General features: G+C 42.9%; 10 protein-coding genes, 2 long non-coding RNA genes and 1 pseudogene across 23 annotated transcripts; 8 read left to right on the forward strand and 5 right to left on the reverse strand.

Annotated features, from left to right (window-relative positions):
* Nucleotides 1-19,793: 19,793 nt before the first annotated feature.
* On the reverse strand, nt 19,794-86,715 carry LOC106580311 (slingshot protein phosphatase 1a). Of its 3 annotated transcripts, none has more exons than XM_082966325.1 (15): nt 86,098-86,715; nt 75,221-75,258; nt 34,461-34,561; nt 32,187-32,251; nt 31,558-31,679; nt 31,320-31,382; nt 30,970-31,035; nt 30,372-30,566; nt 28,970-29,063; nt 28,574-28,702; nt 28,172-28,218; nt 27,920-28,066; nt 27,287-27,487; nt 26,401-27,112; nt 19,794-26,160 (listed from the first exon to the last, which is right to left on the reverse strand). In XM_082966325.1, the coding sequence occupies exons 1-15, from the start codon at nt 86,176-86,178 to the stop codon at nt 25,024-25,026; spliced, it is 3,198 nt and encodes a 1,065-aa protein (XP_082822451.1). In that variant the 5' UTR covers nt 86,179-86,715; the 3' UTR covers nt 19,794-25,023. The 3 variants fall into 3 exon arrangements, with proteins under 3 accessions (XP_082822451.1, XP_014016658.3, XP_082822452.1); XM_014161183.3 differs by having other exon boundaries at nt 31,320-31,388; XM_082966326.1 differs by lacking the exons at nt 75,221-75,258; nt 86,098-86,715 and adding an exon at nt 42,524-43,047 and having other exon boundaries at nt 31,320-31,388.
* Nucleotides 86,716-98,160: 11,445 nt separating this feature from the next.
* dao (D-amino acid oxidase) lies at nt 98,161-103,727 on the forward strand. Of its 4 annotated transcripts, NM_001165281.1 has the most exon segments (13): nt 98,454-98,464; nt 98,735-98,781; nt 99,411-99,606; nt 99,916-100,030; nt 100,736-100,812; nt 101,014-101,079; nt 101,496-101,550; nt 102,011-102,115; nt 102,203-102,269; nt 102,272-102,285; nt 102,477-102,594; nt 102,809-102,907; nt 103,045-103,694. In NM_001165281.1, coding segments are annotated over 9 exon segments (744 nt in total). In that variant the 5' UTR covers nt 98,454-98,464; nt 98,735-98,781; nt 99,411-99,412; the 3' UTR covers nt 102,528-102,594; nt 102,809-102,907; nt 103,045-103,694.
* A 2-nt stretch (nt 103,728-103,729) lies between these two features.
* On the reverse strand, nt 103,730-122,347 carry svopa (SV2 related protein a). Its single transcript, XM_014161186.3, has 16 exons — nt 122,130-122,347; nt 118,162-118,322; nt 117,807-117,892; nt 117,521-117,619; nt 117,218-117,289; nt 116,840-116,964; nt 115,936-115,999; nt 115,474-115,599; nt 115,256-115,384; nt 108,043-108,116; nt 107,726-107,802; nt 106,759-106,863; nt 106,495-106,606; nt 106,210-106,291; nt 105,643-105,732; nt 103,730-105,512 (listed from the first exon to the last, which is right to left on the reverse strand). The coding sequence occupies exons 1-16, from the start codon at nt 122,162-122,164 to the stop codon at nt 105,297-105,299; spliced, it is 1,653 nt and encodes a 550-aa protein (XP_014016661.1). The 5' UTR covers nt 122,165-122,347; the 3' UTR covers nt 103,730-105,296.
* A 1,381-nt stretch (nt 122,348-123,728) lies between these two features.
* On the forward strand, nt 123,729-129,738 carry LOC145862397 (uncharacterized). Its single transcript, XR_014381827.1, has 2 exons — nt 123,729-124,105; nt 127,165-129,738. It is a non-coding gene; the product is annotated as an uncharacterized LOC145862397 (long non-coding RNA).
* A 10,141-nt stretch (nt 129,739-139,879) lies between these two features.
* usp30 (ubiquitin specific peptidase 30) lies at nt 139,880-148,059 on the forward strand. Of its 3 annotated transcripts, none has more exons than XM_014161167.3 (13): nt 139,880-139,995; nt 140,605-140,714; nt 140,825-141,007; nt 141,186-141,289; nt 144,258-144,356; nt 144,489-144,534; nt 144,620-144,714; nt 144,828-144,887; nt 145,116-145,202; nt 145,318-145,398; nt 146,805-147,027; nt 147,275-147,383; nt 147,522-148,059. In XM_014161167.3, the coding sequence occupies exons 1-13, from the start codon at nt 139,925-139,927 to the stop codon at nt 147,766-147,768; spliced, it is 1,515 nt and encodes a 504-aa protein (XP_014016642.1). In that variant the 5' UTR covers nt 139,880-139,924; the 3' UTR covers nt 147,769-148,059. The 3 variants fall into 3 exon arrangements, with proteins under 3 accessions (XP_014016642.1, XP_014016644.1, XP_014016643.1); XM_014161169.3 differs by having other exon boundaries at nt 139,906-139,982; XM_014161168.3 differs by lacking the exon at nt 139,880-139,995 and adding an exon at nt 140,203-140,489.
* Nucleotides 148,060-148,872: 813 nt separating this feature from the next.
* alkbh2 (alkB homolog 2, alpha-ketoglutarate dependent dioxygenase) lies at nt 148,873-151,569 on the reverse strand. Of its 3 annotated transcripts, none has more exons than XM_045703170.2 (4): nt 151,412-151,569; nt 149,836-150,166; nt 149,555-149,750; nt 148,873-149,293 (listed from the first exon to the last, which is right to left on the reverse strand). In XM_045703170.2, the coding sequence occupies exons 2-4, from the start codon at nt 150,107-150,109 to the stop codon at nt 148,984-148,986; spliced, it is 780 nt and encodes a 259-aa protein (XP_045559126.2). In that variant the 5' UTR covers nt 150,110-150,166; nt 151,412-151,569; the 3' UTR covers nt 148,873-148,983. The 3 variants fall into 3 exon arrangements, with proteins under 3 accessions (XP_045559126.2, XP_014016649.3, XP_014016648.3); XM_014161174.3 differs by having other exon boundaries at nt 149,555-149,753; XM_014161173.3 differs by having other exon boundaries at nt 149,555-149,753; nt 149,836-150,125; nt 151,412-151,557.
* unga (uracil DNA glycosylase a) lies at nt 151,024-162,120 on the forward strand. 2 transcript variants are annotated; one of them, XM_014161172.3, is made up of 7 exons: nt 151,024-151,235; nt 151,790-151,996; nt 152,085-152,180; nt 152,355-152,452; nt 155,219-155,307; nt 161,123-161,301; nt 161,412-162,120. In XM_014161172.3, the coding sequence occupies exons 1-7, from the start codon at nt 151,140-151,142 to the stop codon at nt 161,550-161,552; spliced, it is 906 nt and encodes a 301-aa protein (XP_014016647.3). In that variant the 5' UTR covers nt 151,024-151,139; the 3' UTR covers nt 161,553-162,120. The 2 variants fall into 2 exon arrangements, with proteins under 2 accessions (XP_014016647.3, XP_082822453.1); XM_082966327.1 differs by lacking the exon at nt 151,024-151,235 and having other exon boundaries at nt 151,600-151,996.
* Nucleotides 162,121-163,367: 1,247 nt separating this feature from the next.
* On the forward strand, nt 163,368-167,503 carry pxmp2 (peroxisomal membrane protein 2). Its single transcript, XM_014161177.3, has 5 exons — nt 163,368-163,591; nt 164,075-164,197; nt 164,308-164,470; nt 166,507-166,626; nt 166,711-167,503. Exons 1-5 carry the CDS (start codon nt 163,383-163,385, stop codon nt 166,777-166,779), a joined length of 684 nt encoding a protein of 227 aa, XP_014016652.1. The 5' UTR covers nt 163,368-163,382; the 3' UTR covers nt 166,780-167,503.
* Nucleotides 167,504-167,562: 59 nt separating this feature from the next.
* isg15 (ISG15 ubiquitin like modifier) lies at nt 167,563-168,800 on the reverse strand. Its single transcript, NM_001141230.2, is given in 2 exon segments — nt 167,563-168,248; nt 168,686-168,800. A coding segment is annotated over 1 exon segment (471 nt). The 5' UTR covers nt 168,240-168,248; nt 168,686-168,800; the 3' UTR covers nt 167,563-167,768.
* Nucleotides 168,801-175,485: 6,685 nt separating this feature from the next.
* Nucleotides 175,486-180,901, forward strand: LOC106580309 (serine/arginine-rich splicing factor 9-like; annotated as a pseudogene). The gene is made up of 5 exons (XR_014381972.1): nt 175,486-175,508; nt 175,875-175,996; nt 176,135-176,325; nt 179,959-180,131; nt 180,211-180,901. The product of XR_014381972.1 is annotated as a serine/arginine-rich splicing factor 9-like (transcript).
* Nucleotides 180,902-187,420: 6,519 nt separating this feature from the next.
* LOC106580310 (uncharacterized) lies at nt 187,421-199,550 on the reverse strand. The gene is made up of 4 exons (XR_001322861.3): nt 199,161-199,550; nt 192,805-192,935; nt 187,653-187,703; nt 187,421-187,568 (listed from the first exon to the last, which is right to left on the reverse strand). It is a non-coding gene; the product is annotated as an uncharacterized LOC106580310 (long non-coding RNA).
* Nucleotides 199,551-205,069: 5,519 nt separating this feature from the next.
* Nucleotides 205,070-216,218, forward strand: rbm19 (RNA binding motif protein 19). The gene is made up of 22 exons (NM_001140504.1): nt 205,070-205,190; nt 206,064-206,246; nt 206,394-206,489; nt 206,735-206,773; nt 206,928-207,135; nt 207,222-207,475; nt 207,732-207,791; nt 207,932-208,082; nt 208,164-208,370; nt 208,469-208,599; nt 208,697-208,821; nt 208,968-209,064; nt 209,167-209,277; nt 209,402-209,602; nt 209,771-209,983; nt 210,100-210,160; nt 210,578-210,657; nt 210,763-210,818; nt 215,105-215,218; nt 215,335-215,446; nt 215,561-215,681; nt 215,774-216,218. Exons 1-22 carry the CDS (start codon nt 205,155-205,157, stop codon nt 215,854-215,856), a joined length of 2,739 nt encoding a protein of 912 aa, NP_001133976.1. The 5' UTR covers nt 205,070-205,154; the 3' UTR covers nt 215,857-216,218.
* Nucleotides 216,219-216,315: 97 nt separating this feature from the next.
* On the forward strand, nt 216,316-229,483 carry LOC106580305 (putative aminopeptidase PLBD2). Its single transcript, XM_014161166.3, has 12 exons — nt 216,316-216,551; nt 217,608-217,701; nt 217,809-217,967; nt 218,135-218,235; nt 218,440-218,654; nt 218,852-218,946; nt 219,027-219,187; nt 220,067-220,162; nt 220,278-220,349; nt 220,518-220,670; nt 228,388-228,550; nt 228,694-229,483. The coding sequence occupies exons 1-12, from the start codon at nt 216,346-216,348 to the stop codon at nt 228,862-228,864; spliced, it is 1,686 nt and encodes a 561-aa protein (XP_014016641.2). The 5' UTR covers nt 216,316-216,345; the 3' UTR covers nt 228,865-229,483.
* The last annotated feature ends 3,414 nt before the right edge of the window (nt 229,484-232,897 follow it).

The raw sequence follows: 232,897 nt of genomic DNA on the forward strand, positions 1-232,897 counted from the left end.
CAGCCACCAAATGTTTCCCAGAGCCTTGTTGCTTAGGCCCACGAGAAGGTAGATTTGGAGGGGATTGGGATAAATCATATAACTAAATGAAAAACAATGTTTTGGACCTATGGATCAGAAAAGCCTGTGATTACCAAATACTTTCAGCATACAAATATTTCAAATATACACGTTTCTGATTCATGCACATGGTGCCCTGTTATCTTTCATTCATCCCCACTTACAGTAGGCTATGTCACATAATGCACAATTCAGATGAAAACTTGTAAAGCTCCTACCTTTTCTCACAGATGGTTTCCTCTCCGGTGTCTTCTCTGGGGATTTCTTGGGGGTGTCAAAAGCCGCCAACATTTGAGCCACATTCACAGACTGGGGTTGCTCTGAAACTCCATCAGGTTTTGCTTCCAATGGCTTTGTCATATCCGGATGCTTCAGCTTTTCTTGTAGTAGAATGTTCTCCTTTTTGAGTTCAGAGAGAGGCCTTGATTTAGGATTATCCTGGTGTTTGTCAGTCTCTGAGACAGTTTGGTCCTTGTCCTGGGTAGACTTTTCATCAGAGTGTACTACAGTGGTGCTCTCTGAGACTTGCTCTGACACAAGCTCTGTTTTTAAAGTCACATCTTGAGACTGAAGCTTCTCATCTTTGTTTTGATTATCCATACTCTCTTGGCTTTCTTCTGATAGAGCACTCCCAGTTCCTACCGAGGCAACCTCAACAACTGGGATGTGTGTTATTTGAGGAGGGTCCTTCATGGTCTTAGCCTCCTCCATAGACTCAGCATGCAAGGCCTCTGAGATGCACAGCCTGGGTGCTGGTGGAGGAATCTCAGTGACAGTGATAGCGCTTGGTGATTCATCTATGTTGTGCAAAGGCAGGGGTTCTGTGGTTTGATCATCCTCTTTATTGCAGAATGGAGACTCAGTAGACTCAATAATGACCTCATCAGACACTGAAGAAGAGGCAGGTTTTTCTGTGATGACCTCACTCCTAGTGGAGGGCCTGCCTTTAACAGGCAGACTTGTCTGTGAAGTCTCTGGTGATGGGGTCTCAGCTGGGGGAGTATTTTTCATCGGCTTCCCCTCATTTTGGGGCGAGGCAGCTGTTGTTGCAGAGTCCTGCTCTGAAGCCTTACAGTCAGCCTCATCCATCAGTGATGACATTCCCACGTCTCTATCAGTGACAGATCCAGTCTCCAGAGGTGGAGCTGGTGGGCAGATGATATCTGTAGAGTCCTGAGCAGTTTTCCCTGCCTGGTCACTTTTTGTCAGGCTTTGTGGATGAATCTCCTCATGGCAGGGCTTAGTGTAAGCTTCTGCTCCAGGGGGTCTCTCTGTTGTGCATACAGAGGATGATGACATTATGGTTTCCTCCTCAATATGGCATTGTAATCCAGGGTTATTTTGATCTGATGGAGCTGTCTTTGCAATATCAGCGGATGGTTTTGGTGTTGTTTCCTTGGCAGCAGGTTTTGGTGTTGTTTCCTTGGCAGCAGGTTTTGGTGTTGTTTCCTTGGCAGCAGGTTTTGGTGTTGTTTCCTTGGCAGCAGGTTTTGGTGTTGTTTCCTTGGCAGCAGGTTTTGGTGTTGTTTCCTTGGCAGCAGGTTTTGGTGTTGTTTTCTTGGCATCAGGTTTTGGTGTTGTTTCCTTGGCATCAGGTTTTGGTGTTGTTTCCTTCACTGCAGGTTTTGGTGTTGGCACAGCCCCTGTCTCCACAGCCACTGGATGAAACTTTGTCTCAGGTTGCAGCTGGTCATGGTCATCAGACTGGTCCCTTGACACAGAGACCACCTTTTTAACTTTGGAGAGATCTGGAGACGGCTCATTTTTGTTTATTTTCAGGAGCTTCTCCAAAATGGAGCTGGGCTCCTCTGTATGCCCCATGGGCAAGGCTTCTTTGTCCCTTTGAGTGGTAGGGTCAGTTGTAGGGGATCCTGCCCCTTCCAGCTCACTTTGTTTGTGATTATCATTCAGGTCAGGCTTAATGTCACACCTTGCTTCCTCTGACACTTTATTTTCTTTCTCAATGTCACCCTTGTTTTCATCTCCAAGTGGCTTTACGTGTCCCACTGTTGGAGGGTCATGATTCAAGGTACCACCCACAGCTAACAAAGACTTTCCCCCTTTTGTCTTTTTCAATGGTGATTGAAGTTCAGCCTTGTAGGGGTCTTTCAGCTCTCTCAAATCACCTACAGCTCCATCAATACACTTGGTGTCTCCATCCTCAACTGCCTTTGAGGGTTCATTTTTCATTTTCATTTCCTGGTCTTTCTGAACAGGCAACTTCTTTCTTCCTCCCTCTTGAATGACGTCATCAGTAGTTTCCGTATTAGTCCCACCCTTGCCGACTTTCACAGAACCTTCTTTTTTGTATTCCATGGTGCTCTCACCCATTGAAACAGTGCCATCAGTTTTCGCCACAGCTGGATTATACATCTCACCAGTAACTCCCTCTGAAGCAGAACAGGAATTTTCTTCCTGGTTTTTCTGGTGTGGAGCTGTTCTCTCATCTCGATGGTCCATCTTGGCAGTTTTACCCTCCTTCTTCTTCTTCTCTCTCACGTTTTGGGTGGATTGTCTGGGTGTTCTGGCCTTCTCCTCACACTGTGTGTTACTCTCTGGGCTATGGCTATTGTACTGATCCTGTTGAGTCAGTGGAGCAGTCCTGCCTCCCTCCTCTCTTCCCTCCTCTCCTCCAACCCCTCCCTCTCTCACCTCCCCCTCCTTGGAAGGACTCACCCCTTTCTGAGTGCTATGTTTTTTCTCTGCCGAAGGTGTTGTTGGCTCCATGCCTGGACCTTCATTCAGACTTTTAGCATCAGCTATCCCTGGGTCCTCCCCGGCGTTACCGGCCTCCTCACAGGGGCTTCCTCCCTCCATGGCACCACCTATATCCCTGCCTGCTTGCCCTAGGTCGGGGCAGGGCCCCCTCTCCTCCGCCCCTCCACTGCTGGCATGTTCATCCCCATCCACCTTGTCTTGATTCTGTCCAATGCTAGTCTGTGGACAGAGACAAGCTGTTACCCTCCTCACTCTGAAGTAGCAGTCTACAATAATGCCATAGCTTTGGCATGCCAGTCCAGCAGCATGTATTTAACTGTAGACCCTGTGCTCTGCTCTCCCACATCCACTCCTCTCCTTCTTTTCTTTCAAAGCAGGGTGTATGATTATACCTGTCCCACTGAGAACAGGCAGAGATAAAAAATATGAGCTGGAAACATGAGAAGTAGAGACAGGAAAAGGAGCAATGTAATCAGATATCAGGAACAGAGCAAGGTTCATTTACTGTGAAATAGCACAAATCTGATCATGTGTAGACACAGTGGATACATTATATACCACTAGTCCATTATGTAACACTAAACAGGAGCCATTTACATGGTCTGGTCTGGCTAAGCATCTTATGACCACAACCGCTCTAAACCCCATTGATTGTTCATGCTTTTGCAATGTCAACCCTTATAGGGTCAACTTAAGAAAAATACATTGGTGTCACAAGATTTCTCCTTCTGAGGATGATCATGTCAGCTTGTAGGACCTTAGCCAGGCATGACAAATTCTGATGTACGTAAAAGTAGAGGTATGACATTAGTGAAGGAAATTACGCTAATAAAAAGGGTTAGGATAGATCATCCCAAATTAACACATTTAATAGTAAGTGGGTGACAGGCATGCAGGACATGGTCCTTTGATTCTAGTATTTGAGATGGTCAGAGTGAAGCCTGACTCCACAGCAGATGAAGCAGAGGCATATACAGTTGAAGTCGGAAGTTTACATATACCTTAGCCAAATACATTTAAACTCAGTTTTCCACAATTACTGACATTTAATCCTAGTAAAAATTCCCTGTTTTAGGTCAGTTAGGATCACCACTTTATTCTAAGAATGTGAAATGTCAATATAATAGTAGAGAGAATGATTTATTTCAGCTTTTATTTCTTTCATCACATTCCCAGTGGGTCAGAAGTTTACATACACTCAATTAGTATTTGGTAGCATTGCCTTTAAAATGTTTCAAACGTTACGGGTAGCCTTCCACAAGCTTCCCACAATAAGTTGGGTGAATTCTGGCCCATTTCTCCTGACAGAGCTGGTGTAACTGAGTCAGGTTTGTAGGCCTCCTTGTTCGCACAACTTTTTCAGTTCTGCCGACACATTTTCTATAGGATTGAGGTCAGGGCTTTGTGGTGGCCACTCCAATTCCTTGACTTTGTTGTCCTTAAGCCACTTTGCCACAACTTTGGAAGTATGCTTGGGGTCATTGTCCATTTGGAAGACCCATTTGCGACAAGGGCTTTAACTTCCTGACTGGTGTCTTGAGATGTTGCTTCAATATATCCACATAATTTTCCTCCCTCATGATGCCATCTATTTTGTGAAGTGCACCAGTCCCTCCTGCAGCAAAGCACCCCCACAACATGATGCTGCCACCCCTGTGCTTCACAGTTGGGATGGTGTTCTTCGGCTTGCAAGCCTCCCCCTTTTTCCTCCAAACATAATGATGGTCATTATGGCCAAACAGTTCTATTTTTGCAGTGTCAAACCGTAGGCTTTTTATATGGCGGTTTTGGAGCAGTGGCTTCTTCCTTGCTGAGCAGCCTTTCAGGTCATGTCGATATAGTACTCGTTTTACTGTGGATATAGATACTTTTGTACCCGTTTCCTCCAGCATCTTCATAAGGTCCTTTGCTGTTGTTCTGGGATTGATGTGCACTTTTCACACCAAAGTACGTTCATCTCTAAGAGACAGAACATGTCTCCTTCCTGAGCGGTATGACTGTTGCGTGGTCCCATGGTGTTTATACTTGCGTACTATTGTTTGTACAGATGAACGGGTACCTTCAGGCATTTGGAAATTGCTCCCAAGGATGAACCGGACTTGTGGAGGTCTATCATTGTTTTTCTAAGGTCTTGGCTGATTTCTTTTGATTTTCCCATGATGCCAAGCAAAGAGGCACTGAGTTTTAAGGTAGGCTTTGAAATACATCCACAGGTACACCTCCAATTGACTCAAATTATGTCAATTAGCCTATCAGAAGCTTCTGAAGCCTAACCGACTTGCCAAAACTATAGTTTGTTAACAAGAAATTGTGGAGTGGTTGAAAAATGAGTTTTAATGACTTCAACCTAAGTGTATGTAAACTTCCGACTTCAACTGTAGACGATTTAAACTCTCTAGTCTTCAACTACACTGATAATAATCTCTTTCTCTTTTAAATTACATTTCTGGAGATTTCTTTGTCCATCTTTTCTTAACAAAATGTATTTCCCATCGTTTGGATTGAGAGGACATTGGATCGGCAAGTTATTTTTGTTTGGAGGAAACTCAATTTATCACCGGATATTTGTTCTCAATAATAGTAATGGACTGACCTACTCAAAATTAAAGCCTATGCAGGAAATCTTAAGAGATTACTCCCTGTGATTTTGACTCTGTCCAATACTATATATTTAATTTCTGAAAGCAGTTTCCATCCAGTAAATCTACTGGTTATATTGGACATTTAGCTTTTTCCTTAATTATTTTTGTATTCTATCCATTGTTATTTAGGAGGCTGTTGTAGGGGCACTAGCAATCCTGGATCTGGTGTTTGTCTGTCTATGGTTTTAATTGCTTCAGTTGCCTAGTCAGTTGTACAACTGAATGCATTCAGCTGAAACGTGTATTGTGCATTTAACCCAACCCCTCTGAATTGGAGAGGTGCGGGAGGCTGTCTTAATCGACATCCACGTCATCGACACCAGGGGAGCAGTTGTTGTTAAGGGTTAACCAGTGACCGTTTGGTGCTCTTAACCGCTAGACTACCTGTCGCCCCGATCATCGCATCGCTTCGTAAGCAATCTTAGCTTTCGCTCGTGTTGCTGGTGAGTGTATCAGTTGGTCCTCAATGTTACAGTGCTATTTTCTCACACTGAACTGCAGTGGTCATCAGAGAGAATGATGAAGCACAATGGAAAGAGGTCTGGAACAAGAGTCTGTTTCCTGTCAGTGCCCCTACTCTACTTTCCCTGTCTATTAAAGCAGTGGCTGCTGCTTCCTTATCATATGGCTCCACTGAACATTCACCAGACAGAGACAAGACTGGGTGAGAAAATGTTATCTAACAGCCGGTCACTGTGTAGAAATACAAAAAAGTTGAAAACATGTTGAAATCTGTGCGTGCGTGTGTGTTTGAATGCAATTTGGAATGAAAATGTGAGAATTGACAGAACAATATGTATCAAAGTGTTACAATACGTTTACATTACAGGTATATACATGATATATCACTCAACCCTGAGTCCATTGTTTGAGTAGTGTAGCTGAAATTAAGATAAAAAGTGTAGCCTACCATTATTTTTCCTCTAGAGAGAGAGAAACAGGTGAGGTTCCAAACGTAGTTTTCTACAGCATTGGTACATCAAGCTCACGGTGCAGTCACAGCTATGCTGAACTCTCTGGTAGACTGTATGAAATAACTCATGTAGGAGAAAACTTTCCTTCCATCACACACCAGTCATGTGAAAACTGACGACTACACAGGCTCACCCTAAAATCACCCTCAGCTCAGACTCCTGAGAGTCCTGCAGGCCCCATCAGCACCATGCTCACCGAGGAGGACCCCCTGCCTGAAGGCAGCTCATCCCTGGCTACAACTACACCATTGTCCTGTACCCTTCTGTCGTAACGCCCAAGGCAGATCACTTGATCGCCTTGTGCTCTGCTGCCCCAACTCAAACCAGCAACAACAAGCCAGGAAGCACAAGCAAAAAAGTTATTCCAGTCTTACAGTAGCATCCTGAATGAAGGCAGCATACAGTAGGCTACACATTCCCAGCACTCTGGTAAGCTGACTGGAAAGGCAGCCAGGGTTAGGCCTGGCTCCTTACAGTTACTACAGTGATGGATATAGTTTTGATCTGTCCTGTGTTTGTGTAAAAAACGCAAAGGACACTGACTGATCAGTTCTGTATCCCAGCCGAATGCTCACCCAGGACTGACAGAGCACTCTTTGTTAGTTGGTTGGTTATGTCGAGTCCTCCCTCAACTGCACTAGCAATGGGAGGCTTATATTCCAGCTTTGTGATGTCAGACCCCATTTGCCTAATACAATAAGTGTCTCGTCAAGGTTTATCAATTAAAGCCAAGCTCCCAGTTTCTAATTTCCATACTGTGGTGAGATACACACAGCACAGTGACCTGTAAACTCTATAAATCCACAAATCCACCATGAAAAGCCTTACTCCTCATCAACTCATTCAAGATGTGTTTATGTTGAGTTCTAGAGCACCTTTCCACTCAATTCTTTACATTTGGAGCTGTTCATTACTAGACAAGGTCTGATATCCCCTTATCATGGCCAGGTACAGTACATCCAGAATGAATAAGGGATAAGTTGGAACAAAACATAGGCATACACAGCAGACTCAGATTGTTAGAGCATTGGGCCAGTAACCGAAAGGTTTGCTGGATCGAATCCCCGAGCTGACAAGGTAAAAATCTGTCGTTCTGCCCCTGAGCAAGGCAGTTTACCCACTGTTCCCCAGGCGCTGAAGATGTGGATGTTGATTATGGCAGCCCCCCACACCTCTCTGGTTAAATGCGGAAGACACATTTCAGTTGAATGCATTCAGTTGTACATCTGACTAAGTATCCCCCTTTCCTTTCGACAGATCTTCTCAGAGTAGACAAGTAATTTTCACAGAGTAGGCTTTGATTGTGAACTCAAGCTGAGATTTTTTTTCAGAGGGGAATTTCTAATCTCCTAGGAAACAGCACGAGAGGTCTGGCTCAGTAGACAGTGAGGACCCACTGGGCTTTTGGAAATGTGGGTAATATTTGGTTGAGACATTGATCAATGAGATTTCAACCATTATTCACCCACTCAAAAAGACAGACTGAATTTTGTTGAATTCCCAATGTGTTATCATTGTGCTTCAACCATCTAAAAGCACAACCAAATTCCAATGGAAAAACAAATGTCCGATTTTTGGTTTAGTTCTCATCTAAATGTGTTATCTTGGTTAAGATGGAGACGTGAATCCAACATCTCAATTATTAATTTGTAGACAAACTGGAATTTTTGGTTAACATTTACATTTTAGTCATTTAGCAGACGCTCTTATCCAGAGCAACTTACAGTAGTGAGTGCATACATTTCATACATTTTTTGTCCCGTACTGGTCCCCCGTGGGAATCGAACCCACAACCCTGGCGTTGCAAACACCATGCTCTACCAACTGAGCCACACGGGACCACATTAAGTTAAGATGGAATTAAAACCGGACTAAGTCAGTGTAACAGATGGAACTCTCCAACCAAAGATTTCCTTCAAATGTTGATATTTGGTTGTGTTGACGACCAAACACAATTCAATATCCAGTTTGTCTAGAAATGTATAATTGATATGTTGGATTCACGTCTCCATTTCAAGCTAAATGAAAGAATAGTCCTAAATCTAATATAAATCAAACATTAAATGAACTTTAAATAAAATTTGATTTGATTTAGTCCTATTGTTTAACTTAGATTTTTGTTTGAGATGGAGATGTGAATCTGATATACACTGCTCAAAAAAATAAAGGGAACACTTAAACAACACAATGTAACTCCAAGTCAATCACACTTCTGTGAAATCAAACTGTCCACTTAGGAAGCAACACTGATTGACAATAAATTTCACATGCCGTTGTGCAAATGGAATAGACAACAGGTGGAAATTATAGGCAATTAGCAAGACACCCCCAATAAACGAGTGGTTCTGCAGGTGGGGACCACAGACCACTTCTCAGTTCCTATGCTTCCTGGCTGATGTTTTGGTCACTTTTGAATGCTGGCGGTGCTTTCACTCTAGTGGTATCATGAGACGGAGTCTACAACCCACACAAGTGTCTCGGGTAGTGCAGCTCATCCAGGATGGCGCATCAATGCGAGCTGTGGCAAGAAGGTTTGCTGTGTCTGTCAGCGTAGTGTCCAGAGCATGGAGGCGCTACCAGGAGACAGGCCAGTACATCAGGAGACGTGGAGGAGGCCGTAGGAGGGCAACAACCCAGCAGCAGGACCGCTACCTCCGCCTTTGTGCAAGGAGGAGCAGGAGGGGCACTGCCAGAGCCCTGCAAAATGACCTCCAGCAGGCCACAAATGTGCATGTGTCTGCTCAAACGGTCAGAAACAGACTCCATGAGGGTGGTATGAGGGCCCGACGTCCACAGGTGGGGGTTGTGCTTACAGCCCAACACCGTTCAGGACGTTTGGCATTTGCCAGAGAACACCAGGATTGGCAAATTCGCCACTGGCGCCCTGTGCTCTTCACAGATGAAAGCAGGTTCACACTGAGCACATGTGACAGACGTGACAGAGTCTGGAGACGCCGTGGACAACATTCTGCTGCCTGCAACATCCTCCAGCATGACCAGTTTGGCGGTGGGTCAGTCATGGTGTGGGGTGGCATTTCTTTGGGGGGCTGAGCCTCATTTTGTCTTGTTTTAAGGACATTACATCAAAGTTGGATCAGCCTGTAGTGTGGTTTTCCACTTTAATTTTGAGTGTGACTCCAAATCCAGACCTCCATGGATTGATAAATTGGATTTCCATTGATTATTTTCTTCTCTTTCATTCATTCAGATCTGAATGAATGAAATAATCTTATTAAATACTTTTTTCTTTACATAGTTGAATGTGCTGACAACAAAATCACACAAAAATAATCAATGGAAATCCAATTTATCAATCCATGGAGGTCTGGATTTGGAGTCACACTCAAAATTAAAGTGGAAAACCACACTACAGGCTGATCCAACTTTGATGTAATGTCCTTAAAACAAGACAAAATGAGGCTCAGTAGTGTGTGTGGCCTCCACGTGCCTGTATGACGTCCCTACAACGCCTGGGCATGCTCCTGATGAGGTGGCGGATGGTCTCCTGAGGGATCTCCTCCCAGACCTGGACTAAAGCATCCGCCATTTCCTGGACAGTCTGTGGTGCAACGTGGAGCGAGACATGATGTCCCAGATGTGCTCAATTGGATTCAGGTCTGGGGAACGGGCGGGCCAGTCCATAGCATCAATGCCTTCCTCTTGCAGGAACTGCTGACACACTCCAGCCACATGAGGTCTAGCATTGTCTTGCATTAGGAGGAACCCAGGGCCAACCGCACCAGCATATGGTCTCACAAGGGGTCTAAGGATCTCATCTCGGTACCTAATGGCAGTCAGGCTACCTCTGGCGAGCACATGGAGGGCTGTGCGGCCCCCCAAAGAAATTCCACCCCACACCATGACTGACCCACCGCCAAACCGGTCATGCTGGAGATTGTTGCAGGCAGCAGAACGTTCTCCACGGCGTCTCCAGACTCTGTCACATGTGCTCAGTGTGAACCTGCTTCATCTGTGAAGAGCACAGGGCGCCAGTGGCGAATTTGCCAATCTTGGTGTTCTCTGGCAAATGCCAAACGTCCTGCACGGTGTTGGGCTGTAAGCACAACCCCCACCTGTGGATGTCGGGCCCTCATACCACCCTCATGGAGTCTGTTTCTGACAGTTTGAGCAGACATATGCACATTTGTGGCCTGCTGGATGTCATTTTGCAGGGCTCTGGCAGTGCTCCTCCTGCTCCTCCTTGCACAAAGGCGGAGGTAGCGGTCCTGCTGCTGGATTGTTGCCCTCCTACGGCCTCCTCCACGTCTCCTGATGTACTGGCCTGTCTCCTGGTAGCGCCTCCATGCTCTGGACACTACGCTGACAGACACAGCAAACCTTCTTGCCACAGCTTGCATTGATGTGCCATCCTGGATGAGCTGCACTACCTGAGCCACTTGTGTGGGTTGTAGACTCCGTCTCATGCTACCACTAGAGTGAAAGCACCGCCAGCATTCAAAAGTGACCAAAACATCAGCCAGGAAGCATAGGAACTGAGAAGTGGTCTGTGGTCACCACCTGCAGAACCACTCGTTTATTGGGGGTGTCTTGCTAATTGCCTATAATTTCCACCTGTTGTCTATTCCATTTGCACAACAGCATGTGAAATGTATTGTCAATCAGTGTTGCTTCCTAAGTGGACAGTTTGATTTCACAGAAGTGTGATTGACTTGGAGTTATATTGTGTTGTTTAAGTGTTCCCTTTATTTTTTTGAGCAGTGTATATATAGTTGAGTTACATTTTAATCATATATCAATGCCATAATTGTCCAGTGATTTACATTTTAGTCATTTAGCAGACGCTCTTATCCAGAGCGATTTACAGTAGTGAATGCATACATTTCATGTATTATTTTTTTTATTTTTTTGTTGTTGACTGGCCCCCCGTGAGAATCGAACCCACAACCCTGGCGTTGCACATACCATGCTGGCGTTGCAAACACCATGCTCTACCAACTGAGCCACAGGGAAGACCACAAGGTGATGTGCTGCTATAGACATACAGTATAAATATCATAGACTCCTGATGCAATATCTTCTGTAGGGCCATCATCATTGTCCAAACTGCGCTCCTTTGTAATAACTATGAACAATAACTGATGGCCCACTCTCCCAAGCACAACAAATAGTTCAGATGAAAGATAACAGATTCGGTGGATTTACGATTTGTGGATGCATACAATGTCTGTATTAGACAGAGTTGGGGGAGGGGGGGGCAGCGAGGTCGGGGGGAGGCGATATCCTCCTTTTAATTAGTTGAGACCTGTCGGACATTTCCACCCGACCTAATTAAAGCGCTCTGGCCCAGTTGCGCAAGCAGCCATGAATTTATGGCCGATTCCATCAACTCCATGGGCCTTTTCAACACCCTCGGTTTTCAAATAATGTAGCGGGCTTGGGCTGATACACGATAGCAACCAAAGCCCATGTAAATCAGTTTATAGCATTCCATCATTGGTTAATCAGAGTTCCTCATACTGACATTGGCTGTGGCCTCAGGGCCTATGGTACCAACTTTAGAAAAGTAATTCCAATTTCTACTCTTTCCTCTATTACTAATAGGGATATAGACCAAATGGGGCAGTTCTATGCAATCTTATAGCCATACCAACTTTATCAATATCAACCATCAGACAGAGCCTTCAACTACCAATTGAAGGTAGCTTGTTTGTGTTGGAGACGCCATGTGACTTTAAAAATCCTAAAGGACTTGGGTTGATGCATCTGAACATAATGGGCTTACTTCCTAAACTGGATTACATCAATATCTGGACTAAATAGACAAATCCAAACATTCTGGTATTGACTCTAACGTGGATCTCTGGGGACATTCTGGACTTAATATTGAGGGTTATAATGTGTTCAGAGATGATAGACAGGGTAGAGGTGGTAGAGTGGCCATTCTTATTAAAAATAATTTCTCTGTCTCTTTACTGAAATCCATTTTCCTTACCAAAAAATGTGAGCTACTATCTTTAAGCCTTTATTTGGGGTAAAACGTATCCATAACTGCCATAGGGGTCTACCGTCCTCCCTCGGCTAACCTTTGTCCACCCGAGGAGTTAACTAGTTTGTTGCCTTTTACTTAATCAGAGTTATTATCCTGGGTGACCTATATTATGATTGGGAAATGCAGGCATCAGACAATATCAAAGACATGTAATGATCTCAACCTAACCCAGCTGGTGACTAAGCTTAAAGATCCTTCAAAGTCAGCTCTAATCAATCTTATTTTAACGAATACACCAGAGAAATATGTTCCTACTGGTGTCTTCGCCCCAAGATATTAGTATCCATTGCCCAGTTGTTTGTGATAGAGATGTGAAAATGCATACAGTACCAGTCAAGGTTTGGACACACCTACTCATTTGGGCTACAATTTCTGAGGTTGGTAACTCTAATGAACTTATCCTCTGCAGCAGAGGTCATTTAAAGTAATGACAGACTGTCATTTCTCTTTGCTTATTTGAGCTGTACTTGCCATAATACGGACTTGGTCTTTTACCAAATAGGGCTATCTTCTGTATACCACCCCTACCTTGTCACAACACGCTCAAATGCATTAAGAAGGAAAGAAATTCCACAAATTAACTTTTAACAAGGCACACCTGTTAATTGAAATGCATTCCAGGTCCAGGCATTCCAGGTCAACCACCTCATGAAGCTGGTTGAGAGAATGCCAAGAGTGTGCAAAGCTGTCATCAAGGGAAAGGGTGGCTACTTTGAAGAATCTCAAATCTTAAATATATGTTGATTTGTTTAACACTTTTTTTGGTTACTACATGATTCCATATGTGTTATTTCATAGGTTTGATGTCTTCACTATTATTCTACAATGTAGAAAATAGTAAAAATAAAGAAAAACCCATGAATGAGTAGGTGTGTCCAAACTAAGCCTTGCGTCATCACAAAGAGGAACTTGAAAAACTTCAGTGAACAGGCTTTCTAACACAATATTTATTATAGTGACATTGATTGTATTTCAGCTATCCCTGAACCTGATATAGCTTCAGCCTTTTTGCAGATGTCTTCCAGACTATTGTGGATAATCATGCTCCGAATGCCTGTTACACTCTGGAATTATCAGAAGTCATTCATAAAAGAGATGATGCTTGGCCAGGAAGACCAGGAACACAGGCATTGGCCCAGACTAACAAGCTTTTAAGCAACTGAGGAATCATAGTGTAAGACAAATCAGAAAGGCTAACTCTGATTATTACAGTGCCTTCAGAAAGTATTCACACCCCTTGACCTTTTCCAAAAAATGTTGTGTTACATCCAGAATTTAAAATAGATTAAACCTAGATTTTGTGTCACTAGCCTACACACAATACCCCATAATGTCAAAGTGGAATTACGTTTAGATTATTTTTTAAATTATTAATAAAAAATTAAAGCTGAAATGAGTCAATACAGTAATTATTCAACCTCTTTATGGCAAGCCTAAATAAATTCAGGAGTAAAAATGTGCTTAACAAGTCACATAATAAGTTGCATGGACTCAATCTGTGTGCAATAATAGTGTTTAACATGATTTTTGAATGACTACCTCATCTCTGTACCCCACACATTCAATTATCGGTAAGGTCCCTCAGTCGATGGGTGAATTTCAAACATACTGTAGATTGAACCACAGAGACCAGGGAGGTTTTCCAATGCCTCACAAAGAAGGGCACCTATTGGTAGATGTGTAAATAATACAAAAAAAGCAGACATTGAAAATCCCTTTGAGCATGGTGAAATTATTAATTACACTTTGGATGGTGTATGAATATACCCAGTCACTACAAAGATACAGCCGTCCTTCCTAACTCACTTGCAGGAGAGGAGGGAAACCACTCAGGGATTTCACCATGAGGCCAATGGGGACTGTAAAACAGTTAGAGTTTAATGGCTGTGATAGGAGAAAACTGAGGATGGATCAACAACATTGTGGTTACTCCACAATACTAACCTAAATGACAGAATAAAAATATTCCAAAACATGCATCCTGTTTGCAATAAGGCACTAAAGTAAAAAGGCAAAAAATATGGCAAAGAAATTTACTTTATGTGAGGAATACAAAGCATTATGTTTGGCGCAAATCCAATTTAACACATCACTGAGTACCATTATTCATATTTTCATGCATGGTGGTGGCTGCATCATATTATGGGTTTGCTTGTCATCGGCAAGGACAAGGGAGTTTTTGGGAATAAAATAAATGGAATAGAGCTTAGCACAGGCAAAATTCTAGAAGGAAACCTTGCTTAGTCTGCTTTCCAACAGAAACTGGGAGACAAATGTACCTTTCAGCAGGATAATAACATAAAACACAAGACCAAATATACACTGGAGTTGCTTACCATGACGACATTGAATGTTACTGAGTGGTCTAGTTACAGTTTGACTTAACTTGGCTTAAACATCTATGGCAAGACTTGAAAATGGCTGTCAAGCGATCAACAGGACATAGACATATCTGATGTTGGCAGAAAGCTTAAATTCTTGTTTATCTAACTGCACTGTCCAATTTACAGTAGCTATTACAGTGAAAGAATACCATGCTATTGTTTGAGGAGAGTGCACAGTTTTGAACATGAAAATGTATTAATAAACCAATTTGGCACATTTGGGCAGTCTTGATACAACATTTTGAACAGAAATGCAATAGTTCATTCATCTAAAACTTTGCACATACACTGCTGCCATCTAGTGGCCAAAATCTAAATTGTGCCTGGGTTGGAATAATACAGTATGGCCTTTCTCTTGCATTTCAAAGATAATGGTACAATTTAAAAAATGTTATGTTTTTTGTTGTTGTTGTTGTTGGTTTTATTATCTTTTACCAGATCTAATGTGTTATATTCTCCGACATTCATTTCACATTTCCACAAATGTCAAAGTGTTTCCTTTCAAATGGTATCAAGAATATGCATATCCTTGCTTCAGGTCCTGAGCTACAGGCAGTTAAATTTGGGTATGACATTTTAGGCGAAAATTGAAAAAAAGGGGCGCATCCTTAAGAGGTAAAGAAAATGTACATTTAATCTATATGTGGATGATACTATTATGTATGCAATTGCCCTGACTGCTGACCTGGCTGTGACAAGGCTACAGTCCAATTTTGCAGTTGTGCAGGAAGCCCTGACTGATTTAAAACGCGTACTTAACATGGGCAAAACTAAATGCATGTTGTTTTCAAGTTCTCATAAGATTGTCTCAAGTGGATTACATCTTTACTCATCGGATGGTTCTGTAATCGAACGAGTCCCAGCATACAAATACCTTGGTATTTGGATTGACAATGATTTATCATTTAAAAAACACGACTGAGTTTCTAAAAGAAACTAATATTTAAAGTGGGCTTTTTTTTAAAGAAACAGATCTCGTCTCTCTCTAGTCAGCAGGAAGCAGATTGTGCAGTTAACCTTTCTACCTGTTCTTGATTATGGTGAAACTATTTATCAAAATGCAGCTGCCTCTACTCTTATACTCTTGGATGTTGTTTTTCATTGCGCACTTCGTTTTATCACAGGAGACAATTTTGTTAAACATCACTGTATTCTTTACCAAAAGGATGGTTGGACCTCTTTGAAGTCACATACAGTTGAAGTCGGAAGTTTACATATATTTAAACTCAGTTTTCCACAATTACTGACATTTAATCCTAGTAAAAATTCCCTGTCTTAGGTCAGTTAGGATCACCACCTATTTTAAGAATGTGAAATGTCAGAATAATAGTAGAGATAATTATTTATTTCAGCTTTTATTTCTTTCATCACATTCCCAGTGGGTCAGAAGTTTACATACACTCAATTAGTATTTGGTAGCATTGCCTTTAAAATGTTTAATTTGGGTCAAACATTTTGGGTAGCCTTCCACAAGCTTCCCACAATACGTTGGGTGAATGTTGGCCCATTCCTCCTGACAGAGCTGGTGTAACTGAGTCAGGTTTGTAGGCCTCTTTGCTCGCACACACTTTTTCAGTTCTGCCCACACATTTTCTATAGGATTGAGGGTCAGGGCTTTGTGGTGGCCACTCCAATACCTTGACTTTGTTGTCCTTAAGCCATTTTGCCACAACTTTGGAAGTATGCTTGGGGTCAATGTCCATTTGGAAGACCCATTTGCATCCAAGCTTTAACTTCCTGATGTCTTAGATGTTGCTTCAATATATCCACATAATGTTCCTGCCTCATGATGCCATCTATTTTGTGAAGTGCACCAGTCCCTCCTGCAGCAAAGCACCCCCACAACATGATGCTGCCACCCCCGTGCTTCACGGTTGGGATGGTGTTCTTTGGCTTGCAAGCCTCCCCCTTTTTCCTCCAAACATAACAATGGTCATTATGGCCAAACAGTTCTATTTTTGTTTCATCAGACCAGAGGACATTTCTCCAAAAAGTGCGATATTTGTCCCCATGTGCAGTTGCAAACCATAGTCTGGCTTTTTTATGGCGGTTTTGGAGCAGTGGCTTCTTCCTTGCTGAGTGGCCTTTCAGGTTATGTCGATATAGGACTCGTTTTACTGTGGATATAGATACTTTTGTACCTGTTTCCTCCAGCATCTTCACAAGGTCCTTTGCTGTTGTTCTGGGATTGATTTGCACTATTCGCACCAAAGTTCGTTCATCTCTAGGAGACAGAACGCGTCTCCTTCCTGAGCGGTATGACGGCTGGGTGGTCCCATGGTGTTTATACTTGCGTACTATTGTTTGTACAGATGAACGTGGTACCTTCAGGCGTTTGGAAATTGCTCCCAAGGATGAACCAGACTTGTGGTCTACAATTTTTTTCTGAAGTCTTGGCTGATTTCTTTTGATTTTCCCATGTCAAGCAAAGAGGCACTGAGTTTGAAGGTAGGCCTTGAAATACATCCACAGGTACACCTCCAATTGACTCAAATTATGTCAATTAGACCATCAGAAGCTTCTGAAGCCATGACATAATTTTCTGGAATTTTCCAAGCTGTCTAAAGGCACAGTCAACTTAGTGTATGTAGACTTCTGACCCACTGGAATTGTGATACAGTGAATTATAAGTGAAATAATCTGTCTGTAAACAATTGTTGGAAAAATTACTTGTGTCATGCACAAAGTAGATGTCCTAACCGACTTGCCAAAACTATAGTTTGTTAACAAACAATTTGTGGAGTGGTTGAAAAACAAAATTGAATGACTCCAACCTAAGTGTATGTAAACTTCTGACTTCAACTGTAGATCACATCAGTACGCTCTTTTTGTTTACAAAGCCCCGCTCTACAAACTTCCGACTTACCTAACGATTTGATGCCTCTAGGGCATTTCAGATGGATGTTAGGGGACCTTTTTACTGAAGAATGTGTCTATTTGAATGTGCATATGAATGTGTAGTTTAATTTGTTTATTGTATTTTGATGTGTATTGTGTTGCTATACAGGGCTCATCTGGAAGAGACCTTGGTCTCAGCATTGACTCCCTGTCAAAATAAAGGATAAATACAAATATTGAGAACGATTACTGAAAGATCTCTTAAAACCTAAATATATTTGAGGATTTTTTTCAAATCCAATGTCAAACTTTATTTAAAGATTACTTCTAATGTTGCATTTTTTCAAATGCAACATATTTTCCAAATCACAATATGTTGACAAATTACATTGAAACCACTGATTCAACCAGTTTATGCCCAGTGGGGAGGGATGCGGATCCTGACACCATGAGCTCTAGAACTCAACCTCTACCGACTGTTAAGATTAAGACTGTCCTCTTCCTTACCCAACTATGTTTACATACTCCTGCCATGGCCTGCCGCATATGAACACATGCCAGAAAACTGTTTCAAAGAAGAAGGAGAGCGTGAAAGAATGTGAGAGAGTGTGTTTGTGTGTGTGAGAGTGTCAGAGGGCGAGTTCTGTGTAGACTATGGCTGCAGTAATGGCAAACCAAGGCCTCTGACTAACCAGGAGGGAGGAAAGAGAGCTGAACAATAGTTGAGAAAAATTTATTTTCTCCCTGGTCTCCATAGTAACTTCCAAAACAGGATACTTACTCAGATAATAAAACAAAGGGAAGGTATGGCAGCCAAGAATTCACCAGCAACATAATCTACAGCAAGTAAAGAGGGGCCAGCCGACAGCCAGCTAGCGCTGAGTCTAAGGGCCGCCGCTGTGCAGACAGTCAGCAGTTCCCCAAAACACCCCACTGGCAATCGGTGCCTGTCTGCATTTGAAGAGTGTGATATGACACTTTAGGGAGGTTGCGTCATCGCAATATAACGCCAACGCCTCTGTGAGCTATGCAGTCGGCCCAACTACATCCCCGATTCTATTTAAAGCCAAAAATTAAAAAGGGATACTGCTAACCTGTTTGCTGACCAAGGATAACATTTGAAACCGTCTATCAGTTACTACTGCCTCCCATCAAAATCCCCACAGAACAGTGTCATTCAGAATGTCATACAGGGAGTTCCTGACAATGTTATAGCCATTACACACTCAAACCACAGTTCAGTTATGGAGGTCAAATGAAATGAAACTGTTACAGATATCTGAAAATCTGATCTCATTTATGTTTTACGGTAGTGTTAATAACCAGAGTGATTAAAAAACATCGCCAAATATAACAGTTTTCAGAACCTAAAAAGCTTTGATAGTCGTTTACCTCACCCTGTTATGACATTGTCAGTCCTACTGTAGTGTTAATTGTGCCACTTTAAAATTTTTATTTAGTCTAGTCTTAGTCACATTTTGGTCATTTGAATAAGGATTTAGTCCAGTTATTGTCAAAATGACAAAAACAGTGGGCCATTTTAGTTATCTAAATGCCCTTTCATTTTAGTCATCATATTTGTATTGCCACATTAACCTACAGTAAACATAAGTCACTGACTTCTACAGTATGTTCAGACATACATAGCCCTGTCCTAACATATTGTTTCTGCATTCCCAATAGCAGAAATATAACAAACATATATAAGAATTATCTGGTGGTGTAAATTCGTAATTCCCCCTGCATAGACATCGCACAGTACATACAGAAAAACTAGACACACACAAGTACAGAGAGAGAGAGCGCGAGCTTGAGTAGCACAATCACCAGATGGTGCGGCAAAGTAATATGTGACTGGTTAGCTATGGGGAAGCAAGAGTCGCCTGCACAATGTGTATAATCAAGGCAGACTAGGGCCTGTCTGCCCACACACATCGCTTGCTCCCCAGCAGCTCACCAACTGATGTAGGCTGTGGCTTATCGTTCCCACTGCCTTTCAGAACTGCGATGTGCATGCTAATATTAATTGTGCTTATCATGGAAAAGCTCTCCATCTCTCCAGAAACTCTTATCCATTCCACTTAGTAGTCAGATTTTTGTCAACAGATTTCCATCCAATTGGAGACAGATTTATGTGACTATTCAGAAATCCGCATAAAGAATGGTATTTTCAAACTGATTAAAAAAAAATAATAATATTACATTTCAAATTACAATACAATAACAAAAAAAACATAGGACATCACTACACATATATTTTCTCTAAAGAAACAAAATAATATTAAAATAAAAAATTACTACACAATGATATCATTTTACTGATACAAAAAGATTCCACCATGTCAAAAGAAGGAATTGTCGGGATTTATAAAATCGAAACTAACCTTCTGTTTCCATCACAGCTGTCATGATTTTTTTTGTTTTATATATAGTATGACTTATCTTTCATAAAAACGTGGTTAAAAGAGATACCTTTTGTCGTCTCGTTTTAGTCAACTGAAATGAAAAATCATTTTCGTTAAGTTGGTTTTTTCTTGGTCTATTTAGTCAGTTATAGTCTAGTGAATTGCCACTGAAAAATAGGTGTTTGACGAGTGTTTTTGGTACTATTTTTGTTGACGAAATTAACACTACTGACATAGCCTCGGGAGAAGCATGTTTTAATTAACTTAAAGGCTTTCACATAACAGTGCAGCAATGGCTCCATCCCCCTCTTCGACACATGTCATTTTATGAAGAACAGTCCATCATTATTCACACACACTACCATACAGACCAGGAGGAACCAGAGCCTGCACCAGAAAGTGCTTCATTGATGTCATGCAAACTGGGGCCGCCAGCCAAACGTTACATAACCTGGCTGTTATAACGCAACTCTCCTGCCAAGGTATACAGATGGGAGCATTAAGATGCAAGTCAATCGTGCAGAGTCTTGACCCATGCGCTTAACGATATTTAGCAACGTCAATCCCTCCCCTCTATGAAATTTTTCATCACTCACAGTGGGCCTGTAGCAATCAGAGGACCATCTTATGTGTCACCGCGAGGATTTATTACCACATCTCCCTTTGTGAATTCATGTTCAATGTCAGGAGAATGTAAATATATTGTAAGACAGTGATTATGAAACCACATGCCACCTCTCCCCGCTGAGTAACTGTGTCTGTTAATTAGCAGATAAAAAGCTATGGTGTGGTTATTATTTTTCTCAAAATACCAACAGTAATAGTTTTGAGTTATGACATTGTATTCCAAAGCCACATGTTTTCATTTTGAGAATAAAAAAATTTAAAAAATACTTCTGTGATATGAAAAAACGTTTATTTTCATAAACAGTACATTTTAACAAATGTAAAAAAGTGCATAATGCATTCAAACTACAGCAAATGTACAGTACCAAAAATCACTGCATACTTAATGGTAACAAAAAACTGTGGAGAAACCCATCGCTGTGATCTTTCTCAAATTGGTTTGACTTTATGCCTATAAGAAGCTTCATAAATCATTAGTGATATGAACACTCATCTATCGGTATGACACTATGCGAGTATGCGGATGATCCTACAGTCTCTCTTCTGTTTCTCCCAAAGGTGCAATACATAACATGTAACAGATCACAGACGCAAATAAATGATTGACATAATCATGATTCTCATTTTGTATATTAAACAGATTCAATAGTGTCCATTTAGTGACAACACCCATAGATATAACCTTTGTGCTATCCCACATTTCAAAGAGCACTAACAATTTGGAATCAAAATCCCATCTTGGAAACCCTGATGGACATGTGAATGGGACAAGGAAGAGAATATTGATTTATTCTCTTCAAACCAAAAAATGTTCCGGAAGGTTCAAAAAAGGAACACCAAGCTTCAGATTCCTGTTTCACACCTTGGTCTATCGTTAGAAAGAAAAAAATATATATAATAAAAATGAACAGAAATGCAGGGCCACTGTTCTACTAAAGAGGAAGGGAAGCCTCGTCAGTGTCCCACTCCCATCATGTATCAACCCTACCATCCAAATCCTCTGCAATACTGGCAGCACCACACACACACACACACACACCTCTATGCCTCTGTTCTCACGGCTAAGGCACTAGTGTGTGTCCATAAATCAAACCTAAATGGAAGTGAACTAACAGCTCACACACTCATATAGCACTAATGACCTCCAGTCGCACTGTGTGCAGCATCAGATGCCAAGTGGCAACCTAGATGGGGTTAAGGGGCACCACACTGGACAACACACCCCACAACACAGGTTGGCATCCATTGTGAAAAGAGTCTAGATTGCCACACACATTTTAAAACTAAGCGCATATTACATGATGCACACACACCATAGGACAGCCCTGCTGTCCAGAGATGTTGGCCTTGCACCTGGGAAGCACGTCCATCGCGCTGTTCTCTACATCTAGTGTGCAGCAAGAAAGAAAAACAACAACTAAACCCTCATCCCGAAATGGAAGCAGCAAGGGTATAAACTGGGGAGAAACAGAGACATCTCTACAGAGGTCCTGTATACAGTATGTGCACAATCACATCAGTGTTTGTGTGGCACACCAAATACACACTTTTACACAGTATCATGGTAGACATGTCTTTTGACATACAATGACAGAGGCAATGTTCAGCTAATTTAACACTTTCTTTGAGGTCAAGATTTTAGTGGTAAGTGGCTGTTTGGGTTATGCCCAATAGAACCAAAACCTTTTTAAAAACCAAAATAAAAAAACACAGGCAACTGACACATTTCAATAAAATAGCATATGTACATACATACACAAACACACAGCATAAGTGATTAAAACTGGAAGGACACTGCTTGCAGTAAAACAGTGTGTCCGCACAGGAACTGGAGTCATTGGGAAGAACTAAGTCTGTGCTCTCCATATTAAGACACGTACATACAGTACTATACAGCAGTATATTCTGTAACGTCATCGACTACTGTACATACATATTTACATGCAGTAAATGCGTCATGTGCTCTCATACGTGGGAGAAATGCATGTGCAATATGAACCTATTCAAAATTAATTTTTTCATAAATAGTTCACAGTAACTATTCTCATGCACAAACATACAGAAATACTGAACTTATAAAATAATTTCAAAAGCAAATATTTGACTGCAACATTGTAAAAAAAATATTTTTTTTAAATTCAAAAAATCTATGGCAAAGTAGCTAGATGTTAAATTAACAATTGATATTATTTTCAATTATACACGAAGACAAGCTGAGTGGAATGAATTACATGGAACGTGAAATAGTGGTAGACTTTTCAGGGGAGCAGTACTGAGACAGGGAGAGAAAGAACAAGGATGGAAGTGGATCGACATCATGGATCTCATGGATAAGGAATGGTGTGACCCTCCAGAGTCCCACAGGGGAAAGATCAGAGAGAAGCCGTCTCTGGAACCTAAAGAAGACTTTGTACGACTCCCATATGCAACTGCTCACAATTTTGATTCTGCAGCGCAACTCAGTTCAAAGACCAAGTCTCAGATGCAATAAAGGACATGATTACAGACAAGCGTGAATCAACAAGCAGTTACAGAGGGAGAGAAGTTCTATTTTATTTATTTTATCTTTATTTAACTAGGCAAGTCCGTTAAGAACAAATTCTTATTTTCAATGACGGCCTAGGAACTGCCTTGTTCAGGGGTGGAACAACAGATTTTAACCTTGTCAGCTCTGGGATTCGATGGTGCAACCTTCCGGTTACTAGTCCAACGCTCTAACCACTAGGCTACCTGCCGCCCCTATGCTCAATTTATAAAACTGACCCAGAGCAGTTTGAATAAGATTAGCATTCAACGTAGCCAGCAGTTATCCAGAAGCAAAGCAAAATCACAAGAGGGTTCTGATAGGGGACTCCGATCTCAGAAAGGACCTCTACAAAACACTGGTAATCCCAGGCCTAGACACAGGCTAATGGGAAGGGAGGGCAGTAAAGGAGTCATATGTTTCCCACTGTACTGTTGCTGAATCTCAGGTGAGGTTTGGCTGTTGAGTGTCCAGACATTGGAGGCTCAGCAGATTTAAGATTAGAAACCAGACAACTATGGACTACCCTGCATACAACATACAGCCCGCAGAGATACGATACGACATGTGAGCCTCTCACCTGACAGGAGCAGGTCTGTAGAACCGCTTGAACAAAATGAAAAGCACCACATCACCGTGGCGTCAGAGGTAGAATGGTCCCAGAAGACTCCTGGAATTATATGTAGACGTTCTGCCACAGGTAAAGGTTGGAAGCTTGGAGAATATTATAGTATGAAGGAAGGAGGAATGACTTTTGTTACAGAAGTGGAATCATACTGCAGTACTTGCAGGGAGGGCTATGGTCTTTTTGTTTTTGTATTTTATTATTTTGTGATCTGAATTGTTTGAAAATGATGTGACATCTATTTGGCTCATCCCAAAATTATTCAAATCCCCAAATACAAAGCAGGCTCAGAAGCAGAGGAAATGGATTCTATGCTTGTATAATTTACAATCACATTTCTAATATCACATCGTTAGTAAACAACCGACAACCTGGAACTGATCATCTGTAACACAGAGGTGAAAAGAGGAAGAAAATGTTTCAGCATACCAACTCTCCAGGACCGTTGTGATGTTTCACATTTGACCCATCACATGACAGCCATTGTCCTCCAAACAACATACTGCACATCAAATGAATGGTGCTTTGTGTTATGACATGTTTATGGTCTCTGTAAGTGTCATATTGCTTACTGAAGCTAAGATAGATGAGCAGTGCTAAATACAGCATGGACAACCACGCCCTTTTCTCCCCCTTTGTTTTCAGCAAAATCAATATCATCTGATTATCAACTCTTAGACAGCAACTATGCCAATCAACAATGTGTACCATTAACCAATGGTAAAGCAAACAGAACATTTCATGATAAAGTCTATGTCATCTCCACTGCTTGTGGAAGGCAGGGTATATATAGGATGGTGATGATAATGAGGAATACGGTGGTGATGATAATGATGAAGCTGTAATTCTGATCTCTGGACAGCTAGAAAGGCAGAGGACCAGGAATGAAAATAGCTTTTTTAAGTCCTGATGGAGACCAGGTCTTCTGTACGAGGTTCATCTTCACACACACATTCATTGAGCTCCATGCAAAAACAGTCTAACCAAAATACCATCTGGATTATGGTATAATATTTGGATTGTATCTTTTTTCTTCAATATGATGTGGATTTATATTAATATATATTATTCAAATGTTTATTTATATATGTATAATTCTATATATACACACACACATTTGACTATCCTTCTCCCCTCTCCAAAATCTGTGTTACCCTCTCCAGCTCAGAGTGGGGGATGGAGGGATGAGTGGAGGAGTGTCCCTCCATCCTTCCTGTCAGCTCCTGGCCCCCCCAGGCAGTGCTCTCTCTGGGCTGGTCTGGTCCCTCTGTGCTCTGGGTTGGGTGGAGGTGGAGGTAGAGGAAGAGGTGGAGGTGGTGGGGCACTCCCATTCTCGGCCTGGCTCTGGGGAAAGAGAACGGAGCAGGAGGGTGCCAGCGTCTGAGGAGCAGACAGAGCACAGGTCTTCAGAGGAGAAGTTGAGGCTGCCCAGCTTGGCCAGTGAGTTAGAGCGTTTGAGGCTTGAGTGCACTGTGAGGCCGGCCAGTCGCATGCGGGTCTCGATCTCCTGTGCCCTCTGGCGCACCAGGCCAGGTTTGCCCCTCACACTGCGGATGCTGTCACTGCTGGAGCTACGTGTCAGTGTGGAGCCGTGGGGGGAGGAAGTGGGCGTCAGCCCCCCAGATCCCACTGCCCCCAGCAGGGTCTCGTTAGGCAGAGGAACCATCAGCGGCTCTAGGCGTACTGGGCATGGTGTGGAGGACTTGGGGAAGTCTCCTGGGAAAGCTGAGAACTTCCCCTCCACAGGACTGGTGCCCTCTCTGGCCCCTGAGCTGGGGGTTTCTGGAAGCTCCAGGGGATGAAGCCCCTCTAGGGACAGACCTGACAGCCTCTCCAGCCTCTCTGCCCTCCGGCGGACCAGCCCTGACCTCTGTAGCTGCACTAGAGTCTCCTGCTGCTGGGCCACGCAGCAGGCCACTGCCGGCCTCTCCTTCTCCAGGCTCAGCAGATCTGGGACAGGGAGAGCCTCAGAGACCCCTAAAAGCTTCCCTTCCACACCCTCAGACTCACCCTCCAGAATGTCAGCCCTGTCCTCAGATGTCAGCGAGCAAGGGGAGTCCTGGGCATCAGGTAGAATTGTAGAGGGCGGGGCAACACAGTTGGCACAGTCACACAGCGGGCTACAGGGGTGCAGCAGGCTGGGGGAACAGGGTGTGTCGGGGGAGGTGAGTGGGAGAGGGAGCGTGGGACTGGGGACCTCCACAGAGACACTTAACCCCACACCACTCCCCAGTGTGCTAAGGCAGAGACCGGCGCCCTGAGTCAGTATCTCCACTCCATGGCTGGGCTTGTCGTCTGATCGAGAGAGGCCTGAAGGCTTGACTGGGTGAGCAGGTTTGGAAGGAGCAGTGCCCTAAACAGAGGGAAAACAAGAAGTCAGAAACAAAGAATAACCATTACTCTTTATGAGTTCAGTTCTCTATTTACCATGAGCTACTACATATACATGTGAATTGGCTGTATATTAGAGACAGAAGACACCATAATGAAAACCGCTCCACACAGCCAGGTCGCAGTTGCAAATGAGAACTTGTTCTCAACTAGCCTACCTGGTTAAATAAAGGTGAAATAAAATAAATAAATAAACACTTACATTGAGGCTGGAAAGGATATTAAAGTGGTTGTTATTGTTGGAGTTCTGATTCAGAGCTACCAGGTCCAGGCCATTGCCTTCCTTCTCTCCCTCCTCTTCCTGAATCATCTCCACCTCTCCTTCACCATCCCCTCGTCCTGCACTCTCCCCTCTTCCTCCTGGCTGTGCTAGTGCCTCCATCTCTGCCTCCTCTTTCTGTGCCTCCTCCTCGTCCTCCTCCTCCACGGTGCTGAACTCCAGACGCAGGCGCAGCTCCTCCAGGGGCTCTGGTCCTCGGCAGCAAGTCTGGGCCGCTGTCCCCTCCCCAGTCTGACCAAAGTGGGTCAGGCCTTCTCGACCCCCAAAGGCCTCGTCATCCAGCAGTGCATCCCGCTCCACGTCCTCTATCTCTATGAAGACCCGCTCCATGTCCAGGAGGGGCGGAGCACGCACCGGCGTGGAGGGGTCACTGTCCAGGGCCGAGTCAGACAGCCTGCGAAAGTAGTAGTTGTTGTAGGCGGGGTCCACTTCCAGACTGATCATCCTGCAGGGGGAGAGGGGACGTGCCGCCCCCTTCTCCCCCAGAGCCTCCTCACAGCAGGGGGACATCACCGGTTCAGGAGTCTGATTACCTGGGTCCTCCCTCCCACAGCACTGGGCCTGCTGGCCCTCAGGGAGGTCGCAGTCTGGGTCGGGACGGTCGGGACGCCACAGCTTGTTGTGACGTTGCTTACTGGAAGTGGACAAAAGGGGGGTAAGGAGGAGCATGGGAGATATACTCAGATAATACACATAACATACAGAAAAATCTATAACCTAGGGCAGTATTTCAGTGCTTTGATCCCTTGCTGGGCTTCCCTAGTCGATCTGGGCTATGGTAATTACAGAGGGCGTAGCGTGACTGTACCTGGCGTCCAGGATGCCTTCGTACTCAGCCAGCTGTCTCATGAAGCCTGCGTTGGGCCGTGTGATGCTTCTCTTCTGCTTGACCAAGTTGTAGGCCTTCTCCAGTGACCAACCATACTCCTTCATGGCGTAGGCAATAACGGTGGAGGCCGAGCGGCTGACGCCCATCTTACAGTGGACCAGACACTTGGAGTGGTTCTTCCTGGTAGGGTTAACGCAACATGAATGCAGAGTAGTTAGGAGAATCAGAGTAGAATCCTCTGCTAGTTCTGTCACTCAGACAAAGATAATGACAGCCTTTGGGTTGCTAGTGGTAACCATCTTCAGCTCCCTTCTCTAGGACAACTTGGTCACAGACAGTGGCACACTGCCTCGTGTCACTTTAATTACATTCCAGTCAAGTCACTCACAGTTCTCTGGAAGCTACTATTATTGTACCTCAATTGAAAGCAGCAGAAAGATACATTTACTATCATCGTGGTTCTGACCAAGAGCCACCTATCTATATGTATGAATAAAAAGAGGATTACACAGGAGTGTGTAATGGTAAACAATTGCTTGCTTTATCCGCTCTGTCTCTCGCCATCTCTGTCCTTCGGTCACTCTCACCTGTTTCAAGGCTAACAGGACTTACTTTGCTTTAACAATGAAGTTGTAAGTCTCGTTCCAGTGGGCCAGCAGGTCAGTAGTCTCCTCGTCATAGACCCGTATGTTGTGGTAGGAGAATGTTCCTGGGAAGAAGTTATCTATCTCCCTGGTGACGTTGAGGATATAGCCCACCCTGGTAAGGAGACGGTTATTGGATGAAGACAGACAGACACTATCCCCATAATAAATAATTTTATGGAATAGAAATGTTTGGAAGCTAGCAAAAGGCTCCATTTACCCAGTGTCCTGAAGCTCCTCCAGATTGGAGGCATTCCATTCAGATCCCTGCAAACAAATGTGGAAAAATGTTATAGACTGAACATATTACACAGTTATGACATTTATAGCAATGGGCTGTCCAAATGTTGCTCTTCCAGGGTACTTCTCTACTAGCAGTATCAGCCAAATACCATGGCTTCAGTAGGCCAAATCTCATTGAGACAAATAGATCCCATCTCAACCAATGAGAAACTCTAAAATGTACTCGATCAATCAGATTAAGCAGCGTTTGAGTGGCTCGAATGCCAGTCTGCTTGTGCCAATGACAACAACAGTGTTTGCAAGAACACAAACAGATATGGGAACAGGCCAGAGTATTGCCAAGCAGTTCTGGATGGGAAAATGTTGCCAGGTGACTAACCAAGTAGAGGTGGTCAAAGATGAGTGTTGCCTTGTCCATCTGGCCCAGGATCAGCAGCATCTCATTGTCAATGAACTCTTTGTACTGCATCAGGTTACAGCTCATATGCTGCTCCAGCTCTGTTCGGATCTGACGGGACAGCACAGTCATTAACTCCCAACCACTTTATATTCTACCGTTTCTCCTTGTAATATTACTGATTCATGGTTTCAAATATATAAATAACGTCAGACCGAAATTGCCTGAAGACTACACTACAAGTCATTAAGGCTGTAATAAAAATGTTTGTTTTTAATATTTCCTCCCAAATGACACCCTATTCAGTGGTCCCTGGTCAAAGTAGTGCACTATAAAGAGATGGCACGCAGTTCATGTTCATGCCTCCTCTCTGTTCACCTGTTTAGAGGTGACATTCTCCAGATCCTGGAACATCATGATGCTTCGGAGTTTGGCTTTGATAAGGCACTCGGTCCGCTCCCTCTCTGTGGGCCTGCATCAGCGGACACAAACACACAGAGGTTTCATCAGCACACTACTCTCAGTCAAAGGGTCAGTCAGAACCAGCAGCACTCCAGGACCGTCACACGTTTCATATACACTACATATACAAAAGTATGTGGACTCCACTTCAAATTAGTGGATTCGGCTATTTCAGCCACATCTGTTACTGACAGGTGAATAAAATCGAGCACACAGCCATGCAATCTCAATAGACAAACATTGGCAGCAGAATGGCCTTACTGAAGAGCTCAGTGACTTTCAACGTGGCACCGTCATAGGATGCCACCTTTCCAACAAGTCAGTTCGTCAAATTCCTGCACTGTAGAGCTGCCCCGGTCAACTGTAAGTGCTGTTATTGTGAAGTGGAAACGTTTAGGAGCAACAACGGCTCAGCCGCGAAGTGGTAGGCCACACAAGCTCACAGAACAGGACCACAGAGTGCTGAGGTGCGTAAAAATCGTTTGTCCTCAGTGGCAAACACTCACTACCGAGTTCCAAACAGCATCTGGAAGCAACATCAGCACAAGAACTGTTCGTCTGGAGCTTCATGAAATGGGTTTCCATGGCTGAGTAGCCATGCACAAGATCACCATTTGCAATGCCAAGCATCGGCTGGAGTGGTGTAAAGCTCGCCGCCATTGGACTCTGGAGCAGTGGAATTAGTGGATTCGGCTATTCTCTCATGCTTCATCATCTGCAGTCCGACGGACGAATCTGGGTTTGGCAGATGCCAGGAGAACACTACCTGCCTCAATGCATAGTGCCAATTGTAAAGTTTGGTGAAGGAATAATGCTCTGGGCTGTTTTCATGGTTTGGGCTAGACCCCTTAGTTCCAGTGAAGGGAAATCATAACGCTACAGCATACAATGACATTGTAGTGTGTCTGTGCTTCCAACTTTGGGGCAACAGTTAGCGGAAGGCCCTTTCCTGTTTCAGCATGACAATGCCCCTGTGCACAAAGCAAGGTCCATACAGAAATGGTTTGTCGAGATTGGTGTGGAAGAACTTGACTGGCCTGCACCCCATCGAACACCTTTGGGATGAATTGGAACGCCGACTGCAAGCCAAGCCTAATTGCTCAACATCAGTGCCCGACCTCAATAATGCCCGTGGCTGAATGGAAGCAAGTCCAGGCAGCAATGTTCCAACATCTAGTGGAAAGCCTTCCCAGAAGAGTGGAGGCAGTTATAACAGCAAAGGGGATCAACTCCATATTAATGCCAATGATTTTGGAATGAGATGTTCGACGAGCAGGTATAGTTATTTCATATTCATTGGCAATTTCTGTTGACTCACTTGTCAACAAACATGGTGGGGGAGTCAGGCCTCAAGGTCTCCAGGTCTCTCATGGCGTTCCACTCATTGATGCAGCTCTGCTCCGAGGCGATGCAGCTCTCATAAAAGCCCATCCAGGTAAGGGCCATGCCCCCAGGGAAGTAGTTGTACCTGCGGGACACCTCACACACCTTGTGGAGGATCTGCAGAGCCGACCTGGGACAAGGGTTAGGAAGAGACTCTGGTCAATAGTGGGTCAATGAATCTTTAAATCAACCATCTTTGTTAATCTGGGAGAAATGTGATGCAGTATTTTCGACCTATAAGCTTTTAATGTGTATTGAGCTGATTCACAAGAGTGAATGGCATGCATTTTAAACGGAGTATCTGTAAAGCACTTTGTGACAACTGCTGATGTAAAAAGCGCTTTATAAAATACATTTGATTGATTTATTGTTGCATGCACATGCATCTCTACCCCACTAGACGGCAAAGTGAGTCAGTATGGAAATGCCTCAACAGTGTGTTCTGTTATGAAGTCAGCAGCCAATTAATTGATGTGGTATTGCTTCAATAACAACAATGTATTAAGCAGTCATTCCTACAGTTGTGTACTCACCACATGGCCTGTACAGACACAGGTTTGAAGACATGATTCCGGCTCACTGTGTTCACACTGAAACCCCTGAGGGAGACAAGACAGGCGATGACTCTCCCTGATCCCACACTGAATAACCACTACTTCAACATCACTATCTCTATCAAAACACAAGTCATTTTAGTACATTAGGTTGTGTGAAAGGAGAAGGTGATATCTGTAATAAGCTCAGTATCCTTTTCTGTACAGGTATTCAAGTTATTACAGTTTTAACCAAAAAGAGCCGTTTCTCCCCTGAATGGACAGGAAGGGGCTGCCTGACTGACGAGACAGATATAGAATAGTTGTATCTCTATGGGGGACTCACTCACCCGTCTCCATCCAGATGGATCTTGGTGTCACTCCACAGAGGCAGCACCATGCCAACGGAGCAGCTTTTGCTGGGAACAACACCCACAGACACGTTCCCAGCAGATCAACACAACATCTGGTTTTACGTTCCAAAACTACTTCAAATGGAGATGCTGCTACAACAAGGGTCTAACATCTGCATCAAAGACGACCATAGCAAGTGGGCAGACCCGTGAGCGGGTCCAGACCCATACACACCTGTCCTTGTTGCTGAAGTCTATGCCCAGCAGGATGTTCTCCTCTGTGTCCTGTCGTCCGCTGGTGTACACCACCACCATGTAACGCACTCTGTCTGACCAGGCACTCTCCAACCGCACCGCCTGCAGCAGAGAACACGGCAGCTTCATCAACTCTTTCACACAAACAACTAGGCTGCTACATGCCGCTGCATGTCCATCCACCTCTACCAGCATGTCAACCTGCTTAAGTAATAGAAACGGACTGTGAACATTGATGGTACACACAGCCTGACCCTGGGAAAATGAGCCTAACACCCATACAGTCAAACCATTCCAGTCCTCACACACATTCCAGTCCTCTAAAGTCATTTCTCTCAGTCAAAAACAGTTTCTAAATACATGGGAGGCATAATTCCAATGGAGTGTGAGAACATAGTGGTAGGTAACAAACTAACAAACTCTTCATTTCACAGAAACCATGGAAACACTTGGTAATGCTCTCCTGCGCGCGTTCAAACATGTTCTCATGAGCTAATAATTACAGTGAGTAAATGAGAGTCTTAAGTACACAATAAAAAGCATTCAGGCAGTTTGCCTATGTCATAGTGCCAGGTGGTTAGTCACTGCAAGTGCGCGTGTCTCTCTTACCAGTTTGATTCGGTCCTCCAAGCGAAGAATGTTGATCATCACCTGCAGGTGCTGAGGTAAGTCTCCTGTTGAGAGAGAATAAAATAAAACTAAGACTAAAAGACAACCTTGACAACACCTGGTCGGTCAGTGCCATTATCAGAGAGCATGGTTTTATGTGATTAGTCCTATAAAACAAATCTTGACATTTGAAACTGAACACTCATCATACCACATGACATCTTAATGTACTCCATTGTTGAGTGAGTGAGTAAGTGCAGGCACAATGGGCTAGTGTCATGCAACAGGCCAAAGACACTTTCCTGCTTGTCATCTACAAATTGATCACCCACAACTCAGTCTCAGCTAACCATAAAACCACACCTAAACACCGCTTCTTCTCTGTCACGTTGGAATGTTTTGAGCCTATCATGCCAGGCTTGACGTAAGTTCCCCTGAGGAAGTGGGGTGAGAGAAAGGTTACGTACCAAATAGCACCGCATTCCATATGTAGTGCACTACATTTAACCAGAGCCTCATGGTCCCTCGTCAAAAGAAGTAGTGCACTACATAGGGCTTAGGGAGACATTTGGGACGCAAACAGGCAAAGAGGGAGCTACTGGATAACGAGGGGTTAAATGACAAGCCTAACCACTGCAGTGATGAGTAAAGAGGGGCAGCCAAGTATGTGTCAGTCAAGGTGTTCTGACGACTGGCAAACAAACTGTGTCCTCTCCTCCTGGGCAGCTTTTATTACAGCTGTCAGCGGCACACTGGCTCTGGGCATGTTCCCCTGCTCCTCTGCTTCATGGTACGTTCAAACATATATTACAGACACGTTCAGACATATATTAATTTACATGTATTAGTAGGTGAGTAATTTACTCTGCAACTGTTCTGGATCATAACAGCCAGGGGCTATTGGAGTTTCTCAGCTCAGCCCAATTCAGACACTCAGTCTCACTGTCAGATCGAGAGAAATCTACTGAGACAAATGCTAATCTCTGCATTTGGTTTGGTTAAGGCCAAGTTCAATTGACATGCAGGCATCTTTCTTTTTGTGCTGGCAGTTCTGCAAGTTTTTCACTAGGCAGTGTTTTCATGAGATATCTCCCGCCACTGTTACAGCTTTGAGAAAATACAAAGGTTGTTTCTCAGACCGAAGGAACTGCACAGTGTGGATCAGAAATCAGTCAGCTCACAACCTGAGGGCACCGCTAAGTATTCTAACTACAATACGGCACAATGTTCACTAGCAGTGGGCTACAGGCCAATATGTTGCCCAAAGTCCAAGCTTGGGAGATTATCCTACTTGAAAACATTCTGTCCCATAGCAAAGAACCCAGAAAAAACCTGGCCTATTAATTTTCCACAGGCAGTACGTCCTCTATAAGAAACACATGACTGCATCCTCCAGTAACTCCCTACCAACACAAACACTTAATGCGGGCTAGCAGCCAATCCTGAATGTCCTGAAGTTCAGTCAATTCACTTGGTGACGCAAACCATTCTAAATTCCTATTGAATTCACTTAAACAAGGAAAACAACAATGAGAAACAAGTCAAACTTGAACAACAGTGAGTAAAGGGGAGAAAAACATATCCATGGTTCTCGGTGATATTGAGAGTGCATGCTAAGCTCTCCCTAGCAGCTGCAAGATCTTGTCTTTAACCAATTAAAACCTCTGTCTCAGAATCACACCTGAAATATCCTCCTTTACATAATACTGGTGGCTAAACACAAGGCCCTATATATGGTATACCATATGGATTTCATGACGTTGAAGCTTTGAATAGACTCTCGGATACATGACTACAACATTGATAACTGCCAGATGACAAACCCTCAGTGTCCTGTTTCGATTGATATGGAACACATGTAGGCCTACTACTGAACACTACCAGCAGCCACATAGCCTATTGTAGGCCTACTACTGAACACGATCAGCAGCCACATAGCCTATTGTAGGCCTACTACTGAACACTACCAGCAGCCACATAGCCTATTGTAGGCCTACTTCACCACTAATCTGCCTAAGCTACACATGTCTGGAACATACTAATAAATCAGCCAGACACCTCAACTCAAGTGCACTCAAGTTTTCCAGGAGAACAGGTAGAAAGTGGAGACCAGACTACACAACAAAGTACACGACAAAACCACCACAACAACCCTGTTTGTAAGATGGATAGAGTAATGTCAAAAATTCAAACTCTATCACTCTTGGGACCATTTAGCCACTTTGCATGGCAGCCCATGTGGTCTTGTCCTTTGGTTGTGTGGTAGGTACTCACCTGCATGTTTGTGGTGGGGATGTGCTTTCTGGCCCTGAGGACTGCTGCCCTGCTGCAGGAAGAGGGCAGCACCCTTCACCATGAAGAAGCTCTCGCTCAGGCTAGAAAAACAACAGATGGAGAGAGCCGTTAGAAACTGGATCATGCAACAATGTGGGCAGACTGAGCCACATGGTCACTCAACAGTTCAACACTGTGATATGTGTGTCAAACTGTTCCGGTTCTATAACAGAATCCTTACACCTTCTAGAGCGCCATGTTACAGAGAAAGTGAAGATGGGGAGAGAAGATAACTCATACCTGGGACAAGACAGACAAGAAAAGTGGCCCAGGTCAGGAGGCCCAGACAGGCACCCAGTATTTCAGCCACTAAACCCAATTGTAAAAGGTCAGCAGTAAGCCAAGTTTAACCTCTTCACTTTTTAAAGCTAGGGGGCAGTATCCTGAATTCCAGATGACTGACGTGCCCAAAGTAAACTGCCTGTTACTCAGGCCCATAAGCTAGGTTATGCATATAATTGGTAGCATTGGATAGAAAACACTCTGAAGTTTCTAAAACTGTTAAAATAATGTCTGAGTATAACAGAACTGATATGGCAGGCGAAAACCCGAGGAAAGTACATCCGGAAAATGTTTTGTTTGAGGTCACAGGCCATTTCAATGATAGCCTATGGGAAAAACAAATACATAGGACCCAGATGACAGTTCCTATGGCTTCCACTAGATGTCAACAGTCTTTAGGAAGGGTTTCAAGCTTGTTTTTGAAAAATGAACAAGTAGTTGTAGTTTTTCCAAGGTGTCCCTCATTAGAAAAGTAGTCTTTTGTGCGCATGAATGAGGTACGTGCACTTCGTTATTCATCTTCCCTATTTAACATACTATTCTCCACCTTAAATTGTATATTTTATTTAGATAGAGTACCTGAGGATTAATTAGAAACATCGTTTGACTTGTTTGGATGAACTTTACCGGTAACTTTTTGGATTCGTTTGTATGCATGTTGAACGAGTTGATTCATGAAATCAATGGCGCCAACTAAAAGGACTTTTTTGGATATTAAGAGGGGCTTTATCGAACAAAATGACCATTCATTGTGTAGCTGGGACCCTTGGGATTGTAAACAGAGGAAGATCTTCAAAAAGGTAAGTGATTTATTTTATCGCTATTTGGGATTTTGTGACGCCTGTGCTGGTTTGTAAAAGTATTTTGATGTGGGGCGCTGTCCTCAGATAATCGCATGGTATGCTTTCGCCGTAAAGCCTTATTGAAATCTGACAACACAGTTGGATTAACAAGACGTTAAGCTTTTAAACGATGTAAGACACTTGTATTTTCATGAAAGTTTAATATTACGATTTTTGTATTTTGAATTTCGCGCTCTGCAATTTCACTGGATGTTGTCGTAGTGGAACGCTAGCGGGACACCGATCCCAAAGAGGTTATAAGAGGAAGCCGGAGCCTCAACCTACAGCAGCTATGAATCAAGCTTTGATCCTGAATGCTTATCTGGCCTTTTCCCCTGGCCTGCATAAGCTGCTGCATCCTGATGGGATCTGTCAGGTCTCTGCCAGCCCGGCCAAATGCAAAACAGACTGAATAATTAGCTGCAGTAGTTTGTAATGCATTCCTCTGAGCTACACACGCCATTTACAAGTCTCACCTGTCTAGGATATTATGTCCACCCTCTCATTGAGTTCCTGTGCATTCTGCAGGTGACATAACTAATATGGCATGGTGGTGGTGAAAGACAAAGTGAGGGCTGAAGCTGTTTTCTATGCTAGCGCCAATTATTCTCTTTCACTGTGCTTACAGAATAAGTCTCTCTCCAGGCTCGTAAATCCACCTGACAGCAGGGTGGAACATATACCCAATGTACCCTGTATGTGCAGTCTAGCAAACAGGCACGTACAAGTGCGATGAGAACGACAGGAACAAAACAAAAAACAGGAAAACTAGACAACACCAGAGCCTATGGAATAGGCGCATGTTAAATGTCTACCGATATATCAGTATTTCAAGTAAGACAATAACGTCCTCTGAGCAACCGATGGCAAAAGTCTGACTTAAAACTAAACATTCAGAGATCACATATTTCAGCCCAGTAAGGGTCAAGAACCATCCCAGAGTCATTCCACCACCCCCCTCCCCGATTGTCTGTCCCTGACTGGACTTCCTGTTTCCAGGCGAGGAGGAGGAGGCCTGGCCCAAGCATATGATAACGCCGAAACAGGCTCTGCTTTGTGCCACCCACCCCCACCACAGAGACAGCGTTCCACAGTGACGGGCCCATAGGAGTGGCCGGCCGCTAATCACAAGCACTTTTGTTTCACTTTGGCTTCTCTCCTTCACATTGGGTCGTTCCACCTCAAAATACACAAGAAAGAGGGTTTTGACACCCACCATCGCAGATTGTTCTGAAATCGTTTCGGTTGTTAGAAACAGATAGCATTCCTGCAACATTTTGTTGAAATATATTAGATCTCTGAGGATTAAATCTAATTGATTGCACCCATATAGGCCATTTTAATTAATATTAAATAAATATAGTACCTAACATCCGATTTGGACCAAACTTTTATCGAATAATGAGTTAGACATGACGAATCCAAAACATGGTCAAAAACCACCCACGAATCACCCACACCCCATTCCAATTCCACCCTAACAACGACTATATAGTATCAGTTCTCTATGTCTGACAAGTAGTATGGAGCAGCTGTGGCTCAAAGTATAATTTCTTTATCCTATGTAATGTATTCCCAGTGAATTTGGGGGTGGTTTTTTCCCCGTTCAGAGAAATTAGTCATTGACGTTGATAGGTTTATGTCCCATCCTAACAGGGGGGAGATTTTTTTGCTGTTGAAAAAATACAAAAATAAATCACTGAGAATACATTACATAGGATGAAGAAACAAAACTCAGAGCTGCAGCTCCATACTACTTATCAGACATGGAAAACTGAAACTATATACTTGTTCTTGTGGTAGGATTAGCGTGGGGTGTGGGGTATTGGGGGGGGGGGGGGGGTCCATGTGTGGCTTTTGGCCATTTCTTTGGATTCCTCATGTCTTACTCATTGTTCTAAAGAAAAAGTTTGGTCCAAATAGGATGTTAGGAACTACATTTATTGAATATTATATTAATTTGATCAATTAAAATGGACAATTTGGATGCAATAAATTAGCTTAGTTTCTCAGAGATTAAATTATATTTCAACAAAATGTTGCAGAAATTCTAATCGTATCCGTTTCTAACTACAGAAAATATATCTGAGATGGTGGGTGTCATGGCTTGCTGAAATGACCCTGTTTTGAGATTTATTAGGCTGTGTGGAGGCGCTCCTGTCAGGGAATGATGAATATGAGGTAGAGCTGCATCTAGCTAAATCTATAGGAGATGGAGCACCTCCTTCAAACTTTAGGACTCTCTGTATGTGCTAGAGAATCCTCAAACACTTTTATACCTCAACCATCTGGCCTATCACTTGGAGCCTTCTTCAGCATAACCTGTGATATCTCGGCAGGATATCATTATATTAACCCTATAGCATTGTAAAACTACAGTATTTCGCTCTTACTAAAAAACTAAATTAAAGTAATTCTCCTATTCTCTTTTAGATAGTGCACATACATTGCATTTGGAAAGTATCGAGACCCCTTGACTTTTTCCACATTTTGTTACGTTACATACAGCCTTATTCTAAAATGAAGGAAAAATAATTACTCAATCTACACACAATACCCCATAATGACAAAGTAAAATAAGCTTTTTAAAAACGGAAATATTCATATTCTATCTTAATCTATAAGGCAGGTGGAGTTGATAGTTTATGGTTGTGATCAGGGTGATTCCAAAGTAAATAACTTGAGTGGTCTGGTTGCACCACATGTAATGAGGACATGAATAAGGGGTCCTTATGGTATAACTGACCCTCCTTTAAAGAAAATGGTCTAGTTTTGAAATTACTATATGGCTGGTTTTAGTGTGACTAAGAACTTCTATTTAATCACTTTGATTCATTTTATTTTGGCAGAGGTCAGCCATCAGAGGACATAAGTAATAGTACAGTGCAGTCGGAAAATATTCAGACCCCTTGACTTTTTCCACATTTTGTTACGTTATAGCCTTATTCTACAATGGATTCAATAGTTTTTTTCCCTCAATCTGCACACAATACCCCATAATGACAAAGCAAAAACAGGTTAAGAATTATTTGCAAATGTATTCAATATAAAAACTGAAATATACATTTACATAAGTATTCAGACCCTTTACTCAGTACTTTGTTGACGTACCTTTGGCAGCGAGTACAGCCTCGAGTCTTCTTGGGTATGACGCTACAAGCTTGGCACACCTGTATTTGGGGAATTTCTCCCATTGTTCTCTGCAGATCCTATCAAGCTCTGTCAGGTCGGATGAGGAGCGTCACTGCACAGGTTTTCTCATGTCTCTTCAGAGATGTTCAATCTGGTTCAAGTCAGGGCTCTGGCTGGGCAACTCAATGACATTCAGAGACTTGTCTTGAAGCCACTCCTGCATTGTCTTGGCTGTGTGCTTAGGGTTGTTGTCCTGTTGGAAGGTGAATCCAGTCTGAGGTCCTGAGAGCTCTGAGGCAGTTTTTCCATCAAGGATCTCTCTGTACTCTCTCTGGGACCTTCAACGCTGCAGAAATGTTTTGGTACCATTCCCCAGATCTGTGCCTCGACACAATCCTGTCTCGGAGCCCTACGGACAATTCCTTCAACCTCATAGCTTTGTTTGTGCTCTGACATGCACTGTCAACTGTGGGACCTTATATAGACAGGTGTGTTCCTTTCCAAATCATGTCCAATCAATTGAATTTACCACAGGTGGACTCAAAGTTGTAGAAACTTCCAAGGATGATCAATGGAAACAGGATGCACCGGAGCTCAATTTCGATTCTCATAGCAAAGTGTATGTACTGTCCTTGAGCTGTTCTTGTCTATTGATGTTCTGTATTATGATTCATGTTCGGTGTGGACCCCTGGAAGAGTAGCTGCTGCTTTTGCAACAGCTAATGGGGATCCTAATAAAATACCAAATACCAAAAAGTCTGAATACTTATGTAAATAATGTTTCTGTTTTTATTTTTAATACATTTTCAAAAAAAAAGTCTAAAAACCTGTTTTCGCTTTGTCATTATGGGGTATTGTGTGTAGATTGATTAGGAAAACATGTTCATTTGATCCATTTTAGAACAAGGCTGTAACGTAACAAAATGTGGAAAAAGGGGTCTGAATACTTTCCAAATGAACTGTACACTGCTGTATGATCAATTGAAATAGGCTGCATGCATAAACCACGGTGAGAAACCACGGTGAGAGACCACGGTGAGAGACCACGGTGAGAGACCACGGTGAGAGACCACGGTGAGAGACCACGGTGAGAGACCACGGTGAGAAACCACGGTGAGAGACCACGGTGAGAAACCGGAGGCTGTGCTGAACGTGAATCTTTCTCTCCTGTCATGTAAATTACCAGCCCTACGTCCACCACCATGAACCACACTCAAGACAGTCTAATTAACTAGCCTCTGCCCTGGTGTCTCCGAGCCTCCGGCACTCTGCTATCAGCTTCTCCACTAAAACCAGGGCTAAAAATATATCTGCTATCACAGCAAACAAAGACAGTGACACAGAGACTTGCCAAATAGCCTCAATGATCCCATGGAGTACCTATTCTTCTAGGACAGGAAAGACAGGCTCTTGATTCTGAATGAGCAGAATTCATACAATCACAAATGAATGACTACTATTAGTATCAGGCTTGTCATGTGCATGAACTTGATCGGACCTGTTTTAATTTAGGCTACTCTTTTTTTGTTGTTGAGTGCACTCACATTTAGTCATTTTTTAATAATGATTGTCTAGTTATTGTCAAACTTACTAAAACAGTGGGACGATTTAGTCAACTAAATGCCCTTTCATTTTAGTCACATCACATTTGTATTGCCTCATAATCGTATAGTAAACATAAAATCTTCCATGTGCACAAAACATACATAGCCTTGTCCTAACAACATTTTTCTGCATAACATCCTATTCTCTTCCCAACAGCAGAAATATGACAAAGATAAAATAATAATATTACATTATATACGAATTCTGCCTAGTTAAATAAAACATGTAAATGTAAATTCCAAATTCAGCATACATAGATAGATACTGCACATGACATACAAAACAGACAGACAAGTTCAGAGAGAGCGAGAGAGAGAACAATCACAAGATGGTGCCACAAAGTAGGCTATTGGCAAAGTAGTATGGGTTGCACACCTCCATCACACAGTCAAGTCATTGCCACTGTTATGAACGTTCCACAGACGCCAGAGCCACATTGATGTCCAAAAGTAGAATGGGGGCTTATGACTGTTTCGCACAATGATGTAGTCGAGTCACTAAACCTCGAGTCCCAAGTCTCCTGTGCTCAGGTTCGAGTCACCAATGGTCAAGTCACAAGTCCCTATGGCTGAAGTCTGAGTCCCAGTGCTCGACTCCTGGTCCATGTGTTCAAGTCTAAGTCACTGGGTCACAGCAACTTAAAAAAAATGAAAGTTATTTACCCAGTCAAATAAAGCGTAGTGGCAAGAGGAATTTAGTCAATGAATTGTCTTCTATCCCTTTTCTCCTCTTTCTGTGCCACCAAATGTTTGCATATTAGCTACTGGTAATGTTACCATGGCCACGTTGAGATGAAAAATTCTCAAACATTGCAGATAGAAAATCCATGAATAGGGCAGACTTTATTCCTTATTCAACATGTAAGAGGCAAGTTTGTTCTACATTGCATACTACTATCTGAACATTCCAAAACATTGCGTTGTGTTGAATGTGCCTCAAGTTGTAAAGCTATAGCTAGCAAATGATGCAACATGACTGAACAAGGTGTAGCCTAAACAAATGATTAACGGTCCAGTGCACAAGTAGCCTGGTTTTAGAACGGCCTGCGATATGCTTTATGAATGTAAAATGCACCGCGCCATTATACAATAGAAATAAATAATGTAGCACCGGTACGGGTCATGTCTTTTTAACGGTAGCCTACTGGCTAGAATCAAACCGTTTTTTCTGAGGAAAAGATGGAAATGTATCTACAGGACCTGTATATGAAATGCAGTGGAAAAAGTAGGAGGGTTGATCGAGACTAGAAATTCAAAGAGACTACTTTTCTATAGCCTACTCAGGGGAGAGAAAAAAACAGCAAGACTTTTACTATTAAACTTAATGCCGTTTTTTTACTTCGTAAAGCAGCTTGTGTAGGTACTAGAAGGTTGGTGGTGTCTGGTTAGCTAAAGTGACGCAAGAGTGTCGTCTGCACGGTGTGTATAATTGGAGCCGGAGCAGAGCCTGTCTACCTACACTCATCGCTTGCTCCCTGCAGCTCACCAGTAGGCTGTGTTTTCCGGGTGTGACGCATCCTTTCCACTGCTTAACAGAACTGTGCATCTGTGCTGCTAATATTAATTGTGCTCATCACTGAAAAGCTCTCAATCTCTCCAAAAATTATTGTCCAGTCCACTTAGTCAGATTTTAGTCGCAGAGATCATTTTGGCTCGTCTTAGTCAATTAAAATGAAAAATCACTTTGGTTTAGTTCCTTTTTTTCTAGGTCTATTTAGTCCGTTACAGTCTCGTCAATTGCCACTGAAAAATATGTGTTTGATGAATATTTCACTCAATTTCTGTTAACGAAATTAACACTGGATTTCTCTTCTGTTGAGCTATGGAAATTTCAAGCCAGTAGCTAGGCTATTTGACATTTTACACAGAAAAAGTTAACAGGTATTGTTCCAAAAAGGACATAGTACACAATAACATCCCAGAACCCCCTTATTGCATTTGTACACCACTGAGTATTATCTGTCATACACATCCTCCCATTCTACACAACTAAGAAGCACTGGGCGCACTACTGTCTAAGAACCACACATACTAAGTCAGGCTAAATTAGGAAATGTAACAGCATTTCTATTCTTGTAGATCACACACTCCATTTATCTATGGGGTACCATTTCAGAACTTCGCAGCACTCTACTAAACTCACATGCGGCATATCTCGGTCTGGGTCAACACGGCGTTCTCCACAAAATAGGGCAGCATCTCCAGCACAGCCTCCTGAGAGGACTCCAACACCAGATGCATTCTGTTGACCGGCCGGAGAGCGATCTAGCCTGACCCGTCTACAGCCCTCTTCTTTGGATCCAAGAGTCGGAGTAAAGGAATGTAAAGAGAGGGATGTTCAGGTCCTGACCCAATCCCTGGGTGACAGACTGACAGTTACTTAGCCCAGTCTTATCTGTGTGATGTAGGTAGGCGGCTGCCTTCTGCTGCGCTGTAGTGGCACACCTCCTTCCCTCTCCATTTATCTATAGGCTACATTTCCCCCAGTCCCTCTGTTTGAGTAAAGCAGTGAAGAAAAGCAAAGTCTGAGTGCTCCAGCCTCCTGAGAGGACTTGCAGCGCAGTGTCCAACCGCAGCTTGAGGCAGAGGGCTGTGTCCTACCTCCCCTCCCCCTCTCTCAGGGACTCACACACAATTCAACCTCCTCTCTCACACACACACATAAACACTGTATAGCCGGAAGTGTTACAAATCCAGAGGATTTCAGATGCTGGACTTTATTTTCTCAGCATGAGTTCTTCCCCAGCATGAAATCATTTCCCATCCTTAATCAATTGTAAGAAGTCAAACAAACAATGTGTCTGTTCTAGTTCTCAGCTGCAGAGCAACAACAGGTTTCCACTTCAGCAGGAGAAAATAAGGTCCTAATCCAGGATCTTATACTGCTGTCCAACAGAAACCTGCTCTCCAAGACATCACAGAATGGCTTTCTTTCTTCCCTTCTCTGGGACCAGCAAAGCTACTTGTTCAAAAGACAAAAGGAAACAGAGGGACTTCGGCCAACAATTCAGAATGGATGTCTTGATCTCCTTAGCTAGCAGGGGCCAGAGGCTGCATGCCACCCAACAAGTCAACTGACTCCCAGGCAGCGCTGCCAGGGAGCTCCTCACATGGGCCAAGCATGGGCAGGGAGGGCAGTGAGCCTGGCACATAGCTCTGCCCAAATCTCATTAACCTCAGGGGAGGGACCAGCCCATCTCTCTCCTTTAAGACTGGCCACTGCTGCCTGTCACTCACTTCCATTTCCATCTGTCCCACACAGACCAGTGTTACTGTCAGTCACGCCACACTCGTGTCACATATGGTAATGTGTGTGTCTGGGGCGAGTTAGGAAGGGAGAACATTAGAAAGAGTTGAGTAGATATTAGGTCTATGTTATTGTGTGAGGTAGACTCAAGTCATGACTGTCCATGAGAATCCAAATAGATCAGGTTTGCAATGAATAACTTCACTCAGACCCCCGCTCACCAACAGAGGGGAGGAGGAAGTGACTAGTGGGGATTAACAGCTCACGTCCTGTTGTAAATCAAGTGGAGAAGATTCAGGTCTCCCTCTCCAACATTCACCAAAGGAATGTCCTTTGCTTCAAGATACTTTTTCCCGGTGAAACTCGAACACGTTCAAAAGCAAATACTGGCACAATATTCCTGACATAGATCACCTCTGACCATTCCCCACGTTCTATAGAACACTAATGATATATTGTTTGTTATTTGTGAATTAAAAATGCAATAAAGGAAATACTGTAACTTGGAAAGTATACCCACTACATGTACAAAGTTAAATCCCATGTGATGTGCAGGTAATATGAAAAATTGAGTGTTTTTGTTAAGAGAGGGATGTGATTTGAAGAACTAAGAAATGTTTTACATAACTTTGTACAAGTGACAAGTCACGCCCCTGAGTGCAGTCAGAGAGCGTGTCAGCCTGACGGAACCACCCCTTTCGAATAAACTGTATAAAATGTTTGGTTAAAAAATTAACATACTAGACCAGCAAAGCGTTGAGCTGCAACTGCACGATTAGTGGTCTGAACGTTGAATCTCAACACGAGGTAGAGACGATAAATTCACCTCTAAGACAATCACTGGTACGGCTGATTACCTGTAAAGTATCTTGAAAAGCGAATTTAGTCTTCAGATTGATGTTAACCTGTTAGGGCTAGGGGGCAGTATTGACACGGCTGGATAAAAAACATACCCGATTTAATCTGGTTACCACTCCTACCCAGTAACTAGAATATGCATATACTTATTACATATGGATAGAAAACACCCTAAAGTTTCTAAAACTGTTTGAATGGTGTCTGTGAGTATAACAGAACTCAAATGGCAGGTCAAAACCTGAGAGATTCCTTTACAGGAAGTGGCCTGTCTGACCATTTCTTGAACTTCTTTTCCATCTCTATCTTTTACTAAGGATCTCTGCTCTAACGTGACACTTCCTACGTCGTCCATAGGCGCTCAGAGCCCGGGAAAAAACAGAATGTCGTCATCCCAGCCCCAGGCTGAAACACATTATCGCCTTTCTCAAGTGGCCGATCAAGGGACTCTGGGCTTAGGCGCGTGACCTGACCGCCCCCGCCTTTGTGATTTTTTCCTCTGTTTGCCGAAAAGGAGATTCCCTGTCGGAATATTATCGCTTTTCTACGAGAAAAATGGCGTAAAAATTGATTTTAAACAGCGGTTGACATGCTTCGAAGTACGGTAATGGAATATTTAGAATTTTTTTGTCACGAATTGCGCCATGCGCACGACCCTTCTTTACCATTTCGGATAGTGTCTGGAACGCACAAACAAAACGCCGCTATTCGGATATAACGATGGATTATTTTGGACCAAACCAACATTTGTTATTGAAGTAGCAGTCCTGGGAGTGCATTCTGACGAAGACAACAAAAGGTAATCAAACTTTTATAATAGTAAATATGATTATGGTGAGTGCTAAACTTGCCGGGTGTCTAAATAGCTAGCCCGTGATGCCTGGGCTATGTACTAAGAATATTGCAAAATGTGCTTTCACCAAAAAGCTATTTTAAAATCGGACATATCGAGTGCATAGAGGAGGTCTGTATCTATAATTCTTAAAATAATTGTTATGCTTTTTGTGAACGTTTATCGTGAGTAATTTAGTAAAATGTTAGCGAATTCCCCGGAAGTTTGCGGGGGGTATGCTAGTTCTGAACGTCACATGCTAATGTAAAAAGCTGGTTTTTGATATAAATATGAACTTGATTGAACAAAACATGCATGTATTGTATAACATAATGTCCTAGGGTTGTCATCTGATGAAGATCATCAAAGGTGAGTGCTGCATTTAGCTGTCTTCTGGGTTTTGGTGACATTATATGCTAGCTTGAAAAATGGGTGTCTGATTATTTCTGGCTTGGTACTCTGCTGACATAATCTAATGTTTTGCTTTCGTTGTAAAGCCTTTTTGAAATCGGACAGTGTGGTCAGATTAACGAGAGTCTTGTCTTTAAATAGCTGTAAAATAGTCATATGTTTGAGAAATTGAAGTAATAGGATTTTTAAGGTTTTGAAAATCGCGCCACAGGCTTCAAGTGGCTGTTACGTAGGTGGGACGAATTCGTCCCGCCTAGCCCATAGAGGTTAAAGTCAAGTCAAGACACTCCTCTTTTCTCTAACACACACACACACACGTCATTCAACTAATTTGAGAGGATTTGCCGACATAGAACTCCTGCCTTTCTCTCTAACACAGATAACACCATCTCCTTGTCAACAGGAAGAGCTCTGTGATACCTCACCAACAGGCTACTCGCAAGTCAACTGATCTCTAGGTGGAAAACTCCTTCAAAACCCATGAAAAACTATATGTGATCAATATTGCCAGGAACAGTGGATTAGCCGAAGGCGGTGCTGCCACAAACCTAGTGAGGTCAGCTTTGGTAGCAGAGGGAGAACCCAGGCCTAGTCCATGTGACTGGGCATTAACAGAATTACTCTTGCAGCCAGATAGATAACTTGGACCGGTCTGAACCAAGCACAGCCTGCCAGTAATCTTATCCTCTGAATCACCAGGTGTTTGCACGGTGTAATGGATTACTCTGAAGAGGACTCTCCACACAGAGAATCTCCAGAGGGGGAGTCGCTACGCGGGTTATTCATGGGCCCAGGGCTTTCTGCACACACCAGCACAATGGAAGAAAAGCCTCTTCTCAGGGCTGGCTAGCTATTGCATAAGGTTGGTGTTTGAGGAAGTTCACAGACGCTTTGGATGGGCTCAAAAGAGACCTACAGTGCCTTGCAAAAGTATTCATCCCCCTTGGCATTTTTCCTATTTTGTTGCATTACAACCTGCAATTTATATGGATTTTTATTTGGATTTCATGTAATGGACATACACAAAATAGTCCAAATTGGTGAAGTGAAAAAAATAACTTGTTAAAAAAAATTATAAAAAATTACAAACGGAAACATGGTGTGTACATATGTATTCAACCACTTTGCTATGAAGCCCCTAAATAAGATCTGGTGCAACCAATTACCTTCAGAAGTCACATAATTAGTTAAATAAAGTCCACCTGTGTGCAATCTAAGTGTCACATGATCTCAGTATATATACACACACACACCTGTTCTGAAAGGCCCCAGAGTCTGCAACACCACTAAGCAATGGGCACCAAGATCAAGGAGCTCTCCAAACAAGTCGGGGACAAAGTTGTGGAGAAGTACAGATCAGGGTTGGGTTATAAAAAAATATCTGAAACTTTGAACATCCCACGGAGCACCATTAAATCCATTTTTTTTTTTAAATGGAAAGAATATGGCACCACCACCAAACTGCCAAGAGAGGGCCTCCCACCAAAACTCAGGGACCAGGCAAGGAGGGCATTAGTCAGAGAGGCTACAAAGAGATGAAAGATAACCCTGAAGGAGCTGCAAAGCTCCACAGCAGAGATAGGAGTATCTGTCCATTGGACCATTTTAAGCCGTACACTCCACAGAGCTAGGCTTTACGTTAGAGTGGCCAGAAAAAAGCCATTGCTTAAAGAAAAAAAATAAGCAAACATGTTTGGTGTTCGCCAAAAGGCACGTGGGAGACAACCCAAACATATGGAAGAAGGTACTCTGTTCAGATGAGAGTAAAATGTATATTTTTGGCCATGAAGGAAGATGCTATGTCTGGCGCAAACCCAACACCTCTCATCACCCCGAGAATACCATCCCCACAGTGAAGCATGGTGATGGCAGCATCATGCTGTGGGGATGTTTTTCCTCGGCAGGGACTGGGAAACTGGTCAGAATTGAAGGAATGATGGATGGCGCTAAATACAGGGACATTCTTGAGCGAAACCTGTTTCAGTCTTCCAGAGATTTGAAACTGGGACAGAGGTACACCTTCCAGCAAGACAATGACCCTAAGCATACTTCTAAAGCAGCACTCGAGTGGTTTAAGGGGAACATTTAAATGTCTTGGAATGGCCTAGTCAACGCCCAGACCTCAATCCAATTGAGAATCTGTGGTATGACTTGAAGATTGCTGTACACCAGCGGAACCCATCCAACCTGAAGGAGCTGGAGCAGTTTTGCCTTGAAGAATGAGCAAAGATCCCAGTGGCTAGATGTGCCAAGCTTATAGAGACATACCCCAAGAGACGTGCAGCTGTAATTGCTGCAAAAGGTGGCTCTACAAAGTACTGACTTTGGGGGGAGTAAATAGTTATGCACGTTCAAGTAATTTTTTTGTCTTATCTCTTGTTTGTTTCACACCCAAAAAATATTTTGCATCTTCAAAGTGGTAGGCATGTTGTGTAAATCAAATGATACAAACCCCCCCCAAAAAACATTTTAAATTCCAGGTTGTAAGGCAACAAAATAGGAAAAATGCCACGGGGGGTGAATACTTTTGCAAGCCACTGTACAGTGGGACAAAAAAGTATTTAGTCAGCCACCAATTGTGCAAGTTCTCCCACTTAAAAAGATGAGAGAGGCCTGTAATTTTCATCATAGGTACACGTCAACTATGACAGACAAAATGTGAAGAAAAAAATATCCAGAAAATCACATTGTAGGATTTTTAATGAATTTATTTGCAAATTATGGTGGAAAATAAGTATTTGGTCACCTACAAACAAGCAAGATTTCTGGCTCTCACAGACCTGTAACTTCTTCTTTAAGAGGCTCCTCTGTCCTCCACTCGTTACCTGTATTAATGGCACCTGTTTGAACTTGTTATCAGTATAAAAGACACCTGTCCACAACCTCAAACAGTCACACTCCAAACTCCACTATGGCCAAGACCAAAGAGCTGTCAAAGGACACCAGAAACAAAATTGTAGACCTGCACCAGGCTGGGAAGACTGAATCTGCAATAGGTAAGCAGCTTGGTTTGAAGAAATCAACTGTGGGAGCAGATAATCTCCCTCGATCTGGGGCTCCACGCAAGATCTCACCCCGTGGGGTCAAAATGATCACAAGAACGGTGAGCAAAAATCCCAGAAGCACACGGGGGGACCTAGTGAATGACCTGCAGAGAGCTGGGACCAAAGTAACAAAGCCTACCATCAGTAACACACTACGCCACCAGGGACTCAAATCCTGCAGTGCCAGACGTGTCCCCCTGCTTAAGCCAGTACATGTCCAGGCCCGTCTGAAGTTTGCTAGAGAGCATTTAGATGATCCAGAAGAGGATTGGGAGAATGTCATATGGTCAGATGAAACCAAAATATGGTCAGATGAAACCAAAATATAACTTTTTGGTAAAAACTCAACTCGTCATGTTTGGAGGACAAAGAATGCTGAGTTGCATCCAAAGAACACCATACCTACTGTGAAGCATGGGGGTGGAAACATCATGCTTTGGGGCTGTTTTTCTGCAAAGGGACCAGGACGACTGATCCGTGTAAAGGAAAGAATGAATGGGGCCATGTATCGTGAGATTTTGAGTGAAAACCTCCTTCCATCTGCAAGGGCATTGAAGATGAAACGTGGCTGGGTCTTTCAGCATGATAATGATCCCAAACACACCGCCCGGGCAACGAAGGAGTGGCTTCGTAAGAAGCATTTCAAGGTCCTGGAGTGGCCTAGCCAGTCTCCAGATCTCAACCCCATAGAAAATCTTTGGAGGGAGTTGAACGTCCGTGTTGCCCAGCGACAGCCCCAAAACATCACTGCTCTAGAGGAGATCTGCATGGAGGAATGGGCCAAAATACCAGCAACAGTGTGTGAAAACCTTGTGAAGACTTAGAGAAAACGTTTGACCTGTGTCATTGCCAACAAAGGGTATATAACAAAGTATTGAGATAAACTTTTGTTATTGACCAAATACTTATTTTCCACCATAATTTGCAAATAAATTCATTAAGAATCCTACAATGTGATTTTCTGGATTTTTTTTTCTAATTTTGTCTGTCATAGTTGAAGTGTACCTATGATGAAAATTACAGGCCTCATCTTTTTAAGTGGGAGAACTTGCACAATTGGTGGCTGACCAAATACTTTTTTGCCCCACTGTATATGACAAACTTGACAACCTCTCCAGAACTCTCCGATCAGAAATGTCCTTAATTAACCTGTTAGGGCTAGGGGGCAGTATTTACACGGCCGGATAAAAAACGTACCCGATTTAATCTGGTTATTACTACTGCCCAGAAACTAGAATATGCATATAATTATTGGCTTTGGATAGAAAACACCCTAAAGTTTCTAAAACTGTTTGAATGGTGTCTGTGAGTATAACAGAACTCATATGGCAGGCAAAAACCTGAGAGGATTCTGTACAGGAAGTGCCCTCTCTGACCATTCCTTGGGCTTCTTGACTCTTTTTATTGAAAACTTAGGATCTTTGCTGTAACGTGACACTTCCTACGGCTCCCATAGGCTCTCAGAACCCGGGAAAAAGCTGAATGATGTCGAGGCAGCCCCTGGCTGAAAAACATTAGCGCCTTTGGTAAGTGGTCTATCAGAGGACAATGAGACTGAGGCGCGTGCACGAGGCCACCCCATGTTTTTATTTTCTCTCTCTTTGTACTAAAACAGATTCCCGGTCGGAATATTATCGCTTTTTTACGAGAAAAATGGCATAAAAATTGATTTTAAACAGCGGTTGACATGCTTCGAAGTACGGTAATGGAATATTTAGATTTTTTTTGTCACGAAACGCGTCGGGCGCGTCACCCTTCTTTACACTTCGGATAGTGTCTTGAACGCACGAACAAAACAGAGGATATTTCAACATAACTATGGATTATTTTGAACCAAACCAACATTTGTTATTGAAGTAGAAGTCCTGGGAGTGCATTCTGACGAAGAACAGCAAAGGTAATAAAAAATTTCTTATAGTAAATCTGACTTTGGTGAGTGCCAAACTTGGTGGGTGTCTAAATAGCTAGCCCTGTGATGCCGGGCTATCTACTTAGAATATTGCAAAATGTGCTTTCACCGAAAAGCTATTTTAAAATCGGACATAGCGAGTGCATAGAGGAGTTCTGTATCTATAATTCTTAAAATAATTGTCTAATCCAGTGGCGCGATTTTCAAATACCTTAAAAATCCTATTACTTCAATTTCTCAAACATATGACTATTTTACAGCTATTTAAAGACAAGACTCTCGTTAATCTAACCACACTGTCCGATTTCAAAAAGGCTTTACAACGAAAGCAAAACATTAGATTATGTCAGCAGAGTACCAAGCCAGAAATAATCAGACACCCATTTTTCAAGCTAGCATATAATGTCACAAAAACCCAGAAGACAGCTAAATGCAGCACTAACCTTTGATGATCTTCATCAGATGACAACCCTAGGACATTATGTTATACAATACATGCATGTTTTGTTCAATCAAGTTCATATTTATATCAAAAACCAGCTTTTTACATTAGCATGTGACGTTCAGAACTAGCATACCCCCCGCAAACTTCCGGCGAATTCACTAAATTACTCACGATAAACGTTCACAAAAAGCATAACAATTATAGATACAGAACTCCTCTATGCACTCGATGTGTCCGATTTTAAAATAGCTTTTTGGTGAAAGCACATTTTGCAATATTCTAAGTACATAGCCCAGCCATCACGGGCTAGCTATTTAGACACCCGGCAAGTTTAGCACTCACCAATATCAGATTTACTATTACAAAAGTTTGATTACCTTTTGTTGTCTTCGTCAGAATGCACTCCCAGGACTGCTACTTCAATAACAAATGTTGGTTTGGTCCAAAATAATCCATCGTTATATCCGAATAGCGGCGTTTTGTTCGTGCGTCCCAGACACTATCCGAAATGGTAAATCAGGGTCGCGCGCAATTCGTGACAAAAAAAATCTAAATATTCCATTACCGTACTTCGAAGCATGTCAACCGCTGTTTAAAATCCATTTTATGCCATTTTTCTCGTAAAAAAGCGATAATATTCCGACCGGGAATGTCCATTTAGCTAAACAGAGGAAAGAAAACAAAGCTTTTGGTAAACAGAGGAAAGAAAACAAAGCTTTTGGTCGACGCGGGCACGAGCCTGAGTCTCACAGTACTGTAACCAGCCACTACCCAAACGCGCTACTTTGTTTCAGCCAGAGCCTGCAAAGCCACGATTCAGCATTTTGCCGCCTTCTGAGAGCCTATGGCAGCCGTAGGAAGTGTCACGGGACAGCTAAGATCCTCACTCTTCAATAAACAGAGACAAGAAGAACGACACCTTGTCAGACAGGCCACTTCCTGCATGAAATCTTCTCAGGTTTTTGCCTGCCATATGAGTTCTGTTATACTCACAGACACCATTCAAACAGTTTTAGAAACTTTAGGGTGTTTTCTATCCAAAGCCAATAATTATATGCATATTCTAGTTACTGGGCAGGAGTAGTAACCAGATTAAATCGGGTACGTTTTTTATCCGGCCGTGTCAATACGGCCCCCTAGCCCTAACAGGTTAAAGTTAATGTTTTCGTAATAACGTCATCTATTAACCTTTAATAACTAAACAAAAGTGTCAAATTTTCATATTCCATCTATCGTCATGACCACCATTGTGGCTGATGGAAACCATTGTTCCAAAGTCCCTTTATTGCATGTTTAATGTTCTGAGGCTGGTTCTCCATAGTGAGAGGACAAAGGAATTTTGTCTGTGGCCTAAGATTTACCATGGGTGTGAGGGGTCATAAAAACCCCACATCTTCATACCCCTAGATCTCTCCTCCTCTGTTGGAGGTGAGAGATAATCTGTAGGGTTGTGGTCCCCTGTAACCTGACCTGATCAGGACAGTCATGACACCTTTATATAATATAAATTGTCACAGCGCTCCACTTGGTAAGAGTTTAGCCTAGCTGCTGGAACACTGTTTCCTGGAGAGTATTTAGGAGCTTGTATACTAGCAGGGGTTGTGTGCGTCCTGTTTGGGAAGACGCCTCAGCGGGTAGGAGGAAGTTCAACCTTTTTTTTGTAAAACGTTTTCTTGTATGTCAGGTTCAGTCTTCCACTTAAAGTTAAAAGGCTACACATTTCCTCTTTTTCCAAATGATGAATCAACAACATAATTTAATAGGGCAGTCAACTGGGAGTATACTTATGTTGTATAGCTGGGACTGGAAAGGTTTGAACCAGCCAGTCAAATGTAGTAGAGTACATTTTCAACATCTAGGAACACAGAGAGCTTTTTTTAACAAGAGACCCATCTGAGAGTTTCAGATCACTTCAGATTGCGAAAAGGCTGAGTAGGCCAACTTTATCACTCCACTTTTCAAAATAAATCAAGGGAAGCTGCAATTCTGATACACAAATCTGTGCCCTTTGTTACTTCCAATGTTATTTCAGATGCCAACGGCAGATATATTATTGTCACTGGCAGAATCTATAATACTCCACTGATCCTTGCCAATGTCTATGCGCCAAACTGGGATAACAAAACATTTTTTCGTGCCTTTTTATCTTCACTTCCAGATATGACCTCACATTTATTCATCTTGGGAGGCGATTTTAATTGCTGGCTTAATCCTACTTTGGATCGTTCCTACAACAAATTAGCACACCTAAGTCTGCAAAGGTTATCTAACCTTTTCTTGGAGTTTGCCGTTACAGACCCCTGGCGTTTTTTCAATCCAACTTGTAGGGAATATTCATTTCTCTCCCATGTCCATCACTTATACCGGCATTGACTACTTCTTCTTGGACAACAGACTTCTTTACTCTGTACGCTCATACAATTCCATTGTCATATCTGATCACGCCCCTCTAACTTTAGCGCTTTCAGTTGGTGGTGGGACTGAGCCTCGCGTACCTTGGAGTTTTAATACGCGCTTGCTGTCTGATGAAAGTTTTAACTTTGACTGCTCAGATTGATGTTTTTATAGTTACTAACGGCACCCCCGACGTTTCAGCATCTGTTCTGTGGGAGACTTTTAAGGCCTACATTAGAGGTCAAATAATTTCATACACTAGTTTTGAAAGAAAAAATAGGAAAAAGAGACTCTGAACTGACAATGCATTTTACAGTTAGACAATACCTACGCTACCTCACCTTCCCCAAATGTGTACAGGGATCGACTCTCTTTACAAACTGAATTCAATACCTTGTCAACAAGCGAAATTGAGGAACTGCTGCTTAAGCCACGACATACTCACTATGAGTATTGGGACAAGGTAAGTAAATTACTTTCTCATCAACTTCGCCAGTCTTCCTCTGCTCAACAAATGTCAAATTCAAAACACCTAATAAATAACCAGTTTAACACAGGGCTCCATTTCATTGATATTGAAAAATAATAAAAAGACCCTCTCCTGCGGGTCCCATCACCCAATCTCACTGCTCAATGTGGATGTTAAGCTCTTGGCTAAACTATTAGCTATGAGTCGAGTCAGTCTTACCATCTGTTACTTCCTCTGACCAGACAGGTTTAATTTTAAAAAAGACATTCATTTTCAAATATCAGACGACTCTTTAATGTTTTGAATAATCCCCTCTATCTCAAAGCTCCCTGAGATTCTAATCTCACTAGATGCTGAGAAGGCTTTTGATAGAGTGGTGTGGGGCTACCTTTTTCATACCTTAGAAAAATTAATTGCTTGGATCAAGTTACGATACACTTCTCCACTTGCATCTGTCAGAACGAATAACATCCACTAAGCCTATTTCCCTCTCTTCAGAGGCACTAGACAGGGGTGTCCAATGTCTCCCTTGCTTTTTGTCATTGAGCCCTTGCAATTGCATTTAGATCCAACTCGCATAAAACGGGAGTGTTTATGTTGAGGCTCGGGGGCAGTATTGAGAAATTTTGAAAAAAATATGTGCCCATTTTTAACTGCCTCCTACACCAACTCAGAAGCTAGGATATGCATATTATTAACACATTCGGATAGAAAACACTCTGAATTTTCTAAAACAGTTTGAATGGTGTCTGTAAGTATAACAAAACTCATATTGCAGGCAAAAACCTGTGAAAAATAGATTAAAAAAAATTTGAATTTTGTGACTGTACTATTTAGTGTCATTGTTTTATAGATACCATAGTGAGAAAGGATTCATTTCGCAACTCCTACGGCTTCCACTAGATGTCAACGATCTTTATAAAGTTGTTTGAAGCGTCTATGATGAACAGAGACCGGATGGCAATGAAGAGAAGTTGACCTCCCTGGGATGTCGTCACTTCATTATTGGCTGCACCTGCGCAATCATGTGATGCGATACATTTTTCAAAGACGTTTTTCAAGACACAGGAGAGGTCGGGTTGAAACATTACTGATGTTTCACGTTAAAAATGGCTCTAAAGATTGATGCTAAACAACGTTTGACATGTTTGAACAATGTAAATAGATTATTTTTTTTTACTTTTCGCCGTGACTCCCCCCCCCCCCCCCCGCGCTACTTTTTAGTAGCCTACCGAAGCGCTAACAACATGGAACAACTTGGAGTTATTTGGACATCAATTATGAACTTTGTCAAAAGAAACCACATTTGTAGTGGACCTGGGATTTCTAGAAGTGCCAATGGATGAAGATAATCAAAGGTAAGGGAATATTGACAATAGTAATTTTGATATTACATGGTTACAGATGGTGCTAACCTGTATAGCCTAGCCTATTGTTCTTAGCACAGCACCCGGTTTATTGCAAATTGTGATTTCCCAGTAAAGTTATTTTGAAATCTGGCATTGCAGTAGCATTTACGAAATGTTAAACTATGAATATTTGAATGACAATAATATAATTTACCAATGTTATCGAATAGTAATTTTGTGATTTGTAACGTTGTTCACCGGAAGCATTTGAGAGAAAAAAAAATCTGATTTTCACCGCTTCGGTAAAATGCTGTTTTTGGATATAAATATCAACTTGATGGAACAAAAAATGCATGTATTGTGTAACATAATGTCTTAGGAGTGTCATCTGAGGAAGATTGTCAAAGGTTGGTGCATAATTCTAGCTGGTTATCCGCTTATGGTGACGCCTGTCTTTGAATTGACAAAACATTACACACAGCTATTTTCAATGTACTCTCCTAACATAACCTAACTTTATGCTTTCGCCGTAAAGCCTCTTTGAAATCGGACAATGTGGTTGGATTTAGGAGATGTTTATCTTTCAAATTGTGAGAAATAGTTGATTGTTTGAGAAATTGAAATTATTAGATTCTTGCAGTTTTTGAATTTCCCGCCGTGGTCTCTTGACAATGAATCCCGATATCGGGATAAGATCCCCAACAGGTTTTAAGAGGTGACATCGAACAGAGGGTCTCACTTTATACTGAACCGGCTTCTCCATATTTCAAACACCGATATATCCTTACTCATTGTGCTAACCTCTTACATCTAGACGTTCCGCTAGCGGAACACCACTCCAATATCCAATGATTGGGCGTGGCGCGAAATACAAACTCCTCGAAAATCCGAAAACTTCAATTTTTCAAACATATGACTATTTTACACCATTTTAAAAACAAGACTCTCCTTTATCTAACCACACTGTGCGATTTCAAAAAGGCGTTACAACGAAAGCAAAACATTAGATTATGTCAGCAGAGTACCCAGCCAGAAATAATCAGACACCCATTTTTCAAGGTAGAATATGTCACAAAAACCAAAACCACAGCTAAATGCAGCACTAACCTTTGATGATCTTCATCAGATGACACTCCTAGGACATTATGTTATACAATACATGCATGTTTTGTTCAATCAAGTACATATTTATATCAAAAACCAGCTTTTTACATTAGCATGTGACGTTCAGAACTAGCATTCCCACCGAACACTTCCGGTGAATTTACTAAATTACTCACGATTAACGTTCACAAAATACCTAACAATTATTTTAAGAATTATAGATACAGAACTCCTTTATGCAATCGCGGTGTCCGATTTTGCAATATTCTGAGTAGATAGCTCGCCATCACGGGCTAGCTAATTTGACACCCACCAAGTTTGGTACTCACCAAACTCAGATTTACTATAAGAAAAATTGGATTACCTTTGCTGTTCTTCGTCAGAATGCACTCCCAGGACTTCTACTTCAATAGCAAATGTTGGTTTGGTTCCAAATAATCCATAGTTATATCCAAATAGCGGTGTTTTGTTCATGCGTTCAAGACACTATCCGAAGGGTAACGCGCGGACGCGTATCGTGACAAAAAAATTCCAAATATTCCATTACCGTACTTCGAAGCATGTCAAGCGCTGTTTAAAATCAATTTTTATGCGATTTTTCTCGTAAAAAAAGCGATAATATTCCGACCGGGAAACCCTGTTTTCGTTCAAAGACTCAAAGTTGAAAATGGAGTCGTCTCGTGCACGCGCGCACCCGTCTCATTGTTCTCAGATCGACCACTTACCAAATGCGCTACTGTTTTTCAGCCAGAGACTGCAAAGTCATCATTCAACGTTCTGGCGCCTTCTGAGAGCCTATGGGAGCCTTAGAAAATGTCACGTTACAGCAGAGATCCTTTGTTTTGGATAGAGATGACAAAGAAGGCCAAGAAATGGTCAGACAGGGTACTTCCTGTACAGAATCTTCTCAGGTTTTTGCCTGCCATTTGAGTTCTGTTATACTCACAGACACCATTCAAACAGTTTTAGAAACTTTAGAGTGTTTTCTACACTCTGAAGTTTCTAAAACTGTTTGAATGGTGTCTGTGAGTATAACAGAACTCATATGGCAGGCAAAAACCTGAGAAGATTCCATACAGGAAGTGCCCTGTCTGACAATTTGTAGTCCTTCTGTTGCATCTCTAGCGAAATTACAGCATCTGTGGTGTTACGTGACACTTTCTAAGGCTTCCATTGGCTCTCTAAAGCGTTCAGAAAGTGGAATGACGTGACTCCTGTCTCTGGGCAAAGTACAGCAGCAGAGTTCTAAGTGGCCTGCCTGGGGACAGTGAGTCTGGAGATGCGCGTTCACGAGACTTCTCCATTTTTTTCTTTTCCTCTTTGAATGAATACAATGTTGTCTGGTTGGAATATTATCGCTATTTTACGAGAAAAAAAGCATAAAAATTGATTTTAAACAGCGTTTGACATGCTTCGAAGTACGGTAATGGAATATTTTGAAATTTGTCACGAAATGCGCTCGCGCGTTACCCTTCGGATAGTGACCTGAACGCACGAACAAAACGGAGGTATTTGGATATAACTATGGATTATTTGGAACCAAAACAACATTTGTTGTTGAAGTATATGTCCTGGGAGTGCATTCTGACGAAGAACAGCAAAGGTAATCCAATTTTTCTAATAGTAATTCTGAGTTTAGGTTGCCCCAAACTTGGTGGGTGTCAAACTAGCTAGCCGTGATGGCTGAGCTATGTACTCAGAATATTGCAAAATGTGCTTTCACCAAAAAACTATTTTAAAATCTGACATAGCGATTGCATAAAGGAGTTCTGTATCTATAATTCTTAAAATAATTATGTATTTTGTCAACGTTTATCATGAGTAATTAGGTAAATTCCCCGGAAGTTTGCGATGGGTATGCTAGTTCTGAACATCACATGCTAATGTAAAAAGCTGGTTTTTGATATAAATATGAACTTGATTGAACAAAACATGCATGTATTGTATAACATAATGTCCTAGGAGTGTCATCTGATGAAGATCATCAAAGGTTAGTGCTGCATTTAGCTGTGGTTTGGGTTTTTGTGACATATATGCTTGCTTTGAAAATGGCTGTGTGACTATTTTTGGATGAGTACTCTCCTGACAATCTAATGTCTTGCTTTCGCTGTAAAGCCTTTTTGAAATCGGACAATGTGGTTAGATTAACGAGAGTCTTATCTTTAAAATGGTGTAAAATAGTTGATTGTTTGAGAAAATTGAATTGTGGTATTTTAGTTGGTTTTGTATTTCGCGCCATGCGATGCCACTGGCTGTTGGCTAGGGGTTCCGCTAGCGGAACGTCTAGATGCAAGAGGTTAAATCTGAATAAAAGCAAGCTTGTCCCTCTAAATGTGGAAGCTCGTAAATATCCATTACACACATTGCCTTTCAGACTAGTTCTCAACAAATGTACATGTCACAGACAAATTTGATAACCTTTTTTACTGAAGGGTGGAGAAAGATTTTGAACAATGGTCACTACTCCCCCTATCATTAGCAGGTCGTATTAATTTGGTTAAAATTAATACCCTTCCTAAATTCTCCTACCTTTTTCAATGTATACCTACTTTAATTCCCAAATATTTTTTCTACAAACTCGATGGGATCATTTCACACAAAAATCCAAGGATCCTCAAGGTGTTCCCTCAAAGACCTAAACCCTTAGGGGGCATAGGCCTACCTAATTTCCAGTTATATTATTGGGCTGCCAACTTCCATGTAATCCAGTACTGGATTCATGCAGGTACCCCACATCTCATTCCAGCATGGTCCTCACATGGTCTCTCCTATCATTGCTACGCAGACGACACACAATTCATCTTCTCCTTTCCCCCCTTCTGATAACCAGGTGGCGAATCGCATCTCTGCATGTCTGGCAGGCATATCGGTGTGGATGACGGATCACCACCTCAAGCTGAACCTCGGCAAGACGGAGCTGCTCTTCCTCCCGGGGAAGGACTGCCCGTTCCATGATCTCGCCATCACGGTTGACAACTCCATTGTGTCCTCCTCCCAGAGTGCTAAGAGCCTTGGCGTGACCCTGGACAACACCCTGTTGTTCTCCGCTAACATCAAGGCAGTGACCCGATCCTGTAGGTTCATGCTCTATAACATTCGCAGAGTACGACCCTGCCTCACACAGGAAGTGGCGCAGGTCCTAATCCAGGCACTTGTCATCTCCTGTCTGGATTACTGCAACTCGCTGTTGGCGGGGCTCCCTGCCTGTGCCATTAAACCCCTACAACTCATCCAGAATGCCGCAGCCCGTCTGGTGTTCAACCTTCCCAAGTTCTCTCACATCACCCCGCTCCTCCGCACACTCCACTGGCTTCCAGTTGAAGCTCGCATCTGCTACAAGACCATGGTGCTTGCCTACGGAGCTGTGAGGGGAACGGCACCTCCGTACCTTCAGGCTCTGATCAGTCCCTACACCCAAAGAAGGGCACTGCGTTCATCCACCTCTGGCCTGCTCGCCTCCCTACCTCTGTGGAAGCACAGTTCCCGCTCAGCCCAGTCAAAACTGTTCGCTGCTCTGGCACCCCAATGGTGGAACAAGCTCCCTCACGACTCCAGGACAGCGGAGTCAATCGCCACCTTACGGAGACACCCGAAACCCCACCTCTTTAAGGAATACCTGGGATAGGATAAAGTAATCCTTCTAACCCCCCCCCCCCCCCAAAAGATATAGACGTACTATTGTAAAGTGATTGTTCCACTGGATATCATAAGGTGAATGCACCAATTTGTAATTCGCTCTGGATAAGAGCGTCTGCTAAATGACGTAAATGTAAAATGTAATAAAATCTTCCTCATGTACGACATCCTCACTGGCTGCTTTGGTATATTCCCCTATCTATTCTGCTACTTCAAGTTATACCAAAAACATTTTAGTTAAAATCACTCAAGATCTGGAACCAGTTTAGACGTCACTTTGGTTTGCAAACCTATTCATTAAAGGCCCCTCTGCTCAGAAATCACATTTTCCATCCATCCCTAGTAGATAGACCTTCTCCATGTGGTTCAGCCTGGGCATCAAATCATTCAATGATTTGTATATTGACAGCACGTTTGCATCGTTCCAACAACTCAGCTGAAATCCATCTTCCGAATAGTCATTTCTTTAGATATCTACAAATGTGCAGCTTGTCCGTGACATGACCTCTCAATTCCCCACGCTTCCTGTGGGCCCTCCCACTGATGCATTTTTCACACCGTCCCCAACAGTAAAAGGTATTATTTCTTATAGCTATGATCAAATGTACTCTTCACAATCCTTCATTTGCAGCTATTAAAACTTTATGGGACAGGATCTAGGTGATGAGTTTACTGATGACACATGGGAAGATATTCTGTACCGTGTCCACTCTTCTATTGGTGCCAAACATGGTTTGATCCAATGCAAAATCCTACACCGCACTCACTGGACTGAACGCAGGCTTTCTAAGATCTATCCTGATGTCGACCCTGTTTCCAACAGGTGTCGGCAAGCCCCTGCTTCATTAATACATGTTTTTTTGGTCCTGCTCTTCTCTACATAACTATAGGTCTGTCATCTTTGATACCATATCTCAAGTATTACAAGTGCCTTTTGCTACTACTGCCATAACATCATTATTTGGGGTAATACCTGATACTATAACATTACCAAAATACACATCTGACTTTATAGCCTTTGTTGGCAAAAAGGTTGATTTTACTTCTGTGGAAGTCGCCCACCCCTCCCTCATTTTGTGTGGATTAAAGATGTCTTACACTTTAGTAAATTGGAGAAGATAAAATTTACCCTACGGGTTCTTCTGACAAATTCTACCGAATGTGGCAACCTTTCTTTACCTATGTAGAGACACTACAATTTCCCTCTACAGTAAACTGCCTACCTAAGCTTTGTATTTAATTGATCTACCTTTGTTAGTGTTTAATATTAGCCTGTCTTACTATCATAATTTTACTATTCGTTGTGAAGACTAGCCATGTTATGTTTTTATTTTCTTTGTGCACCTTGTTCCTAATGTATGTTTTGTCATGAAAATATTACTTAAGCATTTTATATTTTCGTATGAGCTAATACATTCCTACCTCATTTAAAAAGCATGTTCCCATGGTATATCGAATGTATAAAAACATGTGCAATGTAATGTATTTCAAACATTATTGTAACTGAAAGAAAATGCCAATAAAGAGAGTTGTAAAAAAAAATCAGATTAAGACTCAACGTCGATTTAAAGCTCAATATCCGATCCTCCATCCGACTCCAACTCATCGAAATTCTGCAGCATTTGCAATGCTGTCAGTGCGTCCATTTGTTTGGTTTGGCTTGCCATTGTGAACTACACACATTGTAGGTTGTACTCAATGTCGGATTCGACTATGAGGGGAAACTATATACAATTTCCAGCCTTCCATAATAAAATAATTAGACCACCCACAATTCTTCATTACACTACATTTATTATTATTCTAAATTCAAATCACACTCTTCACCCTCATCACCATTCAGTGCATTGAAATCACATGCACTATTATCAGTTTCTATCGCCCCTTCAGCCATTGACGAGAGAATAGCATATTAAAATTAAGTTTATTATGTTACAAGTTTTTGCTTAGTAGCCAGAGCAATGCTGCCGTGCGAGTGTACACGTGCAGAATGCATAGACAGCACGGACATTCTTGGAAAAAGTTACAATTGGAAATACAGCTGCACCTCTTGAATTTTGAAAGTTAATTGACAAAGCGTCATAGAAACTACAGAATATCATATTTCTGATACTATATAGTAATCTAAATGTTTTACCTGCATATGAACCTGAAAGAGGATTTCAAAAAGTGATGCTCCTTTCCCTGCATCTGTCAATACCAAGACATGCCCATCTCTTCAAGTACAATTTCAAAACTGATAGACAAGATTAAATTGACAATAGGCTAACTCTTATTATGTGTGAAATTACTTTCGATGGGGTGGCTGTGCAGGCTGACTGGCATCATTTGTTTCCTGCTCATCAACTTGGATATAGTCAAGGAAATGTTTTTGCATTATTCTAAAAGGTCTACTGCAACACTAAAATACATTCAATTAGTAAAAGAGTTACAGTAAATAAAACAGTCCTGTAACAGCTTATTTTTACAAAGTAAAATGTAAGAGAGAATGGTATCAACTTGCAAGTTACACGGTCAAATTATTAAACGCCAAAGCTGATAAATATGCATAACAAACTCATCATTACACTTTAGTTGTTCTAAATTATACTGAACAAAAATATAAAAACGCAACATGTAAAGTGTTGGTCCCATGTTTCACGAGCTGAAAACCTATAGCATTTCTCCTTTGCCAAGATAATCCATCCACCTGACAGGTGTGGCATCTCTCTCCATGTAATGAAGACATGAATAAGGGGTCCCCAGAATATCCGCAACACTGCTTGCCCATTCCTGATTAATTTAAGATTTTAGACAAATTGACCAAATCTCCAGACACATCTTTTAGGAAACACAGTTTTGAGAGAACTTTTTTGAAGTCACAGAGGGCTATTGCAAGAAACTATATAAGATCATTTTCCAGTTAATATTAATTATTGCCAGTTTTTATTTTAAAACACTTTTTTCGAGAGTTTGAAATTGGGATCCTTTGCTCTGGACAAGGGCATTTCCAGGCATAGAGCCGACATGGAAATGAATATTGAAAGTGTTTAGAAAATACCCCAAACTAATTTTTTCCCTTATAAAATTCCCCTAGACTTAAATATTTAGCTCAAATAATGCAAAAATAAATAAAAACGTTTCCCTGTCGGACAAGGATTTTCATGAATCGCTGAGCCAATTTCCTGCTATTCTATACTATTTTGACCCACCTAAACCCTTAACAAAATTGTGTCCCATCAAATAGACAGAATCAACCCAGTTTCTAATCCCCACCCAAGAGGGAATGGCCATAACCCACTTTTGGTAAACACTCCCCAACATGGACACTTTAATTTTCTGTTTCCCTTTTAGGATGCTACAGACACACAGTAGATGCCAGGAACAGAGGACAATATGTTTTATGTATACTGAAAAAATATATAAAATGCGACATGCAACAATTCCAAAGATTTTACTGAGTTACAGTTCATATAAGAAAATAAATGTATTAGGCCGGGATCTATGGTTTTCACATGACTAGGAATACAGTTATGCATCTGTTGGTCACAGATACCTTAAAAAAACGTAGGGGCCTAGATCAGAAAATGTGTCCATCTGGTGTGACCACCATTTGCCTCATGCAGCAAAACACATCTCCTTTGCATAGAGTTGATCAGGCTGTTGATTGTGGCCTGTGGAATGTTGTCCCACTCCTCTTCCATGGCTGTGCGAAGTTTCTGGATATTGGCAGGAACTGGAACCCGCTGTCGAACACGTCGATCCAGAGCATCACAAACATGCTCAATGGGTGATGTCTGGTGAGTATGCATGCCATGGAAGAACTGGGACATTTTCAGTTTCCAGGAATTGTGTACAGATCCTTGCGACATGGGGCCGTGTAACAATGCTGAAACATGAGGTGATGGCGGCTGATGAATGACACAATGGGCTTCAGGATTTTGTTTACACGGTATCTCTGTGCATTCAAATTGCCATTGATAAAACGCAATCGTGTTCGTTGTCCGTAGCTTATGCCTGCCCATAATCTCACCGCCACCATGGGGTACTCTGTTCACAACTTGGACATCAGCAAACCCCTCGCCCACACGACACCATACACATGGTCTGCGGTTGTGAGGCCGGTTGGACATACTGCCAAATCCTCTAAAATGACGTTGAAGGCAGCTTATGGTAGAGAGATGAAAATGTAATTCTATGGCAACAGCTCTGGTGGAAATTCCTGCAGTCAGCATGCCAATTGCATGCTGCTTCAAAACTGTAGACATCTGTGGCATTGTTGTGTGACAAACCTGCAGATTTTAGAGTGGCCTTTTACTGTCCCCAGCACAAAGTGCACCTTTGTAATGATCATGCTGTTTAATCAGCTTCTTGATATGCCACACCTGTCAGGTGGATGGATTATATTGGCAAAGGAGAAATGCTCACTAACAGGGATGTAAACAAATTTGTGCACATAATTGGAGAGAAATTTGCATTTTGTGCATATGGAACATTTCTGGGATCTTTTACTTCAGCTCATGAAACCAACACTTAACATGTGTTTATATTTTTGAAGTGTACAATGTTTTCATGAGTCAAGTGGTGGAATGAACCTTAAAAGAAAATATGTAATGTGTCCACCTGTCTACTAAAAGTAAATACATTGCATTACATAAGTGGAGGGGTTTGTGGCAGTTAAATTGCAGAATGTTGTAGTGTAGAATGTCCCATACTGAACCGCTGAGACTTGGAAGCAAGACAGGCCTTAAATAGTATCTCATGGATATCATTCCTGAATACGTGCATCACTGAGTGCTAAAATCCAAAATTGCATTACCAGAAGAAAGTACGTTCTCAGAAAAAAATCTGTGTAGTTTACACACTGTACAAAATCTAGTTAAGGTCACAACCAGTGGTTGCAAACGGTTCAGGTAACAGAAAAATTAACATTTTGGGGAACAGGAACGAAAGTAATATACTGTTTCGGAACAGAACTGTTATTTTAAAAACATGGGAACTAGTTAATAACATTGACGTTCCGGGCATGTAGGCAACCTCCCCCTCCGAAGCTTAGGCTACTGTATCCTACTGATGTTACAAGTGTGATTTAGGAATTAGGGAGAGATTTGTAATTAGAGAAAAATGTATTATCTTTTTCAATGCTAGTAATGGACACTACAGTTTATGCTTCACATTGGATTTATTAAATGAAAAAGGTAAGACGTGTTTTTAATTCTGGGGCCGCTCTGCACACACAAGCTTGCTAGCTACAGTAGCTCTGGTGGAAGGTAAGCCAACTCTCGGAAGTTCAAACGCATTCGAAGTTCCTCCATAGAAGCCGCTCCTCCGTAGCTATAATACTGTGGGCTTTACTCTGATAATGCATGTCGTAACAATGCCCAGCGCATCAAGCCAAGCCTCCTCCAGCCGTCTCCCCATCCGCAAATTCAGTCGCATTTCACGCCCTACACTTGTCTGTCCATCATGCATGCAAATAACTATAGCCTAGGCAGCCGATAACGCCCATGCACAAATCGGCTGCCTAGGCTAAAACAAGTGGTGTAAAGTACTTAAGTAGTACTTTAAAGTATTTTTACTTAAGTCATTTTTTGAGGGTATCTGAACTTTATATTTTTGCCAACTTTTACTTCAGTACATTCCTGTAGAAAATAATGTACTTTTTACTCCATACATTTTCCCTCACCCAAAAGTACTTGTTACATTGACAGGAAAATGGTCCAATTCACACACTTATCAAGAGAACGTCCCTGCTCCTCCCTACTGCCTCTGATCGGTCGGACTCACTAAACACAAATGCTTTGTTTGTAAATTATGTCCGAGTGTTGGAGTGTGACCTTGGCTAGCCGTAAATAAAATAAAAACAAGAAAACTGTGCCATCTGGTTTGCTTAAAATAAAGCATTTGAAATGATTTATACTTTTACTTTTGATACTTAAGTACATTTTAGAAATTCCATTTACTTTTAACACTTAAGTATATTTAAAACCAAATACTTTGACTTTTACTCAAGTAGTATTTTATTAGGTGACTTCACAACAATTGAGTACTTTTCCCACCACTGCTACTTAAGTCGTTTTTTGGGGTCTGTACTTTAGTATTTATATTTGACAGCTTTTACTTCACTACATTCCTAAAGAAAATAATGTACTTTTTACTCCATACATTTTCCCTGACACCCAGAAGTATTTGTTACATATTGACAAGTGTCATGACTGCCTTGTGAGGATCCAAATAGGTCAGATCAGCTTTGAAATAAATAACATCAACCCGAGCCCCTCACACCCGCAGAGGGGTCAACACATCACACCCTGTTGTAAATCAAGGAGAAAACATTCAGCATCTGCCTCTCCAATGTTCACCGCAGGAATGTGCCTTTGTTTTAAGAAGACTTTTCCCTCCGAAACTCAAACACGGTCTAATGCGAATACTGGAACAATTTTAACATAGAACGTGGGGAATAGTCAGAGGCGACCTAAAAGAACACTAATGTCAGTTTGGTTGTTATTTTGTGATGTCATTAAAAATGTTATAAAGGAAATACTGCAACTTGGAAAGTATACATACTACATGTACGAAGTTTCCATCCTCTGTGTTGTGCATGCTATGTGAAAAATTATTAAAGTGTTAAGAGAAGGATGTTATTTTCGAAACTATAAGAGGAAATTGTTTCTATAATTGTGCACAGTAAGTAGTCATCGCCCCCTTGAGTGAGGTCAAAGAGCGTGTCAGCCTGATAGAACCGCCCATTTTAAACAAACTATATAAAATTATGGATTAAGAATTAAAATATTAGACCAGAGAGAAGAAAAGTGATTTGAACTCAATCTCAACACGAGGTAGAGACGATAGTCACCTCCCAGACAATCACTGGTACAGCTGATTATCTATCCTTAGTAAAGTATCTAGAAAAGCGAATTGAAGTGGGACCATTCTATTACTCTGCTCAAACCACCGTAGTACGCTACTTTCATCACCCCACTGGGAACCATCGACACAGCTGGCTAGCCTATTTTCAAAGAAGCATCTTCCAGGACGAATGGAAGGAGAATAAACTCTGTAGTTCTGTTCAGGACTACATGACAAGTCACCGGATATCGGACAACGGCAGAGGAGAACAGTAGAAGACGGGTGGGAAACCCTTTTGGACAATCAGAGCTTTCCAAGGTGACCCGGTTAGGAGAGATACACGACAAACCAAGGCATTTTCACGTAAATACATTCATGATTAATTACTCCAAGCGGGCGGCAGTTCGTGTGAAAAGTATAAGTGAGAGTAGTTTCTAAAATGTACCAACGTTTAGTGTCTCTGTCCCGCTCTCTCTTTCCTCACCCTCTCCATGGCTTTTGTAACAAGCAGCCATATTGTTGTCAGTCCGCTAGGGACCTGTTTCTAATGTATTAAGTGTGTATGTTTATCCTGTGTTACCATTTAGTTAGCTAGTAAATAAATTAAACCAATTTGTGTAGTACTGAATCATAAGGCTCAGGTTTTTGCAGATGCAAGGATGTTACGACTGTTCAGAATGATGATATGATACAAAGCTATTAATAAGTTGACTGTTTTTAGATGTGATTGGTAAAGACCTGTTAGAGTTTAATTCAGGAGATGGTAACTCTTTAAAAAAACGCTCTCATGGTGCACCAAATCCTAATGAGTTCATTGTTACATGCTTAATTTAAAAATCGGGTAACAATTAAACATTGTTATTTATCTAATCAACTAACTGTCATCAAATTAAATAATAGAAGTCACGACACAGGAAAATTGTCCAATTCACACACTTATCAAGAGAACATCCCTGGTCATCTCTACTGCCTCTGATCTGGCGGACTCACCTGTAGCTCAGTTGGTAGAGCATGGTGTTTGCAACACCAGGGTTGTGGGTTCGATTCCCACGGGGGGCCAGCACAGGAAAAAAATATATATAATGTTTAGAAATGAAATGTATGCATTCACTACTGTAAGTCACTCTGGATAAGAGCGTCTGCTAAATGACTAAAATGTAAATGTAAACACACATGCTTTGTTTGTAAATTATGTCTGAGTGTTGGGGGGGCCTTGGCTATCCGTCACAAAAACAAACAAAAATAATGTGCCGTTTGGTTTGCTTAATAAGGAATTTGAAATAGTTTATACTTTTACTTTTGATACTTAAGTACATTTTAGCAATTCCATTTACTTTTGATACTTTAGTATATTTAAAACCACTTTTATCAAGTAGTATTTTACTGGACTTGAGTCATTTTCTATTAAAAGGGATCTTTACATTTAGTCAAGTATGACAATTGAGTACTTTTTCCACCACTGGGTAACTATAGGTTGCCCGCTCCATAGCAAGCTTCTCTATCCGCCCTGATTGGTGAAGTAGTTTAATGTCAAGCTAAATATAAAAAATGAGAGGTTAATAAAAAGGAACAATATATATAATTTCTTTTTTTGGATTCAAATCAGATCTGAACTTTGTTTTTCAGGCCGGAACAGAACAGAATGAAACAATTGGAAAGTAATGATTTAGGTTCCAACCCCTGGTCACAACATTGTTCCATCTATTCATGTTTCCAGGTCTGAAATTGTTAGTTATCAGAAATACATTGAAAAATAATAACAATGTTGACGTAAAGACCCCCGTCAACAATACTGAACAAAAATAAACGCGACATGTTCCCCATTTTTCATGAGCTGAAAAAAAAGGTCCCAGAAATGTTTAACTCAAAAATGTTGTGCACAAATTTGTTTACGTCACTGTTAATGAGCAGAATTTCTGTCTTCAAAACCCCTTCAGGATACACCCCTATTTTTTCCCAATTTTCACCTCCAAATCTAACTGCCTGTAGCTCAGGCCCTGAAGCAAGGATATGCATATTCTTGGTACCATTTCAAAGGCAACACTGAAGTTTGTGGAAATGTTAAAGGACTATAGGAAAATATAACACAGTAGATCTGGTAAAAGATAATATAAAGAAAAAAAACAACCGTTCTTTTGTATTTTTTTGTACCATTATCTTTGAAATGTAAGAGAAAGGCCATAATGTATTATTCCAGCCCAGGCGCAATTTAGATTTTGGCCACTAGATGGCAACAGTGTTTGTGGAACATTTAGACTGATCCAATGAACCATTGCATTTCTGTTCAAAATGTTGTGCCAAGACTGCCCAAATGTGCCTAATTGGTTTATGAATAACTTTTCATGTTCAAAATTGTGCACTCTCCTCAAACAATAGCATGGTATTCTTTCACTGTAATAGCTACTGTAAATTAGACAGTGCAGTTAGATTAACAAGAATTTAAGCTTTCTGCCAACATCAGATATGTCTATGTCCTGGGAAATGTTGTTACTTACAACATCATGCTAATCGCATTAGCCTACGTTAGCTCAACCATCCAGTGGAAGGGACACAGATCCCTAAGAAGTTTTAATAAAGCCCTTTTGTGGGGGAAAACTAATTCTGATTGGCTGGGCCTGTCTCCCCAGTGGCTTCCTGGCTATGAACTGAAACTCAGTAAAATCTTTGAAATTGTTGTATGTTGCGTTTATAGTTTTGTTCAGTATAATATCAACACTTATATTTAGTTTGAGATATTGTTTACCTTCTGTAAGTTTAAGAAATATTGCCTTGTGCCTTTTAAGTCCATTACAAAACACCCACATAACTAAGATATTTTCACATTTCTCTTCCTCATGGAGAAGAATAATAAAAGTTCACCAACTAGGGATTTTATTGATTTCACAAGTCATAATTTAATGATTTCGACAAACATAAAAATAATAATTCAAACAGAATTACTGCAACTGAATTGGCTACAACGGGAAATCATAACCGTCAAAAACCACAGCTGGGTCACCTTCTACTGTCCTCCGTTCCACTGGGATACTGTTAGGTTTAACTGTTTTCTTTGTCTTTGTTGTCCGGTGGTCAAACCAAGAGTGTTACAACAGTTTGGACCACCCCTCCCTCTATGCCTTTCACTCTCACCGCTCCCAGCTCTTAGACACCTACCCATGAGCCCCCTCTTTCCATTTACTGATACCAACATACTCACCTAATGAGTACCGACTGACACCGGATGTTGATAGGTAGTTGAAATTTGGTCAGTCCCCCCTGGCCTTGATGTTAACGTCCACAGATGGATCGGACAGGTTCATATTTGGTCCAATCATAGACGTACGTATGTTTCCCAAGTTTGGATAGTACAGTGAGTAGAGCACAGTACCGCACAGTAAGTACAATACAGTAAAGACAAGTAGAGTATAGTACAATATCCATAATTATGCATTTGTGTAGTACAGAACAGACACCCATGACGTAATTCTGTTACCAGGTCTAAATCCACTTAAATTTACAATATGTACTGTAGTTCAATAAAACATTTTTTTTTTCTTCTTCTCAAACTCATGGTTCAAACTGAAATTCTTTCTACAGACATCTTTGAATCTAAATTACGAGAAGATTTTTTATTTATTTTTTGTAAATGTAGTTGCATAAAAACCTGACGAGATTTGACCGTAATTCCATTACCAAAGTCGGCATCTGCACAGTTCCACTAAATTAGTTTTTGTACATTTTTCTGTGGAAATTGTTAAAAGTAGTCCTTGTGCATAGAGTTGTATTGTTTGTTAAAGTTTCAATACAATGATTTTTGTTTGGCATACATTTTAAAGTGAAAAAACTGTGGAATCATAAGCTGTTTCCGTGGAAATGCCCAAAACATTCACAGCAGTATCAGATTTCACTGCATGAGGGCATGGAGGCAGAACACAGTAAATCTCCCTGTGATTAATTACCAAGATTATTGACCCCATGGGCCAGAGAGCCACATCCCACACTATGTAGGAAGGGTGACGTGCTGGCCTCTTCCACTCTTCCCCCTTTGTCCTGGGGCACAGTAGAGCAGGAAGTTATGACTGGCTTTCAGGCATCCTGTTTTCAGCGAGAACAAAAATAAACTAATGTCTGACCCACACGCACATGAATGGAGAAAAAAAGACTAAGGAAAGTGGGATGATGTGCTTGAAAACAATCGTGTCTTTGAATGTCAACACCTTTGTTCGTGACTGACGTTACACATCCATATAAAAGCTGCAATACAGGCCAGTGGTGCACATGCCCCTCCCTCTATACCCAATTTCAACTAAAAACACTGATTGCTTCATGCAGGGAAAGTAACTTGATTCAGCGGCACACATTTGTTGGCTCTCACTAAATCCTTTCAGTGAGTTGATTAAGACTAAAGGGAAAAAACTCCAAATCAAATCAACCAATCAATGTTTTAACTTCCACAGTCCCTCACTGTAGAGAAGTGTTCACCAACCAGTCGATTGCGATCGTCTGGTCGATCTCCAAGGCATTCCTAGTCTATCACCAATAAAAATAAAGCCTTGCGTTCCAATTTCTTTTAAATTAGTTTCACGCTGTTGCGGGTAGGTGTACTTGATTCAGCAGCCGTAGCGGAACGCAAAGTGTTCCCATTTTCAACCATTTCATGTGTCTGAAGGTAGAAGTCCTCCCTATCCGACAGGCCCAGAGAGCAAATCAAGTGCACATCACTGGCCAATTAGATAGTTCAGATCCCCGTGTCTGCAAAGTTTCCTTGCGCAAGCCTCAAAACACAGGAAAGTTGTTCATGTAAGATTTCAAAACTTTTAAAACCATTACTAGACACTCAACGTATACAGCAAAGAGCTGCTGTTTTTATAAGGTCATGTTTACGTTGTTATTCAGCACTGTCAACACCCTGTTCTACTTTTATTTTTAATACGCCATAAAATGCACGTTTTCCCCTGAATGAGTATAGAATAGAAGTGTTTCAATAAGCTTGCATTGTTGTTATTATTAGCAGCTTGTGTCTTTAAGAGGAATATTTCACTTTCTCTGGTCATAGGTGAATGAGGCAAAAATTTGACAGAAAGAACGCAGTACGACTTAAGTTTCGCCATCAGCTGGAAGAGACGGTCACCTCTGCACCCTCCCTCCCCTCAGACTGACCATCACATGCAGGCCATCAGTCCAGTAGGAAACAAATGATATTATTATGCACACTCAGCTGTGCCTCACTAGTACTACAACAAATTATCTATCACCAGTGTGATCATATAGCTACAATTTTGAAACCATTTCAAAATGGTCTGAGGAGAACATTGGCAGGGCAATTCAATATGCAGTGATAATGTATTGGGCTTATAGCCTACTGCACAAACCTCATTGCTACAGTACTGTTTGTAATTAATGTTGCATAGGCTTATGTTTAAAGACATGTTAAAAAAAAACTTTGAGCTGTAGATCTCAACCTGCATTTTGACTTAGAAATTGATCTTGACTCAGAAAAGGTTGGTGACCACTGCTGTAGAGAACCACTACAGCTCCAACGAGTTAAAGTGTGACTTTTTTACCTTTGTGACTTAGATCTGATGCGAACAAAGCTGGGACAGAAATACAAACATACCCGACTAATCTGTCTGAGCAAGGCGATCAAAAGGTAAAGCAAACTGCTCTTATTCATTGAGTCAGTTTAGGTATCAACTCTCACCTGAACTATATATTCACAAAAGTATGTGGAGACCCTTTCAAATTAGTGGATTCGGCTATTTCAGCCACATGTTGCTGACAGGTGAATAAAATCGAGCACGCAGCCATGCAATCTCCATAGACAAACATTGGCAGTAGAAGGGCCTTACTGAAGAGCTCAGTGATTTTCAATGTGGCACTGTTATAGGATGCCACCTTTCCAACAAGTCAGTTCATCAAATTTCTGCCCTGCCAGAGGTGCCCCAGTCAACTGTAAGTACTCGCCTGGGGCTGTTTTTCATGGTTCGGCTAGGCCCCTTAGTTCCAGTGAAGGGAAATCTTAATGCTACAGCATACAATAACATTCTAGACGATTCCGTGCTTCCAACTTTGGAAAGGGGAAGGCCCTTCCCGGTTTCAGCATGACAATGCCCCCCCGTGCACAAAGCGAGAGCAGGTTGAGAGATTCAAGTTCCTTGGCGTCCACATCACCAAACTAACATGATCCAAGCACACCAAGACAGTCGTGATGAGGGAACGACAAAACCTATTCCCCCTCAGGGGACTAAAAATATTTGGCATAGGTCCTCAGATCCTAAAAAGGTTTTACAGCTGCAACATGAAGAGCATCCTGACGGGTTGCATCATGGCCTGGTATGGAAACTGCTCGGCCTCCGACAGCAAGGCACTACAGAGGGTAGTGCGTATGGCCCAGTACATCACCTGGGCCAAGCTTCCTGCCATCCAGGACCTCTATACCAGGCGGTGTCAGAGGAAGGCTCTAAAAATGGTCAAAGACTCCAGCCACCCTAGTCATAGACTGTTCTCTCTGCTACCGCACGGCAAGCGGTACCGGAGCACCAAGTCTAGGTCCAAAAGGCTTCTAAACAGCTTCTACCCCCAAGCCATAAGACTCCCGAACAGCTAATCAAACGGCTACCCAGACTACTCTGTTATCTATGCAGTCACTTTAATAACGCTACCTACATGTGCATATTACTTGAATTAACGCAACCCCGGTGCCCCCGCACATTGACTCTGTACCGGTACCCCCTGTATATAGCCCCGCTATTGTTATTGAATGCTGCTCTTTGTTTTTTTTAGGTAAGAGAATAACAAAGAATAATACAAGTATTTTCTTAACTACATTGTTGGTTAAGGGCTTGTAAGTAAGCATTTCACTTGAAGGTCTACACCTGTTGTATTCGGCGCATGTGACAAATAAAATTTAATTTGATTCATACAGAAATGGTTTGTCGAGATCGGTGTGGAAGAACTTGACTGGCCTGCACAGAGCCCTGACCTCAACCCCATTCAACACCTTAGGGATGAATTGGAACGCCAACTGCAAGCCAGACCTAATCGCCCAACATCAGTGCCCGACCTCACTAATGCTCGTGGCTGAATGGAAGCAAGTCCCCACAGCAATGTTCCAACATCTAGTGGAAAGCCTTCCCAGAAGAGTGGAGGCTGTTAAAGCCGCAAAGGGGAACCAACTCCATATTAATGCCCATGATTTTGGGCATTAATGAGATGTTCGACAAGTAGCATTTATCAGAGATGTTGCTAGCTCATGGTGAGGTGTGGTATGCTACCCCTTGACATGACTTACACAGCGACCAGTAATATTTGTGATGCTTTATCATCTCAATGGCCCAAGCTCTTACTTTCAATGTTTTTAATAGAAAGACTAATAATAAAAAAAAGTTAGTGTATACTATTTGATTAAACCATCCCATCGTGTTGAGCTCTCCCCTCTTAACCGGCCCAGAGGATTCGGCTTTACAAGCTAATGTCTTCTATCTGTGCTCGTCTCAACATCCATCACATTTCAACACCAAGTTCTGACATGATTTAGTCTTTAATACCTGAAAAAAAGCCCTCTTCTCTTATCCATATGACCACAGTGAACAGACAGAGACAAAGCCAGTCTCTGTGTTGCCTCAGGTTGAGGTTAAATGTATGACAGAGCTGGTTATAGTGATTCTGCTGATCAAATATAATAGGTACTGTAGTGACCAAAACAGACAATCACTGCTTAAGCACCTGTCGCAACAGTAACGAGCCAAAAGGGGGAAGACAACATTTTGTCTAATTGTATATTAAAGATTGGGGAACCTGGTCTACAGGGTTGTCCCCTACTGGTGGTTTTATTTGGCCCCACAATATCATTGTTGTATATAAGTCTGTAAAAACATCAGTAAATCAGCTACAAGTGATTTTAATTTTGTATTCCCACGCATAGAGACACGTGATTGCATAAATTTAAGAAAGGTTTATTTTGTTTTAGTAAAATATTATATAGGATTGGGATTCTGGCAGTCAAATTGCAGTCTACAGATGATTTGTAATCATGTTCCAGCACGCAAATCATCCCCTCAAGACAAAAATCGGCCCGCAGCTGAATCTAGTTGATGATCCCTGCCGACAGACAGACAAAGGTTTCTTAATCATTTGTTACAGTGGTGACTGTCATTGAGAGGAACCAGGAATGAGTTGATCTGGAATGCTTACCCCAGACCAAGAAACAAACACAGATGACAAAAACGTCCTCCTAATCTCCAGCTAGCATTATCCTGCTCCACCATGGAAAAGAGAAGCAGCTCTGGGCTACCCAAGCAAGTCCATCTTTAGTATACTAAGTATTAACAACACTTACCTCTGATTTAGCCGCCGCTCATAGTCACTCCCAAAGTCCTGCAAACCAAGAAAAAGCAGAGGAAAAAGAAACAAATTACCAAATCTGATACTTCAAGACATTGAAGCGCTACAGTGCAGCCATTAGTATAAGGTGGACATGGATCTACAGGTAACTGACAAAATAAAGGAAACACCAACATAAAGCATCTTAAAATAACTGTCCAGTGTTTCCAGATTTCTATGATATATCACCTACACAGAGCACAAAACAGTAGGAACACCTTCCTAATATTGAGTTGCACCCCCTTTCGCCCTCAAAACAGCCTCAATTCATCGGGGCATGGACTCTACAAAGGTGTCAAAAGCGTTCCACAGGGATGCTGGCCCATGTTGACCCAATGCTTTCCACAGTAGTGTTGAGTTGGCTGGATGTCCTTTGGATGGTGGACCATTCTTGATACACACGGGAAACTACTACCATACCCCGTTCAAAAGGCACTTAAATATTTTGTCTTGCCCATTCACCACTGAATGGCAAACATACACAATCCAAGTATCAAATATCACAATGCTTAAAAAGTATTAACCTGTCTCCTCCCCTACATCTACACTGAAGTGGATTTAACCTCTTGACGGTCGCCTAGGATAGGGGGCGCCACAGCGCATTTTGAAAAACATTAGTGCCCATTTTAAACGGCCTACTACTCAAACTCAGAAGCTAGGATATGCATATAATTAATACTTGTGGATAGAAAACACCCTAAAGTTTCTAAAACTGTTTGAATGGTGTCTGAGTATAACAGAACTCATATGGCAGTCAAAACCCCGAGACAGATCGAAACAGGAAGTGGAATTCTGAATTGCGAACTCAACTTCATCACGTCGCCTATTAATCACACCGTGAGCTATGGTTCATTGAGCACTTCCTATTGCTTCCACTAGATGTCCCCAGTCTTTACAAAGTGGTTTGAGTCTCCTACTGTTAAAACTGAATGAATGAGACGCTGTTGAAATTGGTCACATGAGGAGGGCCATCACCATTATGACGCCGGCGGCCCTGGTTACCCTCCCCTTTCGAAACGTTTTGAAAGACAATGCAATCGTTCTCCTTGAATCTTATTGGCTCTCTTGTTGAAAAAGGCCCTGAAGATGTATGTTATACAACGTTTGACGTTTGAACGAACCTAAATGAGGGGAAAAAATATTTTTCTCGAAATAGCTGTCCCGCGGCCGACGGAGCATTTGGATCAGCCTTCAGATGCGCTAACAAGAACAAGCTTTTGGAACATAAAGGAGTAATTTTTTCAAACGAAAATACATTTGTTGTGGACCTGGGATTCCTGGAAGTGCTTTCTGATGAAGAAAACCAAAGGTAAGGGATTATTGACAATAGTATACAAGACTAGATGTGATATGTGATTGTTCCAAGATGGCGCTGACCTGTAACGTTAGCCTATTTTTCAGAGTATCGCATCCCCTTTCATCGCAAAGTATGATTACCCAGTAAAGTTCTTTTTAAATCTGGCATTACAGGTGCTTTCAAGAGATATTCATCTATAAATCTTAGAATGACAATATTACATTTTAAAAATGTTTTCGAATAGTAATTTAGTAAATTGTAGCGCTGTTTCATTGGATGCATTTGAGGGAAAATAGTTAGTCAACGTTACGCACCGATGTAAAATGCTGTTTTTATATATATGAACTTTATCGAACAAAAGAATGCATGTATTGTGTAACATGATGTCCTAGGTGTGTCATCTGATGAAGATTGTCAAAGGTTAGTGCTGCATTTAGCTGTTTTTTGGTTATTTGTGATGCATGTGGTTGGTCGGAAAATGGCTATGTGGCTACTTTTACGATATACTCCTCTAACATAATCTAATGTTTTGCTTTTGCTGTAAAGCCTTTTTAAAATCGGACAACGCGGTTCGATTCAGGAGAGGTGTATCTATAAAACAATATAATTTGAAAAAAAAATTGAAAAAAAAAAAAGTATTACATTTTGTTATGCTAATGGCGATATGATTTTTCGCTGGATGTCCGCCGCACAGGGGTTAACAAGTGACATCAATTTTTTTCTTTTTTACCTTTATTTAACCAGGTAGGCCAGTTGAGAACAAGTTCTCCTTGACAACTGCGACCTGGCCAAGATAAAGCAAAGCAAAGCGACAAAAACAACAGCCTTAAATGTACAGTCAATAACACAATAGAAAAATCTGTATACAGTGTGTGCAAATGAAGTAATGAGGTAAGGCAATAAATTGGCAAATAGTGGCGAAGTAATTACAATTTAGCAATTTACACTGGAGTGATGTGTGTGCAGATTAGGATGTGCAAGGAGAAATACCGGTGTGCAAAAGAGCAGAAAAACTAAAACAAAAATGGGGATGAGGTAGGTAGTTGGATGAGCAATTTAAAGATGGGCTATGTACAGCTGCAGCGATCAGTAAGCTGCTTTGACAGCCGATGCTTGAAATAGTGAGGGAGATAAGTCTCCAACTTCAGTGATTTTTGCAATTCGTTAGTCATTGGCAGCAGAGAACTGGAAGGAAAGGAGGCCAAAGTAGGTGTTGGCTTTGGGGATGACCAGTGAAATATACCTGCTGGAGCGCGTGCTATGGGTGGGTGTTGCTATGGTGATTAGTGAGCTGAGATAAGGCGGGGCTTTACCTAGCAAAGACTTATAGATGACCTGGAGCTAGTGGGTTTGGCGACGAATATGTAGCGAGGACCAGCCAACAAGAGCATACAGGGCGCAGTGGTGGGTAGTATATGGGGCTTTGGTGACAAAACGGATGGCACTGTGATAGACTGCATCGCCGAAGTCAAGGATCGGTAGGATAGTCATTTTACAAAGGTATGTTTGGCAGCATGAGTGAAGGAGGCTTTGTTGCGAAACAGGAAGCCGATTCTAGATTTAACTTTGGATTGGAGATGATTAATGTGAGTCTGGAAGGAGAGTTTACAGTCTAGCCAGACACCTAAGTATTTGAAGTTGTCCACATATTTTAAGTCAGAACCATCCAGAGTAGCGATGCTCGTCGGGCAGGCAGCGATCGGTTGAAGAGCATGCATTTCATTATACTACCATTTAAGAGCAGTTGGATGCAACACGGAATGAGTGTTGTACGGCGCTGAAGCTTGTTTGGAGGTTTGTTAGCACAGTGTCCAAAGAAGGGCCAGATGTATACAGAATGGTGTCGTCTGCATAGTGGTGGATCAAGGAATCACCAGCAGCAAGAGCGACATCATTGATATATACAGAGAAGAGAGTCGGCCTGAGAATTGAACCCTGTGGCACCCCCATAGAGACTGCCAGAGGTCCGGACAACAGGCCCTTCGATTTGACACGCTGAACTCGGTCTGAGAAACAGTCATTTGAGAAACCAAGGCTGTCGAGTCTGCCGATAAGAATGTGGTGATTGACAGAGTCGAAAGCCTTGGCCAGGTCGATGAATACGGCTGCACAGTATTGTCTCTTATCGATGGCGGTTATGATATTGTTTAGGACCTTGAGCGTGGCTGAGGTGCACCCATGACCAGCTCGGAAACCAGATTGCATAGCGGAGAAGGTACGGTGGGAATCGAAATGGTCGGTGATCTGTTTGTTCACTTGGCTTTCGAAGACTTTAGAAAAGGCAGGGCAGGATGGATATAGGTCTGTAACAGTTTGGGTCTAGAGTGTCTCCCCCTTTGAAGAGGGGGATGACCGCGGCCGCTTTACAATCTTTAGGAATCTCAGACGATACGAAAGAGGTTGAACAGACTAGTAATAGAGGTTGCAACAATGGCGGCGGATAATTTTAGGAAGAGAGGGTCCAGTTGCTGCAGGGGGTGCAGAGCTGTTGGTCGGGGTAGCCAGGTGGAAAGCATGGCCAGCCATAGAGAAATGCTTATTGAAATTCGATTATCGTTGATTTATCAGTGGTGACAGTGTTTCCTATCCTCTGTGCAGTGGGCAGCTGGAAGGAGGTACTCTTATTCTCCATGGACTTTAGTGTCCCAAAACGTTTTGGAATTAGTACTGCAGGATGCAAATTTCTGTTTGAAAAAGCTAGCCTTTGCTTTCCTAACCGACCGTGTATTGGTTCCTGACTTCCCTGAAAAGTTGCATATTGCGGGGACTATTCGAAGCTAATGCAGTACGCCACAGGGTGTTTTTGTGCTGGTCAAGGGCAGTCAGGTCTGGAGTGAACCAAGGGCTATATCTGTTCTTAGTTCTACATTTTCTTAACGGGGTATGCTTATTTAAGATGGTGAGGAAAGCACTTTTAAAGAACAACCAGGCATCCTCCTGAAAGCTATAAGGGATCACAGCTTTCACCTGGATTCAAATCAAACGGTCACATGCGCCAAATACAAGTGTAGACCTTAACATAAAATGCTTACTCACAAGCTCTTGCAGTTCAAGAGTTTAAAAAACATTTACCAAATAAACAAAATTATAAAAAGTAACAAGTTAACGAGGCTACAGTTGAAGTCGGAAGTTTACATACACACACACACACCTTCAGCAAATACATTTAAACTCAGTTTTCCACAATTCCTGACATTTAATCCTAGTAAAAATGTCCTGTCTTAGGTCAGTTAGGATCACCACTATTTTAAGAATGTGAAATGTCAGAATAATAGTACAGAAAATGATTTATTTCAGCTTTTATTTCTTTCATCATATTCCCAGTGGGCCAGAAGTTTATATACACTCAATTAGTATTCGGTAGCATTGCCTTTAAATTGTTTAATTTGGGTCAAACGTTTTGGGTAGCCTTCCACAAGCTTCCCACAATAAGTTGGGTGAATTTTGGCCCATTCCTCCTGAAAGAGCTGGTGGAACTGAGTCAGGTTTGTAGGCCTCCTTGCTCACACATGCTTTTTCAGTTCTGCTCACAAACATTCTATAGGATTGAGGTCAGGGCTTTGAGATGGCCACTCCAATACCTTGACTTTGTTGTCCTTAAGCCATTTTGCCACAACTTTGGAAGTATGCTTGGAGTCATTGTCCATTTGGAAGACCCATTTGCGACCAAGCTTTAACTTCCTGACTGATGTCTTGAGATGTTGCTTCAATATATCCACATAATTGTCCTTTCTCCTGATGGCATCTATTTTGTGAAGTGCACCAGTCCCTCCTGCAGCAAAGCACCCCCACAACATGATACTATCACCCCCGTGCTTTACGGTTGGGATGGTGTTGTTCGGCTTGCAAGCCTCCCTCTTTTTCCTCCTAACATAACGATGGTCATTATGGCCAAACAGTTCTATTTGTGTTTCATCAGCCCAGAGGACATTTCTCCAAAAACTACGATCTTTGTCCCCATGTGCAGTTGCAAACCGTAGTCTGGCTTTTTTTAATGGCGGTTTTGGAGCAGTGGCTTCTTCCTTGCTGAGCAGCCTTTCAGGTCATGTCGATATAGGACTCGTTTTACTGTGGATATAGATACTTTTGTACCTGTTTCCTCCAGCATCTTCACAAGGTCCTTTGCTGTTATTCTGGGATTGATTTGCACTTCTCACACCAAAGTACGTTCATCTCTAGGAGATAGAACGCATCTCGAGCGGTTTGACGGCAGCGTGGTCCCATGGTGTTTATACTTGCATACTATTGTTTGTACAGATGAACGTGGTACCTTCAGGGGTTAGGAAATTGCTCCCAAGGATGACCAGACTTGTGGAGGTCTACAATTTTGTTTCTGGAGGTCTAGGCTGATTTGTTTTGATTTCCCCATGATGTCAATCAAAGAGGCACTGAGTTTGAAGGTAGGCCTTGAAATACATCCACAGGTACACCTCCAATTGACTCAAATGATGTCAATTAGCCTATCAGAAGCTTCTGAAGCCATGACATCATTTTCTGGAATTTTCAAGCTGTTTAAAGGCACAGTCAACTTAGTGTATGTAAACTTCTGACCCACTGGAATTGTGATACAGTGAATTATAAGTGAAATAATCAGTCTGTAAACAATTGTTGGGAAAATTACTTGTGTCATGAACAAAGTAGATGTCCTAACCGACTTGCCAAAACTATAGTTTGTTAACAAGAAATTTGTGGAGTGGTTGAAAAACAAAATTGAATGACTCCAACCTAAGTGTATGTAAACTTCCAACTTCAACTGTATATATAGGGGGTAGCGAGTCGGTGTGCGGGGGTACAGGTTAGAGGTCATTTGTACATTGAATGTAGGGGTGACGTGACTATACATAGATAATAAACAACGAGTAGCAGCAGTGTACAAAACAATGTAAATGTTTTTTGGGGGGCTAGTCCGGTGGCCTTTTGATTAATTGTTCAGCTTGGGGATAGAAGCTGTTCAGGAGCCTTTTAGTCCTAGACTTGGCGCTCCAGTACCGCTTGCCGTGCAGTAGAAGAGAAAACAGTCTATAACTTGGGTGACTGGATTCTCTGACAATTTTATGGGCTTTCCTCTGACACCGCCTATTATATAGGTCCTGGATGGCAGGAAGCTTGGCCCCAGTGATGTACTGATGTTCTCTGAGTAAATAACAAGCATTTTTAAAACTATCTGTTTGAGACAAGTTTGAGGTGAGGTTTTTGAAGTGTTTTTCTCCAATTTATGCTTTGACCACAAATACGAGTATAGGACGAGTCAACAACATTATTTAGGTATAAGTTAACAGAATAGGGCACTGGGCCACCACGAGCCGCCAGAACAACTTCAACAGGCCTTGGCATAGATTCTACAAGTGTCTGGATCTCTATTGGAGGGATGCCACAGCATTCTTCCACAAGAAATTCCATAATTTGGTGCTTTGTTGATGGTGGTGGAAAACACTGTCTCAGGCGCCGCTCCAGAATCTCCCATAAGTGTTCAATTGGGTTGAGATCTGGTGACAGACACACAAACAATGGGTATGTAATAAACATCATCATATAAGAAATATGACACCTTATAAATGTTCATTGTTAACCTAGATACCTGGCTTTATGAGAGAGGTGAGTGCCACTAAATGGAGGGAATGGGGTCATTCTTCATGATAAAGTTTCACAACAGTAATATCTTCAAAACAGTTCTTATTGTACCAGGAGGGATATCATAGACTGGGAGTATCAGGATAGAGCTACAGATGTAGGATCTTAATTTGATCACTTTTGTTGCTGCGAACTTTGTGCCCAGCAGGAAATGCAAACTTGTACTCTATTTGAGTTTTAAAAAGGCTTCAAGTTTGTCATTTTCACTTTGAAATTTCAGACTTGATTTTCCCTAAAGAAAAATGCATCAACCTCTACAGAAATGTCTGTTAATTATTAAACACATAATTCTAAATTTCCTGATTTCCGGATTATTTTCCTGCTGGAGCAAACTGGCTCTAATTAAGATCCTACATCTGTACATGGTGACAGGTAACTTAAGTGGGCCATTCTCCAGAAGTTTCACCTACTAAAACCTGAGGGATGTCAACCAAAGCACTACTAGCAAGAGCCGCAGTCTCCCTGCCAAGGTAAGGTAGGCTGTACCAAAGTACAGCAACAATGAGAGCAAATACTTGTGACAAGTTGTATCCAATACTGCATTTCAGCTCCAAAAACACACGCCGCTTTCCATTTCTGAACTAACTAAATAGGTCGAGCATTACACTTGTGATGAGCAGAATAGGTTAAAAACAGCAAAGAAATCTCATTGTCTTTATAAAAAATTAGAGGTTTGACAAACACACAAAACAGTGAGTAAAGTAAAGGCTCATGTCCCCATCTAAACAAACAGTGCCATTAGGGTAATATGGTTGGCCTCTACCCAGGGGAAGGGCACCGAGGGGCCAGGTGAAACACACCAGGGAGGGTAATCCAATAGTTGACCTGAACAGCCTTGCAACTGCTACAAGTGAAATTCCAGCCATAATTCTGCCACAGCAAGACATAAAAGCAACAAATTAGAGCCATGAATGGAAAGAGGATTTCACTTCGTAGGGAAGAGTCTAAAACTGAGGGATGAAACTCTCCATGTGGGTAAAGAAGCAGAGCATTTAGGTAGTGATTGCATGACTGATCAAAACTCATTTCCTCATGGCTCTTGTCCCTCTGCAGCAGACATATGGTGAGCAATATGTTTAAGCACATTTGTCCATTAAAATAACATCAAATTGATTAGAAATACAGTGCAGATATTGTTAATGTTGTAAATGACTATTGTAGCTGAAAACAGCAGATTTTTTTTAATGGAATATCTACATAGGCGTACAGAGGCCCATTATCAGCAACCATCACTCCTGTGTTCCAATGGCACGTTGTGGTAGCCTTTTTAAAATGGTAAACTTGGATTAGCTATTTGATCATTAGAAAACCCTTTTGCAATTGTGTAAGCACAGCTGAAAACTTGTGCTGATTTAAAGAAGCAATAAATCTGGCATGCTTTAGACTAGTTGAGTATCTGGAGCATCAGCATTTGCGGGTTCGATTACAGGCTCAAAAGGGCCAGAAACAAAGGCCTTACTTCTGAAACTCGTCAGTCTATTCTTGTTCTGAGAAATGATGGCTATTCAAATTGCCAAGAAATTGAAGATCTCATACAACGCTGTGTACTACTCCCTTCACAGAACATCGCAAACTGTCTCTAACCAGAATAGAAAGAGTGGGAGGCCCCGGTGCACAACTGAGCAAGAAAACAAGTACATTAGTGTCTCGTTTTGAGAAACAGACACCTCACAAGTCCTCAACTGGCAGCTTCATGATATAGTACCCACAAAACACCAGTCTCAACGTCAACAGTGAAGAGGGGACTCCAGGAGGCTGGCCTTCAAGGCAAAGTTCCTCTGTCCAGTGTCTGTGTTCTTTTGCCTATCTTAATCTATTGGCCAGTCTGAGATATGTTTTTTTTTTCTTTGCAACTCTACCTAGAAGGCCAGCATCCCGGAGTCGCCTCTTCATGTTGACACTGGTGTTTTTAGGGTACTATTTAAATTGACCAAAAAAAAGTGCTTTTCTTTCAAAAACAAGGACATTTCTAAGTGACCCCAAACTTTTGAACGGTAGTGTATATAGAAACGCAATACATATTGCGATCGTGATAATATCGCATCATGAGGTCCCTAGCAATTCCCAGCGCTACATGTAGGGCTAATAACTATATTTCACTTTTGCTCTTCTTGGCAAATTCATGTAGCCTACCTTCCACCATCACAACAGCTACCATATTGTTACCCCACCACCGTCCTCCCCTCAATGCTTTCCCTCCACTTCTCATTCCCTCCACCCTTCATGTGAAAATGACATCATAGCTGCAGCAGCCTCCTGAGGGGCTTGGCTGCTCCTCATCAGACAGGGCCCTGGGCAGAGCCCTGGGAGCAACGAGGCAGCCAGTCAGTCAATTCCAGCCTGCATGGAAAGTGAGTGACAGGGAAGGCCAGTCCTCAGTCATGCCAGCTCAACTATCTCCTTCTTCATGACAAACATGTTTCTTTTTACACATATCTTTTTCACATTGCAGGTGTAATGAGTCAGGCCCAATGACTCAGTATTTTATGGCAAAGAAGCAGTCTAATGAAAGAAAATAAAGCTCAGCTAATGCTATGGTCCCAGTTCTTGATATAACGATGATTGTTCTCATCTTTGAAACAAATCCACCCTCTACTCCTCAGTAAGGGCTAGTGCCTAGTGGAGACATACAACCTTCCTGCCTGCTGGAGGCTCGTGTCTTTGTTGAGTTTAGCATGACTACAGTTTATATTAACAGTTAGCACCCCCAACTGGTCGAGGTGTACTATCAATTCAAAAACAGGACTTTGACTGTAACTATCATTTCTATATGAGTGACATCACATGCCATTGGGGTGATTTGTGTAGGCTTAACTGTTATATTTTGTTATATCAGAAAGTGGTCATGTTATTGTTTGGAATTATCTTGCATTTTGTGATGGGATTAAAGCATTGGCTAAAGTTAATATGGACTCATGGTTCATCTGACAAATAAAAACACTTCAACACAAGGAGCAGTAACATGAGTCCCTTTGTCATCTTGGAAGTGTTCAAGATGGCAAAGGGATGACATTTTTTTTACTTGTCTGTATTGTCAGACTACTCTCTGTATGGGAAATTAATAGGCCTCTACCACATGACATGGCTGTATGAAGTTATGCCACATTTCACCTCATTGACAGTTCTTTTAGAAGACATTATATAAATCAGTATATAGAACAGAACATGCTGTCCATAATAACACTGGTTTTGGCAAAAGTAGCTAGCTAAATGTTAACATTTTGGTCTACCAGATTTTATGGCACCACTGCAGTACCGTTTCACAGAAAAAAAATTGTTAACTAGCTTGCTAGCCAGCTTTCTTCTCCATTCTGCTGGTGAATGTAGTAAACAGAACCGACCTTGTTTAAAAACACTTCCATTTAACGAGCAAACTAGCTACTACTAACTAGTTGTGGGTTTTAAAGTTCAAGCTTGTAACAACGTTGTGTGCAATAAAATGCTGTTTAATACATACTCAGAGTGATAAAATAACAAGGTACCTATGCATGATAAGAATGCAAACTAGGTACCTAATGCCATAGTAATTTGGAAATGGCAAGCAGTAGCTAGCTAATGTTGGTCATTAGCATGTTAACGTTAAATCAATTGCTAATTAGTTAAAGAAAATAAGTATATGCTATCTAACTAGGTAGCCTACGTGTATTGTGGGTTAGTTGGGTAGTTACCTAATAACTTTATTGGCTCGCAATAGCATTGTTACTGAGATGCAACTTTGCTTGCTAGCTTTTCCAACCAGCTTGCTAGTGATGGAGTTGAGCCTAGTACTAAGCTAGCTTATCCCATCGCTACAAAAAAACACTAGCTACAAGGCCTACATATGTTACTCCCACGTATCCCCGGTGATATTCTTGCGCGCTTTCTTGACATTTCTAGAACGTCTCTCCAGCTATTTCCAAACTTACCTCCCCCGCGTTGGTGGTGGTAGTGCTGGCTGTGGATGCAGCGCTTGGGGTAGGGGAGCGCTGCAAAGTAACCAGAGCCATGACTGGGAGAATCTGCACAGGCCGGTGTAGCCTACCCAGAGAATGGTTTTATTTCGGGTGAAGAACCTGAGGAAGTTGCTTCTTGATGTCAACGTCTATTGCGGTCGAAGCAGAGAATTTCATCGTCGTTATTAAATTTCCATCGTCCTAAAATCTGGCAGCCAGTGCCTCAGTTGTTGCTTTTGAATGTTCTCCAATAAAAATACATTCATGTAATGTTAAGAACGTGCAGTGCAGACACACATCGTTCCTCATGCTGCGGCTTTCACACTAGCTAGCCTCTGTTGCCTGCACAAAACAGCTTCAACCAGGCAGGAGGATGTAGGGATGCGAGCGTATACCATAATGCCAGCCAACCAGACAGCTAGAGCTGCTGTCTGTGTGTTGATGCTGAATTCAAACATTCAGTGAGTGGTCTGGTCCAATGGATGTTATCAAAATCTGTCTTCCAGTTTAAACAGTGTATTTCACTTTGCCTGTCGGTAAAAATACATTTGAAAAATAACTTAATTTCTCAAAAGTGCCATGCTTTCCCATGTGTTTTACTGGGAGATTTGCGTGAAAATTCGAAAGGAATTTTTGCCACGAATCCTCATGTCAAAATGTTAATTCGTGAGCGGATTCGATTATGCTGAACTCTGGGGGAGTGGGCTAAAGTCCGTCACGTCACTGGTAATGGGGACATACATAAATACCAACAAAATGACATTTTGGTCAGTGTGTGTGTGTTAACTATTTAGCTGTACTAGAAAGCTTAAAAGGCCGCCAAAATTGTAAATATCGGTATAGGTTTTTTTTGTATCAGCCAAACATTTCATATCAGTGCATCCCTAGTTTCAGATGTTCTAGGAAGATGGGCAGGGACTTTGCTGTCCTAGCTTCAGGGGGAAGCTTGTTCCACCATTGGAGTGCCAGGACAGAAAAGAGCTTGGACAGGGCTGAAAGGGAGCTGGGATGGCCAAGAGACCCGAGGTGGCAGAATGGAGCGCTCGGGTTGTGGTGCAGGGTTAAAGCATAGCCTGAAGTTAGGGAGGGGCAGTTCCTCTTGCTGTTCTATAGCTAAGCACCATGGTCTTGTAGTAGATGCGAGCTTCGACTGGAAGCCAGTGGAGTGTGCAGAGGAGCAGGGTGACATGAGATTACTTGGGAAGGTTGAAAACCAGGTGGGCTGCAGTGTTCTGGATAAGTCGCACACGTAGGGAGCCCAGCCAACAGCGAGTTGCAGTGGTCCAGACAGGAGAGGACAAGTGCCTGGATTAGGACCTACGCCGCTTCCTGTGTGAGGTAGGGTCGTACTCTACGGATGTTGTAGAGCATGAACCTGCAGGAGCGGGTCACTGCTTTGATGTTGGCAGAGAACGACAGGGTGTTGTCCAGGGTCACGCCAAGGTTCCTTGCACACTGGGAGGGCGACACTGTGGAGATGTCAACCGTGATGGAGAGGTCTTTGAGCAGTTCCGTCTTGTCGAGGTTGAGCTAGAGGTGTTGGGCCGACATCCAAGTTGAGATATGTTTTTTATTTTTATTTAACCTTTGTTTAACAAGCGTGAATCAACAAGCAGTTACAGAGGGAGAGAAGTTCTATTTTATTTATTTTATCTTTATTTAACTAGGCAAGTCAGTTAAGAACAAATTCTTATTCACAATGATGGCCTAGGAACAGTGGGTTAACTGCCTTGTTCAGGGGCAGAACAGATTTATACCTTGTCAGCTCGGGGATTCAATCTAGCACCTTTAGGTTACTGGCCCAACGCTCTAACCACTTAGCTACCTGCCACCCCATCTGCCAGGTACGCAGAGATGCATGTCACAACCTGGGTGTCAGAAAGGGGAAAGGAAAAAAGTAGTTGAGTGTCATACGCATAGCAATGATAGGAGAGACCATGTGAGGATATGACTGAGCCAAGAGTGTGCATAGCCTGAGACGCCCAGCCCTGAGAGGGTGGAGAGGAGGATCTGAGGGTTCACAGTGATGAAGGCAGCAGATAGATCTAGGAGGATGAGAACAGAGGAGAGAGAGTCAGCTTTGGCATTGCGGAGAGCCTCCATGACACAGAGAAGAGCAGTCTCGGTTGAGTGACCCATATTGAAGCCTGACTGGTTAGGGTCAAGAAGATCGTTCTGAGAGAGAGAGCGAGAAAGTGTATCAGAGACAGCACACTTAAGTGTTTTGGAAAGAAAATAAAGAAGGGATACAGGTCTATAGTTTTTGATGTCAGATGAGTCGAGTGTTGATTTCTTGAGGAGGGGAGCAACTCGTGCCATTTTGAAGTCAGAGGGGATGCAGCCAGTGTTCAGGAATGAGATGAGGGAAGTAAGGAATGGGAGAAGGTCTCCAGAGATGGTCTGAGAAGGGAGGAGGGGATGGGGTCGAGCGGGCAGGTTGTCGGGTGGCCAGACCTCACTAGTCGCAGGATGTCGTCTGGAGAGAGAGGGGAGAAAGAGGTCAAGGTGTAGGACAGTTTGTGTGAGTGAGACCAGTGGACTCAATAGGCTGAGTGAATGAGTTGTGGATGTCATCAACCTTTTTTTCAAAGTGGTTGAAAAAGTCGTCCGCAGAGGGAGGAGGGAGGGGGAGCGGTGGAGGGTTAAGGAGGGAGGAGAGGGTCGAAGAGTTTCCTATGGTTAGAGGCAGAAGCTTGAAAAGGTAGAGAGGAGGGAGTGAAAGGATGATAGGTCCTCCAGAAGTTTAGCTTTCCTCCATTTACGCTCAGCTGCCTGGGTCCCTGTTCTGTAAGCTCGCAATGAGTCACTCTGCCACAGAGCAGAAGGGGAGGGCCGAGCCGGCCGGGAGGAAAGGGGACAGTGCGGAAAGGGAGGAGAGTAGGGTTGAAGAGGCAGAATCAGGAGACAGGAGGATTTAGCAGAAGGGAGAGATAATAGGATAGAAGAGAAAAGAGTCGTGAGAGAGAGAGAGACCAAAGATTACGAAGGTGCATAACCATGTGGGTAGGGGCTGAGTGGTTAGGGTTGGAGGAAAGGGAGACAGAAAAAGAAACAAAGTAGTGATCAGAGAGACCTGGAGGGGGGTTGCAGTGTGATTAGTAGGCGAGCAGCCTCTAGTAAAGATGAGGTCAAGCATAGTGCCTGCCTAGCTAGTCGGAGGGGATTGGGAAAGGGTGAGTTCAAAAGAGGCATGGAGTTTAAAGAGAGTTGGAAGGAAATTAATCGAAGGCAGACGTTGGGAGGTTGAAGTCGCCAAGTAATAAGAGCGGTGAACCATCGTCAGGAAATTAGGTTATCAAAGTGTCAAGCTCATTGAGGAACTCTCCAAGGGAACCTGGTGGGCAATAGATGACAATAATGTTAAGCTTGAGTGGGACAAGTGACAGCATGGAATTCAAATGAGATGGACAGGTGAGAGGGGGAGAAAAGAGAATCTCCATTTAGGAGAAATTAGTAGACCCGTGCCACCACTGCAACGACCAGATGCTCTCGGACTATGAGAGAAAACACAGTTAGATGAATAAAGAGCAGCTGGGGTAGCAGTGTTCTCTGTGGAGATCCATGTCTGCTTTTGAAAGTTCTCCAATAAAAATGTATTTATGTAATATTAAGAACGTGCAGTGCAGACACATATCGTTCATCAAGGGACTGAAGGGCAGCATAGGCTGAGATGAACTCAACATTCTCAAACGCATATCGGCAGTTCCAAACACTGCCAGAGACCCGGAATTCCCCCCCCACCAAATTATTAAATCAGATTTTATTGGTCATATTTAGCAAATGTTATTGCGAAATGCTTGTGTTCCTAACTCCAACAGTGCAGTAGTATCTAACAGTGCAGTAGTATCTAAAAACAATTCAAAACAATACACACAAATCTGAAAGTAAAATAATGGAACTTCGAAAATATATATATGTTAGATTGACTAATGTCGGAGAGGCATTGACTAAAATATAGTAGAATAGAATACAGTATGAGACCAGTAAAGCAGTATGTAAACATTATTTAAACGGTATTAGAGTGATATTAGGCCAGTGATTCCAAGTCTATGTATATAGGGCAGCAGCCTGTAATGTGCAGGGTTGCGTAACCGGGTGGATGCCGGCTAGTGATGAATATTTAACATTCTGATGACCTTAAGATAAAGCTGGGACGGAGAGACTGAAAAACAGCTTCTGATGCACATGTACTGACCTCGCCTTCTGGATGATAGCGAGGTGAACAGGCCGTGGCTCTGGTGGTTGATGTCCTTGATGATCTTTTTGGCCTTCCTGTGACATCGGGTGCTGTAGGTGTCCTGGAGGGCAGGTAGTTTGCCCCCAGTGTTGCGTTAGGCAGACCACACCACTCTCTGGAGAGCCCTGCAGTTCCGGGCGGTGCAGTTGCCATACCAGGCTGTGATACAGCCTGACAAGATGCTCTCAATTGTGCATCTGTAAAAGTTTGTGAGGGTTTTTGGGGCCATGCCAAATTTCTTCAGCCTCCTGAGGTTGAAGAGGTGCTGTTGCGCCTTCTTCACCACACTGTCTGTGTGGGTGGACCATTTCAGTTTGTCAGTGATGTGTACCTCGAGCAACTTGAAGCTTTCCACCTTCTCCACTGTGGTCCTATAAATGTGAATAGGGGTGTGCTCCCTCTGCTGTTTCCTGAAGTCCACAATCAGTTCCTTTGTTTTTTAGACACTGAGTGAGAGGTTATTTTCCTGGCACCACTCTCCCAGGGCACTCACCTCCTCCCTTTAGGCTGTCTCGACATTATTGGTAATCAGGCCTACTACTGTTGTGTCGTCTGCAAACTTGATGATTGAGTTGGAGGCGTGCGTGACCACGCAGTCATGAGTCAACCAGGAGTACAGGAGGGGGCTGAGCACGCACCCTTGTGGGGCCCCTGTGTTGAGGATCAGCGAAGTGGAGGTGTTGTTTCCTACTTTAACCACCTGGGGGCGGCCCGTCAAGAAGTCCAGGACCCAATTGCACAGGGCTGGGTTCAGACCCAGGGCCCGAGCTTAATGATGAGCTTGGAGGGTACTATGGTATTGAATGCTGAGCTATTGTCAATGAACAGCATTCTTACATAGGTATTCCTCTTGTCTAGATGGGATAGGGCAGTGTGCAATGCGATGGCGATTGCATCGTCTGTGGATCTATTGGGGCGGTAAGCAAATTGTAGTGGGTCTAGGTTGTCAGGAAAGGTAGAGGTGATATGATCCTTAAGTAGCCTCTCAAAGCAGTTCTTGATGATAGATATGAGTGCTACGGGGCGATAGTCATTTAGTTCAGTTACCTTTGCTTTCTTGGGTACAGGTACAGGAAGCAAGTGGGGACAGCAGACTGGGATAGGGAGAGATTGAATATGTCCGTAAACACTCCAGCCAGCTGGTCTGCGCATGCTCTGAGGACGCGGCTAGGGATGCCGTATGGGCCGGCAGCCTTGCGAGGGTTAACACGCTTAAATGTCTTACTCACGTCGGCCACGGAGAAGGACAGCCCACAGTCCTTGGTAGCGGGTCGCGTCGGTGGCACTCTGTTATCCTCAAAGCGGGAAAAGAAGGTGTTTAGCTTGTCCAGAAGCAAGACGGTGTCTGTAGACCCTGCCACATACGTCTCGCGTCTGAGCCGTTGAATTGCGACTCCACTTTGTCTCTGTACTGATGGTTTGTCTGTTTGATTGCCTTACGGGGGGAATAACCACACTGTTTGTATTTGGACATATTCCCAGTCACCTTGCCATGGTTAAATGTGGTGGTTCACGCTTTCAGTTTTGCGCGAATGCTGTCATCTATCCAAAGTTTCTGGTTTGGGTAGGTTTTAATAGTCACAGTGGGTACAACATCTCCTATACACTTCCTGATGAACTCAGTCACCATATCTGTGTATTCATCAATGTTATTCTCAGAGGCTACCTGGAACATTGTCACAAGAATCTTTATCCCAACGGTTGAACTCAACTATCACTCAAGCTTTGTCTATTTCCCCAGAGGTCGTAAATCTCCGGTTTAATAAAGAATTAGACAAAGTCTCAGATTCTGCAATAGATCAATACTTTATTCAGAGAGTACTCTGACTTCAAAATGAGAACACAATCCTTTTATAACATACACACGCACAAATGAACTCACATTAGTAGAAACTCCACCTCTCTTTAGGTGGGCTGTATTTTCCACAATATTAACACATAGTTTCTCATCATCTTCTGCAAGCCTAGCCATTTCTAACAGTTACTCCCCTACCTAGGTTGGGGAGGCCTCTTTCCTGTTATTGGTTTCAGAGTTGTCACAAGTCGACAGTTCAGTTGGCCTTGAGTGTCTCAACTATACCTAGCTCATATTGCGAAATAGTAACACAATGGTCTAGTCACACAGATTATTGAATTATGACTCTTAACACATTTCATACAATTATATGGTTTCAGGGCGGAATACTTTAGTCATTATCTTAAACATACAAATTATTCTATCAAACATATACCAGTCCGCGTGATCAAAACAATCTTGAAGCATAGATTCCGATTGGTCAGACCAGCGTTGAATAGACCTTAGCACGGGTACTTCCTATTTGTGTTTTTGCCTATAGGAAGGAAGGAGCAAAATGGAGTCGTGATCAGATTTGCTGAAGAGAAGGCGTTGAGTAGCAGTGACCATGTTTTACAGTCAATGTCATGGTAGAACTTCGGTAGCTTTTTCCTCAAATTTACTTTGTTAAAATCCCCAGCTACAAAAAATGCAGCCTCGGGATATGTGGTTTCCAGTTTGCATAAAGTCCAGTGTAGTTCTTTGAGGGCCGTCGTGGTATCGGCTTGAGGGGGAATATACATGTCTGTGACTATAACCGAAGAGAATTCTCTTGGTAGGAAATTCGTTCGGCATTTGATTGTGAGGTATTCTAGGTCAGGTGAACAAAAGGACTTGGGTTTCTGTATGTTATCACAGTCACACCATGAGTGGTTAATTATGAAACATACACCCCCCGCCTTTCCCGGAGAGTTCTTTATTCCTGTCTGCGCGATATACTGAGAATCCAGATGGCTGAATGGACGGGGACAGTATATCACGAGAGAGCCATGTTTCTGTGAAACAGAGTATGTTAAAAGCCCTGATCTCTCTGGAAGGAGATCCTTGCCCTGAGCTCGTCTACTTTATTATCCAGAGACTGAACATAAACGAGTAATATTCTCTGAAGCGGGGGATGGTGTGCACGCCTCCTGAGTTGGACTAGAAGTCCACTCCGAAAACTTCTTCTCAGTGTTTTGGAGCAACCTCTGGAATAATTTCAATTGCCCTGAGGGGTACGAACAAAGGATACAATTCGGGAAAGTCATATTCCTAGTCGCAATACTAGTGAGTTAAATTTGCTCTGATATCCAAAAGTTATTTCCGGCTGAATGTAATAACACAAAAATAATTCTGGTCTAATAATGTAAGAAATAACACACAAAAAAACTAAACACTGCAAAGTTGCGTAGGAGTTAGAAGCAGAGCTGCCATATCTGTCAGTGCCAACTTACTTATGGGTTGTGCTCCCAGGGTACACTAAATTAGAAGGGTTGCAGCCAAGGAGTGGGGAGCATCTGTAAAGCCTCCAGGGAGAGGTGTGAACAGGTATAGAAAAAACACACATAGTTGACAAAGCTACAAAAGAGCTAAATTAGATCATCTGTAAATAACTAGGTAAGATACTCAAGTGAGAGAGTGGTGTGGAGCCTTCCTCGAACAACTCCACAGAACCCTCTTTGTTTTGCAACAAAACCGCCGCTGAGAAACAAGGGAAGATTGAAGAACTAACACTAATCGCTGACTGCCTAGGAGAGGTGAAACCACTCTCCCTCCAATAAAGCCACTGATTACCAAAATAAGTCACAAATTGCCCTGCCCCTTGATCCTGGTTGATGTGTCAACGACTATCTGCAAATGATGAGCAGTTCACACACCAAGTAGGCCACTGGGAAGACAGGCAGCACTTAAAGTAGATTGCCCAAACTTGCAAAAAGACAGTACTAGACCACAACAGATAAAGACATACTTATCAGATAAAGATATACTTATCACTCCTGGAGATATTAGGAGTCCTCTAGCTATAGAATATTAGCCTATGTCAGTCTGACAGCGTTATAGGGGAGTGTGGGGTAAGTTGTGCAAAATGATTAGTTGCGCCACCCCTTGATTTATACAATGACTGTATATATGAATGGACAAAGTAATTGATCACGTAACATCTTTCATTCCTATGTGAAGACTCAATAGCGTAATGAAGGCAAATTAGGTCGGTTGTGATTAGGGGTGTGCAGACATGTAGTCATAATCATATCCGTAAATTGACAATTGATAGTCGGATCGGATGAACTCGTGATCGGAAAAAAACGTTGTTTTAATATGCCTAAGTAGATGTTGGCAAAATACCAATCTCCCGGCACGTTTATAGACCAAACAAACTGCATATTAGGAGCCGCGGAAGGGTTTGTGTCTTCAACTTGCAGCAGGCAGACAAGTTTTCTCACAGTCAAAATGTGCGTCTGCATTTCAGCTTTTTCCCTACCCATGCCCCGCTTGTTAGATATTATGCACATTGATATCTTGATAGCAAATGTCCTTGCAATTTGATTTATCATAGTTATGGGCTAACAGGAATGATCAGACCGAAACAGAGAGTGATCGGGTGAAATTACGAAGTGCGGGAAAAGAGAAATGCAGCTTTACTCTATCCAATCAGAGCAGCAGGATCAACGAACAGCCCGCCCTTCTCTTACAGACAGGCAAATTAGCCAGTTGAATTATTTAGACCATGTAGCACCTCAGTTGACTGATTGATATAAAAAGATGCGTGCTGGCACCCGTAAATTACTTTTTTCCCAAACACAGATAATTACAAAAAATACTGGGATCATAATCATGTACAGAAAATTGCCCATATCCCTTATGATACTAGTTTTGTCCAACTACTCGGCACACTTCTAGTTAAGACGGCATCTCATGGAGACATAACTGCACAGTTTGAGCTACTTCAGGAAGTGGCGTTGCAGGCTAGCTCAGCGTTGCCCCCTCTCATTCAATAACTCAAGTCGAAGGACGATCTGGGTACTGCAGTCCGCCATCATCAACTAAATGATCCTTATAACTTCTTCTGTGTGTGATTTTAAAATAATCGCTTCAAGGACAAACATCTTGTGTAATAGAAGCAATTTTTGATACCATGATTGTCTTCTAAAACATGTTTTGTTTACATGAAGATTGACCACGGAAATTGCTATTTTTCCATTCATTGTAATGGATGATCCTGTTTTCTGCAAACAATGCCTGCAGTACCACGGTCGGCCTTGAACTTCCGTGGCTTCAAAGAGAGTGGGTAGTCGTTCTCCCCTGGTTTTACACATCAGTTGGGGTCTCTGTAAGCTACAATATAAGGTCCTCAACCTAGCATGAAAGTGCATCTTTGTAGCTGTGTGGGCTAATATAGTCAAAATGGCTCCACATACCCCACAATACAAATTACAGTGGGGGGGGGGGAAAGTATTTGATCCCCTGCTGATTTTGTACGTTTTCCCACTTACAAAGAAATGATCAGTCTATAATTTTAATAGTAGGTTTATTTGAACAGTGAGAGACAGAATAAACAACAAAAAAATCCAGAAAAACGCATGTCAAAAATGTTATAAAATGATTTGCATTTTAATGAGGGAAATAAGTATTTGACCCCTCTGCAAAACATGACTTAGTACTTGGTGGCAAAACCCTTGTTGGCAATCACAGAGGTCAGACGTTTCTTGTAGTTGGCCACGAGGTTTGCCCACATCTCAGGAGGGATTTTGTCCCACTCCTCTTTGCAGATCTTCTCCAAGTCATTAAGGTTTCGAGGCTGACGTTTGGCAACTCAAACCTTCAGCTCCCTCCACAGATTTTCTATGGGATTACGGTCTGGAGACTGGCTAGGCCACTCCAGGACCTTAATGTGCTTCTTCTTGAGCCACTCCTTTGTTGCCTTGGCCGTGTGTTTTGGGTCATTGTCATGCTGGAATACCCATATAAGACCCATTTTCAATGCCCTGGATGAGGGAAGGAGGTTCTCACCCAAGATTTGACGGTACATGGCCCCGTCCATCATCCCTTTGATGCGGTGAAGTTGTCCTGTCCCCTTAGTAGGAAAACACCCCCAAAGCATAATGTTTCCACCTCCATGTTTGACGGTGGAGATGGTATTCTTGGGGTCATAGGCAGCATTCCTCCTCCTCCAAACACGACGAGTTGAGTTGATGTCAAAGAGCTCCATTTTGGTCTCATCTGACCACAACACTTTCACCAGTTGTCCTCTGAGTCATTCAGACGTTCATTGGCAAACTTCAGACGGGCATGTATATGTATTCTTGAGCAGGGGGACCTTGCGGCGCTGCAGGATTTCAGTCCTTCACGGTGTAGTGTGTTACCAATTGTTTTCTTGGTGACTATGGTCCCAGCTGCCTTGAGATCATTGACAAGATCCTCCCGTGTAGTTCTGGGCTAATTCCTCACCGTTCTCATGATCATTGCAACTCCACGAGGTGAGATCTTGCATGGAGCCCCAGGCCGAGGGATATTGACAGTTCTTTTGTGTTTCTTCCATTTGCGAATAATCGCACCAAATGTTGTCACCTTCTCACCAAGCTGCTTGGCGATGGTCTTGTAGCCCATTCCAGCCTTGTGTAGGTCTACAATCTTGTCCCAGACATCCTCGGAGAGCTTTTTGGTCTTGGCCATGGTGGAGAGTTTGGAATCTGATTGATTGATTGCTTCTGTGGACAGCTGTCTTTTTTACAGGTAACAAGCTGCGGTTAGGAGCACTCCCTTTAAGAGTTTAAGAGAGAAAATGTGTTGGAGACAGTGTCAACGTTTAAACTTATCAGTAGATAGATTTTAATGATGGGTCCCGATCCCAATTTTGAATTGCCCACTTAACAGGTTATTTGGTAAAGATCTGTTGATGCAGTGTTTGGTAATTGTGTTACTGAGACACAATCTATTCCTGTATAGTTAAATGAGCCCCCAGTTAAGAAGACTAGACACTACTATGTTTATTGTTATTTATGTTCCGCACCATTCTTGTTTCTCACTTCAGTCTTTCATCACACTTATCTTCACAGATGGTGTTAAAGCACTCCGTACCAGTGATAGTGGTCCAAAGCCACTGCTCCTGTGTTGCAGGAAGTGCTCTGTGTATGCAGACCATGGAGATGAAGAGGGGGCTAGCCATGGAGCCAGTGGCTGTACAGGAGTACTGCACACTGAAGAATGTTAACTTCTTTCCGTGTGTCTTCGTAATGCACCCAGATGCTCCGTGGTTAGGAACCTCTCCAGATGGAATCATATTTGATCCCAGTGTAAGACCACACTTTGGATTCTTAGAGGTCAAGTGCCCAAATGTACCAAGTTATGTTGACTGCCCTTACCTGAAGATACAGAATGGAGAGCTGAAGTTGAAGAGATCTCATGCTTACTGCTGGCAGGTGCAAGGTCAAATCCTTCTCACAGGTTGTAGCTGGTGTGACTTTGTCATCTGTGCACAGGAGGACATCCTAGTTGAAAGGATATATAAAGATCTACAGGTTTCAAAAACTATAAGAGAGAAGGTTGACCACTTGTATTTTTACCACTACTTGCAGAAGTGTCTATCTCGCACCTGAATGGATCCCCTGCATGGGGAAATCTACAGTAGAATAGATTTGTTTAAAAAAAATGTATTTCAGCAAATGTTCAACAGTTCAGTTAATCAATTACACATCTCTAACGTTGTATTCAATCTTGCATTCTGGCTATTCTGTGTTTACTTGATTTTTTTCCCCCACCCCTGTTACACTTTGCCTAATTAAAGCCAATACAAACTCCACACAAACTGATATTCACTACAACACAAATGATTGATAAACAAATAATTATTTTGCTGCTAGCAAATAAACACATGTACGTATGTCCGGACTTGGAGAGTGCTCAAAGCGTTGTCGAACGCCTCTCTGAATAACGGGGTGTGGTTTTGGCTTAACTGCGTTGGGAAAAAGAAAGACGCATAAAAAAAATGGCTCAACATTCGCCTCTCTCCCCTACAGGCCTTATGGGTTCACGTACGGTGAAAGTTTTAAATGTAACATAGTAGAAGTATATGTCATTTTTTTTCATTCTATTAGTTTTAACAAAATATTTTTCTACAGTCGGTCAAGGCTAATGGAGCCGGTCAAGGCTAATAGAGTGGGATTTTTTTTCTTCTTCATATTCAAGCCTTTATCTGCCATGTAGAGCCTAGACGACTTCTGTACCTTGGACCGACCATGTGACGCTACATTTGGAGGCGGATTGTCAGCTCGAGGGCAAGGCAACAGAAGGTAAATCCAGTTTTCCTGCTGTCTCCATTTTATAATGATTTCTAGTTTACTTTTACATTTCTTGAATTATTTTTTCACCTTCTTTTCTTACATTCTGCATCCAACCAATCGCCATTTCGAGAATGTTTCCTTTTCCAAGTTGCAGCAAAGCCATCAAATATCGAGCAAACAGACACTTCACACTGTTTTTAACCTGCAAGTAGCCTACTTATTAATACCAATCTCTACAGGCTATATTGCTACTTTTTCAGTTTCCAATGTTGTTTTCAGAAGGATTTGTCAGTGTGGACACGTGCAGGCTTTACTTTTTTAACTAGGTAAGTAAATTAAGAACAAATTCTTATTTACAATGACGGCCTACCGGGGAACAGTGGGTTAACTGCCTTGTTCAGGGGCAGAACGACAGATTTTTACCTTGTCAGCTCGGGGATTCGATCCGGCAACATTTCAGTTACTGGCCCAACGCTCACTAGGCTACCTGCCGCCCCAAGGCTGCAGCAATAAAGCTGCTGAATTTGATTGCTTTGCAACTATTATGTTCAACTCTGGCAGCCGTAGTCTGTTTGTTTATAGTCTATTTGTGGAATAAATAAATAAAATAGTTGCTCAGTCAATGTAATGCAACTACACAAACCCTCATAGAGGTATGGTCTGAATATGTGTAATGTTTTGCATAATGTTTTTGTTGTTGTTGTTTTGATAGATATTTATTTTCAGTTTTTTTCCACAATTTTTCACAATTTCAGGTTACTTCATACAGTTAGATGGGTCAGAGGGTCAGGTACACTTAAGGACATGTAAATGTTTGTTCAAAGTTATATGGAATGGTAGCAGATTCTGAGCAGAACCAAGGTCACAAAGAATGGATGCAAATCAGAAACAAAAATAAGTAATAATAACAAGAAAAGCAGCAACAACAGTAAACTGTTGTGTTTGTTATTTCCAGACATGCGTGTGGCAGTGATCGGAGCTGGGGTCAGTGGCCTGTCCACGGCTCAAAGCATCTATGAGCAGTACCACTCCATAGTCAGTCCACTGACCATTGAGGTGTATGCGGACCGCTTCACCCCACTGACCACCAGCGATGGCGCTGCAGGATTCTGGCAGCCATACCTCTACGACAAGGGCAATGTCCAGGAGACGTGAGAGGGCTTTCTCGCTTGGCACTATGAATACCAGTGGAGGCTGCTGAGGGGAGGACGGCTCGTAATAATGGCCTGAACGGAGCAAATGGAATGACATCCAAACACCTGGAAACCATGTGTTTGATATATTTGATACCGTTCCACTGATACCGCTCCAGTCATTACCACAAGCCTATTTTCCCCAGTTAAGGTGCCACCAATCTCCTGTGATGAGTACATTTTGTGCACGCCTGTAGTCAGTGACTCAATAGAATGTTTTATAATTGAATGCTTACACTGTATCATTCTGTATGTGTTATTTTGCAGTAAATGGTGTAAGGAGACGTTTGACTACCTGCTGAGCTTCCTGAGCTCCCCGGACTCTATCAAAATGGGGATTTTCCTCCAGTCTGGCTACAACCTTTGCAGTGAGCCTGCACCAGTGAGTATTAGTGTATCTACAGCTAAACATCATGCCATAGATTCACCCTCAGATAACAGTTAACTGACCCATACCTCATCACTTACATGGAGGCAGGGCCTAGCAGTTAAACATTTCAAGATTTTTATTTAACTAGGCAAGTCAGTTAAGAACAAATTCTTATTTACAATGACGGCCTACCCCTGCCAAACCCAGACGACACTGGGCCAATTGTGCACCTCCCTATGGGACTCCCAATCACAGCCGGATGTGATGCAGCCTGGATTCAAACCAGGGACTGTAGTGAAGCCTCTTGCACTGAGATGCAGTGCTTTAGACCGCTGCGCCACTCGGGAGCCCAGTTGGTATAAAGTCCATCTACTTCTGTATAAGCCTTTTGCTGAAGTAGATGAACTTGAGCCCAGGTTCCTGTTCCACCATCTGTGTTATTACAGTGTAGCAATGGTCTATCGTAGCAGTGGCTTCGCTCAGTTTACAATGTTTGTATTTTCTGAATAGTCTGAATACGCTAAGCCCATCTCAATAGTCTACTGTTCAGCATTACAAAGACAGGTCCATGACATAATTAGAAGACATGGCAACTGAGACCACACTGTATGCTCTCTGTAATGAAGCCTCTGCATTACAACTGCAAACCAGCACAGTCATGGATTGTAATGAAAATAATGAGTAACTAATAACTATATTCGATCTCTTTTATTGCAGGATCCCTCTTTTAAAGATAGTGTGCTGGGCTTCAGACAGCTTACCAAGCGAGAGCTGGAGCTGTTTCCTGGATACTGGTACTTTGTTTGGACATATTTGCTATGTTTTTTTTGCATTAGTCCCGTTGGCTGTTGTCATATGTCGACAGGAGTCATGCAACCCTATACAGCTGATGACTTTAGAATGAGTCTGGTCATGCAGCATGTGCCCCTATCAGTTGTCATTGTTTTTGACCCTCACTGTCATTCTCCCCTTGTTTATGTCGGGGGGCCTTTTAGCTATGGGTGGTTCAACACTGCTCTCATGGTGGAGGGAAAAGGTTACTTGCCTTGGCTGATGGACTGGTGAGTGATTTACTTATCTTATCCGTGATATCCAAAAAAAGTGTTGATAGTTCACACACAGGGCCATATGATCAAGCGTTTCCATTTCGTAAGTTAACCATCTATATTTTACATCAATCTATGACCAGTTTAGTTCATTACAAAATATACAATTTTAAAGCAGTTTAATTTTTTACAAATGGTCAAACACAATTTGTTTGAGAATAACTTTATATTGGCACAGCTGTGGGATAAACTGGGTTGATCTAGTGGGAAGGGGAAGCAAAAGATAATGTGTTATTTATATCTTATGGTGGTTTCATCATCTCTCAAGGTCAATATTATGTTTTAGCACCAAACCTAACATCATATAAATAGGTGCAATTTGGGTTCCATATATTACTTATTTTCTATATACCTTTATGTGATGTTTCTAGGTTACAGAAGCGAGGTGTAAAATTTTACCAGAGGAAGATAGAGTCCTTCAAAGTGGTGAGAGTTCTAAATGAATATAATGAACAGTGCGAGTTTGGAATGTTCTAAGACTCCCACCTCACAAGGAGTATGACGATAGAAGGTGCTGTATTTTCTGAGGCCCTCACTCTGTCCTTGGCCTCTTTTGTCCAGATGACAGTAATTGTACTATGCTTATTTAATTTCCATCTAATCCTGGCATGTGTTTTTCTTACCCAACGGGAGTGTCTTACACAGTACAGTGCATTCATGCTCAGAGTGCAGCTCAACCATATTAGTTTTACTCAGTGTTTAATTTTGAGAAATATCCTGAAAGTATTCATATCCAATATTCAGTCATTAATATCCTACAGACCACCCCAGAGAGAGGGAGAGCTTTGGCTTTCATAAACCCCTGTTCATGAATATCAGCAGTGTTTATTTATTTTTAATTCAACCTCCCGACTTTTCTTCCTTCCTTCTTGTCTGTTGAGTTCAGCTTGCGGAGAGTGGGGCGGACGTCATCATCAACTGCACAGGAGTGAGGTCAGGGGACCTCCAGCCTGACCCTGACCTCACACCAGGCCGTGGGCAGATACTGAAGGTCAGAGTGCAAAGGTTGAAAGGTGAATTTGGTAATTACAAAGGGGACATGGCTGATTATGTTACTCTTAATCTGTCTGTGTTTCAGGTGGATGCTCCATGGCTTAAGCATTGGATCATCACCCACAATTTCACTGCTGGAACCTACAATTCACCCTACATTATACCAGGGTAAAGTGGATAAAATATCAGAAATTCCACCTACTGCAGGTGTCAATAAAGCAGTTATTACACATTGTTCAAGTTGTTGCATATAATTACAGCATCAAAGTATACATTTGTCTAAGTATTCAGCTCCTTGTGTTTTTTTATTTTGGAATACAGTGAATTGAAGACCAATAACTTCTGCCCTGTCTCTGTAGGAGTCGTTCAGTGGTTGTTGGTGGGTGTTTCCAGCTGGGGAACTGGAGTGAGCAGAACAACTCTGAGGACCACAAGGAGATATGGGAGGGGGCCTGCCAGCTGGAGCCCAGCCTCAAGGTCAGAGGTCACAGACCTTTGAAAAGATCCCTGGTCTGACAGACATGAATAGAGGGGTTATCACAGCACCTATGTTTAAATGGCTCAGCCATCAAACCAAATCAATGCTTCTCATCCAGTAGACAGAATACAAGTACAGATACAGAATAACTACATTAGCTAGCTCTTCCCTGTCTGTTTATTCATATGGCTCACCTCCCCTCTGACTCCTCAGCATGCCCGGATAGTGGAGGACTGGTCAGGGCTCAGGCCTGTTCGCAGTAAAGTCCGACTGGAGAGGGAGACCATGCAGTCTGGACCAACCACATTTGAGGTGAGTCACCAAGAATAGACTGGTTACTACTTCTTCAGTAACCAAGATGTATTGTCTGGCTATTAGTGTTCGTCACCCTTTAGGCTACAGATTAGAAGTACATAGACATAACACTGATATTAATGTGCTGTTTTCAGGTGATCCACAACTATGGCCATGGAGGGTTCGGATTGACCATCCACCGAGGCTGTGCCCAGGAGGCAGCTCGGCTCTTGGGGGAGATATTGGAGCTGAAGGGCTGGGGGCCCAGGTCTCGTTTATAAACTAGTGGTTTATTACCTAAACAGCATCTCTCACATGACTGTATGGGACCATTTTAAAATCAGAACGGTTTGCGAAGGAACACGCATAGGACACTCCTGGGGCCTTCAGACAACAGTGAGGTTTCATTCATATTTGCAAGAGAACAACTCTAAATCAGAGTTTAGGTAGTGGAGTACCTGATTAACCCAAAACCAGCTAACTTGGAAAACAAAGACTACCAGCCAGCCTTAAAATGGTTTCATTCCATCCATCAGGATTGCTTTTATTGAATGCCAATTTCCTTTGTTGTGTAGTCATAACTATTAGCTAATCGATTTAAATCTATTTTGAAAAGTTAAGATTTTATATTGTAGTTAAAGAGATGCTAATATATAACATATTGAACCAATAAAATGTTTTCCAAAAATGTGATTTGCAAATCTTATAAATGTGACATAAAAATAGGAGTGCAATATCAAACTAAAATGTTAAGATAGAACACGATATCTTATTAATAATATTCTAAAACTTATGAAGTTTGAAAATGAATGAAGAAATAAATACTTCCACAATCCAACATTCTGCTTTTTTGAAATGTAATTTATTGTTGTATCATACACATTTACATCCAGTGTAGTGAGAAGAATCTGTGCACAGACATTTTTAATGCGGTACTAAATTGCAATGGCAGACATGTGGGAAACAGCTTTCTGGACAAGTCCAAGGTTCATTACCATTTTCAACAACAACTTGTTTCATGTGTTACTTTTACAAGGGGACAAAGACCATCCCCGCACCACCTCACCAACAAACAACAACCAAACCAGGTATTGGTATAGTATATACAGAGATGACTTTTGTCCAGTAAGCAAAAGCTGTGCCACTCTGATAAATTGTTGTATGACGGTTTGTGTGTGTTTTGTATTATCAGTATTGTTGAGTGTTCTGTGTTAAATATGTAAATTCAGGTTAACATGATGTTTAGTATTCACAGCCAGCCATTGAGGTGTACCCTGAAAAACCATGTGATTGTTTGCTTTGAATAATTTCACCCATGTGGAGTAAATACTACTGTACCAGACTGACAACTTTAGGTGAATAAGAGGTGAAAGTATAGTACGGTTCAAAGATTTCAGTAGCACTTCAGTTTCATGGCATAGAAAGCCTTCAACATGCACATATAAGCATTGTAACACCTGGCATGATCAGTACCCATCTGCAATTTCCCTAATTTACATCAACTTTGGTCACCGTGCAACAACAGTACAACCCCGTTCAAGTCGGACTACAATATGAGTGCTAATAAATGCTTATACCAGCTGCACAGAGAGACTTTAGGTCGTCATTTTGATTGCCTCACTTATGCGTTTCTAAACTGAAGTGTAACTGAGATTTGTGACCCCACACCTCCTAGAAGTGCCTCATGTCAGTTGACAGCAGGGTGATTACAGTGGCTGATGGTTCCCGTGGTGATGGGGACGTGCAGACAACCCAAGATGTACAGATTTGATTATGTTGAGTGGGTAATTACGGTAACATTAGATAGCAATTCGTTACATGTCATTGTTTTCATTATAGCTTTGCACAAGATAATGGACTTTTTGGGATGTTTCAAAGCAGCTGCCCTCTCATTAGTCAAAAGTCCTCAATTTGTCCCTCATCCAAAAACAAGTAGTAGGACCTGAGTATGATCTCTTAGAGGAAACGGGTTAATAGAAACAATGCAGCAAATCAACGTCCTCTATCACACTCTTCTACCATTGCACTCGCTGTTCTTTTCTCACAATATGACTGTAAAATTCAAATACTGAGCTGGAAGAATGGCAATCCCACCCTGATTGTTTTTCTCCCTGCCACCATCCAGTGCAACTTTGAATACTCCATTGAGCTCTGTCTCACTCAGAGTGAGGTTATCGTACATTAGCAAAAATCATGATAGTGGTCGAAGATTAAAATCGGAGAGAAATGTTTTTGAATAACATTTTGCTGGCAGGCTCTCTCTCAAGCCACTGTGGTGCCTATATACAAACCAGTAATGACACATTTGAGTTGAGAATGGACAAGGGCTTCTTGCCTAGCTTCCTTCTCCTTCATTGCCCCTCTTTTCCACTCCAGCCTCCATCCTCCACCACCTTCTTGCCTGTGTTCAGTCCTCCTGGGACCCAGAGTCGGAGTGTGGGATGCCCCCAGAGCTGTTGCCATGGGCCCGGCCCATCATCTCCTGGCCCCACTCGCGATGGCTGGACTCCTGGAGGCCCCGGCCAGTGGTCTCAATGGGCAGAGCACAGGAGGCGATGGCAGCCAGCATGCAACAGATGCTATACACTGACAGAGTCAGGTACACAGAAGACTCCAACATCACCTGCAGGAAAGAGAGGAGGAATGCAGTAGTAGTGTCTCTCTGTGAAGGCTTGACTGTCTTTCAGTACACATTAAGTACAAAGCAAATATACCTTATATTGGTTGTGGTAACCTTTAAAACATTTTTTTACCTGTGCAACAAAGGGTGTGATGAGGGCTCCCACTCTGGCCATTCCACTGCTAGTGCCCAGACCTAACGCTCTGGTTGCTGTTGGATATACCTATGGAGTCAGGAGAACACCATAGGAATACATCACTCATAAACATTCAGGACAGACACTTCAAGTGGTTTACGCAAAGGGGAATGTCTATTTTACGCCTTATTTGCATTTACAGTATGGTTTAGTTTGTACCATATTGACGCTTATTAGAAACCAATGGGGAAGAAGAGTATCAAGCAAAGAACTAGTCCTTCGTTTAGTCACAAATCTATCAAAGAAATACAACTGAACAGAAAGCTGACGTCTGAAATGTAGTATAATCATGAAGCCATAAATAACCTCAAGACATAGTTATACAATAACAGAGGAAGAGGCAGAGCTACAGTGTTTGATCTGGTTATATATCAAAGTCGTGTTTGTCCACCTCCATCTACCTGTAATTAAGGCCAAGTCACTTCAGCTTTGTTTTTAGAGTATGAGCTGACGTTCTATAGAGTCAATAATGTAGCCATGGGGTTCCATGGCCAATCACCTCACCTCAGGGGTGTAGACATAAGCAGCCTGGAAACCTCCTGCAATGAAGGCCCTGGCGATGAATATCAATACTGTCAACCAGGTCCTGGAGCAGAGACAACAACACTGTTAATAACAACAACAACAATACTGGTAATAACAACACTGTTAATAACAGCACCGTTAAACGCAACACAGTTACTGTGTTGTCAGTTGTGGATCCACCACAGTGTGATGTTTGTCATGTTAAACTTGAGAGTAGTACATTACTAATACTAGTAGTAATAACTCCGTAATGGATGGTCTTACCTCCCTACACAAGCGTAGAGTGGAACAAGGCAGAGAGAGAAGACAAAGAAGCACAGTGCCATGGTCTTCCTCCTTCCCAGCCGATCGATGGCCCACAGAGTCACCAGTAGGCCTGCCCAACATTAATACATCAACCAATCTATTCAGATATTTTTATCAATCAGAACAATTTACAACCTACTTCACTTCACAGTACACTGCTCCCCATACAGCAATTATTGTGTTTAGCAATATACTGACTGAGTTGAGTTTGAAGAAGTATACCTGGGAATTCAGACAGGGTGGTCCACAGCAGATCCTTGTAGTCGTCTGAGGTCAGGTATTTACACTCCAGGCTACACCTGGGCTCCCTCTTACTACCTTTTGACTCTAGAGGGAGACATAACACAAGAAACACGTAATGCACCAGTTATCACTACAGACATCCAGAATCACAACTCCTGAAATGGCCTTGAGACTTACACTGAGTGTACAAAACATTAGATACAATTGCTCTGGCCATGACATAGACTGGCCAGGTGAATCCAGGTGAAAGCTATGATCCCTTATTGATGTCACTTGTTAAATCCACTTCAATCAGTGGAGAGGGGGGGAGACGGGTTAAAGAAGGAATGTTAAGCCTTGAGACAATTGAGACATGGATTGTGCCATTGGGAAAGACAAAATATTTAAGTGCTTTTGAACGTGGTATGGTAGTAGGTGCCAGGTGTACCGGTTTGAGTGTGTCAAGAACTGCAACGCTGATGGGTTTTTCACACTCAACAGTTTCCCGTGTGTATCAAGAATGGTCCACCACCCAAAGGACATCCAGACAACTTGAGAACTGTGGAAAGCATTGGAGTCAATATGGGCCAGCATCCCTGTGGCACACTTTTTGCACCTTGTAGAGTCCAAGCCTCGACGAATTGAGGCTGTTCTGAGAGCAAAAGTGGGTGCAACTCAATATTAGGAAGGTGTTCTTAATGTTTTGTACAGTCAGTGTATATGCTAATGTTACCTAAGGTCAACGGGAGCTATTCTTGGTTAAAGCATGACACAAACATCCTGTTTTTAGTTGTTAAGATGACATGTTAATTGTGTGTCGGAAATGACCTTGGCCTGTGTTGTTCTCCCATTACACTAAGAATTAACTGATTAATAAGATTGTTTGGCCTCAGCAGGTTAATGCTGTCCTTGAGAGTGTTTGTGTGAGTGTTACTAATGATGTCAGAGGAGAGGAGCAGTGACTCACCCCCGCAGGCGCCCCCCTCCTGGAAGAGCTCAGTGGTGAGCAGGACCAGGCCATAGTAGGCAAATGCATTAGAGAACCTGAGACAGATAAAACACAGTGCTCAGTCAATATAAGGATTCCCATAAGGAAACTGGGTTAATTAAAGATGCAACTCTTATGAAGACGTTTAATCAAAGTATGTAACCGAGCAGTACTGGTTATGTTTAATAATGTAGGAAAGTTGAAATTAGTTATCAGATGTGATTTACTATCTTTTAATTACCTGTATTTAGAAATTAGGAAATTCAAACTTTTTCTTTGTTAAAAGGGTTATTTACCAAATAAACCACAGCAGAATTGTGGTCCAGCGAAAATGCGGTGAGAAAAGATCCTGGATCTTCCCACGGTCCTCCTGATTGAAAAACAGAAAAGCAACATGACAGATAAATAACTGAAACAAAACAAACTACAACCATTTTAGTACACCCTATTTTCATTAAACGTGACCTGGCCGTGTCTGGAACTGCGAGGAGTAACAGAGTAACCTACGTTGCTAGCTACCATGACAAAGACCAAAGCCGGCGGGAGTACCGTTGAGGACAGTGGTGTCTCTCTATCATTGGTGAACGATCCTTTAAACGAAACAAAAAGAGTTCTACAAACAATTGTTACAACAACAAGAAAATAGATTCAAGTATTTTGTCCAAATACTGGTGGATTCAACTAATAAAAGAATGGACAATCTGACCAGAGAGGTCCAGGACCTGAAGAACAGCTTGCAGTTCTCCCAGGGTCAGCTCAATGAATTGAAACAGGAGAACGGCAAGATGAGAGAGGACATCAGTTCTGTGTGTGAATCCATGATAACAATGACAATCAAGGCAGAATAACATGGTTGTGGACGGAATTGCAGAATCTCAACATGAGACCTGGAGGGAGCCTGAGGAAAAAGTGAGGGAAATAATCTCTGAGAAATTGAAGTTGGACCACAGGAGATTGAGGTGGAGAGCGCCCAAAGGACTGGAAAACCCACCACCGGCCCAGGTGACAGACCCATGCCGATAGTGGTCAAGTTCCTGAGGTTCAAGGACTGTCAGGCGTGTGCGTACTTGTGGTGAAGTCAGGTGTAGGAGAGCAGAGAATTGTGAACAGGCGCACACTTTATTACGGCAGGAGAGATATACAGATGGACGCAGCTGCGTCAAAAACCTCCTCCAGCCAACAAGGCAAAGTGTATAGCGCACACAAATGTCACACAACATAAATGTATAGCAATACAAATAAGCTTTGTGAAAACACACGGAAAATAACAAACGCTTAGCCTAGCGCGTACAACACGTAACACACAAATAATTTCCCACAAAGACATGAGGGGGAACAGAGGAATAAATACATGTAGTGTGATTGGGGAATGCAAACCAGGTGTGAATGGAACAAGACAAAACCAATGGATAATTGAAGAATGGCGCGGCAATGGCTAGAAAGCCGGTGACATCGACCGCCGAACGCTGCCTGAGCAAGGAGAGGGGCTGACTTCGGTGGAAGTCATGACAGTACCCCCCCTTGACGCGCGGCTCCAGCGGCCCGCCGACACCGGCCTCGGGGACGACCCGGAGGTCGAGGCGCAGGACGATCCGACCGGCGACGGTGGAACTCCCATAGAAGTTCAGGGTCCAACACATCCGCTACTGGAACCCAGCACCTCTCCTCCGGACCGTACCCCTCCCACTCCACGAGGTACTGAAGACCCCCCGCCCGATGCCTCGAATCCAAGATGGAACGGACGGAGTAAGCCGGGGCCCCCTCAATGTCCAGAGGGGGCGGGGAACCTCCCGTACCTCAGACTCCTGGAGTGGACCAACCACCACCGGCCTGAGGAGAGACACATGGAACGAGGGGTTAATATGGTAATCAGGGGGAAGCTGTAACTTGTAACATACCTCGTTCACTCTCCTCAGGACTTTGAATGGCCCCACAATCCGCGGACCCAGCTTTCGGCAGGGCAGGCGGAGGGGCAGGTTTCGGGTCGAGAGCCAGACCCAGTCCCCCAGTGCGAACACCGGGGCCTCACTGCGGTGACGGTCCACGCTGGTCTTTTGGCGTAGCGCGGCCCGCTGAAGGTGACCATGGGCGACCTCCCATGTCTCCTCCACGTGCCTGAACCAATCGTCCACCGCAGGAGCCTCGGTCTGACTCTGATGCCACGGTGCCAGAACCGGCTGGTACCCCAATACACACTGAAAGGGGGAGAGGTTAGTGGAGGAGTGGCGGAGCGAGTTCTGCGCCATCTCTGCCCAGGGCACGAATGCCGCCCACTCCCTCGGCCCGTCCTGGCAATAGGACTGCAGAAACCTGCCCACATCCTGGTTCACTCTCTCCACCTGCCCATTACTCTCGGGGTGAAAACCTGAGGTGAGGCTGATCGAGACCCCCAGACGTTCCATGAACACCCTCCAGACTCTCGAAGTGAACTGGGGACCTCGATCAGACACTACATCTTCAGGCACCCCATAGTGCCTAAAGACGTGTGTAAACAGGGCCTCCGCAGTTTGCAGGGCCGTAGGGAGACCGGGCAGAGGGAGGAGACGACAGGACTTAGAAAAACAATCCACAACGACCAGGATCATGGTGTTACCCTGTGAAGGAGGAAGATCCGTCAGAAAATCCACCAACAGGTGTGACCAAGGCCGTTGTGGAACGGGTAAGGGATGTAGCTTACCTCTGGGCAGATGTCTAGGAGCCTTACACTGGGCGCACACCGAGCAGGAGGAAACATAAACCCTCACGTCCTTAGCCAAGGTGGGCCACCAGTACTTCCCAGTCAGACAGCGCACCGTCCGACCGATCCCCGGATGACCTGAGAACGGAGATGTGTGGGCCCAATAGATCAACTGGTCACAGACAGCAGACGGAACGTACCGACGCCCGACAGGACACTGGAGTGGAGCGGGCTCAGTATGCAACGCCTGCTCTATGTCTGCGTCCAGCTCCCACACGACCGGCGCTACCAGGCAGGAGGTCGGGAGAATGGGAGTCTGATCCATGGGCCGCTCCTCTGTGTCATACAGCCAGGACAGTGCGTCTGCCTTTACATTCTCGGAACCTGGTCTGTAAGACAGGGTAAACACAAAACGGGTAAAGAACATGGCCCACCTTGCCTGACGAGGATTCAGTCTCCTCGCTGCCCGGATGTACTCCAGGTTGCGGTGGTCAGTCCAGATGAGGAAAGGGTGTTTAGCCCCCTCAAGCCAATGTCTCCACCCCTTCAAAGCCTTAACCACAGCCAACAGCTCTCGGTCCCCCACATCATAGTTCCGCTCCGCCGGGCTGAGCTTCTTCGAGAAGAAAGCACAGGGGCGGGGCGTTGGTGGTGTGCCCGAGCACTGAGAGAGCACGGCTCCTATCCCAGCCTCGGACGCGTCCACCTCCACTATGAACGGCAAAGAGGGATCCGGATGGGCCAGCACGGAAGCCGTGGTAAACAGAGCTCTCAGGTGCCCAAAAGCCCTGTCCGCCTCAACCAACCACTGCAGACGTACAGGACCCCCCTTCAGAAGTGAGGTAATGGGAGCAGCCACCTGGCCAAAACCCCGGATAAATCTCCGGAAATAATTGGCAAACCATAAAAATCGCAGCACCTCCAATACCGTGGTGGGAGTCGGCCAATTACGCATGGCTGCAATGCGGTCACTCTCCATCTCCACCCATTATGTGGAAATGCGATACCCTAGGAAGGAGACGGCCTGCTGAAAGAACAGGCATTTCTCAGCCTTGACATACAGGTCATGCTCCAACAGTTGTCCAAGTACCTTGCGCACCAAGGACACATGCTCGGCGCGTGTAGTGGAGTATATCAGAATGTCATCGATATACACCACTACACCCTGCCCGTGCAGGTCCCTGAAAATCTTGTCTACAAAGGATTGGAAGACTGATGGAGTATTCATCAACCCGTACGGCATGACGAGGTACTCATAGTGCCCTGAGGTGGTACTAAACACCGTCTTCCACTCGTCTCCCTCCCGGATACGTACCAGGTTGTACGCACTCCTGGGATCCAGTTTAGTGAAGAAGCGCGCCCGTGCATTGACTCAATCGCCTTGGCAATAAGAGGTAGCGGGTAACTGTACCTCACCGTGATTTGATTGAGACCTCGACAGTCAATGCATGGGCGCAGACCTCCATCCTTCTTCTTCACAAAAAAGAAAGAGGAGACAGGTGAAGTGGAGGACCGAATGTACCCCTGACGCAGGGATTCGGAGACATATGTAACCATAGCCTCCATCTCCGCTTGCAACAGGGGATACACGTGACTCCTGGGAAGTGCAGCGTTTACCAGGAGATTTATCGCACAATCCCCCCGTAGATGGGGTGGTAATTAAGTCGCCTTCTTCTTACAGAAGGCGAGAACCAAATCGGCATATTCTGGGGGGATGCGCACGGTGGAGACCTGGTCTGGACTTTCCACCGTAGTAGCACCCACGGAAACCCCTACACACCTCCCTGAGCACTCTCGCGGCCACCCCGTGAGAGTCCTCTGTTGTCAGGAAATGGTGGGGTTATGACGAGCCAACCAGGAAAGGCCTAATACCACGGGAAACGCAGGAGAGTCAATGAGGAAGAGACTAATTCTCTCCTCGTGACACCTCTGCGTCTCCATGACCAGGAAGATGGTGGCTTCCCTGATTAGCCCGGACCCTAATGGTCGACTATCCAGAGCGTGCACCGGAAAAGGTCTAACCACAGGAATAATGGGGATCGCTAAACTAAGGGTGAACACTGTCTATAAAATTCCCAGCTGTGCCTGAATCGACGAGCGCCTTATGCTGGGAATGCGGGGAAAACTCAGGGAAACAAACAGGTACAAACAGGTTGACAACAGAGGACTCTGGATAAGAGTGGTGCAGACTCACCTGGGGTGACGCCAGAGTGCCCTGCCTGCTGCCTTGACTCCCAGAGGGACCAACCCGGCACCGACCGGCAGTGTGCCCTCTGCGGCCACAGATGGTGCACGTGAAGGCCCCTCCTCCAGCCTCCCTATGCACAGCCCCTCCCAGCTCCATGGGCACCGGAGCAGGAGTGCTGGAAGATGGAACTGACAGAGCCCCCTCTGGACGTCCACAGGTAGCCAGCAGGTTATCCAACCGGATGGACAGATCCACCAGTTGGTCAAAGGTGATGGTGGCATCCCTGCAGGCCAACTCTCATCGGACGTCCTCGCGCAGGTTGTATCAGTAGTGGTCGATGAGGGCCCTGTCGCTTCATCCCGCTCCGGCAGCCAAGGTCCGGAATTCCAGCGCGAACTCTTGTGCGCTCCTCGCCCCCTGCCTCAAATGGAAGAGCCGTTCCCCCACCGCTCTCCCTTCGGGCGGATGGTCGAAGACGGCCCAGAAACAGCGGGTGAACTCCTCGAAGTGGTCCAACGCCGCATCTCCTTCTCCCCACACGGTGTTTGCCCAGTCCAGAGCTCTCCCCGAGAGGCATGAGGCGAGGGCGGACACTCTCTCCCTTCTCGAAGGAGCTGGGTGAACGGTGGCCAGGTATAGGTCCAGTTGTAAAAGAAACCCCTGGCACTGTGCTGCCGTCCCATCATACTCCCTGGGAAGGGAGAGACGCATCCCACTGGGATTGGATCCGGACGGGACGGGTAGAGGTAACCCCGGTTGTGCTGGTCGAGGCGCTGGAGAGACTTCCTGTCTCTCCCAGCGTTCCATGGTTTGGACCACGCGATCCATCATGGCACCGAGATGATGTAGCATTGCCGCGTGTTCCTGGACACGCTCCTCGACTCCTCTGACCGGGGTAACTGCTCCTGCTGACTCCATGGTAGGTGGGAAATTCTGTCAGGCGTGTGCGTACTTGTGGTGAAGTCAGGTGTAGGAGAGCAGAGAATTGTGAACAGGCGCACACTTTATTACGGCAGGAGAGATATACAGATGGACGCAGCTGCGTCAAAAACCTCCTCCAGCCAACAAGGCAAAGTGTATAGCGCGCACAAATGTCACACAACATAAATGTATAGCAATACAAATAAGCTTCGTGAAAACACACGGAAAATAACAAACGCTTAGCCTAACGCGTACAAAACGTAACACACAAATAATTTCCCACAAAGACATGAGGGGGAACAGAGGAATAAATACATGTAGTGTGATTGGGGAATGCAAACCAGGTGTGAATGGAACAAGACAAAACCAATGTATAATAGAAAAATGGAGCGGCGATGGCTAGAAAGCTGGTGACGTCGACCGCCGAACGCAGCCCAATCAAGGAGAGGGGCCGACTTCGGCGGAAGTCGTGACAAGGACAAAGTAGCTGTTCTGGAAAGAGCCAAGAACTTGAGAGGAATGTATATCTTCCTCAACAAGGACTATTCTGAAGCTGTGCGCCAGAAGAGGAAATAACTTATCCCAGCCATGAAAGCTGCCAGAGCGCATGGGGACATTGCTTACATCCGCTATGACAGGCTCATTGTCCACCCTCCTTTCTAAAAGCCTGGAAGGGATGAGAGAGCCAAGCCTATGGGCTCATATCTTCAACCCCGCAGCACACACAGACACTTACACACTTAAATGTGTATATTTTTATCTTGTTTGTTCTTTTCCATATTATGTCTATCTCTGATAAGCTACCCAAGAATGGGCTGAAAATAGCCCATATTAATATATGTAGCCTTAGAAATAAGGTTCATGAAATCAATAACTTGCTAACATCAGATAACATTCATATATTAGCCATTTCTGAGACTCACTTAGATAATTCATTTGATACAGCAGTAGCAATACAGGGATATAACATCTATAGAAGAGACAGAAATGCTTATGGGGGAAGTGTTGCTGTATATATTCAAAGCCTTATCCCTGTAATGCTTAGAGAAGATATTATGTCAAGTGTTATTGAAGTGTTGTGGTTGCAGGTTCACTTGGCATATCTAAAGCTTTTTATTTTGGGGTGTTGCTAGGCCACCAAGTGCTAACAGTCAATATCTAAATAATATGTGTGAAATGCTTGTAGTGTATGTGATGTAAACAGAGAAGTCTACCTTTTTGGGGATCTGAATATTGACTGGTTCTCATCAACCTGTCCACTCAAGTGGAACCTTCTCACTGTAACCAGTGCCTGTAATCTGGCTCGGGTAACTAATCAACATACCAGGGTGTTTACAAACACTACAGGAACAAGATCATCCACACGTGTCAATCATATTTTTTTCATACTATAGAACTTTGTTCTAAAGCTGTATCCGTACCCATTGGATGCAGTGATCACAATATAGTGGCTATGTCCAGGAAAGCCAAAGTTCCAAAAGCTGGGCCTAAAATAGTATATAAGAGATCATACAAAAGTGGGGCGGGGCGGGGCAGGGCAGGGCGGGGCAGGGCGGAGCGGGGCAGGGCAGGGCGGGGCGGGGCAGGGCGGGGCGGGGCAGGGCGGGGCGGGGCAGGGCGGAGCGGGGCAGGGCGGGGCAGGGCGGGGCGGGGCAGGGCGGGGCGGGGCGGGGCAGGGCGGGGCAGGGCAGGGCGGGGCAGGGCAGGGCAGGGCAGGCTATACCTGTCTTGCAGCGACGAGTTTGCCAAGGGGCATGGGGGCTCCGTTTTCCTTGGCGATGCGCTTCAGGGTGTTCAGCGCTTTCTCCTGGTTCCCTGTCAACACATCATAGCGGGCACTCTCTGGCAGCCACTGTTTCCAAAACCAAAGGGTCAGTCGTTCAATAGTGTAAAAAAACAGAATTCAAGTGAATTGGTAGTAGCTGTTACTGTCATACTCACAAAAGAGAGGATAGCAAAGATGAAGAGCGGAATGGTAGAGAGGCCGAGCAGCCAGCGCCAGCCCAGAGTGGGCATCACCACGATGGCCAACAGCACCTCAAACACAGTGCCCAACGCCCAGAATATCTGCAGGGGCACAGCAATAGGTACAGGAGAAGGTTGGCATGATGAGTTCCCTGGCACAGTGAAGAAGCTTCATTGATCCAGCTAAGAGTGGAGACCTATCCTGCTCCTGAGGTGCCACAAACCTGGCATCAAGAGGATCACTCACAAACAAGTGGATCAATGTGCACCACACCGACCTGCTAATGTCTCAAATCAATTAAGGACTTGACAGAGTTGAAAGTGGACCTCACAGGACAGCAGAGTTAGAAGGGTAGGGGAAAGGAATTGGGTTGGACAAGCTACAGACAGAAGGTGGAACTGCATACAGTATATAGGATAGTGAAGGATAAGCCATACCTCTATCAGCAAGATGCAGGTGGCTCTGGACCTCATGGGGAGAAACTCTGCATACAGTGTCACCCTGAAGGGAGAAGGACATGTCACTATTATGCCACTTCTAGAATTTTATTTTTTTATTTAGTCACATGCACAGTTGTAGTTGCAGTGTACAGCGAAATTCTTAAGCTCCGAGCTCCAGCAGTGCAGGTGTGAATGAAACAATAAAAATAAAAATAAAAATATATATATATATATATATATATATATATATATATTTGCTTACAACTGTGACAATGAGAAATATCAATGTCCCTAAGGGGAGCAGCCAGGGTTATATTATGTCACGTCCTGGCCAGTATAAGGGTTAATTGTCATTGTAGTTTGGTCAGGACGTGGCAGAGGGTATTTGTTTTATGTGGTTCGGGGTGGTGTTTTGGAAAAAGGGCGTTTGATTTAGTATTTCTGGGTTTTTGGTTTATGGTCTATGTTTATGTATTTCTATGTGGAGTCTAGTGAGTGTGTTTCTATGGTTGATTAATTGGGGTTGGGACTCTCAATTGAAGGCAGGTGTTTTCTCTTTGCCTTTGATTGAGAGTCCCATATATTAGGGTGTGTTTGTCATTTGTGGGAGATTGTTCTTTGTCTAGCATGTATGAGCCTGAGAAGACTGTCAGTATATCGTGAGTTTGTTTTGTTGTTTTTGGTAATTATTTTGAGTTAATAAATGTTCAAAATGAACAAAACTAGTCCTGCTGCATATTGGTCCTCCTTTTCCGACGATGATTTCGCCATATCGTCTGACGACGAAATCCCTGACAGCCTACTTATAACTGGGTAAATAACATAACCCAATCCTTTACTATGAACTACTACAGTATATACTGTAGCTATTGCTATAATGCCAGAGAGAAGGGACACGTACGACTGTGGTGCTCCTCCGATGCCAAAGCCCACCAGGGCACGGAGGAAGAGTATCCAGCCATAGACGGGGGCAAAGGCACTCAGGACACCATAGAACATGGTCCACGCCACACTCATCTTCAGACCCTGTGTACACACAGACATACACACCCACATCCACAGCTGTGAGCTCTGACACTGAGAGCAAAATACCCCAACTATCTCTACCACGCATCACACTGTCATGGATCTCCCCATCTCTTCCCAATACATTGATATAAAACTGATGTCTCATGAAAGCCTGTGTCTGTTCTGTTGTGAAATTATTAATCAATATAGCTGTCTGTTCTGTTGTGAAAGTCATAACCTCCCCTATAATAAACCCAGTCGTTGAACTTACAGTTTTTCTGCCATATTTGTCGGATATGTTCCCCCAAATGGAAGAGCTGATCATCATTCCAATGAACACCGCCTGGATAAAAGAAACAGAGGGACTAGATATCACTATATGTAGAGGCTTTATCTCTAATGAAAGTGACACTGTAAGACTGCATTAACATCAACAGCTACTGCTATTAAACTCATCACTACCACTACTAGTCCATCCAATCACCACCAGCTTCTCAACAACTACCATTAGCCCACCAATCTAGTCATCATTTAGTATTACTTGTAGTCAGTGTAAGAATGTGTCAGGCATTACCGAGGTGAGTAGCGCCACCCACAGGCTTGGCAGCCTCCATTCACAGTGCAGCTGTGGAGCTAGGATGCTCAGAATCATCATCTCCATAGCATCAGCCATCTGAAAAAACAACAGCCATAAGGACCAGTGTGGAAGGAAACAATGAAGACACAGTGAATTTTGCTCATATACAGTACATTAAATCCACATGTACAGGTTTGTAATACAGAACATACACAACATGTTATGAAACTGTTAGATTTTCCTCTCTGACCAGACTAGCCCTGTCTAACACTTGGCTGCTCACCCAGGACAGACCAGTGAGGATGGAGAGTTTCCACTGGAACTTCCCAAAGCCAATGGCCTCCACAGCATCCTCCACCATGAAAGTGTCTGGGGAGAACAACTCAAGTAAGAAATCACATAAAATACAGATGATGACTTGCAAGTATGGATTACAAGTTACTATAATAAATGTGTACAAAATGAGTAACTGTAGTCAATCTCATAATAGATAAAGCCACTTATAAAATCCCAGTGGTCCCCAGGCAGGGAGGGGATAGGTGGACGGAGAGAGGGGGAAGGTGGTCCATGCATATGGGAGTTGTTATGAGTTTGGATGGGAAAGTGAGAGTGGAGGCTGAGGAGGGACCCAGTCATACCATCAGTTGGATTAGCAAACTCCCGAGGTACTGGTGCACCATCCTGAAGTGCCACAGACTCCATGTAAGCCTGCCTCCCATCGATCTGGACCTCCTGCTCTCTGCCCCTGTCGTCATCCTCAGAGCGTGTGCTATCACCCGTGCGACGGAACTTGACCACGCTGCAAGAGAGAAAGCCAGGAAGATCAACTTTGATCAGTTGCCAGTCTACCGTAAGGAAACAGAGCTGAATGAAGCGAGAATGAGAGGCTGTTGCCTAGGTGATATAGCTGTTCCTATGTGCTCTCTGTGCTTTGTGACTGGGTGGTGAAATTCATCAGTGGGTGAGATGTGTCAGGGAAACAGAGGGAAGTTACACACTGCTGTTCACAACTGAGAAACTTGTGTGACTCCTAAAAATTGTGTGTAGATGGCAAATAGATTGGATTTTAGGAAAAATATTAATTCTCAAATTAAGATAATACTTAAAACACCTGTATGTTATCTGTACATGGAGTTTATAAACTCCTCATTTTGTAAAATAACAGATTGCTGTCATGCCCTGACCATAGAGAGCCCTTGTTTCTTTATGGTGTAGTAGGTCAGGGCGTGACTAGGGGGTAGTCTAGTTTAATATTTCTATGTTGTGTTCTAGTTTATATATTCTATGTTGGTGTTTTGTATGATTCCCAATTAGAGGCAGCTGGTAATCGTTGTCTCTAATTGGGGATCATATTTAAGCAGCTATTTTTCCCACCTGTGTTTGTGGGATATTGTTTTTGTGTTTGTGCACCACACCACGTAGTAATGTTTATTTGTTTGTTTATTTGATTTATTTGTTTTTGCTTGAAGTTTCACTTTGGAATAAAGATGTGGAACACATGCTACGCCTTGGTCCCGTTCTTACGACAACCGTGACAATTGCTGATAGAGGGTGGAACATTGTAAAAGGAACATTGAGGCAGACCACCTTTTTTTTAACCTTTATTTAACCAGGCAAGTCAATTAAGAACAAATTCTTATTTACAATGACGGCCTGGCAAGAGGCAAAATACAGTGAATGTGTGCGTGCAGGAATGTGTGTGGTGTACGTGAAATAACACAACATGCTTCCTTACATAAGGCAATGCAAACAGGTGACAACTAGAAACAACTACATGTCTCAACAACCTGTTCATCTATTTGTCCTTTGAACTCCTCCAGGGACAACAGGTTCTGGAGTGTCAGGTTGGCTTGGAGAGAATTCCAAGACCAAGGGGTTGAGTAATGAAATTACCTTTTTCCATGCGCAGTTCTAATTTTTGGGACTGCTAGCATAAAACAAGATTGAGTTTTTATTTGCTTTCATTTCGAGCTTGAAGAGAGGATAAATTGATAAAATGGCAGTTTTCCTAAAATGGCCTTATAAATAAGAATGTACCAGTGTTTGAGCCTGCTTGTTGCTGGTGATGTCCACCTGACAGCACTGTAGAGATCACAATGTTGAGTTAGACATCTCTGATTGGTTTCAAAATAAAGGGCTGCATGATTCAGAGTCAAGAGTCTTCAGTGTAGAGCTTGAGGAGGGCAGATACATAGTATCAACATTGTCCAACACAGAGAAAAGTACAACGAATCCACCATTTTCTGGGGGCAAAGGAAAAACCAGCTTTGTGCCGGTAATAAAACCCAATACGCAGCTTAAGTTTCTTGACAAGGATCTCTATATGGGTGGTGAAGCTCAACTTCTCACCCACCCAAACTACCAGATATTTGTAAGTTTTGACTTGCTCTACAGAATGTCCTTCCAAAGTAGTAATTACATGGTTTTCAGAGTGTTCAGTATTGGAAAATATCATGCATTTTGTTTTAGAAGAATTAATCGTACAGATTCTGTTGAATGATGTTAAAAGCTGTTTGAGATCTTTCAAAAGCCAAAGTCAAACTGCTGCCACTTGAATAGAGAACAGTGTCATCTGCATAAAAATCTACATCAGCTGTTTCAATATGTCTCCCAATGTTGTTCATATAGATAAACAACAGGGGACCAAAAATGTTTCCTTGAGGCATATCTGAGCACAACTCTACGGTGTATGACTTAAAGCAATCTGCCTTAACACGCTGGGTTTGAATTGACCAGTAGTTCACAAACCACTCCTGAGCATGACCAGTGATCCCAATGCACTTCACACTCTACACTAAGACAGTATGGTCCACAGTGTCAAGTGCCTTTGACAAGTCTATGACTACAGATATACAATGTAGCTTCTTATCCAGAGCACAGTGAATATCATTAAAAACCTTAAATGTTGACTAGGGACTCCAATACCTTTGCGAGAACAAACCATTTAGATTTGGAATTAAAGTTATTTAGTAGAGTCGGATCACCTTTCAAAAGAGATAGGACAAATGCTGATTTCCACAATTTGGGGATTTCATTACATTCTAGGGTGAGGTTAAAGATGCACGTTAAAGGGGGAGCAATTATGTCTGCAGCTAGTGGACAGGGGCCTAGAGCATCAGGGCCAGGGGATGTTTTGACATCAATTGCTTTCAGGCCTGTATGCACCTCTGAGACAGAGAAGGGTGAGAAGGAGAACCAGTGATGTCTTAATCACTGTAATTACTACACAGATTTGCCAAGGGCAGAATAAATACAGCTGGTGGCCCAGTGAGGAGCCTAGAAATCAACATGCCTTGTTTCCTGTACTTCAGTTTCTTTCAGTTCTGTACAGAACAATCCCACATTTATCCCATATATAGATTTGGAGAATGGAAAATGGACAGATCCTGTAAACCTTTGTGTTGGTGGCTTGACACTTTCTGCAATAATGTTTCAATGTGGCCTAATTGCCTCAAAAATCCTCTCCTTTAACATAATAGCTTTAAGATATACAGTATGTATCCTGTTAGGAAATATTATTTGGGGGTTCACACTGCGGAGAAAGGCAGTTCTGAGCATTAGAACTCAAGGTTTGCAGCCACAGTCACTTATTACACAATTTCAGTTCTTACTTAAATAGTAACCAGGCCTACTGCCAAGTCACTGCTTTACTACCATAGGAACAATTATAAAGAGAATGTTATGCCTTAATTTTATTATACATTAAAAAGGAGAGTCTCAATAGGAACTTTGTTGGAAATTGATAGTGACAGCCAGGTGTGGACATCTGTTTGACTAGCTAAACTAAAGGCTTTACCTAAACTCACTGTACCTTCAGTGAAAAGCATGTTAATCTTTTTAACACTAAACATAAATTAACATAATAGATTATCATGCACAACAGATGACATTGTAGTATGGATATTCTAAATCATGGTCATATTTGTTGCTACTAAATAATGAGTAATAGGCAGCCCCTATACAATAATTGGTAGGCTAAATGCGTGGCTATTACCGAGCAGAAATATTAGGGGAATATGTTTATTTTAATTTTACATTTGCTACATGTTGTGTAACATATTATGTTATCCAATACATACTAACAAACTGGTGCAACTCATGGATGATCAAAATAAAGACATGATTAATGATGTTGTCACAGTAGTAGCTTCATATACAGTAGGCAATGATGTGAATGAACCATTTTACAAATATGCACACTGTCACTACCAGTAAAAAATACCCTGAGATACAAGGGAAAAATAGATACAAATACTAGCCGACCTTGTTGTAGCACCCATATGAGGAGTTGGTTTATGGTTACTGTTTACCGGTCATTGATGCTTTCAAACAAAACGCACCGTCAGTTCCTCGACATGCCACATTGTATTCGCGTAGAGTGGCGTATTGCACGGTGGCTATCTCAACAGAGGAATGCAATGTTGCACATAATATTGTCAAGAGACCATTCTGTCAACCAACAGCTGTGAATCAAACGATCACGAAAATGTGTGCTAAGAAAGGCTGTGTCTGTTGGGTCGGTTTAGCAAATTAGCCCAGCTACGATCAAATTAGAAATTAAGTGTATTTTTTATGTATATACATATATCTTGTTGAGAATACTCACGGGAGTTGTCTTAACTGGAACAAATCATCTTCCATTTTGGTGGTGTTTATTGGGTTCCACAGTGAAGTGTTTCATTGCCGTTACATTGTTATCATAGCGAGGCGAGATTTCAGCACCACGGGCTTGAGGAGAGCGATCCGTTCTTGTTCTCAGCCGAGAGCCAATGAGGAGCGGGGTATTCACAATTTCAGCTTCCAGTGTCGTGTCACAGTAGTGTGCCAGTCAGAGAGGACGGGTGTATCCCTCTGCCCTGGCGTTGCTGACATATACCAGATCTTACAACGCCTGGATAGGTATTTTACGTATCAGCTAACCACATCATATGTTATAGCAATCTGTCAGTCGATGACACGGTCGAGACGTAGCACGCAACCATTGGTTTATGCATGCAACGTCTGAGCAGGGGAACGCGACCGGTGTGTTCACTGCATGGTGCAACACAACTGATGTCTTAGTCTGTTTGATCGCAAATTAAGAACTAAATGTATTTCAAACTGATTGAAGAAAGACACAGGGTAATCACAACGAAGACCACGTTACTGCATAGGCTGCAGTTTGTGAGAAAATGCCAGATCCGCTGCCAATGCAAGGATTTACTATAGGGATTCGATCATTCTTTTCATAGTTTAAGAATCAATGAACATCTATTGACCCTCAGAACTAATCTTTCTCTAATTAAGATGCAGATCTCTAGTACTCTACAAGCTCAGCTACTTCTGCTTAATCCTGAGTCAATGTGCAAATAACATTAGACAAATCTTTGTCTGTCAGAATGACCTTTATTCGCCATGTATATTTACACATACCCATAATTTGCCTTAGTGAGGTGCTGCCAGCAATAGACAACAAACAGAATCCAGACGCATGTCCACATAGACATCATAAAGAATAGACTATAAAGAACAGTAAACATAAAACATTGGAGTATAGGCTGATTACAGAGGGAATATATACTTTACAGAGAGGCTATATCTATATAAGCAGAGGAATGTGTGTGTGTGTGTGTGTGTGTGTGTGTGTGTGTGTGTGTGTGTGTGTTGGGGGGGCTGTCATAAACACACACACCTGTAGTGAGGGGACACTGACACCCTCTCTGTCTTTCAAACCAATACACATATCACAAATTCTTATTTACAACGACAGCCTACCCCGGCCAAACCCGGACGACGCTGGGCCAATTGTGCACGCCCTATGGGACTCCCAATCATGGCAGGATGTGATTCAACCTTGATTCAAACCAGGGATTGTAGTGACACCTCTTACACTGAGATGCAGTGCCGTAGACCGCTGCACCACTCGGGAGCCCTAGAACTCTCTCTATATTTGTCTGTCTGTCACACACACACACACATATATATGCAGAGAGAAAATAAGAAGGGACATTGTCACAGGTCTGTGATAGGCTATAGGCTGTAAGCTTTTTGATCCCTTCACAATGATTATGGAATCAATCCTAACAATTTTTTATGCTAGTCAGGTTTGTATTTAAGATGTTATTTAGAACATTTCTGTGGATAAAGTAGAATGCTTTTTTAGCATGTGACAACCTGTGTAATACATTTTAGTCACCCAGGCGCCATTTTAAAATGAAAGCGAGGCTGAGGTGGGTACCCCCGGAAGTCGCTAGTCAAAACAACAATGCACTGGATTTATATCGATACATGGGCAGATGTTAGACTTTTTAAAATGTATTTTTAATTTAACTAGGCAAGTTAGTTAAGAACAAATTCTTATTTACAATGACGGCCAACCCCTAACGACGCTGGGACAATTGTGCGCCGCCCTATGGGACTTCCAATCACGGCCGGTTGTGATACAGCCTGTAACGTTAATCGAAACAGGGTCTGTAGTGACACCTCTAGCACTGAGATGCAGTGCCTTAGATCGCTGCGCTACTCGGGAGCCCTGTCTGCCCAAGGCAGTCAAACTAAGAGGTTACTGTAACTGGATCGAGGGTTACATTCACGATGTACAAGGTAAGATTATGTATTTGTACTTTTTTTTGCAGCTAGCTAGGTAGCTAACGTAACTTTGTAGGTTGAAAAAGGTGTAAAGTTGTTATTTTACATCGCTTATTTGACCATATTACTGAATGTTTTCAGCTATTCCTACATACAACATTTGTAGTTAAGTATTTAGTTAATGTTTCCTGTTGTTGTGCTTGCCATCTTGGTATAAGTATGGTTTCAGTCAGGAGGAGTGAGGCAGGCAGGTGTAGTTTGACAGCAATGTCACACATTGCCCTCACATTATTCGTACATAATTCAGGTAGATGCGGGTCAGTTAGGAAAGTAGGTGTCAATTGAGTAATTCTGTTTCTATCTGCAAATTAGGATAATATTACTTTAGGAACAAACGGATATTCGCTTGGATGCACGACTCTAATGGTAAGTGTGGAGGTATCAGTGTTGCCAACTAATTTTCAGGATAAGTTGCTAGAGGCAGGTTGATTTGTTGCTAAATGACGTTGTGATGTCATTACGTTGAATACACAATAACGTTACAGAAATTGACTGGCCATCTCGGATTTGTTCAGGTCCAGACTCCCACTCTTTTCTGTACTTCTGGCTGTACAATTTTGATTGAGACATGTTGATTGATGTTGTACGTTCTGTTCAAGATCAAACATTCATGACCAACTATATTTATTGGGTTTGGCTCGTCGAACCCGTACTACTGCTGCCGCAGTCAGCCAACAATGATTTGCAATGTACTGAAATTGCTGCTGGCCTGCTGCTGACGTCGCTTACAATGCACTTTTGCAGCCAGGCACGTGTGTTGTGACTAAGTGTGTGACAGAGAAAATCGTTTTTGTGTCATTTAGAGGGAAAATACGAGCATTTTAGCATTTGAGTCACTTTTCAAAAGTTCCAAATAAATGTTTTAAAGTAGCTTAATTTGTTGCTAGGTGCTGTTTGGAGAAAAAAAAAGTTGCCAGGGTAGTCTGCTAAATCTAGCAACAAAATTGTTAAATTGGCATCACTGTGTTTGTTTGACGATATCCGATCCTCGTTTGCTAAGTCAAACGACACCGCTGGTCCTGCTCACACTGCCCTACCCTGTGCTTTGACCTCTTTCTCCCCTCTCTCTCCAGATGAAATCTCGCGTCTTGTGACGGCCGGCCGCCCAACAACCTGCCCACTTGACCCTATCCCCTCCTCTCTTCTCCAGACCATTTCCGGAGACCTTCTCCCCTTCCTCACCTCGCTCATCAACTCATCCTTGACCGCTGGCTACGTCCCTTCCGTCTTCAAGAGAGCGAGAGTTGCACCCCTTCTGAAAAAACCTACACTCGATCCCTCCGATGTCAACAACTACAGACCAGTATCCCTTCTTTCTTTTCTCTCCAAAACTCTTGAACGTGCCGTCCTTGGCCAGCTCTCCTGCTATCTCTCTCAGAATGACCTTCTTGATCCTAATCAGTCAGGTTTCAAGACTGGGCATTCAACTGAGACTGCTCTTCTCTGTGTCACGGAGGCTCTCCGCACTGCTAAAGCTAACTCTCTCTCCTCTGCTCTCATACTTCTAGACCTATCTGCTGCCTTTGATACTGTGAACCATCAGATCCTCCTCTCCACCCTCTCCGAGTTGGGCATCTCCGGCGCGGCCCACGCTTGGATTGCGTCCTACCTGACAGGTCGCTCCTACCAGGTGGCGTGGCGAGAATCTGACTCCGCACCATGCGCTCTCACCACTGGTGTCCCCCAGGGCTCTGTTCTAGGCCCTCTCCTATTCTCGCTATACACCAAGTCACTTGGCTCTGTCATATCCTCACATGGTCTCTCCTATCATTGCTATGCAGACGACACACAATTAATCTTCTCCTTTCCCCCTTCTGATAAGCAGGCGGCGAATCGCATCTCTGCATGTCTGTCAGACATATCAGTGTGGATGACGGATCACCAGCTCAAGCTGAACCTCGGCAAGACGGAGCTGCTCTTCCTCCCGGGGAAGGACTGCCCGTTCCATGATCTCGCCATCACGGTTGACAACTCCCTTGTGTCCTCCTCCCAGAGTGCTAAGAACCTTGGCGTGATCCTGGACAACACCCTGTCGTTCTCCACTAACATCAAGGCGGTGACCCGATCCTGTAGGTTCATGCTCTACAACATTCGCAGAGTACGACCCTGCCTCACACAGGAAGCGGCGCAGGTCCTAATCCAGGCACTTGTCATCTCCCGTCTGGATTACTGCAACTCGCTGTTGGCTGGGCTCCCTGCCTGTGCCATTAAACCCCTACAACTCATCCAGAACGCCGCAGCCCGTCTGGTGTTCAACCTTCCCAAGTTCTCTCACGTCACCCCGCTCCTCCGCTCTCTCCACTGGCTTCCAGTTGAAGCTCGCATCCGCTACAAGACCATGGTGATTGCCTACGGAGCTGTGAAGGGAACGGCACCTCCATACCTTCAGGCTCTGATCAGGCCCTACACCCAAACAAGGGCACTGCGTTCATCCACCACTGGCCTGCTGGCCCCCCTACCTCTGAGGAAGCACAGTTCCCGCTCAGCCCAGTCAAAACTGTTCGCTGCTCTGGCACCCCAATGGTGGAACAAGCTCCCTCACGACGCCAGGACAGCGGAGTCAATCACCACCTTCCGGAGACACCTGAAACCCCACCTCTTTAAGGAATACCTAGGATAGGATAAAGTAATCCTTCTAACCCCCCCCCCCCCCCCCCCCTTAAAATATTTAGATGCACTATTGTAAAGTGGGTGTTCCACTGGATATCATAAGGTGAATGCACCATTTTGTAAGTCGCTCTGGATAAGAGCGTCTGCTAAATGACTTAAATGTAAATGTAAATGTGTTTTATTCGTGTGCTAGGATTCCATGAACTGCGATCCACAAATGGAAGGTACTATATGTGTTTCAAATTTACCCAATTCCAATTTTCATCTGGAATAATAAAATGGTAATGTAATCCCTTAAATTACATCGCTTTTTAAATTTTGTACAATTTATTTTTACCCCCTTTTTCTCCCCAATTTTGTGGTATCCAATTGTTAGTAGTTACTGTCTTGTCTCATCACTACAGCTCCCGTACGGACTCGGGAGAGGCGACGGTTGAGAGCCATGCGTCCTCCGAAACACAACCCAACCAAGCCGCACTGCTTCTTAACACAGCGCGCATCCAACCCGGAAGCCAGCCGCACCAATGTGTCAGAGGAAACACCATACACCTAGCAACCTGGTCAGCGTGCACTGCGCCCGGCCCGCCACAGGAGTCGCTAGTGCACGATGAGACAAGGATATCCCTGCCGGCCAAACCCTCCCTAACCCGGACGACGCTAGGCCAATTGTGCGCCGCCCCATGGGCCTCCCGGGCGCGGCCGGCTGCGACAGAGCCTGGGCTCAAACCCAGAGTGGCACAGCTACTGCGACCACTGCGCCACCCGGGATGCCACAAATGACATCCCTTTATGTTATTTTCAATTAGATATAATAGACCATAATTGAATAATTTTGACCCCACCAGACAGTTACAATACTTAGCAGTATTTTCTTCAAACCCCTCACTAGTGAAAATCCATAAATCTATGCAATAACCAAACCTTAATTTCAGGCAAGTAGCCTTTTTTTTGCATTGTTTTGGGTTCTGCTTTGATTTAGCCTAAGTTAATGCATTATGGAATTGTATGGACAATCCATATCTGTTCTTTGTGTGTCCCTTATGGAAGGTTCTAGTAGTTGAAACGCGTTGCAGTTGTTCGTCCTGATGTTCTAGGCTGACTGCACCCATATGTATTATTTTGTAAATATATTCTGTTAATAGTTAACTAAAGTTTGTCGCAACATCCCGACCGCCTACTCTTCTTCTTTCTTTGGATTACCTGCCATTTAGGAGTAAACCTTCCCACTGCCTTCATCTCACCTTATGGTGTGTTGAAATAAATATTATGTCTAACGTTACTTGTCTAACTTCCCTGGGCTAGGTCCCACCCTAGTCAACAGCCAGTGGAATCGCGTGGCGCGAAATAATGCTATAACTTCAATTTCTCAAACATATGACTATTTTACACCATTTTAAAGACAAGACTCTCGTTAATCTAACCACATTGTCCGATTTCAAAAAGGCTTTACAGCGAAAGCAAAACATTAGATTATGTCAGGAGAGTACCCTGCCAAAAATAATCACACAGCCATTTTCAAAGCAAGCATATATGTCACAAAAACCAAAACCACAGCTAAATGCAGCACTAACCTTTGATGATCTTCATCAGATGACACTCCTAGGACATTATGTTATACAATACATGCATGTTTTGTTCAATCATGTTCATATTTATATCAAAAACCAGCTTTTTACATTAGCATGTGATGTTCAGAACAAGCATACCCACCGAAAACTTCCGGTGAATTTACTAAATTACTCATGATAAACATTGACAAAATGCATAACAATTATTTTAAGAATTATAGATACAGAACTCCTTTATGCAAACGCTATGTCAGATTTTAAAATGGCTTTTCGGCGAAAGCACATTTTGCAATATTCTGAGTACATAGCTCGGCCATCACGGCTAGCTATTTTGACACCCACCAAGTTTGGGACTCACTAAACTCAGAATTACTATTAGAAAAATTGGATTACCTTTGCTGTTCTTCGTCAGAATGCACTCCCAGGACTTCTACTTCAACAACAAATGTTGTTTTGGTTCGAAATAATCCATAGTTATATTCAAATAGCTCTGTTTTGTTCGTGCGTTCAGGTCACTATCCGAAGGGTGATGCGCATTTCGTGACAAAAGATTTCAAAATATTCCATTACCGTACTTAGAAGCATGTCAAACGCTGTTTAAAATCAATTTTTATGCGATTTTTCTCGTAAAATAGCGATAATATTCCAACCGGGCAACGTTGTATTCATTCAAAGGCTGAAAGAAAAAAATTGAGAATTCTCGTGAACGCGCATCTCCAGTGTCACTGTCCCCAGGCTGACCACTCACAAATTCTCCTGCTGTTCTTCGCCCAGAGACAGCAGACACCCCATTCCACTTTCTGGCGGCTTTAGAGAGCCAATGAGAGCCTTAGAAAGTGTCACGTTACAGCACATATGCTGTATTTTCGATAGAGATGCAACAGAAGGACAACAAATTGTCAGACAGGGCACTTCCTGTATGGAATCTTCTCAGGTTTTGGCCTGCCATATGATTTCTGTTATACTCACAGAAACCATTCAAACAGTTTTAGAAACTTCAGAGTGTTTTCTATCCAAATATACTAATAATATGCAAATATTTGACTCTGGGCCCGAGTAGCAGGCAGTTTACTCTGGGCACGCTTTTCATCCGAACGTCAAAATACTGCCCCTTATCCCAAACAGGTTAAAGTTGGTTGCCAACCGCCATATAAAATCCTCAGAAGAAGAAGAAGGTGGAAAGGTGATACCCTGGTGCCATGGTAATAATAAATCATGGTGTATAGTTTATTCAGTGATGTACAGGACTGGACTTTGAAATGTTTGTAATTCCAGTTACATGATTGAAGCTTAAAATATGTCTATAATTGAAGTTAGCCTATTTGATTGAAGCTTGAGCTTTTTAATGAACTGTGAAATTATTGACGCTGGAGACATGTATTTTGATAATTAAATAGTCTTGTTTGAAAAGCATTTGTCATGGTATTCTTCTCAGGTAGAACAGTATATCAATCTATTGTACATCACAGAAATACAGGGTTCTCCCTTAAGCATTACAGTGGCTGTGTACATTGAGGGTTAGACAAATGGATAAATGCTTACAATAAACAATTCTTCATTCATTCCCATATAGTGGAAGTGGGTAGGGCCACAAGATAAGTGTTCTTTAAAAAAGTAGCCCTTGGAAAGTTGAGTACAGCACATACAAACCACAGCTGGTTAACTGAACTGGCGAGTGTCAGGGGGATCACGCTATCAAATATGTCTTCTAAGCCTGGCAATCAGCTTTCAGGGTGTCAGTCTTTAACCCCAGTGTACAACATGATGAACCTGGGATCACACTGGAAACTGAATGGTTGACTTCTTCGTGAGTCATTCTCCTTTGCCAGCCAATCTATTTCATCACGCACTGCCTCCAGCTGCTCTTCTGTAGGAAGGGGCTTCTGTGTAATCATGCTTTGGGAATAGCAGCTCTGCAACCTGGTTGGAACTGAAGATAAGCTGTCACGATATTTGTGAACTTGTATTTTCTGGTAATGTAAAAGAAGTGGGGATAATGTAGGATAATTAGCCTAATATTATAACAGAGATCGGCAGGTGTAAAATAGTTTACCATTTTTTAAATGTCAGTCAATGTGAACAATTCAGAATATTCATTACTGTAACAAAACATGAACTACAGAAATACTCACCATGGATCACCAACTAACTCCGCAGTGGGCTCATCTGTCTATCTTTTCAGCATTGACAGGGGCACTGTAAAAAGTGAAAGCAAATGTAACTATAATGATAGTGTAATTTCATAATCATTAGCATTTTAAACTAGTAGCTCAATTTAACTTACATTAACATTATACTTCTAAGAGGCCTCCTGGAATTGTCTGTTACTACACAAAAACAAAAATAGCCCTGTCAGGGTCCTCATCCAGCTGCCCTCGGCAAAGGGTTTAGAGCACACTTGTGTTTTACATTATATAAAATCATGAATACAGTGCATTCGGGAAAGTATTCAGACCCCTTCCCTTTTCCCACATTTTGTTACGTTACAGCCTTAGTCTAAAATGTATTAAATATATGTTTTTCCTCATCAATCTACACACAATACCCCATAATGACAAAGCGAAAACTGGTTTGAAGATTTTGCTTTTAAAAAAAAATTAAAAAAAATAGAAACACCTTATTTACATAAGTATTCAGACCCTTTGCTATGAGACTCAAAATTGAGCTCAGGTGCATCCTGTTTCCATTGATCATACTTGAGATGTTTCCACAACTTAATTTGAGTCCACCTGTGGTAAATTGAATTGATTGGATATGATTTGGAAAGGCACACACCTTTCTAAATAAAGGTCCCACAGTTGACAGTGCATGTCTGAGCAAAAACCAAGCCATGAGGTTGAAGGAATTGTAAGTAGAGCTCCGAGACAGGATTGTGTCAAGGCACAGATATGGGGAAGGGTACCAAAACATTTCTGCAGCATTGAAGGTCCCCAAGAACACAGTGGCCTCCGTCATTCTTAAATGGAAGACATTTGGAACCACCAAGTCTCTTCCTAGAGCTGGCTGCCTGGCCAAACTAAGCAACCGGGGGAGAGGGGCCTCGGTCAGGGAGGTGACCAAGAACCCGATGGTCACTCTGCCAGAGGAGCTCTAGAGTTCTAGAGGGACTGGGAGACTAGTCAGGATCAAGGGAAAGATGAGCGGAGAAAAGTACAGAGAGATCCTTGATGAAAACCTGCTCCAGAGCGCATAGGACCTCAGACTGGAGGGAAGGTTCACCTTCCAACAGGACAACGATCCTAAGCACACAGCCAAGACAACGCAGGAGTGGCTTTGGGACAAGTCTCTTAATGTCCTTGAGTGGCCTGGACTTTAACCCGATTGATCTCTGGAGAGACCTGAAAATAGCTGTGCAGGGATGCTCTTCCTCCAACCTGACAGAGCTTGAGAGGATCTGCAGAGAAGAATGGGACAAACTCCCCAAAAACAGGTGTGCCAAGCTTGTAGTGTCATACCCAAGAAGACTCTAGGCTGTAATCGCTGCCAAAGGTGCTTCAACAAAGTACTAAGTAAAGGGTCTGAATACTTACGTAAATGTGAGTTTATTTATACATCTTTTTTTATACATTTACAAAGAAATCTAAAAAACTGTTTTTGCTTTGTCATTACGGGGTATTGTGTGTGGATTGAGGGGGGGAAAAACAATTTAATCAATTTTAGAACAAGGCTGAAACTTAACAAAATTTGGAAAAAGTGAAAGGGTCTAAATACTTTCCAAATGCACTGTATGTCAAACTTTTAGAATATATTTACCAAGTTACATTATGTGCTTTGGACATACACTACATGGCCAAGAGTATGTCGACACCCAATGCATAAACGGTTCTGTGTTTCCAAATTTGTGGCAACAGTTTGCGGAAGGCTCTTTACTGTTTCTGAGTTTATGGAATAAGCTATTTTCGCTTTAAGTTGACTTAAATGGTGCAGATCTCAGTTCCTTAACGCTTACGTTCACTGCTCCTACATTTTGACTCATCCTACTACAGTTTATACTTTTATATAATCTTTGTTGTTTTGTCTTTGTGTCACGTCCTGACCAGCAGATGGAGCTAGTGTTTTAGTTTTGGTCAGGACGTGGCATGTTTGTGTTGGGTATGTTTGTATTGTTGATTGGGACTTCCAATTGAAGGCAGGTGTGTTGAGTTGCCTTTGATTGGAAGTCCTATATAGGTGTGTGTGTTTTTCTTTGGGGTTGTGGGTGGTTGTTTTGCACTGCGTTTTTTAGCCTGCAAACTGTTGCTGCTGTCGCGTTTATTGTTTCCTGTGGATGCTTTACTCCTGTTGTTGGGTAATTAAAAAATGAGTATTCACATACCTGCTGCGCCTTGGTTCATTTCAGAAGACAGCCGTTACAGAACCACCCACCAAAGGACCAAGCAGCAGAAGAGGAGGAAGCCACAGGAGAGAAAAAGGGAGGAATGGACATGGGAGGACGTCCTGGACGGCAAGGGAGCCTACACCTGGGAAGAGATCCTGGCCGGAAGGGATCGCCTCCCATGGGAACAGGTGGAGGCACTCAGGAGAGCGGAGGCAGCTGGACAGAGGAACCATCGGGAACGTTACGCTGGAACACGGTTGGCTAGGAAACCCGAGAGGCAGCCCCAAGATTTTTTTTGGGGGGGGCACACGGGTAGCTTGGCCAGGCCAGGGAAGAGCCGTAAGCCAGCTACCCCTGACTACAGGGAGGTGCAATTGAGGTGGAGGGCGCCATGTTACGCTGTGGTACGCACCATCTCACCTATACGGACGCACAGCCCAGTTCGCCCAGTACCAGCGCCCCGCAGGTGCCAGGGCAAGGGGAGCATCGAGCCGGAAGGGGTGACGCCAACCCTGCACTCAAGACCGCCAGTGCGCCCTTTCGGTCCGGTGTTTCCCGCTAGACGCACTAGCATGGAGGTGCGTGTCTCCAGGCTGGCACATCCAATACCAGCCCCACGCATTAGGAGTCTAGTGTGTCAGCCCATCCTCTCCAGTCAACAGTCACCCGAGCTGCCCGCCAGTCAACAGTCACCCGAGCTGCCCGCCAGTCAACAGTCACCCGAGCTGCCCGCCAGTCAACAGTCGTCAGAGCTGCCCGCCAGTCAACAGTCGCCAGAGCTGCCCGCCAGTCAACAGTCGCCAGAGCGCCCGCCAGCACTGCCCTGAGAGCTGCCAGCCAGCCGGCGCAGAGCTGCCCGCCGCCGTCGCAGAGCTGCCAGCCAGCCGCGCCAGAGCTGCCCTCCGCAACGTCGCCAGAGCGGCCAGACTGCCCTGAAATGCCAGAGCGGCCTGCCTGTCCCCCGGCCCAGCCCGAGGGGCCATGCCTGCCCCCCGGCCCAGCCCGAGGGGCCATCCTGTCCCCCGGCCCAGCCCGAGGGGCCATCCTGTCCCCCGGCCCAGCCCGAGGGGCCATCCTGTCCCCCGGCCCAGCCCGAGGGGCCCTCCTGTCCCCCGGCCCAGCCCGCCCAGCCCGAGGGGCCCTCCTGTCCCCCGGCCCAGCCCGAGGGGCCCTCCTGTCCCCCGGTCCAGCCCGAGGGGCCCTCCTGTCCCCCGGTCCAGCCCGAGTGGCCCGTCGGCCCGGCGCAGCTATCGGCGCCATCAAAGTGGGCGACGCCGAAGGTGGAGCGAGGTCCACGGCCTGCACCTGAGCCACCTCCAGGATAGGTGGGTTGGGGAGGGAGGGTGTAGCACAGTGCCGTCGGTGACGGCAGCCACCCTCCCTTCCCTCCCTTATTGTTTAGGGGTTATTGTTAATGGGTTTTTTGTTGGTGTTTTTCTGTTGGTAGGTGCATTCCGGGGTCTGCACCTTGAGGGGGGGGGGGGGTACTGTCACGTCCTGACCAGCAGATGGAGCTAGTGTTTTAGTTTTGGTCAGGACGTGGCATGTTTGTGTTGGGTATGTTTGTATTGTTGATTGGGACTTCCAATTGAAGGCAGGTGTGTTGAGTTGCCTTTGATTGGAAGTCCTATATAGGTGTGTGTGTTTTTCTTTGGGGTTGTGGGTGGTTGTTTTGCACTGCGTTTTTTTAGCCTGCAAACTGTTGCTGCTGTCGCGTTTATTGTTTCCTGTGGATGCTTTACTCCTGTTGTTGGGTAATTAAAAAATGAGTATTCACATACCTGCTGCGCCTTGGTTCATTTCAGAAGACAGCTGTTACACTTTGTCTATAGTTTCTCTTAATGCTAGGCGGTTACTAAACAATGTGAAGCGCATGGCCTTATTTTTATTTGCTAAACAATTTCGAAAATATTTTTTCAAGAGTCTCACTCAATTTCAGCTGATGCCAACTTCTGGAGGTCACAGTGGGGCAACGATATTTGGCTTTCCCATGGATCTGAACGCTCCGCTGGTGTCACTACAATGAAAAATACTATTGGTGGTAATATTCTACACTCGGAATGTGACCCCTTTGGTCACTTTATTTGTCTTGTGATCAGTTACAATGGCATTACGCTCATTACTGTAAACTTCGACGGGTACAACACCAAACATGAGAATGATGAGTTGCTTGAATCTATAGAGAAACATACTTCATTGGTTATCCAAATTCATTATAATTGATAGGAGGGGACTTTAATATTACTATAGATAATTCAACTGATAGATGGCCCCCAGGTAGGTCAACCAATCAGAATTTGGGTTTAATGCTTTTTATGGAAAAGTTTGATCTTACTGATATATGGAGAGAGAGGTTTCCGGCCGACAGATCGTTCACTTGGAGTAACAAAACAGGTTCCAGACAATCCAGAATAGATTTTTGGCTTATATCCAAATGTATTGATAGTGAGTGTGTTACTACAAATATTTGTACTACTCCCCTCACAGACCATAGGGCCATTTACATTGATATCAAAATATTTACCCCTGATACTAACCTTGGTAGAGCATCCTACTGGAAGCTAAATAGTTTGTTATTAAATAATGATATAGTTACATTTGAGGTTAAAGATCTGCTTTCACACTTTTGGGAAAGGGCTTGTGAAGAAAAATCTTATTGCAAGAACTGGGAGCTCTTTAAATTTGAGGTGTCCAAATACCTTAGAAAATATGGTAGTAATTTTGCTAAGACCAGAAGAACTGAGGAGGAAAAGGTGATCATTAAGGTAACTTCCCTTTCTCAGAGGTCCCCAGCCGGCCCCTCGGGGGAGGAGAAGATGGAACTGATTGAGTTACAAAATAAACTGGATCATATATATAGATTAAATAAACTGGATAATATATATAGATTAAAAGCAGAAGGAGCCTTTATTATATCTAGGAAAAAAATGGATTGAGGAGGGAGAACAGAATTCATCCTATTCCTTTAGACTTGAGAAATTTCACTCTACAAATAACACTATCCATAAGTTAAACATTGATGTTATTACAGATGACCAAAAATGAATCGCTAAATACTGTAGCAATTTTTACAGAAAATTGTATAGCTCTACGTACTGTCAGGAAACCACAGATACGTTTTTTTGACTCACTGAATAATGTTCACCCTATCAGTGATATAGAATCTAAACAGTATGATGAACCCATCAAAGTTGAAGAGATATAGAGTCTATCAAACATCTAAAGAACAATAAATCACCAGGTGTTGATGGAATTACATCAGAATTTTACAAATTATTTTCTGAACAAGTAGCTCCCTTCCTATTTGAAGTCTTTTTAGAGAGTATAAAAAACAATGTTCTCCCTCCTACAATGAGTCTGGGTTAATAACACTGATACCTAAGCCTAAAAAAGAAGTGCTGCTCATCGATAACTGCCGTCCAATTTGTCTTCTTAATAATTACTATAAGATATTAGCCTTACTACTTGCAAAAATAATTAAAGAAGTCCTGGATGCAATCATTGATGAAACAGTCTGGCATTATGAGGAACAGACATATTTCTAACAATGTCAGACTAGTATTAGACATACTTGACTACTCAGACCTAATAACCGAGGATAGCTTCATATTATTTTTAGATTTTTATAAGGCATTTGACACAGTAGAGCATCAGTTCCTCTTCCACTCCCTTGAGAGACTTGGCTTTGGGGATTTTTTCTGTAAGGCTATTAAGACTCTCTATACGAATGGTAACAGCTCTATCAAATTGAAATATGGCACCTCACCTAGATTTGAATTAAAGAGAAGAATTAGGCAAGATTGTCCTATCTCTCCGTACCTGTTTTTATTAATCACCCAACTTCTTACAAATTCTTAAAATAATAGTCCTGTACAAGGTATTTCCATAGCTGGTAAAGAAATTATTATAAGCCAGCTGGCTGACGATACTACACTTTTTCTGAAAGACGCTAACCAAATTCCCATATCGATCAATGTGATACAATCCTTTTCCAAAGTGGCTGGTCTATATCTTAACATTAATAAATGTGAACTCGTGGCTGTGAAAGATTGTGTGACACCTTCATATTATGGTATTCCAGTAAAAGAAGAACTTACATAACCATTACCAAGGATCAGAAGTCTAGAGGCTTACTAAATTTTAACCCTCTTATTAAAAAAACCCAGAAGAAGCTAAATCAATGGCTACAGAGGGACTTATCTTTGAAAGGAAGAGTCCCAATAACCAAGGCTGAAGGTATCTCTAGACTAACATATGGCGCTCTATCTTTATATCTTGACTGTAAAATAAGCAAGGAGAGAGACCAGATGCTTTTCAACTTTCTGTGGAAAAACCGTACCCATTACATTAGGAAAACTGTTGTAATGAACACTTATGAGAATGGTGGGCTGAATTTTCTGGACTTTACTACCTTAAATAATACTTTTAAGATCATCTGGATAAAACAATTCTTAAGAAGACCCACTATGTGGAATTGTATTCCTCATCATGTCTTCTCTACTTTTAGTGGCCTTAACTTCATGTTGGTTTGCAATTATAATATTGACAAAGTTCCAGTGAAACCTTCTGCTTTTCATTGGCAGGTTTTCTTGTCACGGTCCTTAATTTATAATCATAATTTTTCTCCACACAGATATTATATATGGAATAATCGGGATATATTGTATAAAAATACTTCTTTGTTTTTAGAATATTGGTTCTGAAATAATATCCTATTGGTGAGCCAACTGGTAAATGCAGAGGGTCTTTTACTTAGTTATAAGGAATTTTTATCACTTTACAAGGTCCCTGTAACACCTAAAGATTTTGCAATTGTTTTAGATGCCATTCCCTCAGTTGTTGCTTTATTATTCAGGAACGTGTCAAGACCTGACCCTCAGAGCCGACCTTCCGTTGACCCTGTTGACTCATCAGTAGGAAAGATTTGTTTCTCTTTTGATCATTCAACAACAGAGCTATATGAACCTTGTTTCAGCAGGATGTTGTATCTATACCTTATGTCATGCCTTATTGGAATGGATTTATTGATAATATCTGTTGGGAAAAAGTTTGGATGTTGCCACACACATACCTACTTGTTAACAAAATTAAGGAAGTTTCCTTTAAAATTATTTATAAATACACTGCTCAAAAAAATAAAGGGAACACTTAAACAACACAATGTAACTCCAAGTCAATCACACTTCTGTGAAATCAAACTGTCCACCTAGGAAGCAACACTGATTGACAATACATTTCACATGCTGTTGTGCAAATGGAATAGACAACAGGTGGAAATTATAGGCAATTAGCAAGACACCCCCAATAAAGGAGTGGTTCTGCAGGTGGGGACCACAGACCACTTCTCAGTTCCTATGCTTCCTGGCTGATGTTTTGGTCACTTTTGAATGCTGGCGGTGCTTTCACTCTAGTGGTAGCATGAGACGGAGTCTACAACCCACACAAGTGGCTCAGGTAGTGCAGCTCATCCAGGATGGCACATCAATGCGAGCTGTGGCAAGAAGGTTTGCTGTGTCTGTCAGCGTAGTGTCCAGAGCATGGAGGCGCTACCAGGAGACAGGCCAGTACATCAGGAGACGTGGAGGAGGCCGTAGGAGGGCAACAACCCAGCAGCAGGACCGCTAGCTCCGCCTTTGTGCAAGGAGGAGCAGGAGAAGCACTGCCAGAGCCCTGCAAAATGACCTCCAGCAGGCCACAAATGTGCATGTGTCTGCTCAAACGGTCAGAAACAGACTCCATGAGGGTGGTATGAGGGCCCGACGTCTACAGGTGGGGGTTGTGCTTACAGCCCAACACCGTGCAGGACGTTTGGCATTTGCCAGAGAACACCAAGATTGGCAAATTTGCCACTGGCGCCCTGTGCTCTTCACAGATGAAAGCAGGTTCACACTGAGCACGTGACAGACGTGACAGAGTCTAGAGACACCGTGGAGAACGTTCTGCTGGCTGCAACATCCTCCAGCATGACCGGTTTGGCGGTGGGTCAGTCATGGTGTGGGGTGGCATTTCTTTGGGGGGCCGCACAGCCCTCCATGTGCTCGCCAGAGGTAGCCTGACTGCCATTAGGTACCGAGATGAGATTCTCAGACCCCGTGTGAGACCATATGCTGGTGCGGTTGGCCCTGGGTTCCTCCTAATGCAAGACAATGCTATACCTCATGTGGCTGGAGTGTGTCAGCAGTTCCTGCAAGAGGAAGGCATTGATGCTATGGACTGGCCCGCCCGTTCCCCAGACCTGAATCCAATTGAGCACATCTGGGACATCATGTCTCGCTCCATCCACCAACGCCACGTTGCACCACAGACTGTCCAGGAGTTGGCGAATGCTTTAGTCCAGGTCTGGGAGGAGATCCCTCAGGAGACCATCCGCCACCTCATCAGGAGCATGCCCAGGCATTGTAGGGAGGTCATACAGGCACGTGGAGGCCACACACACTACTGAGCCTCATTTTGACTTGTTTTAAGGACATTACATCAAAGTAATCAGCCTGGGCATGTGGTTTTCCACTTTAATTTTGAGTGTGACTCCAAATCCAGACCTCCATGGGTTGATAAATTGGATTTCCATTGATTATTTTTGTGTGATTTTGTTGTCAGCACATTTCATTCAGATCTAGGATGTGTTGTTTAAGTGTTCCCTTTATTTTTTTTGAGCAGTATATTATCCTGCCAACCATTATATGAAGAAGTTTAAGGAAAACATCAACTCAAATTGTTCCTTTTGTAATGACCACCCAGAAACAGTGTTGCATCTTTTTTGGCATTGTATTCATGTAAGAAACTGTGGCAAGACATCAGTAGATTTATAATTGAACACATTTATGAAGATCTGACACTATTATGGAGAGATGTACTGCTTGGATTCTTTACCTACGATAGAAATAAGCTGAAACATTTTATGTAATTCATTTCATTATTCTTTTGGACAAATTTCATATTCACAAATGTAAATTTACAAACAAAACACCACATTTTCTTACCTTACAAAAAAAAATTGAACTGTATTTTAAGACAATTAAATACTCTTGTTAGAATAAGTGTATGTATGTCCCTTAAGGTCCTTGTGTAATGTGATATTGTACCCCCTAGCCCAATTGTCCTTTGTATATTATTTATATATACTTGTGTTCCCACATGTACTTCCTGTATTGAGTTGTTGTTAATTATAAAAAATAAAAATAAGAAGTCTGCGACAAATGACTTCCTGTACAGCTGTGTTTGGTCCGTCAAAAATCCAAAGACTCCCAATTTAAGTTCCACTACATTAGCTCCGAGAGTATGCCGTGGTGCAGACCAGCGACATCTGAAAAGCTTATTCGGGAGTTCCTGTACTCTGGTACCATTGTCAGGTCAGACCTGAATGTTTTACAAGGTCTTTCTTTTCGCGCATTAAATGTGTGATTGTGTCGGGGTTTAGCGAAGTGTAGTCAATGAGCTTGCTCTTTCTTAGTGCGCAGTTCGAACGACGTTTTTAAGTGGCGCACACACAAACGACGCCAAAGCAATCGAGTACTGTTGATCTGACTGCATCAATCTGAAATTAACGAGTTGACGGACTACTTTTATGGGATTACCATACCACCTGTTAGCAAAATTCCAACATGTTTTAGAGAAGTCGTTGTGCGTTGTGTCGTAGTAGAGGATGTCAAAAAGAGCAATCTACAGTAACTAACGTTTATAGGCAGTCTGTCAAGTCGACAGGACTGCCTGTCGTTGGCTGGCGAACATGTCACATGTTCGGCAAATGAAATTCGACTCACATGAACCAGGAATTATCTAGTAAACAGGGTTATTGAGCTAAATTGGCCTCCGCTGCTGCTTTGGATACATTAGAGTTTGTTAGGTATGGACATACAATATATTCAGAGTAACTAAAGGGAAACGCATTTATTGTCCCAACAGTTCAGTCTTTTCTGTGAGACTGTCAATAATATGTATCACTTCGGAATATTTTTCAGGAACAAAATTATGAAAAACTGGGGAGTCATTGGTGGAATAGCGGCTGCCATGGCTGCTGGAGTGTATGTTCTATGGGGTCCAATTACGGACAGCAAGAAAAGGAAGAAAGGTAAACTTGCCTAATGTCTGTGTAGGCAGTTAAAGATGGGATCACTAATGTATGTAGGTGGATGTTTATGAGGGCCATTGACTGTATACTAAAAAAAGTATCCACCATAGGCATGGTACCAGGCCTGCTGAACCTGGGAAACACCTGCTTCATGAACTCTCTACTCCAGGGCCTGGCAGCCTGCCCTTCCTTCGTCAAGTGGCTGGAGGAGTTCACTAGCTGCAAAGGTGTGTCAGAGGGCGAGCCAGAGAAGGACCCTGAACTTTCCACAACTCTCCTGCAGCTTCTCAAAGGTAGTGATGGGCGAAGAAGGATTCAGAATCCCTGTATGCTCAATTGTTAGACTCTATGGTTGCAACCCAAATGGCACCCTATACCCTATGGTGCACTACTTTTGACCAGGGCCCATGTAATGCACTATATAGGGTACCATATGGGATGCACCCTGACAGTACATTCTCTGATTTGCAGCACTGTCAAACGACAACACTGGGGAGGAGGATGTGCTGGATGCAGGGCGTCTGCTGGAGGTCCTCAGACTCTACAGGTGGCACATCAGTTCCTTTGAGGAACAGGTACGTTATCCTTACTTGTTAAGCATTTGGGAGCATTATTTCAGAGCATTCAAGTCAATATTATTGTCTTTAATCTGTTCCCCATAAGATTTCTGCTCCACGTTCAAAACCAAATAAAAGGCAGCCCTTCCAGTCGAAGCTCACATCCACTACAAGACCATGGTACTTTCCAATGGAGCAGCAAGAAATCCCCCTATGGATTTCACATGACTTGGCAGGGGAACAGTCATGGGTGGGCCTGGGAGGGCATAGGACCACCCACTGCGGCGTCAATCAGAAAAAGTTTTATATTACAGACAGAAATACTCTTCAGCACCCCCCCCCCCCCCCCCCCGATTGTGGAGCTCCTGGGCTTGTGTGGTTACACGTGGTCTGTGGTTGTGAGGCCGGTTGGACTTACTGCCAAATTCTCTAAAATGACATTAAAAGCTATAGTTGACTTCTGAAAAACTCAAAAGGAGGTAAAAACAAGTGGAAAGAGGAACTATGGTAGAAATTAACATTAAATTCTCTGGCAACAGTTCTGGTGGACATTCCTGCAGTCAGGATGCCAATTGCACGCTCCCTCAACTTCAGACATCTGGCCTTGTGTTGTGTGACATTTTAGTGGCCTTTTATTGTCCCCAGCACAAAGTGCACCTGTGTAATGATCATGCTTTTTAATCCGTTTCTTGATATGCCACACCTGTCAGGTGGATGGATTATCTTGGCAAAGGAGAAATGCTCACTAATAGAAACAAATGTGTGTACAACATTTTGAGAGAAATAAGCATTTTGTGCATATGGAACATTTCTGGGATTTTTTTTATTTCAGCTCATGAAACACGGAACTAACACTTTACATGTTGCATTTTATATTTTTGTTCAGTCTATGACTGAGATATGTGGTCGTCCTACCTACACTACATGACCAAAAGTATGTGGACACCTGCTCGTCGAACATCTCATTCCAAAATCATGGGCATTATTATGGAGTTGGTTCCCCCATTTGCTGCTATAACAGCCTCCACTCTTCTGGGTAGGCTTTCCACTAAATGTTGGAACATTGCTGCAGGGACTTGCTTCCATTCATCCACAAGAGCTTTAGTGTGGTCGGGCACTGGTGTTGGGCGATTAGGCCTGGCTCGCAGTCGGTGTTGCAATTCATCCCAAAGGTGTTTCGATGGAGTTGAGGTCAGGGCTCGGTGCAGGCCAGTCAAGTTCTTCCACACCAATCTCGACAAACCATTTCTGTATGGACCTCGCTTTGTGCACGGGGGCATTGTCATGCTGAAACAGGAAATGGGCTTCCCCAACTGTTGCCACAAAGTTGGAAGCACAGAACCGTCTAGAATGTCATTGTATGCTGTAGCGTTTAGATTTCCCTTCACTGGAACTAAGGGGCCTAGCCCGAACCATGAAACCAGCCCCAGACCATTATTCCTCCTCCACCAAACTTTACAGTTGGCACTATGCATTGGGGCAGGTAGCGTTCTCCTGGCATCCGCCAAACCCATATTTGTCTGTTGGACTGCCAGGTGGTGAACTAAAGGTAAAGGAGGACTGAGCACGCCCCCATTCTCATCGACGGGGCTTTGCATCCACATCACCAACAAACTATCATGGTCCAAACACACCAAGACAGTTGTGAAGAGGGCACTACAAAGCCTATTCCCCCTCAGGAGACTGAAAAGATTTGGCATGGGTCCTCAGATCCTCAAAAGGTTTTACAGCTACACCATCGAGAGCATCATAACTGGTTGCATCACTGCCTGGTATGGCAACTGCTCGGCCTCCGACCGCAAGGCACTACAGAGGGTAGTGCGTACGGCCCAGAACATCACTGGGGCCAAGCTTCCTGCCATCGAGGACCTCTATACCATTCGGTGTCAGAGGAAGGCCCTAAAAATGGTCAAAGACTCCAGCCACCCTAGTCATAGACTGTTCTCTCTGCTACCGCACGGCAAGCGGTACTGGAGCGCTAAGTCTACGGCCAGAAGGCTTAACATCTTCTACCCCCAAGCCATAAGACTCCTGAACAGCTAATCAAATGGCTACCCAGACTATTTGCATTGTCGTCGTCCCCCTTTTACACTGTTGCTATGCTCTGTTTATTGTCTATGCATAGTCACTTTAACTCTACCTACATGTACAAATTAGCTCGACTAACCGGTACATTAACTCTGTACCGGTACCCCTTGTATTTAGCCTCGCTACTGTTATTTTACGGCTGCTCTTTAATTATATATATTTTTTACTTAACACTTCTTTTTCCCAACTGCTTTGTTGGTTAAGGGCTTGTAAGTAAGCATTTCATCTGTTGTATTCGGCCCATGTGAAGCGTGACTCATCACTCCAATGGCGGCGAGCTTTACACCACTTCAGCCGACGCTTGGCAATGCACATTGTGATCTTAGACTTGTGTGTGGCTGCTCGGCCATGGAAACCCATTTCATGAAGCTCCCCACAAACGGTTATTGTGCTCATGTTTCTTCGAGGCAGTTTGGAACTCAGTAGTGAGTGTTGCAACTTACCAGCACTCGGCGGTCTTTTTCTGTGAGCTTGTGTGTCTTACCACGTTGCAGCTGAGCCTTTGCACCTAGACGTTTCCACTTCATAATAACAGCACTTACAGTTGACCGGGGCAGCTCTAGCAGGGCAGAAATTTGACTAAGCTACCTGTTGGAAAGGTGGCATCCTTTGACAGTGCCATGTTGAAAGTCACTGAGCTCTTCAGTAAGGCCATTCTACTGCCAATGTTTGTCTATGGAGATTGCATGGCTGTGTGCTCAATTTTCTACACCTGTCAGCAACGGTGTGGCTGAAATAACTGAATCCACTAATTTGAAGGGGTATCCACATACACAAGAGTATCTTAAGATGAATGCACTAACTACGTCACTTTGGATAAGAGCGAGTGCTATATGACTAAAATGTAAATATATAAGGTATATTGGTTTAATCTCTCGTCCCTATTTACTTTTCTTAGGATGCCCATGAGCTCTTCCATGTCCTCACCTCTTCCCTGGAGGAGGAGCGAGACCGACAGCCCAAAGTCACCCACCTCTTTGACATTCAGTCCCTTGAGGTAAGTTCTCAATCCCCTTCCTTTAATACTCACAGTCCTGCTAAGCTTTGTTTCTTTCAGCACAGTGTGTTTTTGATGTAAGTTAATTGTATTTTTGCCTTCTGACTTCTGTTCCTTTGTTTTTGGCATCAGAGTCTCCCAGATATAGATGATAAGACCTTAAGCTGCAAGAGTCGAGGTAAGGAGGCAAATAGTGATGTGTGGAATATTTTACAAGAGAAGTAGGTTTTGGGAAAATGGGAAAACTACATTTGCTCTTCCAGGCCCTCTTCATCCTTTACGAAGTCCTTGGAAGTTTCCACATCCTTTCCATGGCCGCCTAACAAGCAATATGGCTTGCAAGCGTTGCGAACAACAGGTGATTAATGTATTTGTTTATTTTTCTTATCACGTGAATATCAGATATTTGGCAGTGTACTGTCATTAAATCAGTGGTTTGTTTGTGCTAATAATTCATTTTCTTGTTCGCAGAGTCCAGTGCGATATGACTCTTTCGACAGCCTCTCCTTATCCATCCCTTCGCCGCAATGGGTAAGCAGAATGGGTGACGGGAGAAAAAATACATGACGGAAACCTTGAAATCATTCAGGTGAAGGTTTTCCTTGTACCACTGGTGGTACAAATATCATTGATGTGTACACCAAGGTAGCTGGAGCAAAATCTTGCACGAGTACAAGTAACCCTGTTCTACAAGACTGTATGTAAAATAATAGCTTGTGAGCTACAGTATATGCAATGTGCTGAGTATATTTCCCTTAGGGCTGGCCTATCTCTTTGGATCACTGTCTCCAGCACTTCATCTCTTCAGAGACCATTAAAGAGGTGGAGTGTGAAAACTGCACCAAGGTACTAGTCTTCACTTGGTTGGTTAAGAAAGAGGAACTGTACTTCTGTGAGCCTATGGGTATGTTATTTTGGAGCTTTAGAATGAACCTTGTTTTGACATCTTCTCTCCCGTCAGCTTCAACAAGGCGCCTTAGTGAATGGGCATGTCCTGGAAAGCCAGAGGACAACCTTCATCAAACAGCTTAAACTGGGAAAGGTAATGGTCTTTCCCACTAACCATGTTTCTATGCAAGTCAAGTCAAAACGTATACACAGAAATTGCTGTGATAGACACAGGAAGTTTCGGCACAATTTTAGAAATGCCGACAGATAATTTGTTCGTTCGACATGGTGGGATCTTTTTGTATTGGTAAAATTAATTATACAAGAAATGGCGGTGGAAACATCCTTTATGCGCAAATATTGATTAGATAACCATCATATCGAAGTAAACTTTGAGTCACACAATAATATGGTGTGTGGTCTTCCCACTACGACTCAGGAAACCATGCAGTTTATTAGACTACGCTGCCCTACTAAGGCAAAACGCCGTAACTACGAATTTGGTCAGAAATGTTTGATCTGTTGTAATGGCCAGGTATATTATCTGATTTAATGTTGGCATTTAGTTTCTTGACACAAGAACGAGCCAGTTGATCCGAATATATTATGGAGTATCAGAAATTCCTGTCTAGACAAAGGGAGTTACTGCATTTTGCCTTTTGTAGTGCAGTGCAGATGAAACAAGTTATGAACTTCACAGGGTGGTGAAAGTGCACGGTGATGAGCTTGATGCTCCTTTCCAATAAATATCCAGGGTCGTATTTTCAGTAGTTGAAAATGCAATGGAAACACATTGGACTTAAGATTTTTATTCGGTACATCAATCAAATATATTTAAAGCCCTTTTTACATCAGCAGATGTCAGAAAGTGCTTATACAGAAACCCAGCCTAAAACACCAAACAGCAAGCAATGCAGATGTAGAAGCACAGTTGGCTAGGAAAAACTCCCTAGAAAGGCAGGAACCTAGGAAAAAACCGACAGAGGAACCAGGCTCTGGGTGGCCAGTCCTCTTCTGGCTGTGCTGAGTGGAGATAAGAGTTTATGGCCATTAAGGCCAAATCGTTCTTCAAGCTGTTCATATATGACCCACAGGGTCAAAAAATAATCGGTGATTATAGAGAGTGCAACAGGTCAGCACCTCAGGAGTAAATGTCAGTTGGCTTTTCATAGCCGAGCATTGAGGTCGAGACAGCAGGTGCGGTAGGGCGGGAGAGAGATGGGGTGAGGGAGGAAACTACATGAAACGTAAGCAAAAAAGTACATTTTGTTTGCACTACATCACGGAATGATTTCTATCTGCAACAAAATGTGCCGATTTTAGAATATTCACATGAAAATCTGTCGCCAATTGGATGGAAACCTGCCTATTGTGACCTACTTGATGATATGTGAAACAATTGCTGTGTACTAAATGGTTTCACTGCTTTACTGGTATCCCCCTGCACACATCACTATCAGATGCATTTGTGTCTGGCTTCAGCATATCCTTGTCCTCAGTTATGTGACATACTGTATACAGGTATATGACGGTGTGTGTTTGTGTGACTCCTCCCTCCAGCTCCCACAGTGTCTCTGTATTCACCTGCAGAGACTGACATGGTCTAATGAGGGTACGCCCATAAAGAGACAGGAACATGTCCAGATCTCAGAGTACCTGTCTATGGACCGCTACAAACACCGAGCAACCGTTCAGAGGCTCCAGCGCATTAACTGTACTCCCAAAACCATTAAAGCAGAGGATTCAGGAGAGGCTGCAGATAAGACCCCTCCCAATGGCAAAGGTACGGTGAAATCACTTTCCTGGGACTAAATGGCTTGTCTTATGACCTCTTATTACCTTTTCAGCTTGAGAGGACTGAGAACGGTCATGATTGTTCTTAGCAGGTTCTTGGAAATTGGCCTTAGATTATTTGGGATTTGTTTGAGGACAGATACTCCAGATTACTCTCATAATGTAATTGTTATTTTACAGACCCTTGAAAGGCCTTGTACAACAGTAAGATCATACTGTATTCTACTTATTTTCAGATATAGAACACCATAACAAGAACAAGCCTCTGTCCAATGGAACCTGTTCGTCTGTCTTTCTCCATTCTCCTGGGTTGAACCCACAGGTCAACCTCACATATGACTACAGGTAAACACAACCTGATCATCTTAAACAGCCTTTTCATATCAATAAAGAGAAGAACCAATTATTCAAAATCAGATAAATTGTCTTGAATTATAGTGTGTACTCTGATAACACTGTTGAATACACCATGTCTCTCCACAGCTCCTCAGAATACCACTTTCAACTGATGGCTGTGTTGGTTCACCATGGTGACATGCACTCAGGACACTTTGTCACTTACCGCCGCTGCCCTCCCTCGCCCCGCAGCCCCTCTCCATTCAGCTCCCAGTGGCTGTGGGTTTCAGATGACTCTGTACGCAAGGCCAGTCTGCAGGAGGTGCTGTCCTCCAACGCCTACCTACTCTTCTATGAGCGGGTGAGACGGCTCCGTCTACTGTTGGAGGAGTAGAGCCCCGGAGCACTGAGACAGACTGGACACCTACTCCCCTGCCAACCCATACCACCACAGCCATGAGTGCCACAGAAAACACCCCTCAGAAGTGTAATTCTCCAGCCCAATGGCTTACCTGTAGGATTGTGCTTTAACAGTACAAAAGATTATGCTGCTCTACTTTGACCTGTCATATTAAAATCATGAATGTACCCCTGGTCTTTTACAGCGATTTAGGAGGCACTGCCTTTTAGATCCCAGAGATTGCCTACCTGTAGGAATGATTGGACTGTTGTCAAAAACATCTCAGAATACTGGTAGTCGTTTCACAAAGATTTGCGTTACTTCAACCAAGATGTTTTACGCTTAATGGGTGTTACTAGATTAGGAAATGTGGAGGTACTTGATATGTAATCACTGTCCTCAGCCATTTCAGTCTGGAAATAATCACTCAATATATTGTAACATGTAGGTTTATTTAAAATAATGCAATGTTTAAATTGACATTGTATATAAGCTGCTGTATATTACATTTTTCTACGTGTGTAACAAATTCAGAATACTGTAATAACGTGCAGGTGGTTTGGATTGTAGTCTAGCTCCACATGTCTGCAGACCAGTTACTTTCGTCTAGAATCATTTCTGCAGTTGTTGCACAAGATCTCATGGTATCAAGCTAATGTGTATATTGTTATTTTTGTTCCTAAATGATATTGAAGCAACATGAGTTTTACAACTCTTTTATAGAGCAGCGGAATTGGAATTGATAGCAATGTAACAAATTTACCCCAAATATTGTCTGATTTGCCAAAGTGTTTAAAGTTGTGGTGGCAGTGTGTACAACTACACAATCTAAGTGTGTATTGCTCAACAAGCATACCAGTTGTTATAAATACTGCCATTTACTCACTCTCCTCCTAGTATTGAATTAGGATGCAACCTCTAAATAACCCTCTAACCCATTTTCTGATCAATTTGCACTATTGTATATTTTGAAGATTTGTGTGTGTGTGAGATCTGTCAAAAAGTTGATTGTTTTCATAGATACAATTATGAAAATAAAAAATCTATGTAAAGAGTTACCACATGACTGAATTGTATGAATTGGACCATGAACAAAGATACATTCAGAAACTAGTTTAATCAATATTGCAGTGGGGACAGTGGTTAGATAGTACGTCCCCTGACGTCAGCCACAATGAAGTGAGACTCCCAACGGACCATGTCTGACCCTCATTTCTTGCCGTCTTGGAGGATGCGTCTGAAGGTAAGGTTGATGCGGGGTGTGAGGACCCTCTTGCGGGCTGGCAGGCTGTGGTACCAGTGGGTGTTTGTGGGAGAATTCATGAGGAGCAGGCTTCCGTGGGCCAGTTCCAGCTTCACCGGGTTGATCTGCCGCCGGCACTGTTTTCCCCGTGACTCCCGGTGTCTGAAGACAAAGTCCCGGACCGCCCCCAGGGATACGGAGGCGATGGGACAGAGGGGGTCCAGTTCCCGCTCATCATCACGGTGCTCACCCATGTGATCATGTCCATCTTTGTACCTGAGAAAACCAGGAGCAGCTACAATGGAATCACAGTCGCACAGTCCTAGAGTGTATTTATTACACCGAAACCGTTTACTCCAAACAGAAACCGTTTTGCAACGAAAACTAGTTTCTATTGGATAAATTCAAATAGGTCCCTCCCTGTTTTGCTCTATTTGCATCTATTTGGTTCTTAAACGGTAAACTGTTTCTGTTGCAAGACGTAATGAATACATCCTGTAGATGTAGAATCTTCTATAGCAGTGTAGACAGACTCACCTGTTAATCAGGACAAAGTTGAAGGTTTGCCCTGTTGCCTTTGTAACAGCATCACGAATGTACTCCAAGGTTGGAGTCCACGGGCTAGCCTGAAGACTCACTCCAGAATAGTTGTAGGTTAGTCCTGCGTCCCCACAAGTCGCCTGCTTTCTGGGGACATTGTAGACCTTTCCAAACACCTGAATCTTTGTTTTATCTCCTGTAACAAAAGAATGGCTCATCTACATACCAAGAAAAAATGTATCTGAACTGTCACTGAATTGAGTGTGACAATTGTATACCTGTGAGGTAGACTACCTCCTCCTCCAGCTGTGTGTAGAGGCAGTCTGCTTCCTCTTTAGGAAAGAGTAGAGCATAGTCACAGTCCAGTCCCTCTGCTTCAATCTTCTGCCAAGGCTGAGAGAACTCAGTCAAATAGGCATCCTCCTTCACATCCTCCTTTACAATCCCCTGATTGCATTCTTCCTCTTTACATTTTTTCCACACAGGTTCTCTCTGTTCATCTGTTGTCCCATCAATATAGCGCTTCCTGGTTTGACTCACAAATGTATCCATCAGTCACCTTCTTGCTCTGTGCTCACCAACATGAGAAAACTTAATTGTAATAATGTCCTAGACCAAGAATGAAAAGACAACACAGGAGTACGGATAACAGGAGGAATAGGCCTACAGATAAACGTATAGCATAGGATAATTAATTACTAAATACATGAGTGGAAAGTTTACAATATATCACTATACTTGGCCATTACAGTTTAATACCTTGCTAATCTCAAGTATGAACATTGAACTATAACCATTGACGTAAACAGGTACAAAATGCACACTATGATGGACAGTGCCACCCGGGATCCTTGGGACGTCCCTACCCTTAAACCCTAACCTTAACCTCTACCCTTACCCAGTGTTTCCCAAACTCGGTCCTGGGGACCCCAAGGGGTGCACTTTTTTGTTGTTGCCATAGAACTACACAGCTGATTCAAATAATCAACTTATCATCAAAACGTGCACCCATGGGGTCCCCAGGACCGAGTTTGGTAAACACTGCCTTAACCATTTTAAATGTCAACTTCAATGGTTGGTCGTGGTGAATGGGTTGGCTTAAAAACGACTTACTACTTTTTAGCTACTTTGCAACTACTTAGCATTTTAGCTAACCCTTCCCCTAACCATTTTAGCTAACCTTTAACCAACGCCTAAACTTAACCCTAACCCTCAACCCTAGCCTAGCTAACATAACATTTCACTTTTTGCAAATTCGTAACATATAATACGAATTGTAATTTGTAACACATCATACGAAATGGGCGATGGACTGCCACAAATGTAAACATATCATACTAAATAGGGTGTCGCAAATTTACGTGCAGAATAAAACTAAATGTTCTGAGACCCGGTTGGATAGCGCCGACCATACTATGACCGAAGCCCTGCGCCTTCACCTTACCAATACGTCATCGCAAGTTGGCGGGAAATGTTCTGTCAGAGAAGTGGTTCAAAACAAGCGGGACTGTGTTAGTGCTGCTGAACAATAAGGAAAGCAAGCTCGAATTCAACTACTACCAAATTAATCAAGGTTACTAAAATGATAGGGCAGAAAACTATCAATTCTTTTTTTTCGCCCATTTCGAAGAAGAGAGCTTCGGGAGAGGAAAATGAGAGAGAGGATGCCCAAGAACATGTGAGAATTAGCGCACTATTCATTTATAATAATTGTTTGCACGCGAGCTGCATGAGTACAAACCGGTGCAAATGTGTAACTAATTTAGGTAACTAACATTCTGTACATAACTTTTAACCTAAAGTTGCATGTATACACATTGAAATCAGGTTATATACAGTTTCACCAGCACGTACCTTGTTGTCTTGACGCTGTTATTACAATAATATTCTTGCTAACTAACAAAATCATTGATTCAATTGTTACATTTTATGTGATAACATTGAAAAGACCATACAACATGGGTTTCAAACCAGGATTCTAAACCATCTTTGACCGTAACACACAAATCCCGCGATATCTTTACCATCAGCGATCACAGGGGGTGGGCTCACTGGCGTCAGTGTTTAGGAAATTTGCTCGAGTTTCGTAGCAGATTTAGAACATGTTGCTAGCTAGCTAAAATGCTTGCAATGAATGTACCGTATTTGAGACGTTGTCCAATAATGTTTTTAACTGCACTATTAACAGCCACACGTGTTTCACCAACCTTGCATTTTGCTCAATATATCAAGGTTGGACGGGTGAAGAAGCTGAAGCTATCAGGCAACGGAAAGACGGAGTCACCCACTTCTTCAGTGTGTCCAGAACTGCTGGCCCGAATCGCCAAAAACAAGCAAGCAGCGTTGGAGAAACTGTGCGCCAGTAACACACCGGATGAATTTGGGGAGAGTTGGCGAAAGAGTTTGGGCTCTGAGTTTGGAAAGCCTTATTTCAGAAACGTAATATGAGTCTACCCACACATAGGTACATCGTACAGATTATCAGAAATGTGCATAATCTAATTCCCTTCGCTCCTTACTGTTACAGTTGATGTCTTTCGTTGATGGAGAGAGGAAACTGAACACTGTCTACCCACCCCCTCAGCATGTTTTCACCTGGACACAGATGTGTGACATCCAAGATGTAAGTTTAGGTTTTTGACAACAATGGCACATGTACAGATTTTCATATTAAGGGACAGAAACCCTCTAATGTACAGTATGAGCCAACTCATAAGGTTAGGCTGTACAAGTTATTTCCAGGGGGAAGAACCACTGCACTGCCCATAATGATCAGAGCCATTTCTCCTTGGTACAGGTCAAGGTTGTAGTCCTCGGCCAGGACCCATATCACGGTCCAAACCAAGCCCATGGATTATGCTTCAGTGTGCAGAGACCTATCCCACCTCCACCCAGGTAGCCTACAGTATTATTACGTTGTAGACCATATTGAACATATCCAGGCAAGGGGAATATGTTTCCTGCAATAAAATGTATGGTGTAATAAATACAGTGCCTTTAGAAATGTATTTTAATTGTCTTTTTTGTCAATGATCTACACAAAATACTTGAATGTCAATGTGGAGGGAAAATTCTAACATCTGTAAAAAATTATGAAAAATAAAACCCTGTCTTGATTAGATTGGCATTCAACCCCCTTGGTCAATACATGTTAGAATCACCTATGGCAGCGACTATAGCTGTGAATCTTTCTGGATGTCTTTGTATTTTACCCCCTTTTTCTCCCCAATTTCGTGATATCCAATTGCGATCCTGTCTTGTCGCTGCAACTCCCCAACAGGCTCGGGTCATGCGTCGAGTCATGCGTCCCCCGAAACATGACTCGCCAAACCGAGCTTCTTAACACCAGCCCGCTTAACTCGGAAGCCAGCTGCACCAATGTGTCGGAGGAAACACCATTCAACTGACGACTGAAGTCAGCCTGCAGACGCCCAGCCCACCACAAGGAGTCGCTAGAGCGCGATGAGCCAAGTAAAGCCCCCCCGGCCAAACCCTCCCCTAACCTGGACGTTGCTGGGCCAATTGTGTGTCGCCCTATGGGACTTCCAGTCACGGCCTGGGATCGAACCCAGGTCTGTAGTGACGCCTCAAGCACTGTGATGCAGTGCCTTATACCACTGCGCCACACGGCAGGCCCCGTAACCTGAGTCTTTTAACCAAAATAACAGATGAGACGACAAATGTCACCTACCCCTTTAAGGGCGAGAGGTTACTGTGGTAGCTCAAGTCATGTTTGTTCCTGTGAGATTGAGTCTGACTAGTAGAAGTGTTGTCTTCTCTTCCCTAGCAGTTGAAACTCAAACATAGAAAAACTATGTAAATAGCCAAGAAACACAAGTACAAAGTCTAACTTCAGTAGACTTTCTTTTCAAGTAAATTAGACCAGTGTTTATGCTTGTGCGCAGCGCTTCTAACACCTTGATGACACCGACAGCGTCATTACTCATAATGTTACACATCATCTTCTGGATGTGTGTGCAACAAAATGTCAACATTCACCTTCTGCTACCATTTCTGTCAAGCCGTCTACACATACAGTTTGACACATACGTTCAACGTATGCACCCCAGAACGCACTGCAACTGCCTCTGCAACGCAATGCTGCAAGACAAATGCAGCGTTCCATTGGAAATGAATGTACTTCTGGTGTACCAAAATGCAATGATGCTGTCGGTGTGATCGAGGTGTAAAAATGAATCTTTCACTCAGCTCTTTACATGCGCACAGCCCCCAGCCAGGCAGTGTGACGTGGAATAGGCTATATAGGATTCATCGTTCTTTGACTTTGTGCGATTTAAATTGACAAACTATGAAACAAAACGGCAGAAATACTTTGAAGACAGCTACTGCACCATTTATTTTACTATAAATGTGATCATACTTTACTTTTTATTCACATGTGAGTGAAATGCTCGCACTGTTGAGCCCTGACCATCTGTCAACGTGGTTGGTGAAATAGACATCTTACACACCAATGCCAAAATGTACCCACATTTGGCAGGTGGCGGGTGTTAATTTTAGGCCCTGGTTGTGTTGGATTTGCCCCAAACATAACGCTTTGTATACGGGACGTAAAGTTAATTTCTTTGGCAAATTTTTTGCAGTTTTACTTTAGTGCCTTATTGCAAACAGGATAAATGTTTTGGAATATTTTTATTCTGTGCAGGCTTCTTTCTTTTCACTGTTTAATTAGGTTAGTATTGTGGAGTAACTACAATGTTTATCCATCCTCAGTTTTCTCCTATCACGGCCGTTAGTCTCTTTAACTGTTTTAAAGTCCCTATTGGCCTCATGGTGAAATCCCTGAGCGCTTTCCTTCCTCTCCGGGCAATTGAGTTAGTGACTTTGTAGTGACTGGGTGTATTGATACTAGTGGAGGCTGTTGAGGGGAGGATGACTCATAATAATGGAGTAAATGGAAACCATGGAAACCATGTGTTCTATGTATTTGATACCATTCCACTAATTCTGCTCCGGCCATTACCACGAGTCTGTCCTCCCCAATTAAGGTGCCACCAACCAACTTATTGATACACCATCCAAAGTGTACTTAACTTCACCATTCTCCAAGGATATTCGATGTCTACCAATAGGGGCCCTTTGTGAGGCATTGGAAAACCTCCCTGGTCTTTGTGGTTGAATCTGTTTGAAATTCACTGCTCGACTGAGGGACCTTAGGTAATTGTATGTGTGGATACAGAGATGACGTAGTCATTCAAAAAATCATGTTAAACACTTATTGCACACAGTGAGTGCATTTAACTTATTATGTGAGTTGTTAAGCACATTTTTTCTCCTGAACTTATTTAGGCTTGCCCTAACAAACGAGTAGAATACTTATTGACTCAAGACATTTCAGCTTTTCATTTGCAAAAGATAAATAAATTGAAAAACATAATTCCACTTTGACATTATGGGGTATTGTGTGTTGGCCAGTGTAAAACAAAATCTACATTTAATAAATGTTTTAATTCAGGCTGTAACAACAAAATGTGGAGAAAGTCAAGGTGTGTGAATACTTTCTGAAGGCACTGTATCTATCTGTGTGAAGGACATTTTGCTTTTTAGCCTTTTTTATTCGGTGCTGTATTGGATTTAGTTTTTCATATCATTGACACAGTTGCCACATCCTCAAATGTAGAGCCTCTTCTTTTTTTTCAGCTTATTGAATATGTACAAAGAATTGGCGTCTGATATAGAGGGCTTCCAGCACCCTGGACATGGAGATTTAACTGGATGGGCTAAACAAGGTACTGTTGGCACAATAGTCTAGCACACGTCCTCGAGGACATAATGACTCCAGTCCTCGAGGACATAATGTCTGCAAGTGTATGCTCCTCCCTTCTACCTTATTGATCAGTTAAAGTCATTGATTAGTTAGGAACTCCCCTTGCCTGGTTGTCTAGGTCTTAAGTGGACACTAATTGAAAGCAAATAAAGAAAGCCAGCAGAGAGACAGCCCTTGAGGAATTGAGTTTGACTAGGGCTGGGTGGTATACTGTATTTGACGATATACCGGTATTGATGCACGGACCGGTTTGGGTTTTACTTTACTTTCTATAATGTTATTTCAATGTTGTTGTTTTTTTCTATTAATATTTTTTGGGAAATGTGAGACGCTACTCCACCGTGTGTAGCGTCCGTTTTTATAGTTTACTCCGCTACTTGAGTCGTGTCTCTCCTCTCATTCCGCTTTCCACACAGACCAAGCCCTGCCCCCTGTCACTCAAGGAGCGCAGTTGTTTTTGCTCGACCACGAGACCACTTGCTTGATCTAGTCTGCATGGAACAAGATGTTGATAACGATGCTGATTTCCACTTTGCGTCTTAATATATTCCACAAGTGTAATATAATTACACAATTAGTTTGTATCGTACTGTCTGCAACTTCTTAGAAAGTTGTGGCTAAAATGAATCGTTTTAGCCTCATGCTAATTGCTAGTTAGCTAGCTAATAAATGTACTGAGTCAGAGCAAACGTAGCTAGCTAATATAGCCTGATTCCATTGATTGTGTAGGCCTAAATCAACATGTTTGTGCAACAGTATCTTCTAAATTAACTTCTCTAGGGTAGGGGGCAGTATTTTGACGTCCGGATGAAAGGCGTGCCCGTAGTAAACTGCCTGCTACTCAGGCTCAGAAGGTAGGATATGCATATAATTAGTAGATTTGGATAGTAAACACTCTGAAGTTTCTAAAACAGTTTGAATGATGTCTGTGAGTATAACAGAACTCATATGGCAGGCAAAAATCTGAGAAAAATCCAACCAGGAAGTGTGGAAATCTGAGGTTTGTAGTTTTTCAAGTGATTGCCTATACAGTATACAGTGACTTAGGGTTCATTTTGCACTTCCTAAGGCTTCCACTAGATGGCAACAGTCTTTAGAACGTTGTTTCATGCTTCTCCTGTGACTGGGGAGAGAATAAGAGCTGACTCAACAAGTGGACTGCCTGAGGCCAATGAGTTGTTTACTGCGCAGGCACGCCGTTCCTTCTTTTTCCTCTGTAATGAATACGCTATTGTCCGGTTGGAATATTATCGAAGATTTATGATAAAAAGACCCTAAGGATTGATTGTAAACATTGTTTGACATGTTTCTACGAACGGTAATGGAACATTTTGACTTTTCGTCTCTGGTTTTGCGCTCGCGCATTGTGCCTTTTGGAATAGTTATCTGAACGTGCGAACAAAACGGAGGTATTTGGACATAAATATGGAGTTTATCGAACAAAACAAACATTTCTTGTGGGAGTCCTGGGAGTGCATTCCGACGAAGATCAGCAAAGGTAAGTGAAGATTTATAATACTATTTCTGAGTTTTGTTGACTCCAGAACTTGGCGGGTAACTGTATAGCTTGCTTTGATGGCTGAGCTCTGTACTCAGAATATTGAACAATGTGTTTTCGCCATAAAGCTATTTTGAAATCTGACACAGCGGTTGCATTAAGGAGAAGTGTATCTATAATTCTTTCAATAACTGTTGTAAATTTTATCAACGTTTATGATGAGTATTTTTGTAAATTGATGTGCTCATTCACCGGTGGTTTTGGAGGCAATACATTTTCTGAACATCACGCGCCAATGTAAAATGGGGTTTTTGGATATAAATATGAACTTTATCGAGCAAAACATACATGTATTGTGTAACATTGAGTCCTGGGAGTGTCATCTGATGAAGATTGTCAAAGGTTAGTGATTAATTTTAGCTGTATTTCTGGTTTTTGTGACGCCTCTCCTTGCTTGGAAAATGGCTGTGTGGTTTTTCTTGTCTCAACGCTGTCCTAACATAATTTAATGTTATGCTTTCGCCGTAAAGTCTTTTTGAAATCGGACAATGTGGTTGGATTAACGAGAAGTGTATCTTTAAAATGGGATATAATAGTTGTATGTTTGAGAAATTTGAATTAGGAGATTTTTGTTGTTTTGAATTTGCCACCCTGCTATTTCACTGGCCGTTGAATAGTGTGTCCCGCGGGTGGGACGCTAGTTAACCTCTCTAGGGTATGTGGGACGAAATCGTCCCACCTACGCAACAGCCAGTGTAATCCCGTGGCGCGTTATTCAAATTCCTCAAAAATGCAAAAACTTCAATTTTTCAAACATATGACTATTTTACACCATTTTAAAGACAAGACTCTCGTTAATCTAACCACACTGTCCGATTTCAAAAAGGCTTTACAACGAAAGCAAAACATTAGATTATGTCAGCAGAGTACCCAGCCAGAAATAATCAGACACCCATTTTTCAAGCTAGCATATAATGTCACATAAACCCAAACCACAGCTAAATGCAGCACTAACCTTTGATGATCTTCATCAGATGACAACCCTAGGACATTATGTTATACAATACATGCATGTTTTGTTCAATCAAGTTCATATTTATATGAAAAACCAGCTTTTTACATTAGCATGTGACTAGCATTCCCACCGAACACTGCCGGTGAATTTACTAAATTACTCACGATAAACGTTCACAAAAAGCATAACAATTATTTTAAGAATTATAGATACTGAACTCCTCTATGCACTCGATATGTCCGATTTTAAAATAGCTTTTCGGTGAAAGCACATTTTGCAATATTCTCAGTAGATAGCCCGGCATCACAGGGCTAGCTATTTAGACACCCAGCAAGTTTAGCACTCACCAAAGTCAGATTTACTATAAGAAAAATGTTATTACCTTTGCTGTTTTCGTCAGAATGCACTCCCAGGACTTCTACTTCAATAACAAATGTTGGTTTGGTTCAAAATAATCCATAGTTATATCCAAATAGCGACGTTTTTTCGTGCGTTCAAGACACTATCCGAAAGGGTAAATAAGGGTGACGAGCATGGCGCAATTCGTGACAAAATTCGAAATATTCCATTACTGTACTTCGAAGCATGTCAACCGCTGTTTAAAATCAATTTTTATGCCATTTTTCTCATAAAAAAGCAATAATATTCCTACCGGGAATCTGCGTTTAGGTAAACAGACAAAAGAAAATAAAGCATGGGGTCGACTCGGGCATGCGCCTAAGCCCATAGTACTCTGATCGGCCACTTGCCAAACGCGATAAAGTGTTTCAGCCAGAGGCTGCCTCGATATCGTTCAGCTTTTTCCCGGGCTCTGAGAGCCTATGGGAGCCGTAGGAAGTGTCACGTTATAGCAAAGATCCTCAGTCTTCAATAAAAAGAGCCAAGATGAAACACAACTTGTCAGACAGGCCACTTCCTGCATGGAATCCTCTCAGGTTTTTGCCTGCCATATGAGTTCTGTTATACTCACAGACACCATTCAGTTTTAGAAACTTTAGGGTGTTTTCTATCCAAAGCCAATAATTATATGCATATTCTAGTTACTGGGCAGGAGTAGTAACCAGATTAAATCGGGTAAGTTTTTTATCCGGCCGTGTCAATACTGCCCCCTAGCCCTAACAGGTTAAAGAGTTATATGCAAAGCATGAATGCTAGTATTGGCGGATCGCAACCAACTGAAAGGTGCATGCACCGCCACCTACTGTACTGGAGTGTGAAGCCTGTTATGCCCCCCCCCATTCATCTATTTCTCTGATCTAGCCCTTTGTTTCCGCCTACTGTTAATGAGTGTGAATTCATTACACTTTGTGAAACAAAGGGGAAAAGTATGGGGAAAAGAAATGGCTCTACAGCCATTAACCTCACCATTATTCCACTAATTGTCCCTATCTGATCCTACACCAGGCTGGGAGGACGGGACACTATCATTCAACACACTTAGTAACTCCTCTGCAGTAAAATCTTGTGCAACAAAGTACTTCCCTGCAGCTGCCACCACAACATTATATTCTGTGATTGACGTTCCATTTCTGCAGGACAGTTGATAACCATGGCTATGAACGCTAAGAAGCCAATCTTACTGAAGTACATGTTATTTCTATTACTCTCCATTTTGCCTCCACTTACTCTCAGGGAACCTCTTAGGATCACTCGCCCTGGACCCATCTTCCTCTACTACTCCCTTCACAGCCTCAACATAAGACACCCTCTGTACTACTCTGACCCAGTCAACCTCGACCTGCCTTTCTCTCACCGGACTCTTCTGATCTCCAGCAACATTAACACACACAGATTTTCCCACCGGTATTACACATTCCTTTGTCTCATGCCCTCCTGCACACTTCTCTAGGAATCTCCCTCCTTCACACTGCTGCAACATGACCATAAGCTTGGCACCTACAACACTGATCGGTTCGGGACAAAAGCTCTCACAGGATAACTGACACATCCTAACTTGACTTTGTCGTGTAAGGACTGCATCAAAACTCAGCAGGACAGACCGTGTCTTCTGTTTCATTACGCTCTCCACCGGGTCTGCTTCGCACCAAATGGCGGTCGTCACAGACACCAGGAATCTTCCATTTCAGTTGATCCTCCTCAACACTTAATGCGATTCCACTTATCGCTCCTTTTAGCGATGCCCTGCTCCTGAGAGCAAAGCAAAGCACTTCAAGGTACTTTCACAGATTCAACAGTCCCCAAATTCTTCTCCACCCAACCTGACACCACGTATGGATCAGCCATAAGACAAGGATCCATTCTCTCAAAATCTCACTCTCACTGGGCCACAATGATCTTTATCATCATCGGGACAAGGCTCGACCTCGGCGGTCTTCACCACACCTGCCACCGCAGGTAATTCATTCTCTCTCGTCGGGTAAAATCTTTGAGCTACTGGGGTACGGTTTTTCCTTTTTGTAATTAATGTCAATCTTCTCCACCATACCGCTTCCCTCTACAATCCACTCCTTTCTTTCTTCCTCGCTGTCCATTTCCACATCTCCACAACTGTTCAAATGGTTCTTGTGTCTTGAAATTTGTCACCATGTCACGTCCACATGAATAGAAGTAGCTATGAAAAAAACTAACATTTAATAGAGTCAAAGATTAACACTGACCAACACATTGGTTACTACCCTGTCACAATAACTCCTCATTCTATTTCCATTCCAACAGTTCACCCAAGTGTTTTGATGTAAATTGCTAGTCAAATTGCAATTGCAATATTTGGTTAAAACTAAGGCCTAGATTTGTTTGCCCATATCATGCAACCCAACGTGGAAATGATCTCAAATGAGTGCAGGAAATGCAGAAAGGGATGAAAATGGTGAATAATTTTTGGTTAAAGTTTGTTTTACACTGTTTAAATCAATCAGAATGGAGAAAGACCCATTGACATCTCTTAGAATGTATGTGTTGCCACCCTAGGATCATGCACTACTCATAAAGGAAATGTAGAACTTTTTATTATTACAAAACATCAAATATTGTCCCAATTTGTTGTAATATTGTGATATGATATTTTGGCAATATAGGCCAGCTCTAAGTTTGGCACCCCTGGTCTAGCAAGTTTGGCTATAAACATACAGTATAAATATCAGACTCCTGATGCAATATCTTAGGACTGTCATGAATGCAGGCACTATTCAGGATCATGCAGATAATCAGAACAAGTCAATTGAAGTATGGATTGGGCATTGATGTACTTCAATGCCTTGATGTGCAGTTATCATGAGCCAACTGGCGTAATGCTTCTCTTTCCAGGTGTCTTGTTGCTCAATGCTGTGCTGACCGTCCGAGCGCACCAGGCCAACTCTCATAAAGACAAGGGATGGGAAACCTTCACTGACGCTGTGGTGCAGTGGCTCAGCTCCAACCGGGAGGGCCTCGTCTTCATGCTGTGGGGGGCCTATGCTCAGAAGAAGGGAGCAGCTATTGATAGGGTTGGTTAAATTTAATTTAATATTGTATTAATAGTGAAACAAACACTTCTCTATTCTTGACACAATCCACTGACCTCAGCTTAATGGTCTTTTGTCTTTATCCTCTGTAGAAACGTCACCATGTCCTCCCCACTGTACACCCCTCCCCTTTATCTGCTCATCGAGGGTTCTTCGGATGCAAGCACTTTTCCAAGACCAATGAGTTGCTGGAGAAATCAGGGAAGGAGCCCATAGACTGGAAGGCACTTTGAGATGTCCCACACGCCTTATTTTCACGGTGTGGATTCCAAAATGCAACTAACTAGATTCATCACTACTGTTACCAAACCATAAGCTTATGGTATTATTTTTGTTATCAAGTATCTGGGTGACGTGTGTAAATGTGTACTGCAGTGGGCAAGACCATACTATATTCCTTTATTGGCAGATTATAGTTTTCACTCTGGTTTGCAGTTTGCACCCTTTAAAATGTAATTGGATTTGATCTACATTCAAGCTAAGTAATACCTCATCAACAAGTATCACTTTGGTATGTCAAAACATAGCAGCTACATCAAGGTTTCCCAAACTCAGTCTTGGCCCTACCTCTGGGTGCACATTTTGGTTTTTGCCTTAGCACCAGACAGCTGATTCAAATAATCAAAGGTTGATGAGTTGGTTATTTGAATCAGATTTTTTTTTAGGAAACCCAGGACTGGGTTTGGGAAACCTTGAGCTAAATGTGGCTGGTTTGTAAATATGTAATTATTCTGTTCTTGGTTTTTAGTAGATTTTGTATTATTCTTTTCTACTTTAAAAATAAACATACTGTTATTCAAGGCTGTTTTGTGATACTGTAATCAATAAGAAGAATATTTTTAGAATGTTTCCTCTGGGATTGATGCCTCTATGTCAGGGTTTCCCAAACTCAGTCCTGGGGACCCCATGGGGTGCATGTTTTGGTTTTTGCCCTAGCAATACAGAGCTGATTATAAAATAATCAACTATTCCTAAAGTGTTGATATATTTCAATCAGCTGTGTAGTGTTAGGGCAAAAAACTAAATGTGCACCCTTTGGGGTCACCAAAACCGAGTTTGGGAAACGATGCTCTAAGTTGATGACATGTTTAAGGTAAAAAAAAAAATGTTTAAAAGTGATGTGCTGCATGAGGTGAGGGGGGGATTCGATTGCCTGGGTGTTTTGCGCCGGGTGAAAGTTGATTGTATTTGTTTTGGAACCGGCTGCCTCGCGGGCTTGAGCCTGGTGCCCAATTTTATATGTAATGTAAGTGCTTTAATATGTTTGGACCCCAGGAAGACTTAATGGGGATCCCTAATAAATACAAAGCCCACAACTACATTGGCAAAAGAGAAGTGGTGTAAAAATCATGTGGAATAATGAGTCGGATTCTGTTTTCAAATGCAAAACTCATTGCTTTATCTGTCTTCCCAATGAACACTTGTTGACAAAATGGCCGAGCGGTGCAGATTAGTGATCGATATGCTTCTCCCTCACCGTTTTTGCACTTTCACTGTCACGTGCCATACATGGTGGACAGCTCAGTGTAATCGAATCCGCCCACTGTCAGGTTACGTTCCAGACCTTGAGTGGCCACTGGCCAGACCAATGACTATAGGGCCATATCAATGATTTATATATACACTAGAGGACGAACATGGGGTGCTGTTTTGAAGCCACCGCCCCTCCGTCTTCGCACTCCACGTTGTAAAAAAATATTTTGAAAGCTATAGATTTTTTTTATTTTTATGCCTGCATTTGTTTGTTCCACGTTTATTATATTATTGACAACTTAATGTATACTTTTACATTCTATTATGTGAGCTTAACATAGAAATTAAAATATATATAAAAACATTTACCTAAAGTATGATTTTGTAATGTTACTGTCACCTCTACAAAAAAAACGTAAACACATGTAATTTTGTCCTTGAAACATTGAATTAAAATACTGTAGAATTCCATCCACTCCTATGGAGGACTGCTTCTTATTCTAGGTAGTGCCAATATGGCCGACAGGTGGCTTCAAATTCGCTCATTGGCCATAACATAGCTTCAGCAATCCAGGGTTTATATACATCATATGTCCAAACATATCTGTCATAGGGCTGGACACATCTGTGCGGTGGTGGTCCTTCAAACACAAAACGTATCGTCTAAATGCAACATTTCTACCGTGACAATGCCTGTACAAAGTTTACCGATTCGAGACTCTGCCTTCCATGTGCGACTGCTGCATCAATACTTGATTCTGCTGAAGAAATACCCAATTCTTACCAAATCCGTGACGAGGTCAGTATAGCTAACGTTAGCTGGCCTTTTCAAATAGTTTGAATATAATGGGATTATTAGCTAGTTAGCTTGCAGGGGTCATTATCGTTATTGTATAGCTAACTAGTGTAACACCTAACAATTGACAACAATTACTACTGGTCACGCATACAGAACTTGTTCTTAACTGACTTGCCTAGTTAAATAAAGGTTTAAAAAAATGCATTAACTCATTTGTGGTAGACATCGTAAGGGTATGGAGCTACTTGATCATTTGCAAACTATGCCTAGGCAAGGTAAACATATCCTTTTGCCAAGACCTTTCTACTTTGCTCTGTCTGTTTTCAGCCAATCAGCCTCTGCTCTAAGAACCTCCCTCATCTTTCCTGGCAACAGTTGCTGTCATAGTTGCATTGTTTCAATGCACTTAAAGAAAAACACTTTCTTCAAACTTTGACCACTACCATGGCATGACTACAAATAAACGGTCTACATCTTTTTCAGTGGCATTCTCTCAGCAATGGGAAATCTTCTATCTCAAGCATTGGAAGCAAAACGAAAGGCCAAAGAAGGGATCCCAGTGAAGGAGATTGACATTTCAGGACCTGCCCGCTTTGCCATTTATGGGTAGGCATGTGATTAAAATCAGGTCCAAATCACTTGAATTGTTTTTTTTTATTTATTGCAATGTACTGTACAATGAACACAGTCATTGAAATTTCCTGTTTTTGTTTCAGGTTGCTCATTACTGGGCCTGTAAGCCATTACTTTTACCAACTTATGGAGGTGTTGATGCCTACCACTGTTCCATACTGCATGGTGAAACGCTTGCTCTTGGATCGCCTTATCTTCGCCCCTGCATTCCTGCTACTTTTCTTCTTTGTTATGAACATCCTGGAGGTAAGTCAGCTTCTCCACTATTTTACATTTACGTCATTTAGCAGACGCTCTTATCCAGAGCGACTTACAAATTGGTGCATTCACCTTATGATATCCAGTGGAACACCCACTTTACAATAGTACATCTACATCTTTTTTTTGGGGGGGGGGGGTATCCTATCCCAGGTATTCCTTAAAGAGGTGGGGTTTCAGGTGTCTCCGGAAGGTGGTGATTGACTCTGCTGTCCTGGCGTCGTGAGGGAGCTTGTTCCACCATTGGGGTGCCAGAGCAGCGAACAGTTTTGACTGGGCTGAGCGGGAACTGTGCTTCCGCAGAGGTAGGGGGGCCAGCAGGCCAGAGGTGGATGAACGCAGTGCCCTTGTTTGGGTGTAGGGACTGATCAGAGCCTGAAGGTACGGAGGTGCCGTTCCCCTCACAGCTCCGTAGGCAGGCACCATGGTCTTGTAACAGATGCGAGCTTTAACTGGAAGCAGTGGAGTGTCCGGAGGAGCGGGGTGACGTGAGAGAACTTCGGAAGGTTGAACACCAGACGGGCTGCGGCGTTCTGGATGAGTTGTCGGGGTTTAATGGCACAGGCAGGGAGCCCCGCCAACAGCGAGTTGCAGTAATCCAGACGGGAGATGACAAGTGCCTGGATTAGGACCTGCGCTGCTTCCTGTGTGAGGCAGGGTCGTACTCTGCGAATGTTGTAGAGCAGGAACCTACAGGATCGGGTCACCGCCTTGATGTTAGCGGAGAACGACAGGGTGTTGTCCAGGGTCACACCAAGGCTCTTAGCACTTTGGGAGGAGGACACAATGGAGTTGTCAACCGTGATGGCGAGATCATGGAACGGGCAGTCCTTCCCTGGGAGGAAGAGCAGCTCCGTCTTGCCGAGGTTCAGCTTGAGGTGGTGATCCGTCATCCACACTGATATGTCTGCCAGACATGCAGAGATGCGATTCGCCACCTGGTTATCAGAAGGGGGAAGGAGAAGTCTTTCTGTACCATACACCTGACTAGCCCATTCATAGACGCTACTGACTTTAGCGCCTATTGACGATAGTATCTTCTAGCCGGGGGAACATACATTTCTTCTGTTTCTTTTATTTTCCAAAACTGTATCTTTCATATCAGCGAGAAATCATTTTCAAAAACAAAAGTTTATATTACTACACAAATTTATAGAGTTCCCACGCGGACATATTTCCATGTTACAGCGTTTGTTTATAGAAAACAGACGCAAGACAGTCGACTACCTGTGCAAATTATATGCATCACCTAACACCTATGTGTAAACCGAAGATGGATGCCACAAACGTGATGTCACTGAAAAATAGTGTTGGCTGCAACTGTGTTAACTGGTTAATACAGTGTACAGTAAGTGAATGCCGAGTGTGTGCTCAAGGGAAAGGGTGGCTATATTGAAGAATCTCAACTCTAAAATATGTTTTGATTTGTGTAACACTTTTTTTGGTTACTACATGATTCCATATGTGTTATTTCATAGTTTTGATGTCTTCACTATTATTCTACAATGTAGAAAATAGTAAAAATAAATAAAAAAGGTAAAACCCTTGAATGAGTAGGTGTTGTAAAACTTTTGACCGGTAGTGTATGTTTTCCATTTGTGACATTATTTTGATGTGATATGAAAGTAGAGGGCTTTAAGTTTAGAACCGTACCGCAATTGAGAATCGATTCACATTTAGAGTATTTGGTTGTTTTGCCTGCCAGAGCCAGTAAGCCTCTAAACAGAACATGTAAGGTCCTTGGACTATAAGCAGTAACATTAGGTTCCTTTAGTCCATTATTACTGACCAACTCTCCCTGCTTGGATCAGATAGCACTGTCTCATATAAAAAAAATATTACTCTGTGTAGTTCAAACTTTATGCAGGGACTGCCTCCTAGTCTGTCAGTTTATGTTGGTCCTAGTGAAATTATGCAGTACTACTCAGACAGTTAATTTCCATTAGTGGTTCATTAATTACATTCTAATCCAGACTATTGCCATGCCTGTACATTCATTTTCATCCATTCTAATGCTATTTTAGGGTAAGAGGTGGGCAGACTTCCAGAGCAAAGTGAATAGTAGTTATTGGCCTGCCTTGAAGATGAACTGGAAAGTGTGGACCCCCTTCCAGTTCATCAACATCAACTATGTGGCTGTAGAGGTGAGCAGTTCTCACTGGCTTTTCTTTTATGCATTCATCTGGAATGTAGTTGTGCTCTGTTACCAATCTGTGTTGTGTTTTCAGTTTCGAGTGCTGTTCGCCAACATGGTGGCCTTATTTTGGTATGCTTACCTTGCGTCTGTGAGGAAGTGAAGACTCCCAAGATCTTTTCCTTGATTGCTGAAGTAAGAAGGCACCGGGTGTGCCTCTGGAGCTACAGAACGTTACAAGGACAGGCCTGTGAATGCCAGTGCAGCAAGCTGGTACAACCAGGCAAATTGACTGGGGTGATGTGTAGGACTTCACTCGCATACTACAAAAGTACTACACTAAGGAAATTGTAACACATCTAATGTGTTGCTCACATGCAGAATAACCGATAACTAAAATGTTCAATGTTAATTCTTACTACTGATATTTCCAATCTTAAATTAATTGAAATACTTGAGTATCTTTGTGCGTGGTGTATTTTGGTTTGAACAATGGTAAATATATGTTACCTATTCTTGATAGATACAAATGTATATTATAATTTAAGATGAAGCAAATTTGCTGTAGGAAATTAATATCAGTAACTGTTTCAACCTTGAATGCAATTCATTTAACACCATCTTAATATGCAATGTTAAGATTTATCAGACCATGAAGCATTGTGTATATTGCTGACAAGACTGGCCTGTAGTTTCCTCATGTGGACTGCCTTCAGTTTAGTTTGAGTCTCAACTCAGCTGTAAATCTTACTGCTGTCTTTGTCTCTATCAGGTCAAATAAGGGAGCAACAGCACATCGGACTGAAACTGCCAAAGTATTTTACATCCTGATGCATTTGATTTAACTGTATTTTATAAATGAAAACAAGAACCAGTCCATTACCTTATGTTGCTTTAACTTTTGTTTTGAGTTGGAGCCATGACAATGATGGTAGACTGAGTTTTATACTTGGTTATTACTTTATTACAATCTCATTTACATTATTTCAACAAAAGCCAATATCAGCCATGCTTAATTTAAAAGTTTCAACTGAATACAAAAGTAACACTAATCATTTTTTGGACAAGATAGCTTTTTCTCTATAGACATGGAATGCATAATAAGTTAAGGGCTTCAGGTGACCGGTGGTTTCAGGTCGATACTGGGTGTCTTCAGCCTCCCCTTAGACGGAGCGTCAGGTGAATAGTGCTTAGATTTCTGACACCATAGTCTTCCAGTTTCTTGTCGTCATCGAGCTGCTTGCCCTGGTGAATCAGCCTCTGTTGGTTGGCTGGGACTCCCTCCTTGTTTTGGACTTTGGCTTTGAACTGGGTAACAGTCTCACCTGACACCACCTCATATGTGTGAGTCTGGCCCTTGTCGTTTTTCAGGAACACCTGGATATGAGTGGGTTCTGTAATCAGCAACATCAGTTTGGATCCTGAATGCAGGCCATAGTCACTCAAAGTTTTTGAATCATCGCTGAGACTGATGTTGTTCCCATTGACACCTGACAGCCTCTGCCTTCCCATGGCCACTCCAAAGTGTTGCTTGATCAGACTCTTGAGGGACCCCAGAGTGGTGTGTGGCTGAACCATCAGGGGACGTGACTCCCCATTCAAAAGTGTTATAGTGAGTTCCATGACAGATATCTGAAAGAGGATTTAATGTATTATTTATTTGGCCTTACAATAGCATAGCTCATTTGAATGATATGAATGAATTAGTCTTTACTTAAAGCCTGCTGGTATAATGCTTTATAACTGGTTAAAAGCATGTATGATCCTTTGTCTTATAAGGCTTTCAATATATAATGTCCACTCTCTATCAACACTTCTGCTGACTCAAATGGCTGGAATTTAGTGAGAATCATTATGAGATGATTGAAAGACATAAGGGGGTATTATCATACATGCTCATGACAATTTATACAACATATTATAACCTTTATATTAACCTACAGGCTTCAAGGTTACCATTGATTCAGCCCATTGTAATAACTAAAATAATGTGTAAGAGAATTGCTTGATAGCTTTAACAGCAGAGTTATACAAAGTATTATAGCCTAATGATTAAACAAAAGACTCACCTTTTCAGTAGATATTGTTGAGAAGTCCTTGTTGTGAAGTCTTGCAAACTGTTTCAACAAATAGTTTTGAGAAATCGGTATGTTGACAAAAACAACTTCTACGATTGAAGATGGTGACCGTGTACAGCTGAGCCTGGTATATAACGGCTGATCTGCCCCGCCCCTCATATTCAGATTCGTTTTCCCTCTTTGCCTCCCACCACTTTTGGTTTCTATTCTCTGATAATAATGATGTAGTCTGCTGCTATTTATAGAAAGTTGTCGGCAATAGTTTTTGTTATTGTTGAGTTAATACTTAGAACAAAGTACTAGGCTAAACCCCATGAAATAAAGTAGCCCAATGACTTGCATCCATTCCAAGAATGTAGTAATTCTTTTACAGTACCAGTCAAAAGTTTGGACACCTACTCATTCATGGATTTTTCTTTATTTTTACTATTTTCTACATTGCAGAATAATAGTGAAGACATCAACACTTGGGAAATAACACATATGGAATCACGTAGTAACCAAAAAAAAGTGTTAAACAAATCTAAATATGTTATATTTGAGATTCTTCAAAGTAGCCACCCTTTTCCTTGATGACAGCTTTGCACACGCTTGGCATTCTCTCAACCAGCTTCACCTGGAATGCTTTTCCAACCGTCTTGAAGGAGTTCCCACATATGCTGAGCACTTGTTGGGCGCTTTTCCATCATTCTGCGGTCTAGCTCATCCCAAACCATCTCAATTGGTTTGAGGTCGGGTGATTGTGGAGGGCAGGTCATCTGATGCAACACTCCGTCACTCTCCAGGTGACAACCTCATAAAGCTGGTTGAGAGAATGCCAAGAGTGTGCAAAACTGTCATCAAGGCAAAGGGTGGCTACTTTGAAGAATCTAAAATATATTTTCTGGTTACTACATGATTCCATATGTGCTATTTCATAATTTGTTTTCACTATTATTCTACAATGTACAAATAAAGAAAACCTCTTGAATGAGTAGGTGTGTCCAAACTTTTGACTGGTACTTTATTTCATTGGTGTAAGTGTTTATACATACACTCAAGTTTACAAAGCTCATTTCTTATAATTCTATACATTTCTCTCATTCTAGACAATTTCCTATCATTCACACAGATGCTGTATGTCGGACACGAGAAAGAGAAACCTAATGTCATTGTCGATGAAACTCAGGCTCAGATGATAATGACTAACAATTGCAGGTATTTAGTGATACGTCAGACATACGTGAGTGCAGAGGGAATTTTAACAGCAATACAAATAGACACACCCTGCCTCACCTTTCCCAAAATGATAAGTCAGCAGTTGAACCATCACATGTTATTGTCAGCAGTTGAACCATATTGCTTTCGGACTTCACATCTCAGACTACCCAAAGTTATTCACCCTTATCTTCTCTAGTACAAACTGTAACCAGTGGAAGTACAGTTACTTGCATGTTCTCCAGTAAAGCCTATTTTATTTCTGCATCTGTGGACATCTCCAAAGGTCAATGACCTCTAGTAAAATGCACAATGTAATTCTAATGAGTCAGAACTGATGTCTGCCATGTCAGCTGAGGTAAGTGGTATTGAAAGCTGTTAAGAAACTTTTATTTATTTATTTTATTTCACCTTTATTTAACCAGGTAGGCAAGTTGAGAACAAGTTCTCATTTACAATTGCGACCTGGCCAAGATAAAGCAAAGCAGTTCGACAACATACAACAACATAGAGTTACACATGGAGTAAAACAAATATACAGTCAATAATACAGTAGAAAAATAAGTCTATGTACAATGTGAGCAAATGAGGTGAGAAGGGAGGTAAAGGCAAAAAAAGTCCATGGTGGCAAAGTAAATACAATATAGCAAGTAAAACACTGGAATGGTAGATTTGTAGTAGAAGAAAGTGCAAAGTAGAAAAAGAGTTAATGGGGTGCAAAGGAGCTAAATAAAATAAATACAGTAGGGGAAGCGGTAGTTGTTTGGGATAAATTATAGATGGGCTATGTACAGGTGCAGTGATCTGTGAGCTGCTCTGACAGCTGGTGCTTAAAGCTAGTGAGGGAGATAAGTGTTTCCAGTTTCAGAGATTTTTGTAGTTCGTTCCAGTCATTGGCAGCAGAGAACTGGAAAGAGAGACGGCCAAAGGAGGAATTGGCTTTGGGGGTGACCAGAGAGATATACCTGCTGGAGCGCGTGCTACAGGTGGAAACTACTGAGAAGTACAGTGCATTCAGAAAGTATTCAGACCCCTTGACTTATTCCACATTTTGTTACTTTACAGACTCCCCCCCCCCCCCCCCCATCAATGTACACACACTACCCCATGACAAAGCAAAAACAGGTTAAGAAATGTTTGCAAATTTATTAAAAATAAAAAACTGAAATCACATTTACATAAGTATTCAAACCCTTTACTCAGTACTTTGTTGAAGCACCTTTGGCAGCGATTACAGCCTCAAGTCTTCTTGGGTATCATGCTACAAGCTTGGCACACCTGCATTTGGGGAGTTTCTCCCATTCTTCTCAAGCGCCATCAGGTTGAAGGAGGAGCGTCGCTGCACAGCTATTTTCAGGTCTCCAGAGATGTTCGATCAGGTTCAAGTCTGGACTCTGGTTGGGCCACTCAAGGACATTCAGAGACTTGTCCCGAAGCCATTCCTGTGTTGTCTTGGCTGTGTGCTTAGGGTCGTTGTCCTGTTGGAAGGTGAACCTTTGCCCCAGTCTGAGGTCCTGAGTGCTCTGGAGCAGATTTATCAAGGATCTCTCTGTACTTTGCTCCATTCACCTTTTCCTCGATCCTGATTAGTCTCTCAGTCCTTGCCGCTGAAAAATGTCCCCACAGCATGAAGCTGCCTCCACCATGCTTCACCGTAGGGATGGTGCCATGTTTCCTCCAGACGTGACGCTTGGCATTCAGGCCAAAGAGTTCAATCTTGGTTTCATCAGACCAGAGAATCTTGTTTCTCATAGTCTGAGAGTCCTTTAGATGCCTTTGGTAAACTCAAAGCGGGATGTCGTGCCTTTTACTGAGAAGTGGCTTCCGTCTGGCCACTCTACCATAAAGGCCTGATTGGTGGAGAGCTGCAGAGTTGATTGTCCTTCTGGAACAGGTATTCCCAAACAGGGGTACGCGCAATGCCGTCGGGGGAACGCCAAATTAAAATGTGATTCACGTTATAAAAAATAATGAAGGAAAAAGGAAACCGCACACTGCTCTTGATATTAAATATCAGTGATACTAAGCTTACGTATCGGCCTCACGGCCTTCGTCAGAGCTTTTGTGAATTTTCTGAAAACAGCACCTTTATAAAAAAAATTATATATTTTTTTATATATATATATATATATATTTTTTTTTAAATGGTCTTTACATTTTCAAACAGCACATTTATATTTTCCAATTATACATTTGGGTGAATTTTTTTCCCCCTCGCCTGAGTAGCTTTGTTTCACTGCCAAAAATAAAATTTAACCATCTAGTGTTGAGCGAAATAACACAATGTCAGAGGTAGCCTAGTCAAATGTTTGAAGGGGCATGGGACTATAAAAAGTTTGGTAACCACTGTTCTGGAAGGTTCTCCCATCTCCATAGAGGAACTAGAGCTCTGTCAGAGTGACCATCGGGTTCTTGGTCACCTCCCTGACCAAAGCCCCTTCTCCCATGATTGCTCAGTTTGGCTGAGTGGCCAGCTCTAAGAAAAGTCTTGGTGGTTCCAAACTTCTTCCATTTAAGAATGATTGAGGCCACTGTGTTCTTGGGGCCTTTCAATGCTGAAGACATTCTTTGGTACCCTTCCCCAGATCTGTGCCTTGACACAATCCTGTCTCGGAGCTCTACGGACATTTCTTTCGACCTCAAGGCTCAGTTTTGCTCTGACATGCACTGTCAACTGTGGGACCTTATATAGACAGGTGTGTGCCTTTACAAATCATGTCCAATCAATTGAATTGACCACAAGTGGACTCCAATCAAGTTGTAGAAACATCTCAAGGATGATCAATGGAAACAGGATGCACCTGAGCTCAATTTTGAGTCTCATAGCAAAGGGTCTGCCTACTTATGTAAAAAGCTATGTTTTTTTATTTTGTATACATTTGCAAAAATGTCTAAAAACCTGTTTTCACTATGTCATTATAGGGTATTGTGTGTAGATTGAAGAGGGGAACAATTATTTAATCGATTTTAGAATAAGGCTGTAATGTAACAAAACATTTCACCTCTGATGTCCTGTTAGTAAAATACAAATACATTTTACATTACAGATGTGCCTTGAGGCAGAATTCTTGGTCATTCTAATTTCTGTAATGAGCAGAGTACTTGGGTGTTGATATTTTCAGGCATATGACTTCAGTTACAGTCATGGTGTAAAATGCTCAAATTTAACTAAAAAGGCCGATTGTGAATGTACGTATGGCATACTTATGCTACAACAGCTAACTAGGGAGTCTATATGAGCCTCAGCGGGTCTCAGAGACTTATCAAGGGGCCTGGGACACACACACACATTGGCTGGCGAACACTATTTGGCATGACAGACCCTCAAGGAAAAAAAAACGAACAAACCAACATATCTCACATTTTAGTTTGTTACCGTTCGACCTGCAAAACATGACACGCAGCCCTCGAAACGTTTGTGGATTAAAAGTGTTTGTGTCCAATGGCGCCACCTGATGAATATGGTAGGAGCTTTTTGACGGAACCTGAAGTAACGGAACCGGAAGCTAGCCTAGCTAACTTAAAGCAGCATAGAGAACCACCGCGATACATTTGAGGCTACCGTTCTCCGGAGATAAGTGAAAAATAGTATTATACGAGTTTTTGAAAATAACAACAGCAACCACAAGGGTTGCAGATCTGGTCAGCGACACAGGAAGGTAGGTAAGCTATCGTGAGCTCTTCCGCAAACACAAAACATGACACACGAGTCAGCCAGGCTAGCTAACGAATTGTTGTCGACAATTTGGTGTCTATGTACTGAATGAATGGGCTAACCTGGAGTAAAGGTGAGCACAGTTTGGGAATGCAGGGAATGTAGGTAACTACTACGAGGCGATATGCTACGTATTTCTGTTTGAAATATATTAACAAACGTAACTAGTTAGTTAGCTAACTACTGTCCCGACCCCAGCCATGTTATCCCATTTTGGAAGGGAATATCCCATGAATAACTAAGCTAGCTTTAGCGTAGTTAGTTAAAAATCTTACCGAGCCTGGCTGGGGTTGAAACTTGGACATGCGTCGGGGTTTCGTTAATCAAATTGGTCGCATACACATGGTTAGCTGATGTTATTGCGAGTGTAGCTAAATACTTGTGCTTCTAGTTCCGACAGTGCGGTAATATCCTAACAATTCCACAACAACTACCTAATAAACATATCTAAGTAATGGGATGGAATAAGAATATATAAATATGTGGATGAGCGACCGAGCGGCATTGTCAAGATGCAATAGATGGTATACCAATACAGTAAATACATATGGGATGACTAATGCAAGATATGTAAACATTAAAGTGTTATTATTGAAGTGACTAATGATACATCTATTAAAGTGGCCAATGATTTCAAGTCTGTATGTTGGCAGCAGCCGCTCTGTGTTAGTGACGGCTGTTTAACAATGATGGCCTTGAGATGGAAGCTATTTTTCTGTCTCTTGGTCCAAACTTTGATGCATCTGTACTGACCTGTCTTTTGGATAGTAGCGGGGTGAACAGGCAGTGGCTCGGGTGGTTGTTGTTCTTGATGTGTTATTTTTTTAAATTTTTTTTTTGTCATTCCTGTGACATCAGGTGCTGTAGGTGTCCTGGAGGGCAGGTCGTTTGCCCCCGGTGATGCGTTGGGCAGACTGCACCACCCTCTGGAGAGCCCTGCGGTTGCGGGCGGTGCAGTTGCCGTAACAGGCGGTGATACAATTCGATAGGATGCTCTCAATTGTGCATCTGGAAAAGTTTTAGGTGCGAAGCCAAATTTCTTCAGCTTTCTGTGGTTGAAGAGGCGCTGTTGCGCCATCTTCACGACACTGTCTGTGTGGGTGGACCATTTCAGTTTGTCAGTGATGTGTACGCTGAGCAACTTGAAGCTTTCCACCTTCTCCACTGCTGTCCCATCGATGTGGATAGGGGGGTGCGTTCTTTGTTTCCTGAAGTCCACGATCATCTCGTTTTGTTGACGTTGAGTGAGGTTGTTTTGCTGGCACCACACTCCCAGAGCCCTCACCTCCTTGCTGTAGGCTGTCTAGTCGTTGTTAGTGATCAAGTCTACTACTGTTGACGTCTGCAAACTTGATGATTGGGTTGGAGGCGTGCATGGCCATGCAGTCATGGGTGAACAGGGAGTACAGGAGAGGGCTGAGCATGCACCCTTGTGGGGCCCCAGTGTTGAGGATCAGCGAAGTGGAGATGTTTCTTACCTTCACCACCTGGAGGCGGCCCGTCAGGATGTCCAGGACCCAGTTGCACAGGATGGGGTTCAGACCCAGGGTCTCGAGCTTGGAGGGTACTATGGTGTCTTCCCTGTGGCTCAGTTGGTAGAGCATGGTGTTTGCCACGCCAGAATGGTGTGTGCAATGCCAAGGTTGTGGGTTCGATTCCCACGGGGGGCCAATACAAAAAATAAATGTATGAAATGTATGCATTCACTACTGTAAGTCGCTCTGGATAAGAGCGTCTGCTAAATGACTAAAATGTAAATGTGTTGAATGCTGAGCTGTAGTCATTGAACAGTATTCTTACATGGGTATTCCTCTTGTCCAGATGGGATAGGGTAGTGTGATGGCGATTGCATCGTCTGTGGACGACATTTTGGGGCGGTATGCAAATTGAAGTGGGTCTAGGGTAGAAGGTAAGGTGGAGATGATATGAACCTCGACTAGTCTCTCAAAGCACTTCATGATAACAGAAGTGAGTGCTACGGTGTGATAGTCGTTCAGTCACCTATGTCATCTTGGGTACAGGAACAATGATGCCCATCTTGGAGCATGTGGGGACCTAGCTCGGTATTTGAGTTTTGTGTCTATGCAGTCTTGATACATTTGACTTGTAGGGGTTGTATGAAGTGTTAACATTTGTTTAGACATTATGAAGGGCAGATATTGGGGGGGGGGGGGGGGGGGGGGTTCTTTGAGTTCAGGAAGTGTTAAGTATTGATAACCTTCTCTTTATTTTTTCCCATCAGGATCAGTTCTGGTAACATCATGGCAGAATCTACGTGGGGAACCTTCCGGCTGATGTGCAAGGGCGGGATATTGAGGATATATTCTTCAAATATGTTAAAATCCGCGACATTGAGTTAAAGAATAACAGAGGCGCTTTGAAGATACACGGTAAGATAAACCACTATCCATGAATGGCATTCTCAATTGTTGACCAATAAGACTAGATCAATAGTGTTTGTAGTTTTGTCATCTGTGACTGACTCCCATATGACTGCCGCCACATTCTCACACGTTCTTATGCATTAGGGATGCAGTCTATGGGAGGAATGGTTATGGATTTGGAGACTGCAAGCTGCGCGTTGAGCACCCTCGCTCTGCCTTCTCTAAATTCAACGGTACAATGGGTGGTGGTGGGGGTGGTGATGGAGGTCCCGGTGGTCCTAAAGGGAGGTTTGGGCCTCCTACTCGGAGATCAGAGTTCAGAGTTATTGTGACTGGTAAGTGGATAAAGGTGCTTATTTGTTTAATGAAAGCTTATCTCTTCCTTCCATCAATGTCAGTGTGCGCTCATTTCCCTCTTTGTTTTTTATATGCTGCATTTCTCAAGGTATCCGTGTAAAATAATTCCCATCATAGGTGTGAAATTTACATTTGACACTGTATGCCAATGCAAGGTTATGTACCCTGGTATTGTTGGGGGTTGCCTATAACAGTTTCCCAACCCTAGTCCTCAAGTACCCACAACAGTACACATTTTTATTGTAACCCTGGACATGCACACATGATTCAACTAATCAAATCCAATTGTATTTGTCACATGCGGTGAATACAACAGGTGTAGACCTGACAGTGAAATTCTTACTTACAAGCGCTTAACCAACAGTGCTTTATGAATTTAAGAAAAATAAGTGATATGTAAAAAAAAAAATAGAAAATTAAAGTAACAAATAATTAAACAGCAGCAGTAAAATAACAATAGCGTGGCTATATACAGGGGGTACCGGTACAGAGTCTGTGCGGGGGCACCGGTTAGTTGAGTTAATATGAAGATGGCTGCCGTTTTATTGGCTCTTAACCAACCGTGCTATTTTGTTAGGTTTTTTGCGTTGTTTGTAACTTATTTTGTACATAATGTTGCTGCTACTGTCTCTTATGGCTGAAAAGAGCTTCTGGACATCAGAACAGCAATTATTCACCTCGAATTGGACAAATAATTTTTCTTTAATGAGTCGGACGGGAAGGATATACTCCAAACACCTGAACAGGCCCTCATCCCCGTCATTTGCTGGAGAAACAGATTTTGTGGAAAGAGATCGGGGTGCTTGTGAGGATCAGGCGACGAGTGGCTAATCTGCCTTTGCCATACGTACTGTTAGCCAATGTTCAATCGCTGGAAAATAAATTGAAACGAATTGATGAATTGAAAGCACGTATATCCTACCAACGAGATATTAAAAACTAATATTTATGTTTCGTCGTGGTTGAACGACGACATTAATAACATACAGCTGGTGGGTTATACACTGTATCGGCAAGATAGAACAGCACTCTCTGGTAAGACGCGGGGGGCCTGTGTATATTTGTAAACAACAGCTGGTGCACGATATCAAAGGAAATCTCATGGTTTTGCTCGCCTGAGGTGGAGTATCTCATAAGCTGTAGACCACACTGTCTACCAAGAGTTTTCGTAGCTGTCTACATACCACCAGACCGATGCTGGCACTAAAACTGCACTCAATGAGCTGTATACTGCCATAAGCAAACAGTAAAACGCTCATTCAGTTTTACCTAATTTCTATCAGCATGTTAAATGTGGAACCAGAGGGGAAAACCTCTAGACCACCTTTACTCCACACACAGAGACGCGTACAAAGCTCTCCCTCGCCCTCCATTTGGAAAATCTGACCATAATTCTATCCTCCTGATTCCTGCATACAAGCAAAAAGTAAAGCAGTAAGCACCAGTGACTCGGTCTATAAAAAAAGTGGTCAGATGAAGCATATGCTAAACTACAGGACTGTTTTACTAGCACAGACTGGAATATGTTATGGCATTCTTCTGCTGGCATTGAGGAGTACACCACATCAGTCACTGGCTTCATCAATAAGTGCATCAAAGACGTCGTCCCCACAGTGACTATACGTACATACCAGAAGCCATGGATTACAGGCAACATTCGCACTGAGCTAAAGGGTAGACCTGCCGCTTTCAAGAAGCGGGACTAACCCGGAAGCTTATAAGAAATCCCAGTATGCCCTCTGACGAACCATCACAGACAAAGCGTCAGTACAGGACTAACATCGAATCGCACTACACCAGCTCAGACGCTCATCTGATGTGGCAGTGCTTGCAAACTATTACACTACAAGGGAAGCACAGCCGAGAGCTGCCCAGTGACACAAGCCTACCAGACAAGCTAAATAACTTCTATGCTCGCTTCAAGACAAGTAACACTGAAATATGCATGAGAGCATCAGCTGTTCCCAGACGACTGTGTGATCACTCTCTCCGCAGCCGATGTAAGATCTTTTAAATAGGTCAACATTCACAAGGCCGCAGGGCCAGAAGGATTACCAGGATGTGTACTCCGAGCACGCCCTGACCAACTGGCAAGTGTCTTCACTGACATTTTCTGTAATACCAACATGTTTCAAACAGACCACCATAGTCCCTGTGCCAAAGAACACCAAGGTAACCTGCCTAAATGACTACCAATCCATAGCACTCATGTCTGTAGCCATGAAATGCTTTGAAAGGCTGGTCATGGCTCATATCAACACCATTATCCCAGAAACCCTAGACCCAATCCAATTTGCATACCGCCTCAACAGATCCACAGATGATGTAATCTCTATTGCACTCCACACTGCCCTTTCCCACCTGGACAAAAGGAACACCTATTTGAGAATGCTATTCATTGACTACAGCTCAGCGTTCAACACCATAGTGCCCTCAAAGCTCATCACTTAGCTAAGGACCCTGGGACTAAACACCTCCCTCTGCAACTGGATCCTAGACTTCTTGACGGGCCGCCCCCAGGTGGTAAGGGTAGGTAACAACATTCTAACAGCACATCCGCCACGCTGATCCTCAACACGGGGGCCCCTCCTGTACTCCCTGTTCACTCATGATTGCACGGCCAGGCACAACTCCAACACCATCATTAAGTTTGCTTGTGACACAAAAGTGGTAGGCCTGATCACCGACAACGATGAGACAGCCTATAGGGAGGAGGTCAGAGACCTGACCGTGTGGTGTAAGGACAACAACCTCTCCCTCAACGTGATCAAGACATAGGAGATTATTGTGGACTACAGGAAAAGGAGGACCGAGCACGCTCCCATTCTTATCGACGGGGCTGTAGTGGAGCAGGGCATCGACATCATCAACAAACTAACATGGTCCAAGCACACCAAGACAGTCGTGAAGAGGGCACAACAAAACCTATTCCCCCTCAGGAGACTGAAAAGATTTGTCATGGGTCCTCCGATCCTCAAAAGGTTTTACAGCTGCACCATCGAGAGCATCCTGACGGGTTGCTTCACTGCCTGGTATGGCAACTGCTCGGCCTCTGACCGCAAGGCACTACAGAGGGTAGTGTGTACTGCCCACCACCATCTGTAAACTTAATGATGGTGTTGGAGTCGTGCCTGACCATGCAGTCATGGGTGAACAGGGAGTACTGGAGGGGACTGAGCAGACACCCCTGAGGGGCCCCATGTTGAGGATCAGCGTGGCTACCTATCCTTACCACCTTTTGAATGTTACTCACATTGGCTACGGAGAGCATGATCACAGTCGTCCAGAACAGCTGATGCGCTCATGCATGTTTGTGTTACTTGCTTTGAAGCGAGCATTGAAGTAATTTAGCTCATCTGGTAGGCTCATGTTACTGGGCAGCTCTCGGCTGTGCTTCCCTTCGTAGTCTAATAGTTCGCAGGCCCTGCCACATCCAACGAGTGTCGGAGCCAGTGTAGTACGATTCAGTCTTAGTCCTGTATTGACACTTTGCCTGTTTGATGGTCCGTCAAGCCCTCAATGAGTTGAATGAGGGTGTTTGTCAAGGGCTACAACAAAACTGTGCTGCTAGGCCTATAAAGTGCTTCATGGTTTGGTCTCTGTTCCCACAGGCCTGCCTCCGGCTGGAAGCTGGCAAGACTTGAAAGATCACATGAGGGAGGCGGGAGATGTTTGTTTCACAGATGTTCAGCGGGACGGGGAAGGGGTGGTGGAGTACCTGCGCAGAGAGGACATGGAGTATGCCATGCGGTGCCTAAACAGGACAGAGTTCAGATCACATCAGGTAACTAAACACTCAGATCCTCAGCTCTACAGTCTTGAAGAAATTTAGCATTTTCAGGACATTCTCTGACATTTTTCAGGGGGAGACTTCATCTATCCGGGTCCATGGAGAGATGGGGGCCAGCAGAGGACGCTCCCGATCCAGGGGACGGTACTCACCCGCTTATCAAGGTCGCGGCTCTCCACCCCCTCGCTATCAGTCGCCCCCTGCTCGCAGGTTGTCTCGCAATAGCCTCCCTCCACGTCGCCACCCTGCAGCACACCATAGCCCACCCCCCCGCAGCCCTCCTCCCCGTCACTACCGATAGGAGGGAGCAAAGACTGGTGATTTGCTTTTTGTTTTAGGCTGTCATGTGCATTCCACTATGAAGACTGTCTACAAATGAGGACTTTTTAAAATAGCGTAGACAGAGCAGATGGACAAATATGCATTTGCCTCACATTCTAATTGGTTCATTCTCAGACCGAGGATATAGCTAGTTAGGGATATTTGTGAAGGAGACTGCATACTAGAGGGATACAACATAATACAGCTCTTTAGTAATGTAGTGTTTCTTCACTTTAAAAAAATTCTGTATGAACCTGTCTAGACTACCCTTCCTTGTAAATGGTTGCCTTGCAAATGTGTTTGTGCTGGTCTCAAATTTGTTCCTCTTATTTTACATGAGTGAAATAATTTTACTATTCCTGCCCCACTCACAAAATAATCTTTATCTCGTAACAGCTTTGTAAAAAGTTTTTACATGTTTTTTTATAAAGTGAAGAATGTGGAATGTTTGTTTTAGTTTCGCAATGCATTCATTTTTCATCCATTAGTGGCCTCAAGTCCTTGAAGCATATGTACCATTGGGAGTTATGGATTTCTGCTTTTTCAACATAATGATACTGTACATAAACAATGTTCATAGTGCATACAAGGGAGTAAACAAATATCCACAACTCTGGATGATGTTTCGCTTCAGTTTCTGGTTTGGAGGCGCAATGAAGCCAAGCCCTGACCCTCTTTATGGTTGGACAAACAGTTTCTCTATCTATTTCGGGGCAATACCGAGTGGGGCCCGAGACCAGGAGGGGGACAAGGGGGCCCGACACTGAGTCCAATTCAAGACTGTTTGAAATTTTGTCAAATCAACATGGCCAGTATTTCTGTGTTAATTTTTCAGAACAACATATGGATTCTCTAGACATTCAAAATGGTGAAAAATTGCATGCTGAGGGAAAATAAAGCCACTACAAATTTACTAACCCAAACACAGTGGGGAACAATGCGCCTTCAGAGAAGGGCTAAGGATTCATAAAATATTATTTTCAATGATGTTCTGATTTAACATCTTCAGTTTTTGTTGGAAAGTGTTAACCATGAAGCGAAAAATCAGGATTTTTCCTTTGTTGGTCTGGGGAGATAAATCTAGCTAGCTCAGTCAGCCAGGAGCTAGGCCATCATAAGCAAGATAAAGCTTTTTGACTTAATGGATGGGACGGTTTTTACTTAAACTTATGGAAACTCTATCACTAAACCAAGAGACCACGGCTTGTCGTTTCCACTGGGAACAAATGAGCCATAGTGGGCAGAACAAGCACGCGCTGCATATTCTGAAGTGCGCAAAAGTTTTCACATTTTTACGAAGGGTAAAGTCTACAATTTTATCCACTCTGTTCATAACATTCTAGTTTTGGGAACAGAAAACTATTGAGATCAAATGTTTACTGGATGAGAATTTGCAGAATGTCAGCTAAAATACACCTAGTTCCATCTTCTCCCACTGCCCGCCAGTGCCATATTTGGTAGTGAGTGGAAAAGCCAACCAGATGCTTCACATTTATAAACTCAGCAAAAAAAAGAAACATCCCCTTTTCAGGACCCTGTCTTTCAAAGATAAATCGTTAAAATCAAAATACCTTCACAGATCTTCATTGTAAAGTGTTTAATACTGTTTCCCATTGCTTTTTTTAAACTAGGCAAGTCAGTTAAGAACAAATTATTTTCAATGACAGCCTAGGAACAGTGGGTTTACTACTTTGTTCAGGGGCAGAACGACAGATTTTTACCTTGGTGATTCGATCTTGCAACCTTTCGGTTACTAGTCCAACACTCTAACCACTAGGCTACCTGCCACTTGTTCCATGAACCATAAACAATTAATGTACTTGCACCTGTGGAACGGTCGTTAAGACACTAACAGCTTACAGACGGTAGGTCATTAAGGTCACAGTTATAAACTTAGGACACTAAAGAGGCCTTTCCACTGACTCTGAAAAACACCAAAAGAAAGATGCCCAGGGTCCCTGTTCATTTGTGTGAACGTGTCTTAGGCATGCTGCAAGGAGGCATGAGGACTGCAGATGTGGCCAGGGCAATAAATTGCAGTGTCTGTACTGTGAGACGCCTAAGACAGCGCTACAGGACGGACAGCTGATCGTCCTCGCAGTGGCAGACCACGTGTAACAACAACTGCCCGAGTTACACCAGGAACGCACTATCCCTCCATCAGTGCTCAGACTGTCCGCAATAGGCTGAGAGAGGCTGGACTGGCCACACCAGATACTGACTGTTACTTTGGATTTTGACCCATTATTCCATTTCTGTTAGTTACATGTCTGTGGAACTTGTTCAGTTTATGTCTCAGTTGTTGAATCTTGTTACATTCATGCAAATATTTACACACGTTAAGTTTGCTGAAAATAAACGCAGTTGACAATGAGAGGACGTTTCTTTTTTTGCTGAGTTTACATTCAGTTAAATATCTGTCATTGTTCTATCTGTGGCCAACCGGTCACTGAGCAAAAGCGAACAGTATTTTTGCAACGGTCTAGCTAGCTACCTAGCTTTTGTTGTCGGCTAGTTTGCAGCGGCTGCCGCAGGTGTTATCAAATAGGACGTTGATGCTAATTTGTTAGCTTCTACCTTTTCAAGAAAATAATCAGCTGGTGAGTGGAACTGTGTTTGTTGCAGCGCACTTGCTGTTGTTAGCCATGTCTTTGAAAATAACTTGTGTGTGAAACATTGTTGCGTTTAAAGTGGAACTGACAGCATTTTGGCAACATGAAATCTTATTAAAATCTGTTCGTATACACCCCCAGGAAGAATGACACTTCTAAACATTTTCTGACAAGCGACCACTAAGATATGGTCATTTTCATATATATTTTTTTAACGTTTGGCAATTACGTATACTAAGGCATTTGTGAAAATTATATAGCAATATAGTGTGAAAGCGGCCATGCGTTTGGAAAAGTAATAGCCTCTGCAGTAAATAAAACCGAATAAAAACATCCGTCTTGTCCAGGACCAGAGCCTACACAGACCGCTGCGCTATAGCCAATCAGAACTACAGCAGGCCTTTATACAAACAAGCCATTTGCCACTCGGCCCTGCCATCATTCACTTTGACCTGGACTGTGTGTTTATAGGCAGTTGCAACAGCGTTACTTTAGATTTTGTGGCCGAAAGCCAAAAAATACACCTGAATGGATTTCTGAAAATATGTAAACACCACGGGAGTCCTCTTACATTCAGGAACTTTACAGTCCTATTGATCAAGCATCCATGCAATGGTAGGCTCTCTCCCTCAGTTGTGCACATCAACAACAAGATCAACTACTAATGCTAGCCAGAGCAAGATGAGCTGAAATCTAACGAAGGAACATTAGATAAACCCTCAAACTTTTTCAGCTAGTTGGCCATCAAAATTGCACTGATAAACGATGGGGAATTGTAGCCTCCTCGTCCTTCTGCAGCTTGCGTGCCAAAGCATGCTTGCCCCACCCAAGCTAACTGGATAAAGTTGGCTAGCTTGCTACTTCCAGGCACATGAGAGAACACCTCACTCTGACCATTTTACTCGCCATAGCAGAGCTGGTTAGGCTGTTTACATGTTAGCTAGAGCGTTCTTGACTAGCTATTACTTTGTCTATGTTTACTGACACCTGTCATATTCAGCAGGTGTTGAGCGTTAGTAAATGCTTCAGTTGTTCTGAGCTCAGGCACACTCAGATGAGTGCTCTAAAATCGGAGTAGATAGCCAGAGTGAATTTGCAAACGCAAGAGATATGCTAAGTGGATAACAGTCGTTCACGTTCTTGATAACTAACCAAATGACACCTGCATCTCTAGTTGTTTATAGCCACTGAAAAACGATATGAGGGGGAATAGTCAGTCACTCACCCACTCCTCCATTGGCATGACATGCAGCTAGCTATCAAGCTAACGTTAGGCGCCGTGTTTTTAGCTTGGTACATAAATATATACGCTAGCCTATTAGCCACATTATGACTGACTTATAATCATTGCACTTGATAGTTTGATTTTATTGACATTCCCAGCCTTAGTTACATTCATCAATTTTTTCCAGAATATTGAGTAATTGAAACTGAAACAGTGAATCCCGAATGGAGGCAACAATGTACCAGGTCAGCTGTGATTTACAACCTGATAGCAAAAGAAATTGGAATACCAAAAAAATGGTAATTATATGAATCATGCTGCAGCAACAGAAGGAGGGGAAGATGCCAGAGCAGAAGAGGGAGGAGAAAGTGCCATCACCAGCACCAGTGCTGCCTCTTCCTCTTGTAGTTGGAGCATCACAGGAGCCCAGACTGGCCTCGCCAGCACTCGGGGCAGCACCAATACGACAAGCATTGGAGTCATTACAGTTCATTATTAAAGGTTAGAGCAGTCTCTCTCTCGCTCTCTCTCATATATATATATATATATATATATATATATATATATATATCTCTATTGTACTATATATATATATATCTCTATTGTACTATATATATATATATATATCAGTTGGTAGAGCATGGTGTTTGCAACACCAGGGTTGTGAGTTCGATTCCCACGGGGGGCCAGTACAAAAAAAAATAAGAATTATGAAATGTATGCATTCACTACTGTAAGTCGCTCTGGATAAGAGCGTCTGCTAAATGACTAAAATGTAAATGTAATCCATTGAACTGCATCCATATATTCTGCCAACAATGACTTAGTGTACGTCGTGGAATGTTGAGTCAAATAGAACCTATTTAGCATAAACTGGATATTTATTATTTTATGATTGTCTGTTTCATATCTGCAAAGTACTTAAAATGCTGTCAGTTCCAATTTAAACTTTTAGGTCACCGGTTACTTTGTGTGCTAAACGTGAAATGTGTTTTGCAATAGGAAGTAATAGTTGTCCATTTGAATTGGGAGATGCTTAATGGTTGTGTTTTTGTATTCTTATGATTGGGACCTACTGGCTTATTATGTCAGAGTTTGTGGACTGCTTATCCGTTAACATCATGCTGTGTGTGACTGCTGTCTTTACATAGGCCCTATGCAAAGGTTAAATAAATAGAAATAAAATAGTGGTGCCTGGAGAAGTGGGTAAACTCATTTTGTCCAAAAGTTCCCAAACGACCCACCCTGCGAAGGAAAGGCACCCTGTGTAAAAAAAAATCCTATTTTCCTATGTTTTTTTATGAGTCTTCCTATAGATTTTTCAAATTTTCAAGCTGTAAAGCACTTTTTTTTTTTCAATAACAATGCTTAAACCACATCAATCTCATTGGGTGGGCCTGTGAAGGCCTGGCTCCCCTCCCAGGCCCTTCCATGTCTAGCCCCTGATGCAAACAGCACATGATGACAATTGCACATCACAAATAGCCTAACAACCAACACTTCGGACTAACCTTTTCAATACCTGGTTTGCCTACCCATTATTGGCTTAGTTATCATTTACTGGTAGATATAAGTTGAAAAGTATTTCCGACCCTACCGGCTACCAATGCCATTCTTCTGTGAGCTGCTCCATGCCAAAACTAGTCGTGCACTGCACACGCTTGCTGCCTGTAGATGTTATTCTGTTGAAACTAGGTTGTGTGCGGCGCACATGTGAATTAATTTCACGTGCTTTGCCGATTGTGTAGGCTACTTTGTGCATGATTTCTCTATTGTACTACATAATTGATTAGTCGTATACCTCCACTACACTACTTTGATACGCTTCCGCATCAGTAGGGATTAAGAAGTGAGTATACGCAATGCTCACTGGGGGGAAAAAAACGGAAAAAAAGTGGGTATACAGTTTATACCTGCGGATGCCCCAATAAACAACCGGAGAGGGTTTTCAATAATGGTAGGGCTGGAGATCCAACTTTTCTGGACCGCTCTTTTTGCCAGCTAAGCTCCCGAAGCTTCTATGCATCTTTTTATTTGTTAGTCATTTAGCAGACGCTCTTATCCAGAGTTACTTACAGGACCAATTTGGGTTAAGTGCATTGCTCAGGGGCAAATCAGCAGATTTCTTCACCTAGTTGGCTCGGGGAGTCAAACCGGCGACCTTTCGGTTATTGGCCCAATGCTCTTAACCGCTAGGCTATCTGCTGCACGTGCGGGATTCTCTACTTTACACACCGTCTCTGCTCTACTAGTAAAGAACAGGCTGGCTACTGTGGCGAATGGTGCTTGTTTAATAAAGTTAGATCAAAGATGAATCACTGTCTGCAAGATCGCAATGATCGTATTCTACATAACATAACCTAGTATAGTATAACGTTACTGTTAGACAAAAAACATCTAATTTCTTATGAGATTTTAGGATGATTGTGCGAATGGTCACGTTTTTCTCTCATGTGGCCAAAACAGAACAACGCATGCCACTAGGCAAAATGTGTTTTGATTGAAACTAAACACTGGTAGGCTATGCTACAATTTAACACCATCTGCTAAAACATTCACTCACTACATAATTCAAAACAATGTATAACTCTGATCTAAAAGCATATCCCAATGGAACTGACTGAGATCAAATGGTTGGTATGCAGATGCTGCATGGACGTTTCACCTGTAAATCTTGAAGAATTATCATTCAGGTTTGACAATCAAAAATGTGAGGGGAGGGGACCACAAAAATGTGTGTAAAGTTGAGGTAAAGAAACACATGTGCAGTAAATGATTTGGATCTTCAGCTCTGGGAAAAAGGGATATGGGGACTGGGCGGTTACCTATGGATCAGCAGCTTCTGCTTTTCAATCATCTGTGAGACTAATCAAGTGACCTTAAGTTTAGGTAGGCAACACTTGGGGCCATGTCTAAAAATGACCCCTAGCCCAATCAGTATTTGTAGATCTGAAGGGAATGGATAGGGCGGTAAGCAACGTGAATGCTCCAGAAACCTTCCAATGGAAACTTCCAATGGCTTATCACTACCTGATTCTGTCAGCTATGCAAACAATGAAGGGCTAGGGGTTACTTCTGGATCTGCCTGGCCTGGGTCTCTAACCTGTCCTCCAGAACTGAATCCTTTGGGTCAACCCCCTCTGTGTCTACAACATGGAGCTGATCTGCAAATCGGATGGCTTTCTCCAGACAGGCCAATCCCTCCTGGTTGCGGAAGTCCACCAAGGCTAGTCTCTCAAATTTGTCAACGAGGTCTGCAGGGACTTGGCTCGGCTGTAAGAAGAATGTGACAGCTTTGTGAAATGATCAATGAGTCAGTCACATAGTATTGCCATTTGATTAAGAACGTATACTCACTGGGGGTAGCTGGTTCACCAGTACAGGCTCCCATGTTGTTACCCTGGCCACCTGGGATAAGAAAATTAACATGGTTAATAACGCCTACTGGATTCACAGGTGTACTCTCCATTAGCTAGCTAATAACTCACTTGCCATATCTTTAATTTAAGTCGACTAGAAAGTGTGTCCCCTCAGGCCTGGCGGGAGGCAAAAGTTATTCCCCTACCTAAGAATAGTAAAGCCCCTTTTTTATTTTACCTTTATTTAATTAGGCAAGTCAGTTAAGAACAAATTCTTATTTTCAATGACGGCCTAGGAACAGTGGGTTAACTGTCTTGTTCAGGGGCAGAATGACAGATTTTTACCTTGTCAGCTCAGGGATTTAATCTTGCAACCTTTCGGTTACTAGTCCAACGCTCTAACCACTTGGCTACCTGCCCCGCCCCCCCCCCCCCCCCCCCCCTCTTTACTGGCTCAAATAGCCAACCAATCAGCCTGTTACCAACCCTTAGTACATTTTTGGAAAAAATGGTGTTTGATCAGATACAATGCTATTTTACAGTAAACACATTGACAACAGACATTCAGCACGCTTATAGAGAAGGACATTAAACAAGCACAGCACTTACAGAAATGACTGCCAATTGGCTGAGAGAAATTCATGAAAAACAGATTGTGGGGATTTTGTTAGACTTCAGTGCGGCTTTTGACATTATCGATCATAGTCTGTTGCCGGAAAAACACATGTGTTATGGCTTAACACCCCCTGCTATATTGTGGATAAAGAGTTACCTGTTAACTCTATGTATGTACAGTTGAAGTCGGAAGTTAACATACACTTAGGTTGGAGTCATTAAAACTTGTTTTTCAACCACTCCACAAATTTCTTGTTAACAAACTATAGTTTTGACAAGTCGGTTAGGACATCTACTTTGTGCATGACACAAGTCATTTTTCCAACAATTGTTTACAGACAGATTATTTCACTTATAATTCACTGTATCACAATTCCAGTGGGTCAGAAGTTTACATACACTAAGTTGACTGTGCCTTTAAACAGCTTGGAAAATGTCATGGCTTTAGAAGCTTCTGATAGGCTAATTGACATCATTTGAGTCAATTGGAGGTGGACCTGTGGATATATTTCAAGGCCTACCTTCAAACTCGTTGTCTCTTTGCTTGACGTCATGAGAAAATCAAAAGAAATCAGCCAAGACCTCAGAAAAAAATTGTAGACCTCCACAAGTCTGGTTCATCCTTGGGAGCAATTTCCAAACACCTAAAGGTACCACATTCATCTGTACAAACAATAGTGCACAAGTATAAACAGCTTGGAACCACACAGCCGTCATAGCGCTCAGGAAGGAGGCATGTTCTGTCTCCTAGAGATGAACGTACATTGGTGCAAAAAGTGTAAATCAATCCCAGAACAACAGCAAAGGACCTTGTGAAGATGCTGGAGGAAACCGGTACAAAAGTATCTATATCCACGGGGGTGGCAGCATCATGTTGTGTGGGTGCTTTGCTGCAGGAGGGACTGGTGCACTTCACTAAATAGATGGCAGGAAAATGATGTGCATATATTGAAGCAACAACTCAAGACACCAGTCAGGAAGTTAAAGCTTGGTTGCAAATGGGTCTTCCAAATGGACAATAACCCCAAGCATACTTCCAAAGTTGTAGCAAAATGGCTTAAGGACAACAAAGTCAAGCTATTGGAGTGGCCATCACAAAGCCCTGACCTCAATCCTATAGACAATTTGTGGGCAGAACTAAAAAAGCGTGTGCAAGCAAGAAGGCCTACAAACCTGACTCAGTTCCACCAGCTCTGTCAGGAGGAATGGGCCAAAATTCACCCAACTTATTGTGGGAAGATTGTGGAAGGGTACCCAAAATGTTTGACCCAAGTTAAACAATTTAAAGGCAATGCTACAAAATACTAATTGAGTGTTTAAAATAAAGTGGTGATCCTAACTGACCTAAGACAGGGAATTTTTACTAGGATTAACTGTGTATGTATGTATGTATGTATGTATGTATGTATGTATGTATGTATGTATGTATGTATGTATGTGTGTGTGTGTGTGTGTGTGTGTGTGTGTACAGTGCCTTTTGGAATGTACTCAGACCCCTTCACTTTTTCCACATTTTGTTACGTTACAGCCTTATTCTAAAATGGATTTTTTTTTAATCCTCAGCAATCTAAACACAATAACCCACAATGACAGAAAACAATTTTTTAGAAATGTTTTGCCAATGTTTAAAAAACAGAATTACTTAAGTATTTACACCATTTACTATGAGCCTTGAAATTGAGCACAGGTCCACCCTGTTTCCATTGATCATCCTTGAGATGTTTCTACAACTTGATTGGAGTCCACATGTGGTGAATTCAATTGATTGGACATGATTTGGAAAGGCACACACCTGTCTATATAAGGTCCCACAGTTGACAGTGCATGTCAGAGCAAAAACTAAACAATGAGGTCGAAGGAATTGTCTGTAGAGCTCAGAGACAGGATTGTGCTGACGCACACATTTGGGGAAGGGTACCAAAACATTTCTGCAGCATTGAAGGTCACCAAGAACACAGTGGCCTCCATCATTCTTAAATGGAAGAAGCTTGGTACCACCAAGATTCTTCCTAGAGCTGGCCGCCCGGCCAAACTGAGCAATCGGGGGAGAAGGGCCTTGGTCAGGCCTTGGTCAGGCAGGTGACCAAGAACCCGATGGTCACTCTGCCAGAGCTCCAGATTTCCTCTGTGGAGATGGGAGAAACTTTCAGAAGGACAACCATCTCTGCAGCACTCCACCAATCAGGTCTTTATGGTAGAGTGGCCAGATGGAAGCCACTCTTCAGTAAAAGGCACATGACAGCCCACTTGGAGTTTGTCAAAAGGCACCTAAAGACTTTCACGCCATGAGAAACAAGATTCTCTGGTCTGATGAAACCAAGATTGTACTCTTTGGCCTGAATGCCAAGCGTCACGTCTGGAGGAAATGTGGCACCATCCTTACGGGGAAGCACGGTGGTGGCAGCATCGTGCTGTGGTGGTGTTTTTCAGCAGCAGGGACTGGGAGACTAGTCAGGATCGAGGGAAAGATGAACGGAGCGAAGTACAGAGAGCTCCTTGATGAAAACCTGCTCCTGAGCGCTCAGGACCTCAGACTGGGGTGAAGGTTCACCTTCCAACAGGACAGTGACCCTAACCACACAGCCAAGGCAACGCAGTAGTGGCTTCGGGACAAGTCTCTGAATGTCCTTAAGTGGCCCAGCCAGAGCCCGGACTTGAACCCGATCGAACACCTCTGGAGAGACCTGAAAATAGCTGTGCAGCAACACTCCCCATCCAACCTGACAGAGCTTGAGAGAATCTGCAGAGAAGAATGGGAGAAACTCCGAAAATACAGGTGTGCCAAGCTTGTAGCATCATACCCAAAAAGACACTAGGCTGTAATTCCTGCAAAGGTGCTTCAATAAAGTACTGAGTAAAGAAAAAAAAAAAGTATATTTTAGAATAAGGCTGTAACCTAACAAAATATAGAAAAAGTAATGGGGTCAGAACTTTATAACATAGAAATAGCTGTTCTATCATTCAGCCTACAGTAGCAGACGTGTGGTGTTCAATGTAGGCATACATTCCAATACAACTTTTGAAAAAAACATGCAGGGTGTCCTTCAAAAAAGGAGGTGACTGAAAATGTTGTTGTGGTGTTTGATGCAAGAAACCACTTTACAAAATAAAATGCGTTATTATTCCCATACCATTATTAGAGAATCAGACAAATTATGCTACCCTCTGCCAATAGGCTTGAATAATTTAAGTAGCCAGTCTCAAAATACAACGCTGCCCCTTTAAGACAAAAAGCTCTTTACCTGACTCGCTTTTCAAAGATACCTGGAAATGTACATGTTTTGTGCTCTTGTAGGAAGCAACTCCCCTATTGCTGACTACAAATGATCTATAACTGGGCTAAAAACTCAAACTAGCAAAGGATTTGAACAAAATGTGCACACGTGGCTACATGCAGTTCTCGCTTTGATCTCAAAACAAGTGCATCTACCCACGACCACTCATGCTGTAAATACAGTCCACTTCAAAGTAAATGGCATAGATCCATATATGGCAATGGCCTATTTGCAAATAGTCCAGTGGTGATTTTATCATGTAAATCTTGGTGGGGCAAAATATTATACATTTTATATATATATGAATAAAATGTTTGATGCATGCCAGCAAAGTCACAACACTAAACAATAAATTAATGGCACTATAACGGTGACAAACGGTGCCCACAAATTGTTAGGGCCGACATAAAGCTGTCCCAACAGCAGAGTCCCAACATCTTACCACTGCTACACCTGGCTATCTGTCAGGGAAACAGTTCATTCAGCCTAATTTACTGCCTTTTAAAAAAAAACAGCTGATATGGCTGATACTTGCTTAAACAAATGTGGTTTCTACTGACAATTGAGATGTATAAGCTATGGCATAAGGGGACAACGAACGGATAAGAGGCAATCCGTAATTATGATCAAGACATTGCACGAGCTAGTTCGGACGTAGTCAATATAATTCGTCAATATAACTCAGGCGGCAGGTAGCCTAATGGTTAGAGCATTGTGCCAGTAACCGAAAGGTTGCTGGATCGAATCCCCCAGCTGACAAGGTAAAACTCTGTCGTTCTGCCCCTGAACAAGGCAGTTAACCCACTGTTACCCTGTAGGCTGTCTTTGTAAATAAGAATTTGTTCTTCACTGACTTGCCAAGTTAAATAAAAAAACTATTTGTTTAGCACTTTTGAAATGTACAGTGACAGAATTCAGAACATGGGCCGTTCTTACAGTATTCTCCCTGTACATCAAGTCAGAACCGTAGGATAAATAAAGGGGGCATATAAGCAGACAATGAAAGCTCTTACAATATTCAATGATTACATTTTTCTAAAACAGGCTATAGGCTACATGTGCACCACCAACTCAGAACAGTATGCAAAATTAAGAGGGGAAAAGGGACCAAATGATTAGGGTTAGGATTAGAGGCACATGGGCTACTAACATCGTACTACACAACGTACGCTAAGTATTACTTTCCTAGCTACAATATACATATCTCCCTGGCATATTACATAATTTATGCAGCAGCATACAATACATTTTTGGACTCACCTTGTTGTTCTGTGCTCACTTGAACAGGAATGTGGCGCGGCGGTCCTTCGTGGGCAAATACTGTCATCAAACTTAGTCATCAAAGTCTGGCAATTTCTGTATTTATGGCGCTTTCAGGAAAACTGGGAACTCTGGAGAAGAAGAAAAAAGTTGAATCATGATGACGTCAGTGATCTTCACGTTGGAGCTCTAGAAAGAGGCCCAAGTTCCTGACTTGCAATTCCTAGTTGGATGACTGTTGAAAATGTATAACTCACTGAAATCAGATTTCCCAGTTCCGAGTATCCAGTTGTTTGGAACGTGGTAGAAGTCATGCTGGATTGACAGCATGGCCAGTATTGAATGTTTATCCATTTAAGCTTGGAAGAGACCCTTAAACCCAGACTTGGGACCACACACCCACTCCACTGAATAGCAGGTTAGTGATTGCTTTGCAGTGCTTGCAGTTAGCCACTGATTCCTTACACTTGTTGTGTAATGTTAATGTCCAATGGCCGATATGCACCGATGCGTTTTATCTATAATTTCTCTTCATTATTTCTCTTCATATGACAAGGACTAAAAAGGATTTGCCAATAGATTGTCGACCTGATTCATGACTGCTGGCCTAGCTAAGATTTTGAAAGTATGATGTTGACATGATCAGTCCAGTCAAAGCTACTGTAGATATAACGAGATTTGATGTCATTTGATCTGTGGCCAATGACCTTGAGCCTTCTTGGATGGGCACTTCTAATGTAACTCTATGGCAGCACCCAAGGGGCTTGAATTTTCGAGCTCTACCCTTAAATTTGGCTGTAACAGCCCTGAATGACAGGTCGCCACTAGTTATAATTATATAGCGTACCGCAATGGTGGTACTGGCTATGTCGGGCTCCCGAGAGGCGCAGCAGTCTAAGGCACTGCATCTCAGTGCTAGAGGCGTCACTACAGACCCTGGTTCGATGCCACGCTGTATCACAACCGGCCGTGATTGGGAGTGCCATTGGGTGTCGCACAATTGGCCCAGCGTCGTCCCGGTTAGGGTTTGGCTAGGGTTGGCTGTCATTGTAAATAAGAATTTGTTCTTAACTGACTTGCCTAGTTAAATAAAGGTTAAATAAAACAAATAGTAAATGTCTAAAGATAGCTTTATTGTAACCTTCAATACTTATAGGATAAAGTTGTAACATATTCTGGCGAATTAAGATATTTGTGAGGTATAAAAAGGCTACAGACAGATCATGCCTTCCATTCAGTCCTGCAACCTCCCACTGCATACAAGTAGGAGATATAATCCTGCCTTCTCCGTACTCCAGAGAAGTAACAATGTGACATATCCCTAGTTGATATTGACTGTTAACATGAATGATTTTCAGCCCAAAATGCAGGTGTAAAACTCAGTTTATTTCTGTATCATGTGTTTTGAAAATGCATCACCGTTTATGGTGGTAATGACAGGCTACATTTGCTGTGTTTGTGTGCACGTGTTCGCTCTGTGTACACGTGCATATTTGTGCATGGGGTTTGCAGGCTTTGAACCACACCTTTTTGGGGTTAGCTTGTCAAAAAGTTTGAAAACCTTTGATCTAGCGAACAAATTGTTGATTTGCTGTACAGCTATATGACCGGGTGCAGCACAAATGTCAAATTGTAGGGAGATGGGATTGCCATAAATGAATATGCAGATCCCAAAATGGTTTAATCAGGAATATTAATCACCATCAATTGGGCATCACGCAATGATCATGCTGTTTAATCAGCTTCTTGATATGCCACACCTGTCAGGTGGATGGTTTATGTTGGCAAAGGAGACTTGCTTGTGACTCGAATAATAGTGACTTGGTCCCACAGTATTTTCGAGTGGCCTTTTATTGTCACCAGCACAAGGTGCACCTGTGTAATAATCATGCGGTTTAATCAGCTTCTTGATATGCCACACCTGTCAGGTGGATGGATTATCTTGGCAAAGGAGAAATGCTCACTAACAGGGATGTAAACAAATTTGTGTACCAATTTGAGAGAAATAAGCTTTTTGTGCATATGGAAATGTTCAGCATTTTTTTATTTCAGCTCATGAAACATGGGAGCAACACTTTACATGTTGAATTTATATTTTTGTTCAGTGTACAGTGCCAGTCAAAAGTTTGGACACACCTACGCATTGAAGGGTTTTCTTTATTTCTACTATTTTCTAAATTGTAGAATAATAGTGAAGATATTGTCGTGGAAATTCTTACACAGGGACACTCGAAGTCAATCTTAAATGATCATCCTTTATTTGTCGGCATGCTGGAGAGGTTCCAACCAACTCAATGCACCATAGTACAGCTCTCCCTGGGCAGTCCCACAGTTGTCTTATATACGGCTATACACAGACAAGTTATATTTGCATGATTTAGCATCATTAATGTTTTATTTCATTCATGTGACCGACCAATACTGGTTTATAACTTGACAGACCAATACCTCACAAGGCTTCTTCTCTCTAAGCTCAGACCTAGAAACTGAGATCTTTCGTTCGGGCTGGGCGCACTGCAAAATTGCAGCTACTGATAGTGAGGATTTGTTCAGTCAGCCACAGAAATTAGTTTATAGAACAGCACATAAATAGAACACAGAAATTAGTTATAAGAAAAGCACAAACAGTAAAATTCCATTACAAAATCCAAACTATTAAATAACACATGGAATCATGTAGTAACCAAAAATGTGTTAAACAAATCAAAATATATTTTATATTTTAGGTTCTTCAAAGTTGCCACCCTTTGCCTTCATAACAGCTTTGCACACTCTTGGCATTCTCTTAACCAGTTTCACCTGGAATACTTTTCAAACAGTCTTGAAGGAGTTACCATATATGCTGAGCACTTGTTGGCTGATTTTCCTTCACTCTGCGGTCCAACTCATCCCAAACCATCTCAATTGGGTTGAGGTCGGGTGATTGTGGAGGCCAGGTCATCTGATGCAGCACTCCATCACTCTCCTTCTTGGTCAAATAGCCCTTATTCAACCTAGAGGTGTGTTGGGTCATTGTCCTGTTGAAAAACAAATGATAGTCCCACTAAGTGCAAACCAGATGGGATGGTGTATCGCTGCAGAATGCTGTGGTAGCCATGCTGGTTAAGTGTGCCTTGAATTGAATTGTAAATAAATCACAGACGGTGTTACCAGCAAAGCACCCACATACCATAACACCTCCTCCTCCATGCTTCACGGTGGGAACCACACATGCGGAGATCATCCGTTCACCTACTCTGCGTCTCACAAATACACGGCTGTTGGAACAAAAAATCTCAGATTTGGACTCATCAGACCAAAGGACAGATTTCAACTGGTCTAATGTCCATTGCTCATGTTTCTTGGCCCAAGCAAGTCTCTTGTTATTGTTATTGGTGTCCTTTTTAGTCGTGGTTTCTTTGCAGCAATTCGACCATGAAGGCCTGATTTCACAGTCTCCTCTGAACAGTTGATGTTGAGATGTGTCTGTTACCTGAACTCTGTGAAGCATTTATTTGGGCTGCAATTTCTGAGGCTGGTAACTGTAATGAACTTATCCTCTGCAGCAGAGTTAACTCTGCGTCTTCCTTTCCAGTGGTGGTCCTCATGAGAGCCAGTTTCATCATAGCGCTTCATGGTTTTTGCGACTGCACTTGAAAAGTTCTTGAAATTTTCCGTGTTGACTGACCTTCATGCCTTAAAGTAATGATGGACTGTCGTTTCTCTTTGCTTATTTGCGCTGTTCTTGTGATAATATGGACTTGGTCTTTTACCAAATAAGGCTATGTTCTGTATACCACCCCTACCTTGTTACAACACAACTGACCGTCTCAAACGCATTAAGAAGGAAATAAATTCCACAAATTAACTTTTAACAAGTGTCGTGTCTTTGGGCACCATTAAACTGAAGACATGTTTATCAATTAACTCCCTGTAATTATTATTATGCGATTAAACTGATTAATCGTTTAACTGTAATTAACTAGGAGATCGGGGCACCAGGGAAAATATTCAGATTACAAAGTTATAATTTTCGTAATATAACTTTCCTATATTATAACATTATATATTATATTATATAATAGTATAGGCCGATTATCTTCTGGTTTAAATGGTCACGTCCAGTCTCATTCCAAACGTCGTAAATTGTTGTATCTGCACAAATCCAGCCTTTACTAAAGTCATCCATACATCAATTGTCTTAAAATCATTTATTTACTAAACTAAGTAATTCACAGAAAGCATACAAACAGTAATTATCGTCACAAAGAATTGGTAGAGTAATGTGCCCTAGTGGGCTAAACAGGCATGGCTGGTGTCTTGTTAAAACAAAGGGTCATAAAGGGCAGCTGAGAAGGCACACACAGTTCATTAATATTAACAATTGATATGCTAATCCTTTGCACATGAACGCTCACTCATTCGGGAACAATTGCAATCAATATATATTTACGCTCAGTGTGTGTCGGGATCCTTGTTGGAGAGTTCTGTTCTGTTGGAGAGTTTTGTCCGCGTTCTCTCTCTCTGTTAGAATGGATCTTTCAAAGCGACATTCATTAATGTCGTTATAGAATGGATGTTTCGTCGGTCTTCGCGTTCGATGATATCGAGTACTTAGCTGCAGACTAATAATTAATATCAAAGACTTGTTCTTATTCTGTCGGTATCGGTAGTCTAGAAGTTAACTTTCAGTAGAGGAATTGGATGGTCAAACCTATTGGCCAACTCGCAATGGAGTGGAGGCCTGGTCTGAAGAAAGTAAATCAGGGTGGGGGTTTTATACGTGAACATAGAACAGGCTTGTCACATGACACCTGGTCCTGTCTGTGTCCCTGGGGGCGTGCCGATGACTGATTTAAGCTTTGAACAGAAATACATTCTATCACATTAACATCAGTACATAGCATCTCAACGTATTACAAATAGCTTTATCCTTATTAATACATTTTATACAACCATTTAGATGCAAGTCCCATAGCTGAGGCTATTATATAAAAAGTATTATGGTAATATGGCTATATTGTCTCTTCTGAGTATCACAAAATTGTACCAAGCAGACCAGTTCATAGCTGGATTCTTCACCGATCTTTTATACCTTCTCCAGAACATAAATGTCGTTTGGTTCCCCAATTCTGTGAGTTGGAAGAATTTCCTGTGTCTCTCTATGAAACCCCTCTGTGTCTCAACTGGGCCAGGCGGCAGGACATTTCCTTTGGAATTTACGACCGCCTTCACTGGGCCTGGGTAGGGAGAGGTAGGTAGGGGGATGGTGCAAGGGGGAGGGGGTCAACTGTGCTCCCTGTACTCAAAGAGAGGGCAACGTCATGACACAAGGCACACCTGTTAATTGAAATGCATTCCAGGTGACTACCCCATGAAGCTGGTTGACAGAATGCCAAGAGTGTGCAAAGCTGCAAAAGCTGTCATCAAGGCAAAGGGTGGCTACTTTGAAGAATCTCAAATATAAAATATATTTTGATTTTGTTTAACACTTTTTTTTTTTATTACTACATTATTCCATGTGTTATTTAATAGTTTTGATGTCTTCACTATTATTCTACAATGTAGAAAATAGTAAAAATAAAGAAAAACCCTTGAATGAGTAGGTGTGTCCAAACTTTTGACTGGTACTGTATAGAGCCTATTCCACCTTGCGCTGCAACATTGTCTGGCAGGGAGCTGTGCGTGCTAGCGGAACACCTGCTCCAATATCCAATGATGGGCGTGGCTCGAAATACATACTCCTCTAAAATACAAAAACTTCAATTTTTCAAACATATGACTATTTCACAGCATTTTAAAGATAAGACTCTCCTTTATCTAACCACACTGTCCGATTTCAAAAAGGCTTTACAACGAAAGCAAAACATTAGATTATGTCAGCAGAGTACCAAGCCAGAAATAATCAGACACCCATTTTTCAAGCTAGCATATAATGTCACAAAAACCCAGAAGACAGCTAAATGCAACACTAACCTTTGATGATCTTCATCAGATGACAACCCTAGGACATTATGTTATACAATACATGCATGTTTTGTTCAATCAAGTTCATATTTATATCAAAAACCAGCTTTTTACATTAGCATGTGACGTTCAGAACTAGCATACCCCCGCAAACTTCCGGAGAATTCGCTAACATTTTACTAAATTACTCACGATTAACGTTCACAAAAAGCATAACAATTATTTTAAGAATTATAGATACAGACCTCCTCTATGCACTCGATATGTCCGATTTTAAAATAGCTTTTTGGTGAAAGCACATTTTGCAATATTCTAAGTACATAGCCCAGGCATCACGGGCTAGCTATTTAGACACCCGGCAAGTTTAGCACTCACCAATATCAGCTTTACTATTATAAAAGTTTCATTACCTTTTGTTGTCTTCGTCAGAATGCACTCCCAGGACTGCTACTTCAATAACAAATGTTGGTTTGGTCCAAAATAATCCATCGTTATATCCGAATAGCGGCGTTTTGTTCGTGCGTCCCAGACACTATCTGAAATGGTAAATCAGGGTCGCGCGCATGGCGCAATTCGTGACAAAAAAAATCTAAATATTCCATTACCGTACTTCGAAGCATGTCAACCGATGTTTAAAATCCATTTTTATGCAATTTTTCTCGTAAAAAAGCGATAATATTCCGACCGGGAATCTCCTTTTAGCTAAACTGAGGAAAGTAAACAAAGCTTTCGGTCGACGCGGGCACGAGCCTGAGTCTCACAGTACTGTAACCAGCCACTACCCAAACGCGCTACTTTTTTTCAGCCAGAGCCTGCAAAGCCACGATTCCGTTTTTTGCCGCCTTCTGAGACCCTATGGCAGCCGTAGGAAGTGTCACGGGACAGCTAAGATCCTCACTCTTCAATAAACAGAGACAAGAAGAACGACACCTTGTCAGACAGGCCACTTCCTGCCTGAAACCTTGTCAGGTTTTTGCCTGCCAAATGAGTTCTGTTATACTCACAGACACCATTCAAACAGTTTTAGAAACTTTGGAGTGTTTTCTATCCATATGTAATAAGTATATGCATATTCTAGTTACTGGGTAGGAGTGGTAACCAGATTAAATCGGGTATGTTTTTTATCCAGCCGTGAAAATACTGCCCCCTAGCCATAACAGGTTAAAGAGCTGAGTGAAAAATACATTTTTAGAAGCGCTGCGCACAAGCTTAAAAGCTGGTCTAATTTGCATATGAAACATTTCTGGGATCTTTTACGTCAGCTCATGAAACATGGGACCAACACTTTACATGTTGCATTCACATTTTTGTTCAGTGTATGTATTTGTGTTCCTCTTCATCAGACAGCAGCTCGCCTTTTCACAAGAGGCTGTGTTTACATCGTAGATAGAAGCAGGCCATTGGCTGCCTTCATCACGAGGGGTATGTACGGGAGTTCTGATTTGGTTCCAAGTTTATTAGTCCTGCAATTTTTCCTGTGCGGGTGAGTGTTGAGAAAATGTTCAAGAATTGAAGGTTCCGAAACATGTTATAGTCATCAAAAGAATGTTTTACTGTCATTTACAAAAATCAGCTCCTCCCTCCACGGGATCGATCAACTTAACGTTTTAAGGCTTCCGCCTATATCCAATAAACCCATTTTCCATAACGTTATCGAGCGAATAAAGAAGGAATATCGACGTAACTTGTAACAACAAAAGAATAAAAATGTGGTTCTCCATCAAAATAATCATTCTTGCGAGCTAACGTGACTTAATAAATTAAATGGAATATAAGAGAAAAGAATTTGCCCTTATTAAACTCCCCAGATAATTTTCCATAAATGGATGTCGATTTAACTCGTTTGAATGCTATGATTAAGCAATAAGGTACGGTGGTGTGTGGTATATGGCCAATATACCACAGCTATGGGCAGTATCCAGTCACTCCCAAGTTGTGTCGTGCATAAGAAAGGCTGTTCTTATGCACAACACAACTTGGGAGTGACTGGATACTGCCCATAGCTGTGGTATATTGGCCATATACCACAAACCCAGAGGTGCCTTATTGCTATTATAAACTGGTTACCAACTCAATTAGTACAATAAAAAGTACTTTTTTGTCATACCCATGGTATATGGTCTGATATACCACTGCTTTCAGACAATCAGCATTCAGGGCACAAACCATGGTTTCTAATCTTAAATAAATCAGTTTTGCACATGTTCATAACTAAATCTTACAGGAGAGTTTGAGTGATGAATCATGGGCACCCTCATAGATATCATTCTAACCAACTTGCCCTCCAAAAACACCTCTGCTGTCTTCAACCAAGATCTCAGTGATCACTGCCTCATTGCCTGCATCCGTAATGGGTGTGCGATCAAATGACCACCCCTCATCACTGTCAAACGCTCCCTAAAACACTTCACCAAGCAGGCCTTTCTAATCGACCTGGCCCGGGTATCCTGGAAGGATATTGACCTCATCCCGTCAGTAGAGGATGCCTGGTTATTCTTTAAAAGTGCCTTCCTCACCATCTTAAATGAGCATGCCCCATTCAAAAAATGTAGAACCAGGAACAGATATAGCCCTTGGTTCACTCCAGACCTGACTGCCCTTGACTAGCACAAAAACATCCTGTGGCGTACTGCATTAGCACCGAATAGCCCCCGTGATATGCAACTTTTCAGGGAAGTTAGGAACCAATATACACAGGCAGTCAGGAAAGCTAAGGCTAGCTTTTTCAAACAGAAATTTGCATCCTGTAGCACGAACTCCAAAAAGTTCTGGGACACTGTAAAGTCCATGGAGAATAAGAGTACCTCCTCCCAGCTGCCCACTGCACTGAGGCTAGGAAACAATGTCACCACCGATAAATCAACTATAATTGAGAATTTTAATAAGCATTTTTCTACGCTGGCCATGCTTTCCACCTGGCTACCCCGACCCCGGTCAACAGCCCTGCACCCCCCACAGCAACTTGCCCAAGTCTCCCCTATTTCTCCTTCACCCAAATCCAGATAGCTGATGTTCTGAAAAAGCTGCAAAATCTGGACCCCTACAAATCAACCGGGCTAGACAATATCGACCCTCTCTTTCTAAAATGATCTGCCGAAATTGTTGCAACCCCTATTACTAGCCTGTTCAACCTCTCTTTCGTATCGTCTGAGATTCCCAAAGATTGGAAAGCTGCCGTGGTCATCCCCCTCTTCAAAGAGGGAGACACTCTAGACCCAAACTGCTACAGACCTATATCTATCCTACCCTGCCTTTCTAAGGTCTTCGAAAGCCAAGTTAACAAACAAATTACCGACCATTTTGAATCCCACCGTACCTTCTCCGCTATGCAGTCTGGTTTCAGAGCTGGTCATGGGTGCACCTCAGCCACGCTCAAGGTCCTAAACGATATCTTAACCGCCATCGATAAGAGACATTACTGTGCAGCCGTATTCATCGACCTGGCCAAGGCTTTCGACTCTGTCAATCACCACATTCTTATCGGCAGACTCAACAGCCTTGGTTTCTCAAATGACTGCCTCGCCTGGTTCACCAACTACTTCTCTGATACAGTTCAGTGTGTCAAATCGGAGGGCCTGTTGTCCGGACCTCTGGCAGTCTCTATGGGTGTGCCACAGGGTTCAATTCTCGGGCCGATTCTCTTCTCTGTATACATCAATGATGTCGCTCTTGCTGCTGGTGATTTTCTGATCCACCTCTACGCAGACAACACCATTCTGTATACTTTTGGCCCTTCTTTGGACACTGTGTTAACTAACCTCCAGACGAGCTTCAATGCCATACAACTCTCCTTCCGTGGCCTCCAACTGCTCTTAAATGCAAGTAAAACTAAATGCATGCTCTTCAACCGATCGCTGCCCGCACCTGCCAGCCCGTCCAGCATCATTACTCTGGACGGTTCTGACTTAGAATATGTAGACAACTACAAATACCTAGGTCTCTGGTTAGACTGTGAACTCTCCTTCCAGACTCACATTAAGCATCTCCAATCCAAAATTAAATCTAGAATCGGCATCCTATTTCGCAATAAAGCCTCCTTTACTCATGCTGCCAAACATACCCTAGTAAAACTGACCATCCTACCGATCCTCGATTTCGGCGATGTCATTTACAAAATAGCCTCCAACACTCTACTCAGCAAACTGGAGGCAGTCTATCACAGTGCCATATGTTTTGTCACCAAAGCCCCATATACTACCCACCACTGCGACCTGTACGCTCCCGTTGGCTGGCCCTCGCTTCATATTCGTCGCCAAACCCACTGGCTCCAGGTCATCTACAAGTCTTTGATAGGTAAAGCCCCGCCTTATCTCAGCTCACTGGTCACCATAGCAGCACCCACCCGTAGCACACGGTCCAGCAGGTATATTTCACTGGTCACACCCAAAGCCAATTCCTCTTTGGCCGCCTTTCCTTCCAGTTCTCTGCTGCCAATGACTGGAACGAACTCCAAAAATCACTGAAACTTGAGACTCATATCTCCCTCACTAACTAAACACCAGCTGTCAGAGCAGCTCACAGATCACTGCACCTGTACATAGCCCATCTGTAAATAGCCCATCCAACTACCTCATCCCCATGATGTTATTTTTTATTTTTATTTTGCTCCTTTGCACCCCAGTATCTCTACTTGCTCACTCATCTTTTGCACATATATCACTCCAGTGTTTAATTGCTATATTGTAATTACTTCACCACCATGGCCTATTTATTGCCTTATCTCCCTTATCTTACCTCATTTGCACACACTGTATATAGACTTTTACTACTGTATTATTGATTGCATGTTTGTTTATTCCATGTGTAACTCTGTTGTTGTATGTGTCGAACTGCTTTGCTTTATCTTGGCCAGGTCGCAGTTGTAAATGAGAACTTGTTCTCAACTAGCCTACCTGGTTAAATAAAGGTGAAATAAAATAAATAAAAAATGAAAGTTGGACAGATGATCTCAATCTCTGCACAAGAAACACTTGGACAAACTTAAAAAAAACAAATGTTAGGCTATTTTGTGGCAATTGTGCCATTATTATGTGCCAGATGTTAAGACTACAAAATGTTGTAAATTGTATATTTGCTAGATTGACTTGTCATTTTAATAGGCATAGGCTGACTAAAATCTGTGTTTATGATTGTGTAATTAAACTTTGCCATGGTTTGCTTTGCTAGATACAGGTAGCCTATAGCCCCTGATAGGTCTACGTCTAATTTCAGGTAGCCTAGGCAAGATGTAGGTAAGATCTAGACTGAACGATTTCGCAAATTTACGGACTAATTTATTCAACATTAATAGCAAAGCTATTTCGAGGTAAGATGCGCTTGTGTTGCCAAATAGCCTGCTCGAATAGGCTACTGAGGATGGGGTCATAATTTAAATCACTCAATCAAATATTAATTATTTGGATATGAACTGAATGTGATTGTCAACAACACAGTGTTTATTTTTTACCTGTAGCCAAATATAACTGATTTTTACCATCAATCTAATGCATTCTAACAGCTGATCGGCAATTAGGACAGAGCTCCAGCTGTGACCATGATCTCAATTGATAACTTTAAATGTAATTAGCCATGGCCTTTAATAATTGCATAATAACACAAGGCTATAACAACAAACTGAAGTTATAGGTTATTTATTAAATTCGTTTGCAAGCTCCTCTGGGTAGGCTACACAAGTGGCACAAATGGATTTGCAAGGACTAATCATATCTTCATTTCAACATTTATTGTATCAAATGGTAGGCTAGAGTAGCCTACAATTGCATAGAAATAGTCTACTTGATGGCCAACAGATGCAAATGTATAATTTTCCACATTTACTGTCAGTTTCATTGTGGACTTTTCCCCATAACAGAAGTATGTGAGGGAGTTCCATAATTTCCATTTCAAATTTCCACTCGCGCAGCGCCCGAGACCAAAAACTGACACTCATCCCGCGACCAATACGTTTTCAAAGTAGCCCAATACTACCGACATGACAACCCGGTCATGTTTGTTCTCGGTTAAACAGAAAATATCCTTTCTACACGCGCGCCCAGATGGCGCTGGCGCCCCCCTGTCGGTAGAGCTAAAGACTTTCAATCTGAGGGTCCAGGATTCAAATAAATTATGTCATTTGTTGTGGTATATTGCATGAAAAATACGTAATGTAGCCCACTGTTGCCCACGGACAGCCAGTGATGTGAATTCAAGCTATTAATGCCAATGTACCGCACACATCTTTCGGTAAGGACTTTTATTTTGAAGACTGAAGGTTCTTTGTAATTGACACGGAAGTGATTCCATATTATTCTGCAAAATGTTTCCAGGTTACCAATGCCCACCAAGACAGACGTCCACGCGTGTTTGTTGTTGACATTTATATTCCCCTTTATTTCAGTGTTTAGACGGGATATAGGTTTCCAAAAATGTCGAGATTAATCGTCAAAAACCTTCCAAACGGGGTAAGTTATGTTAGAATGTGTTGTTGGATGGAGTTTGAACCAGTTTCTGGGCTTGAGAAGACGAATATGATGAGATCTTTTCTGACGCCCAGGATCCTTTAATTCAAAGACCCAATAATAAGCTCTGCAAACTTGATAATGTTCAAATACGTTAGGTATTTCGCATAGCAACTGTCGTATGTACTTCCAAAAAAATGTATAATTTAAATATCAATGATTTTTCGGGTTACTGTACTGCTGCTGGATCAGCCGACCTGCGTGGCATTAATGAGTGATTTGCGCACTTGGTCAAAAACTAAACTTTTTATACATACATTTTGTTGATGTACATACCGTAATAGCGAAAGTCAATGTTTTGAGTACCGAACGTATTTTGTCATTATTACGTTTGCAGATCGGGTTAATGGGATATTGAATTTATGGTACTGGTTCAGATGGAATGTAGCTAACGTTACAGATCTAAGCTAAACGTAAAGGGCTAAAACTACACAGCAAATAATTGTATCTACTATTTCGTTGAATTACAGGGGCTAATGTGTGGTAAACTGGAGATGAGTTTGGCTTACGTTTGTGACTGAATTTACTAAACCTAAGTTTAGTTAATGACCGCGTTTACATTTACCCTTAGTTCAAAATTAACTTCTAGCCCCTACCCTCTTAGGCACTTGGGTATCTGAAAGGATATAATAATATATGTAACTATGTCTGAAGTGGTAGCTCCATCTTGCCTGCTGATAGGCCAAGTGGAGTTATCAATCCTCTTAGATTTTTTCTCCACAAGTGCCGATGGAGTAGTGGCTAGGTCTGGGTTGATTTGTTATTCAGGGTTTGTTAAACTGAGTTTAGGTTACTAATGACGAGCTTTGCCTGCAGATGAAGGAGGAGCGGTTCAAGGAGATGTTTGCCGCCTTCGGAACCTTGACAGACTGCGGCCTGAAGTTCACCAAGGAGGGCAAGTTCCGCAAGTTCGGATTTGTGGGCTTCAAGACTGAGGAGCATGCGGACAAGGCGCTGAAGCATTTCAATAAAAGCTTTGTGGACACGTCCAGAGTAACGGTGAGACAGTTAGCCACCCATACTCCTGAGTAGTGGTGAGATAGGCAGCTAGTCAACCACAGATTGTATGCCAAATTGGATTCGCTAGCCTGGTTGACACATAGTGCCATTGTCTTCTCTGATAGTGTGTGTTGTGCTTTTGCCCAGGTGGAGATGTGCAAGTCGTTTGGGGACCCCACTAAGGCCAGAGCCTGGAGTAAACACTCCCGTGGCCCAGCCACAGCCCCCAGGGAGAATAACAAGGTACAGTATAAGGATAGGGCTGCAGTCAAGTGTTTGATGTTTTTGAATGCTTCACACCATGGGATGTTCCCTTCATCTTCAGGTCATGTCTAGACACAGGGTCCTGGGTAACATTGGGGAGTTATTATATTGGGTGTTGATGTACCATAATAACAGGGTATTTACTATGATGTATTTTGTGCTGAATTGTTGTGAGAGATCATATCTATTCTTAAATTTTTCTCTTGTGTGTTTTTTTCCACCAGGAGAAGAAGAAAAAGGAATCCCCCAGTATTCTAGGCAAAGTAAGTCCTTGTCTGCCTGGCAGAGGAAATACACTATGGATGGCGTGTAAGATAACGCAAATGCCTGAAATGTTGACAATTATTGTCTTCCTTGACGTTCTGGTGCTCTGTTTAATATTGTTTCTGTTTAAACTTGTGTGTCTGTGTGTGTCAGCTGGAGGATGACGAGGGTTTCCAGGAGTTTGTGTCGGTGCATCAGAACCGCAACCAGGTGTCTACCTGGGCCAACGACACTCTACCCCAATCAGCAGCCCCCGAGACCGGACAGGGGAGGAGTCAGGAGAAGAAGCCTGCCTCTGATGATTACCTTAACTTTGACGAGTCAGATGAGGAGGATGTGGAGGAGGAGGAGGAAGATCAGGGTAGGTACACATGCCTACATAGACCCTTTGTCTTGACAGATGCCGGTAAGGATCTGTGTGTGTAAACGGTGTGTTTTCACTGTCAGGTGCTGATAAGGAGGCTCTGAAGTCTGGCCTGTCTGATATGGAGTACCTGCGCTCCAAAGTGGCACAGACAGAGGGTGCTGCTGTGGAGGAGAACAATGACGATGAAGATGCGGAAGACGAGCCTGCCGCTGTGCAGCAGACAGATGGTGCCTATGGGAGTAGGGACAGAGACTGTATCCAGAGGGCCACTGCACCAGCCTCTTCACTGGATCAAAGCCAGGGCAAACCTAGCAAGCCTGGCAAACAGCAGGAGGTAGGGCAGACTCCTAACCTTTAACCCCTAGCACTTGACGGGCACCACTGACCCTCAAACTTTGGGATTGTATATTTGACCTCAAATCCAACCTTAACTGCTAACCTCCATCAGTTTGATTAAAACAGCATAATGGTGTAGCATTCTGACAGTGCAATTAGGGTTGAGGGTTTTCATTGCCTTATTCCCTTTGGTAATATGTGTGTGTGTGTGTGTGTGTGTGTGTGTGTGTGTGTATCTCTCTTGTGTTCCACAGACTGAGCCCACTCCTGAGTTCACAGTGAAACTGAGAGGATGTCCCTTCAATGTCAAAGAGGTAAGTGTTTGGGTGTTTGGGCATGGCATGGGGGTGTGATGAGTTCAGATGAGTGGGAAAACGGAGATGTGTCCTTCTATTATGATGCAGTTGTTTGTTTATGTATGACTTCTTGGGTTGTTAATGTATGAAATCAACAGCAACAAGTACGAGAGTTCATGACTCCTCTGAAGCCTGCAGCCATTCGAATCATCAAGAATGCCACTGGCAACAAAACCGGATATATATATGTGGACATGCGGTCAGAAGAGGAGGTTGAAAAGGCTCTGAAGAAGAACAAAGATTACATGGGTGAGAATCAGACTGTTGTGTGTGTGCATGTTGGTGACCTCACTGAGAATATAGACATGTATTGTGTTTGTTTGTCCTAAGGGGGGCGCTATATTGAGGTTTTTCGGACGAGTGTGAAGGGTGAGGGGCGCGCAGTGAGGCGGGAGAAAGGGAGCGAGAGGAGCTTCACCAGGGAGCTGAAGGACGATGAGGAAGAGGAAGATGTTGCAGAGTCAGGAAGACTCTTCATAAGGAACCTGCCCTACACTTGTACAGAAGAGGAGCTCCAAGACCTATTCTCCAAGCACGGTGCGCACACACACACACACACACACACACACACACTGTATACCTGCACTGAACGGGAGTTCACACACACACCCCTGACCCCTCAGCCTGTGTTACAGGTCCTCTGGCTGAAGTGGTTTTCCCCATTGACAATCTGACCAAGAAGCCTAAAGGATATGCCTTCGTCTCTTACATGATCCCTGAGAATGCAGTGACAGCACTGGCTCAGCTAGATGGACACATATTCCAGGTACTAATCTCACACCCTTACCCATCCTGTGTTTCTGACCTTTAACCTGTAACATCTAACCTCTCATCTTCTATACCCCCATCTCTCTCTCTCTCAGGGCAGGATGCTGCACCTGCTTCCATCCACTCTGAAGAAGGAAAAGGCTGACTCCGCCCACTCTGGCCCAGGCTCCTCCTCCTACAAACGGCAGAAAGATGCCAAGAATAAAGCCAGTAGTACCAGGTCAGTTACAGTCTAAAGACATCTCTCCTTAGTTTAAAATATCTCTAAATTGTACAAGTTTATGTTTACAACCCAGTACTGGAATTGTCCAGTAATCTTATTGCCTTTTTGTGTTTGTTCACATTGTGATGTTTGTCCCTCTACAGCTCCCATAACTGGAACACCCTGTTTCTGGGTACCAGTGCTGTTGCAGATGCTATCGCTGAAAAATACAACACCACCAAGAGCCAAGTCCTGGACCATGTGAGTTCTACTCTCCCGTCTCCTCGGCCCCTTTCACCCGTCTCCCCTTACCACCGAATACACCTTTCCCCCATCCTCTTTAATGATGTGATTCTCTCTCAGGAGTCTAAGGGGAGTGTAGCAGTGAGGATGGCTTTAGGAGAGACTCAAATTGTCCAGGAGACTCGACAGTTCCTGTTGGACAACCACGTTTGTCTGGACTCCTTCAGTCAGGTATGTTGTAAAACACTCTCTAGGATGTGCTAACCGTGCATAAAGAACATAACATTATATAAAGTTTAGAACATTATTTAAAGTTATAATTTTGGATTCTGGTTATTTGTGTCTGTGTGTTTAGGCAGCAGGGCCTCGTAGCATGTCTGTGTTCCTGGTGAAGAATCTTCCAGCGGGAGTGACGGTGGAGAACCTGGAGGAACTGTTCTCGCCGCATGGCACCCTGGGTAGAGTGCTGCTGCCGCCTGCAGGCTTGACTGCCATCATAGAATACCTGGAACCAACTGAGGCCAAACAAGCCTTCACTAGACTGGCATACAGCAAGGTGTGTGTGTGTGTGTGTGTGTGTGTGTGTGTGTGTATTCGTTCCATACAAATGTGGCCTATATAATGTAAAAATAGAACGCTGTCTGAGGAAGACCATGGTCCCGTTCAGGGGAGTATACTGTAACATATACTGCCTCTCTCTCCCTCTGCCTGCCTCACTCTCTAGTTCCAGCATGTCCCCCTATATTTGGAGTGGGCCCCTACGGGAGTATTCTCAGCAGCCATGCCTAGCAAGACACTTACACCAGATCCGGAGCCCACCACCAAAACCTCAGCACAGGAGGAAGAGGAGGAGGAGGAGGAGGAGGAGGAAGCACTGGGATCCACCCTCTTCATCAAGAACCTCAACTTCACCACAACAGAGGAGACATTGCGTGAGGTAGGGTTAGCGTTAGATGATGAGGAATAGACGATGAGTGATGCATAGTTAGAGGATGCAGTTAGGTCGGAAGTTTTGTTGAATGTCTCATGTTTTTGGTTTGTGTCTTTCTATAGACCTTCTCCAAATGTGGCACATTGAAGACCTGCACCATCTCCAAGAAAAAAGACAAGACCGGTACTGAACATGACATTTTAAAGGCGCTGCGTGGCCAATCCCACGTCTGCATTGGCAGTGCAGCATTTATGGTTATACGGCCTCTGCAGAAGTCGGGGCGTTGATACTTCTTGTGATTTGCAGAGCAGCGCAGAGCTGTTGTGAAGGAAGTTGTCAAGGGCTTGAGTTTGTGTTTATACAGGACCTCCCGCCCCCACCTACTGTCAATTAAATCATTTCAATGCGGAGCTATACAGAGCCCTCCGTCTTGTTACATACATTTGGGAGGTGCACAGCAATGTGAAACGGAGCTCAATTTGGCCTCTGCGTGCCTCCGGAGGCTCCGCAATTGCGTCAGTCTCCGACCACATTTTCGGATCAAGCATAAATTGAACATTTGTGAGGTTCAGTAATGTCTGTGCTGTTTTGTCCCTGTAGGTCAGCTGTTGTCCATGGGGTATGGCTTTGTCACCTATCGGACGCAGAAGGCAGCAGAGAAGGCCATAAGGCAGCTTCAGGTATTGACCCTAGCCCTGATCCTTAACCTTTAACCTCTACACCTATAGATACTGACCTCACACCTCTTTGTTTCTCTCATCCCCCATCTCTCTTCTTTCTCTCAGCACTGCAGTGTGGATGACCACCAGTTGGAGTTGAAAGTGTCTGAGAGAGCCACCAAGTGAGTCACTCCATCACACTAACCATGGTTACATTTAATTAACAACAAACTGATAGGAGTAATTACAGTCCATTCGAAAGTATTCAAACCCCTTGATTTTTTCCCACATTTGGTTACGGTATAGCCTTTTTCTGAATTGAATGGGAGAAAAAAATCCCTCTACAGGGAATAGAGTGTTGGACTAGTGACCGAAAGGTTGCAAGATCGAATCCCCGAACTGACAAGGTACCAATCTGTTGTTCTGCCCCTGAACAAGGCAGTTCCTAGGCTGTCATTGTAAATAAGAATTTGTTCTTAACTGACTTGCCTAGTTAAATAAAAGGAAAATAAAAAAATACCCCGTAATGACAAACCAAAAACAGGTTGACATTTTGAGAAAATCTATTAAAAATGAAATACTGGAAATGTAACATTTACGTAAGTATTCAGACCCTTTACTCAGAACTGTGTTTCAGCACCTTTGGCAGCGATTACAGCCTCGAGTCCTCTTGGGTATAATGCTACATGCTTGGCACACCTGCAAAGTTTCTCCCATTCTTCTCTGCAGATCCTCAAGTTCTGTCAGGTTGAATGGGGATTGTCGCTGCACAGCTATTTTCAGGTCTCTCCAGAGTAGAGGTCGACCGATTAATCGGAATGGCCGATTTAAGAATAGTAAAGCCCCTTTTTTATTTTACCTTTTTATTAAACTAGGCAAGTCAGTTAAGAACACATTATTTTCAATGACGGCCTAGGAACGGTGGGTTAACTGCCTTGTTCAGGGGCAGAACGACAGATTTTTACCTTGTCAGCTCAGGGATTCAATCTTGCAACCTTACGGTTAACTAGTCCAACGCTCTAACCACCTGCTTTACATTGCACTCCACGAGGAGCCTGCCTGTTACGCGAATGCAGTAAGAAGCCAAGCTAAGTTGCTTGCTAGCATTAAACTTATCTTATAACTCAGTCAATCAATCATAATCACTAGTTAACTACACATGATTGATTGATATTACTAGTTTATCTAGCCTGTCCTGCGTTGCATATAATCGCTTAGGTACACGTTGCTCCAACCATAAACATCAATGCCTTTCTTAAAATCAATACACAAGTATATATTTTTAAACCTGCATATTTAGTTAATATTGCCTGCTAAGATTAATTTCTTTTAACTAGGGAAAATGTGTCACTTCTCTTGCAAACAGAGTCAGGGTATATGTAGCAGTTTGGGCCGCCTGGCTCGTTGTGAACTGTGAAGACTATTTCTTCCTAATAAAGACAGCCGACTTCGCCAAACGGGGATGATTTAACAAAAGCGCATTTGTGAAAAAAGCACAATCGTTGCACGACTGTACCTAACCATGAACATCAATGCCTTTCTTAAAATCAATACACAGAAGTATATATTTTTAAACCTGCATATTTAGCTAAAGGAAATCCAGGTTAGCAGGCAATATTAACCAGGTGAAATTGTGTCATTTTGCGTTCATTGCACGCAGAGTCAGGGTATATGCAACAGTTTGGGCCGCCTTGCTCGTTGCGAATTAATTTACCAGAATTTTACCTAATTATGACAACATTGAAGGTTGTGCAATGTAACAGGAATATTTAGACTTATGGATGCCACCCATTAGATAAAATATGGAACGGTTCCGTCTTTCACTGACAGGAAAAACTTTTTGTTTGAGATGATAGTTTCCAGATTCTACCATATTAATGACCTAAGGCTCGTATTTCTGTGTGTTATGTTATAATTAAGTCTATGATTTGATAAAGCAGTCTGACTGAGCGATGGTAGGCAGCAGCAGGCTCGTAAGCGTTCATTCAAACAGCACTTTCGTGCATTTGCCAGCAGCCCTTCGCAATGCTTCAAGCATTGCGCTGTTTATGACTTCAAGCCTGTCAACTCCCAAGATTAGGCTGGTGTAACCGATGTGAAATGGCTAGCTAGTTAGCCGGGTGCGCGCTAATAGCGTTTCAAACGTCACTCGCTCTGAGACTTGGAGTAGTTGTTCCCCTTGCTCTACATGGGTAACGCTGCTTCGAGGGTGTGGCTGTTGTCGATGTGTTCCTGGTTCGAGCCCAGGTAGGAGCGAGGAGAGGGACGGAAGCTATACTGTTACACTGGCAATACTAAAGTGCCTATAAGAACATCCAATAGTCAAAGGTATATGAAATACAAATCGTATAGAGAGAAATAGTCCTTTAATAACTGCAACCTAAAACTTCTTACCTGGGAATATTGAAGACTCATGTTAAAAGGAACCACCAGCTTTCATATGTTCTCATGTTCTGAGCAAGGAACTTAAACGTTAGCTTTCTTACATGGCACATATTGCACTTTTACTTTCTTCTCCAACACTTTGTTTTTGCATTATTTAAACCAAATTAAACGTGTCATTATTTGAGGCTAAATTGATTTTATTGATGTATTATATTAAGTTAAAATAAGTGTTCATTCAGTATTGTTGTAATTGTCATTATTACAAATAAATAAATAAATAAAAATAAATTAAAAAAAATCGGCCGATTAATCGGTATTGGCTTTTTTCGGTCCTCCAATAACCGGCATCGGCGTTGAAAAATCATAATCGGTCGACCTCTACTCCAGAGTTGTTTGATCGGGTTCAAGTCCGGACTCTGGCTGGGCCACTTAAGGACATTCAGAGACTTGTCCCGAAGCCACTCTTGCGTTGCCTTGGCTGTGTGCTTAGGGTCGTTGTCCAGTCGGAAGGTGAACCTTTGCCTAAGTCTGAGGTCCTGAGCGCTCTGGAGCAGGTTTTCATCAAGGATCTCTCTGTACTTTGCTCCATTCATCTTTCCCTTGATCCTGACTAGACTCCCATTCTCTGCTGCTGAAAAACATCCCCACAGCATGATGCTGCCACCACCATGCTTCACTGTAGGGATGGTGCCAGGTTTCTTCCAGATGTGATGCTTGGCATTCAGGCCAAAGAGTACAATCTTGGTTTCATCAGACCAGAGAATCTTGTTTCTCATGGTCTGAGTCCTTTAGGTGCCTTTTGGCAAACTCCAAGTGGGCTGTTATGTGCCTTTTACTGAAGAGTGGCTTCCGTCTGGCCACTCTACCATAAATACCTGATTGGTGGAGTGCTGCAGAGATGATTGTCCTTCTGGAAGGTTCTCCCATCTCCACAGAGGAACTCTGGAGTTCTATCAGAGTTGACCATTGGGTTCTTGGTCACCTCCCTGACCAAGGAACCTTCTTCCCTGATTGTTCAGTTTGGCCTGACGGCCAGCTCTAGAAAAAGTTTTGGTCGTTCCAAACTTCTTCCATTTAAGATTGATGGGGGCCACTGTGTTCTTGGGGACATTCAATGCTGCAAAAATGTTTTGATACCCTTCCCCAGATGTGTGTGTCAACACAATCCTGTCTCTGAGCTCTACGGACAATTCCTTCGACCTCATGGCATGGTTTTTGCTCTGACATGCATCAACTGTGGACTCCAATCAAGTTGTAGAAACATCTCAAGGATGGTCAATGGAAACAGGATGCACCTGAGCTCAGTTTCGATTCTCATGGCAAAGGGTCTAAATACTTTTGTAATTGCGGTATGTTTTTTTTAAAAAAAATTTATACATTTGCAAAAATGTCTAAACCTGTTTTTGCTTTGGCATTATGGGGTATTGTGTGTAGATTGATGAGGGATAATGTTCTACTTAACACATTTTAGAATAAGGCTGTAACGTAACAAATTGTGGAAAAATGGAAGGGGTCTGTATAAGCCACTTATGATGACACAATGCAGCGTTTATCCTTTGTGGCAGACCAGGGGGTTTGGTCAAGACGTTTACACAGATCAAACATGGACAGAGTATGATTAGCTTGGTTTCAAGAGTGTTTATTCAAAAAATAAATACAAAAGAAAAGGATAGGTCTCCCCCATGAGACCCTCCGGGATAGCGTCTTCTGGGCTCCGTGGTCTTGCTGTATCCTGTCAGGCACAAAAACTGAACTCCCTGCACATACCTCTGCAACCGTACTCAACTAGGGAGTCCTTTCTTCCCCCGCTCTCCTTTATGTGCTGCCCTTCTGGCTGCTTTATGGGCCTTGCACAGCTGGTGAGCAATCAGCCCATGATTACTCACCAGTTCCCAATTAGTCCTGGCCGGAGAGCCCGTCGAGACCTGGCACGTCCAGCAGATGGAGCCATCGCCTCGTGATGTATACTCCGTCTGTCACTAGGCCCCGACGAGTCTCCCCCTGGTGGCTGACCTGCTGTATGCCACACCTTATAGATACGTGAGTATTTTGTAATTTTTTTGTATTTGTTTATTTTGTATAGGTCTGCAATAGTGTCTCGTAAGAAGCAGGCAGAGAGGAAACAGACCAGCTCTAAGATCCTTGTACGCAATGTCCCCTTCCAGGCCACAGTCAGGGAGATACGAGAGCTCTTCTGGTATATATATATATATATATATACACACACACTCACACACATCCTCAGAGCTTTCTCACTGAGACATTGCATTTCTAATCACTCAATTATGATGATAATATGTATATCCCCTCCAGCACGTTTGGGGAGCTGAAGACTGTTCGCCTGCCAAAGAAAGCGTCTGGTACCGGCACGGGTCCTCACCGCGGGTTTGGCTTTGTAGACTTCCTCACCAAACAGGATGCAAAGGTGAGTGAGGATGAATGAGCACGGTGTGTGTTATTTCTTGTTTCCCCTTTAAAATGTGTATTGTTGCTGTACAGTAGTGTTGACCGGTGTTGTTATTTCTTGTGTCCCCTGTAGAAAGCGTTCTCAGCACTGTGCCACAGCACCCATCTGTATGGGCGGCGGCTGGTTCTAGAGTGGGCCGACGCTGAAGACACTGTGGAGACGCTACGCAGGAAAACAGCAGAACATTTCCATGGTAACACCCAGCGTACAGATACAGTAATACATTTCAGATTGATGTTTTGAGAAACCTGTTCTCTGATGTCCCTGTTTCTCTCTTTCTCTTAGACATTCCTAAGAAGAAGCGGAAGGCCGAGGTGATGGAGGGTATTATGGAGACGATGGAGGCCGGGGGGACAGAGGATGACTGACCTCTCAACCACACACCCTAACCCCAACCCAGCCCCGATTGTTGCTCTGTCGACCCATGTGGGTAGGAGTGACTGCGTAATCTGGACCTGAGTGACAGGAGAAGAAAGAATCAGACCAGAACTCGACAGAAGCCAATTATTTTGTCAGTGATTCTGCGCAAAGCCTTGACAATCAAATCCTCTCAAACACGCTGAGGGACTTTGACAGAGCGTTGTTGTTACGAGGAACGGGTGTGGGTGTGTGAGGAGAAAGCGTGACAGAGAGAGAATGTCTGTGAGAGAGCTCTGATGATGCATGGGACTCTGATGACATGATTGATAGGATTATTTGTACACAACAATTAAATGTTACCCATCTGCTACTGTGGCTTTAAGTTTTTATTGAATTGTATTTTATCAGAGAATTTAACATATTTATCTACGTTAGAGAGGTTGGACTTTTATTTTGAAATTCCTTCATCTTTGGTCACATGAACCACATTGATAAAGATGGCTGACAGGCGCACACAGATGTCAGTAACAACAGAGAAGATGTTTATGTTTTTATGTGTTTTTTATTTATCATGGACGTCTGTTGGGGCCGAGATTCATTCTGCAGTTCTCGATAAACAAACTGGCCAGCTGTCCTTGGAGGAGGGGTTCCGAGACGACTTTGTAGCCTGGGCGAACTTTACCGACGACATCAAGAACTCGGGGTAAATTCAGTCATCTGATGTAGCTGTATCTCTGGGCTAGAGCGTTACCGAGTTCCTCGGCTAACGCGCACCAACTCCCTGGACCAGAGCTAATCTAGGTTCATAGACGATGTAGGAATAAAAATATGCGTTTGGGTAAACAGCGAGTTACCACAACCATTTTAGCAGAATATAACTACTGAATAAGTCTAGACAATAACGTTGGATTGATAATTGGGTTATGTCAGGCTATGTTGTCCCCATGTTGCGGAATAAAGAGATTTGAAAGTCTAGGTTTTAAATAAAATGTAACCAATTACTGTTATAAATTCCAATATGAACAGAACAATTTTAAAACCACAAGGGCCTCATTTATAAATGGTGGGCAAATTTCACACGAGATTTAAATGCACCATTTCTGAAAAGACTGCGCATGTACAGAAATACTGAGACGTATAAACCTGGCGCACGCCATACATACGCATCAGACCTGCCATAAAAAAAAATATATGTATACATGAACGAGGATTAACGCTGCCTGAAAATACGCCCTACATTCACTTGTTAAGTTTACAATAACACCCTTTATTTGCGGCATAGTTTGGTACGATTCATGCAAAAGACGAGTTGTTGTTCGAGATTTACTTATCAATATATTATTGAGTTTCTATGTCCTGCCTTGGAGCCTGGACTCATAGACTAGACGTAACATAGTAAATGTAAATCCGGTACACTGAAATTACAATGATATGTTACATTTGGTGTGGTTCCATAAATCTTAAGGCAAAACATGGCAAGTTGATTGTGACACCTGTAAGCATAAAGTTTTTTGCATCGACTTTTCCCCCAACCTAAATGTGATGGACTGCAAGGGAATTCTTAAACATTGTAGGGCAGGCTACAAAAAAATATGTAATTACAGTAGCTTCCTGAGGCCTACTTCAATGTAAAAATGTGACTGTATACCGGTATTACAAACCGCAATGCCTATGACAGTCCAAAACAACCATTCGGAGTTGAACTCCTCACCCAAACAAATTTGATCATGATGTATTTACTAAGTGTTCTCTCCCTCAGCTGGGCATATCTGGAAGTGACCACTAGCGGACGCTATAATGATAGCATCCAGGCGTATGCTGCCGGAGCCGTTGAGGCTGCAGTCACCTCCCAGGTAAGGTAGAGACCGTCTGCCCCAACCCCTAACCTAAAACCATATCCTGCTGGGGCAGTGGAGTCTAAATCTATAGCCGATTGTGTGTGTATTTGTGTTTGTCTCAGCTGATCTATAAGCACTGGATGAACACTCTTATGGGGTACTGCGGCCCGTTTACCTTCGAGACGGGATTCTGCCAGAGACTGAAGGATTACATCACTTCCAACCTGCAGTGGGTCAGTCAGCAGATAGAGGAGCATCCACACTGTCCCTACTGGCACCAGGTACTGTCTGGGTCAGCCAGCGTGCTAAATTATGAAGTGTCTGCTCCTTTTCTCTATGTGTCTAAACAGTAAAGAATTCTTGCTAGAGTGGCTCATTCAGTACACATTTGGGATCTAAGAAGAACATCTTAGTAGAGAATATTTTTCATTTAGACTTTCTCTCTCAGGTGCGGTTGGCGTTGCTGCAGCTGAAAGGTCTGGAGGACGGCTACAATGATCAGCTGTCATTTCCCAGAGGCCCTTTCACTCTCAACCCCTTCGGCTTCCTGTAAGTGTGGTCTGTGATCTCTGTGATTGGTGGGTTTGAGTTCACCCCATTAGTGACAGTCTCTGTAAGCGCCCTTGATTTAATGTGGAGTACCCATCTCTGGAGCAATGTAAATGGTTCCAATGGGGTGAGCTAAATTAACTGTGGCCAATCATGCCTTGCATCACAGCTCTGACAACCCTCCATTTTTATGTGGCTATTCAGACTTTTCCAGATGGGAGGAGACCTAGAGGATCTTGAGGGGGCCCTAAACAAATCCAGCCATTCACGGACTCTTGGCTCCGGCTCCTGCTCCGCCCTCATCAAGCTGTTGCCTGGCAACAAGGATCTACTGGTGTCTCATGATACCTGGAACATCTACCAGGCCATGCTGCGCATCCTAAAGAAGTACCAGTTTGCCTACCGTGTCTCTCCTACAGGTAACCCTAACCCCTAAACCTCTCATAAGGATAACTTAACTCTGCCTACAGCGTCTCAACGTCCCCCCTTTCCCCCGAACATATACACTCTTCATGAAACACTCCTTGAAACCATGCATGTGAACACAGGGAAAGTCCAAACATGAGTTATGTGGTTCAGAGTTCTATATTTTGAGTTTGATTTCTGTTGTTCTCAGACAGTGATATGATTCCTGGTGGAACCCAGGCGTTCTCTTCCTACCCAGGCTCCATCTTCTCTGGAGATGACTTCTACATCCTTAGCACTGGGCTGGTGAGAGCTGTGTGTAATATGTGTGGACATAGCATATACAGTGTGTGTAGTCTTTTTATTTAAAAGATGTCCCTCCTCAGGTTACTCTGGAGACCACCATCGGCAACAGTAACCCCGCCCTCTGGAAGTTTGTTCAACCAACCGGAGCAGTGATGGAGTGGCTGAGGAACATCGTAGCCAATCGGCTGGCTACAACTGGCAAGGCGTGGGCAGAGATTTTCAGCAAACACAACAGCGGAACGTAAGTCTCTGTGGTCCCTCTGGTTGACATTTTCCCCGTCTTCCTGTAGATGTCCACCATGTTGGTTATCTCTCCGGTTCGGTCAGGCTGGAGCTCTGCAAAGCAACTCTCGTACAGGCTTTTGAACTATCCATTTAAAGGAAGCTAGGAGAGGAAGAGTGAAGGGAACAATTTTTTTAAAGAATGAAGGGAAGTAAAACTATAAGAGTTTATAAAACATCACATTAAATATCATGAGTGGGGGTAGGACAGAGTTAAGTCAGCTGATAAAGTAGTGTCTCTAAAGTGCTGAGTCGTCTTTTATGACACACACACACACACACACACACACACACACACACACTTTAGGCAGGCATGGGAAAGCAGGGCTGGGACTTATCAGTAATGCCCACTCAGGCCAAAGTCCCCTGAGATCAAAGGTGACGCACTCATGTTGTTTTGTATGGTTACATTTATCTGTCTTCTGCGGCTTATTTGTTTATTTATCTAGCCTATCTAGGTCTGTCTCTATCAGTGGAAGCTAGTGGGAGGAGCTATAGACTTTGTAATGGCTGGAATAGAATGGAGTCCAACATGTGGTTTCCATATGTTTGATACTGTTCCATTTATTCCATTCCAGCTATTAAAATGAGCCCGTCCTCCTATTGCTCCTCCCACCAGCCTCCTCTGATCTCTAGAATATCTACACAGTGTCTTATCAGCCTCAGTCACTCAGCACAGTGGAACCTGAGACTGACTAGTGTATCATCGTCATTAATTACTCAGCCTTTAAACAGATCCACATACCACGTAGTGTCTACCTTTAAAGCTAATCTATTCCCTCGCATGTAGGTATAATGTGTGTGTGTGTGTGTGTGTGTGTGTGTGTGTGTGTGTTAGGTATAATAACCAGTGGATGATAGTGGACTACAGGCATTTCACTCCAGGGATGACAGAGACTAAGGAGCAGCTGTTTACTGTACTGGAGCAGATCCCGTAAGACAGGCAACACACACACACACACACCACAACCTCTCAACACATACATTTTGAGAAATGGCCTGGTTATTTATCAGTAACAATAATGGGTGTGTGTGGTTCTGTTCTGTAGTGGGCTAGTTGTTCACTCTGATAAAACCCAGGAATTGCTGCAGAAAGGCTACTGGTCTAGTTACAACATCCCGTAAGTACCAATAACATCTATAACTACCACACATTAGTAATGACTATATTATTAATAAAAAGAGCATTTGACTGTGTCGGTCTTGCAGGTGTTGGAGATGGTGGTTATAATTTGTTCAGCTTTAACGTGTATATGTGTGACGCACACTCTCGCTTTGTGTTTGTGTAGGTACTATGAGGAGGTGTTTAATGCCAGCGGCTGTAGACAACTGGTAGAGCAGTTTGGTCCGTGGTTTTCTCTGGACATGAATCCTCGAGCCCAGATCTTCAGAAGGAACCAATCACACGTCACAGACATGGACTCCATGGTCCGCCTCATGAGGTACATGCCTGCATTGAGGCCTCAATCCAAATGTGTCATAAGAAGGAGATGGACAGACCTGCTTTTATACACAGTCATTTCCATGTAAAAGGACCCATGAGCACCAATGTGAAGTTTATACGAGCATGTCAAAATCTATATAATTTTTTTTAAATGAAGGCATACATTTGGAATAAGCAAAGGCTTTGATAAGTGGTCAAACAGATGGACAATGGGTCCAAATCAAAGTTTATTTGTCACGTGCGCCGAATACAACAGGTGTAGACCTTATAGTGAAATGCTTACTTACAGGCTCTAACCAATAGTGCAAAAAAGGTATTAGGTGAACAATGGGTAGGTAAAGAAATTAAACAACAGTAAAAAGACAGGCTATATACAGTAGTGAGGCTATAAAAGTATCGAGGCTACATGCAGACACTGGTTAGTCAGGCTGATTTGAGGTAGTATGTACATGTAGATATGGTTAAAGTGACTATGCATATATGATGAACAGAGAGTAGCAGTAGCGTAAAAGAGGGTGGTGGGTGGGACACAATGCAGATAGCCCGGTTAACCAATGTGCGGGAGCACTGGTTGGTCGGCCCAATTGAGGTAGTATGTACATGAATGTATAGTTAAAGTGACTATGCATATATGATAAACAGAGAGTAGCAGCAGCGTAAAAAGAGGGGTTGGGGGGCATACAATGCAAATAGTCCGGGTAGCCATTTGATTACCTGTTCAGGAGTCTTATGGTTTGGGGGTAAAAACTGTTGAGAAGCCTTTTTGTCCTAAACTTGGCACTCTGGTACTGCTTGCCATGCGGTAGTAGAGAGAACAGTCTATGATTAGGGTGGCTGGGGTCTTTGACTATTTTTAGGGCCTTCCTCTGACACCGCCTGGTGTAGAGGTCCTGAATGGCAGGCAACTTAGCCCCAGTGATGTACTGGGCCGTACGCACTACCCTCTGTAGTGCCTTGCGGTCAGAGGCCGAGCAATTGCCGTACCAGGCAGTGATGCAACCAGTCAGGATGCTCTCGATGTTGCAGCTGTAGAACTTTTTGAAGATCTCAGGACCCATGCCAAATCTTTTTAGTTTCCTTAGGGGGAATAGGCTTTGTCGTGCCTTCTTCACAACTGTCTTGGTGTGTTTGGACCATTCTAGTTTGTTGTCCAGTGGCGGAACTAGAATTTTATACATGGGGTGGACAAGGCTACTTCAGGGGGTCCATAGACCATGACAGAAAATTAGTGTGTAACCCTAACCTGGTATCTAAGGAGCATTAATTAACCCTATGATTGCTCATTAGAGGTAAAGTGGTAATTCACTTAACCCAGAGTTCTTCAATGTGGCAGATAGTGTGGTCCAAAAAGGTTACTTCACTGCAATTCTTTAACATACTATTAATAGTTAGTGTCAATACCTCGGAACTGAAGCTCAATTTCTTTCTCTCTCACACACACACACACTGTACTCGCATACTGGAGAGACTTGGGTCACTCTGTTTTCGTGTGTGTGTGAGAGAGAAACACACACACACACACACAGTTGAAGTCGGAAGTTTACATACACTTAGGTTGGAGTCATTAAAACATTAACTTGTTTTTCAACCACTCCACAAATTTCTTGTCAACAAACTATAGTTTGGTTAGGACATCTACTTTGTGCATGATACAAGTAGTTTTTCCAACAATTGTTTACAGACAGATTATTTCACTTATAGTACACTGAATCACAATTCCAGTGGGTCAGAAGTTTACATACACTAAGTTGACTGTGCCTTTAAACAGCTTGGACAATTCCAGAAAATTATGTCATGGCTTCATAAGCTTCTGATGGGCTAATTGACATCATTTGAGTCAATTGGAGGTGTACCTGTGGATGTATTTCAAGGCCTACCTTAAACTCAGTGCCTCTTTGCTTGACATCATGGGAAAATCAAAAGAAATCAGCCAACATCTCAGAAAAAAAATTGTAGACCTCCACAAGTCTGGTTCATCCTTGTGAGCAATTTCCATACGCCTGAAGGTACCAGGTTCACCTGTACAAACAATAGTATGCAAGAATAAACACCATGGGACCACGCAGCCATCATACCGCTCAGGAAGGAGACGCGTTCTGTCTCCTAGAGATGAACGTACTTTGGTGCAAAAAGTGCAAATCAATCCCAGAACAACAGCAAAGGACCTTGTGAAGATGCTGGAAGAAACAGGTACAAAATTATCTATATCCACAGTAAAACGAGTCCTATATCGACATAACCTGAAAGGCCGCTCAGCAAGGAAGAAGCCGCTGCTCCAAAACCACCATAAAAAAGCCAGACTACGGTTTGCAACTGCACATGGGGACAAAGATCGTACTTTTTGCAGAAATGTCCTCTGGTCTGATGAAACAAAAATAGAACTGTTTGGCCATAATGACCATCGTTATGTTAGGAGGAAAATGGGGGGGGGGCTTGCAAGCCGAAGAACACCATCCCAACCGTGAAGCACAGGGGTGGCAGCATCATGTTGTGGGGGTGCTTTGCTGCAGGAGGGACTTGTGCACTTCACAAATTGATGGCATCATGAGGAATTGAAGCAACATCTCAAGACATCAGTCAGGAAGTCAAAGCTTGGTCGCAAATGGGTCTTCCAAATGGACAATGACCCCAAGCACACTTCCAAAGTTGTGGCAAAATGGATTAAGAACAACAAGGTCAAGGTATTGGAGTGGCCATTTACAAAAAAGTTAATTTTCAAAAACACTGCAATTTGACATACCAGGTATCAAGCACACACACACACACACATATATGTGTGTATGTGTGTTAACTAATAACAAAGAAATGTTTTGGAATTGGCCTAATCAAGACAAAATTAAATTGTGTGACATGATACCCTTTGGATTTATCATTTTAGAATGTCAGTGTACTAGTTAGTACATAGTGCAGGTTTTAATCATGACCAGAGGGACCGCCTAAGTGCCAAATTATCCTAGGTAGATTTAAAACAGCATAAATCCGAGGTGACTTAATCTGTCATCAACCATTGTTGTCCTAATGTGGGATTAAATCAGTTTTAAAGCTGAGAAGCTTCTCTTGCAAGAAGCACTGCTAACTGGTGTAATAACAGAAATCTTACAAAGTCGAAATAGCTCATGGAAGACCTCGTTTATAAGGTTCTAGAAACACAACAAAGTCAAGGAGAGTAGACGGTCTGTCCCTTCCACTTTTCTCTCTCCTATCAAGAAGCCACTTGGTTTGATGAACCTCATGTTTGAGGTCCTCTAAATCTGACTCTAAAGGTCTGAGCAAAGGCAGAGAGGCTCCTCATTCAAGAATGTTGTGCTCTTTGGGTTGAGAGACTGGACCCCTTGCATTCTCGCAATTCTTCTTTGAAAAACGCCTCTGCAGCTCAGCTGTGAGACTGTCAAACACCTGATAGAAGATAGCTCTTTGGAAGCTCTCACCATCACTTTGGTCACTATTTTTCTGTCTTACAGTGCTCATCATCAATGAGTTGTGAAATATTAAGCTTGTTTTAGGCTGTTGTTTACACACTGTTTGTACACCTATTTTGCAGTGCTCGCAATCTCTTCAACTTCTTTCCATAGTTTTCCAAAGTAACCCTCACTTCTGTAGTCCTGTAATGTGTCTGTAAGGGCACCTACTAGATCCACAGCCCTTCCTAGGTCAAGAGAGCTTGATTTGGAGCATGTCAGAAAGACATTTGGCATCACCAACCACATTACAAAATGTAATCAAAAGCCCTATGAAATGTAAATCTATCTGAGAAAGAAGGCCCCCTGCCTCCACTGAACTATCACCACTATTATCAAGTGTGATACCCTGTAGCACTCTCAGAACTGCTGGAATCCTGTCCCTCAGATTACGGCATGCCATGTATCTGCATGTCCACCTTACATCCCTAAGTCTCTGTAGTTCTCTGGGCTGCTGCTGTGGATACAGCTCTTTCTGAACTGCAAGCCACTTGAGATGAACGTACGAGCCATAGACCCCTCCTGCTTCTGCAGGAGAGCAAAAAAGTTAACTGCCTCAGGCACTGATTTTACAGCATCGACAAGAACCAAATTCAAACAATGTGCATCACAGTGCACATAAAATGCAGATCTTGCACTGTTTTAATCCGTGCAGACACACCAGAATGCTTTCCGCTCATGACGGATGCACGGTCATAGCCTTTCCCCACAAGATAATTTCTGTAGTCCAGACCATGTTTTTCAAGGCAATCAATTATCATTTTTGTGAGACCTGCTGCATCTAAGCTTTCAGCTGACTGAAAGTGTAAAAAGCTTTTGTGGATGGCCCCGTTGTAATAGTACCTCACAACGAAACACATTTGTTATTTTTTCTTTAAATCTTTGGTTTCATCTGCAATTACACTAAAAACTTCACTTTCTTTTACTTCTCTTATTATTTTACTTAGTACCATCTCAGCTCAGCCCTCAAGAACTTCCTTCTGGATATGGTGGTTTGTGTACTTAGCATTTCCACATGCATTCATCCTTTTCTCTATGAGAGGGGTTATGCTTTGCTATTTTTTCTAAGATTGTCAAAAAATGACCCTTGTTGTGAGAGTCATCAGACTCTCTGACCTCCTGCGCTATATTTTGAGTGGCAGTTAATAGGAGCACATCTGCAATTGTTTTAATGTAAGTACTGCTGTTGAAAGCCCTTTTCCTAGTACCATGCTGAGTTCTGTGAAATGTTTTCAAACACGGCTATACAGGACACTCTTACATTTACGTCATTTAGCAGACGCTCTTATCCAGAGCGACTTACAAATTGGTGCATTCACCTAATGATATCCAGTGGAACAACCACTTTACAATAGTACATCCGGAAGGTGGTGATTGACTCCGCTGTCCTGGTGTCGTGAGGGAGCTTGTTCCACCATTGGGGTGCCAGAGCAGCGAACAGTTTTGACTGGGCTGAGCAGGAACTGTGCTCCCGCAGAGGTAGGGAGGTGAGCAGGCCAGAGGTGGATGAACGCAGTGCCCTTCTTTGGGTGTAGGGACTGATCAGAGCCTGAAGGTACGGAGGTGCCGTTCCCCTCACAGCTCCGTAGGCAAGCTCTTCTCTGGATCTTGAAATATTCTGAAATGCACATTAAATAACGTGTCATATCTCTATGGAAATGTATAATTAAGGGATCCACAAGATTAGATACTAACAGCTGCTAACTAAAATGTGTAGTTTAAAGTATAGGCCTGGCCTACCATTGAGTCCTTTTGGAACAGCATATCTGGTGCTTGATGCAGTTGGGAGGGGCTCAATGACATCTCCACAGAGGTCTCTGTGTCATCCCTTAATACATCTATTACATTAAAATAACACAAAAATGCCACAGCCATAAAAATAAGAACACCCATGAATCAACAACCAACATTTTAAAGTGAGGCTTCATCTGACAAAATCATATAGTACAAGCTGAAGCTAAACTTAAATTCTGAACTGACCTGGTGGTGGTAGACTGGGTCCTTGGGAAGTCTGACCACTGAGTAGCCTCGGGTAGGGAGCTGCTCTGGGGTCCGGTGGTGATGCTGGGGTCTGTTTGCACCTGATCTGCCTGTTGGTGCTTCTTTATCTTTCCCTTTCTTTTCATGTTTAATTGACCCTATGCAAAAATAAGACCATCTGAAGCGAGAGAGAGTGTATATACTTAAATTCACACAGGACACTGGAAAAGACAGGAGAAATACTCCAGATATGACAGACTGACCCTAGCCCCCCGACACAAACTATTGCAGCATAAATACTGGAGGCTGAGACAGGAGGGGTCGGGAGACACTGTGGCCCCTTCTGACTATACCCCCGGACAGGGCCGGCCAGCCAATCAATCAATCAATCAATCAATCAATCAATCAATCAATCAATCAATCAATCAATCAATCAAATGTATTTATAAAGCCCTTCTTACATCAGCTGATGTCACAAAGTTTTGTACAGAAACCCAGCCTAAAACCCCAAACAGCAAGCGATGCAGGTGTAGAAGCACGGTGGCTAGGAAAAACTCCCTAGAAAGGCCAGAACCTAGGAAGAAACCTAGAGGAACCAGGCTATGAGGGGTGGCCAGTCCTCTTCTGGCTGTGCCGGGTGGAGATTATAACAGAACATGGCCAAGATGTTCAAATGTTCATAGATGAATGTAAATGTCAGTTGGCTTTTCATAGCCAATCATTCAGAGTATCTACCGCTCCTGCTGTGCCTAGAGAGTTGAAAACAGCAGGTCTGGGACAGGTAGCACATCCGGTGAACAGGTCAGTGTTCCATAGCTGCAGGCAGAACAGTTGAAACTGGAGCAGCAGCACGGCCAGGTGGACTGGGGACAGAAAGGAGTCATCAGGCCAGGTAGTCCTGAGGCATGGTCCTAGGGCTCAGGTCCTCCGAGAGAGAATTAGAGAGAGCATACTTAAATTCACACAGGACACCGGATAAGACAGGAGAAATACTCCAGATATAACAGACTGACCCTAGCCCCCCGATACATAAACTACTGCAGCATAAATACAGGAGGCTGAGACAGGAGGGGTCGGGAGACACTGTGGCCCTGTCCGACGATACCCCCGGACAGGACCAAACAGGCAGGATATGTCCATTGCTCGTGTTTCTTGGCCCAAGCAAGTCTGGAGCTAGGGGAGTTAGAGCCCTGTCTAGGCAGGATATAACCCCACCCACTTTGCCAAAGCACAGCCCCCACACAACTAGAGGGATATCTTCAACCACCAACTCACTACCCTGAGACAAGGCTGAGTATACATGGAGCCAAAGGTGTAACGTTAACTTACACAGCGACTCAACTTTCGTAGAAATTGTTCAGGAAACCTAAACCCGATTCTAAACCTTAAAACCTACTTCGCGATTGGCGAAAGCATCATATTTGAAGAGCTTGTGGAAATATTCTCTCTTCTTCTGTCTGTTATTCTTATTCTACTGTATCTCGCAACCAACGTTAATATTCTCTCTTCCCTGTCCTCGATTTGAAAACGTCAAAATAAATGCTTCTTTCAACGAGGTGAAATGAGATGTCAATCAGTATCAAACTGCCAGTAGCAAATTCAATTTTGGTAGATGTGTACTGTACATTGATGTCTAGACTTGTGAAATGTAGACGTCTATGACTGGTTCAGATTTGGTCTGGACCAACTGAATTTTGTCTTGTTTGGGGCAGAGCTCATTAAAATAATAGCCACTGTGTAGAATAATACCCAAATATGCAAACAAGGATATTGCATATTTATACCTTTTTGTACCTATTTAGAAAGCATCACCATGAAGAGAATTAAATTCATAGTTACGCATTTCTTTGTAGTGCACATCAGGAACCCATGATTCCGTTATAGGGTGTAAATCCACTTCACTTACTGTAGTTCAATATCCAAGAGATTTTTTTCAATGTGTCATGTCATAGCTGACACCCCATTCGTTCTGCAGACATTGTTGAATCTTAATTCAGAGCAGGTATTTAAGAGTTTTTGGAAAATGTGGACACACAAACTGAGGAAGATGTTTCCAAACTTTGCATCTGTACAGTTCTTCCAGTAAATGTTTTGTAAATTGTTAAATGTAGTCCTTGTGCATAGAGTTATATGTTTTGTTTGGCATGCCTTTTTAAGTGAAAAATCGGAGTCTCAGCGCAATTTCGTTACTGTGGAATTGTCCACACCTGACCTGTATACCCCTACTGACATTTTAGCCTATGTATAAAAATATCCCTTCCCGCTCTCTCTGTGTAGGTATAATAACTTTAAGGAGGACCCATTGTCACGGTGCGAGGGCTGCGACCCGCCTGCTAACGGGGAGAACACCATCTCGGCCCGCTCCGACCTGAACCAGGCTAACGGGACATATCCCTTTGGAGCGCTGAAGCAGAGACCACATGGTGGAACTGATATGAAGGTAAGGCTGTCCTCCCTCTACTTTTGTCTTGCTCCTCCTCTCTCTCCTCCATCTATCTAAGTATGAGTTAGGTGAGCTGTAATGTCATGCCTCCTGTGGGTATCACTAATTGGCTGTGTGTGTGTACCTTTGCGTGTGTGTAGGTGACGTCTTATGGGCTGTGGCGTGAGTTTGGGTTCTTGGCAGCGAGTGGACCCACGTGGGACCAGGTACCTGCTTTCCAGTGGAGTTCCTCTCCCTACTCAGATCTGATGCACATGGGACACCCCGACACCTGGGCTTTCACACCTATACACGTCACATGGTCTACCTAATCCGTAACCTTTAAATGAACCCTACACGCACACATCCATTAGTGTAAGAAAATAAACTATGGGGTGCTGGATTTCATTTGATAAGGGGAAATTATTACAAATGTAATGCAAATGGATATACAATACAACAGTAAGCTCAGGGTTAACATATGTATACTGTTTACTGCACTGCTGTTTGAGATAAGGGAATGTGTTTTAACAGTTTAAAAAACAAAATCATGTTTTGCTCAATCATGTTATACCATCTCACATTACATTCAATATGAGACAGCCAGTCTCATATTGAATGTAATGTGAGATGGTATAACTCTGTTTGAAATGAGACTTACAATATTGAGGTAGGAAATTGTACCTCTTAGACGCACAAAAAATACTTTGTTTGGGCAATAGAGAATGATTTTTGTTTTCCATTTTAAATCTGTTTTCAATTTGAATCCTAAAGTATTCTACAATTTGATTCATGCTGCTAAGGCACTGGTCAATTCATATCAACGCTATTAAGACCGTAATCAGATCAAAATATGTATTACATTTCTCATTTGACAGATAAAGGCTTAAATGTGTCCAGTTTTTTATATTCAATGGTCAATGGTTGTCATTAAATTAGTTTTGAACTTCAGTTGTGTACTGTAGCTTATTCATAAATACAAAGCTGGCATACTGTCTTTTGTTGTCTGACACTGTTCTATCAGATGGCACAGACTTTCTGAAGCCTACCTGAAAGCAAAAGAGAAACATTCTTTTCTCACCACTTCGATACGGGAGTGACTTTTTCGTAGCAGGTTAGAAGACTGAGGTTGTTAGGAAAAGGGTTCTAGTTAGAGTTAGCGAAAATGCTCTCCTAACCTGCTACGAAAATCACTTTGTATCGAAGTGGTGTGAAAAGTGTGTCCTGAAAGCAAAACAAGTCTGACTGAAAGAAGGGATACGGTCATCACACCTTTTAGATCCAATGACAATGCAGGTGCTTTCCACCAATCAACCGTTTATCTGAGTTGGATCTTTCCGGTTCCTCTGCCTTTCAAATCAATGGTCATAAATATTCCTGCATAAACTGAGTTTGAAATGTAACTACCAGTAACTGTTACTAGTACTAGCTAGTTTTCTCATGTGAACTGCTTACTTCAGATGTAGCTAGTTTAGAGATGGATGGTCATGATTTAGTTTGCAATTGTATCAAAGCCTGCTTGCTAGCTGGTTGACTTCGGATCCGAGTTAGCTAGATAGTATGGGGCTGTATGGCTAGCTAGGTGCTACACTTTTAATATCAAGAAAAGCACAGATACGGAAGTTGTACTTTGACTGGTAAATTCTGTTGTCTGTCTTAACCTTGACAACATGGCAAGCAATGTGCGGTAGTATTGCAGAGAACAACTCGAGGCTTGATGTTGGACTAAGCCTACGTCATCCCTGTGGACCTGTCTCTAAATCACGTGGCGAATGCAATGCTCTTGTGGTTTATTTGTCTGAATCCTGTGTAGCCATCAGTTTTTATAGCAGCAATCTGTTGTGATACAGATGTGTGTGTGTTTTGTATTACAGGTGTGTGATGGGTTCCTGGCAGTCTGTCTGCTCAATGCATTTTGGGCGTGCAGGTCAAAACATTCCCTGTTGGGGTAGCAGACTGCAGACTACTGTAGATTAACAGGAAAATGGAAATGCATATTTTCTTTCAAAGGACTGGAACCACTTCCTGGCCTCATTGGCCCACCTCAAGTTCTGTGCGAGAGCCAATGTCACAGTAATGGAGATGGGTTTCCTCTCCTCCATTCAGGCTGGAGGAAGTAGGTAGAACAGCATTGCCTAACTTCACCCAGAGCCCTCAAGCCATCACCCATTTTATTCCTGTGGGTGCCGCTGGCTGTAAAGGAGAGCTCAGACATCCAATTCCTGAGCAATCTCCAATCCCTAAGCGACCTCCACCTCCATGCAATGGTATTGGCAAGTCTAACAGCTAATGCTGCACATTTCATGTTATTGTTAATTGGTTTTATATGAAACCATTCTTTATAATACATAAATGAGATGTCCAGTTTTGTCAAGCTGAAATAACTAGCAGCAATAAAAGTTGACAATTTCCTTAGGTAAAGAGGCTGAAATGTGACGCAGGTGTTCTCTCCATCTGTGTGGGGCAACTTGCACACTTGCCTTACTGTCAGCGCACCTGCACAAATTCTACTTCCGATACTGTGAGTCATACAAACATACTTAGTCTTACATACACTGATTCATTCACCTGTTGCATACAACTCTGTAGAGTGCCTGGATAGCACTTCTGCCTTCTCTCCTTTGGTGTGTCTGTGCGTAGTCTACCTTCTCTAAAACGTGTCTGACTATGTATGTTCAGACTGCCACCTGTGTACCCTGCCAATGAAGGGGACATCCTCCCGTCAGAGCGGTTGCATGGGAGACAAGCAGCCAAAATCCCTGTGTTACAGTCTACAGTACACACCTGATCTGATCCTACACTCATCATCATGCTAACACAGGAACACATACACACGACGGTCATGACCCCTCGCTCTCAAAGCTCCATTGACACACCCACAAGTCATAACCTACTCACCGCCATGCACAGCGAGAGGGATAACTGGGCCCAAAATCTGTCTTCTCCAGCAAGTGGTGGTTTTTTTCCTATTTTTTTTTCGCTCACCAAGCAAGACGTTTTTGGAGGTCAATGAGTGTCGAAATTGGTCAACAAAAAATGTTATGGCTTATTTGATAGAATAGAAGTTTCGTAATGCTTAGGTTGTTACGAGTGAACAGATATAAGTAGGACGTGACATCCTGGCAACTTTGAGAAAAAACACTATATCGGAGATGTGCCTGTTGTTCACACATATCTACCCTCTCATTGGCTAGAATGGTCCCACCTGATCTTGCCTCCAGACTGCCTTCCATTTTTGAAGACATTTATTTTCATTGTTAGAGCAGCCATTTGAGCATCTGGTCAATATAATGGACACTCTGTTAGTACCCAGCAGAGAAGGAAGGAAGAAAATAGGGAGGATGGTTGGACTCTTTCCGAGTCTGCTGCTTCTGTTGTTGATCAGTTTGATGGAGTGTCTCATATTAAACTGCTTGCCTGCTGTTATTAATCTTAACCCTTGCCCTGTCCACAAACACTTCCCTCTGATAGACTTTTGACTTTCTACACTTCTCTGACATGTGATCTGATGGGTGATGTAAACGTTAACAACATCTTGGTACATCTAAGGTGTCTATTATTCCTCTCAGGCCTCTAGGCACTTCCATCGATCAGAGCCGCCTGCAGCTGTTCATCCCAGTCCAGCTCCTCTCTCTGCAGCCACCACAGTGGTGGAGCATCTTTCCCACCACCGTCAAGAAAAGTGGAAGTCGCTGCCCATCTTCTGCCACAGGCTGAAAATCCATCTCGTCATGCTGCACCTTGGCTCCCGTACTGCCTTCCCTAGCTTATCACTTCTCCTACAAAGATCACTTGTGGTGGGCACTAAACTCACACAATGACAGATAAAACTTGTGTTTAATCTTGCAGTTTATTCAGCGTGCCGCTGCTAAATGCATGTAGGGAAAACACTGCCTATTGCCTGGGGCAAGTGAACTGAGCAGTCACACAAGTTGAGCCTGCTACGAGGTTGGCGATTTGTTCTTTATTTTTTAAGTAAAAACAACCAAACTGCAATGAATTCCAGTAGACTAAAACTGATATTTATGGTTCCTCTCCATTTTTAAGTAAAATACAATTTATGGCATTTATTGCAGTCGTGGAAGTTGAGCCTGCTCTGAGAATTGTTTTACTGATAAAAAAAATACCAAAAATTCCATTACTGATCTTTTACATTCCTCCCCTATGTGTAGGTGAAAGGCAGACAAAGTATGGCCCTACTGTTGCTTATGTTAATCCCTGGAGGTGAACCATTCTTTTCACCCTAGCTCTTCAAATGGTAGTCACATAACAAAGGACCGTTGGAAGAGACCGGCCAGGCAGAGACCGCCCTTGCTGTCTCTGCCTGGCCGGTTTCCCCTCTTTCCACTGGGATTCTCTGCCTCT

This window comes from Salmo salar, chromosome 20 (assembly GCF_965601325.2).
Source record: "Salmo salar chromosome 20, fSalSal1, whole genome shotgun sequence".
Taxonomy (NCBI): Eukaryota; Metazoa; Chordata; class Actinopteri; order Salmoniformes; family Salmonidae; genus Salmo; species Salmo salar.

Bases quoted from the DNA above. Each gene is read 5' to 3' on its own strand.
- LOC106580311 (XM_014161183.3), bottom strand. From the start codon at position 86,178: ATGGCTCTGGTTACTTTGCAGCGCTCCCCTACCCCAAGCGCTGCATCC. The intron at 32,252-34,460 runs GTGAGTACCTAC...CTCTCTCAACAG, and splicing joins TCCCCACCACAAACATGCAG to GAGACTTACCTCAGCACCTG. The intron at 30,567-30,969 runs GTGAGTACACAA...CCCTTGTCCCAG, and splicing joins GTGTCTGTACAGGCCATGTG to GTCGGCTCTGCAGATCCTCC.
- dao (XM_014161106.3), top strand. From the start codon at position 99,413: ATGCGTGTGGCAGTGATCGGAGCTGGGGTCAGTGGCCTGTCCACGGCT. The intron at 100,813-101,013 runs GTACTTTGTTTG...GGGGCCTTTTAG, and splicing joins GAGCTGTTTCCTGGATACTG to CTATGGGTGGTTCAACACTG. The intron at 102,908-103,044 runs GTGAGTCACCAA...TGCTGTTTTCAG, and splicing joins CTGGACCAACCACATTTGAG to GTGATCCACAACTATGGCCA.
- svopa (XM_014161186.3), bottom strand. From the start codon at position 122,164: ATGGAAGATGATTTGTTCCAGTTAAGACAACTCCC. The intron at 117,893-118,161 runs GTATGACTGGGT...TGTTCTCCCCAG, and splicing joins GTTTGCTAATCCAACTGATG to ACACTTTCATGGTGGAGGAT. The intron at 116,000-116,839 runs GTACGTGTCCCT...TTCTCCCTTCAG, and splicing joins ATCGGAGGAGCACCACAGTC to GGTGACACTGTATGCAGAGT.
- usp30 (XM_014161167.3), top strand. From the start codon at position 139,925: ATGCCGTGGTGCAGACCAGCGACATCTGAAAAGCTTATTCGGGAGTTC. The intron at 147,028-147,274 runs GTACGGTGAAAT...ACTTATTTTCAG, and splicing joins GACCCCTCCCAATGGCAAAG to ATATAGAACACCATAACAAG. The intron at 147,384-147,521 runs GTAAACACAACC...GTCTCTCCACAG, and splicing joins AACCTCACATATGACTACAG to CTCCTCAGAATACCACTTTC.
- alkbh2 (XM_014161174.3), bottom strand. From the start codon at position 150,109: ATGGATACATTTGTGAGTCAAACCAGGAAGCGCTATATTGATGGGACA. The intron at 149,754-149,835 runs GTATACAATTGT...CTTTTGTTACAG, and splicing joins GGAGGTAGTCTACCTCACAG to GAGATAAAACAAAGATTCAG. The intron at 149,294-149,554 runs GTGAGTCTGTCT...TGGTTTTCTCAG, and splicing joins AACTTTGTCCTGATTAACAG to GTACAAAGATGGACATGATC.
- unga (XM_082966327.1), top strand. From the start codon at position 151,679: ATGCTTGCAATGAATGTACCGTATTTGAGACGTTGTCCAATAATGTTT. The intron at 151,997-152,084 runs GTAATATGAGTC...TTACTGTTACAG, and splicing joins GAAAGCCTTATTTCAGAAAC to TTGATGTCTTTCGTTGATGG. The intron at 152,453-155,218 runs GTAGCCTACAGT...CTTTTTTTTCAG, and splicing joins CCTATCCCACCTCCACCCAG to CTTATTGAATATGTACAAAG.
- pxmp2 (XM_014161177.3), top strand. From the start codon at position 163,383: ATGTCCAAACATATCTGTCATAGGGCTGGACACATCTGTGCGGTGGTG. The intron at 164,198-164,307 runs GTAGGCATGTGA...TTTTTGTTTCAG, and splicing joins GCCCGCTTTGCCATTTATGG to GTTGCTCATTACTGGGCCTG. The intron at 166,627-166,710 runs GTGAGCAGTTCT...TTGTGTTTTCAG, and splicing joins TCAACTATGTGGCTGTAGAG to TTTCGAGTGCTGTTCGCCAA.
- rbm19 (NM_001140504.1), top strand. From the start codon at position 205,155: ATGTCGAGATTAATCGTCAAAAACCTTCCAAACGGG. The intron at 207,136-207,221 runs GTAGGTACACAT...TTTCACTGTCAG, and splicing joins GGAGGAGGAGGAAGATCAGG to GTGCTGATAAGGAGGCTCTG. The intron at 207,792-207,931 runs GTAAGTGTTTGG...TGAAATCAACAG, and splicing joins GTCCCTTCAATGTCAAAGAG to CAACAAGTACGAGAGTTCAT.
- LOC106580305 (XM_014161166.3), top strand. From the start codon at position 216,346: ATGGCTGACAGGCGCACACAGATGTCAGTAACAACAGAGAAGATGTTT. The intron at 217,702-217,808 runs GTAAGGTAGAGA...TGTTTGTCTCAG, and splicing joins AGGCTGCAGTCACCTCCCAG to CTGATCTATAAGCACTGGAT. The intron at 220,671-228,387 runs GTACATGCCTGC...CTCTCTGTGTAG, and splicing joins TCCATGGTCCGCCTCATGAG to GTATAATAACTTTAAGGAGG.